This window comes from Engystomops pustulosus, chromosome 2, assembly GCF_040894005.1.
Source record: "Engystomops pustulosus chromosome 2, aEngPut4.maternal, whole genome shotgun sequence".
Classification (NCBI taxonomy): domain Eukaryota; kingdom Metazoa; phylum Chordata; class Amphibia; order Anura; family Leptodactylidae; genus Engystomops; species Engystomops pustulosus.
This window is the reverse complement of record NC_092412.1, coordinates 21,299,308-21,555,650: the sequence shown is the minus strand read 5'-3', so window position 1 is coordinate 21,555,650 and position 256,343 is coordinate 21,299,308. Positions and strand designations below refer to the sequence as shown.

Below are 256,343 nucleotides of genomic sequence, written 5' to 3'. Positions count from 1 at the left end.
AGCTGTCTGCAGCACAGACAAGTTTTTTGAAATGCATCGAAAACAAAGCTTAGAGAAGGTAGAAAGGCAGATTTGCACTGCAGGTCTGACGGGCTTCTGGAGCCGGTCTTTAGTGAAAATGAGCCCCTGGTGACAGGTTCCCTTAAGCACCCTCTGTGTAGTGTTAAGGGTTTGTATTATACCAAGCAAGTAGCTTGGTAAGAGATGAGACATTAAGGGGGTCATTTACTAAGGGGCCGAATAGCGTTTTACCGGCGGGTTACGCAAATTTCTCAGTTTTCCCTGTATCGCCCCGGTTTTTGGCGCACGCGATCGGATTGTGGAGCATCGGCGCTGGCATGCACGCGACGGAAATCGGGGGCGTGGCCGAATGAAAACCCGAGAGATTGGGAAAAACCGCCGCTTTAAAAAAAAAAAAAAAAAAGTGTCGCGGGAAACGCGCTTACCTTCACCAAGTATAGGATCGTGCACTCCGGCAGGCCTCAGCGGACTTCAGCGCAGCAGCGACACCTGGTGGACGTCGGAGGAACTGCCTTAGTGAATCGCCGGAAGACCCGAATCCCCTGCAGAGAAGGCGCCGCTGGATCGCGAATGGACCGGGTAAGTAAATCTGCCCCTAAGTGTCCCTTTAAGACTGAATGTCAATGCTTTTTTTGAAGGTTGATTGTAATGTTCAGGTAATTCGGCATAGGGGCGGGGTTTGTGTTAGCTGAACTCAAGTGTTCACGGATTAGGGGCTTCTGATTGTTACCCCCCCCCCCCCCCCGTATGTCAGAGGGGCTTCTGATTGTTATCCCCTGTATGTCAGAATGTCAAAGGGGCCTCTGATTGTTAACCCCCTTATGTCAGAGGGGTTTTTGACCGCTACCCAGCCCCCCATCCCCCCCCTCACCCCCGTATGTACAGTATGTGACCACCCTGAGCGCAAAACATTGCGGCATCAAACAGAGCAAGGAACAAAAATGAAGGCAGGGGCCGCCCTTGCCCAGATACATCTGCCAAATACGGGGTACAAGAGATGAGAAGATTTGCACGTTTAAGCCCCCCGCTAATACAACAGTAAATCGCTAGGAGAAAAACAAAAATGAAGCCCGTCATCCTGGAGAATATAATCCCAATTATCTAATATTATCATTAGATTAATTTAGAAATGACATTAGATTTACAGCTCAGTCTAGACATCAGCAGGGGGTCTACAGGGGGAATGGTGGGGGGGCTGCCTGATTTACTGCTGATTCACAGCGCCACCTAGTGTCCTGAATGGAGAATTACAACCCCCAGTGGAACCTCAGATTACAAGTAACTTGGTCTGAAAGGGTTTAGGAAGACAAGTTTGTATTTTACCAAAAATATTGTAACTTGGTTTCCTAGCAAAATTTCCTAATACCAGCATCATGTGACCCCGCGCCCCCCCACCCCAGCCCCTGCTATACTGCACCTCCCCCTCTCACAACATTGTATAACACAATATTTTAGAAGAAATAAAGGGACAAGATGTTGGAGTAAATATTTTTGCAGTGTGAAACGAAACGTCTGCATCTCAGTGAATTGCTATGGAAAAACATGCTTTGTTATATGAGCGATTTGGATTACAAGTGTCATCCTAGATTGAATTATAATAATAATCTTTATTTATACATCAAATTCCATAGCACCTTCCAGATTCCTGGGGAACATATACACATATAATATTACATTACAGAGCAATAATAGTCATATGGAACAATAGGGCCCTAATCACAAGAGCTTACAGTCTATGAGGATGAGGGGGTGACACAAGAGCTTACAGTCTATGAGGATGAGGAGGAGACACAAGAGCTTACAGTCTATGAGGATGCAGGGGGTGACACAAGAGCTTACAGTCTATTAGGATGAGGGGTGACACAAGAGCTTACAGTCTATGAGGATGAGGGGGTGACACAAGAGCTTACAGTCTATGAGGATGAGGGGGTGACACAAGAGCTTACAGTCTATGAGGATGAGGGGGTGACACAAGAGCTTACAGTCTATGAGGATGAGGGGGTGACACAAGAGCTTACTGTCTATGAGGATGAGGGGGTGACACAAGAGCTTACAGTCTATGAGGATGAGGGGGTGACACAAGAGCTTACAGTCTATGAGGATGAGGGGGTGACACAAGAGCTTACAGTCTATGAGGATGAGGAGGTGACACAAGAGCTTACAGTCTATGAGGATGAGGGGGTGACACAAGAGCTTACAGTCTATGAGGATGAGGGGTGACACAAGAGCTTACAGTCTATGAGGATGAGGGGGTGACACAAGAGCTTACAGTCTATGAGGAGGAGGGGGTGACACAAGAGCTTACAGTCTATGAGGAGGAGGGGGTGACACAAGAGCTTACAGTCTATGATGATGAGGGGGTGACACAAGAGCTTACAGTCTATGAGGATGAGGGGTGACACAAGAGCTTACAGTCTATGAGGATGAGGGGGTGACACAAGAGCTTACAGTCTATGAGGATGAGGGGGTGACACAAGAGCTTACAGTCTATGAGGATGAGGGGGTGACACAAGAGCTTACAGTCTATGAGGATGAGGGGGTGACACAAGAGCTTACAGTCTATGAGGATGAGGGGGTGACACAAGAGCTAACAGTCTATGAGGATGAGGGGGTGACACAAGAGCTTACAGTCTATGAGGATGAGGGGGTGACACAAGAGCTTACAGTCTATGAGGATGAGGGGGTGACACAAGAGCTTACAGTCTATGAGGATGAGGGGGTGACACAAGAGCTTACAGTCTATGAGGATGAGGGGGTGACACAAGAGCTTACAGTCTATGAGGATGAGGGGGTGACACAAGAGCTTACAGTCTATGAGGATGAGGGGGTGACACAAGAGCTAACAGTCTATGAGGATGAGGGGGTGACACAAGAGCTTACAGTCTATGAGGATGAGGGGGTGACACAAGAGCTTACAGTCTATGAGGATGAGGAGGTGACACAAGAGCTTACAGTCTATGAGGATGAGGAGGTGACACAAGAGCTTACAGTCTATGAGGATGAGGTGGTGACACAAGAGCTTACAGTCTATGAGGAGGAGGGGGTGACACAAGAGCTTACGGTCTATGAGGATGAGGGGGTGACACAAGAGCTTACGGTCTATGAGGATGAGGGGGTGACACAAGAGCTTACGGTCTATGAGGAGGAGGGGGTGACACAAGAGCTTACGGTCTATGAGGATGAGGGGGTGACACAAGAGCTTACGGTCTATGAGGATGAGGGGGTGACACAAGAGCTTACAGTCTATGAGGATGAGAGGGTGACACAAGAGCTTACAGTCTATGAGGATGAGGGGGTGACACAAGAGCTAACAGTCTATGAGGATGAGGGGGTGACACAAGAGCTTACAGTCTATGAGGATGAGGGGGTGACACAAGAGCTTACAGTCTATGAGGATGAGGGGGTGACACGAGCTTACAGTCTATGAGGATGAGGGGGTGACACAAGAGCTTACAGTCTATGAGGATGAGGAGGTGACACAAGAGCTTACAGTCTATGAGGATGAGGAGGTGACACAAGAGCTTACAGTCTATGAGGATGAGGGGGTGACACAAGAGCTTACAGTCTATGAGGATGAGGGGGTGACACAAGAGCTTACAGTCTATGAGGATGAGGGGGTGACACAAGAGCTTACGGTCTATGAGGAGGAGGGGGTGACACAAGAGCTTACGGTCTATGAGGATGAGGGGGTGACACAAGAGCTTATGGTCTATGAGGATGAGGGGGTGACACAAGAGCTTACAGTCTATGAGGATGAGAGGGTGACACAAGAGCTTACAGTCTATGAGGATGAGGGGGTGACACAAGAGCTTACAGTCTATGAGGATGAGGAGGTGACACAAGAGCTTACTGTCTATGAGGATGAGGGGGTGACACAAGAGCTTACAGTCTATGAGGATGAGGTGGTGACACAAGAGCTTACAGTCTATGAGGATGAGGGGGTGACACAAGAGCTTACAGTCTATGAGGATGACGGGGTGACACAAGAGCTTACAGTCTATGAAGATGAGGGGGTGACACAAGAGCTTACAGTCTATGAGGAGGAGGGGGTGACACAAGAGCTTACAGTCTATGAGGATGAGGGGTGACACAAGAGCTTACAGTCTATGAGGATGAGGGGGTGACACAAGAGCTTACAGTCTATGAGGATGAGGGGGTGACACAAGAGCTTACAGTCTATGAGGATGAGGGGGTGACACAAGAGCTTACAGTCTATGAGGATGAGGGGGTGACACAAGAGCTTACAGTCTATGAGGATGAGGAGGTGACACAAGAGCTTACTGTCTATGAGGATGAGGGGGTGACACAAGAGCTTACAGTCTATGAGGATGAGGGGTGACACAAGAGCTTACAGTCTATGAGGATGAGGGTGACACAAGAGCTTACAGTCTATGAGGATGAGGGGTGACACAAGAGCTTACAGTCTGAGGATGAGGAGGTGACACAAGAGCTTACAGTCTGAGGATGAGGAGGTGACACAAGAGCTTACAATCTATGAGGATGAGGGGGTGACATAAGAGCTTACAGTCTATGAGGAGGTGACACGAGCTTACAGTCTATGAGGATGAGGGGGTGACACAAGAGCTTACAGTCTATGAGGATGAGGGGTGACACAAGAGCTTACAGTCTATGAGGAGGTGACACGAGCTTACAGTCTATGAGGATGAGGGGGTGACACAAGAGCTTACAGTCTATGAGGATGAGGGGTGACACAAGAGCTTACAGTCTATGAGGATGAGGGGGTGACACAAGAGCTTACAGTCTATGAGGATGAGGGGTGACACAAGAGCTTACAGTCTATGAGGATGAGGAGGTGACACAAGAGCTTACAGTCTATGAGGATGAGGGGGTGACACAAGAGCTTACAGTCTATGAGGATGAGGGGTGACACAAGAGCTTACAGTCTATGAGGATGAGGGGGTGACATAAGAGCTTACAGTCTATGAGGATGAGGGGTGACACAAGAGCTTACAGTCTATGAGGATGAGGGGGGACACAAGAGCTTACAGTCTATGAGGATGAGGGGGTGACACAAGAGCTTACAGTCTATGAGGATGAGGGGGTGACACAAGAGCTTACAGTCCATGAGGATGAGGGGGTGACACAAGAGCTTACAGTCCATGAGGATGAGGGGGTGACACAAGAGCTTACAGACTATGAGGATGAGGGGGTGACATAAGAGCTTACAGTCTATGAGGATGAGGGGGTGACATAAGAGCTTACAGTCTATGAGGATGAGGGGTGACACAAGAGCTTACAGTCTATGAGGATGAGGAGGTGACACAAGAGCTTACAGTCTATGAGGATCAGGGGATGACACAAGAGCTTACAGTCTATGAGGATGAGGGGGTGACACAAGAGCTTACAGTCTATGAGGATGAGGGGGTGACACAAGAGCTTACAGTCTATGAGGATGAGGGGTGACACAAGAGTTTACAGTCTATGAGGATGAGGGGGTGACACAAGAGCTTACAGTCTATGAGGATGAGGGGGTGACACAAGAACTTACAGTCTATGAGTAAATGCTCTTAATCCAAGCTTCCACTGTATGCACTTCTCGGGGCTGGGGGGGGGGGGGGGGGGGTGGAAGCAGAGGTACTAATGTCTCTGCACAACAGGGTTACATGATTAAAATGACAAATTGTGCAGCCCTGTGATATGACATGTTACTACTTATAATCCCTCTCCAGACCTGACCCTGTATATAGTGCCCATCCAAGTAGGAGACAAACAAAGTGGTTCTCCCAGGTCTACACACAGGATAACATGATGATCACCAGGGGTGTAGAGGATGCGCCCACAACCACGCCCAAGAGGCTTAGGGGGGGGGGTCTTTTCTATATGAGAAGACGAGCACTCTAAATAATATATTATTATAATAGTAATATTAATAGTACAGGTGGTCCCCGAGACACGTACATAATAGGTTCATTAGGTTTGTTCTTAAGTTGAATTTGTATGAAGTGAAACAGGTGTATTTAGTAAGTGTAACTCCACTCTAATTATTTTATGGGACCTGTGACAATTACATTTAAAAAATATTTGGGGTTGACACAGGAACATTGATCATTGAAGCGATGGACTAAAGTAAATTAAAAGCATCCAAAGAGCTTCACCAGAGGTCACAGAGAGTAAAAAAGTCCATTTGTAATTAGGGGTCGTCTATTGATTTTTTTAAAAAGGAGGCCCTGCTTCTCCTATATCAAAAGGAAATAATTTACAGCATAATGTATTGAGAGTTAGAGTATTTTTGTTGGGAGCAGTATATATGATATATGTGGGGGCACAGTGTGGTCAGTTGTGGTGTGAGGGGTATATATGATATATGTGGGGGTACAGTGTGGTCAGTTGTGGTGTGAGGGGTATATATGATATATGTGGGGGTACAGTGTGGTCAGTTGTGGTGTGAGGGGTATATATGATATATGTGGGGGTACAGTGTGGTCAGTTGTGGTGTGAGGGGTATATATGATATATGTGGGGGCACAGTGTGGTCAGTTGTGGTGTGAGGGGTATATATGATATATGTGGGGGCACAGTGTGGTCAGTTGTGGTGTGAGGAATATATATGATATATGTGGGGTCACAGTGTGGTCAGTTGTGGTGTGAGTTGTATATATGATATATGTGGGGGCACAGTGTGCTCAGTTGTGGTGTGAGGGGTATATATGATAAATGTGGGGGCACAGTGTGGTCAGTTGTGGTGTGAGGGGTATATATGATATATGTGGGGGCACAGTGTGGTCAGTTGTGGTGTGAGGTGTATATATGATATCTGTGGGGTTACAGTGTGGTCAGTGTGGTGTGAAGGGTATATATGATATATGTGGGGGCACGGTGTGGTCAGTTGTGGTGTGAGGGGTATATATGATATATGTGGGGGCACAGTGTGGTCAGTTGTAGTGTGAGGGGTATATATGATATATGTGGGGGCACAGTGTGGTCAGTTGTGGTGTGAGGGGTATATATGATGTATGTGGGGGCACAGTGTGCTCAGTTGTGGTGTGAGGAGTATATATGATTTATGTGGGGGCACAGTGTGGTCAGTTGTAGTGTGAGGGGTATATATGATATATGTGGGGGCACAGTGTGGTCAGTTGTGGTGTGAGGGGTATATATGATGTATGTGGGGGCACAGTGTGGTCAGTTGTGGTGTGAGGAGTATATATGATGTATGTGGGGGCACAGTGTGCTCAGTTGTGGTGTGAGGAGTATATATGATTTATGTGGGGGCACAGTGTGGTCAGTTGTGGTGTGAGGGGTGTATATGATATATGTGGGGGGTACAGTGTGGTCAGTTGTGGTGTGAGGGGTATATATGATATATGTGGGGGTACAGTGCGGTCAGTTGTGATGTTAGGGGTATATATGATATATGTGGGGGCACAGTGCGGTCAGTTGTGGTGTGAGGGGTATATATGTGGGGGCACAGTGTGGTCAGTTGTGGTGTGAGGAGTATATATGATATATGTGGGGGGTACAGTGTGATCAGTTGTGGTGTGAGGGGTATATATGATATATGTGGGGGCACAGTGTGGTCAGTTGTGGTGTGAGGGGTATATATGATATATGTGGGGGCACAGTGTGGCCAGTTGTGGTGTGAGGGGTATATATGATATATGTGGGGGCACAGTGTGGTCAGTTGTGGTGTGAGGGGTATATATGATATATGTGGGGGCACAGTGTGGTCAGTTGTGGTGTGAGGGGTATATATGATATATGTGGGTGCACAGTGTGGTCAGTTGTGGTGTGAGGGGTATATATGATATATGTGGGGGCACAGTGTGGTCAGTTGTGGTGTGAGGGGTATATATGATATATGTGGGGGCACAGTGTGGTCAGTTGTGGTGTGAGGGTTATATATGATGTATGTGGGGGGTACAGTGTGATCAGTTGTGGTGTGAGGGGTATATATGATATATGTGGGGGCACAGTGTGGTTAGTTGTGATGTGAGGGGTATATATGATATATGTGAGGAGCACAGTGTGGTCAGTTGTGGTGTGAGGGGTTTATATGATATATGTGTGGGGGCACAGTGTGGTCAGTTGATGTATGATGTATATATGATGTATGTGGGGGCACAGTGTGGTCAGTTGTGGTGTGAGGGGTATATATGATATATGTGGGGGCACAGTGTGGTCAGTTGTGGTTGTGAGGGGTATATATGATATATGTGGGGGTACAGTGTGGTCAGTTGTGGTGTGAGGGGTATATATGATATATGTGGGGGGTACAGTGTGGTCAGTTGTGGTCTGAGGGGTATATATGATATATGTGGGGGCACAGTGTGGTCAGTTGTGGTATGAGGGGTATATATGATATATGTGGGGGCACAGTGTGGTTAGTTGTGATGTGGGGGGTATATATGATATATGTGAGGAGCACAGTGTGGTCAGTTGTGGTGTGAGGGGTATATATGATATATGTGGGGGCACAGTGTGGTCAGTTGTGGTGTGAGGGGTATATATGATATATGTGGGAAGTACAGTGTGGTCAGTTGTGGTGTGAGGGGTATATATGATATATGTGGGGGGTACAGTGTGGTCAGTTGTGGTCTGAGGGGTATATATGATATATGTGGGGGCACAGTGTGGTCAGTTGTGGTATGAGGGGTATATATGATATATGTGGGGGCACAGTGTGGTTAGTTGTGGTGTGAGGGGTATATATGATATATGTGGGGGGCACAGTGTGATCAGTTGTGGTGTGAGGGGTATATATGATATATGTGGGGGCACAGTGTGGTTATTTGTGGTGTGAGGGGTATATATTATATATGTTGGGGCACAGTGTGATCAGTTGTGGTGTGAGGGGTATATATGATATATGTGGGGGCACAGTGTGGTCAGTTGTGGTGTGAGGGGTATATATGATATATGTGGGGGCACAGTGTGGTCAGTTGTGGTGTGAGGGGTATATATGATACATGTGGGGGTACGGTGTGATCAGTTGTGGTGTGTGGACTATATATGATATATGTGGGGGCACAGTGTGGTTAGTTGTGGTGTGAGGGGTATATATGATATATGTGGGGGTACAGTGTGGTCATTTGTGGTGTGAGGGGTATATATGTGGGGGCACAGTGTGGTCAGTTGTGGTGTGAGGAGTATATATGATATATGTGGGGGGTACAGTGTGATCAGTTGTGGTGTGAGGGGTATATATGATATATGTGGGGGCACAGTGTGGTCAGTTGTGGTGTGAGGGGTATATATGATATATGTGGGGGCACAGTGTGGTCAGTTGTGGTGTGAGGGGTATATATGATACATGTGGGGGTACGGTGTGATCAGTTGTGGTGTGAGGGGTATATATGATATATGTGGGTGCACAGTGTGGTCAGTTGTGGTGTGAGGGGTATATATGATATATGTGGGGGCACAGTGTGGTCAGTTGTGGTGTGAGGGGTATATATGATATATGTGGGGGCACAGTGTGGTCAGTTGTGGTGTGAGGGTTATATATGATGTATGTGGGGGGTACAGTGTGATCAGTTGTGGTGTGAGGGGTATATATGATATATGTGGGGGCACAGTGTGGTTAGTTGTGATGTGAGGGGTATATATGATATATGTGAGGAGCACAGTGTGGTCAGTTGTGGTGTGAGGGGTTTATATGATATATGTGTGGGGGCACAGTGTGGTCAGTTGATGTATGATGTATATATGATGTATGTGGGGGCACAGTGTGGTCAGTTGTGGTGTGAGGGGTATATATGATATATGTGGGGGCACAGTGTGGTCAGTTGTGGTTGTGAGGGGTATATATGATATATGTGGGGGTACAGTGTGGTCAGTTGTGGTGTGAGGGGTATATATGATATATGTGGGGGGTACAGTGTGGTCAGTTGTGGTCTGAGGGGTATATATGATATATGTGGGGGCACAGTGTGGTCAGTTGTGGTATGAGGGGTATATATGATATATGTGGGGGCACAGTGTGGTTAGTTGTGATGTGGGGGGTATATATGATATATGTGAGGAGCACAGTGTGGTCAGTTGTGGTGTGAGGGGTATATATGATATATGTGGGGGCACAGTGTGGTCAGTTGTGGTGTGAGGGGTATATATGATATATGTGGGAAGTACAGTGTGGTCAGTTGTGGTGTGAGGGGTATATATGATATATGTGGGGGGTACAGTGTGGTCAGTTGTGGTCTGAGGGGTATATATGATATATGTGGGGGCACAGTGTGGTCAGTTGTGGTATGAGGGGTATATATGATATATGTGGGGGCACAGTGTGGTTAGTTGTGGTGTGAGGGGTATATATGATATATGTGGGGGGCACAGTGTGATCAGTTGTGGTGTGAGGGGTATATATGATATATGTGGGGGCACAGTGTGGTTATTTGTGGTGTGAGGGGTATATATTATATATGTTGGGGCACAGTGTGATCAGTTGTGGTGTGAGGGGTATATATGATATATGTGGGGGCACAGTGTGGTCAGTTGTGGTGTGAGGGGTATATATGATATATGTGGGGGCACAGTGTGGTCAGTTGTGGTGTGAGGGGTATATATGATACATGTGGGGGTACGGTGTGATCAGTTGTGGTGTGTGGACTATATATGATATATGTGGGGGCACAGTGTGGTTAGTTGTGGTGTGAGGGGTATATATGATATATGTGGGGGTACAGTGTGGTCATTTGTGGTGTGAGGGGTATATATGATATATGTGGGGGTACAGTGTGGTCAGTTGTGTTGTGAGGGGTATATATGATATATGTGAGGGTACAGTGTGGTCAGTTGTGGTGTGAGGGGTATATATGATATATGTGGGGGTACAGTGTGGTCAGTTGTGGTGTGAGGGGTATATATGATATATGTGGGGGTACAGTGTGATCAGTTGTGGTGTGAGGGGTATGTATGATATATGTGGGGGCACAGTGTGGTCAGTTGTGGTGTGAGGGGTATATATGGTATATGTAGGGGGTACAGTGTGGTCAGTTGTGGTGTGAGGGGTATATATGATATATGTGGGGGGTACAGTGTGGTCAGTTGTGGTGTGAGGGGTATATATGATATATGTGGGGGTACAGTGTGGTCAGTTGTGGTGTGAGGGGTATATATGATATATGTGGGGGGTACAGTGTGGTCAGTTGTGGTGTGAGGGGTATATATGATATATGTGGGGGTACAGTGCGGTCAGTTGTGATGTTAGGGGTATATATGATATATGTGGGGGCACAGTGCGGTCAGTTGTGGTGTGAGGGGTATATATGTGGGGGCACAGTGTGGTCAGTTGTGGTGTGAGGAGTATATATGATATATGTGGGGGTACAGTGTGGTCAGTTGTGGTGTGAGGGGTATATATGATATATGTGGGGGTACAGTGTGGTCAGTTGTGGTGTGAGGGGTATATATGATATATGTGGGGGTACAGTGTGGTCAGTTGTGGTGTGAGGGGTATATATGATATATGTGGGGTACAGTGTGGTCAGTTGTGGTGTGAGGGGTGTATATGATATATGTGGGGGTACAGTGTGGTCAGTTGTGGTGTGAGGGGTATATATGATATATGTGGGGGCACAGTGTGGTTATTTGTGGTGTGAGGGGTATATATGATATATGTTGGGGCACAGTGTGATCAGTTGTGGTGTGAGGGGTATATATGATATATGTGGGGGTACAGTGTGGTCAGTTGTGGTGTGAGGGGTATATATGATATATGTGGGGGTACAGTGTGATCAGTTGTGGTGTGAGGGGTATGTATGATATATGTGGGGGCACAGTGTGGTCAGTTGTGGTGTGAGGGGTATATATGGTATATGTAGGGGGTACAGTGTGGTCAGTTGTGGTGTGAGGGGTATATATGATATATGTGGGGGCACAGTGTGGTTATTTGTGGTGTGAGGGGTATATATGATATATGTTGGGGCACAGTGTGATCAGTTGTGGTGTGAGGGGTATATATGATATATGTGGGGGTACAGTGTGGTCAGTTGTGGTGTGAGGGGTATATATGATATATGTGGGGGTACAGTGTGATCAGTTGTGGTGTGAGGGGTATGTATGATATATGTGGGGGCACAGTGTGGTCAGTTGTGGTGTGAGGGGTATATATGGTATATGTAGGGGGTACAGTGTGGTCAGTTGTGGTGTGAGGGGTATATATGATATATGTGGGGGTACAGTGTGGTCAGTTGTGGTGTGAGGGGTATATATGATATATGTGGGGTACAGTGTGGTCAGTTGTGGTGTGAGGGGTGTATATGATATATGTGGGGGTACAGTGTGGTCAGTTGTGGTGTGAGGGGTATATATGATATATGTGGGGGCACAGTGTGGTCAGTGTGGTGTGGGGAGTATATATGATATATTTGGGGGTATAGTGTGGTCAGTGTGGTGTGAGGGGTATATATGATATATGTGGGGGTACAGTGGGGTCAGTTGTGGTGTGAGGGGTATATATGATACATGTGGGGTACAGTGTGGCTAGTTGTGGTGTGAAGGGTATATATGATATATGTGGGGTACAGTGTGGTTAGTTGTGATGGGTATATATGATATATGTGGGGGCACAGTGTGGTCAGTTGATGTATGATGTATATATGATGTATGTGGGGGCACAGTGTGGTCAGTTGTGGTGTGAGGGGTATATATGATATATGTGGGGGCACAGTGTGGTCAGTTGTGGTGTGAGGGGTATATATGATATATGTGGGGGCACAGTGTGGTCAGTTGTGGTGTGAGGGGTATATATGATGTATGTGGGGGCACAGTGTGCTCAGTTGTGGTGTGAGGGGTATATATGATGTATGTGGGGGCACAGTGTGCTCAGTTGTGGTGTGAGGAGTATATATGATATATGTGGGGGCACAGTGTGGTCAGTTGTGGTGTGAGGGTTATATATGATGTATGTGGGGGGTACAGTGTTATCAGTTGTGGTGTGAGGGGTATATATGATATATGTGGGGGTACAGTGTGGTCAGTTGATGTATGATGTATATATGATGTATGTGGGGGCACAGTGTGGTCAGTTGTGGTGTGAGGGGTATATATGATATATGTGGGGGGTACAGTGTGGTCAGTTGTGGTGTGAGGGGTATATATGATATATGTGGGGGCACAGTGTGGTCAGTTGTGGTATGAGGGGTATACATGATATATGTGGGGGCACAGTGTGGTTAGTTGTGGTCTGAGGGGTATATATGATATATGTGGGGGGCACAGTTGGATCAGTTGTGGTGTGAGGGGTATATATGATATATGTGGGGGCACAGTGTGGTTATTTGTGGTGTGAGGGGTATATATGATATATGTTGGGGCACAGTGTGATCAGTTGTGGTGTGAGGGGTATATATGATATATGTGGGGGTACAGTGTGGTCAGTTGTGGTGTGAGGGGTATATATGATATATGTGGGGGTACAGTGTGATCAGTTGTGGTGTGAGGGGTATGTATGATATATGTGGGGGCACAGTGTGGTCAGTTGTGGTGTGAGGGGTATATATGGTATATGTAGGGGGTACAGTGTGGTCAGTTGTGGTGTGAGGGGTATATATGATATATGTGGGGGGTACAGTGTGGTCAGTTGTGGTGTGAGGGTTATATATGATATATGTGGGTGGTACAGTGTGGTCAGTTGTGGTGTGAGGGGTATATATGATATATGTGGGGGTACAGTGTGGTCAGTTGTGTGAGGGGTATATATGATATATGTGGGGGGTACAGTGTGGTCAGCTGTGGTGTGAGGGGTATATATGATATATGTGGGGGTACAGTGCGGTCAGTTGTGATGTTAGGGGTATATATGATATATGTGGGGGCACAGTGTGGTCAGTTGTGGTGTGAGGGGTATATATGTGGGGGCACAGTGTGGTCAGTTGTGGTGTGAGGAGTATATATGATATATGTGGGGGTACAGTGTAGTCAGTTGTGGTGTGAGGGGTATATATGATATATGTGGGGGTACAGTGTGGTCAGTTGTGGTGTGAGGGGTATATATGATATATGTGGGGGTACAGTGTGGTCAGTTGTGGTGTGAGGGGTATATATGATATATGTGGGGGTACAGTGTGGTCAGTTGTGGTGTGAGGGGTATATATGATATATGTGGGGGGTACAGTGTGGTCAGTTGTGGTGTGAGGGGTATATATGATATATGTGGGGGGTACAGTGTGGTCAGTTGTGGTGTGAGGGGTATATATGATATATGTGGGGGTACAGTGTGGTCAGTTGTGTGAGGGGTATATATGATATATGTGGGGGGTACAGTGTGGTCAGCTGTGGTGTGAGGGGTATATATGATATATGTGGGGGTACAGTGCGGTCAGTTGTGATGTTAGGGGTATATATGATATATGTGGGGGCACAGTGTGGTCAGTTGTGGTGTGAGGGGTATATATGTGGGGGCACAGTGTGGTCAGTTGTGGTGTGAGGAGTATATATGATATATGTGGGGGTACAGTGTAGTCAGTTGTGGTGTGAGGGGTATATATGATATATGTGGGGGTACAGTGTAGTCAGTTGTGGTGTGAGGGGTGTATATGATACATGTGGGGGTACGGTGTGATCAGTTGTGGTGTGAGGGAAATATGATATATGTGGGGGTACAGTGTGGTCAGTTGTGGTGTGAGGGGTATATATGATATATGTGGGGAGCACAGTGTGGTCAGTTGTGGTGTGAGGGGTATATATGATATATGTGGGGCACAGTGTGATCTGTTGTGGTGTGAGGGGTATATATGATATATGTGGGGTACAGTGTGGTCAGTTGTGGTGTGAGTTGTATATATGATATATGTGGGGGTACAGTTTGGTCAGTTGTGGTGTGAGGGGTATATATAACATATGTGGGGGCACAGTGTGGTCAGTTGTGGTGTGAGGGGTGTATATGATATATGTAGGGCACAGTGTGGTCAGTTGTGGTGTGAGGGGTATATATGATATATGTGAGGGTACAGTGTGGTCAGTTGTGGTGTGAGGGGTATATATGATATATGTGGGGTACAGTGTGGCTAGTTGTGGTGTGAAGGGTATATATGATATATGTGGGGTACAGTGTGGTTAGTTGTGATGGGTATATATGATATATGTGGGGTACAGTGTGGTCAGTTGTGGTGTGAGGGAAATATATGATATATGTGGGAGTACAGTGTGGTCAGTTGTGGTGTGAGGGGTATATATGATATATGTGGGGGTACAGTGTGGTCAGTTGTGGTGTGAGGGGTATATATGATATATGTGGGGGCACAGTGTGGTCAGTTGTGGTGTGAGGGGTATATATGATATATGTGGGGGCACAGTGTGGTCAGTTGTGGTGTGAGGGGTATATATGATATATGTGGGGGTACAGTGCGGTCAGTTGTGGTGTGAGGGGTATATATGATATATGTGGGGGCACAGTGCGGTCAGTTGTGGTGTGAGGGGTATATATGATATATGTGGGGGTATAGTGTGGTCAGTTGTGGTGTGAGGGGTATATATGATATATATGGGAGGTACAGTGTGGTCAGTTGTGGTGTGAGGGGTATATATGATATATGTGGGGGTACAGTGCGGTCAGTTGTGGTGTGAGAGGTATATATGATATATGTGGGTGTACAGTGCGGTCAGTTGTGGTGTGAGGGGTATATATGATATATGTGGGGGCACAGTGTGGTTAGTTGTGGTGTGAGGGGTATATATGATATATGTGGGGGTATAGTGTGGTCAGTTGTGGTGTGAGAGGTATATATGATATATGTGGGTGTACAGTGCGGTCAGTTGTGGTGTGAGGGGTATATATGATATATGTGGGGGCACAGTGTGGTTAGTTGTGGTGTGAGGGGTATATATGATATATGTGGGTGTACAGTGCGGTCAGTTGTGGTGTGAGGGGTATATATGATATATGTGGGTGCACAGTGTGGTCAGTTGTGGTGTGAGGGGTATATATGATATATGTGGGGGCACAGTGTGGTTAGTTGTGGTGTGAGGGGTATATATGATATATGTGGGGGTACAGTGCGGTCAGTTGTGGTGTGAGGGGTATATATGATATATGTGGGGGCACAGTGTGGTTAGTTGTGGTGTGAGGGGTATATATGATATATGTGGGGGTATAGTGTGGACAGTTGTGGTGTGAGGGTATATATGATATATGTGGGGGTATAGTGTGGTCAGTTGTGGTGTGAGGGGTATATATGATATATGTGGGGGCACAGTGTGGTCAGTTGTGGTGTGAGGGGTATATATGATATATGTGGGGGTATAGTGTGGTCAGTTGTGGTGTGAGGGGTATATATGATATATGTGGGGGGTATATATAATATATGTGGGGGCACAGTGTGGTCAGTTGTGGTGTGAGGGGTATATATGATATATGTGGGGGGTATATATGATATATGTGGGGGCACAGTGTGGTCAGTTGTGGTGTGGTCCGCTACCTCTTTATCACCGTCACTCAGGATTTCTCCACCTCAGTTAATGATGCAGTCATACAATCCCCCCCGTATACAGTTTTCGGGCCTCCTGCTTCAGTGATCACAAAAAAACGACAGATAATAGAACAGTCTTGTCTGTGTTCACTGCGGGAGATTGTATTACATCACCTGTAACAGCCCCTTTCCCTACACATGCACTGATACAAACCTGCCAGAGCGGAGAAAGGTTACCTTACAGAAGATGTATAAGGTCTGTACAGGTTTGGGGCCTCTAGATATAATATTTTAGGGAGTGTTCAGAGATCCTAAAGAGAAGGTTGGATTTTTTTTCTTCTGTTTTTGCAACTTCTGGCCACTAGGGGGAGATGTCTGTCAACAAACAACCAGAGGACCAGAGGCACCACAACTTTTTCAGGGATACTTGAGGATAGAAATCATGAAGAGCGTCTATGGGGCCCCTGGCTGCCGTCACTGCTGACCTTCTGAGGAGAGAAATGAGTAACAAGGTAAATTGTCATCATTGATATAAACCCCAATCCCTAATTTTAACTGCTCAACTCCTTATGCCGTGTCTGGGAATATTTGTATTTGCATTGAACAACAATTTCATTGTAACTATATGTTCGTAGGCAACATCTTTTGGGATGACAAACCAGGGACATAGGTAACAATGTAAGAAATTTCAGATCCCAAACCCCCCTCCTAGACTGCATAATGCCCCCTTCCCTTAGCCCCCGCTTATAATGTTCCCTGTTCTGCAAGCTCCTCATTTATTTAATTTTCTTCCCCAGTGACTCCATATTCAGTGTCACCCATAGATTGCCCCCGTATTTAGGGTCACCTATAGACTGCCCTCGTATTCAGTGTCACCTGTAGACTGTCCCCGTATTCAGTGTCATCGGTAGACTGCCCCCCATATTCAGTGTCACCCGTAGACCGCCCCCGTATCCAGTGTCACCCATAGACTACACCCGTCGTCAGTGTCACCAATAGACTGCCCCTGTATTCAGTGTCACCCATAGACTTCACTCGTATTAGTGTGACCAATAGACTGCCCCCATATCCAGTGTCACCCATAGACTACACCCATATTCAGCGTCACCAATAAATAGACTGCCCCCGTATCCAGTGTCACCAATAGACTGCCCCCGTATCCAGTGTCACCAATAGACTGCCCCCGTATCCAGTGTAACCCATAGACTGCCCCCGTATCCAGTGTCACCCATAGACTGCCCCCGTATCCAGTGTCACCCATAGACTACACCCGTCGTCAGTGTCACCAATAGACTGCCTCTGTATTCAGTGTCACCCATAGACTTCACTCGTATTAGTGTCACCCATAGACTTCACTCGTATTAGTGTCACCAATAGACTGCCCCCGTATTCAGTGTCACCCATAGACTGCCCCCGTATTCAGTGTCACACATAGACTACACCTGTATCCAGTGTCACCAATAGACTGCCACCGTATCCAGTGTCACCCATAGATTGCCCCCGTATTCAGTGTCACCCATAGACTGCCCCCTTATTTAGTGTCACCCATAGACTGCCCCAGTATCCAGTGTAACCCATTCAGTGTCACCCGTAGACCGCCCCCGTATTCAGTGTCACCCGTAGACCGCCCCAGTATTCAGTGTCACCCGTAGAGCGCCCCCGTATTCAGTGTCACCCGTAGAGCGCCCCCGTATTCAGTGTCACCCGTAGAGCGCCCGTGTATTCAGTGTCACCCGTAGACCGCCCCAGTATTCAGTGTCACCCGTAGACCGCCCCAGTATTCAGTGTCACCCGTAGACCGCCCCAGTATTCAGTGTCACCCGTAGACCGCCCCAGTATTCAGTGTCACCCGTAGACCGCCCACGTATTCAGTGTCACTCGTATACCGCCCCCGTTCCCCCCCCCTATTCGGTGTCACCCATAGAATGGCCCATACTTACTCTCAGAGTATCTTGAAATAATATACCCTTCTATGTGCATGTATGCTGCCCCCGCAGTCTGAGAGGGGTACAGTGCTTGTCCAGTATAACGAATCCTGGCTGTCACATGAGAATACTGTGAAAGACGTGACACAATTAATGTCAGACAAGAAAGAACATTTTGATCATGTGACTGGTTTGTTACTGATTTACATAAATAATCATCATTGTTTACATAGAGGTGATGTTAAAGATTAACACTAATGATGATGACAGTGACTCTCCCAGGATCAGAGGTCACACCATGGAGAGGAACCTGGGGACAAATATCTCATCTCTTCCCTGATATCACTGGTTTTATCACTGATAATGGTGACATCATCACGTGGCCCTTACTGACAGCTGCTCATCCTGGGCTATAATATCACATAGGTCCCATCTCCGGTCACCAGTGTCTATGTAATGTATCATTGTTACCTCTTATGAACTGTTCTTACTGATTTTACATAGATTAGATCAGGCTTCATGCAGATACAATATAACATTTCTGAATTCCGCTCTAGATATCAAGTGGCAATGTAAGTGCATTACCCAATATGAGTTCCTCCACACTAATATACACTCCTCCCAGGGGAGGAAGGAGCTGCTCGAAGCACTGCAGGATGTGATAACAGAACTCACTATTCTGCTGGTGGAGGAGTCACTGTGCACATACATGATATGACCAGACAAGGGCTGACACCAGAAAAATGCCTGACCAACCCCCTAACTAATAACATGACACCGACGACTCCTCGTTGGAAGGTGATTGGTCACATCTTTATTGGAAAATCTTTGGTTACAATGGGGCTCATTTACTTACCTGGTCCATCCGCGATCCCGCAGCGCGTTGTCCGACGTGGATTCGCGTCCTGCCAGGATTCACTATATCCAGCAGGTGTCGCTGCTGCGCCGAGGTCCACCGGAGTTCACCAACTTCGTCCCGGTGCTTGTAAGTGCGTGTCAAGTGACACAATTATTTTTTTGACATACTGCGGTTTTCCCGAATCCATCGGCCACACCCCCCGATTTCCGTCTCGCATGCAAGCCGGCGCCGATGTGCCAAAATCCAATCGCGTGCACCAAAATCCCAGGGCAATTCGGCGCAGATCGGAAATCGTCGGGGAACCCGACGAAAGTGCGTGATTCGGACCCTTAGTAAATGAGCCCCAATGTGTAAAACACAAAACTTTATTAACATATAAAATAAAGAAAGCATAATGTAGGTTGAGTCCTTGACAACAGACCTGGTCGCTTCGTACCAATACTAATAGAAATTCAGTCCGGTCTTAAAACCATTACTAATGTTTAGACAATATGGCGTCTCCTCCGTACACGGCTATATGTCTGGTCTGGGATCTGTAAACTTGTCCATGCAGTAGCCCATTTTTAGCAGTGATAAACTGCTAGCTTTATCAGAGCCCCAGCATACACTGCCGTCCAGAACAATAGGAACGTCGAACCGCGCTCACAGAGGTTCGGCGTATTCATGAGGGGGCGGTCCAAGGCGCTGCTTCTTCCCCACCCCTCCTACTCCATATTCCAGTGGTGACAGGCGGGCTTATGCTGCAATTACCACCTCCTAGTCCCGCCCCCTCATGAATACGCCGGACTGCTTTGAGCGCGGTACGACGTTCCTATTGTACTGTGCGGCTGTGTCTGCTGGCTTTATCGGAGGGTTCCTAAAAAGCTAGAAGTTTATCACTGCTAAAACCTTTAGTAAGCTCGCCTTTTTTATGGGTGACAGGTGCTCTTTAAACATCCCAATGAGCACAGTGCAAGCGTCGTATTGTAATGGAAGGAGCATCAGACCCGGCCGTCCCTCGAAACTTTCATCTCAAACAAGGAGAAGACTGATCAGAGATGCAGCCAAGACGCCCCTGATCCCTCTGGATGAGCTGCAGGGATCTAGGGCTGAGGGGGGAGAGTCTGTCCATAGGACAACAATCAGTCACTGCACAAATATGCCCTTTATGGAAGAGCAGGAAGAAGAAGCCATTTCTCACAGATATCCAGAAAAAGTCTTGTTTAAAGTTTGCCACAAGCCACCGGGGACACACCAAACATGTGGAAGAAGGTGCTCTGCTCAGATGAAACCAAAATCCAACCACAAAACAGTACAGCTCATCCCCCTGAACACATCACCCCCACTGTCACACATGGTGGCGGCACCATTCCCACTGTCACATGGTGGTGGCACCATTCCCACTGTCACATGGTGGCGGCACCATCCCCACTGTCACGCATGGTGGCGGCACCATCGCCGCTGTCACACATGGTGGCGGCACCATCCCCACTGTCACGCATGGTGGTGGCACCATCCCCACTGTCACACATGGTGGCGGCACCATCCCCACTGTCACACATGGTGGTGGCACCATCCCCACTGTCACACATGGTGGGGGCACCATCCCCGCTGTCACTTGTGGTGGCACCATCCCCGCTGTCACACATGGTGGTGGCACCAACCCCACTGTCACACATGGTGGGGGCACCATCCCCGCTGTCACACGTGGTGGCACCATCCCCGCTGTCACACGTGGTGGCACCATCCCCGCTGTCACACATGGGGGGGCACCATCCCCACTGTCACACATGGTGGGGACACCATCCCCACTGTCACACATGGTGGTGGCACCATCCCCACTGTCACGCATGGTGGCGGCACCATCCCCACTGTCACACATGGTGGGGGCACCATCCCCACTGTCACACATGGTGGGGGCACCATCCCCACTGTCACACATGGTGGGGACACCATCCCCACTGTCACACATGGTGGGGACACCATCCCCACTGTCACACATGGTGGGGACACCATCCCCACTGTCACACATGGTGGGGACACCATCCCCACTGTCACACATGGTGGGGACACCATCCCCACTGTCACACATGGTGATGGCACCATCCCCGCTGTCACACGTGGTGATGGCACCATCCCCGCTGTCACACGTGGTGATGGCACCATCCCCGCTGTCACACGTGGTGGCACCATCCCCACTATCACACGTGGTGGCACCATCCCCATTGTCACACGTGGTGGTGGCAGCATCCCCGCTGTCACCCGTGGTGGCGGCACCATCCCCACTGTCACACATGGTGGCGGCACCATCCACACTGTCACGCATGGTGGTGGCACCATCCCAGCTGTCACACATGGTGACACCATCCCCGCTGTCACACATGGTGTTGGCACCATCCCCACTGTCACACATGGTGGGGGCACCATCCCTGCTGTCACACGTGGTGGTGGCACCATCCCCGCTGTCACACGTGGTGGCACCATCCCCACTATCACACGTGGTGGCGGCACCATCCACACTGTCACGCATGGTGGTGGCACCATCCCAGCTGTCACACATGGTGACACCATCCCCGCTGTCACACATGGTGTTGGCACCATCCCCACTGTCACACATGGTGGGGACACCATCCCCACTGTCACACATGGTGGTGGCACCATCCCCGCTGTCACACGTGGTGGCACCATCCCCACTATCACACGTGGTGGCACCATCCCCATTGTCACACGTGGTGGTGGCAGCATCCCCGCTGTCACCCGTGGTGGCGGCACCATCCCCACTGTCACACATGGTGGCGGCACCATCCACACTGTCACGCATGGTGGTGGCACCATCCCAGCTGTCACACATGGTGACACCATCCCCACTGTCACACATGGTGTTGGCACCATCCCCACTGTCACACATGGTGGGGGCACCATCCCTGCTGTCACACGTGGTGGCACCATCCCCCACTGTCACACATGGTGGTGGCACCATCCCCACTGTTACACGTGGTGGCACCATCATGGTTTGGGCTTTTCTTCAGCAGGGACAGGCAAGATGTTAAAATTGAAGGGAGATGGATGGAGCCAAATCCAGGACCATTCTGGGAGAAAACCTGTTGGACTCTGCAAAAGACCTGAGACTGGGACAGAGATTTATCTTCCAACAAGACAATGATCCGAAACATAAAGCAGAATCTACAATGGGAGGTTCACAAATAATGTATCCAGGTGTTAGAACGGCCAAGTCACAGTTCAGACCCGAATCCAATGGAGAATCTGTGGAAAGAGCTGAAAACTGCTGCTCACAAACGCTTCATCCAACCTCCCTGAGCTCCGGATGTTCTCCAAGGAAGAACGGGAAGAATCTCAGTCTCTCCATGTGCAAAATATGACAGAGACCTGATACCCCAAGCGACCCCATTGCTCGCCCCACTTTTTAGTTTATTATTTTTTACAAAAGTTTAAAATAGCCAATAAATTTTGTTCCACTTCACAATTGTGTCCCAACTGTTGTTATTTCTTCACTAAAAAATAACAATTTTATATCTTTATGTTTGAATCCTGAAAAGTGGCAAAAGGTCCAAAAGTTTAATGGGGCCAAATACTTTCTCATGGCGCTGTAGGCCTGTCTGCTCTGCTGGGTCACACAAATTTCTCCAACTACTCGACTAAACTTTCATCCAACAACGAACCCAAACCTAGGTTCGGAGCCTCCCTTCTAGATATTTCTGTGCTACCAGCCAATGAATAGGCCTGCTTGCTACCGGGTGAGTACATATAGTAAAAACTAAAAATACATATAAAAATATGGTAATGAACAGACAGTAAAATATAAATACTATTAGAGACCACTAGGTGAAGCTGTTTTTACACTTCTCAGACAGGGGTTTTTCGACATAAAGTTACTTGTGGAGATTCATCAGAAGTTCTGAAAGTAGAATTCTTCTAGTTGGCAACCAATCAGAGCTCAGCTTTCATTTTCCCATTGATAAGATTGGATAAGCTCAGTCACTTCTGATAAATCTTCCTCAAGTTACAGCAGAGGGTTTACCGTATATACTCGAGTATAAGCCGAGTTTTTCAGCACAAAAAATGTGCTGAAAAACACAAACTCGGCTTATACTCGAGTCAAACATAAAATGTACACACAAAAAAAAGAAAAGAAATCAAAACTCACCTTTCCGGGGGCCCGTTCGGGTCTTCTGTGCCATCTGTTGGTAAGCGGCAGGTCCGTGCGATGTCACAGGCACTGACATCAGCCGCCGCCGCTGCTGCAATAGTATTGTGTGTGCCGGCAGCCGGCACACACTGTGATGCCAGCGGCTGCGGCTGATGTTAGCGCTGTGCGGACCTGCCGCTGACTTGCCGCTGAAAAAAAAATCAAAACTCACCTTTCCGGCGGCCCCCTCGGGTCTTCTGTGTGATCCGGCAGTCAGCGGCAGGTTCGTCTGATGTCACAGACACTGACATCAGCCGCCGCCGCTGCAATAGTATTGTGTGTGCCGGCAGCCGGCACACACTGTGATGTCAGTGGCTACGGCTGACGTCAGCGCTGTGCGCGGCACGGACCTGCCGCTGACTGATGGACAGCAAAGAAGACCCGAGGGGGCCGCCGGAAAGGTGAGTTTTGATTATTTTTTTTTTACATCAATGGGGCTGGGGTCCGGCTCCATAACGGGGCACAGGGGCTGGCAGGCTATATAGCGGGGCACAGGGGCTGGCAGGATATAAACCGAGGCACAGGGGCTGGCAGGCTGTATTTCTCCCGGGGCACAGGGGCTGGCAGGCTGTATTTCCCGGGGCACAGAGGCTGGCAGGCTGTATTTCCCGGGCACAGGGGCTGGCAGGCTATATTTCCCGGGGCAAAGGGGCTGGCAGGCTGTATACTGGGGCACAGGGGCTGGCAGGCTATATACTGGAACACAGGGGCTGGCAGGCTATATACTGGGGCTGGCAGGCTATATACTGGGGCACAGGGGCTGGCAGGCTGTATACTGGTGCACAGGGGCTGGCAGGGTATATACTGGGGGGCAGGGACTGGCTGGCTGGCTATATACTGGGGGGCTGCTGGCTATATACTTCTGGGGGCTTGCTGGCTATATATTTGGGGGAAGGGGCTGTGACCAATGCATTTCCCACCCTCGGCTTATACTCGAGTCAATAGGTTTTACCAGGTTTTGTGGTAAAATTAGGGGTCTCGGCTTATACTCGGGTCGGCTTATACTCGAGTATATACGGTACCTAGTTTTTGTAGGGAACATCCTGTAAAGGGTCTAGTTCTATTTGTGGCGCTTGATTTGGGGTCTGTATATAGATAATTATGGCTTGGGGTTGGTTTGAGATGATAAAGGGGACAGTCTGGGGTGTGTATATAGTTTGGCATGGCTGGGGTGTGTATATATGTATATAGTGAGGACTGGTTGGAGTTTATAAAGTTCACTGAGATCCTAGTTAGTCTCTGTCCTGTGACCTTTATATGGACTTATTATTAGGATGAAATGAAACTTGGCCTCCGGCGTGTGACGTGAGGGCGTGGGCGCCGATTAAGTAAGGAGATGTCACATTACTGGGATAGATTTATTAATGCTGTCTAATAGTGAGACTAGACAGTCACCATCTGAGCCAGGTTTATCCCATGAGACTTGATGTAATTTATGTCTTAATGTCTATTACTTTGTGCATGAAAATTCACCAAAATTTTAAATCACAACTTAGGCCACAGCCACTTATCACTAACCCACACCCCTTCCCCCTAGACAAACTCATTGATATATTTGCTCCTAGATCTGTTACTATTTACCGTTATGTGGCATTTTGCTTAGTAAATCGGAGCCATAGTGTTACATTTTAAGCCACACCCCTTTTCTACTAAGCCCAACCCTCTTTTTGCCAAAGCCCATCCCAAGAGGAGCAGAAAGTGTCTAAAACAATGGAGTAATTCCTACCCCATATTAAGGCCCCTCCCTTTATTTTATGTCTCTGTTACATCCATTCATTATTCAGACAACTCCTTGATTAATATGAAAATAGTGTAATACTATATCTCACCTATGGTGGCGCTGCACTTTTCACTGTATTCTGCAGATTACAGCTGGTTCAGCTGCGTAAGACAACACATGATAGATCTGTCAATGATGGGGGAACTTCAAATTAAAGGGACTGTCCAAAGTGGAGGGCCCCTTTAATTGCAGAGAGACTGCACTATGTATGTAGCTCCACTCATCGGATTGATGGTTACAGCTGTGTCGCCATTATTGGTATCCGGTGTCCTGATACTACATATACAATCAGAGCTCATGTTTCTGTAATTTCCGAATATATTTTTCTTCTAACAATATTGATGGAAAAAAACCCATAAAATCCTGACCAATTTAAGCTCCTCTTAAAGGGGAGGTGCAAAATCAGACTTGGTGGCTTTCATCAAGAAACTGTGCCCTTAGTATACCTAACAGACGTGGAGAGATGTGTAATCATTACTTTGTGTATATTGTTAGTAGCAGCTGCACTGTGAAATATGGATTTATATTCCAGAATTGTAGCTACTCAAAGTGCTCTGGGGGTGTATTACACTGCTGTTCTCTGTGCTCTCTGCAGACAGTGTTAGGAATTGTCCTTGGAGAGATGTGTAATGATACCATTGTGTAGGTTATTGTTGACAGAAGGTTGTGATACATGGATTTATATACCAGGATTATAGCTTCTCCAAATAAATTTGGGCGTGTCCTCACACTGCTTTGCTCCTGGCTCTCTAGCCAATGTTATGTATTGTCTTAGGAGACATTTGTAATCAGAACTATATATACGGTAGTGTGAGGAGCAGCAGGACTGTGATATATTGATATGTATTTCAGGATTGTAGCTGCTACAAGTGCACTGGGGGGTGTCCTCACACTGCTGTGCTCTTTTCTAAATTGAGTTTCTCAGTCCCCAGTGCTCTGAGTAAAATATGTAGCGGGCTCCCTGTTAATAACTACAAAGACTAAATATGCTGCTGTGGCGCAGTTAAATGCATATGGCTAACACCACAGCAGTGCTATGCTATATACATCCCCTTCCCCCTGTGTACCTACAGAAGCTACAATCCTGGAATATAAATCCATATATCACAGTACCGCTGCTACTTACAACATACACAAAGATATTGATTACATATCTCTCCAGGGACACTACCTAACTTGGGCTGCAGAGAGTACAGAGCACAGCAGTGTGAGGACACAACCCCAGAACAAGTCTGGAATATAAATCCATATATCACAGGCCTCCTGCTACTTTCAACATACACAAAGATATTGATTACATATCTCTCCAGGGACACTACCTAACTTGGGCTGCAGAGAGTACAGAAATCCTGAAATATAAATCTATATATCACAGTCCTGCTTCTACCAACAACATGCACTAAGATACGATTTCATATCTCCCCAGGGACACTGTCTGTAGAGAGCAAGGAGCACAGCAGTGTAAGGACACGCCCCCAGGTCAATTGGAGAAATATGAATCCATATATATCACAGTCCTGCTGCTACTAACAATATACACAAAGCTATGATTATGCATAGATCCAGGGATAATACCTAACACTGTCTGCAATATGAATGGTCACTCCTGCTGACAAGTTCCCTTTAATAGACCCATGCACGGTTTCTAGAAGTCAGCAGCTATGTTTATCTAATCCTCGACCTCCCCTTTAAATAGATGGCACATGTACAAATCCCAATGCAAGGAAATGTAGTAATGCCCCAATGTATAATGTATAATCATGTATAATCCAGCGTATTGTGCCATCGTATGCAGGTGTAATATCTGAGCAGTCAGTCTATTGCCCTCTGCTCTGCTACAGCGTCAGATCGTATCCAAGTCTTGAGGATGCAGATGCAACTCACAGCACATAATAGGGCATAGGTTGGCACCCAGCATCTCCTATACCAGCGATGGCGAACCTATGGCACTGGTGCCGGAGGTGGCACTCGGAGCCCTTTCTGTGGGCACACAGGCCATCACCAGAGAGGACTCCAGGTATCTTCGTGCAGTCCCAGACAGCCCAGGACTTGCTGTGCATAGAGCTATTGTAAAGTGACAGCGCTACCCGGGACTACTGGAGGAGTGGGAAGGTGTTGTGATTGAGCAGGGAGTATAAATCACAAGTAAAATTTCTGTGTTGGCACTTTGAGATAAATAAGTGGGTCTTGGTTGTAGTTTGGGCACTCGGTCTCTAAAAGGTTCGCCATCACTGTCCTATACTATTGCTGTGACCAATGTGTGGGGTCTGCCGGGTCCCTATGTTGTTGTGTGAGACCCGTCAAGGCCAAATCAGCCCCCGTCTACATAAAACAGAACCCCTCCTGCAAAAGGCAAAGCCCAATACGGCTACACAAACAAAAATGTTTCCAAAAAGTTGTGACCACAGGAATGCAAAGAGGAAAACATCTAAAAAAAAGGAGGGGTTATAAATGGAAATATATATATATAGTATAATTGTCATCACTAGAAGAATTGGCACTGATTGTTACGGAGTAGGTGAAAAGATGTTCTGCAGCAGCAATGGCAGCGATCACTCTTTCCTCACCATGATATAAATACTGATTTATAAATAGGATGGTCAAGACACTCAAAGCCTGTGGATTGTGCGTCCTGTGCCAGGCTAGGGGGGCACCATGCCCAGTATATGAGGGGTTCTCTGCCTTAGCAGCAGCTCTGGCACCTCCCTCCAGGGGACGGACAAGCAGCCGGTGTTGTTGTATATTACACTCCAGTATTACAGTACAGGCAGCAGTCACTCGCAGGGCTCCAGCAGACAAAGGTCAGTACACCGGGAGGGTAGCCCTGGGGCAGAGGTCAGGAGCGTGCATGCTATTGTCTCCATCTGGAAGGGGGGAGGACGGGGGGTTTACTATAGAGGGGGACCATGCTACATGAATGCATATCCCACCATTGTCTAGAAGACGCTTTTGTTAATGCCGCATCTTGTATCCTCCTGTATAGCTTTCACGGTTAACCCCTTCTTTGCCCATTCATTGTCAACCCCCTATACTTTACAGAGAGCAATCAATGGGGTCAGGAATGGAGTGAGAAGCAGAGCGCCCCCATACAGCTCCATCAGAGACTGCATTGTATATGGGAAATGTGGGGCTCACACCTTAGGGTTCTAGGTGTTCAAGAACCGCCTGAAATAGATTTTTTGGGAGGAAATACAAGTGACGGGAGGTCATACAAAATCAGCGATTAGTCGTCTACTTGGGATATATGGAGCTGCAGTATATACATGTGTGTGTATATATATATATATATATATATATATATATATATATATATATATATATTCCTCATTCACTAGTTTTCCTTAAGGGATTGTTTGTTTTAGGGGAACCTCTATGAAAAAGGGGTCAAAAGAAATTAAAGTGCTAAATAGATATATAACATTTAAACATTGACACCCCCAATGTATGTAATACATAATGCTGCAGAGAAATCGGACATCTTGTAATTAATCTACATCCCCAATATCTGATCAGTAAATGTGTGATACCTAACTTCACCTGCGGAGGTGCTGCAGGGAAATAAGACACTTACTATAGGTTTCCTGCAGAGATTCCAGCTATAGGTTGGGGTCCTAAGAGCGGGACGCCATGTTATAAGCTTATGTTTGGGGCAAAGGTAATAAAAATTTTCCTTCTGTTAAAAGAATCTCAGACAAATCCCTAAAAGACGTCCCTGGTGTCCTTCGTTATTTTCTCCTTTGCCTCAGCTGCCCTCACGACACTTTGGCTCCTCTGTAAAGTTCCTAGAATACCGGCCACAAATTTCCAGTCCTAGACACAATTGGATCCCATAGGGCAGAACACAGATGTAACAGAGAGTCATCAATGTCCTCCAGACTGCTGGCCACTCAGTTACCCCATAATTCAAGCCACAGATGCCCCCATATGGCATAACATAGTTTCACCCGGGCATGTAGTCCTATCATAGATGCCCCCTTTACTGCTCATTTCACATTTGTCCTGAGACGCCTGCCATGGATGCCCTCCGGACCTGATACACCTGCCATGGATGCCCTCCGGACCTGATACACCAGCCATGGATGCCCTCCGGACCTGATACACCTGCCATGGATGCCCTCCGGACCTGATACACCTGCCATGGGATGCCCTCCGGACCTGATACACCAGCCATGGATGCCCTCCGGACCTGATACACCTGCCATGGATGCCCTCCGGACCCGATACACCTGCCATGGATGCCCTCCGGACCCGATACACCTGCCATTGATGCCCTCCGGACCCGATACACCTGCCATGGATGCCCTCCGGACCCGATACACCTGCCATTGATGCCCTCCGGACCTGATACACCTGCCATGGATGCCCTCCGGACCTGATACACCTGTCATGGATGCCCTCCGGACCCGATATACCTGCCATGGATGCCCTCCGGACCTGATACACCTGCCGTGGATGCCCTCCGGACCCGATACACCTGCCATGGATGCCCTCTGGACCTGATACACCAGCCATGGATGCCCTCCGGACCTGATACACCTGCCATGGATGCCCTCTGGACCCGATACACCTGCCATGGATGCCCTCCGGACCCGATACACCTGCCATGGATGCCCTCCGGACCTGATACACCTGCCATGGATGCCCTCTGGACCCGATACACCTGCAATGGATGCCCTCCGGACCTGACACACCTGCAATGGATGCCCTCCGGACCTGATACACCTGCCATTGATGCCCTCCGGACCCGATACACCTGCCATGGATGGCCTCTGGAAGGCAGGACACTCTGGATCTCAAAAGTGCCAGCTCTCCAAATAGTGGTAACCACAGTTGTCCCCCAAAGGGATGGACAAAGAAGTCCTCAGAATCCCTTGAGTTCACCCATATACCGTAGTTCCAAAGAAGTCCCCCTTAGTGTCCACAAGGAGTGTTTCTCACAGATGTCAGTATATTACTGGGCAGTGCTTCTCCTAACAATGTCCTCCATAGTGACAGTAATGGACCCCCCTGCAGTGCTTACCATAGATGCCCCCCACAGTGTCCAAAGTAGAAGCTAAAGCTGTCCCTCAGACTCTTGGCCACTAAGTCAAACAGAACCTTATAATGCCATTTGCCCCCCCCCCCCCAGTTTTGTAAACATATTCCCCCCTACATCATCTCCCAAAACTGCCCCCATAAGAGCCCCTTCTCTGTTACCTCCTGTGCCTGGCGTCCGCCCACCAGAGTCAGTATGCGATGTCTTTCCCTACATTGTAAACAGTAGGTATCAGGCCGGGACCTGTCATTCTTGGCCGTACACCTGCATTTTTTTCAATTAAGATGTTTAATTTGGATGAACAGAAGGAATTCGGTGGCAAAGATGAAATCCCCCCATATCAGTCATCATGCGGGGTTAACAGAGCCATCTGTGTGTAACCTGCATACATACAGTGTTTTGCATGTACTCCAGGTATTTTGCATGTTATTTCTTAGATTACAGTCGTGGTTGATCCTAAACTTGTGCTGCCTCGTACATCGTTCATGAGGCGAGCAATAGAACAGCGCCCCCTGTGCCCCATCCAATAGTAATGTATTTGGTTATTTTTTAGTAAGTGATTACATTGGGTGTGAATAGACACTAAGTGGCAGGTCCTGCTTTGTAGCAGATAACTGTCCCCCATCTTGCTGCAGTTGGTGCTGCCTGAGGCAAGAGGCTCAATTCGACTAATGAACGATGTACCCCAGGTTACAGTTTAGATGTATCCTTGTCATTGGTGTAATGTTTTGTTTCCCCTGTGGAGGCGCTGCAGGAAAACTGAACCGATGCATGTGCTTTAAGAGCAGGTGGGAGGGTTCAGATCTGAACCAAGCTACATGAAACATCAATAGCCCTAAGACAAGGACTGGCTGGAAGTTTTTGCATTCTGTACAGGTGAGGCCATGGTTACATCTTCTGCCCTCAGCATTAAGTTTTACCTTGTTTAATCAATATCCGTTTAGTAACAGGAGTTTTCATTGGATAAATATTCACCGCCATCTTTTGTCTTGGACCCCATGATCTTCCCCTAAGGTTTAGCTGTTGTTGTATACCATAAAGTACTAACATAATACCGCCATATGTGTGTCACACAGATAATAGACAATATACAGCGGCCTGGTAGACGATACAACTCTGAATGGTTGAGGGAAGATGGGATGTTCCTCTGCTCCAATATAAACTTAATAATAGTCAGTCACAATAGTCCTGGTGATCCGATAAGAGGCTACAGTGCTGCCATACCAGTGCCAGTAGTAATGCACCTAGTGCCAAGGTGCCAATAGTGCCAGACACACTTCCTCCTAGGGTGTTATCCATTACACCCACAGTCTGATGTGCCCTCACTGGCGTATTATCTTCTGATAGTGGATCATCTTCCTGTATAAAGTAAAAGATGCCTCACTTGGAACAAAAAGCCAGGTGCCGGGAAGATGGGCGGTTTCCATTTCACTTGTGTTGAGCACACAGAGCATTGTATAGACTGGATACAAGTCTCACACACTACACATAGCTAGTTTAGCTTGCAATTGTTACAATGTATGAGTCTGGAGTCCAGGCTGTGCAGCTCACAGAGCACTGTCTAGACTGGATACAATTGTCTCCACTTCTCAGCTGAGAACAGGACTAGCTATTTGCAGGGTTTGCAGTATGTGGATATAAAAATTATATTCTCTCTAGACAATGCTCTGTGAGCTGAACACATCCGCATCAGCTGCACAGATCTCTCTGTTGGTTTATTACAATATATCAGTGTGTAGTCCAACCACAGAGCATTGTCTAGACTGTATACTATTATATCCATAGGCAGTAACCCTGTACATGGCTAGTCCTGCTCTTAGCTGAGAAGTGAAGTCACCTGTATGCACTTTATGCAATCTAGACAATGCTTTGTGAGCTAAATATCCTGGGCTCCTGACTGATACATTGGGGCAGATTTACTTACCCGGTCCATTCGCGATCCAGCGGCGCTTTCTCTGCGCTGGATTCGGGTCCGGCCGGGATTTATTAAGGTAGTTCCTCCGCCGTCCACCAGGTGGCGCTGCTGCGCTGAAAAGCATCGGAACGTGCTGGAGTTCACCGGCTCGGGCTGAGTGAAGGTAAGTGCAAGCTCCGCGACAGATTTTTTGTTTTAATTGCGGCGGTTTTTCCGAATCCGTCGGGTTTTCGCTCGGCCACGCCCCCGATTTCCGTCGCGTGCATGCGAGCGCCGATGCGCCACAATCCGATCGCGTGCGCCAAAATCCCGGGGCAATTCAGGGGTAATCAGCGCAAATCGGAAATATTGGGGTAGCACGTTGGGAAAACACGAATCGAGCCCTTAGTAAATGACCCCCATTGAATAAAACAAACAGAGAGCTCTGGGCAGCTGCTGCTGATGGGTTTAGCTCACAGAGCATTGTCTAGACTGCATAGTCCTGACAATAGTCTAGAGAATACTCTGCGACCTAATCGAGAGCTCCATCGGTGTCTCTGCTGGTTTGTTAGGATGTATCAGTGTGTAGTCCAGACAGTTTAGCTCACAGAGCATTGTCTAGATTGGATACAATTGCCTCAGGGTCGCAGGAGAGACCTAATTCACTGGAAAATAGTGAGGAAATGAAACATGAAGTTTATGAGAAAGTTGCAAAACTTCTCACAGCGAAGAGATCACCACTTATTTACATGAAACCAGAAAGTGGCGGTTGAAGACGTGAAGCGTCAGAACTGGCTGTGATTTTCTGTTGTTCTAAATTCCTTGTTGTAGAAGCCACGAGAAATGGAACCGCTAGATTCCTTACAACTCACCAAAAGATCCCATTGCTCATTTAGGTTCTGTCTGTGTATATCCTATACCGGATGAAAAAGACTATTCCCTCTCAGATCTTTTGATTAAATCACATGCTTAAAGGGGAACTTCCATCACCTCCACCAAATCCAAGTTTTCCCACTGTGTAATAGGTGAAGCTTGACCGATTCTGGCACAGTTGGAATTTCTTCCCGAGCCCACACCATTCCTGAGGAATCAGGGCTGATAATTTTAGTGCCTGATATACTTATTAGACTCACTATTGCCAGATGGGAGGTCCTGGTCTAGCACCTCCTACTTGACAGTAGATCCTCAGGAATGGTGGGAGAAATTCCAACTGTGCAGGAATCAGTGGAGTGAAACCTAGGCAAATATTTGTTGGTGACGGTGATGAGACCTCTTTAAAGGGGTTATACAGGGTATATAAAAACTCAGCCGTGTATTCACTTGGCCGGGTTCTCATTTACCATTTCATTTCCCCATCATGTTTGCCGCTCTTCTTAAAAGACATCTACAACCAGGATGAAGGATTGTAAACCAAGCACACTGACATACTGGTGTGCGCCCCCTCTAGCAGGATCCACTCTTTTTAAAGCTTCCTATTCTCTTGTTTTTAAGATAAAAAAAGCTTTAGAAATTATGCAAATGAGCCTGAGGGGCTCCAGGCTCTATTAACACCTATTGAATTTAGAGCCCTTCAGGCTTGTTTGCATCATTTTAAAAGCATATTTTTGTAAACACCAGGGCATAAGAAGCGAAAAGGAGACCAGATCCTATCAGAGGGGGCGCACACTGGTATGTCAGTGTGCTTGGTTTACAATCCTTTAACCTGCTGGTAGATGTCCTTTAAAGCGAACCAGTCATCTGGATGTCATTTTTAGCAGGTGTCATATTCCAATAGCCCATGCTATACTGATTTTTAAATGCCTTTGTCAGCATTCTGAATAATTTCAGTAGTTTAGAAAACTTTATTTCACATTACCTGGGCTCCCTGGCAGCAGCATGTGGTGAGTGCATGGTGAGGGGTAGCTGCAGCTATGTATGTGCCTGTGTCTCGAGGCTGCAGCTGCCCCTCCTCTGGGACTCACCACATGCTTCTGGTAGGGAGCCAGGTAATGTGAATTAAATTTATACAATGTACTGAAATGATTCAGAATGCTGACAAAGGCATTTTTAAAATCAGCATAACATAGGCTATTGGAAACCGCCACCAGTTAAAAATCACATTCACTTTAAACTATTCATTGAGCCTGAGGGACCAGGAAGCAGAGTCTTTATGCTGCCTTACAATGGATGTCCAAATCAGGGTCACATGGTCTCCTGTTCCTGAGAGGCGGAGCACAATTGCATCAAGTTACCAAGGCTGCGTGTTTGCCTCCATGTAACCTGCTGTATACATGCAGTAAGATATAGATAGTAATTTGGGTTTGGGTCACATCTGATGACTTTATTTCTTCTGTTCTTCTGGGTTATGGAGCAGAACAGCAATAAAAGCCATAAAATCACAGCCTCATCCACATCCATTCTTACACCCGTACTTACCTTTACTCACTATTCTTTGGAAGAGAAACTATAGCTGCCACATATACAGGAGCTTTAAAAAAAGAAAGACAGTAGACGTTGTTTCCTTTATGTTTATAGTCTTGGTTTTATAAGACGTGTAAGACGTGTGTTCACTTCCTTCTTCTATCCTCTGTGGTCGGGGGGGTCTGTATGTCAGGAAAATGTTGAATACTGCATTATACAGCACAGATACCTCTGCTATATTGTTCTGCTAACATTATGTACTAGGCTTGGGTCTCGTACTATATCTACATATGTGTTCATCTTAGTTTTGGCATTGTATTTATATTGTTATTGGAGTTCTGGTGTTGTATCTATTTAGTAAGCCAGGTTCTGGTACTGTGTCTCCGTATGAAGCACAGTTGCGGTATTGTATCCATATAAAGAACATTGTAATGGCACTTATGAAGTCCACGACTTATGGACACTCGACTTACATACGACCCCTAGTTACAAACGGACCTTTAAATAAAATTCTAGCTGGAGCTCCAATTATAAAATATACAATTCCGACTTGCATACAAATTCAACTTAAGAACAAACATACAAAACCTATTTTGTACGTAACCTGTGAACTGCCTGTATTCAACATTGTCTTATTGTATCAATGTACTACATTTGGTTCTGGTTCTGTGTCTATGCTATAAGTTTTGTTCTGCTGTTGTAGCTATATGGTGAGCTTAGTTTTATGGAACTGTAACTATGTAGTCAGCTTTGTTATAGGACTGTATCTATGTAGACATATTGGTTCTTGGACTATATGTATGAAGTCAGCTTGGTTCTGGGTCTGTATCTATGTAGTCAGCTTGGTTCTGGGACTGTATCTATGTAGTCAGCTTGGTTCTGGGTCTGTATCTATGTAGTCAGCTTGGTTCTGGGTCTGTATCTATGTAGTCAGCTTGGTTCTGGGACTGTATCTATGTAGTCAGCTTGGTTCTGGGACTATATGTATGTAGTCAGCTTGGTTCTGGATCTGTATCTATGTAGTCAGCTTGGTTCTGGGACTATATGTATGTAGTCAGCTTGGTTCTGGATCTGTATCTATGTAGTCAGCTTGGTTCTGGGACTATATGTATGTAGTCAGCTTGGTTCTGGGACTGTATCTATGTAGTCAGCTTGGTTCTGGGACTATATGTATGTAGTCAGCTTGGTTCTGGGTCTGTATCTATGTAGTCAGCTTGGTTCTGGGTCTGTATCTATGTAGTCAGCTTGGTTCTGGGACTGTATCTATGTAGTCAGCTTGGTTCTGGGACTATATCTATGTAGTCAGCTTGGTTCTCGGACTGTAGCTATGTAGTCAGCTAGGTTCAGCTTGTAGCTATGTTTTTATATTGGTACTGTATATATAATAGTTACCTTGCTTTTATTAACTCTTTAATGAGAAATGTAGCTTTATAACAGTATAAATGCAGGGTATGTGCTACTGGCCACTGGGGGTCTTCTGCATGTCACGTGTAAGAGAAGCTACACAGGACAGGATGCCCCCAGACCAGCATGATCTGTTTATCTGTATTTGTCAAATGAAGCTTAGCTTTCTAATAATTGTCTTAATCTGTGCATTAATGAGCGCGTCCTCTAGGTCTCCTGACACTGCTGGGTTTCCAGAGGACTTCCCTAAGGTCTTGTGTGTCCAGGAAACTGCCCCCACCTCCCAAACCTCACGTATCATAGCAAACCTATTCATAGATAACTTCTGTGGTCACTACGTGGCCCGAGGGATCGAGCCCTCCTTAAAAATGGCCCCCTGGGTGATAAGCTGGCAAGGGAACACCCGAATTATACCAAAACTCATGGGCCCAGGGGTGTAATTATGGGGTGTAAATAAGAAAACACCAGGTGAATAAATAGAATCAGGTTATAAGGACAAGGGTGTATACTGTGCCCAACATCCAGCTGCGAGGGAAACTCGGGGGTTGTATTATGTGCTGCTCTCAGCCAATCACCATTGTGGGTGTGTCCTTAGTGATACTGATTGGTTAAGTGCTTCGGATGGGCAGGGCTATTTTGCCTCTTCAGCTGGATCATAGACCCCAATGTAAGGATAGTATCAGCGTTTACCATGTTTTACCACTTACCTAAATGCATGTTCGTTGTACCTATACCTCATCATCCCTATAATATTATTTCATATTCATTAACTTATTATAAGTTGAGGATATTCAGAAGAACTGGGAACTCACTGGTATATATGGTGTGCAATGTTCACAAGCCAAGGTAATTGTATCACAGAGGAATCATATTTTCTTAAAGGGATAGCGTACAATTTGGGATGAAATGTAGGGGGTGCGGTGTTATAGCCGCAGCCTTGGAAGTGAGTCATAAGGTGACATTAGGGTTCCTGTGTCTGATAGGATGAGGAATGTGAGACATGTAAGGTCACAAAGGGCAAATCTGTTGTACCTCCTGAAGGGGGCACCAGAGTCTTGGTAGATCACTGTATGGCAGTGTTATTTCAGCGCTGTGTTGCGATATTACCGGTGACATGTATAATCATTTTACACAATGGGGTGGGGGCATTGGGTTCTGTATGGTACTTTTAGCAATATATACTATGATTATCGTTACATAAAGTGGTGTGGCCTGAACAATATGTGAGAGTCCAGGTGCCTCTAGTTATGCCTCTGGAAGAATCACTGGTCAGACTTGTTCCACCTGCGCTGTGTGTATACACCAGACCTTATGTCAGGCAGATCCTGTGACATACAGAGAAAGCTGTGGAATTTATAATAAGAAAAAACACGTTTAGCAACATCTACCATATATATATATACAGTTATATTCTTGTACATAGGGGGCAGTAGTATAGTAGTTATATTCTTGTACATAGGTGGCAGTATTATAGTAGTTATATTCTTGTACATAGGGGGCAGTATTATAGTAGTGATATTCTTGTACATAGGGGGCAGTATTATAGTAGTTATATTCTTGTACATAGGGGGCAGTATTATAGTAGTTATATTCTTATACATAGGGGGCAGTATTATAGTAGTTATATTCTTGTACATAGGGGGCAGTATTATAGTAGTTATATTCTTGTACATAGGCAGCAGTATTATAGTAGTTATATTCTTGTACATAGGGAGCAGTATTATAGTAGTTATATTCTTGTACATAGGGGGCAGTATTATAGTAGTTATATTCTTGTACATAGGGGGCAGTATTATAGTAGTTATATTCTTGTACATAGGGAGCAGTATTATAGTAGTTATATTCTTGTACATAGAGGGCAGTATTATAGTAGTTATATTCTTGTATATAGGGGGTAGTATTATAGTAGTTATATTCTTGTACATAGGGGGTAGTATTATAGTAGTTATATTCTTGTACATAGGGGGTAGTATTATAGTAGTTATATTCTTGTACATATGGGGCAGTATTATAGTAGTTATATTCCTGTACATAGAGGACAGTATTATAGTAGTTATATTCCTGTACATAGGGGGCAGTATTATAGTAGTTATATTCTTGTACATATGGGGCAGTATTATAGTAGTTATATTCTTGTACATAGGGGGCAGTATTATAGTAGTTATATTCTTGTACATAGGGGGCAGTATTATAGTAGTTATATTCCTGTACATAGGGGGCAGTATTATAGTAGTTATATTCTTGTACATAGGGGGCAGTATTATAGTAGTTATATTCTTGTACATAGGCAGCAGTATTATAGTAGTTATATTCTTGTACATAGGGAGCAGTATTATAGTAGTTATATTCTTGTACATAGGGGGCAGTATTATAGTAGTTATATTCTTGTACATAGGGGGCAGTATTATAGTAGTTATATTCTTGTACATAGGGAGCAGTATTATAGTAGTTATATTCTTGTACATAGAGGGCAGTATTATAGTAGTTATATTCTTGTATATAGGGGGTAGTATTATAGTAGTTATATTCTTGTACATAGGGGGTAGTATTATAGTAGTTATATTCTTGTACATATGGGGCAGTATTATAGTAGTTATATTCTTGTACATATGGGGCAGTATTATAGTAGTTATATTCCTGTACATAGGGGGCAGTATTATAGTAGTTATATTCTTGTACATAGGGGGCAGTATTATAGTAGTTATATTCCTGTACATAGAGGACAGTATTATGGTAGTTATATTCCTGTACATAGGGGCAGTATTATAGTAGTTATATTCTTGTACATATGGGGCAGTATTATAGTAGTTATATTCTTGTACATAGGGGGCAGTATTATAGTAGTTATATTCTTGTACATAGGGGGCAGTATTATAGTAGTTATATTCTTGTACATAGGGGGCAGTATTACAGTAGTTATATTCTTGTACATAGGAGCAGTATTATAGTAGTTATATTCTTGTACATAGGGGGCAGTATAATAGCAGTTATATTCATGTACATAGGAGGCAGTATTATAGTAGTTATATTCTTGTACATAGGGGTAGTATTATAGTAGTTATATTCTTGTACATAGGAGCAGTATTATAGTAGTTATATTCTTGCACATAGGGGGCAGTATTATAGTAGTTATATTCTTGTACATAGGGGTAGTATTATAGTAGTTATATTCTTGTACATAGGGGGCAGTATTATAGTAGTCATATTCTTGTACATAGGGGGCAGTATTACAGTAGTTATATTCTTGTACATAGGGGGCAGTATTATAGTAGTTATATTCTTGTACATAGGGGGCAGTATTATAGTAGTTATATTCTTGTACATAGGGGTAGTATTATAGTAGTTATATTCTTGTACATAGGGGGCAGTATTATAGTAGTTATATTCCTGTACATAGGGGTCATTATTATAATAGTTATATTCTTGTACATAGGGGTAGTATTATAGTAGTTATATTCTTGTACATAGGGGGCAGTATTATAGTAGTTATATTCCTGTACATAGGGGTCATTATTATAATAGTTATATTCTTGTACATAGGGGTAGTATTATAGTAGTTATATTCTTGTACATAGGGGTAGTATTATAGTAGTTATATTCTTGTACATAGGGGGCAGTATTACAGTAGTTATATTCTTGTACATAGGGGGCAGTATTATAGTAGTTATATTCTTGTACATAGGGGGCAGTATTATAGTAGTTATATTCTTGTACATAGGGGGCAGTATTGTAGTAGTTATATTCTTGTACATAAGGGGCAGTATTATAGTAGTTATATTCTTGTACATAGGGGGCAGTATTATAGTAGTTATATTCTTGTACATAGGGGGCAGTATTATAGTAGTTATATTCTTGTACATAGGGGTAGTATTATAGTAGTTATATTCTTGTACATAGGGGGCAGTATTATAGTAGTTATATTCCTGTACATAGGGGTCATTATTATAATAGTTATATTCTTGTACATAGGGGTAGTATTATAGTAGTTATATTCTTGTACATAGGGGGCAGTATTATAGTAGTTATATTCTTGTACATAGGGGGCATTATTATAGTAGTTATATTCTTGTACATAGGGGGCAGTATTATAGTAGTTATAGTCTTGTACATAGGAGGCAGTATTATAGTAGTTATATTCCTGTACATAGGGGGCAGTATTATAGTAGTTATATTCTTGTACATAGGGGACAGTATTATAGTAGTTATATTCTCGTACATAGGGGGCAGTATTATAGTAGTTATATTCTTGTACATAGGGGGCAGTATTATAGTAGTTATATTCTTGTACATAGGGGACAGTATTATAGTAGTTATATTCTCGTACATAGGGGGCAATATTATAGTAGTTATATTCTTGTACATAGGCAGCAGTATTATAGTAGTTATATTCTTGTACATAGGGGCAGTATTATAGTAGTTATATTCTTGTACATAGGGGCAGTATTATAGTAGCTATATGCTTGTACATAGGGGGCAGTATTATAGTAGTTATATTCTTGTACGTAGGGGGTAGTATTATGGTAGTTATATTCTTGTACGTAGGGGGTAGTATTATGGTAGATATATTCTTTCTATACAGTAGTATTCTTCTTACCTTGCTCTACATACTCCATGCTGCGGTCAGCCTGGACACGAGTGGTATTTTAATATAACAATAGTATTGGGGATTAAAGATTTAATATAAAGTGTCTAAATCCTGTCTGCAAATCTGTGCAGGTTTTCTGGACAGACCAGGTGGGTTTCCAAATCCAGCGCAAGAGACAAAAATGTAAAAAGTCCAATTTTCCTTACAGCAGATTTTTCTAACTGGAGATAATATTGTGGTGTTGCTTAACGGGATGACGTTCAGAAAGTTCACTTCGCTGAACATCTTTAAGCCACATTTCTCCAGGACTGTGATCCTCCATATGTGTGACTGAGCTTCTCCTTTGTACACAATTTTGGGAGGCATTAAAAGGGTTGTACACAGATTGTGGACATTATTGCGGCTCAGTTCCATTGAATTGACCTGCAGACGTAGCCCACCGTAGGTGCGGTGCTGTTTTTCGAGGAAAGCGTCCATGTTTTCTTAATCGTGGAAAAACCCGCCACCCCCCTATGTCTGGTAGAAACACCACTAATTCAAGCCAGGCCTGCATATAATAATATTCCTCTGATGTTGAATTACATGACGTTTTTTGACCTCCATTCACATCCAAAGTTGCATTCACAATTAGCCATTTTGAGAGAGAAGTTTTGGTTTTCAGTAATGGCTGCCAGATTCCTAACTGCAGCTTTGGATGTGAATAGAGCATATAGGTACTTGGGAACTAGAGAGTAGAGAAGGCAAAGTCTTGGAGTTACTTGTTGCGCTTCCATCTTTAATGTAATCAGTTTTATTGACTGGGGAAGCATTATGTGGCGGACATCTTGCCTCAGGCACTTCCTGTGATTGCTTGATGACCCACTTTTATATAATTATCATTGATTACTGAGTGGATAAAGCAATAGAAAAGACAATTTACTGCTCCTATGTGGATAGGAAACTGCTAAGGAGGAACCCTGATAAAGAGATAGTTTAGCGGGAAGAGACTGGTGGCCATTTTGTTTTGTTTTGGTCAGCCTAACTTGCTGGTATCAAGGTCGACCAAGTTTTTTGGATGAGAAATTAAGACCCCCTTCCCCAGTATACGAGAGACGAGAGCGTCTGCGACTAATTACAGATGCCATTACCTCATCAACATCATCAAGGAAAGAATGTAGAACACATTCCAACGTCAGGCACCCGGCGGCCGCACGATCCGGCCGAACCAAACCGGATCACACTGACATTTATTTTGACTAAAGAAGCTTAAAAATGATTCTTGGAAAGTTGGATTACAGCTAATATGGCCGCCAATATGTTGTTGTCAAACTCCTGACTGATAATTATGACTAGTTGTGATACATTACATAACAATTCTACTCAGAAAACCAGGTATAACAAGGTAGAGTTTGCTTTTAGGAATCTGGGAAAACCGACTACAGGCAGCCCCCGGGTTACATACAAGATAGGGTCTGTAGGTTTGTTCTTAAGTTGAATTTGTATGTAAGTCGGAACTGTATACTTTATCATTGTAACCCCCAGCCAAATTTTTTTTGGTCTCTGTGACAATTGGATTTTAAAAATGTTGGGTTGTCATTAGAACCAGGATTAACAATAAATCTTCATTACAGACACCTGTGATAACTGTTGTAGATGTTTATTATAGCCTAAGGATAAAGTACAGTAAATTGCCAACATCCAGAGGTCCGTTTGTAACTAGGGGTCGTATGTAAGTCAGGTGTTCTTAAGTAGGGGACCGCCTGTATTTACTATAAAAGTTTTTTACTTCTTTTAGAAAGTTTTAGAAGTCCAGGATAAACTTAGACACCATTATATTATGCCTAGTGCAAGGCTTGCAGGGGCGGAGCATGACACTTAAAGGGTCTGTCCAGGAATCACAATTGATGGTCTATCCTTATGACTCCCAGTTACTTTTCTGGGAATTTCCCTGTGGATGGGTACTAGCACAAATATGTAACAATGTTTAAATCTTGGTCCTAGTTTTTTTGTGTGATTTTAAGTAGACTGTAAGTATAGACTGGTTTTGGGCTCCTATGGGAGGCTTTTTTTTTAAGTACAGGTATGGGGACTTGTTAATTCTTGTGAAATGCTGTGTTCCATGCAACATGTCATTAGGCTTGATTGGAAGGGAGGCAGGGGGTATGGGAACTCTCCAAAATGAGTAATGAAAACTTGCTAAGCAGGGGATGGTTGATCCCTACATGTGTGTGGGGAATAGATGACGAGAGAAGAGCTAAGCAGTGGTGTGATGGTGCAAGGTGTTTACCCTAATTTCCTTTTCGAAGACATACAAAATTATCTTTAAGTGCTGTCACCACTAGAGGGCGCTTAGTAACATAAGTATAGCTAAGTCTTTTCCCTGATCTCCAGACATTTGATTATTTGTATCTATATGTTGCAGGCATGAGGGTGATGTGACTTGTCACAAATGGGGAGCTCCTACACCACTCTCAGGAGGCTGAGGCTGGGGAAGTTGAAAATTGTGCGCCGGCGCCTCCTGCAGCATTACGAGCACCAGCCATTCATCTCCCTCCTGGCCGGTCTGTACAGCTGCAGATGGAAACGCTACCAGCGCCAGAAGACCGAGCCGGGAGAATGCTGCTGCAGATGGGTAAGACATAGCCAGGACCCCAGCAGTCCTTATATATCATAATCAGTATTGATTGAGGACCGAGGAGTGGTAAGTACTTGTAAGCTGTACTGTACTGCTTCTGCACCCGGCACAGCTCTGCTACAGGTCCTGATGCCACCACATACAACCAGCACGGGACACAGAGCACAGCGGCACATAGAGAAGAGAAAAAGCTGCAGTGTTGAGCTTCTAGTAGTACTGGGGGAATCCAGTAATATCATTATCTACTCTGGGGGTCTCTCAATTATTATTACCATTGTCTGCTCTGGGATTTTCAGTATTTGCCTGCTCTGGGTTCTCCACTATAATTAATATTTTCTCTGGGGTCTCCAGTACTATTATTGTCTGTTCTGAATGTTATATTTGCTGGGATGGTATTTATTGTACTGTACTGTGAGATTTATTATACCTGGGGTGATATTTTGTGCTGTACTGTGAGATTTATTATTCCTGGGGTGGTATTTTGTGCTGTACTGTGAGATTTATTATTCCTGGGGTGGTATTTTGTGCTGTACTGTGAGATTTATTATACCTGGGGTGATATTTTGTGCTGTACTGTGAGATTTATTATTCCTGGGGTGGTATTTTGTGCTGTACTGTGAGATTTATTATACCTGGGGTGATATTTTGTGCTGTACTGTGAGATTTATTATTCCTGGGGTGGTATTTTGTGCTGTACTGTGAGATTTATTATACCTGGGGTGATATTTTGTGCTGTACTGTGAGATTTATTATACCTGGGGTGATATTTTGTGCTGTACTGTGAGATTTATTATTCCTGGGGTGGTATTTTGTGCTGTACTGTGAGATTTATTATTCCTGGGGTGGTATTTTGTGCTGTACTGTGAGATTTATTATTCCTGGGGTGGTATTTTGTGCTGTACTGTGAGATTTAGCATTCCTGGGGTGGTATTTTGTGCTGTACTGTGAGATTTATTATACCTGGGGTGGTATTTTGTGCTGTACTGTGAGATTTATTATTCCTGGGGTGGTATTTTGTGCTGTACTGTGAGATTTATTATTCCTGGGGTGGTATTTTGTGCTGTACTGTGAGATTTATTATTCCTGGGGTGGTATTTTGTGCTGTACTGTGAGATTTATTATACCTGGGGTGATATTTTGTGCTGTACTGTGAGATTTATTATTCCTGGGGTGGTATTTTGTGCTGTACTGTGAGATTTAGCATTCCTGGGGTGGTTTTTTGTGCTGTTCTGTGATTGTTGGTGCATCTAGGGTGCTGGTTACTGATGCAGCCCCTTAAATGATAACGTGGCCCTTGGACCAATGAATATTGTTCACCCCTGACCTAAATTAGAAAAGGCATAGAGCAGAAATTTAAAGGAAATTTCATAATTTTTCTAATTTATTATATATTTGTGGAGGATTATCACCAAAATGTTCACAAACTCCGACTCCATGACGAGTCTGTAAATAATAATGTAATAATGTGCTTATTTATAATGATATAGTATTATGTACCATATAATATATCTATATATATACATATATATATAGAAAATGCAAAGTCCAAAGCAGCACAAGCCAATGGTTGATAGTTGGTGCAGCAGCCGATGATCCCTTGGCATGGGTCCTCGATATAAGTAGTGAAGAGGCAGCACTCAATAAGTTGTGGAAAAGTGGTGAACTTTTATTCCATCACACAGCACTGTGTGTATATATATATATATATATATATATATATATATATTATAGTATTAACCAAAAAGTATCAGTGTCAGACAGTGTTCACCTAACAGAACCATACTGCACCAATATTTTACCAACAAATAGAGCACTAAGTAATAAGACCACTAGTACCCCATATACCAGTCCTATACAACACTAGCACTAATACTCCCACTATGTGCCCCCAGAAAATACCCCATACAACAGCTCTGTGTATAAGAACCTGCAGTTATGATCTGTATTTACATGTTGCAGAGGGAGTCGGTGTTCTTCATCCTCCTGGTCGTGGCTTTCTGTCTCTCTTTAGTCTTCCTATATTTCTGGGGGGAGGCCAAGAATGACTACAACGACTTTGACTGGTAAGTGGCTCCGGTAGGTGCTGGATGTGCTACAGATGGTACATGATGAAAGTGCAATCTGATATCCAACCCATTGGGCAAAGCAGTATGAACTATTCGGGATCCTGGTGTGTGATTGGTCAGTTATATCCTATAGGATGTTATAATACACAGGATACCACCTGTTCCTCTCTTGCGCCCCCTGCAGGTACTCGTATAAAGGCCTCGGATACTGGTTCCTGTGGTCATTACTGATCCTGGTGGTGGTGGCCGTGCTCTTCTCCTATGTAGCGCTATTACTGGTAAGTCTCATGTTGTGGGTTGTTGGATTAGTGACATTTCCAGGACCGAGAAGTTGTTATTCCAAACAGTTATAAAGTTTGACAGCGAGACAATGTAGTGTCCCAGAGTTCACCTTTGATAAGTTAAGTTAAAGAGTTAAAGCTTAGTTATGAAATGGTTTTTATGCATTAGCGCGGTTTTCTCTTAGTTTGCAATAATTTAACCCTTTTCTAATGGGATTATGTAGTTTTGAAATAGAATTTTGGGATGGCAATTTAAGCCTCAAGTTCTGCTAGATTGATAGGTAGAACCTGCACCAGCAGCAGAATAGTGAGTGCAGCTCTGGAGTATAATACGGGATGTAACTCAGGATCAGTACAGGATAAGTAATGTCATGTATGTACACAGTCACTGCACCAGCAGCAGAATAGTGAGCGCAGCTCTGGAGTATAATACAGGATGTAACTCAGGATCAGTACAGGATAAGTAATGTCATGTATGTACACAGTGACTGCACCAGCAGCAGAATAGTGAGTGCAGTTCTGGAGTATAATACAGGATGTAACTCGGGATCAGTACAGGATAAGTAATTTCATGTATGTACACAGTGACTGCACCAGCAGCAGAATAGTGAGTGCAGCTCTGGAGTATAATACAGGATGTAACTCAGGATCAGTACAGGATAAGTAATGTCATGTATGTACACAGTGACTGCACCAGCAGCAGAATAGTGAGTGGAGCTCTGGGGTATAATACAGGATGTAACTCAGGATCAGTACAGGATAAGTAATGTCATGTATGTACACAGTGACTGCACCACCAGCAGAATAGTGAGTGCAGCTCTGGAGTATAATACAGGATGTAACTCAGGATCAGTACAGGATAAGTAATGTCATGTATGTACACAGTGACTGCACCAGCAGCAGAATAGTGAGTATGGGATGTAACTCAGGACCAGTACAGGATAACATGTTATGTAGAGGAATGGATTACACATCTGTCCCTGTGTTCTCCATGATGTTGGGGTCCTGTGGTCATAAAGGATTTTTTCTCTGTGTAAAATAGAGACTTTACTTGGTTACATAAAATCTATTTTTGAGCCGTGGACACTTTTAGCTCTCCATAAAATGTTGTAAACAGGCCTAAATTACCCCTGTGGTATGTGGTGGAGGGGGAAGGGTGGGTATTTTTGATATTACAGTAAGTGACATAGTCGATCATGTAGAAAAACTAGTAATAAGGAAGTCCTGCAGTTCTCCTATGCGCTGACTTTTTGTTAAGATTGTGATTTTTAATTATAGGAACATTCTATTGTAGTTTATATATAGAAGATGAAAACCTTTACAGACTTAACAGTTCCCACAGCTGAGGGTTTGCTACAGTTGATTCTAGTCCATGCAATCCTTGGTAACCAAAATATAGAAGCCTGGACACCATAAAGACAGCGCTAGAGAAATGCAAATAGGAGGCCCAATAATCGTGTACCTTCCCTACATGCAGTGAATTGCAACTATCTGCCACATACAGATCATACAGCCACCACTAGGAGGAGATCACTACATACAGATTATACACCACCACTAGGAGGAGATCACTACATACAGATTATACACCACCACTAGGGGGAGCTCACTAAATACAGATTATACACCACCACTAGGAGGAGATCACTACATACAGATTATACACCACCACTAGGGTGAGATCACTACATACAGATTATACACCACCACTAGGAGGAGATCACTACATACAGATTATACACCACCACTAGGAGGAGATCACTACATACAGATTATACACCACCACTAGGAGGAGATCACTACATACAGATTATACACCACCACTAGGGGGAGCTCACTAAATACAGATTATACACCACCACTAGGGGGAGATCACTACATACAGATTATACAGCCACCACTAGGGGGAGCTCACTACATACAGATTATACAGTCACCACTAGGGGGAGCTCACTACATACAGATTATACACCACCACTAGGGGTAGCTCACTACACATAGATTATACACCACCACTAGGGGGAGCTCACTACATACAGATTATACACCACCACTAGGGGGAGATCACTACATACAGATTATACACCACCACTAGGGGGAGCTCACTACATACAGATTATACACCACCACTAGGGGGAGCTCACTACATACAGATTATACAGCTACCACTAGGAGGAGATCACTACATACAGATTATATAGCCACCACTAGGGGGAGCTCACTACATACAGATTATACACCACCACTAGGGGGAGCTCACTACATACAGATTATACAGCTACCACTAGGAGGAGATCACTACATACAGATTATACAGCCACCACTATGGGGATCTTACTACATACAGATTATACACCACCACTAGGGGGAGCTCACTACATACATATTATACACCACCACTAGAGGGAGCTCACAAACATATATGTAATATAGCCACCACTAGGGGGAGCTCACTACATACAGATTATACAGTCACCACTAGAGGGAGCTCACAAACATATATGTAATATAGCCACCACTAGAGGGAGCTCACTACATACACATTATACAGTCACCACTAGAGGGAGATCACTACACACAGATTATACACCACCACTAGGGGTAGCTCACTACATACAGATTATACACCACCACTAGGAGGAGCTCACTACATACAGATTATACCGTCACCACTAGAGGGAGCTCCTCATATACAGATTATACACCACCACTAGGGGGAGCTCACTACATACAGATTATACAGCCACCACTAGAGGGAGCTCACTACATACAGATTATACACCACCACTAGGGGGAGCTCACTAAATACAGATTATACACCACCACTAGGAGGAGCTCACTACATACAGATTATACACCACCACTAGGGGGAGATCACTACATACAGATTATACAGCCACCACTAGGGGGAGCTCACTACATACAAATTATACACCACCACTAGGAGGAGCTCATTACATACAGATTATACAGCCACCACTAGGGGGAGCTCACTACATACAGATTATACATCACCACTAGAGGGAGCTCCTCGCATACAGATTATACACCACCACTAGGGGGAGCTCACTACATACAGATTATACAGCAACCACTAGGAGGAGCTCACTACATACAGATTATATAACACCACTAGGGGGAGCTCAATACATACAGATTATACACCACCACTAGGGGTAGCTCACTACACACAGATTATACACCACCACTAGAGGGAGCTCACTACATACAGATTATACACCACCACTAGGGGGAGCTCACTACATACAGATTATACAGCTACCACTAGGAGGAGATCACTACATACAGATTATACAGCCACCACTATGGGGAGCTTACTACATACAGATTATACACCACCACTAGGGGGAGCTCACTACATACATATTATACACCACCACTAGAGGGAGCTCACAAACATATATGTAATATAGCCACCACTAGGGGGAGCTCACTACATACAGATTATACAGTCACCACTAGAGGGAGCTCACAAACATATATGTAATATAGCCACCACTAGAGGGAGCTCACTACATACACATTATACAGTCACCACTAGAGGGAGATCACTACATACAGATTATACACCACCACTAGGGGTAGCTCACTACATACAGATTATACACCACCACTAGGAGGAGCTCACTACATACAGATTATACCGTCACCACTAGAGGGAGCTCCTCATATACAGATTGTACACCTCCACTAGGGGGAGCTCACTACATACAGATTATACAGCCACCACTAGAGGGAGCTCACTACATACAGATTATACACCACCACTAGGGGGAGCTCACTAAATACAGATTATACACCACCACTAGGAGGAGCTCACTACATACAGATTATACACCACCACTAGGGGGAGATCACTACATACAGATTATACAGCCACCACTAGGGGGAGCTCACTACATACAAATTATACAGTCACCACTAGGGGGAGCTCACTACATACAGATTATACACCACCACTAGGAGGAGCTCATTACATACAGATTATACAGCCACCACTAGGGGGAGCTCACTACATACAGATTATACATCACCACTAGAGGGAGCTCCTCGCATACAGATTATACACCACCACTAGGGGGAGCTCACTACATACAGATTATACAGCAACCACTAGGAGGAGCTCACTACATACAGATTATATAACACCACTAGGGGGAGCTCACTACATACAGATTATACACCACCACTAGGGGTAGCTCACTACACACAGATTATACACCACCACTAGAGGGAGCTCACTACATACAGATTATACACCACCACTAGGGGGAGCTCACTACATACAGATTATACAACACCACTAGGGGGAGCTCACTACATACAGATTATACAGCTACCACTAGGAGGAGATCACTACATACAGATTATACAGCCACCACTATGGGGATCTTACTACATACAGATTATACACCACCACTAGGGGGAGCTCACTACATACATATTATACACCACCACTAGAGGGAGCTCACAAACATATATGTAATATAGCCACCACTAGGGGGAGCTCACTACATACAGATTATACAGTCACCACTAGAGGGAGCTCACAAACATATATGTAATATAGCCACCACTAGAGGGAGCTCACTACATACACATTATACAGTCACCACTAGAGGGAGATCACTACACACAGATTATACACCACCACTAGGGGTAGCTCACTACATACAGATTATACACCACCACTAGGAGGAGCTCACTACATACAGATTATACCGTCACCACTAGAGGGAGCTCCTCATATACAGATTATACACCACCACTAGGGGGAGCTCACTACATACAGATTATACAGCCACCACTAGAGGGAGCTCACTACATACAGATTATACACCACCACTAGGGGGAGCTCACTAAATACAGATTATACACCACCACTAGGAGGAGCTCACTACATACAGATTATACACCACCACTAGGGGGAGATCACTACATACAGATTATACAGCCACCACTAGGGGGAGCTCACTACATACAAATTATACACCACCACTAGGAGGAGCTCATTACATACAGATTATACAGCCACCACTAGGGGGAGCTCACTACATACAGATTATACATCACCACTAGAGGGAGCTCCTCGCATACAGATTATACACCACCACTAGGGGGAGCTCACTACATACAGATTATACAGCAACCACTAGGAGGAGCTCACTACATACAGATTATATAACACCACTAGGGGGAGCTCAATACATACAGATTATACACCACCACTAGGGGTAGCTCACTACACACAGATTATACACCACCACTAGAGGGAGCTCACTACATACAGATTATACACCACCACTAGGGGGAGCTCACTACATACAGATTATACAGCTACCACTAGGAGGAGATCACTACATACAGATTATACAGCCACCACTATGGGGAGCTTACTACATACAGATTATACACCACCACTAGGGGGAGCTCACTACATACATATTATACACCACCACTAGAGGGAGCTCACAAACATATATGTAATATAGCCACCACTAGGGGGAGCTCACTACATACAGATTATACAGTCACCACTAGAGGGAGCTCACAAACATATATGTAATATAGCCACCACTAGAGGGAGCTCACTACATACACATTATACAGTCACCACTAGAGGGAGATCACTACATACAGATTATACACCACCACTAGGGGTAGCTCACTACATACAGATTATACACCACCACTAGGAGGAGCTCACTACATACAGATTATACCGTCACCACTAGAGGGAGCTCCTCATATACAGATTATACACCTCCACTAGGGGGAGCTCACTACATACAGATTATACAGCCACCACTAGAGGGAGCTCACTACATACAGATTATACACCACCACTAGGGGGAGCTCACTAAATACAGATTATACACCACCACTAGGAGGAGCTCACTACATACAGATTATACACCACCACTAGGGGGAGATCACTACATACAGATTATACAGCCACCACTAGGGGGAGCTCACTACATACAAATTATACAGTCACCACTAGGGGGAGCTCACTACATACAGATTATACACCACCACTAGGAGGAGCTCATTACATACAGATTATACAGCCACCACTAGGGGGAGCTCACTACATACAGATTATACATCACCACTAGAGGGAGCTCCTCGCATACAGATTATACACCACCACTAGGGGGAGCTCACTACATACAGATTATACAGCAACCACTAGGAGGAGCTCACTACATACAGATTATATAACACCACTAGGGGGAGCTCACTACATACAGATTATACACCACCACTAGGGGTAGCTCACTACACACAGATTATACACCACCACTAGAGGGAGCTCACTACATACAGATTATACACCACCACTAGGGGCAGCTCACTACATACAGATTATACAACACCACTAGGGGGAGCTCACTACATACAGATTATACACCACCACTAGGGGGAGCTCACTACATACAGATTATACAGCCACCACTAGAGGGAGATCACTACATACAGATTATACACCACCACTAGGGGTAGCTCACTACATACAGATTATACACCACCACTAGGAGGAGCTCACTACATACAGATTATACCGTCACCACTAGAGGGAGCTCCTCATATACAGATTATACACCTCCACTAGGGGGAGCTCACTACATACAGATTATACAGCCACCACTAGAGGGAGCTCACTACATACAGATTATACACCACCACTAGGGGGAGCTCACTAAATACAGATTATACACCACCACTAGGAGGAGCTCACTACATACAGATTATACACCACCACTAGGGGGAGCTCACTACATACAGATTATACAGCCACCACTAGGGGGAGCTCACTACATACAAATTATACAGTCACCACTAGGGGGAGCTCACTACATACAGATTATACACCACCACTAGGAGGAGCTCATTACATACAGATTATACAGCCACCACTAGGGGGAGCTCACTACATACAGATTATACATCACCACTAGAGGGAGCTCCTCGCATACAGATTATACACCACCACTAGGGGGAGCTCACTACATACAGATTATACAGCAACCACTAGGAGGAGCTCACTACATACAGATTATATAACACCACTAGGGGGAGCTCACTACATACAGATTATACACCACCACTAGGGGTAGCTCACTACACACAGATTATACACCACCACTAGAGGGAGCTCACTACATACAGATTATACACCACCACTAGGGGGAGCTCACTACATACAGATTATACAACACCACTAGGGGGAGCTCACTACATACAGATTATACACCACCACTAGGGGGAGCTCACTACATACAGATTATACAGCCACCACTAGGGGGAGCTCACTACATACAGATTATACACCACCACTAGGGGGAGATCACTACATACAGATTATACACCACCACTAGGGGGAGCTTTCTACATACAGATTATACACCACCACTAGGGGGAGCTCACTACATACAGATTATACACCACCACTAGGGGGAGATCACTGCATACAGGTTATACACCACCACTAGGGGGAGCTCACTACATACAGTATATACACCACCACTAGGGGGAGCTTTCTACATACAGATTATACAGCCACCACTAGGGGGAGCTTTCTACATACAGAATATACAGTCACCACAAGGGGGAGCTCACTACAAAGAGATTATACAGCCACCCCTAAAATATATAATGAAACAGTGAGCAACTAATTTTGGCCAAAATAAGAAAATGGAATGTATCAATCTGAAATCCAATCTCCCTGTGCCATAGAGGATTACAATTTTAAAAAATATTCAGCTGTATAAACTAACTTTTCTTTATAATATGAGTGTCCAATCAGAATAATTTGTCCAGTTTCTGTGCAGTCATCTAATTTTTAGAATATGTTACCAATTGCCATATCTGTTTCAATAACTTTACAATATACAAATGTTATGGGCATCCAGAGTCCACAATGGTACTATGTTAATGGATACTTCTTTCTTCCAGATTTTGGCAGTATGTCTGCTTTCAGAAGGTCAGCAGCTGTACCTGCACTGGTGCCACAAGGTAATCTACTGCTGCCATATAGTGAATATCCTGAGCTCCCTGTATATACAGTATCTTGAAATCTCCTGAGCTCCTCCTAGTGGTGGTGTATATACAGTATATAGTAATCTCCTGAGCTCCTCCTAGTGGTGGCTGTATATACAGTATATAGTGATCTCCTGAGCTCCTTCTAGTAGTCGCTGTATATATAGTAATCTCCTGAGCTCCTCCTAGTGGTGGATGTATATACAGTATGTAGTAATCTCCTGAGCTCCCCCTAGTGGTGGCTGTATATACAGTATATAGTAATCTCCTGAGCTCCTCCTAGTGGTGGCTGTATATACAGTATGTAGTAATCTCCTGAGCTCCTCCTAGTGGTAGCTGTATATACAGTATGTAGTAATCTCCTGAGCTCCTCCTAGTGGTGGCTGTATATACAGTATGTAGTAATCTCCTGAGCTCCCCCTAGTGGTGGCTGTATATACAGTATGTAGTAATCTCCTGAGCTCCTCCTACTGGTAGCTGTATATACAGTATGTAGTAATCTCCTGAGCTCCTCCTAGTGGTGGCTGTATATACAGTATGTAGTAATCTCCTGAGCTCCCCCTAGTGGTGGCTGTATATACAGTATGTAGTAATCTCCTGAGCTTCCCTAGTGGTGGCTGTATATACAGTATGTAGTAATCTCCTGAGCTCCCCCTAGTGGTGGCTGCATATACAGTATATAGTAATGTCCTGAGTTCCCTCTAGTGATGGCTGTATATATGGTATGTAGTAATCTCCTGAGCTCCTCCCAGTGGTGGCTATATATACTGTCTGTAGTAATCTCCTGAGCACCTCCTGGAAGTGGCTGAATATACAGTATGTAGTTATCTCCTGAGCTCCTCCTAGTGGTGGCTGTATATACAATGTGTAGTAATCTCCTGAGCTCCTCCTAGTGGTGGCTGTATATACAGCATGTAGTAATCTCCTGAGCTCCCCTAGTGGTGGCTGTATATACAGTATGTAGTAATCTCCTGAGCTCCTCCTAGTGGTGGCTGTATATACAGTATGTAGTGCTCTCCTGAGCTCCTCTTAGTGGTGGCTGTATATACAGTATGTAGTAATCTCCTGAGCTCCCCTAGTGGTGGCTGTATATACAGTATGTAGTAATCTCCTGAGCTCCTCCTGGAAGTGGCTGTAAGAAAAAAAGGCAGGCGAGCAGCACTCCGTTGAATCAGTGTTTTTTTTATATCATAAGTGGATACAGCGATGTTTCAGCTGACTCTTTGCAGCCATTCTCAAGCATGCTTATTCAATGGAGTGCTGCTCACCTGCCTTTTTCTTTTGGAGTTCCAGGATTTTGGAGTCGGACCCCATCGAGCCTGCACCCACTTTGGATCTTAATCCGTTATCTCACTGTGTCGCCCTTTCCTGTTTGCTATTCACCATGGAAGTGGCTGTATATACACTATGTAGTAATCTCCCAAGCTGCTCCTAGTGGTGGCTGTATATACACTATGTAGTAATGTCCTGAGCTCTTCCTAGTGGTGGCTGTATATACAGTATGTAGTAATCTCCTGAGCTCCTCCTAGTGGTGGTGTATATACAGCATGTAGTAATCTCCTGAGCTCCTCCTAGTGGTGGCTGTATATACACTATGTAGTAATGTCCTGAGCTCTTCCTAGTGGTGGCTGTATATACAGCATGTAGTAATCTCCTGAGCTCCTCCTAGTGATGGCTGTATATATACTATGTAGTAATGTCCTGAGCTCCCCCTAGTGGTGGCTGTATGTACAGTATGTAGTAATCTCCTGAGCTCCACCTCTTTTTATGACTGTAGGCATATTAAATTTTACTAGTTACTGATGGATTGCTATTTGGAAGTGTATTTAGAAAATGTTCAATCTCTGATACATAGCAATCCCATTCCTTTAATTTTTCTCTGATGTCTTCATGACATTTTTTTGTAGGGTGTTATGCTTTGTGTCATGATTTTTTTTATCGCTGCCCTTGGTGTCCTGTCTAAATTATGGGGTGAAGAATGGGCAGCTGTTCGCCTCTCATTTCAAGTAAGTTTTTAGCTTTGTAGTATAATACAGGATTACAGGAAAAGTAATGTTATATATGTACACTGCATGTATGACTACACCAGCAGCAGAATAGTGAGTGCAGCTCTTGGGTATAATACAGGATGTAACTCAGGATCAGTACAGGATAAGTAATGTCATGTATGTACACAGTGACTGCACCAGCAGCAGAATAGTGAGCGCAGCTCTGGAGTATAATACAGGATGTAACTCAGGATCAGTACAGGATATGTAATGCCATGTATGTACACAGTGACTGCACCAGCAGCAGAATAGTGAGTGCAGCTCTGGGGTATAATACAGGATGTAACTCAGGATCAGCACAGGATAAGTAATGTCATGTATGTACACAGTGACTGCACCAGCAGCAGAATAGTGAGTGCAGCTCTGGTGTATAATACAGGATGTAACTCAGGATCAGTACAGGATAAGTAATGTCATGCATGTACACAGTGACTGCACCAGCAGCAGAATAGTGAGTGTAGCTCTGTAGTATAATTCAGGATGTAACTCAGGATCAGTACAGGATAAGTAATGTCATGTATGTACACAGTGACTGCACCAGCAGCAGAATAGTGAGTGTAGCTCTGTAGTATAATTCAGGATGTAACTCAGGATCAGTACAGGATAAGTAATGTCATGTATGTACACAGTGACTGCTCCAGCAGCAGAATAGTGAGTGCAGCTCTGGGGTATAATACAGGATGTAACTCAGGATCAGTACAGGATAAGTAATGTCATGTATGTACACAGTGACTGCACCAGCAGCAGAGTAGTGAGTGCAGCTCTGGAGTATAATACAGGATAAGTAATGTCATGTACGTACACAGTGACTGCAAAAGCAGCAGAATAGTGAGTGCAGCTCTGTAGTATAATTCAGGATGTAACTCAGGATCAGTACAGGATACGTAATGTCATGTATGTACACAGTGACTGCACCAGCAGCAGAATAGTGAGTGCAGCTCTGGAGTATAATACAGGATGTAACTCAGGATCAGTACAGGATAAGTAATGTCATGTATGTACACAGTGAATGCACCAGCAGCAGAATAGTGAGTGCAGCTCTGGGGTATAATACAGGATGTAACTCAGGATCAGTACAGGATACGTAATGTCATGTATGTACACAGTGACTGTACCAGCAGCAGAATAGTGAGTGCAGCTCTGGGGTATAATACAGGATGTAACTCAGGATCAGTACAGGATACGTAATGTCATGTATGTACACAGTGACTGCACCAGCAGCAGAATAGTGAGTGCAGCTCTGGAGTATAATACATGATGTAACTCAGGATCAGTACAGGATAAGTAATGTCATGTATGTACACAGTGACTGCTCCAGCAGCAGAATAGTGAGTGCAGCTCTGGGGTATAATACAGGATGTAACTCAGGATCAGTACAGGATAAGTAATGTCATGTATGTACACAGTGACTGCACCAGCAGCAGAGTAGTGAGTGCAGCTCTGGAGTATAATACAGGATGTAACTCAGGATCAGTACAGGATAAGTAATGTCATGTATGTACACAGTGACTGAACCAGCAGCAGAATAGTGAGTGCAGCTCTGGAGTATAATACAGGATAAGTAATGTCATGTACGTACACAGTGACTGCAAAAGCAGCAGAATAGTGAGTGCAGCTCTGTAGTATAATTCAGGATGTAACTCAGGATCAGTACAGGATACGTAATGTCATGTATGTACACAGCAGCAGAATAGTGAGTGCAGCTCTGGAGTATAATACAGGATGTGACTCAGGATCAGTACAGGATAAGTAATGTCATGTATGTACACAGTGAATGCACCAGCAGCAGAATAGTGAGTGCAGCTCTGGAGTATAATACAGGATGTGACTCAGGATCAGTACAGGATAAGTAATGTCATGTATGTACACAGTGACTGTACCAGCAGCAGAATAGTGAGTGCAGCTCTGGGGTATAATACAGGATAAGTAATGTCATGTACGTACACAGTGACTGCAAAAGCAGCAGAATAGTGAGTGCAGCTCTGTAGTATAATTCAGGATGTAACTCAGGATCAGTACAGGATAAGTAATGTCATGTATGTACACAGTGACTGCACCAGCAGCAGAATAGTGAGTGCAGCTCTGGAGTATAATACAGGATGTAACTCAGGATCAGTACAGGATACGTAATGTCATGTATGTACACAGTGACTGCACCAGCAGCAGAATAGTGAGTGCAGCTCTGGAGTATAATACAGGATGTAACTCAGGATCAGTACAGGATAAGTAATGTCATGTATGTACACAGTGAATGCACCAGCAGCAGAATAGTGAGTGCAGCTCTGGAGTATAATACAGGATAAGTAATGTCATGTACGTACACAGTGACTGCAAAAGCAGCAGAATAGTGAGTGCAGCTCTTTAGTATAATTCAGGATGTAACTCAGGATCAGTACAGGATAAGTAATGTCATGTATGTACACAGTGACTGCACCAGCAGCAGAATAGTGAGTGCAGCTCTGGAGTATAATACAGGATGTAACTCAGGATCAGTACAGGATAAGTAATGTCATGTATGTACACAGTGACTGCACCAGCAGCAGAATAGTGAGTGCAGCTCTGGTGTATAATACAGGATGTAACTCAGGATCAGTACAGGATAAGTAATGTCATGTATGTACACAGTGACTGTACCAGCAGCAGATTAGTGAGTACAGCTCTGGAGTATAATACAGGATGTAACTCAGGATCAGTACAGGATAAGTAATGTCATGTATGTACACAGTGACTGCACCAGCAGCAGAATAGTGAGTGCAGCTCTGGATTATAATACAGGATGTAACTCAGGATCAGTACAGGATAAGTAATGTCATGTATGTACACAGTGACTGTACCAGCAGCAGATTAGTGAGTACAGCTCTGGAGTATAATACAGGATGTAATTCACAATAACAAATCATTTTTTATCTTAATGACATTCACTAAGGCCCCTTCCTTATGAAGACTTCTAATTGGACAAACCCTTGAAAGAACAAAATACATCAAATTTAAATATTCTCGCTGTAATACTTGTGTTATAGTGATGGATTGTATCGTCTTTCCTGTACAGGTGACGGCTCCGTACCTCCATATTGGCGCTCTGGCAGCAATGACCCTCTTGTCTTGGCCTGTAGCTCTATATTTTGTCAGGATGAATAGAAAACGTGAGTTTTTATTAATTTTATGTGTGGTTCCAACATCAAGACTTTTGGGGTGTGACACGACCCTTTCACACTTTTCCGGGACGTGACTGACACATAAAGGTGTCTTCTAGGACACTTTCAGGGCTCTTTTTTTTTTTGGGGGGGGGGGGGTGGGGGTGGGGGACGGACTCCCTGACATTCCGAAATAGTTAAACAGTATGTGCTAAAACTAAAATGGTTGCTATTGGCAGGTAAAGGCCTCTTCCTTAGCAACCAATCAGACTGCAGCTTTGGGTTTCCAAATGAGTTTCTGAAAATGAGAGCAGTAACCTGATTGGTTGCAATGGGAAACTTCTCTAACATAATGTTGAATCTTGGTTCTTTTATGAAAAAAATCACCATGTTTATGGTCGTAGCGGAAAAACAAGTAAAATTCTCCCAGATTTAATATTATGTTAAAATATTCCACATTCTGTTCCTATGAGAGCTCCAAAACGCTGACAAATTGAATATTGATTAAAAAAAAAAACCTGTTATGTTTGGGTTTTTTTCTTTTGCATTGGTAAAATCTTCCGTCATCTATAAAATTTAACCCTTGGAGATACCTTGGGAGTCCAAACACAGGACAAATTTTAGTATTTACTGACATTTTTGAATTTTAATAATTTGGTGTATTCTAAGAAATCTCTTATAAGTTGACATTTTAAAACATTTATACAAGTAAGGTCCACATATTATTGTGCCTTAAAATCAATACAGACTCTTCTGAACGTGCCCTTATATTGGTTCTCTATCTTAAAGGGGCATTCCCAATCAGGTATTTATAAAGGACATGCTGTAATTACCTGATTTGGGACAACCCCTTTAAATACATTGATGAACTAGCCATAGGATAGGCCATGAATATCTATTTAGTGGGGTCCATTTCACCTTCAGCTGCATTGGGGTCTACTTAAAGGTTTGCACTAGTTTAAGGGGATCTGGAGTCTATTGTTGTTTAAATTTGGGGGGTCACTATTTATTTAGGGGATCTGGTATGGGTTTTCTATGGCTTTAGGGGTATTTAGGTGTATTTTGAGGCTTGAGTCTGTGTTGTTAGTGTTATGTATTTGTTAAGGGGATACAGTACCACTGCTTGGCCTTGTGTGGCAGGCAGTAAAATAATAAAACAGATACTGCCTGCAGTCATGTTCCTATGCTGCCCCAGGCTCCCCTCTCCTCCCGGCTCTTTTATCGGATGCAGGGACGCAGGTAGCATCATATGATCAAACGCGGCTTTTGTCCTCCATTGCGCACAGAGCAAGCAGAGGAAGGATCTGCGCTGCGCCACTCTGCCTATCAATTGTATATGAATCAATTAAAGACACAGATGCAACTGATTTTATTTGGTGGCCGATTTACACAGCCATGGGCTCCCAAATCATCATATAAATCATCAAATAATCGCCCATTCAGCCATCACTTCAGGGCTCTGTATTCTGCACCCTAAGGTGAGATTCTCAACTCACCTATGGAATATGCGACCCAGTAAATACACAGATACAATTGATTCACCCACATTATAATCAGCCATTCTGCGTCTACTGTCAGGGCTCTACATTCCGCCATCTGAGGCGAAATTCTCATCTCGCCTCATGACAGATGCAGCCCTGACACCTTCCCAACAAATACAGACCAATACCATTACCAAATTAATACAGAGCACATAGCAGACTGACGAAACACACACAGGCCTCCGACCAGAGTCTCTAACAAATATACACCCAGCAAGTGCCGGGGCCGTGGGCTGCTGGGGGGCCCACATAAGGCTCTACATCCACGTGGGTGAGGTGGGTTTTATCTAATGAATCCAAAGGGGGTGAGGGGGCTGTTTGGGATGATAAACTAGGGAATATTTTAGGGAACAGGGGACTGTTTTTTAGTTTCTGAATTTGTAATGTTGACATGTGAGTTCACTGCAAAGAGGCCCACTGAGGCTCTGTCGCCCAGGGGCCTACTGAAACTTGGAGCTGACCCTGCCCAGACCAAGCCACCTAAACAAATACAAACCCACCTAAACAAATATGGACCCCATGACAGAACCCCGTAACTTAATACAGACCACATAGCAGACTGTCTAAACATATACAGATAGACTCCAGCACCAAAGCCTCGACCAAACACAGACCCCAAGCCACACCCCCTGAATTAATACCAATACCCAAATTAGACTTAACAAATACAAAGTCCCCCGTACAAGAGCCTCTGATATATCTATCCAATTCCTGAGTTGGAATATCCATCATGGCCGATCCTTCACCATCTTGCCCAGTTTTGGCCCAAACTACTGTCATTACGACAAGGTGGTCATTTTTTAGGGGGGCGGGGTAATTAAAATTTTTAAAAATGCTTACTTCATTTTCAGTCTCTCAGGTGCTGATCCTCGGTCCATACATCGCTGTGCTGCTGGTCCTGTATTTCTTACCACTGGGGATGTATTCCCCTTGTATTCGGGAGAAGGGGACGCTTGGGGCTAAACCTCTCCTAATAGGGCACAGGGGATCACCTACAGTAAGTGTCCTCCTGTGGGGTCATTATTTTGTAAACAATTGCTATTTATATCAGTCAAGTCAGAGCATAAGGAAAATCTACAGGGAACCTGTCAGCTTCTTGCTGACAGGCATGACACCGCTAGCTAAGCTGTGGTAATGCACTGTCCATATCTTGCTGGGTTGCATCTGTGGGAATATACTGTATTTTGTGAAATTATCTAGAAGCTCCATGGGGAATGTTGAAAAAATTTGACATTTTGTAGTGATTTTTAATAATCTTTTTAAAAATAAATCTACCATCTAAATCCACCGTGATAAACTTACTTACTCATAGCTACAGCCACTGTGACTGTGGTAAGCTTCTTATATTTGTTATCCACGGCCTCCTTCTTTTTAAAAACAACTAATAAAATTATGCTGATGAGCCAGAAGGGTTCTACCAGAGCCCCTCCGTGTTGTGCCTTCAGAAGCTGTTACACTGTGCAAAAGCACCTCCCCTTCCACTGTGTCATAAATATACAGCAGGGGGAAGTGCTGAGTGCTGCTGTCATAAGAATAGAGAAAGAGGCAGGGGGAAGTGATGAAGGAGCATAGGGAGGAGAAGACAGTGTAACAGCCTGAGAAGCCAAAGCACGTAGGGGCTCTCGTAGAGCCCTTCTGGCTCACTAGCATTTTATAAGTTGATTTTAGATGGAAGGAGGCTATGGATAACAAATAGTAGATTACAACAGTCACAGTGCCTGGATCTATGAGTAAGTGTCCCTGGTTTATGGTGGATTTTGGTGGTAGATTTCCTTTAACAAAGTATGTGGTTTCCTATTTAAGGGGGATTAAAGTCACTTGGTTTTGTCTGCCCCATTCTGTGAGGGATTCTTTGGGGTGTTATTATTAAAATGTATTAATTTTCGTATTCGTCTTATTATCATCTTGCAGCTCGCACCAGAAAATACCAAAATGTCATTTGAGAAAACGATTGAACTTGAAGCTGATGGTCTGGAGACTGACGTCACTATAAGGTAACATCTACTCCATTTTACTTCCATGTTTAAAGAAACTCTGTCTCCAGATTTTAGAATTTAGATTTAGAATTCCTGCTTCTATGTAAAATTGTTTCCCAATAAAAAAAAACCTGCAGCTCACATTTCCAACTATTTCCCTAGCTGCCTGTATCTCTGGTTCTGTAGATCACAATAACTACATCTCATCTTTAAAATGATGTCAGCACCATGTTTCTATGTGCTATAGAACCAAAGATGGGGACATCTGAACTGACAGAAAGAAGTCTCTAAACTTGACTCATCTCTTCTTTCCTCTTTTGTCAGAGCAGTTTCTAGGTCATTTAGCCAACAGGGTGATTCTCAAAATTTCCCTCGGCTGCTGCAGAATCTCATAATGTACATCTACTCCTGCTGCAGAACCTTGTAATGTAAAGCTTAGCTCACAATACACACCTCAGCTGCTGGAGAACATCACAATACACACCTCAGCTGTTGGAGACCCTCACAATACACACCTCAGCTGCTGGAGACCCTCACAATACACACCTCAGCTGCTGGAGAACATCACAATACACACCTCAGCTGCTGGAGAACATCACAATACACACCTCAGCTGCTGGAGACCCTCACAATACACACCTCAGCTGCTGGAGAACCTCATAATAAACACCTCAGCTGCTGGAGAACCTCACAATACACACCTCAGCTGCTGGAGAACCTCACAATACACACCTCAGCTGCTGCATAACATCACAATACACACCTCAGCTGCTGCATAACATCACAATACACACCTCAGCTGCTGGAGAACCTCACAATACACACCTCAGCTGCTGGAGAACATCACAATACACACCTCAGCTGCTGGAGAACATCACAATACACACCTCAGCTACTGGAGAACATCACAATACACACCTCAGCTGCTGGAGAACATCACAATACACACCCCAGCTGCTGGAGAACATCACAATACACACCTCAGCTGCTGGAGACCCTCATAATACACACCTCAGCTGCTGGAGAACATCACAATACACACCTCAGCTGCTGGAGACCCTCACAATAAACACCTCAGCTACTGGAGAACATCACAATACACACCTCAGCTGCTGGAGAACATCACAATACACACCTCAGCTACTGGAGAACATCACAATACACACCTCAGCTGCTGGAGAACATCACAATACACACCCCAGCTGCTGGAGAACATCACAATACACACCTCAGCTGCTGGAGACCCTCATAATACACACCTCAGCTGCTGGAGAACATCACAATACACACCTCAGCTGCTGGAGAACCTCACAATACACACCTCAGCTGCTGGAGAACATTATAATACACACCTCAGCTGCTGCAGGACTTCATAATACACCCCTCAGCTGCTGGAGAACATCACAATACACACCTCAGCTGCCGGAGACCCTCACAATACACACCTCAGCTGCTGGAGAACATCACAATACACACCTCAGCTGCCGGAGACCCTCACAATACACACCTCAGCTGCTGGAGAACATCACAATACACACCTCAGCTGCCACAGAACATCACAATACACAGCTCAGCTGCCACAGAACATCACAATACACACCTCAGCTGCTGGAGAACATCACAATACACACCTCAGCTGCCACAGAACATCACAATACACACCTCAGCTGCCACAGAACATCACAATACACACCTCAGCTGCCACAGAACATCACAATACACTCATCAGCTGCTGTGGGGCTCACAATACACACCTGAGCTGCTGGAGACCCTCACAATACACACCTGAGCTGCTGGAGACCCTCATAATACACACCTGAGCTGCTGGAGAACCTCATAATAAACACCTCAGCTGCTGGAGAACCTCATAATACACACCTCAGCTGCTGCATAACATCACAATACACACCTCAGCTGCTGCATAACATCGCAATACACACCTCAGCTGCTACAGAACATCACAATACACTCATCAGCTGCTTTGGGGCTCACAATACACACCTGAGCTGCTGGAGACCCTCACAATACACACCTGAGCTGCTGGAGACCCTCATAATACACACCTGAGCTGCTGGAGAACCTCATAATAAACACCTCAGCTGCTGGAGAACCTCATAATACACACCTCAGCTGCTGGATAACCTCACAATTCACACCTCAGCTGCTGCATAACATCACAATACACACCTCAGCTGCTGCATTACATCACAATACACACCTCAGCTGCTGCATAACATCACAATACCCACCTCAGCTGCTGGAGAACCTCACAATACACACCTCAGCTGCTGGAGACCCTCATAATACACACCTCGGCTGCCACAGAACATCACAATACACACCTCAGCTGCTGGAGAACATCACAATACACACCTCAGCTGCTGGAGACCCTCATAATACACACCTCGGCTGCCACAGAACATCACAATACACACCTCACCTGCTGGAGAACCTCACAATACACACCTCAGCTGCTGGAGAACCTCACAATACACATCTCAGCTGCCGGAGACCCTCACAATACACACCTCAGCTGCCGGAGACCCTCACAATACACACCTCAGCTGCTGGAGACCCTCATAATACACACCTCAGCTGCTGGAGACCCTCATAATACACACTTCAGCTGCTGGAGAACATCACAATACACACCTCAGCTGCTGGAGAACATCACAATACACACCTCAGCTGCTAGAGAACCTCACAATACACACCTCAGCTGCTGGAGAACCTCACAATACACACCTCAGCTGCTGGAGAACATCACAATACACACCACAGCTGCTGGAGAACATCACAATACACACCACAGCTGCTGGAGAACATCACAATACACACCTCAGCTGCCGGAGAACATCACAATACACACCTCATCTGCCAGAGAACATCACAATACACACCTCAGCTGCTGCAGAACCTCACAATACACACCTCAGCTGCTGGAGAACCTCACAATACACACCTCAGCTGCTGCATAACATCACAATACACACCTCATCTGCTGTATAACATCACAATACACACCCCAGCTGCTGGAGAACATCACAATACACACCCCAGCTGCTGGAGAACCTCACAATACACACCCCAGCTGCTGGAGAACCTCATAATACACACCTCAGCTGTAGCAGAACCTTATAATACACACCTCAGCTGCTGCAGAACATCACAATACACACCTCAGCTGCTGGAGACCCTCACAATACACACCTCGGCTCCTGGAGACCCTCACAATACACACCACAAGCTGATGGTCTGGAGACTGACGTCACTATAAGGTAACATCTACTCCATTTTACTTCCATGTTTAAAGAACCTCTGTCTCCAGATTTTAGAATAGAATTTAGATTTAGAATTCCTGCTTCTATGTAAAATTGTTGTAAAATGTAAAAATCTCCTCCAAAGTCATGTGACAATGAGAAGGAGAACCTCACAATACATACCTCAGCTGCTGGAGAACCTCACAATACACACCTCAGCTGCTGCATAACATCACAATACACACCTCAGCTGCTGCATAACATCACAATACACACCTCAGCTGCTGGAGAACCTCACAATACACACCTCAGCTGCTGGAAAACCTCACAATACACACCTCAGCTGCTGGAGAACCTCACAAAACACACCTCAGCTGCTGGAGACCCTCACAATACACACTTAAGCTGCTGGAGACCCTCACAATACACACCTCAGCTGCTGGAGAACATCACAATACACACCACAGCTGCTGGAGAACATCACAATACACACCTCAGCTGCTGGAGACCCTCACAATACACACCTCAGCTGCTGGCGAACCTCATAATAAACACCTCAGCTGCTGGAGAACCTCATAATACACACCTCAGCTGCTGCATAACATCACAATACACACCTCAGCTGCTGGAAAACCTCACAATACACACCTCAGCTGCTGCATAACATCACAATACACACCTCAGCTGCTGGAGACCCTCACAATACACACCTCAGCTACTGGAGAACATCACAATACACACCTCAGCTGCTAGAGAACATCACAATACACACCTCAGCTACTGGAGAACATCACAATACACACCTCAGCTGCTGGAGAACATCACAATACACACCCCAGCTGCTGGAGACCCTCACAATACACACCTCAGCTGCTGGAGAACATCACAATTCACCCCTCAGCTGCTGCAGGACTTCATAATACACCCCTCAGCTGCTGGAGAACATCACAATACACACCTCAGCTGCTGGAGACCCTCACAATACACACCTCAGCTGCTGGAGAACATCACAATACACACCTCAGCTGCCACAAACATCACAATACACACCTCAGCTGCCACAAACATCACAATACACACCTCAGCTGCCACAGAACATCACAATACACACCTCAGCTGTCACAGATCATCACAATACACACCTCAGCTGCTGGAGAACATCACAATACACACCTCAGCTGCCACAGAACATCACAATACACTCATCAGCTGCTGTGGGGCTCACAATACACACATGAGCTGCTGGAGACCCTCAAAATACACACCTCAGCTGCTGGAGAACCTCATAATACACACCTCAGCTGCTGGAGAACCTCACAATACACACCTCAGCTGCTGGAGAACATCACAATACACGCCCCAGCTGCTGGAGAACATCACAATACACACCTCAGCTGCTGGAGAACCTCACAATACACACCTCAGCTGCTGTATAACATCACAATACACACCCCAGCTGCTGGAGAACATCACAATACACACCCCAGCTGCTGGAGAACATCATAATACACACCCCAGCTGCTGGAGAACATCACAATACACACCTCAGCTGCTGGAGACCCTCACAATACACACCCCAGCTGCTGGAGACCCTCACAATACACACCTCAGCTGCCGGAGACCCTCACAATACACACCTCAGCTGCTGGAGACCCTCATAATACACACCTCAGCTGCTGCAGAACATCACAATACACACCTCAGCTGCTGGAGACCCTCATAATACACACCTCAGCTGCTGGAGAACCTCACAATACACACCCCAGCTGCCACAGAACATCACAATACACACCTCAGCTGCTGGAGACCCTCATAATACACACCTCAGCTGCTGGAGACCCTCATAATACACTCCTCAGCTGCTGGAGACCCTCACAATACACACCTCAGCTGCCACAGAACATCACAATACACTCATCAGCTGCTGTGGGGCTCACAATACACACATGAGCTGCTGGAGACCCTCAAAATACACACCTCAGCTGCTGGAGAACCTCATAATACACACCTCAGCTGCTGGAGAACCTCACAATACACACCTCAGCTGCTGGAGAACATCACAATACACGCCCCAGCTGCTGGAGAACATCACAATACACACCTCAGCTGCTGGAGAACCTCACAATACACACCTCAGCTGCTGTATAACATCACAATACACACCCCAGCTGCTGGAGAACATCACAATACACACCCCAGCTGCTGGAGAACATCATAATACACACCCCAGCTGCTGGAGAACATCACAATACACACCTCAGCTGCTGGAGACCCTCACAATACACACCCCAGCTGCTGGAGACCCTCACAATACACACCTCAGCTGCCGGAGACCCTCACAATACACACCTCAGCTGCTGGAGACCCTCATAATACACACCTCAGCTGCTGCAGAACATCACAATACACACCTCAGCTGCTGGAGACCCTCATAATACACACCTCAGCTGCTGGAGAACCTCACAATACACACCCCAGCTGCCACAGAACATCACAATACACACCTCAGCTGCTGGAGACCCTCATAATACACTCCTCAGCTGCTGGAGACCCTCACAATACACACCTCAGCTGCTGCAGAACATCACAATACACACCTCTTGCTGGCTTTGTTATGCTGCTTCAGCCCGTCACACTCTCCCGACTGAACAGTAACATCACATCCAGTCATCATGTGGCCAGATTGTAGCTCAGTTCTATCCAAGTAAAATGCTACTGGACCTAGCTGCCCATGTGATACTGTGCTGAGGCATCATGGGATTGGTGACAAATGTGAGTGAATGAGTGTCTTCCGCACACTTCATTTCTATTATCTACATAGAGATCAGATACAGGATGGAGGGATAGAAAATATTATACTGGAAAGCTTCTTTTATGTTCCCAAAGAATGAAGTGATTTGATATGACGAGAAGATAATGGCGGTTTTATAATCAGCCGAGAGATTATTACATTAGATGTTTCAGGGGTAATAGTTTTGGACAATGGCGGCTCTAGTTGTCAGATCTGTGGCATCGATTGTTCCCGGTGTAGGATTTATCTGTAAATGAACTGATGGGACGATGTCCAGAGATTAATAGAGGAGACCGTCCCCCCTGCTCCGTAATATCCGTGCAAACAGGGGCAACAACAACCTGAGAGCAATCGCTTCAATATGATCTCCAGGTTATCTATCATTTACTGATCTAGATCTGGAGGAGGAATCTAAGAAGAAATAGGAGGAAGATCCTATTGAGAGCCGAATTATCCAACCAGCCATAGAAATCTACTCACAGCATCACAGTAATCCAAAGGAGGACAAACCAGACAGGATGAGGCAGTATTATAGTATATTACTGTACATAGGGGGCAGTATTATAGTAGTTATATTCTTGTAGATAGGGGGCAGTATTATAGCAGTTATATTCCTGTACATAGGGGGCAGTATTATAGTAGTTATATTCTTGTACATAGGGGGCAGTATTATAGTAGTTATATTCTTGTACATAGGGCGCAGTATTATAGTAGTTATATTCTTGTACATAGGGGGCAGTATTATAGTAGTTATATTCTTGTACATAGGGGGCAGTATTATAGTAGTTATATTCTTGTACATAGGGGGCAGTATTATAGTAGTTATATTCTTGTACATAGGGGGCAGTATTATAGTAGTTATATTCTTGTACATAGGGGGCAGTATTATAGTAGTTATATTCTTGTACATAGGGGGCAGTGTTATAGTAGTTATATTCTTGTACATAGGGGCAGTATTATAGTAGTTATATTATTGTACATAGGGGGCAGTATTATAGTAGTTATATTCTTGTACATAGGAGGCAGTATTATAGTAGTTATATTCTTGTACATAGGGGGCAGTATTATAGTAGTTATATTCTTGTACATAGGGCGCAGTATTATAGTAGTTATATTCTTGTACATAGGGGGCAGTATTATAGTAGTTATATTCTTGTACATAGGGCGCAGTATTATAGTAGTTATATTCTTGTACATAGGGGGCAGTATTATAGTAGTTATATTCTTGTACATAGGGGGCAGTATTATACCCTGTTTCCCCTAAAATAAGGCCTCCCCTGAAAATAAGACCTAGTGGCAGCCATTGCTACATCTCCCCCCAAGCCGTATATTAGTATTAGTAGATCTTTTAGATGCTGCAATAGGTTGTGACATGGGTGAAGAATTGCGGAATAAAATCACTGACTGTTGCAGGACCAATAAGATACAAGCAACTACTGGACATGAAGTGGTCATTTAAGGAAAGTGCTATTGCTAAATATGAGAGGTTAGGGCCAAATATTCCAATAATTCAGTGTTTGAAGAGCTATGAGGATGTTTTAGAAGATGATTTTATGTTCACCAATAAATGTAAATTCTTCTTCATGGACAAATAAGACATCCACTGAAAATAAGACCTAGTGCCTCTTAAGGAGCAAAAATTAATATAAGACACTGTCTTATTTTTGGGGAAACAGGGAAGTAGTTATATTCTTGTACATAGGGGGCAGTATTATAGTAGTTATAGTCTTGTACATAGGGGGCAGTATTATAGTAGTTATATTCTTGTACATAGGGGGAAGTATTATAGTAGTTATATTCTTGTACATAGGGGGCAGTATTATAGTAGTTATATTCTTGTACATAGGGGGCAGTATTATAGTAGTTATATTCTTGTACATAGGGGGCAGTATTATAGTAGTTATATTCTTGTACATAGGGGGCAGTATTATAGTAGTTATAGTCTTGTACATAGGGGGCAGTATTATAGTAGTTATATTCTTGTACATAGGGGGAAGTATTATAGTAGTTATATTCTTGTACATAGGGGGCAGTATTATAGTAGTTATATTCTTGTACATAGGGGGCAGTATTATAGTAGTTATATTCTTGTACATAGGGGGCAGTATTATAGTAGTTATATTCTTGTACATAGGGGGCAGTATTATAGTAGTTATATCCTTGTACATAGGGGGCAGCATTATAGTAGTTATATCCTTGTACATAGGGGGCAGTATTATAGTAGTTATATTCTTGTACATAGGGGGCAGTATTATAGTAGTTATATTCTTGTACATAGGGGCAGTATTCTAGTAGATATATTCTTGTACATAGGGGGCAGTATAATAGTAGTTATATTCTTGTACATAGGGGGCAGTATTATAGTAGTTATATTCTTGTACATAGGGGGCAGTATTATAGTAGTTATATTCTTGTACATAGGGGGCAGTATTATAGTAGTTATATTCTTGTACATAGGGGGCAGTATTATAGTAGTTATATTCTTGTACATAGGGGGCAGTATTATAGTAGTTATATTCTTGTACATAGGGGGCAGTATTATAGTAGTTAGGGGGCAGTATTATAGTAGATATATTCTTGTACATAGGGGGCAGTATTATAGTAGTTATATTCTTGTACATAGGGGGCAGTATTATAGTAGTTAGGGGGCAGTATTATAGTAGATATATTCTTGTACATAGGGGGCAGTATTATAGTAGTTATATTCTTGTACATAGGGGGCAGTATTATAGTAGTTATATTCTTGTACATAGGGGGGCAGTATTATAGTAGTTATATCCTTGTACATAGGGGCAGTATTATAGTAGTTATACTCTTGTATATAGGGGGCAGTATTATAGTAGTTATATTCCTGTACATAGGGGGCAGTATTATAGTAGTTATATTCTTGTACATGGGGGCAGTATTATAGCAGTTATATTCTTGTACATAGAGGGCAGTATTATAGTAGTTATATTCTTGTACATAGGGGGCAGTATTATAGTAGTTATATTCTTGTACATAGGGGAAAGTATTATAGTAGTTATTATCTTGTACATATGGGGCATTATTATAGTAGTTATATTCTTGTACATAGGAGGCAGTATTATAGTAGTTATATTCTTGTACATAGGGAGCAGTATTATTGTAGTTATATTCTTGTACATAGGGAGCAGTATTATAGTAGTTATATTCTTGCACATAGGGGGCAGTATTATAGTAGTTATATTCTTGTACATAGGGGGCAGTATTATAGTAGTTATATTCTTGTACATAGGGGGCAGTATTATAGTAGTTATATTCTTGTACATAGGGGGCAGTTTTATAGTAGTTATATTCTTGTACATAGGGGGCAGTATTATAGTAGTTATATTCTTGTACATAGGGGGCAGTATTATAGTAGTTATATTCTTGTACATAGGGGGCAGTATTATAGTAGTTATATTCTTGTACATAGGGCGCAGTATTATAGTAGTTATATTCTTGTACATAGGCGGCAGTATTATAGTAGTTATATTCCTGTACAAATGGGGGAGTATTATAGTAGTTATATTCTTGTACATAGGGGGCAGTATAATAGTAGTTATATTGCTGTACATAGGGGGCAGTATTATAGTAGTTATATTCTTGTACATAGGGGGCAGTATTATAGTAGTTATATTCTTGTACATAGGGGGCAGTATTATAGTAGTTATATTCTTGTACATAGGGGGCAGTATTATAGTAGTTATATTCTTGTACATAGGGGGCAGTATTATAGTAGTTATATTATTGTACATAGGGGCAGTATTATAGTAGTTATATTCCTGTACATAGAGGGCAGTATTATAGTAGTTATTTTCTTGTACATAGGGGGCAGTATTATAGTAGTTATATTCTTGTACATAGGGGGCAGTATTATAATAGTTATATTCTTGTACATAGGGGCAGTATTATAGTAGTTATATTCTTGTACATAGGGCGCAGTATTATAGTAGTTATATTCTTGTACATAGGGGCAGTATTATAGTAGTTATATTCTTGTACATAAGGGGCAGTATTATAGTAGTTATATTCTTGTACATAGGGGGCAGTATTATAATAGTTATATTCTTGTACATAGGGGCAGTATTATAGTAGTTATATTCTTGTACATAGGGCGCAGTATTATAGTAGTTATATTCTTGTACATAGGGGCAGTATTATAGTAGTTATATTCTTGTACATAAGGGGCAGTATTATAGTAGTTATATTCTTGTACATAGGGGGCAGTATTATAGTAGTTATAGTCTTGTACATAGGGGGCAGTATTATAGTAGTTATATTCTTGTACATAGGGGGCAGTATAATAGTAGTTATATTGCTGTACATAGGGGGCAGTATTATAGTAGTTATATTCTTGTACATAGGGGGCAGTATTATAGTAGTTATATTCTTGTACATAGGGGGCAGTATTATAGTTGTTATATTCTTGTACATAGGGGGCAGTATTATAGTAGTTATATTCTTGTACATAGGGGCAGTATTATAGTAGTTATATTCCTGTACATAGAGGGCAGTATTATAGTAGTTATATTCTTGTACATAGGGGGCAGTATTATAGTAGTTATATTCTTGTACATAGGGGGCAGTATTATAGTAGTTATATTCTTGTACATAGGGGGCAGTATTATAGTAGTTATATTCCTGTACATAGGGGGCAGTATTATAGTAGTTATATTCTTGTACATAGGGAGCAGTATTATAGTAGTTATATTCTTGTACATAGGGGCAGTATTATAGTAGTTATATTCTTGTACACAGGGGGCAGTATTATAGTTGTTATGTTATTATCTATAAGGGGCAGTATTATGTAGGGACAAGATAGTATAAAGTCTAAAATGTTTGGATTGGTCTTTATGTCAGTAATTTGTTTTTTATTAGCATGTTCTTGTATACTCTTACATTTCATTACATATTATTATATATGAATTGCTGGTACTTGTAGTCCCCCAGTTCATGTTTGCATGTAGTTATCTGATAGTTGCTCTTCCTTCTCTTCCAGGACTCCTGTCATTGTGACTGTATTAATGGATGGTTGTGTGTTGTGTTTGTGGCATTGGTCCTGTCCTTGATGTGTACGGTCAGTGACTGATCCTATATGTTTCCCTTCCAGTTACGATGGAGTTCCCTTCCTCATGCACGACACCACATTAAAGAGAACGACCAATGTGAATGAAATATTTCCTCAGTTTTCCAATATGAACGCTGCCTTGTTACCTTGGGATATGCTGGAGAATCTTAACGCCGGGAAGTGGTTCATACAGGTAATGACGATGGTCCATATATAAAGTGCCAGGGTTATTTAAAGGGATGTGCTGTAGAATATGATTTAAAGGGACCTGTCACCACATTTGTACATATACAGCTAGGGGCAAGTTGCAATATAGAGCCCTATTAACTAACTAGTCTTTTAGCTAACAATCGTTTTCCACACATCCCCATGAAATCAACTTTATTATCTTTCCTGGAATACATGTAGATCTAGCAGGAGTTAGAGGGGGCACGGCCTCTTCCGTCCAAATTCAGCATCTCCTCCCCATGCCTCCTCAGCAGTTAGCAAATAATGTGACATCTTCTAAGGTCCTTTTGCCTCCAAATATTTGCAAACTGTGGCCCATGTACGTATCTGATGACATAAAATCACAGCAGCCACCATGGAGGATGGGGAGGAGTAGAAGTCCATGGAGGCTGCTGTGATTTCATGTGATCAGATACATACATATTGGGGGTCATTTCCTAAGGGCCCGATTCGCGTTTTCCAGACGTGTTACCCGAATATTTCCGATTTGCGCCGATTTCCCCTGAATTGCCCTGGGATTTTGGCGCACTCGATCGGATTGTGGCGCATCGGCGCTGGTATGCACGCGGCGGAAATCAGGGGGCGTGACCGAACGGAAACCCGACGGATTCGTAAAAACCGCCACATTTAAAAAAAAAAAAAAAGTGTCGCGGGACTCGCGCTTACCTTCAGTCGGCCCGGCTTGGTGAAGTTCAGTGCATTCTGGGGAACTTCAGCGCAGCAGCGACACCTGGTGGACGTCGGAGGAACTACCTTAGTGAATCCCAGCCGGACCCATTTGGGGCAGATTTACTTACCCGGCCCATTCGCGATCCAGCGGCGCGTTCTCTGAACAGGATTGGGGTCCGGACGGGTTTTATGAAATCATCTGAACGCGCCGGAATACACCGAGCTGGACCAGGTGAAGGTAAGCGCTTCCCAAGCGACACATTTTCCGTTTTTAAATGCAGCGTTTTTCCGAATACGTCGGGTTTTCGTTCGGCCACGCCCCCCGATTTCCATCGCGTGCATGCCAGCGCCGATGCGCCAAAATCCGATCGCGTGCGCCAAAATCCCGGGCCAATTCAGGTACCATCGGCGCAAATCGGAAATATTCGGGTAACACGTCGGGAAAACGCGAATCGAATTATGTTTAAGGGGTTGTCTAAACAGTTCTCATAGTAAAGAAGATGAAGGACAGGAACAAAGCTGTTCTTATACTGGTGGAATCTATAGGTGGTTCTATGGGTGGTCCTAGACAGGACATAATGAGAATTAGAGGGCAGATGACTTAAAAATATCAGGATACAATGTTTCCAATTAGTTTTTTGTTGTATTGTTTATAATCATTATTGCAATTATTAAGTTTTATCTAACATTACACCTTCCTGTTGTGTAGAAACCACCGTTTTCCAATATGGGATCCTTATCCAGTGCAGACCAGCAGACGGCCACGAATCAGTCCATCTACAAACTGGTGGATTTCCTCCGACTCGCTGACCGCACCAATAAGACGGTGATCTTTGACCTGTATCGCCCTCCGCCCGATCATCCCCACCAATACACTTGGATTAACCAGACACTGGATGCCATCAATGAAGCCGCTATCGATCCCAAACTGGTATATATAGCGCTCTGTGTGTGGGGTATGAATATAACATCTTAAAGGGATAGTGAAAGCTATATTCTGATACAGAAACTGTGCATAGCTTAGTTAAAGGGGTTGTCCTGGAGTGGTTAAATGACTAGACTATAGCACTTACATTGTGCTGCAATCAGGTCCCCCAAGGCCCAAGACGATATGGACATGAGCTCTACCGATACTCGTGTTTATTGTGATTGGAAACACAATCCTCCACTAGGTGGCGACACCTCTTATATGGAACAGATTGACACCACAAAGGTCGACCCGAGGTCCAGATATCCAAGGCGTACCACAGGCTATGTCCCTTCTTTATGTCACAAAACTGTCACTAGGTCAATGGCTCCTATACATCTATACTGCAATCACAGAGGAACATGGGTAAGCCCCAAGACCCAATAAAAAGTACAATGGAGCAGCGGGGGGGATAGTAATGGGACTGTGCCCCCGAAACGTAACATAGATGAATGTATAGTTGATTTCTACACATTTAACTTGTCTCGTGTCTGGGTTTTTATTTTCCAGGTCCTTTGGCTGTCGAATGACCTGAGAGATGAGGTCTATTCCCTATATCCTGGTTTTCAGCAGACACAGGGCTACAAGGATAGTATCCAGCACCTCGTCCACAATCACATCGTGAAACTGAACCTGCCGTACAGTGCGATGAACCAGCAAGACATCAGGTGACCGGCACTACTGCGACATTTAAAGGGAATGTCCATTCATTCTAGATAATAAGGCTCAGGATGTCTGATAGCTCAGTGTCAATATGCTGCCCGACAGCCTGGTCACAAAGTGTCATTAAGAAGTTCATAGACTGCATAGTAACTACATATAGAAATACAAAATCAGATTGTTATATATCTCCCCCCTCCACTGCCCAAGACTGGGGCAGACCACATAATCTGAGACCTGTATACCGTGACAATTCCTGGAGTTACTACTCTAATTTCTTTAGGACTGTTAGAGGGTTAAGGAGTAAGGATTATTCAATGATAGCTATTTATACGCCGGAGCGCGTGGTGACAGTGACACAATGATAATGCTGTTTATCCAGATCCTGACACCCAGGTCCACAGCCCACTGTGCTGTGTAATGGCCTCCTGACAGCAATAGTCGCCCACATGCACCTGGTCCAGAGATGTTCAATTACAGAGAAAAGCAACACGAAATACACTATTATTGTAAGATGTGTACATCCCCCTATGTACAAGAATATAACTACTATAATACTGCCCCCTATGTACAAGAATATAACTACTATAATACTGCTCCTGTGTACAGGAATATAACTACTATAATACTGTCCCTATGTACAAGAATATAACTACTATAATACTGTCCCCTATGTACAAGAATATAACTACTATAATACTGCCGCCTATGTACAAGAATATAACTACTATAATACTGCTCCATATGTACAAGAATATATCTACTATAATACTGCCCCCTATGTACAAGAATATAACTACTATAATACTGCCCCCTATGTACAAGAATATAACTACTATAATACTGCCCCTATGTACAAGAATATAACTACTATAATACTGCCCCCTATGTACAAGAATATAACTACTATAATACTGTCCCCTATGTACAAGAATATAACTACTATAATACTGCCCCCTATGTACAAGAATATAACTACTATAATACTGCCCCCTATGTACAAGAATATAACTACTATAATACTGCCCCCTGTGTACAAGAATATAACTACTATAATACTGCTCCCTATGTACAAGAATATAACTACTATAATACTGCCCCCTATGTACAAGAATATAACTACTATAATACTGCCCCCTATGTACAGGAATATAACTACTATAATACTGCTTCCTATGTACAAGAATATAACTCCTATAATACTGCCCCCTATGTACAAGAATATAATTACTATAATACTGCCCCCTATGTACAGGAATATAACTACTATAATACTGCCCCCTATGTACAAGAATATAACTACTATAATACTGCCCCCTATGTACAGGAATATAACTACTATAATACTGCCCACTATGTAACAGATTATAACTAATATAATACTGCCCCCTATGTACAGAAATATAATTACTATAATACTGCCCCCTATGTACAAGACTATAACTACTATAATACTGCCCCCTATGTACAAGAATATAACTACTATAATACTGCCCCCTATGTACAAGAATATAACTACTATAATACTGCCCCCTATGTACAGGAATATAACTACTATAATACTGCTTCCTATGTACAAGAATATAACTCCTATAATACTGCCCCCTATGTACAAGAATATAACTACTATAATACTGCCCCCTATGTACAGGAATATAACTACTAGAATACTGCCCCCTATGTACAAGAATATCACTACTATAATACTGCCCCCTATGTACAAGAATAACAAAAATTTACTTACCCCGAAATTTTCTTTTCCTGGAGTCCAGGGGCAGCACACACAAATGGGTTTTAGTCCTCTAGAACCAATCAGATAGAGACAGGTTACCAAGCAGTACACATGTATTCAATTAACTAGTTAAGGAGCCCTATAAGAGGGAGGAGGAACTAGGAGACAGTGTATTATTATAAAGCAATATAAATAAGGGAGGGAAGCATGTGCTGCCCCTGGACTCCAGGAAAAGAAAATTTCGGGGTAAGTAAATTTTTGTTTTCCTGATCGTCTCAGGGGCAGCACACACAAATGGGATTTGTAAAGCAGTACCGAAAAATTCTATGGGTGGGCCACATGTTTGTAACTTAAGCACTGCACTGCCACAGAGTGCCTTCTGCTTAAGAGATAGTCTAGCCTAATAATATTTGACAAAGGTTAAAGATGACGACCATGTTGTGGCCTTGTCCACTTTGTCCATGACATAACTCTGTTGAAGAGGTAGCTGTAGGCTGTATAGAAGGAATCCTTATCACTGAGAAGGATCTTGATAGCATGTATACTGTAGTGTTCTTCTATGGTGGCCTTAGACCACCTGGTTATAGTGACAACTTGCCCTTTGCCCAGTTATTGGGAGCACTGGAATAGGAGGCACCAAAAAAATAACGGAAGATCATTTTTTAAGGGAAGACATCAAGAACTGCTATTCTTAAATCTTGAGTGTGGAGACTTCATTAATCCTAACAAGAGGTTTGTAGATAAAAGGAAGCATAATTTTTTTTTTTTTTTTTTGGAAAAAAATCTGGCATTGATACCCAGATGAGGAAGTCATCTCAATTTTTGAAGTATGGATCTTAGATTAATGGATCCTGTAGTTCAATAACCCGCCTGGCTGCGGTGATGGCGGTCTGAAGAATACTTTAAAGGTGAGGGACCTTTATGTAACAGTTCTGATAGGACCCTATATAGGGCTGAGAAGACAACCGATAGCGCCTTACAGGAAGGACAGCAGAACTTAAGGTTTTGAAGAATTATTATTATTAATTTGAAGAAGATATGCAGTAGATGCCATTGTTGAGAATTTGATTGAGATTTAGTCGAGATTTTAAGATATCTGGATCAAAGTTGATGAAGATTTGAGCCTCTTTCATACTCCGTTAGTCTTTCAACCTGGTAGGTCTATGGGCAGTCTGTAGGGTAATTATGACCTCCGGATATGATCGCAGTTGTGACATGATCACTGCGTCAGCCTCCAGGCAATTAGCTGCCGAGTGTGTGGATGAGTATGGTGTACGCTCTTTTTGGAGAGCAGGTCCCCTGTTGCTGGCAACTTACAGTACCTCCCTTTTGACAGCGACCGTGGCAGGCCCTGTGGAGCCAACGAGGCGGGAAGACATAGTCTTTGTCCTTACCTCATCTGAAACTGTTCAGAACATTTGGACCAAGGGAGTAGGAAAGCAACATGTACACCAGAGCCTGGTTCCACTTAAAAAGGAAGTCCGTCAATTGCCAATGTATGGCTGAAATGACTTACATTTTTGGTAGTTTTGAATTTCCGCATGACGCTATGGCATCTGGATAGGGAAAAATCTCATTTGACCATTACACCATTATAACTGATGAGTTGAGACTCCATTCTTTCGGGTGGCATGGCTCACAGCCCAGAATATCCGCAGTGGTGTTCTATAATCTTTCAATGTGACCTGCAGACGTACTGTGCAGAAGATCTTCTGTCTGTGCCATCATCCTTACATTAGCGGGCTAAGTGATAGCTTTTCAAGCTTACCGCTTGCTCAGAGAATATGGTCAGTCCGTTGTCTAACTGGACTGGGTGATGACAGTGGAGAAGGTACTGAAAGTGGAGAAAAGGGCTCTACTGCCCTAAAGTTCTTTTAGGATTTTGAGATTCATCATCTTGTTTGCTCCACTTCTTCTTAGTCCATAGATGACTAACATGGGCACCCCAACCCTCAGAGGAGGCATCTGATGCAAGTCCCTATCGGAGATAGGAGACCAGAGTATTTTGGATGATTGAGTTTGAGATTCCTACCGTCTTTTCTGGTGTTTGAAGAGCCCTTTATAGGCTTGAGAGGAATGTCGTGTCCCTTGTTCCACTTTGTCTGAAGATCAATCTCTGGATGGCCCCCACTTATTCTGGGGTTACATTCATCAATTGAGGTGTTTATTTAAGAAGCTCAAACCTCGGTGACTGACGGGACACAAAGCAAGATTTCTTTGCATTAAACACGAATCTCAGAATCTGACACAATTGGAGAAACTTCTAAAACATGGGATTGGAGTAGAGGTTCTGAGGAAGCTCTCATCAGCCGGCTGTCTGGATACTCCACCATTGTGATACCCTGATCCTCAGGGCTGCCATGAAAAACCACTGCCAATAAAGAAAAAAACTGGAGATGCAATCTTTTGGATCTGGTTTGAATCACTACACAACTATCCCCTGTGAGTAGACAGGGAACATTGAGGCTACAGTGTGACTAGATAGTCCCCTTTAATTAGAAGAGCCCCTGCAGACTGGATCGCTTTAATCCTGAATTTGACCCCTCTTTATTTATTTATTTTTTTGAATGTTGAGAGAAAAAAAATGAGGGTCATTACAAAAAATATGACGTCAGCTGGTAGAGTTCTCTGGACACTGAGGTGCAGCCTCCTGTGATGACTGATGTCCCCAGTTGTCTGATGGTAGTTCTTGACTACTGAGAGTAATACTTCTGAGGTCTTCCTCCCCACCTCGTGTATGTGGAGCTCGGCGTCACATGACAGTAGGACTGGTAATAGGTCATCTTCTCCTGGAAGAGAAAGCGTCTTCTTGCTTAGCCAGAGACTTCTGCTGCCTCCTAAAGACTCCGCTATGGACTGTGGAGCTTCACTCCCTGACCTTCACTTCAGCTTTCCAGGATCATGGACATGGATTCTGGCTGGAACAGGCTTCAGAAGTTGTTCTTAAAAACACCATTTCCATCCTATTACCTGACTCATAAGGCTCTTCTAGCCGTACTGGCGAGGGTAAATGACTTACAGGAGAGCCTCGCCGTATCCAGGTGAGTATCAAAGATCATCTGTAGCACTTGATGAGATGCAATCTTTTCAGTATTCATCTAATACACCAGAACAATTCGCTCAGCCCGAGCCACTTGGGGCAGAGGGCAGGGAGACTTTACACAGCAGCAGAGGAAGTAGATGACTTCTTCAGTACAGAGACTGCTTTATGGACTAGGGAACGCCGATTCTTCAGCGGGAACATCGCTTTGTGAGGTGCCTTAGTAACCGGAGGATCCTTAATTATAAGAGATTTGACTTTTCAATGTACATCTTTGAATGTAGGCTCAGGTTATATTTAAAATCCACTCCTCTAGGATGGGGTGTCCCTACTAGGATGGTTTAACGTCCTCATAAAGACTGAACTTTATCCTTGTGTAACATAATATTCATCATTATCAGATTCCCCAGAACAAGACCCCTCTTCAGAGCTCTATGGTGACTTCAGAGGCCGCTGCCCCTTGCACCATGATATAGATCCACTATAAATGTCCTCTGTTAGATGTGGGAATCAGGAGAAATAAGCTGTTAGTTTGCATTATCAGGAGGTGCAGAGACTATGCTTAGCTTAGAGAAGGTTTCTTGCTGAGCTCCTGTGAGGCGACATCTGCTATAAAACAGAACAAAACAAGGGTTAATCACCCGTTCTGACCAGGCATTTCTAGCACTAATGCTAGCAGAGAGTGCACATAATATCGCCATTACGTATCCACACAGGAAACTGTGTGACCGGAGGTGCATGATAACAGCACCCTGCTATACATCCGACCCAGGAGCGGAGGTACTGTGAGACAGGGGGTGCATGATAACAGCACCCTGCTATACATCCGACCCAGGAGCGGAGGTACTGTGAGACAGAAGTGCCTATATATAGCATTTATACATCTAATAACAGCAGATGCACTAATCCATAGTGTATAATAACATCCAACATAGGGGCTGCGGCACTATGTGCATATATCATATATCTTACACATCTAATAGCAGCTGATGCACTATGACACAGGGAGTGCACAATAATAACACCATGCTATACATGTAATATGGGGGATGAGACCCTATGTAACAGAAGTGCATTACATCATAGATTTTTATGCATCATATAAATCCAATACAGGAGCTGAGGCCTTATCAAAGGAAGCTGGGATTCCCAGCCAGTCTCCCATTCCGGCACCTGCCAGGCCTGGAGCTGCTTAGCAGCAGTGATCTGACGAGAGAAAGCACATATAGGTTAGAATGGCTGTGGAGAGTAACATAACATAACATCCTGTACATGTAATATAGTAGCTAGGGGTAACCAGCGAGTGTATAACATAGCATCCTATATGTATAATATAGTAGCTAGGGGTAACCAGCGAGTGCATAACATAGCATCCTATATGTATAATATAGCAGCTAGAGGCAACCAGCAAATGTATCATAACACAACATAGCATCCTATATGTATAATATAGCAGCTAGCATAGCATTCTATATGAGTAATATAGTAGCCTGAGGCATGATGTAACAGCGAGTTGTACATATAACCTTATACATTTGATACACGCGCTGCAGCACTATAAAGCAGTGAGTGCCTATAACATTGCATTAGGACACAGCCCTCCTGTATATATCCTGCAGAGGTATACAAACCCATATAGGAGCTGCAGCACTGTGTAGCAGGGAGTGCAGGGCCTGGACAGCAGTAATCAGCGCAGTGTGAATACACACCAGGGAGCATGAGCATAACAGGAGCCATTTCTTACCTCAGTAAGCAGAGGGCCGCGTTGCTGGCAGAGAGCAATCTGCATATTGTGGCGCCGGAACTTCAAACTCCAGACGCCGATTGCGTCACCTCCGGTCCTCAGCCAAAACTCCCTGGCGCCAGAAAGGGAACACCACATCCGGTGCTGTAATCATGGCATCACACAGGCCCGGCCTGCCCTCACCTGAAGTGTCACATCCGGACTCCTCGGGCTGAGGCACTTCCGGTCCGGCTCCCGCCATGGAGGTAGGCAGGGTTGCAGTAGTGTGACGTAGGCGGCCTTCATCTCCTCTGGAGGCCATTACAGCCTCGCGGGTATCAAAACCCTGGGAGGGCAGGCGTGTACCGAGGCTCAACACTGCCCATGTTTAGGCTGCTGAAACAGTGGCCGTCTCAGTACACCATCGCGTCTGAGCAACATGGGACACCCCACTGTGTGCAGCGCGGACACAAGAACAGCAGCAGCAGCAGCATAGGTCCTGTCTGTATCTCTGACCTAGAGAAAGAAAAAATACACTGTCTCCTAGTTCCTCCTCCCTCTTATAGGGCTCCTTAACTAGTTAATTGAATACATGTGTACTGCTTGGTAACCTGTCTCTATCTGATTGGTTCTAGAGGACTAAAACCCATTTGTGTGTGCTGCCCCTGAGACGATCAGGAAATAACTACTATAATACTGCGCCCTATGTACAAGAATATAACTACTATAATACTGCTCCCTATGTACAAGAATATAACTACTATAATACTGCCCCCTATGTACAAGAATATAACTACTATAATACTGCCCCTGTGTTCCAGAATATAACTACTATAATACTGCCCCCTATGTACAAGAATATAACTACTATTATACTGCCTACTATGTACAAGAATATAACTACTATAATACTGCCTCCTATGTACAAGAATATAACTACTATAATACTATCCCCTATGTACAAGAATATAACTACTATAATACTGCCCCCTATGTACAAGAATATAACTACTATAATACTGCCTCCTATGTACAAGAATATAACTACTATAATACTGCCCCCTATGTACAAGAATATAACTACTATAATACTGCCCCCTATGTACAAGAATATAACTACTGTAATACTGCCTCCTATGTACAAGAATATAACTACTATAATACTGCCTCCTATGTACAAGAATATAACTACTATAATACTGCCTCCTATGTACAAGAATATAACTACTATAATACTGCCCCCTATGTACAAGAATATAACTACTATAATACTGCCCCCTATGTACAAGAATATAACTACTATAATACTGCCCCCATGTACAAGAATATAACTACTATAATACTGCCCCCATGTACAAGAATATAACTACTATAATACTTCCCCCTATGTACAAGAATATAACTACTATAATACTGCCCCCTATGTACAAGAATATAACTACTCTAATACTGCCCCCTATGTACAAGAATATAACTACTCTAATACTGCCCCCTATGTACAAGAATATAACTACTATAATACTGCCCCCTATGTACAAGAATATAACTACTATAATACTGCCCCCTATGTACAAGAATATAACTACTATAATACTGCCCCCATGTACAAGAATATAACTACTCTAATACTGCCCCCTATGTACAAGAATATAACTACTATAATACTGCCCCCTATGTCCAAGACTATAACTAGTATACTGTCCCTATGTACAAGAATATAACTACTATAATACTGCCCCCTATGTACAAGAATATAACTACTATAATACTGCCCCCATGTACAAGAATATAACTACTATAATACTGCCCCTATGTACAAGAATATAATTACTATAATACTGCCCCCTATGTACAAGAATATAACTACTATAATAATGCCCCCTATGTACAAGAATATAACTACTGTAATACTGCCTCCTATGTACAAGAATATAACTACTGTAATACTGCCCCCTATGTACAAGAATATAACTACTGTAATACTGCCCCCTATGTACAAGAATATAACTACTATAATACTGCCCCCATGTACAAGAATATAACTACTATAATACTGCCCCCATGTACAAGAATATAACTACTATAATACTGCCCCCTATGTACAAGAATATAACTACTATAATACTGCCTCCTATGTACAAGAATATAACTACTATATTACTGCCTCCTATGTACAAGAATATAACTACTATAATACTGCCCCCTATGTACAAGAATATATCTACTATAATACTGCCCCCTATGTACAAGAATATAACAACTATAATACTGCCCCCTTTGTACAGGAATATAACTACTATAATACTGCCCCCTATGTACAAGAATATAACTACTATAATACTGCCCCCTATGTACAAGAATATAACTACTATAATACTGCCCCTGTGTACCAGAATATATCTACTACAATACTGCCCCCTATGTACAAGAATATAACTACTATAATACTGCCCCCTATGTACAAGAATATAACTACTATAATACTGCCCCCTATGTACAAGAATATAACTACTATAATACTGCCCCCTATGTACAAGAATATAAATACTATAATACTGCCCCCTATGTACAAGAATATAACTACTATAATACTGCCCCTGTGTACCAGAATATAACTACTATAATACTGCCCCCTATGTACAAGAATATAACTACTATAATACTGCCTACTATGTACAAGAATATAACTACTATAATACTGCCTCCTATGTACAAGAATATAACTACTATAATACTGTCCCCTATGTACAAGAATATAACTACTATAATACTGCCCCCTATGTACAAGAATAGAACTACTATAATACTGCCCCCTATGTACAAGAATAGAACTACTATAATACTGCCCCCTATGTACAAGAATATAACTACTATAATACTGCCCCCTATGTACAGGAATATCACTACTATAATACTGCCCCCTATGTACAAGAATATAACTACTATAATACTGCCCCCTATGTACAAGAATATAACTACTATAATACTGCCCCCTATGTACAAGAATATAACTACTATAATACTGCCCCCATGTACAAGAATATAACTACTATAATACTGCCCCTATGTACAAGAATATAACTACTATAATTCTACCCTCTGTGTACAAGAATATAACTACTATAATTTTGCCCCTATGTACCAGAATATAACTACTATAATACTGCCTCCTATGTACAAGAATATAACTACTGTAATACTGCCCCCTATGTACAAGAATATAACTACTATAATACTTCCCCCTATGTACAAGAATATAACTACTCTAATACTTCCCCCTATGTACAAGAATATAACTACTATAATACTGCCCCCTATGTACAAGAATATAACTACTATAATACTGCCCCCATGTACAAGAATATAACTACTATAATACTGCCCCCATGTACAAGAATATAACTACTCTAATATTGCCCCCTATGTACAAGAATATAACTACTATAATACTGCCCCCTATGTACATGAATATAACTACTATAATACTGCCCCCTATGTACAAGAATATAACTACTATAATACTGCCCCCTATGGAGTAACTATAGTATAACAGGAGGATGATGTTATGTGTAGTTCATGTATTATGTTACTCTTGTATCTCTATAGGACATACGCTGCGGCTAATATCACCACTAACCTGTACGTGGTCAGTGAGCCGTGGCTCTTCTCCTTGGCCTGGTGCTCGGGGGCGCACTCGGTCACCACAAATTCTGTACATTCACTGAAGAGGATGAAGGAGCCCATGTTCCTCATGGTAATATATTTTCACATTTCATAACTTTAGATTGCAGAGCACTACAACCTCCATCATGTTCCGACCACTGGACATAAAGATAATCTGTATGCCCCTTACATATATGACTACAACCCCCAGCATGACCGGGCTGCAGGACCCTATACAGTCCTATACATCAGGATTATACCTCTGTTATTATGTTGTAGTGTATTGAGGGTCCCGTGATCCCCCCTCCCCCCCTTTGTTGTGTTTCAGACCCCGGCCGAATACAATCTGATGTGGATCCTCACAGATGGAGCTTCTGCCTTTCTGATTCTTCTCATCTTTGTGCTGCACTGGTGAGTGTGACCTGCCTGATGACTAATGTGTATACATACAAGCCCCGCCTCATTGCTGGGGGTCTTGAGCAGTGAAGGGGTTAATGTTACCATGAATATGGTCTGTCTAGGTTATTTTAACGCGGCATGTCCTAGATAAGCTGGCTTACACAGTTACCCGTCTGGATGCCGCTCCCAAACTGGCCACCAGGGACGCCACCCGAGGCGAGAATCTCAACTCGCCTCCTAGGTGGTGGGTCTGTGGCATCTAAAGGGTTAATGCCAATGTCCCTGGTGTTTTGCGGTTTCAAAGGGAAAGTAGAAAGACAATGTTAGTGTCCGCCTTCCTAGTAGGATAGAATATTGTAATAGCAGTTTCCCTGGTGGTCTACAGTATTGTAAAGGTTAATACTTGTTCCCTGAGGGTCTGGGGTAATAGGGATGGTGTAATTATTCAATCACTTGGATGTCTGTATTTTGGTTTTTTAGGTGGAGAGAAAGGGGCTTTTCATGTTGTCCTGAAAGTAATGAGGTTTCTGATAGTGGATTATACAACACATTCAAAACAGGTAAGTGATCATCAGCAGGTGTGACCACACAGACTGCAGCCAGCGTCAGGTATTGTTTCTGGAGAGATGTGTAATCAGACTTATGTGTAGGTTGTTATTCCACAGTCCTGCTGCTACTATGGATTTATATTCCAGGATTGTAACTTTTCCAAGTATCTGTACAGTGCTGTGCTCTGCAATCTCTGAACTGCTCCACAGCAGTGTGAGGACACGCTCCCAAAGCTACAAACCTGGAATATAAATCCATATTCCACAGTCCTGCTGCTACTAACAACATACACTGAAGTCTGATTACACATCTCTCCAGAGACAGTATCTAAAACTGGCTGCAGAGAGCACAGAGCACAGCAGTGAGAAGACACCCCCAGTACAATCCTGGAATATAATTCATATGTTACAGCCCTGCTGCTACTAAAAATATACACAGTGGTATGATTACACATCTCTCCAGGGACAAAACATAGCACTGGCTGCAGAGAGCTGGGAACACAGTAGTGTGAGGACATACTCACATAACAATTCTATTATACTGTATAATTTCATATTTCACAGCCCTGCTGCTACTAATAACATACACAGTGTTTTAATTACACATCTCTCCAGGGACAATACATAACATTGGCTGCAGTGTATATTCTGTATGTAGTCGGTATGATATGCAGATAGTACAAGCTGCGGTGTTTTCTCTCCATCTAGTGGAGACAAGGCCGGAACAAGGAACTTTGGTACCCGAGGCAGACTAGCAAAATTGCCCCCTCCCTGTAATAGGATAGCAACACCACAGCAAAATCACTTTTCCCAAGCAGGAAAATGAAATGGAGCACTCCCCAATTAAAAATCACAAGAAAAAAAAATATAAAAACCAAATGCTAAGGATATACACCTACAATTAGCCTCCAGTATATAGGTAGCCCGGCACATGCCTCCAATATATAGGTATCCTGGCACATGCCTCCATTATATAGGTAGCCCGCCACATGCCTCCAGTATACAGGTAGCCCAGCACATGCCCTTAGTATACAGGTAGCCCAGCACATGCCCTTAGTATACAGGTAGCCCAGCACATACCCTTAGTATACAGGTAGCCCGGCACATGCCTCCAGCATACAGGTAGCCTGGCACATGCCTCCAGTATATAGGTAGCCTGGCACATGCCCCTAGTATATAGGTAGCCCGGCACATGCCTCCAGTATACAGGTAGCCCAGCACATGCCCCTAGTATACAGGTAGCCCGGCACATGCCTCCAGTATACAGGTAGCCCAGCACATGCCCCTAGTATACAGGTAGCCCGGCACATGCCCCTAGTATACAGGTAGCCCGGCACATGCCCCTAGTATACAGGTAGCCCGGCATATGCCCCTAGTATACAGGTAGCCCAGCATATGCCCCTAGTATACAGGTAGCCCGGCACATGCCTCCAGTATACAGGTAGTCTGGCACATGCCCCTAGTATACAGGTAGCCCAGCATATGCCCCTAGTATACAGGTAGCCCAGCACATGCCCCTAGTATACAGATAGCCCGGCATATGCCCCTAGTATACAGGTAGCCCAGCATATGCCCCTAGTATACAGGTAGCCCAGCACATGCCCCTAGTATACAGATAGCCCGGCATATGCCCCTAGTATACAGGTAGCCCGGCATATGCCCCTAGTATACAGGTAGCCCAGCACATGCCCCTAGTATACAGGTAGCCCGGCACATGCCCCTAGTATACAGGTAGCCCGGCACATGCCCCTAGTATACAGGTAGCCCGGCACATGCCTCCAGTATACAGGTAGCCCGGCACATGCCTCCAGTATACAGGTAGTCTGGCACATGCCCCTAGTATACAGGTAGTCTGGCACATGCCCCTAGTATACAGATAGCCCGGCACATGCCCCTAGTATACAGGTAGCCCGGCACATGCCCCTAGTATACAGGTAGCCAGGCACATGCCCCTAGTATACAGGTAGCCAGGCACATGCCTCCAGTATACAGGTAGCCAGGCACATGCCTCCAGTATACAGGTAGCCCAGCACATGCCCCTAGTATACAGGTAGCCTTGCACATGCCTCCAGTATACAGGTAGCCAGGCACATGCCTCCAGTATACAGGTAGCCCAGCACATGCCCCTAGTATACAGGTAGCCCAGCACATGCCCCTAGTATACAGGTAGCCAGGCACATGCCTCCAGTATACAGGTAGTCTGGCACATGCCCCTAGTATACAGGTAGTCTGTCACATGCCCTAGTATACAGATAGCCCGGCACATGCCCCTAGTATACAGGTAGCCCGGCACATGCCCCTAGTATACAGGTAGCCCAGCACATGCCCCTAGTATACAGGTAGCCCAGCACATGCCCCTAGTATACAGGTAGCCCAGCACATGCCCCTAGTATACAGGTAGCCCAGCACATGCCCCTAGTATACAGGTAGCCCAGCACATGCCCTGAGCTTAAAATAAAAGAAGATGTATACTGACCTGCAGCCTCCTCCTCGCTCCCGCACTTCTTCTCCTCCAGGTGCCCCTGTTATGATGTCACTGCTGCCGGTGCTCTCTCTATGACGCAGGCAGGCATTACAACACTACAGCATGGATGGCGCGGCCTGGGTCACATGGAAGGTGCAGCGCTAACCAGTGCCTGCACCCAGTGATCAGTGCGTCTTACAGACATAGCGCTGATGACTATTGAGGGCTGGGGTGGCCTCCTCCAGGGTGGGAGCCGAGGGTGGTGCCCCAGGTGACCTGGGGATCGCTTACCCTCGCCCCAGCACCCTGGGGATTGCCTACCCTCACCCCGGCACCCTGGGGATTGCCTACCCTCACCCCGGCACCCTGGGGATCGCCTACCCTCGCCCCGGCACCCTGGGGATCGCCTACCCTCGCCCCGGCACCCTGGGGATCGCTTACCCTTGCCCCGGCACCCTAGGGATCACTTACCCTCGCCCCGGAACCCTGGGGATCGCTTACCCTCGCCCCGGCACCCTGGGGATCGCTTACCCTCGCCTCAGCACCCTGGGGATCGCCTACCCTCACCCTGGCACCCTGGGGATCGCCTAGCCCCGCCCCAGCACCTTGGAGATCGCTTACCCTCGCCCCAGCACCCTGGGGATCGCTTACCCTCGCCCCGGCACCCTCGGGATCGCTTACCCTCGCCCCGGCACCCTGGGGATCGCTTACTCTCGCCCCAGCACCCTGGGGATCGCCTACCCTCACCCCGGCACCCTGGGGATCGCCTAGCCTCGCCCCAGCACCCTGGGGATCGCCTACCCTCGCCCCGGCACCCTGGGGATCGCCTAGCCTCGCCCCGGCACCCTGGGGATCGCTTACCCTCGCCCCGGCACCCTAGGGATCGCTTACCCTCGCCCCGGAACCCTGGGGATCGCTTACCCTCGCCCCGGCACCCTGGGGATCGCTTACCCTCGCCTCAGCACCCTGGGGATCGCCTACCCTCACCCTGGCACCCTGGGGATCGCCTAGCCTCGCCCCAGCACCTTGGAGATCGCTTACCCTCGCCCCAGCACCTTGGAGATCGCTTACCCTCGCCCCGGCACCCTCGGGATCGCTTACCCTCGCCCCGGCACCCTGGGGATCGCTTACCCTCGCCCCAGCACCCTGGGGATCGCCTACCCTCACCCCGGCACCCTGGGGATCGCCTAGCCTCGCCCCAGCACCCTGGGGATCGCTTACCCTCGCCCCGGCACCCTGGGGATCGCCTAGCCTCGCCCCAGCACCTTGGAGATCGCTTACCCTCGCCCCAGCACCTTGGAGATCGCTTACCCTCGCCCCGGCACCCTCGGGATCGCTTACCCTCGCCCCGGCACCCTGGGGATCGCTTACCCTCGCCCCAGCACCCTGGGGATCGCCTACCCTCACCCCGGCACCCTGGGGATCGCTTACCCTCGCCCCAGCACCCTGGGGATCGCCTTCCCTCGCCCCAGCACCCTGGGGATCGCCTAGCCTCGCCCCAGCACCCTGGGGATCGCCTACCCTCACCCCGGCACCCTGGGGATCGCCTAGCCTCGCCCCAGCACCCTGGGGATCGCCTAGCCTCGCCCCAGCACCCTGGGGATCGCCTACCCTCACCCCGGCACCCTGGGGATCGCCTAGCCTCGCCCCAGCACCCTGGGGATCGCCTACCCTCGCCCCGGCACCCTGGGGAGACCTTGCTTCTTGCTGTTCTTTGATCACTAATGGAGCAGTGATTGCTTTTATTTCTGCAGAGATGGACATGTCTGTATCTGAGGACGGCTACGGCAAGAGTGTCCCGACCACCCCCAGCGCCAGACCCGAAATCATGGGCTCCGGAGAGATTGCCTGAGAGCGTGCCCAGCACTGATTATGTCTGTATCATGCCCAGGTTTATAGAAAGTCTGTGCCCGCTGAGCACTGACCAGCCTGGCCATGGACTAGAGCCATCATGGATCAAAAGCAAATTCTAGGACAATTGTGACAATTCTGCTGCCCGCGCTGGAGAATGGACTGGAGAAGGATGGAAGGCATGGGTATAGTGCTGCGCCCCTGCAATACCCATGGTGGTGCCCGCTATGCCCATTTTATAATAGTCCATAGTGGGTAACATTAATGTTGCGCTGGTTTGGATTCAGTGTGGTGCCCGCAGTGCCAGCATTACATTAGCCCTGGCAGGTTGTAACTCATTCTGGTGCCCGCATTAGATTAGGCCTAGCAGGTTGTAACTCAGTGTGGTGCCCGCAGTGCCAGCATCACATTAGTCCTGGCAGGTTGTAACTCATTCTGGTGCCCGCATTACATTAGGCCTAGCAGGTTGTAACTCATTGTGGTGCCCGCAGTGCAAGCATCATATTAGTCTGAGCAGATTGTGGTCAATCTCATAGTAGATGCCCATCTTCACCACCAGGGTATAGGCCACATGTCACTTCTGGTGCCCGCCTCCATCACTAGAGATTGATCTTACTACTGATTGCCACTACTCAGTGCTGCCCCTGCAGGCAAGGAGGTGCTATACAAGTACAGCCGACCATCTGCTCCCACCGTGGCCTTCAGTAAGAATCGCTCTCAGTTTGTACAACCTTCACCCAAAAATACAGAAGATGATCTTCCCAAATCTGGATGGACCTCATGGACGGGGTAGCTAAATGATCCGCCGCGGCCGGTCTATATATGGCCGACTTCATGGAGCCATAACCGGTTATCCTCCGGTGTGTGGGGGCCCCTGGGGGCCAACATGAATAGCACAATATGTACAAACTTATCGTATCAAATCCTGAGGCTGCTCTACTGAGACATTGAGGTCTTTTAGGAACTTAGTTGTCCAGCAAACCTCACCCACATCCCTGCACAGGGGTGTATATCATACATGCCGACCCACCCGAAACATCTGCTTCTCGGGAGACACCCAGCGCCTCGAAAGTGGGCAAATTCCTATTGTGACATGGGTACTGTATGAGTCATGACTAAATTGTCACATAACGACCCCGTAAATGGGGCGTGGCTTAGGACAATGGGGTGTGGTCAGTCACATTTATCTATATAAATCTATCGTAGATAAAAGCCCTATGGCCGCCCTCTGGCAGTGCTGCAGCCTCAGGCTTTGGGCCTATAAGTTGAATCCGTCGTAATTTTTGGCTAGAAATAACATATTTATGTATAATTTTTATGACACGCGTCGATAGGGACACGTTTTTTCGATTTAGGGAGTGGCCTAATCAATCACAAGGGATTGTGGGTATCTATATGTATGTGATGGAGAGATACAGAGAGATACGTGACCCCAGCACAGGACGAGGGCTCCCGGTTTTATATCTAGTGTTTTCTATGTGGTCGTTGTGGCGTTTGTATCTTTACAATAAGGGCCGTTAAAGGGACGGGCACATAGATTATCTGTGTAAATATTTAACATTCTGTCATTTTTATCTATTTTAGAAAACGATTATGTTTGATGTTTACCGACAGGTTTGAGCAGAAGTCGCTGCTCAGAGCAATAATGTTCTGTCTGCTGCTTTCACAAGAAATAAAAGGATTTTTGTAAAAAAATAAATAAAAAGTTCTACTGAGTCTTATTGCGATTTATAGTCACAGTGGAGTAAATGTACTCAGGATCTATCTGGGGATCCTTCTCTCTTCTTCTATCTGGGGATCCTTCTCTCCTCATCTATCTGGGGATCCTTCTCTCCTCATCTATCTGGGGATCCTTCTCTCTTCTTCTATCTGGGGATCCTTCTCTCCTCATCTATCTGGGGATCCTTCTCTCCTCATCTATCTGGGGATCCTTCTCTCCTCATCTATCTGGGGATCCTTCTCTCCTCATCTATCTGGGGATCCTTCTCTCTTCTTCTATCTGGGGATCCTTCTCTCTTCTTCTATCTGGGGATCCTTCTCTCCTCATCCATCTGGGGATCCTTCTCTCCTCATCTATCTGGGGATCCTTCTCTCCTCATCTATCTGGGGATCCTTCTCTCCTCATCTATCTGGGGATCCTTCTCTCCTCATCTAGCTGGGGATCCTTCTCTCTTCTTCTATCTGGGGATCCTTCTCTCTTCTTCTATCTGGGGATCCTTCTCTCTTCTTCTATCTGGGGATCCTTCTCTCTTCTTCTATCTGGGGATCCTTCTCTCTTCTTCTATCTGGGGATCCTTCTCTCTTCTTCTATCTGGGGATCCTTCTCTCCTCATCCATCTGGGGATCCTTCTCTCCTCATCTATCTGGGGATCCTTCTCTCCTCATCTATCTGGGGATCCTTCTCTCCTCATCTATCTGGGGATCCTTCTCTCCTCATCTATCTGGGGATCCTTCTCTCTTCTTCTATCTGGGGATCCTTCTCTCTTCTTCTATCTGGGGATCCTTCTCTCTTCTTCTATCTGGGGATCCTTCTCTCTTCTTCTATCTGGGGATCCTTCTCTCCTCATCTATCTGGGGATCCTTCTCTCTTCTATCTGGGGATCCTTCTCTCTTCTTCTATCTGGGGATCCTTCTCTCCTCTTCCATCTGCTGATCCTTCTTCCTGCAAATCGATCTCTCCTCATCTATCTGGGGATCCTTCTCTCCTCATCTATCTGGGGATCCTTCTCTCCTCATCTATCTGGGGATCCTTCTCTCCTCATCTATCTGGGGATCCTTCTCTCCTCATCTATCTGGGGACCCTTCTCTCCTCATCTATCTGGGGATCCTTCTCTCTTCTTCTAGCTGGGGATCCTTCTCTCTTCTTCTATCTGGGGATCCTTCTCTCCTCATCTAGCTGGGGATCCTTCTCTCCTCATCTATCTGGGGATCCTTCTCTCCTCATCTATCTGGGGATCCTTCTCTCCTCATCTATCTGGGGATCCTTCTCTCCTCATCTATCTGGGGATCCTTCTCTCCTCATCTAGCTGGGGATCCTTCTCTCCTCATCTATCTGGGGATCCTTCTCTCCTCATCTAGCTGGGGATCCTTCTCTCCTCATCTATCTGGGGATCCTTCTCTCCTCATCTATCTGGGGATCCTTCTCTCCTCATCTATCTGGGGATCCTTCTCTCTTCTTCTATCTGGGGATCCTTCTCTCTTCTTCTATCTGGGGATCCTTCTCTCCTCATCTATCTGGGGATCCTTCTCTCTTCTTCTATCTGGGGATCCTTCTCTCTTCTTCTATCTGGGGATCCTTCTCTCCTCATCTAGCTGGGGATCCTTCTCTCTTCTTCTATCTGGGGATCCTTCTCTATTCTTCTATCTGGGGATCCTTCTCTCTTCTTCTATCTGGGGATCCTTCTCTCTTCTTCTATCTGGGGATCCTTCTCTCTTCTTCTATCTGGGGATCCTTCTCTCATCTATCTGGGGATCCTTCTCTCTTCTTCTAGCTGGGGATCCTTCTCTCTTCTTCTAGCTGGGGATCCTTCTCTCCTCATCTAGCTGGGGATCCTTCTCTCCTCATCTAGCTGGGGATCCTTCTCTCCTCATCTATCTGGGGATCCTTCTCTCCTCATCTATCTGGGGATCCTTCTCTCCTCATCTAGCTGGGGATCCTTCTCTCCTCATCTAGCTGGGGATCCTTCTCTCCTCATCTATCTGGGGATCCTTCTCTCCTCATCTATCTGGGGATCCTTCTCTCTTCTTCTATCTGGGGATCCTTCTCTCCTCTTCCATCTGCTGATCCTTCTTCCTGCAAATCGATCTCTCCTCATCTATCTGGGGATCCTTCTCTCCTCATCTATCTGGGGATCCCTCTCTCCTCATCTATCTGGGGATCCTTCTCTCCTCATCTATCTGGGGATCCTTCTCTCCTCATCTATCTGGGGATCCTTCTCTCCTCATCTATCTGGGGATCCTTCTCTCCTCATCTATCTGGGGATCTTTCTCTCCTCATCTATCTGGGGATCCTTCTCTCCTCATCTAGCTGGGGATCCTTCTCTCCTCATCTAGCTGGGGATCCTTCTCTCCTCTTCCATCTGCTGATCCTTCTTCCTGCAAATCGATCTCTCCTCATCTATCTGGGGATCCTTCTCTCCTCATCTATCTGGGGATCCTTCTCTCCTCATCTATCTGGGGATCCTTCTCTCCTCATCTATCTGGGGATCCTTCTCTCCTCATCTATCTGGGGATCCTTCTCTCCTCATCTATCTGGGGATCTTTCTCTCCTCATCTATCTGGGGATCCTTCTCTCCTCATCTAGCTGGGGATCCTTCTCTCCTCATCTATCTGGGGATCCTTCTCTCCTCATCTATCTGGGGATCCTTCTCTCCTCATCTATCTGGGGATCCTTCTCTCCTCATCTATCTGGGGATCCTTCTCTCTTCTTCTATCTGGGGATCCTTCTCTCCTCTTCCATCTGCTGATCCTTCTTCCTGCAAATCGATCTCTCCTCATCTATCTGGGGATCCTTCTCTCCCCATCTATCTGGGGATCCTTCTCTCCTCGTCTATCTGGGGATCCTTCTCTCCTCATCTATCTGGGGATCCTTCTCTCCTCATCTATCTGGGGATCCTTCTCTCCTCATCTATCTGGGGATCCTTCTCTCCTCATCTATCTGGGGATCCTTCTTCCTCATCTATCTGCGGATCCTTATCTTCTCTTCTATCTGCTGATCCTTCTTCCTGCGAATCAATCTCTCCTCATCTATCTATCTGCGGATCCTTCTCTCCTCATCTATCTATCTGCGGATCCTTCTTCCTCATCTATCTTCGGATACATCTCTCCTCTTCTATCTGCGGATCCTTCTTCCTGCGGATCTTTCTTCCTCGTCTATCTGCGGATCCTTCTTCCTGCGGATCTTTCTTCCTCTTCTATCTGCGGATCCTTCTTCCTCATCTATCTGGGGATACTTCTCTCCTCTTCTATCTGCGGATCCTTCTTCCTGCGGATCTTTCTTCCTCGTCTATCTGGGGATCCTTCTATCCGGAGCCTTTATGTTGATGTGACTGCAGGAACTTTCAGTCATGTGATGTGTTCTGGACAGGTCCAAAAACTGCAATAATTTTCCTCTTTTGGCCGCCTCCAAGCTAAGTGGCCTCGGAGAGGTGTGAAGGGGGGGTGCGGCCATGATTGCCCCCCCTAGTGGGTAAAATAAATATTATATATGTGACTAAAGTACATGATATTGACATGAAAGTAAAAATAATAATCGTAATAACAGATGTCGGTAATAACCTGTCCAATCCATACTGTCCAAAAAAATCACCAAATGTCCATAAATTATGGGGCAAATTTAACATACGCCCGGCGGGCAGCTGCGATGCTCTGCACTTCTATGCCAGGTCTGAATTGGTGTAGAACTCACAAGTCGTGATAAATCGCCCCCTTATGTGTAATAAGTCATGACAACTGCTGAGATCTGTCAGTAATAAGTCCGCACGGCTTGTGATTCTGATGTTCTCCACATGTATGTTGTGTTCTCTGAGAAAATAATCAATATCAAGGAATATATCAAGAACCCTGATTCTTAAAGGGGTTGGCCATCTTCACCCTTAGTACCCATTATGGGTGATAAACTAACTTACTGGTCCTCTTCTCCTGGTCTGGGGTCCTTTCTTATTCGGCAGTAGCCTAACTGAGTAGGTGGGATAAAGCGGTCGCCATCTTGTACAGTGCGTATAGTGAGCAGAGCTATGAACACTTCAGGCATGTAGAAGAGCTTGCACGGAGGACGGGAAGAAGATGACATTTTCCTCCAGTGAGTGATCCAGGAAGGACGTCTAGGAAGGAAGAGAAGCCAGAAGATGGAGCAGTGACTGCAGGACCGGGACAATGAGGGAGAGAGTGACATCTAGTGGTCCTGCGAGTGCAGTGTACCTTAGCTATCGGCCTGGCACATTAGTGAGGAGTCTCTATACTTATAGCAACCGCTGTATACAGGGAGTAAATAATACCGAACAATCATCTCACCCGTATCCTCATCGTCACTGGAAGCATTTTCCACTCTGTGTGTACTGCGCCTAAAATTGCTGTTTGTCGCTGCGTCTCAACTCGTTTCTATACTGTGACTGAGTAATACCGCCATACAGTGACTGAGTAATACCTCCATACAGTGACTGAGTAATACCTCCATACAGTGACTGAGTAATACCTCCATACAGTGACTGAGTAATACCTCCATACAGTGACTGAGTAATACCGCCATACAGTGGCTGAGTAATACCTCCATACAGTGACTGAGTAATACCGCCATACAGTGACTGAGTCATACCGCCATACAGTGACTGAGTAATACCGCCATACAGTGACTGAGTAATACCTCCATACAGTGACTGAGTAATACCGCCATAGTGACTGAGTAATACCGCCATACAGTGACTGAGTAATACCGCCATACAGTGACTGAGTAATACCGCCATACAGTGACTGAGTAATACCTCCATACAGTGACTGAGTAATACCTCCATACAGTGACTGAGTAATACCGCCATACAGTGGCTGAGTCATACCGCCATACAGTGACTGAGTCATACCGCCATACAGTGACTGAGTCATACCGCCATACAGTGACTGAGTAATACCGCCATACAGTGACTGAGTAATACCGCCATACAGTGACTGAGTAATACCTCCATACAGTGACTGAGTAATACCGCCATACTGTGACTGAGTAATACCGCCATACAGTGGCTGAGTAATACCGCCATACAGTGGCTGAGTAATACCGCCATACAGTGGCTGAGTAATACCTCCATACAGTGACTGTGTAATACCGCCATACAGTGACTGAGTAATACCGCCATACAGTGACTGAGTAATACCGCCATACAGTGACTGAGTAATACCGCCATACAGTGGCTGAGTAATACCGCCATACAGTGACTGTGTAATACCGCCATACTGTGAATGAGTAATACCGCCATAGTGACTGAGTAATACCTCCATACAGTGACTGAGTAATACCGCCATACAGTGACTGAGTAATACCTCCATACAGTGACTGAGTAATACCGCCATACTGTGATTGAGTAATACCTCCATACAGTGACTGAGTAATACCGCCATACTGTGACTGAGTAATACCGCCATACTGTGACTGAGTAATACCGCCATACAGTGGCTGAGTAATACCGCCATACAGTGACTGTGTAATACCGCCATACTGTGAATGAGTAATACCGCCATAGTGACTGAGTAATACCTCCATACAGTGACTGAGTAATACCGCCATACAGTGACTGAGTAATACCTCCATACAGTGACTGAGTAATACCGCCATACTGTGATTGAGTAATACCTCCATACAGTGACTGAGTAATACCGCCATACTGTGACTGAGTAATACCGCCATACTGTGACTGAGTAATACCGCCATACAGTGACTGAGTTATACCGCCATACAGTGACTGAGTAATACTGCCATACAGTGACAGACCATTGAACGGAAACTTCAGAATTTTCCTCGATTTTTTTATCGATTTTTTTTCAACATTTCAGAACAAATTGTGACGTCATCAATTTAAGTTAAATAAATAAAGACGTAAAATTTCCTCTTAAATACCGGGAGCGTCCAATCAGACTCTGGGATGGGGAATATATTATAATCTGTGTCATAGATTCTCTGTATAAAGTCCACTCTGTGTTCTCCTGGAGGAGGCCTCGTCTCTCATGGTGTTCAGGTCCTAAATACTGACACCTCACATGTGATACACAGCCGGGGGGGGGTCTCTGCCACCATGGAAGGACAGCGCCCCCCCAGCGATTGTGGCCGTAGACCAGACTGCGCCCTCACAGGTAGTCGTCCTCGCTGGATGATGGGATTGAACCTTCAGTCTCTGAATCGGATGAGATTTGGGATCCAGCTCTTCTCATGTTCCAGACTTGGGGGGAGAACGTCGTACCCCAGCTACACGGATACCCCACAGACCTCAGGCAGCGGATTACATCCAGCACAAGGTGCCAGCGCTCCTTGCCAGTTCACTTGCTGCCCTTTGCCCCTCGCTGTTTGCTCATTGAGGTCAACATCTGGCTGATGTAGGAGGTCAACAGGTCGTCCATCTTGTAGCCCTGATGGGAAGGAGATCATTAGTATTTATGGCTTATGTATCAATAATTGACAACTGGGTGGAACCAACGCTGAGTGTCTATCTAAATTCTCAAGTTTTCCAGGATTTACTGGGGTGTCTCCTCACACTGCTGTGCTCTTAGCTCTCTGCAATGAGCTGCTTCACACCCCTTACCCTCTATTCTCTCCTGCTGATGTAGTCAACCAGTAGACCAGGGAAAGCTGTGCATCATGACACATCTCTACAGGGACAGTAACTGACACTGGCTGCAGAGAGAATAGAGCACAGAAGTGTGAGGACAGCCCCTGGGTGCACTTAATTCTGGAATATAAAACCCATATATCACAGTCCTGCTTCTACTAACAATACACAAAGGTATGATAACACATCTCTCCAGGGATAATACATAACACTTTCTGCAGGCAGCACAGATCACAGCTGTGTTAGGACACCCCCCCCCCCCACCCAGTACTACAATCCTGGAATATAAACGTATACTTCACAGTCCTGCAGATACTAACACCATACACAAAGTTATGGTTATACATCTTTCCAGAGACAATACATAAACTGGCTGGAGAGAGCACAGAGCACAGCAGTGTGAGGACACCTCCCCAGAGCACTTGCAGAAGCTCTAAAGTCATATATGAATTCATCATATATGACAGTCCTGCAGCTACCAACAACATACACAAAGGGCCTAAGAGCACAGCAGTGTTAGGACAGGCTCAAGTACAATCCTAGAATATAAAGCCATATATCACAGTCCTGCAGCTACTAACAACACAAACAATGGTCTGATTACACATCTCTCCAGTGATAAAACATAACACTGGCTGCAGAGAGCACAGATCACAGCAGTGTCCTCAGCGCTACAAGCCTGGAATATGAATCCATGTATCACAGTTCTGCTGCTACTAACATCATACACAAAGGCCTGATTACACGTCTCTCTCTAGAGACAATACATACCACTGGCTGCAGAGAGCACAGATCCCAGCAGTGTGAGGACACAAACCCTGTTACTACAATCCTGGAATATAAATCTACATATCACAGTCCTGCTGCTACTAACACACAAAACATCTGTCTATGGACAATGCCTAATGTTGACTGACGAAAACACAGAGCACAGCAGTGTGAGGACACCCCCCCTCACTTACCAGCGAGGTCTCGCACAGCAGTTTGCTGCCCCTCACCAGATTCCCGATAGTTATATGGAAGTACGTGTTCCCGCTGCTCCAGTTGGAGATCTTTGTGAAGGGATGCGTGGCCAGAATGTCCTGGAAGAGACCTGACAGATTAGGGGTGTACTACCCCAGAGGCTCAGGGCGCCCCAGGCCCACGCTCCATACCTTAGACTTCGGATCTATCAAGCTGACGCCATGTTTGTTGATTGCTATCAGGAGGATTTCGGGGAAGTGCGGCTCTGTGGTTTGCTGAAAAAAGGAAGACAAAGTAACCATCAAACTATACAATGTTTATGGTTACAGTCAGTCAAGCACACAACTTGGTGGTCACTAATAAGCAGGCACCACGCTTGGTGGTCACTAATAAGCAGGCACCACGCTTGGTGGTCACTAATAAGCAGGCACCACGCTTGGTGGTCACTAATAAGCAGGCACCACACTTGGTGGTCACTAATAAGCAGGCACCACGCTTGGTGGTCACTAATAAGCAGGCACCACGCTTGGTGGTCACTAATAAGCAGGCACCACGCTTGGTGGTCACTAATATGCAGGCACCACGCTTGGTGGTCACTAATAAGCAGGCACCACGCTTGGTGGTCACTAATAAGCAGGCACCACGCTTGGTGGTCACTAATAAGCAGGCACCACGCTTGGTGGTTACAAATTCAATTCGAGACTGTTCTGTCTATGGTCTGCCTCTTGTTTGTGGTGTGAGGGAGGGTTGTGGCCACTATTTCAGAAGAATATTCAGTCTGACATTGTACTCACCAAACCCAATATGAACTCTCCCCCAGCCTGAGCCACATAAGACGACTCACCCCCTTGTCCATCAATAAAGCTTCTCTTACCTTAACCTCAAAGAAAGCGGAACCGAACGTTGGCCACTTAAAGATAATCTTTAGAAAGGCAACCTTGGCTTCCTCCCGCGTCTTGCCCGCGTGTTTGTTAAAGTAGGCGATAATGGACTGTAAGGTGGAGAAAAGAGTTACAAATGTCATCACTAGGGGGAGCTCAGTGTGTACAGTATTTTTCGGACTATAAAGCGAACAAAAAATCCTTTGAAGGTGTGCCTTATAGTCCAGTGCGCCTTATATATGAACCTACTTACAGACAACAGCTGCCTTGAACTGTGCACAGGTCTGCCACCTGCTGGTCATTCATCCTTATAATCAGGTGCGCCTTATAATCCGGTGCGCCTTATATATGAACCTAGACGTTTTAGCAGGCATTTATTGATGGTGAGCCTTATAGTCCGAAAAATACGGTACATAGTAAAAAGCTAAATACTCAATGTATATGTATAAATCACATATGAAGCGAGCTCACCCCGTCAGCTCTCATTACCACATTTATTAGCATTTTGCTGGGGCTCTTAGTGGTAGGAGGGGATCATTCTATAATTCTATAATAAGATCTTGTTAGGGGAGGAGGAGGGAGGAGGAGGGAGCAGGAGATAGCGGGAGGAGGAGGTAACAAGAAGGAAGGGGGAGGGGAAGGAAGGAGCGGGGGAGGGAGGGGTTGGAGGAGGAGGGAGAATAAAGGATAGGGAAGGGGAGGAGGGAGGAAGCAGGATGGAAGGGGAGGGAGGGGAAGGAGGGGGCTTGAGGCAGGGGGCAAGAGGGACAACAGGAGGAAGGGAGAGGAGGGAGGAGAGAGTGGTAAGAGGAGAGAGCAGGAAGGGGAGGAGAAGGAAGAAGGGAAGGACAGAGGAGGAGGGAGGGGGATGGAGGAGGAGGAGAAGGGAGGAAGGAAGGACGGAGGAGGAGGGAGGGGGATGGAGGAGGAGGAGAAGGGAGGAAGGAAGGACGGAGGAGGAGGGAGGGGGATGAGGAGGAGGAGAAGGGAGGAGGGAAGGATGGAGGAGGAGGGAGGGGGATGGAGAAGGAGGAGAAGGGAGGAATGAAGGACGGAGGAGGAGAGAGGGGGATGGAGGAGGAGGAGAAGGGAGGAAGGAAGGACGGAGGAGGAGGGAGGGGGATGGAGGAGGAGGAGAAGGGAGGAAGGAAGGACGGAGGAGGAGGGAGGGGGATGGAGGAGGAGGAGAAGGGAGGAGGGAAGGATGGAGGAGGAGGGAAGGATGGAGGAGGAGGGAGGGGGATGGAGAAGGAGGAGAAGGGAGGAGGGAAGGATGGAGGAGGAGGGAGGGGGATGGAGGAGGAGGAGAACTCTCTCTCTACATCTGGAGTCTCCTACTCACCCTCTTCCAGTCATCTGGATTTAATTGCCGGATTAAGTCTTGAGGAACCAGCTCCTTCAGCATTTTGGGAATGTTTGGGAAGTAGGATTTGTCATCTTCATACTTGACCCTGTAGATGAGGGCGGCCAGCTGCAGGACGTCCTCCCGGGTGCACTTGTGGTAGCCGCGCAGGTACTTTGGAAGCTCCTGGAACAAAGGAAGTTATGGGGAACATGGAAAATGTCTTTATATTGAGAATGAGCGTATTACTACGTCATTACTGATTGTACAGAGGGAGGATTAATCGCTCTGCCCAATCCCAGAGACAACTGTGCAGCCACAGAAAACGAAGGCTGAACCATCCACATTATGTGGATTGGGGGGGGATTTGAGAGCGGGAGCAGCCTGTGTGGTGGGGGGAGAAATCTGGAGGAGGAGGATACAAGAGAGGGAACTACAGGAAGCAGCAGGTAAAAAAATATTGTTGTATAACATCCTATAATTTGCTGTGTCATAGATTTAGATCACGGAATTTACTAGTAACAATATTCAGGAACACTGGTAACAATCCACACCTGATAGTAGTGGAAGATGGAGTCAGCCATAGAGTCCTTCCCAGGAACTGTATTAGTCCACAATTTCTTCATAAAGAACACTTGATATGTGAGGGAAGGCACTATACCTGCAACACACAGCAATGTACTCACATATCTACTGTACATAGGGGCAGTATTATAGTAGTTATATTCTTGTACATAGGGGGCAGTATTATAGTAGTTATATTCTTGTACATAGGGGGCAGTATTATAGTAGTTATATTCTTGTACATAGGGGGCAGTATTATAGTAGTTATATTCTTGTATATAGGAGGCAGTATTATAGTAGTTATATTCTTGTACATAGGGGGCAGTATTATAGTAGTTATATTCTTGTACATAGGGGGCAGTATTATAGTAGTTATATTCTTGTACATAGGGGGCAGTATTATAGTAGTTATATTCTTGTACATAGGGGGCAGTATTATAGTAGTTATATTCTTGTACATAGGGGGCAGTATTATAGTAGTTATATTCTTGTACATAGGGGGCAGTATTATAGTAGTTATATTTCTGTACATAGGGGGCAGTATTATAGTAGTTATATTCTTGTACATAGGGGGCAGTATTATAGTAGTTATATTCTTGTACATAGGGGGCAGTATTATAGTAGTTATATTCTTGTACATAGGGGGCAGTATTATAGTAGTTATATTCTTGTACATAGGGGGCAGTATTATAGTAGTTATATTCTTGTACATAGGGGGCAGTATTATAGTAGTTATATTCTTGTACATAGGAGCAGTATTATAGTAGTTATATTCCTGTACATAGGGGCAGTATTATAGTAGTTATATTCTTGTACATAGGGGGCAGTATTATAGTAGTTATATTCTTGTACATAGGAGGCAGTATTATAGTAGTTATATTCTTGTACATAGGGGGCAGTATTATAGTAGTTATATTCTTGTACATAGGGGACAGTATTATAGTAGTTATATTCTTGTACATAGGGGGCAGTATTATAGTAGTTATATTCTTGTACATAGGGGGCAGTATAATAGTAGTTATATTCTTGTACATAGGGGGCAGTATTATAGTAGTTATATTCTTGTACATAGGGGGCAGTATTATAGTAATTATATTCTTGTACATAGGGGGCAGTATTATAGTAGTTATATTCTTGTACATAGGGGGTAGTATTATAGTAGTTATATTCTTGTACATAGGGGCAGTATTATAGTAGTTATATTCTTGTACATAGGGGGCAGTATTATAGTAGTTATATTCTTGTACATAGGGGGCAGTATTATAGTAGTTATATTCTTGTACATAGGGGCAGTATTATAGTAGTTATATTCTTGTACATAGGGGCAGTATTATAGTAGTCATATTCTTGTACATAGGGGGCAGTATTATAGTAGTTATATTCTTGTACATAGGGGGCAGTATTATAGTAGTTATATTCTTGTACATAGGGGGCAGTATTATAGTAGTTATATTCTTGTACATAGGGGGCAGTATTATAGTAGTTATATTCTTGTACATAGGGGGCAGTATTATAGTAGTTATATTCCTGTACATAGGGGGCAGTATTATAGTAGTTATATTCTTGTACATAGGGGGCAGTATTATAGTAGTTATATTCTTGTACATAGGGGCAGTATAATAGTAGTTATATTCTTGTACATAGGGGGCAGTATTATAGTAGTTATATTCTTGTACATAGGGGGCAGTATTATAGTAGTTATATTCTTGTACATAGGGGGCAGTATTATAGTAGTTATATTCCTGTACATAGGGGGCAGTATTATAGTAGTTATATTCTTGTACATAGGGGGCAGTATTATAGTAGTTATATTCTTGTACATAGGGGGCAGTATTATAGTAGTTATATTCTTGTACATAGGGGGCAGTATTATAGTAGTTATATTCTTGTACATAGGGGGCAGTATTATAGTAGTTATAGTCTTGTACATAGGGGGCAGTATTATAGTAGTTATATTCTTGTACATAGGGGGCAGTATTATAGTAGTTATAGTCTTGTACATAGGGGACAGTATTATAGTAGTTATATTCCTGTACATAGGGGGCAGTATTATAGTAGTTATATTCCTGTACATAGGGGGCAGTATTATAGTAGTTATATTCCTGTACATAGGGGGCAGTATTATAGTAGTTATATTCCTGTACATAGGGGGCAGTATTATAGTAGTTATATTCTTGTACATAGGGGGCAGTATTATAGTAGTTATATTCTTGTACATATGGGGCAGTATTATAGTAGTTATATTCTTGTACATAGGGGGCAGTATTATAGTAGTTATATTCTTGTACATAGGGGGCAGTATTATAGTAGTTATATTCTTGTACATAGGGGGCAGTATTATAGTAGTTATATTCCTGTACATAGGGGCCGTATTATAGTAGTTATATTCTTGTACATTGGGGGCAGTATTATAGTAGTTATATTCTTGTACATAGGGGCAGTATTATAGTAGTTATATTCTTGCACATAGGGGGCAGTATTATAGTAGCTATATTCCTGTACATAGGGTGCAGTATTATAGTAGTTATATTCTTGTACATAGGGGGCAGTATTATAGTAGTTATATTCTTGTACATAGGGGGCAGTATTATAGTAGTTATATTCCTGTACATAGGGGCCGTATTATAGTAGTTATATTCTTGTACATAGGGGGCAGTATTATAGTAGTTATATTCCTGTACATAGGGGCCGTATTATAGTAGTTATATTCTTGTACATAGGGGGCAGTATTATAGTAGTTATATTCCTGTACATAGGGGGCAGTATTATAGTAGTTATATTCTTGTACATTGGGGGCAGTATTATAGTAGTTATATTCTTGTACATAGGGGGCAGTATTATAGTAGTTATATTCTTGTACATAGGGGGCAGTATTATAGTAGTTATATTCTTGTACATAGGGGGCAGTATTATAGTAGTTATATTCTTGTACATAGGGGGGCAGTATTATAGTAGTTATAGTCTTGTACATAGGGATCAGTATTATAGTAGTTATATTCTTGTACATGGGGGTAGTATTATAGTAGTTATATTCTTGTACATAGGGGGCAGTATTATAGTAGTTATATTCCTGTACATTGGGGGCAGTATTATAGTAGTTATATTCTTGTACATAGGGGCAGTATTATAGTAGTTATATTCTTGTACATAGGGGGCAGTATTATAGTAGTTATATTCTTGTACATAGGGGGCAGTATTATAGTAGTTATATTCTTGTACATAGGGGCAGTATTATAGTAGTTATATTCTTGTACATAGGGGGCAGTATTATAGTAGTTATATTCTTGTACATAGGGGGCAGTATTATAGTAGTTATATTCTTGTACATAGGGGCAGTATTATAGTAGTTATATTCTTGTACATAGGGGGCAGTATTATAGTAGTTATATTCTTGTACATAGGGGGCAGTATTATAGTAGTTATATTCTTGTACATAGGGGGCAGTATTATAGTAGTTATATTCTTGTACATAGGAGGCAGTATTATAGTAGTTATATTCTTGTACATAGGGGGCAGTATTATAGTAGTTATATTCTTGTACATAGGGGCAGTATTATAGTAGTTATATTCTTGTACATAGGGGGCAGTATTATAGTAGTTATATTCTTGTACATAGGGGGCAGTATTATAGTAGTTATATTCTTGTACATAGGGGGCAGTATTTTAGTAGTTATATTCTTGTACATAGGGGCAGTATTATAGTAGTTATATTCTTGTACATAGGGGGCAGTATTATAGTAGTTATATTCTTGTACATAGGGGGCAGTATTATAGCAGTTATATTCTTGTACATAGGGGCAGTATTATAGTAGTTATATTCTTGTACATAGGGGGCAGTATTATAGTAGTTATATTCCTGTACATAGGGGGCAGTATTATAGTAGTTATATTCTTGTACATAGGGGGCAGTATTATAGTAGTTATATTCTTGTACATAGGGGGCAGTATTATAGTAGTTATATTCTTGTACATAGTGGGCAGTATTATAGTAGTTATATTCTTGTACATAGGGGGCAGTATTATAGTATATCCCTGTACATAGGGGGCAGTATTACAATAGTTATAATTTGGTCACATCTTACCATCCTTGGATGGTCTGGCTTTCTTTATCCAGTCTGTCAGATGCCGAACAAAATCAAAGAAGAAATCTCCTTCTGGGACACTTATTACCTGTTAAATAAACAAAACAAGAAATAAAATATATCATATGAAAAATATATATATTCTTGCATTTTGTTAAATTTAATATGAGGCTAAACTGAAAATTTGGGCCCACGATAAAAAAAACAATAAGATAAAGATAAAAAGATAATCATGAGTGGTTATACCTGGTAGTACCAGGTTTGGACAGTGATGGCGACCCTATGGCAGGTGCCACTCGGAGCCCACTCTGGGGGCACTCCGCTTGTCACCCCCAGCATAGAGTTTGCCGGGCAGGACAAAGCATCCTCCTGCAGTCAGCACAATTTTAGTGGAACACATCCTTGGCTGCCTGGGATTACAGGAGGAGCAGGTGGTAAGGACAGGGCTGGATTATCATTGGAGCTCCATCTACAGGCCCAGCAATGTCCATGGGCCCTGGAGAGAAGCTACAATGATAATCTGAATTTCTCTTCCTTCCTTCTCTCTACTGTATTGGTGTCTTCAGGATGCCCGTATGACTGAAAACTGTGACAGATAAGGGAGTATTAATTTACTGCTTAAAGGGGTTGTCTGTAGGTCAAAAAACATGGCTGCTCTCTATTAAAAACAGCGCCACACCTAACCATGGCTTGTACTGGTATTGCAACTCAGCTGTAGAGAGTTAAATTAATTGAGTTGCATTACCACGTACCACCATTGGTGAGGTGTGGCGCTGGAAATAAGTAGTGCTGGAGCATAACTACTATAAATAAGTGGATTTTGGTTGAAGTTTGGGCACTAGGTCTCCAAAAAGTTAGCCATCATTGAGTTAAGACCTCAATTTCCTGAGATTCTCAGTCATGGACAATCCCACATGACCTGATTTCATGTATCCCCTTGCTTTTCTCTCAGTCCTTACCTTATCAGAGATCTTCACAAACAGACTGAAGCCTTCTGGGGATTTCAGGAGCAGCCGGTTCGCAATATCTTGGCAGAAATCCTTGGCTTTGGTGCTTGACTCCACTTCAAACGCCTGTAAGAGAAGGAGCGGTGTGAACGTCCAATGTGACACCTTGGGATAATGTTCTGTCTTACATGAGGACAAAGATGGGAAAGAAAACCTCGGCTCTATAGTGACGCTTTGTAGTCCAGGGAGGAGACGGGAAATGGGTCTGGGTCTGACCTAGTAGGATGTAGGGGACGTGTTTCACTCCTATATTTTCTCGTGTTATGTGTGATGACTGTCTACATTGATCATCTTATGTACCCAAGATCTCAAAGTAATATGTAAATCACTGCCCCGGCTTCAGACTCCTCACCCGTTAACAAATTCCGACTCCTGACAAGAAACTAGAGCTCTGGATAATTTCTGACCCCAGAACCTTCACTTCAAATCATGAATTAAAACCATAAATTAGATGCCAAAAGATGTCCCCTAAATTACACCAGATCCGAGACTAGACCTCTAAATCAATTCAGGCTAAAGACCAAACCATTAAATTAATGCAGACCCCAAACCAGACATCTATAGTAACCCAGACCCCAAACCAGACATCTATAATAATCCAGACCCCAAACCAGACATCTATAATAATCCAGACCCCAAACCAGACATCTATAATAACCCAGACCCCAAACCAGACATCTATAATACACCAGACCCCAAACCAGACATCTATAATAACCCAGACCCCAAACCAGACATCTATAATAACCCAGACCCCAAACCAGACATCTATAATAACCCAGACCCCAAACCAGACATCTATAATAACCCAGACCCCAAACCAGACATCTATAATAATCCAGACCCCAAACCAGACATCTATAATAATCCAGACCCCAAACCAGACATCTATACTAAAACCCAGACCCCAAACCAGACATCTATACTAAAACCAGACCCCAAACCAGACATCTATACTAAAACCCAGACCCCAAACCAGACATCTATACTAAAACCCAGACCCCAAACCAGACATCTATAATAACCAAGACCCCAAACCAGACATATATAATACACCAGCCCCCAAACCAGACATCTATAATACACCAGACCCCAAACCAGACATCTATTATAACCCAGACCCCAAACTAGACATCTATAATAACCCAGACCCCAAACCAGACATCTATAATAACCCAGACCCCAAACCAGACATCTCTAATAACCCAGACCCCAAACCAGACATCTATAATAACCCAGACCCCAAACCAGACATCTCTAATAACCCAGACCCCAAACCAGACATCTATAATAACCCAGACCCCAAACCAGACATCTATAATAATCCAGACCCCAAACCAGACATCTATAATAACCCAGACCCCAAACCAGACATCTATAATAACCCAGACCCCAAACCAGACATCTATAATAATCCAGACCCCAAACCAGACATCTATAATAATCCAGACCCCAAACCAGACATCTATAATAATCCAGACCCCAAACCAGACATCTATAATAATCCAGACCCCAAACCAGACATCTATAATAATCCAGACCCCAAACCAGACATCTATAATAATCCAGACCCCAAACCAGACATCTATAATAATCCAGACCCCAAACCAGACATCTATAATAACCCTGACCCCAAACCAGACATCTATAATAACCCAGACCCCAAACCAGACATCTATAATAACCCAGACCCCAAACCAGACATCTATAGTAACCCAGACCCCAAACCAGACATCTATAGTAACCCAGACCCCAAACCAGACATCTATAGTAACCCAGACCCCAAACCAGACATCTATAATAATCCAGACCCCAAACCAGACGTCTATACTAAAACCCAGACCCCAAACCAGACATCTATACTAAAACCCAGACCCCAAACCAGACATCTATAATAACCCAGACCCCAAACCAGACATCTATACTAACCCAGACCCCAAACCAGACATCTATACTAAAACCCAGACCCCAAACCAGACATCTATACTAAAACCCAGACCCCAAACCAGACATCTATACTAAAACCCAGACCCAAAACCAGACATCTATACTAAAACCCAGACCCCAAACCAGACATCTACACTAAAACCCAGACCCCAAACCAGACATTTATAATAACCAAGACCCCAAACCAGACATCTATACTAACCCAGACCCCAAACCAGACATCTATAGTAACCCAGACCCCAAACCAGACATCTATAATAATCCAGACATCTATAATAACCCAGACCCCAAACCAGACATCTATAATAATCCAGACCCCAAACCAGACATCTATAATAATCCAGACCCCAAACCAGACATCTATAATAATCCAGACCCCAAACCAGACATCTATAATAATCCAGACCCCAAACCAGACATCTATAATAACCCAGACCCCAAACCAGACGTCTATAATAATCCAGACCCCAAACCAGACGTCTATAATAATCCAGACCCCAAACCAGACATCTGTACTAAAACCCAGACCCCAAACCAGACATCTATACTAAAACCCAGACCCCAAACCAGACATCTATACTAAAACCCAGACCCCAAACCAGACATCTATACTAAAACCCAGACCCCAAACCAGACATCTATACTAAAACCCAGACCCCAAACCAGACATTTATAATAACCAAGACCCCAAACCAGACGTCTATAATAATCCAGACCCCAAACCAGACGTCTATAATAATCCAGACCCCAAACCAGACATCTATACTAAAACCCAGACCCCAAACCAGACATTTATAATAACCAAGACCCCAAACCAGACATCTATACTAACCCAGACCCCAAACTAGACATCTATAATAATCCAGACCCTAAACCAGACATCTATACTAAAACCCAGACCCCAAACCAGACATCTATACTAAAACCAGACCCCAAACCAGACATCTATACTAAAACCCAGACCCCAAACCAGACATCTATACTAAAACCAGACCCCAAACCAGACATCTATACTAAAACCCAGACCCCAAACCAGACATCTATACTAAAACCCAGACCCCAAACCAGACATCTATACTAAAACCCAGACCCCAAACCAGACATCTATAATAACCAAGACCCCAAACCAGACATATATAATACACCAGACCCCAAACCAGACATCTATAATACACCAGACCCCAAACTAGACATCTATTATAACCCAGACCCCAAACTAGACATCTATAATAACCCAGACCCCAAACCAGACATCTATAATAACCCAGACCCCAAACCAGACATCTCTAATAACCCAGACCCCAAACCAGACATCTATAATAACCCAGACCCCAAACCAGACATCTATAATAATCCAGACCCCAAACCAGACATCTATAATAACCCAGACCCCAAACCAGACACCTATAATAACCCAGACATCTATAATAAACCCAGACCCAAAACCAAACATCTATAATAACCCAGACCCCAAACCAAACATCTACAATAACCCAGACCCCAAACCAGACATTTATAATAACCCAGACCCCAAACTAGACATCTCTAATAACCCAGACCCCAAACTAGACATCTATAATAACCCAGACCCCAAACCAGACATCTATAATAATTCAGACCTTCCCCCAGACAAGACTCCAGGCAGACCCCAAACCAGGCCCATAAACTAGAACTCAAAATCAACTCAGACCCCTAAACCAGAAACATTATTTAAGCTAAATCTCAGACCAAACATAAATAATGTTGACAGCCCAAATTTTTGCACTCTCATTGTCCAGATAAAAAGAAATTGGCTGTAAATTAAGATTTTGATTCATGACAGTCCATAAAGTTGGAGCATCTCTTTACATTTACAGGAGGATCCAAAAGTTTTTTCCACCTCCATAAATTAACTTACACTCCAATCTAAAACTAAATGAAACCAGACTCTAAAACCAAATCCCTAAAAGCCCCAAATGAATCCAAGCACCAGACCAGACCCCATAATCAGACCCTGCAATGATCAGGCCTCGGTCTGTTTCTCACCTCATCCGTGTCATCGGGGAAGTACACTTTGTGGAATATTTGGGTGGTTTTGTGTTGAATGGCCTCCACTTCCACCAAATGTGGTGGATACTTCCTGGATCCGTTCCTAAAAGTGGGAGACACAGGTCAGAGGTCAAGAAGAAGATGTCCTCATGTAATACTTATCACAACTGAGGCTTCGCTACAATTACATCCAGTATAAACAATTATTAACAAAACTGAACTCCAAACTGACCCGTGTTCCCTGCACTGATACATTGTAAAGGAAGAATTTTTGTTTATCATTATCTGGACTGGATACAAGTAAAATTCCCGGCTGTGAGAAACCTGGTATTTAGTTTCTGAAGGTAAATGAGTTTCATTCACTGACAAGAGGCAAAGTTCTTGAAAATGTTAACAAAATATGAAAATTAACAAGTCAGGGAACTTTTAAGTGATTGAATTTTGATATAAAACAGACCCCCCCCCCCATAACTACCATATATACTCGAGTATAAGCCTAGTTTTTCAGCACAAAAAAATGTGCTGAACCCCCAAACTCGGCTTATACTCGAGTAAAAAAAATATAGGCTTTACCAGGTTTTTGTGGTAAAATTAGGAGCCTCGGCTTATACTTGGGTCGGCTTATACTCGAGTATATACGGTATATAAAATGAACTTAAACTTTGCAAATACTTTGTTTAACCCCTGATCCTGAAATATATCATAATTTATACTCCAGTCACACCCAGAGCTGCATTAAAGGGGTTTTCCCATGAAGACAAGTTATACCCTATCCATGGGATAGGGCCTAACTTGCTGATTAGAGGGGGTCTCAGCGCTAAGACCCCCGCATATCGTGAAAACAAGGGGTCCTAACGTGGATAGGGCCTAACTTGTCTTCGTAGGAAAACCTGTTTAAGAACTTATAGGAAATCTACCACCAGGATGAAGGATTGTAAACCAAGCACAGTGACATTCTGATGTGTGCCCCCTCTAGCAGGATTCGCTCTTATTTTAGCTTCTTTTGTCCTGGTTTTTACAAAAAAAGCTTTAAAAAATTATACAAACTAGTCTGAGGGGCTTCAGGCTCTATAGACGTCAATGGAGCCTGGAGCCCTTCAGGCTCATTTGAATACATTTTAAGGCCTTTTTTTCAATAAAAAAAGGGCAGGAGAAGCTAAAATGAGAGCAGGCAATGGCAGAGGGGGCACACACCAGCATGTAAGTGTGCTTGGTTTATCATCCTTCATCCTGGTGGCAGTTTTCTATTAAAGGAAATCTACCATCAAACTCCATCATGATAAACCAGGGACACTTACTCACTGATCCAGGCACCGGGACTGTGGTAATCTTCTCATATTTGTTATCCATTGGCTCCTTCCTTCTAAGATCAACTTTTAAAATTATGCTTATTAGCCAGAAGGGTACAAAAGGGGGGTGGGTTGTTACCAGGGCCCCTCTGTGTTGTAGCTTCAAAAGCTGTACTTCACACAGAACATGTGTGGAGGAACAGCTCTACTCTCTATGAGTAAGTGGTTGATCATGATGGATTTGGATCAGACACTGGATCAGAACATTGTGCACTTACCTGAGAGCTCTCTGCAGTCGGTGCATACAGTCTGCCGCCAGGACGTGCTGCTTCCGGGACTGGATGAACCTCTGTACATGAGGTAGTAGGATATTGCTGGGTGGAAAGAGGCCGGTGGCCAGCCATAGCAGCTCCCAGCCCTTCTCTTCACTATACCTGTGACAACAAGTTCAGTATTAAAGGGGTTGTCCAGCTTGTAAAACCCATTGTCATATGGGGCTCATCTATTGCCCAGACTGGAGGACCCAGTTTAAACCAGCAGCACATTGATTCCTATAGGCACCATGCAATTCCTTATTTCTCCTGTAGGAGTGCTGCCGAGATGCTAAACACTTGTTATTAGGTCCTTCTTTAGATTGTGAGTGATCATTACTGGTTCTGATAGCAGATAAACCCCTATGATAAGATTAGTTTAAGGTCTACCCTGAAGGCAAGGACATTCCTGGTGAAGAGGGACACTTACTTGATGTGGTTGTCCGTCAGCTGCTTGAGAACCTGACAGTAGATCTCGTCCTTCAAGGGTTCGGCTTTTAAGGCACCTTCAAAGATTTGATCTGTCAGCTCGTTGACGGAGCGCATGCGCTTGGACGGGTAGTCGCCCATATACTTCAGCATTGGTGCACAGGACACGTCAAGGAATATCAGTGCAGTATAATAGTATATAGCGATAACACAGGGAGGTCATGGGGTCATGTCATTGATTTTGTACTGTGGATGACCCCTGAACTCCTCCCAGAGGAACCCTAACACCTGAATGGACTTCCACCCAAATACTCTCAAGGAAACGTACATAGTTAGACAAAACTGCAGTCTTAGGTATCATCCCCGGATAGATTAGTAATTATACTACTGTGTTGATAGTAGCAGCAGGACTGTGAAATATGAGTTTTTGTTCTTGGATTCGAGTTTCTCCATGTCCACCCACTGCCATGCTAGGTGCAGCCCTTGTTAGGTATTGGCCATGGAACTATATGTGATTATATTTCAGTATGTTGTTAGTAGCAGCAGGACTGTGAAATAAGGATTTATATTCCAGGATTTGTAGCTTTTCCCAGTGTACCACAGATCCTTTGCCTTAAGTGATAGATCTTATATTAAACCAGAATCCTGACACAGATTTTACTCGCAGCAGAGAGGAGGGACTTTGAAGCAGCTCAATGAAGAGAGAACAGAGCACAGCAGTGTGAGAACATGTCCCCAGTATACTTTGAAAGGCTACAATCCTGTGATATAAATCTATATTTCACTGTTCTTCTTCTACTAACAACATACATAAAAGCTGGATTACACTTCTCTCCAGGGACACTAACTAAAACTTTTTTTTTTAGAAAACACAGAGCACAGCAGTGTAAGGACACACCCCTTATATACTCGAGAAAGTTACAATCCTGGAATCTAATTTTATATTTTACAGTCCTGCTGCTACTAACAACATATGCAAAAATCTGTTTACACATCTCTCCAGGGACAATACATAACACTGGCTGCAAAGAGCACAGAGCACAGAGTACTGCAGTGTGAGGGCACTCCCCTCAGTGCACTTAGAAAAGCTACATGGAATATAAATCCATTTTCACAGTCCTGGTCCTACTAAACACACACATAAAGGTCTGATCATACACCTCTCCAGGGATAATAGCTAACGCTGGCTGCAGAGACCACAGAGTACAGCAGGGCATACCCCTAGTGCAATAGAAGAATCTACATTCCTGGAATTTTATTCTATATCTCACAGTCCTGCAGCTACTAACAATATATGCAAAAGTATCTTTACACATCTCCCCAGGGACAATACCTAACAAAGAGCTGCAGGCTGCAAAGAGCATAGAGCACAACAGTGTGAGGACATGTCCCCGGTTCACTAGGGGAAGCTACAATCCTGGAATATTAACAGCCCTGCTGCTACTAACACAACCCCAAGTGCACTTGAAGCTGCAATTCTGGAATACAAATCCACATTTCACAGTTCTGTTTCTACTAACAACACACACAAAAGTATGATTACACATCTCTCCTGCCTGCAGAAAGCACAGATCAAACCAGTGTGAGGAAACACCCTCAGTGCACTTGGAGAAGCACAGAGTACAGCAGTGTGAGAAGCTACAATCCTGGAATAAACTTTTCAAAGTACTGCTGCTATTAAAAACACACATCTGATTATACATCCCTCCAGGGACATTACCTAACACTGGCTGCAGAGAGCACAGAGTACAGCAGTGTGATGAAACACCCTAAGTGCAGGAGGAGAATCTACAATCCTGAAATATTAATCTATATCTCACAGTCCTGCAGCTACTAACAGCATACACAAAGGTCTGATTACACATCTCTCCCGGGGCAATGCTGCCTGCAGTCTCTATGGTTGCACCAGCTTACAATCAATGTAATCCATTACAGCGTGAGTGTATGGAAGGATATCGATGAAGGCCATGCAGGCTTCCTGGGACAGCTCGTCGCTCATTAACACCTTCCTCAGGAGGGCCTGTTTGATGGGCTCCCGGGTGTAGCACCACAGCCGGTCCTTCCCTCGGTTCTTGGTGATCATGACGCGGCTCAGGGTGTGCTTAGGTGGTGGTCTGAGGAGCAAGAACATAATCTCATGAATGTGTAATTATCTATTGGTTAGGACTCTCCATGATTGCTGGGCTATGTAGTCAGTGATAGATTGCTCCTGTCTGGCAGCAGAAGAACATGGAGGAGGTGATTGGGTCATGATGTGCCGGACACTGTTATGGGGGTGATAGGGTTGGCACTGAGATGTGGGCAATGCATGACATTGGGGAGGGAGCTGGGGAAATGCCCCACGTGTATCACCACCACAAAGTAGCTTCCTCAGGGGGAACCACAAATGTGCTGACAACAAACTCAGCACTGCTACATCTGTACACAGACATAATGTACTGAGGTTCCTGACCTGAAGTAATCGTAGGAGAATTCCTCCAGCGTGTACGGCTTCGTCTTCTCCTCTTGCTCCATTGTAGTCATCTGGACTGTCCGCACTACGTCCTGGCGCTGATCCGGGGTCATCGTCACCAGGGTCTGGACAAAGTGGAAAATAGTATTAATGACCAGGTACCATCTATTTATACTGCTCTGTGTGTATAGTTTTAGGTCGCAGTCACTAGAATGCTCATATGGCTGACAATTATCTCGTCCTAGTCCTCTCCCCCCACCAACCCCCCCCCCCCCAAAGGGGGAAGGGGGAGAAGCCACTTTTTGGCAGTGGCTGAACTACCTAAGAGTAAAAGGATTAGGCTAAAATCTTCAAACATTAAATGCTCAAATGATTTCGAGATGCCTCTGCAGAAGTGACCCAGTCTATACAGCAAAGCTGTAAGCATGAGGCTCTGCCTTTCTCACACCCTCTAGTGGCCAGTGTGAGAACGCGGATAAATTGTTGTATTGGAGGCCCAGTTGGATGGTAGCCTATGGTAAGAACCTACCACAATCTCCGAGGACGGTTTGGTGACGGTCGGCATGACGTACACAATCTCGGTTGGAAAGTCTCCTTTCTGCTTTGTCCTCTCGTTATAGCCGTGGGCCCAGCCAGAATTCATGATAGACTCCCCCGTGTCCTGGTCCAGGATAATCAGATCCCCCTTCAAAAAACTAAGGAATCCTGAATCTTCTCCGGCTACAAAAGTGAAAAAAACAATAAATGGAAACTAAAAAGAATGGAGCCGAAAATTGCTTAAAGACCCCATCTCCTCCACGAACCACCCCATCTCCTCCACGAACCACCCCATCTCCTCCTCCATGAACCACCCCATCGCCTCCTCCATGAACCACCCCATCGCCTCCTCCATGAACCACCCCATCGCCTCCTCCATGAACCACCCCATCGCCTCCTCCATGAACCACCCCATCGCCTCCTCCATGAACCACCCCATCGCCTCCTCCATGAACCACCCCATCGCCTCCTCCATGAACCACCCCATCTCCTCCAGGAACCACCCCATCTCCTCCATGAACCACCCCATCACCTCCTCCATGAACCACCCCATCGCCTCCTCCATGAACCACCCCATCGCCTCCTCCATGAACCACCCCATCGCCTCCTCCATGAACCACCCCATCTCTTCTATGAACCACCCCATCTGTTCCATGAACCACCCCATCTCCTCCTCCATGAACCACCCCATCTCTTCCATGAACCACCCCATCTCCTCCTTCATGAACCACCCCATCTCCTCCTCCATGAACCACCCCATCGCTTCCTCCATGAACCACCCCATCTCCTCCTTCATGAACCATCCCATCTCCTCCTCCATGAACCACCACATCTCCTCCATGAACCACCCCATCTCCTCCATGAACCACCCCATCTCCTCCATGAACCACCACATCTCTTCCATGAACCACCCCATCTGCTCCATGAACCACCCCTCCTCCTCCATGAACCACCCCATCTCCTCCTCCATGAACCACCCCATCTGCTCCACGAACCACCCCTCCTCCTCCATGAACCACCCCATCTCCTCCTCCATGAACCACCCCATCTCCTCCATGAACCACCCCATCTCCTCCACCAACCACCCCATATGCTCCACGAACCACCCCATATGCTCCACGAACCACCCTCCTCCTCCATGAACCACCCCATCGCCTCCTCCATGAACCACCCCATCTCCTCCTCCATGAACCACCCCATCTCCTCCTCCATGAACCACCCCATCTCCTCCTCCATGAACCACCCCATCTCCTCCTCCATGAACCACCCCATCTCCTCCTCCATGAACCACCCCATCTGCTCCACGAACCACCCCATATGCTCCACGAACCACCCCATATGCTCCACGAACCACCCCATATGCTCCACGAACCATCCCTCCTCCTCCATGAACCACCCCATCGCCTCCTCCATGAACCACCCCATCTCCTCCTCCATGAACCACCCCATCTCCTCCATGAACCACCCCATCTGCTCCACGAACCACCCCATATGCTCCATGAACCACCCCTCCTCCTCCATGAACCACCCCATCTCCTCCATGAACCACCCCATATGCTCCACGAACCACCACATATGCTCCACGAACCACCACATATGCTCCACGAACCACCACATCTTCTCCTCCATGAACCACCACATCTCTTCCATGAACCACCCCATTTCCTCCTCCATGAACCACCCCATCTCCTCCATGAACCACCCCATCTCCTCCATGAACCACCCCATCTGCTCCACGAACAACCCCATATGCTCCACGAACCACCCCATCTCCCCCATGAACCATTTTAGTCCTGGGGGTCTGGAGGTTTCCCCATGTCTGCTTAGGCTATGAACAACTTAAAGTAGATTTCATAGATACAGATATTGATAACCAACTGATAATGTGCCCCTTCCCCCCACTTATAATGATTTCTGTACCCCCTCTTAGAAACCTAAACCATTGTAGCATCTTATGTATGGAGAGAAACCCTAGGATCCAGTCTTACCAGGGTTTGGATTGTCCTGTAGAGCCACCACAAACTTAGATCTTTTCCTCAGTCCTTCCAGGAAGGTCACCACAAGTTCTCGGATATCTTCTGCATTGTTGGAAGTGAAGGTGTACTCATCTCCTTTAATGGTGGCCAAGGTGAAGCTCTGTCCTTGCAGCTTACCACCTCTTTAAGAAATCGCAACAACACAGGGGAAACAGAGAACATGTTAGGACTTTATCCAAAGGAATAGAGAAAGCCTGTGAGTCCTGCTTCTCCCACCCACTCATGGAGAAAGCCTGTGAGTCCTGCTTCCTCTACCCACTCATAGAGAAAGCCTGTGAGTCCTGCTCCACCCACTCATAGAGAAAGCCTGTAAATCCTGCTTCTCCCACCCACTCATAGATAAAGCCTGTGAGTCCTGCTCCCTCTACCCACTCATAGAGAAAGCCTGTGAGTCCTGCTACATCCACCCACTCATAGAGAAAGCCTGTGAGTCCTGCTTCCCTCATTCACTCATAGAGAAAGCCCTTGAGTCCAGTCCCCCCCCCCACTCATAGAGAAAGCCTGTGAGTCCTGCTCGCTCCACCCACTCATAGCGAAAGTCTGTGAGTCCTGCTCGCTCCACCCACTCATAGAGAAAGCCTGTGAGTCCTGCTCGCTCCACCCACTCATAGAGAAAGCCTGTGAGTCCTGCTTCCCTCATTCACTCATAGAGAAAGCCTGTGAGTCCAGTCCCCCCCCCCACTCATAGAGAAAGCCTGTGAGTCCATGCAGGGGTTGAACAGCGTTGCGTTGGTAATGATTGTGTCTACGGAAAATTACCCACAGATAGAAACAGTCATTTTTATCACCGATTTTCCTTTTTCTCTCTGCACTCACCTGCTGCTGGACACGGCTGTGATCTCTGGGAAGGACAGCTCCAGGAGAACCTGCTCCTGCTCATCTACAAAGTAGACGCCCGTCCAGTTCACTGCCACAATCACATCGTTTTTAGGAAGGCTGGGTCCTAAAAATCATATAAGACATGCAGCAAATAGGTAAATACATACAATAATACATAATCTGTACCAGATCCCATACTGCATGCACAATGTATAGCACTAATATCCTCCTGCACCCCCCTTAGTTAGGTCCCTGCAAAAGGACACATTGGGGCTCATTTACTAAGGGTCGCGGATTGCACTTTCACCAGACTTTGGACCTTTTTCGGGATTTGCACGGCTTTGACAGGTATTTAACAGGTCTGTGCTGGGACTGTGTCGCACACAATCGTTTTCTGACGCAGCTGCACTGCTTTCAGGCGACACAAATTAGGGGCGTACCGTCGGACGATCCAACTGATTCGGACTGAGCGCGGGATTTAACTTTTAAATTGTGTCACAAGCCAAGCACTTACATGCACCAGGAAGAAGAAGGTGAACTCTGTCAGACCTGAGCGGGGAAGCGACACATGCAGGATATGGGGCGCACCATCTCAGTGAATAGCGGCACAGTGCATTATCGTTGGACAATGCACTTTCGGGGAACTCACTGGACCAAGTGAGTAAATGGGTCCCAATGTAGCAAATGATCAGTTCAGGAGAGATTTTACCAATGTGTTCAGTTTATAGAGGATTATCCAGACTAGATACAATTGTACCAAATCCTCAGCTGTGAGAAGTATTAGGCTTATAAATGTAACTAGTCTCTGGTTATACAATTTTTTTTTTTATTTAAGTAAACTGAAAATAAACAGATACGCTGAAATTCTGCGTCTCCACACTGCTTTGCTCTTAATTATCTGCACTGACCTGCTCCAAAGTCTCTGCCCATCTGCTAAGTTACTTCTTTTACTTAGAGAGGAGTAGATTTAAAGCAGCTCAATGCACAGGGCAAAGAGCACAGCAGGGTGAGGACCCCCCCCAACCAGGGCAATAGGAGAAGTTACAATCCAGGAACATAAATCCACGGTCCTGTTGCTACTAACAACATACACAATGGTATGATTACACATCTCTCTGTGCGGACAATGCATAACACAGGCTGCAGAGAGCTCGGAGCACAGCAGTGTGAGGACACATCCCCAGTGCGCAAGTGGAAGCTACAATCCTGGAAAATAAATGCACAGTCCTGCTGTTACTAACAAAATATACAATTGTATGATTCCACATCTCTTCAAGAACAATAGATAACACTAGCTGAAGAGAGCACAGCAGTGTGAGTACACCCCCAAGTGCAACATACACAAAAATATAATTGCAGATCTCTCTATGACCCATTCCTAACACTGGCTGCATTCAACATGGTCACACCTGCGGACAGATAACCTTTTACATAACAGTAGAAGATGGTTGCCACCACTAGGGGGAACTGAAGAGCAAAATGCATACAGTGCTATTATTATAGTCAAGTTTGCACAGTACACATTCGGCTCCTGAGCTCCCCCTAGTGGTCGAATAGAAGACTGAAGTGTAAGCCTAGGTCCTAGGACATCAGGTTTTCTGGTAACCCATTTACTTTACCTGAGAATTTAAAGGCCTCATAGAATCTAGAAAACAGCAAAGGCCACTTAAACCGTGCAAAGTCCACCACGTTCTCTTTAACCTTCTGTGCATCTGATCTTCTCTGGGCGTATATACCCTGCAGGGGCAAAACACATACATGCATTCATGGACTTTGAGCTTTATAAATGGGGTCAGTCTTCTTAATGGTGGGGAATAGTTTGAGAAGAATTTGCAAAAATTGGAGTTATCCTTTAATTAATAGGGGCTAATTAGTGACCAATATAGACACACACATTTACATACCAGCAGGGGGCGTCTTACCTTCTTGTGTGCAGCAATGATGTATTGGGCCCATTTCTCCACATTTTTGGATGGTGTGATCTCGCGGTCGGGGATGTAAGAGGTGATCAGGTTTAATAATCTTTCCATTATCATCTCTGAACCGTAATCGACATAGTACTGCTGAGACGCCAGCTCGGCTAGGTCTTCCTCCTGGGAGCAGGACAAGGATCCATCAGGACGGGTTTAAAATGGGAAGTCTCATGTGAGCAATACTTCAATTTAAAGGGATAATCCACTAAAGAAACTGCATAAACATTGGTCCTTAGCATTATAATCACTTTTAAAAAGATTTTTTTGTGCAAAACTGTGGACATGTTGAAATGTGATTATATGCATTGCCACAGAAAAGCACCCTATACATCACTTATGGGGATTCCTGGCCACTATAGTTAACTATATATATATATTCATATACATCTAGACAGATAAGATGTGGTTCTACTCAATGCCATTATTGTCAAGCTGAAAGTAATGGTTGTGAAACTGTGCACATGCTGAAATGTGATATTATGCACTGCCACAGTAGAGCGCTCATGATATCACTTATGGGTATTCTTCACGACTTAAGTTATCATACAGCTATATCAACGAGCCAACGAATATAACTATATATATCTTCATACAAATCAAGACAGATAAGATGTGGATCCACACAATGCTCTTATGGTAAGGCTGAAAGTAATGGTTGTGGAACTGTGGACATGCTGAAATGTGATATTATGCACTGCTACAGTAAAGTACTTTTGATATCACTTATGGGTATTCCTGGCCACTATAGTTGTCACACAGCTTTATCACCGAACCAATAACTATATATGTATTTAACCATAAGATGTAGATCCACACAATACTCTTATTGTAAGGCTGAAAATTATGGTTGTGGAACTGTGGACAAGCTGAAATGTGATATTATGCACTGCCACAGTAAAGCACTTTTGATATCACTTATGGGTTTTCCTGGCCACTATAGTTATCACACAGCTATATCACCGAACCAATAACTATATATGTATATAACCATAAGATGTGGATCCACACAATGCTCTTATGGTACAGCTGAAGGTAATGGACAGGCAGTGTTATCATAGGAACATTCTTCATGTTTAATAAATAAAAATGAACTATGAATATAGCTAGACGTACAGCGACTGACCCCACAAGTGGTGTAGGGGGATGGGGCTCACCTTGTCACACCGATACTCCCCAAACTTGACCCCCCGGACAATTTGTTGATAAATGAGATTGGTGGCCACGTTGTCTTCTGCAGGATTGTGCCAGGGGGTGAAGATTTCCTTCCTAAAAAAGAGTCTCCAGGGAGCGTTCCTCTCCTGCGCTCCCTGCTCCTTGGCGTATTGTTCACATTGCGAAACGGCGTCCATCACATGGTCATTACCGCTGCCTAATGAGGACACCTAATGGACAGAGGAGGTAACGCATGTGGGGTTACCATAGCAGGAGGTTCTATGCAGCTTACGGGATGTGGGGAAAAAATAAACAAAGGCGATATTATAAGGTATTGTTATGTACTTGGCAGTACTTTTTGGTCCTTGTATGGCACTCATTTCTGGCAATATGGTATTGTTATATAGCCATGTACAGGGAGATTATACTATATATATAGTACTATTATTCTTGGACTATTTGGCTGTATTATCCTACCATTGAGCCCTGAGATATAGCACCGTTTAGCAGTATTATTTTAGGTTTGCATTATTTGGCGGTATTATTTAGTCACCGTATGGCACTATTATTTGACGCCTATTATAGGAAATGTGTAAAAGTATCTGAGCACTTATGTACAAATTCAATTTTATTACTAAACAGTATAGCACTGTTATCCTTGCGCTGTATGGCGGTATTATTTTATTATTGTATAATATTATTTGGCAATGTATGTTGTTTTTCTAGTCATAGTGTAAACGTTTGTGAGCACTGTATTTAAGCATTACATATATGAATTGTATGCTATTACTGTACTGTATTGTTGTACTACATATAGCAGCATTATTATTATTATATATTATAATATAAACCTATATTTAGTGTCACTTTTTATAGAAACAGACACCTTACTTCAGGCTGGAGTACAGATGATAAGTAACACAGCATCTATTACCTTATCAAACAGAGCTATGTATAAGGAGAAGCCGAATCTGTCCTTCAGGTTGACCTTGTCGGCCAGCGAGTTGCACAGTTCCATGGCTGTGGTGGCCGAATCTGTGAGAAGGGTCTTAGTTGTCCCGTCCATGAACGTCACGGGAAGCATAATCGGCTTCTTGGATTTGGTGGCCTGTGGAGAACAATGGCAATCATCATAGGTAAATGGAAACTATCCGGCGTGGTGCTGTGTAACCCCCCTAAAAACCAACCCAATAATCTCCTGTGAGCGAACCTGAAGCTCCAGCCAACTTGGGGGCTGCGTCCTGGTGCCATTGCCGAACGTCCTTCTCAGCCGCTCTTCACAGTACGGAGCGTAACCTGGGGGGCCCCCACTTATAAAGTTTCTCAGATACTGAAATAAAGACATAAAAGGATACAATATAACCATTACCTATAGAGGTACAGTCCAGTTCTATGGCATATGGGCTACAGACGCACCCCTGGAGATGCTATAGGAACCCGAGCAGAGAACCCGAGGAGTCCTGCATTGTACTATAGGAATAAGCATGACCAATTTTATGGGGGAATTATAAAAAAAAATTTCTGAAGGATCAGTTACTCCCTCAGGGTCAGTTGCTCTGGAGGAACTGGGATCATGGATCTGATGGGACCCTGTGTCATGCAGTCTCAGTACCAGCTTTTGGACTGTACTTTTAGTCGGGTGGTTAAGCGTAGTAGCCTAATATTGGTTCTGGGCACCCACACCCTAATAAGAAGAGCCATCCAAAGTGCCAATATACACAGGGTGCGGCCATTAAAGTTCCTATTTACTTATAAACTGGCCAAAAAATTATAATGTTATAATGTGTTAATATATGCTGTGTCCTATTGAATGTACTGAGAGATTGGGGCTGCATGAGAAACCCTTCTTACTTGTTAATACTTTGGAAGCTTCTAGAATTTGGAAGAGCATTAGTTATAAATAAAGTAGCTTACCTGAAAAATTGTCTAGGTTATTGAATTAGGAAATTGTAAAATGCCATTAAGAAGCCAGCATGGTGGCTTTGTGGTTAGCATTACAGCCTTGCAGCGCTGGGGACCTAGGTTCAAGTCCCAGGGTCAACATATGCAAAGGACTCCTTTATTTATATAGCGCACACAGATTATGCGGCGCTGCACAGAGTTTGCCAGATCAGTCCCTGTCCCCAATGGGGCCCACAATCTAATCAACCTACCAGTATGTTTTGGAGTGTGGGAGGAAACTGGAGAACCCAGAGGAAACCCACACAAACTCTTTCCGCAGGTTCTGTAGATTGGTGGAGATCCTAATGACCCAGACCTGAGTTCTGGAGGACCTGTTCATTCCTGATCCTATCCCTCTGCCTACCATTGTGGCAGCTGTGGTTCCATTTGGGTCATCAGACTAATACTTAGAGTTCCTCTGCGTTGGCGCTGCTGGGAATTTGAAGACTCAAGTTTGAGTAGAGGTGAATGCTATGGTCACTTTGTGATCAGGCTACACTGTAGGGGAAAAGTCCAAGAGTCTCCCACTGACCTTAACAAACTTTTCAGAAGGGGCGAAGCATCCCACACACAGGGACATCAGGATCCAGCCTCGGGCATGGCTGCTCTTGGACGGGTTCTGGGTGAGCTGTTTGGAGATTTGGCAGTAGATTTCATCCCTGCAGGAAAAGATTAAGGTCTAAGGGTGAGTTTATTTTTAAGAATCTACTATCATCAGAATAAGGCACATTAAGGCCCGTTCCACACTTGCGAGTGCGATGAATGTGTAATTAGACTTTTGTGCACATTTTTAGTAGCAGCAGGACTGTGAATTAAGTATTTATATTCCAGGAGTACTAGGGGGAGGGTCCTCACACCGCTGTGCTCTGTGAAGGCAATGTTAGGTATTTTCCCTGGTGACATGCAGGGCCGGATTATAGGCGGGGCTCCCGGGGCTCGAGCCCCGGGGCCCCCACCATCTTGCCCCCCCAGGGGGCCTCCACCAGATCGCGTCCCCCGGTCCGACTCCTCAGCCGCCGCCTCCCTTAGTCGTCCGCCCTCGGCACACGTCACCACCTCCACACATATCCCCTTGCATGGCCTGCCCGCCCACCTGTCCGCCCCCCGGCACAAGTTACCGCCTCCCCACCCTTCAGCTGCATGGCCGAGCCATCCGCCCCCTGCCCGCCCATCCCGCAGCCTTACCCTGCATCCCCCGCCACCACCCCCCCTCCTGCCCGAACAGGCAGCCATCCTCCGCAACTCCCACTCCTCCCCGCCGGAACATTCAGCCGTCCTCCGCTCCCCGCGCAAAAGCCGGAACATTCAGCCGTCCTCCGCTCCCCGCGCCCCCCCCCCCTGCCGGAACATTCAGCCGTCCTCCGCTCCCCGCGCAAAAGCCGGAACATTCAGCTGTCCTCCGCTCCCCGCGCCCCCCCCCCCTGCCGGAACATTCAGCCGTCCTCCGCTCAACGCCCCCCCCCCTCGCCGGAGCATTCAGCCGTCCTCCGTCCCATCCCCCCCCCCCCGCCGGAACATTCAGTCTCCCATCCCCGCGCGCCGCCCCCCGGGACCAAGCAGTCATCCTCCGCATCCCCCACTCCTCCCCGCCGGAACATTCAGCTGTCCTCCGCTCCCCGCGCCCCCCCCCCCCCGCCGGAACATTCAGCTGTCCTCCGCTCCCCGCGCCCCCCCCCCCCCCCCGCCGGAACATTCAGCTGTCCTCCGCTCCCCGCGCAAAAGCCGGAACATTCAGCCGTCCTCCGCTCCCCGCGCCCCCCCCCCCCCCGCCGGAACATTCAGCCGTCCTCCGCTCCCCGCGCAAAAGCCGGAACATTCAGCCGTCCTCCGCTCCCCGCGCCCCCCCCCCCCCCCCCGCCGGAACATTCAGCCGTCCTCCGCTCCCCGCGCAAAAGCCGGAACATTCAGCCGTCCTCCGCTCCCCGCGCCCCCCCCCTGCCGGAACATTCAGCCGTCCTCCGCTCCCCGCGCAAAAGCCGGAACATTCAGCTGTCCTCCGCTCCCCGCGCCCCCCCCCCCCCCTGCCGGAACATTCAGCCGTCCTCCGCTCAACGCCCCCCCCCCCCTCGCCGGAGCATTCAGCCGTCCTCCGTCCCATCCCCCCCCCCCCCCCCCCCGCCGGAACATTCAGTCTCCCATCCCCGCGCGCCGCCCCCCGGGACCAAGCAGTCATCCTCCGCATCCCCCACTCCTCCCCGCCGGAACATTCAGCTGTCCTCCGCTCCCCGCGCCCCCCCCCCCCGCCGGAACATTCAGCTGTCCTCCGCTCCCCGCGCCCCCCCCCCCCGCCGGAACATTCAGCTGTCCTCCGCTCCCGGCGCCCCCCCCCCCCTGCCGGAACATTCAGCCGTCCTCCGCTCAACGCCCCCCGCCGGAGCATTCAGCCGTCCTCCGTCCCCCCCTCCGCCGGAACATTCAGCCGTCCTCCGCTCAATACCTCCCATCCCCGCGCCCCCCCCCCCCCGGGACCATACCAACCCCCCGTGGAACATGCAGTTGACAACTGTCCGCCCCGGAGCAAGAAGCCGTCCTCCGTTCCCCCCGAACACCCTCCTGACGGGACAGCCGAACACCCTAAAAGGGTAAGTATACATTACATATTTATTTAAATGTGTGTATATATGATGTATATTGTGTGTATATATGTATATACTGTGTATATATGTATATACTGTGTATATGTGTATATATGTATATACTGTGTATATGTGTATATATGTATATACTGTGTATATGTGTATATATGTATATACTGTGTATATGTGTATATATGTATATACTGTGTATATAACGTGTATATATGTATATACTGTGTATATAACGTTTAAAAATGCATCTACTGTGTATATAAAGTGTATATATGTATATACTGTGTATATATGCATCTACTGTCTATATATTTATATACTGTGTATATATGATTCTACTGTGTATATAAAGTGTATATTTGTATATACTGTGTATATATGCATCTACTGTCTATATGTGTATATACTGTGTATAGATGAATATACTGTATTTATACACGCATATATTTGTATAAGCATATATATGTGCACATTTAAATATATGCTTATATATATGTATATATGATGTATGTTTATATGCTGTGTATATGGTATGTATGTATATGTTCTATATACTGAACGTGTGTGTGTATTTCCCGTATGTGTGTGAAAATGCTGTATATACTGAATGTGTCTGTATTTGCTGTATGTGTATATATATATATAATGTGTATGCCGTATGTGTGATGTATATATACTGTATGTGTGTATATACTTTATGAGTTTGTGTATACTCTGTGTATTAGTGTATAAATGTATATGGGTACATAAATGTGTGTGTATACTTGTATATATATGGGTGCAAGCATACGAGTGTAGAAATTTATGTGTGTATATAAAGGTGTGAATATATCAGTGTATAAATGTGTGTAATTGTATAAACTGCGGGACTGCATGTCTGTGTTACTGGGGGTGAGGCGGCTGTATGTAGCTGTGTTACTGGGGGTGAGGAGGCTGTGTGTAGCTGTGTTACTGGGGGTGAGGCGGCTGTATGTAGCTGTGTTACTGGGGGCGAGGCGGCTGTATGTAGCTGTGTTACTGGCGGTGAGGCGGCTGTATGTAGCTGTGTTACTGGGGGCGATGCGGCTGTATGTAGCTGTGTTACTGGGGGCGATGCGGCTGTATGTAGCTGTGTTACTGGGGGAGAGGCGGCTGTATGTAGCGGTGTTACTGGGGGCGTGGCGGCTGTATGTAGCGGTGTTACTGGGGGCGAGGCGGCTGTATGTAGCTGTGTTACTAGGGATGAGACTGCTGTATGTAGCTGTGTTACTGGGGGCGAGGCGGCTGTATGTAGCTGTGTTACTGGAGGTGAGGCGGCTGTATGTAGCTGTGTTACTGGGGGTGAGGCGGCTGTATGTAGCTGTGTTATTGGGGGCGAGGCGGCTGTATGTAGCTGTGTTACTGGGGGCGAGACAGCTGTATGTAGCTGTGTTACTGGAGATGATGCGGCTGTATGTAGCTGTGTTACTGGGGATGAGGCGGCTGTATGTAGCTGTGTTACTGGGGATGAGGCGGCTGTATGTAGCTGTGTTACTGGGGATGAGGCGGCTGTATGTAGCTGTGTTACTGGGGGTGAGGCGGCTGTATGTAGCTGTGTTACTGGGGGCGAGGCGGCTGTATGTAGCTGTGTTGCTGGAGGTGAGGCGGCTGTATGTAGCTGTGTTACTGGGGGTGAGGCGGCTGTATGTAGCTGTGTTACTGGGGATGAGGCGGCTGTATGTAGCTGTGTTACTGGGGATAAGGCGGCTGTATGTAGCTGTGTTACTAGGGATGAGGCGGCTGTATGTAGCTGTGTTACTGGGGGCGAGGCGGCTGTATGTAGCTGTGTTACTGGGGATGAGGCGGCTGTATGTAGCTGTGTTACTGGGGATGAGGCGGCTGTACGTAGCTGTGTTACTGGGGGCGAGGCGGCTGTATGTAGCTGTGTTACTGGGGATGAGGCGGCTGTACGTAGCTGTGTTACTGGGGATGAGGCGGCTGTATGTAGCGGTGTTACTGGGGCGAGGCGGCTGTATGTAGCTGTGTTACGGGGGACGAGGCGGCTGTATGTAGCTGTGTTACTGGGGATGAGGCGGCTGTATGTAGCTGTGTTACTGGGGGCGAGGCGGCTGTATGTAGCTGTGTTACTGGGGATGAGGCGGCTGTATGCAGCTGTGTTACTGGGGATGAGGTGGCTGTGTGTAGCTGTGTTACTGGGGATGAGGTGGCTGTGTGTAGCTGTGTTACTGGGAATGAGGCGGCTGTATGTAGCTGTGTTACTGGGAGCAAGGCGGCTGTATGTAACTGTGTTACTGGGGATGAGGCGGCTGTATGCAGCTGTGTTACTGGGGATGAGGTGGCTGTGTGTAGCTGTGTTACTGGGGATGAGGTGGCTGTGTGTAGCTGTGTTACTGGGAATGAGGCGGCTGTATGTAGCTGTGTTACTGGGAGCAAGGCGGCTGTATGTAGCTGTGTTACTGGGGATGAGGCGGCTGTATGCAGCTGTGTTACTGGGGATGAGGTGGCTGTGTGTAGCTGTGTTACTGGGGATGAGGTGGCTGTGTGTAGCTGTGTTACTGGGAATGAGGCGGCTGTATGTAGCTGTGTTACTGGGAGCAAGGCGGCTGTATGTAGCTGTGTTACTGGGGATGAGGCGGCTGTATGCAGCTGTGTTACTGGGGATGAGGTGGCTGTGTGTAGCTGTGTTACTGGGGATGAGGTGGCTGTGTGTAGCTGTGTTACTGGGAATGAGGCGGCTGTATGTAGCTGTGTTACTGGGAGCAAGGCGGCTGTATGTAGCTGTGTTACTGGGGATGAGGCGGCTGTATGTAGCTGTGTTACTGGGGATGAGGCGGCTGTATGCAGCTGTGTTACTGGGGATGAGGTGGCTGTGTGTAGCTGTGTTACTGGGGATGAGGTGGCTGTGTGTAGCTGTGTTACTGGGAATGAGGCGGCTGTATGTAGCTGTGTTACTGGGAGCAAGGCGGCTGTATGTAGCTGTGTTACTGGGGATGAGGCGGCTGTATGTAGCTGTGTTACTGGGGATGAGGCGGCTGTATGTAGCGGTGTTACTGGGGCGAGGCGGCTGTATGTAGCTGTGTTACTGGGGATGAGGCGGCTGTATGTAGTTGTGTTACTGGGGATGAGGCGGCTGTATGTAGCTGTGTTACTGGGGATGAGGTGGCTGTGTGTAGCTGTGTTACTGGGGATGAGGCGGCTGTATGTAGCTGTGTTACTGGGAGCGAGGCGGCTGTATGTAGCTGTGTTACTGGGGGTGAGGCGGCTGTATGTAGCTGTGTTACTGGGGATGAGGCGGCTGTATGTAGCTGTGTTACTGGGGATGAGGCGGCTGTATGTAGCTGTGTTACTGGGGATGAGGCGGCTGTGTGTAGCTGTGTTACTGGGGATGAGGCGGCTGTATGTAGCTGTGTTACTGGGGATGAGGCGGCTGTATGTAGCTGTGTTACTTGGGGTGAGGCGGCTGTATGTAGCGGAGTTACTGGGGACGAGGCGGCTGTATGTAGCTGTGTTACTAGGGGTGAGGCGGCTGTATGTAGCTGTGTTACTGGGGAAGAGGCGGCTGTATGTAGCGGTGTTACTGCGGGGATAGTGGATAGTGAGCAGGAGGACGTGTATGTACGCTGCACTCAGTGGGGGCCTCCACCAGATTTTGCGCCCAGGGGCCCCCACCAACCTTAATCCGGCCCTGGTGACATGTGTAATCATAGCACTGTGTATGTTGTTAGTAGCAACAGGACTGTGATCTATGGATTTATATCCCAGGATTGTACTGGGGTGTGTCCGCACACTGCTGTGTTCTGTGCTCTCTGCAGCCAGTGTTTAGTATTTTACACGGGGAGATGTGTAATCATACCTTTGTGTATGTTTACTTAGCAGCAACAGGACTGCAAAGAATAGTTCTATATTTCAGTATTGTAGCTTCTCCAAGTGACCTGAGTGGGGAATCTTCACACTGCTGTGCTCGGCAGACAATGTTAGGTATTTTTTTTTTATTTTAGCAGCAGGACTGTAAAATAAATCTATATTTCAAGAGCTTCTACAAATACCTTGCTCTCTGCAGACAGTGTGAGGTATTTTCCCTGGGGAGATGTGTAATTATACTTTTGTGTGTGTTGTTAGTAGCAGCAGGACTGTGAAACGTGGCCTGGGGGTGTGCCCTCTCACTGCTGTGTTCTAAGCTCTCTATTAGAAGCTTCTTATCAACCTTTTTCCCTCATCTCTAAATGAATGCTTTAGAGGCTTCTGGTGAAGTACTACAGCAGTCACACAAAACAGAGAGGAGGGGCTGCAGAGCCATTACAAGCACAGAGCACAGCAGTGTGAGGACACACCCTAAGTACAAGATAAGATATTTTTTCTGAAACATAAATGGATGTTTGGGCATTAACTATATAATGACTGAATTTGAATTGTGTCCTATTGTGTTCTACAAGTGGGAAAGACAATGAAGCAGAGACAAGCGTCTGTAAGCTGCAGGTAAAGGCTCCCATGTCCATCATTTATTAATGTGGCTCTATTGACAGCGATACTATTATCACCCAGATGGTAGGTGCACACAACAGGTGCTACAGGCACAAACACTCATTCAATATTAATTGTTAGGGATACTGATTCCTTTATGAGGAGGTCCCATGAACCCCTCACCTCTATTCATGGGGTTCATGAGGTTTCAAGGGAAGTTATAGGGTCATAAGACAACTTTACAAATTCTTCATTTTTTAGTCACAGCAGGAGCTGCCTTCAGAGTTCTGCTGCCTCTAAAACTAAGGAGACAATGGGGCAGATTTACTTACCCGGTCCATTCGCGATCCAGCGGCGCGTTCTCTGCGGAGGATTCGGGTCTGGCCGGGATTCACTAAGGTAGTTCCTCCGAAGTCCACCAGGTGTCACTGCTGCGCTGAAGAGCATCGGAATGCAGTGAAGTTCACCACCCTATCGTGGGTGCAGGTAAGCGCGTGTCAAGCGACACTTTTTTTTTTTTTAAATGCGGCGGTTTTTCCGAATCCGTCGGGTTTTCGTACGGCCACGGCCCCCGATTTCCGTCGCGTGCATGCCAGTGCCGATGCGCCACAATCCGATCGCGTTTGCCAAAATCCCAGGGCAATTCAGGGAGAATCAGCGCAAATCGGAAATTTTCGGATAACCCGTCAGAAAAACGTGATTAATAAATGACCCCAATATTTTAGATTTAGAGTTACAAAAAAACTTGCATCCCATCAATGCTTCATCTCTGCTGCGGTGCATTATGTAGTGTGTGTGTGTCATGTGATAGATCCCCTTCCACAATGCAGTGCATTATGGGATCTCAGCAAAGCAAGTGACACCGCATAGTGGCAACCAAAGAGATTTTTTGCTGCAGCTTTTGATGTGATTGGAGTAGAAGTAATAATGTAACAATCCGTTCTAGAGTCTGACCTTAGTGCTGGCCTCAGGATCCCATTCCCGATAATAAAATGCAGCTTCTCCAGGTTAGAGGTCGGCCGATCTTCCAGCATGCTGTTACCCTGCAGCGTGGACTCTCCATCATGGAGTCTTTTAGTGACCTGTTTGATAATAATCATGGAGAATAGAGGAGGGACTGTCACTTTCTCTAGCACTCTGCACCAGGGGCAGCTGTCTCTCTCTATAGCATAGCTCCCAACCATCCCGGATTGGCCGGGACAGTCCCGTTTTTTTTTTTTACCTCTGCCCCGTGTGACGGGCAGCTGCTAGATTCTCCCAGTTATTCCCTCCAGGTCCCGCACAGTCTGGGGTTGTCCCGGCTCTGTGTCCCGCATAGTAAATACCTTCAGAGCCAGAACTCATAGAACTCAAATGGCTTTTATAGACATCAGGCAAGAAATCCTTTTGAGAGATGTGTCGGGTTAGCGGAGAGCAGGGACCACGTCATCAGGTTCAGATCACCATCTGTCCATGTATGGTGTCTTCCCCAGACAAGGTTCAATTAAATACATTTTTGCCCAGCCCGGGATTCAAACCCCAGACCCTCCACAGTCCAGAGCCTCTATTCACCAAGCTATGAGCTCAGTGATTATCTAGCTGAGGATTTTTGGTAACTAAGAGCTGTTACCTGTTACTGTTACACTGTGACACAGACTTAATGCCCTGGTATATAGAGATGGATCTTCTCAGAGATTATTATTGTAATTATGGAAACAATTATTAATATTATAAATTGTATTATTTTTATTATTATTATGGAGATGATTATTAATAATAGTAAAAATAATAATCATCTCGTTAATAATAATATAAATAATAATAATAATAAAAATAATATTCAATAATTACAATAATAATCTCCGAGAAGATCCCTCTCTATATATCAGGGCATTAAGTCTGTGTCACAGTGTAACAGTAACAGGTAACAGCTCTTAGTTACCTAAAATCCTCAGCTAGATAGAGGCTCTGCATCATTATGGCATATGGACCATACTGGTTCTGAGATCAAATCCCAACTTAGCTAAAAAAATTTTTAATATTATTATTAAGAAGATGATTTTTATTATTATAATATGGTAAAAATTTGGGGCAAGGCCAGGGAGTGATTGGGGGTGTGGCTTAGGGGGATCGCTACGTGTGCCGCCATTTTTTCCCTCTTTCCCTTCCAGAAATGTTGGGAGGTATGCTATAGCACTCTGCACCAGTGGCACCTGTCTCTCTCTAGCACTCTGCACCAGGGGCATCAGTCTCTCTCTAGCACTCTGCACCAGGGGCACCAGTCTCTCTATAGCACTCTGCACCAGGGGCACCAGTCTCTCTATAGCACTCTGCACCAGGGGCACCAGTCTCTCTATAGCACTCTGCACCAGGGGCACCAGTCTCTCTATAGCACTCTGCACCAGGGGCACCAGTCTCTCTCTCTCTCTCTCTAGCACTCTGCACCAGGGGCACCTGTCTCTAAACTCTAGCACTCTGCACCAGGGGCACCTATCTCTCTGCTAAGCTCTCTGCACCATGGGAACCTGTCTCTCCAGAGCACTCTGCACCAGGGGCAGCTGTCTCTCTCTCTAGCACTCTGCACCAGGGGCACCTGTCTCTCTCTCTAGCACTCTGCACTAGGGGCACCTGTCTCTCTCTATACCTCTGCACCACGGGCACCTGTCTCTCTCTCTAGCACTCTGCACCAGGGGCACCTGTCTCTCTCTCTAGCACTCTGCACCATGGCCACTAGTCTCTCTCTCTCTAGCACTCTGCACCAGGGACACCTGTCTCTCTCTAGCACTCCTCACCAGGAGTATCTGTCCCTCTCTAGCACTCTGCACCAGGGGCACCTGTGTCTCTCTCTATAGCACTCTGCACCTGGGGCACCTGTCTCTCTATATAGCACTCTGCACCGGGGGCACTGGTCTATATATAGCACTTTACCACAGGGGCACCTGTCTATATATAGCACTACACACCAGGGGCACCTGTCTCTCTATGGCACTATACACCAGGGGCACCTGTCTCTCTATGGCACTATACACCAGGGGCACCTGTCTCTCTATGGCACTATACACCAGGGGCACCTGTCTCTCTATCTAGTTCTCTGCACCAGGGGCACCTGGTTTTCCAAACCAAGATAAACTTTTTTTGGTGACAAATGACATAAAGAATAGGACTCCCCCTCCTTATGTGAATAAGTTATATGGGCCACCATCCTCCTGTAACCTCTTAGCTTGTCCCACACGGCTTGGGGGTGGTAAGACTCTACATATAACTTCCATGGGTACTGCACCTCCTCTGTTAACTTGGACTTCTTTTTCAAGGTCAGGGACACCAGCTTGTGGCGCACGCTGTTCTTCTTCAGGCCATCGATGTGTCCGCTCTATAATGAGGAGACATGAGAATTTATATCAGTGTATTCAGGTGTGGGGGTCCGGGTGGTCCAGCACCTGTCATAAGGTCATACCTCTCCCTCTCCCTGCAGCGCCTGGAGCTCCCTCTTATACGTCTTTTTCCCCAGGGTCTCGTAGATCTTTGTCATAACTGGGATCTTCTCGCTCCCGTCACTCATGGCTGTGTGATACTTTGGCTCCGGAAGGTCGCCCATAAATCGGAGAATAGTGATCCAGACAGCGAGCGCAGCCTAAAACATCAACACACAAAAATGATTTTTTATTTTTTTGACAAATGTGCAATAAAAAATAGATAAAGTCACGTGAATAAGTTCTGCAGTCTGATGGCGGTGGTGATTGCCTAAAATATGCAACGTTTATTTATAACAAGTGCAACAAGATTACAAAATGAAATATGTGATTCCTATCATTTCAATTCGAGGATTGCAGCATCCCAAAGAGCATGTGGATGAGACCTCACACTGCTGTGCTCTGTGCTCTTTGCTCTTAACAGCCAGCAGGACTGTGATATATGGATTTATATTCCAAGATTGCATCTTCTCAAAGTGCACTTGTGTATGTGTCCTAACACTGCTGTGCTCTTTGTGGACAGTATTAGGGATGGTCCCTTGAGAGATGTGTAGCTATACCTGTGTAGCCATAGCTTTGTGTATGTCGTTAGTAGCAGCAGGACTGTGATATATATGGATTTATATTCCAGTATTGTGCAGTGGGGACATATCCTCACACAGCTGTGCTCTGTGCTCTTTGTACTGAGATGCTTCACAGTCCTTCCCTTCCTATTAGAATTAATTATGTAAAATTCAACTAAAAGTTCACTGCAGCTTTAATGAAAAATGGAAGGAGGTGATGAGAAGTGCAATGCAAAGTGAAAAGAGCACAGCAGTGTGAGGACACATCCCCAGTGCATTTGGAGAAGCTTCAATCCTGGAATATTAATCCATATTTCACCGTCCTGCTGCTACTAAGAAAGTACACAAAGATTTTATTATATATCTCACTAGGGACAATACCTGACACTGACTGCAGAGAGTACAGAGCACAGCAGTGTGAGGGCACACCCCCAGTACAATCCTGGAATATAAATCCACATTTCACAGTCCTGCTGCTACTAATAACAACATACACAAAGTTATAATTACAAATCTCCAGGGACAATACCTGACACTGACAGCAGTCTACATGGTCAAAACTCTTGACAGATCCCTTTAAGCCTCTGGTTGTACCTAAAGTAATGGAAATGTGAGTGACTGCCACTTACCAGTTGGTCTCCTTCATCTTCATGGTAGAGAAGCGGCTGCTTTAAGGGTCTCCGGATGTAGGTGTTAGTTGTGGTCCCCTGGAAGTAAGTGGCTGCAAACTTTGCAAACTTGTACTCGGAGAGGTCTTCTTCTTCCTCTTCTGGGAGAGGCAGAGCCTGATCTAAATCCTCCTCCACCATTTCTCCTTGGACTCGTTCCAGATCCTGGGAGATGGAGACACTTGAGGATTAGTCCCCGCACTGTACTTCCTTCAACAGATTGGATGTTCTTAAAGGGAAACATTATCAGAGCAACAAAATATTTGCCACTCTGTACCTCAAAACCAGCTGGTGCCTGTCCCTCCTGCCCCGGCAATGATGTTGTGGTGCCAAGGAAGCCAAACATCTTGTCCACCATGTCAGAGTCATTGACTGGCTCATTCCTGGCCTTCTCCATCTTCTCCAGCAGTTCCTTCTTCCTCCGAGCTTCCTCCTTCTCCCTCACCTCCCGCTCGGCATCTTCTCGGGCAAGCTGGGCCAAGCGCTCCTAGTGATAGAGAGAGACAGAGCTATATCAGAATATACTATGATTTATGGTAGTCGTTATGTATTACCACGTATATTCCTGTACATAGGGGGCAGTATTATAGTAGTTATATACTTGTACATAGGGGGCAGTATTATAGTAGTTATATTCTTGTACATAGGGGGCAGTATTATAGTAGTTATATTCTTGTACATAGGGGGCAGTATTATAGTAGTTATATTCTTGTACATAGGGGGCAGTATTATAGTAGTTATATTCTTGTACATAGGGGGCAGTATTATAGTAGATATATTCTTGTACATAGGGGGCAGTATTATAGTAGTTATATTCTTGTACATAGGAGGCAGTATTATAGTAGTTATATTCTTGTACATAGGGGGCAGTATTATAGTAGTTATATTCTTGTACATAGGGGGCAGTATTATAGTAGTTATATTCTTGTACATAGGGGGCAGTATTATAGTAGTTATATTCTTGTACATAGGGGGCAGTATTATAGTAGTTATATTCTTGTACATAGGGGGCAGTATTATAGTAGTTCTATTCCTGTACATAGGGGGCAGTATTATAGTAGTTATATTCTTGTACATAGGGGGCAGTATTATAGTAGTTATATTCCTGTACATAGGGGGTAGTATTATAGTAGTTATATTCTTGTACATAGGGGGCAGTATTATAGTAGTTATATTCTTGTACATAGGGGGCAGTATTATAGTAGTTATATTCTTGTACATAGGGGGCAGTATTATAGTAGTTATATTCTTGTATATAGGGGGCAGTATTATAGTAGTTATATTCTTGTACATAGGGGCAGTATTATAGTAGTTATATTCTTGTACATAGGGGGCAGTATTATAGTTGTTATATTCTTGTACATAGGGGCAGTATTATAGTAGTTATATTCTTGTATATAGGGGGCAGTATTATAGTAGTTATATTCTTGTACATAGGGGCAGTATTATAGTAGTTATATTCCTGTACATAGGGGGCAGTATTATAGTAGTTATATTCCTGTACATAGGGGGCAGTATTATAGTTGTTATATTCTTGTACATAGGGGCAGTATTATAGTAGTTATATTCCTGTACATAGGGGGCAGTATTATAGTAGTTATATTCTTGTACATGGGGGGCAGTATTATAGTAGTTATATTCTTGTACATAGGGGGCAGTATTATAGTAGTTATATTCTTGTACATAGGGGGCAGTATTATAGTAGTTATATTCTTGTACATAGGGAGCAGTATTATAGTAGTTATATTCTTGTACATAGGGGGCAGTGTTATAGTAGTTATATTCTTGTACATAGGGGGCAGTATTATAGTAGTTATATTCTTGTACATAGGGGGCAGTATTATAGTAGTTATATTCTTGTACATAGGGGACAGTATTATAGTAGTTATATTCTTGCACATAGGGGGCAGTATTATAGTAGTTATATTCTTGTACATAGGAGGCAGTATTATAGTAGTTATATTCTTGTACATAGGGGGCAGTATTATAGTAGTTATATTCTTGTACATAGGGGGCAGTATTATAGTAGTTATATTCTTGTACATAGGGGGCAGTATTATAGTAGTTATATTCTTGTACATAGGGGGCAGTATTATAGTAGTTCTATTCTTGTACATAGGCGGCAGTATTATAGTAGTTCTATTCTTGTACATAGGCGGCAGTATTATAGTAGTTGTATTCCTGTACATAGGAGGCAGTATTGTAGTAGTTATATTCTTGTACATAGGGGGCAGTATTATAGTAGTTATATTCTTGTACATAGGGGGCAGTATTATAGTAGTTATATTCTTGTACATAGGGGGCAGTATTATAGTAGTTCTATTCTTGTACATAGGGGGCAGTATTATAGTAGTTATATTTCTGTACATAGGGGGCGGTATTATAGTAGTTATATTCCTGTACATAGGGGGCGGTATTATAGTAGTTATATTCCTGTACATAGGGAGCAGCATTATAGTAGTTATATTCTTGTACATAGAGGGCAGTATTATAGTAGTTATATTCCTATACATAGGGGGCAGTGTTATAGTAGATATATTCTTGTACATAGGGGGCAGTATTATAGTAGTTATATTTTTGTACATAGGGGGCAGTATTATAGTAGTTATATTCTTGTACATAGGGGACAGTATTATAGTAGTTATATTCTTGCACATAGGGGGCAGTATTATAGTAGTTATATTCTTGTACATAGGGGGCAGTATTATAGTAGTTATATTCCTGTACATAGGTGGCAGTATTATAGTAGTTATATTCTTGTACATGGGGGGCAGTATTATAGTAGTTATATTCTTGTACATAGGGGAAGTATTATAGTAGTTATATTCTTGTACATAGGGGGCAGTATTATAGTAGTTATATTCTTGTACATAGGGGGCAGTATTATAGTAGTTATATTCTTGTACATAAGGGGCAGTATTATAGTAGTTATATTCTTGTACATAGGGATCCGTATTATAGTAGTTATATTCTTGTACATAGGGGGCAGTATTATAGTAGTTATATTCTTGTACATAGGAGGCAGTATTATAGTAGTTATATTCTTGTACATAGGGATCCGTATTATAGTAGTTATATTCTTGTACATAGGGGGCAGTATTATAGTAGTTATATTCTTGTACATAGGGATCCGCATTATAGTAGTTATATTCTTGTACATAGGAGGCAGTATTATAGTAGTTATATTCTTGTACATAGGGGGCAGTATTATAGTAGTTATATTCTTGTACATAAGGGGCAGTATTATAGTAGTTATATTCTTGTACATAGGGATCCGTATTATAGTAGTTATATTCTTGTACATAGGGGGCAGTATTATAGTAGTTATATTCTTGTACATAGGGGGCAGTATTATAGTAGTTATATTCTTGTACATAGGGGGCAGTATTATAGTAGTTATATTCTTGTACATAGGGGGCAGTATTATAGTAGTTATATTCTTGTACATAGGGGGCAGTATTATAGTAGTTATATTCTTGTACATAGGGGGCAGTATTATAGTAGTTATATCCTGTACATAGGGGGCAGTATTATAGTAGTTATATTCTTGTACATAGGGGGGCAGTATTATAGTAGTTATATTCTTGTACATAGGGGGGCAGTGTATAGTAGTTATATTCTTGTACATAGGGGACAGTATTCTAGTAATTATATTCTTGTACATAGGGGGCAGTATTATAGTAGTTATATTCTTGTACATAGGGGGGCAGTGTATAGTAGTTATATTCTTGTACATAGGGGACAGTATTCTAGTAATTATATTCTTGTACATAGGGGGCAGTATTATAGTAGTTATATTCTTGTACATAGGGGGCAGTATTATAGTAGTTATATTCTTGTACATAGGGGGCAGTATTATAGTAGTTATATCCTGTACATAGGGGGCAGTATTATAGTAGTTATATTCTTGTACATAGGGGGGCAGTATTATAGTAGTTATATTCTTGTACATAGGGGGGCAGTGTATAGTAGTTATATTCTTGTACATAGGGGACAGTATTCTAATAATTATATTTTTGTACATAGGGGGCAGTATTATAGTAGTTATATTCTTGTACATAGGGGGGCAGTGTATAGTAGTTATATTCTTGTACATAGGGGACAGTATTCTAGTAATTATATTCTTGTACATAGGGGGCAGTATTATAGTAGTTATATTCTTGTACATAGGGAGCAGTATTATAGTAGTTATATTCTTGTACATAGGAGCAGTATTATAGTAGTTATATTCTTGTACATAGGGGGCAGTATTATAGTAGTTATTCTTGTACATAGGGAGCAGTATTATAGTAGTTATATTCTTGTACATAGGGGGCAGTGTTATAGTAGTTATATTCTTGTACATAGGGGGCAGTATTATAGTAGTTATATTCTTGTACATAGGGGGCAGTATAATAGTAGTTATATTCTTGTACATAGGGGACAGTATTATAGTAGTTATATTCTTGCACATAGGGGGCAGTATTATAGTAGTTATATTCTTGTACATAGGAGGCAGTATTATAGTAGTTATATTCTTGTACATAGGGGGCAGTATTATAGTAGTTATATTCTTGTACATAGGGGGCAGTATTATAGTAGTTATATTCTTGTACATAGGGGGCAGTATTATAGTAGTTATATTCTTGTACATAGGGGGCAGTATTATAGTAGTTCTATTCTTGTACATAGGGGCAGTATTATAGTAGTTCTATTCTTGTACATAGGCGGCAGTATTATAGTAGTTGTATTCCTGTACATAGGAGGCAGTATTGTAGTAGTTATATTCTTGTACATAGGGGGCAGTATTATAGTAGTTATATTCTTGTACATAGGGGGCAGTATTATAGTAGTTATATTCTTGTACATAGGGGGCAGTATTATAGTAGTTCTATTCTTGTACATAGGGGGCAGTATTATAGTAGTTATATTTCTGTACATAGGGGGCGGTATTATAGTAGTTATATTCCTGTACATAAAGGGCGGTATTATAGTAGTTATATTCTTGTACATAGGGGGCAGCATTATAGTAGTTATATTCTTGTACATAGAGGGCAGTATTATAGTAGTTATATTCCTATACATAGGGGGCAGTGTTATAGTAGATATATTCTTGTACATAGGGGGCAGTATTATAGTAGTTATATTTTTGTACATAGGGGGCAGTATTATAGTAGTTATATTCTTGTACATAGGGGACAGTATTATAGTAGTTATATTCTTGCACATAGGGGCAGTATTATAGTAGTTATATTCTTGTACATAGGGGGCAGTATTATAGTAGTTATATTCCTGTACATAGGTGGCAGTATTATAGTAGTTATATTCTTTTACGTGGGGGGCAGTATTATAGTAGTTATATTCTTGTACATAGGGGAAGTATTATAGTAGTTATATTCTTGTACATAGGGGGCAGTATTATAGTAGTTATATTCTTGTACATAGGGGGCAGTATTATAGTAGTTATATTCTTGTACATAGGGGGCAGTATTATAGTAGTTATATTCTTGTACATAAGGGGCAGTATTATAGTAGTTATATTCTTGTACATAGGGATCCGTATTATAGTAGTTATATTCTTGTACATAGGGGGCAGTATTATAGTAGTTATATTCTTGTACATAGGAGGCAGTATTATAGTAGTTATATTCTTGTACATAGGGATCCGTATTATAGTAGTTATATTCTTGTACATAGGATGCAGTATTATAGTAGTTATATTCTTGTACATAGGGGGCAGTATTATAGTAGTTATTCTTGTACATAGGGAGCAGTATTATAGTAGTTATATTCTTGTACATAGGGGGCAGTGTTATAGTAGTTATATTCTTGTACATAGGGGGCAGTATTATAGTAGTTATATTCTTGTACATAGGGGGCAGTATTATAGTAGTTATATTCTTGTACATAGGGGACAGTATTATAGTAGTTATATTCTTGCACATAGGGGGCAGTATTATAGTAGTTATATTCTTGTACATAGGAGGCAGTATTATAGTAGTTATATTCTTGTACATAGGGGGCAGTATTATAGTAGTTATATTCTTGTACATAGGGGGCAGTATTATAGTAGTTATATTCTTGTACATAGGGGGCAGTATTATAGTAGTTATATTCTTGTACATAGGGGGCAGTATTATAGTAGTTCTATTCTTGTACATAGGCGGCAGTATTATAGTAGTTCTATTCTTGTACATAGGCGGCAGTATTATAGTAGTTGTATTCCTGTACATAGGAGGCAGTATTGTAGTAGTTATATTCTTGTACATAGGGGGCAGTATTATAGTAGTTATATTCTTGTACATAGGGGGCAGTATTATAGTAGTTATATTCTTGTACATAGGGGGCAGTATTATAGTAGTTCTATTCTTGTACATAGGGGGCAGTATTATAGTAGTTATATTTCTGTACATAGGGGGCGGTATTATAGTAGTTATATTCCTGTACATAGGGGGCGGTATTATAGTAGTTATATTCCTGTACATAGGGAGCAGCATTATAGTAGTTATATTCTTGTACATAGAGGGCAGTATTATAGTAGTTATATTCCTATACATAGGGGGCAGTGTTATAGTAGATATATTCTTGTACATAGGGGGCAGTATTATAGTAGTTATATTTTTGTACATAGGGGGCAGTATTATAGTAGTTATATTCTTGTACATAGGGGACAGTATTATAGTAGTTATATTCTTGCACATAGGGGGCAGTATTATAGTAGTTATATTCTTGTACATAGGGGGCAGTATTATAGTAGTTATATTCCTGTACATAGGTGGCAGTATTATAGTAGATATATTCTTGTACATAGGGGGCAGTATTATAGTAGTTATATTTTTGTACATAGGGGGCAGTATTATAGTAGTTATATTCTTGTACATAGGGGACAGTATTATAGTAGTTATATTCTTGCACATAGGGGCAGTATTATAGTAGTTATATTCTTGTACATAGGGGGCAGTATTATAGTAGTTATATTCCTGTACATAGGTGGCAGTATTATAGTAGTTATATTCTTTTACGTGGGGGGCAGTATTATAGTAGTTATATTCTTGTACATAGGGGAAGTATTATAGTAGTTATATTCTTGTACATAGGGGGCAGTATTATAGTAGTTATATTCTTGTACATAGGGGGCAGTATTATAGTAGTTATATTCTTGTACATAGGGGGCAGTATTATAGTAGTTATATTCTTGTACATAAGGGGCAGTATTATAGTAGTTATATTCTTGTACATAGGGATCCGTATTATAGTAGTTATATTCTTGTACATAGGGGGCAGTATTATAGTAGTTATATTCTTGTACATAGGAGGCAGTATTATAGTAGTTATATTCTTGTACATAGGGATCCGTATTATAGTAGTTATATTCTTGTACATAGGGGGCAGTATTATAGTAGTTATATTCTTGTACATAGGGATCCGCATTATAGTAGTTATATTCTTGTACATAGGAGGCAGTATTATAGTAGTTATATTCTTGTACATAGGGGGCAGTATTATAGTAGTTATATTCTTGTACATAAGGGGCAGTATTATAGTAGTTATATTCTTGTACATAGGGATCCGTATTATAGTAGTTATATTCTTGTACATAGGGGGCAGTATTATAGTAGTTATATTCTTGTACATAGGGGGCAGTATTATAGTAGTTATATTCTTGTACATAGGGGGCAGTATTATAGTAGTTATATTCTTGTACATAGGGGGCAGTATTATAGTAGTTATATTCTTGTACATAGGGGGCAGTATTATAGTAGTTATATTCTTGTACATAGGGGGCAGTATTATAGTAGTTATATTCTTGTACATAGGGGGCAGTATTATAGTAGTTATATCCTGTACATAGGGGGCAGTATTATAGTAGTTATATTCTTGTACATAGGGGGGCAGTGTATAGTAGTTATATTCTTGTACATAGGGGACAGTATTCTAGTAATTATATTCTTGTACATAGGGGGCAGTATTATAGTAGTTACATTCTTGTACATAGGGAGCAGTATTATAGTAGTTATATTCTTGTACATAGGAGCAGTATTATAGTAGTTATATTCTTGTACATAGGGGGCAGTATTATAGTAGTTATATTCTTGTACATAGGGAGCAGTATTATAGTAGTTATATTTTTGTACATTGGGGGCAGTATTATAGTAGTTATATTCTTGTGCATAGGGGGCAGTATTATAGCAGTTATATTCTTGTACATAGGGGGCAGTTTTATAGTAGTTATATTCTTGTACATAAGGGGCATTATTATAGTAGTTATATTCTTGTACATAGGGGGCAGTATTATAGTAGTTATATTCTTGTACATAGGGGGCAGTATTATAGTAGTTATATTCTAGTACATAGGGGGCAGTATTATAGTAGTTATATCCTGTACATAGGGGGCAGTATTATAGTAGTTATATTCTTGTGCATAGGGGGGCAGTGTATAGTAGTTATATTCTTGTACATAGGGGACAGTATTCTAGTAATTATATTCTTGTACATAGGGGGCAGTATTATAGTAGTTACATTCTTGTACATAGGGAGCAGTATTATAGTAGTTATATTCTTGTACATAGGAGCAGTATTATAGTAGTTATATTCTTGTACATAGGGGGCAGTATTATAGTAGTTATATTCTTGTACATAGGGAGCAGTATTATAGTAGTTATATTCTTGTACATTGGGGGCAGTATTATAGTAGTTATATTCTTGTACATAGGGGGCAGTATTATAGCAGTTATATTCTTGTACATAGGGGGCAGTATTATAGTAGTTATATTCTTGTACATAGAGGGCAGTATTATAGTAGATTGAATCCTTATGACTCCTTACCTGGTGCTTCTTTTCTGCTTCTTGTTTAGCTTTTTTCGCGCTCATCTCCTTTTTCAGACGTTCTTCTTCAGCAAGGCGCATTTTCTCTGCTTCCAGGCGTCTGTGATACTAATAAAGAGATATCGACCAAACTTAAGAAAGTTTCTTTTTCTTTTTCAGTAAGAAATGTTTCTTTTATTCACCTAACATAATAGAAGGTATGAAGATGGCTGATCTAAATAATCAGAATAACCCGTGTAAGTCATCCTCATAGTTCACAACTATTGTGATTTGGTTGTCATATGGCCACATCTTTATATACATAATCTTATGTGTAGTCGCCCTTATGCGTTACCCTGCTGCAGTACTGGCGTCCTCATACCTCTCCTTTAAGGCGTTTGTACAGTCTTCGGGCGATCATTCCCCTGGAATAGGCCTGAATGGTATATACTGCCCATAGTCGGTGGCGGAATGCCCTTCGGACCAGGTAACCTCGGCATCGCGCCTGGAAATGGCTGATGCGTTGGCGGACAATGTGGTACTGCTGGTGCAGTCTCCTGGAGCGGTAGAGGGCCTGCAGCCTCAGGAAACCGATCTTCATCTGGTGGAGAGAAAGAGATTATAATTATCAATGCAAATTATGTCACTCGAAATTAATCATTTTATAAAGAAAAGTACCGGTATATGTTTATTTTTCAATTAATTTTTTTTTTCTGCTTGCTGTCAGTGAATAAAAGTCTTTGCAACTGAAATCTATATCTCCATGGTAAGAGAAAGCATATAAAAGCTGTGTAGTCCAATTCAGTGTTGAATTTGTCCCATTCTTTGTGTACAATAAGTCCCTATCCATGGGATAGCTGATTGGTGGGGGTCTCAGGAATGGGTACCCCACATATCATGAGACTGGAGGTCAATTGTTACCCTGATGGAGATAGATGAGCGCCATGTGTGGCTATTTCCATCAGTTTCATAGAGCTGAAGTGTGCATGTGCGACCAGTCGCTTCATTCTTATGGTTCTTGTGATCCTTGGGGGTTCCATCACTGAGACCCCCATTAATCAGCAAGCTAACCCCTATCATGTGCATAGGGGCTTACTTGATGTGACTGGACAACCCCTTTAATGTACATTTTGTAGGTTACACAGAGAAGACATACAGGAGCTGTATACACAAAGGGGCAGATTTACTTACCCGGTCCATTCGCGATCCAACGGCGCGTTCTCTGCGGTGGATTCGGGTCTTCCGGGATTCACTAAGGCAGTTCCTCCGACATCCACCAGGTGTCGCTCCTGCGCTGAAGTTCCCCGAGGCCCGCCGGAGTTCACAATCCTATACTTTGTGAAGGTAAGTGCAAGTCCCCAACACTTTTTTTTTTTTAAATGCAGCGATTTTTCCGAATCCATCGGGTTTTCGTTCGGCCACGCCCCTGATTTCCGTCGCATGCATGCCGGCACCGATGCGCCACAATCCGATCCCGGGGAAATTCAGGGAAAATCGGCGCAAAACAGAAAAAATTTGCGTAACCCGCCAGTAAAACGCGATTCGGGTCCTTAGTAAATGACCCCCAAAAAAGTGTTAGGACATTGGTTTTATTTGAGAAGTGTGTGTCGGCCCCTCCTGCGTTATGTACTTGGTAACTTACCACAGTGTAGTTTCTTCTGCAGTTGTATCCCCTCCAATATCTCTGGATCAGAAGAACCGATTTTCTAACCTTTACGAAATTAGACCTGGGAATATAAACAAGGGTGTCACAAAGAGGAACAAGGCTGTAAATCAGCTCATAGGAAGAACTTGGTAATGACATTGGAAGTTGTTAGCTCTACTAAGTGTAACTAAGGAGGTGTCTGCATCAATGATCCGAGCACTGCAGCATTCATGTTTTATTGATTTATCTTTTGATTATTCCTGTGCTCATTATTCATGGTGTATAATCCAGCAGGTCTTCTATGGGCCCTCAAGGTTTCATTTGGCCTTTTGGGCCCATAGAAGAAGGAGGTGCAGTTATATTAGTGTATTATTACACTACAGACATCCTGGCCCCTCCTGACCCTGTACCATGTATCAGCCGTAAAAAGTGGTAATATTACAGTGCAGCTATCCTGGCCCCTTATTACCCTGAGGACAGCGTCAGAACGGTCCAGGATGCCCTCAGTGTAATAATATTACATGTTATTGAGGATACATGGTACAGGGTCAGGAGGGGCCGGGATGTCTGCAGGGTAATAATATCACATGTTATTGAGGATACATAGTACAGGGTCAGGAGGGCCAGGATATCTGCAGTGTGATAATATCACATTATAGCTGGTACATGGTACAGGGTCAGGAGGGGCTGGGATGTCCTTAGTGTGATAATATGTGATATTTTTACACTGCAGACATCCTGGTCCCTCCTGACCCTGTACAATGTATCATCCATAACATGTGATCCTTTTACACTGCAGACATCCTGGCCCCTCCTGACCCCTTACCATGTATCAGCCATAACATGTGATATTATTACACTGGAGACATCCCAGCCAATTGTGACCCTGTACCCTGTATCATCCATAGCATGTGATATTATTACACTGAGGATATCCCAACCCCTCCTGACCCTGTACCATGTATCCTCAATAACATGTGATATTATTACACTGCAGACATCCCGGCGTCTCCTGACCCTGTACAATGTATCATCCATAGCATGTGATCTTTTTACACTGCAGACATCCCAGCCCCTCCTGACCCTGTACCATGTATCAGCCATAACATGTGATATTATTACACATATCCCAGCCCCTCCTGACCCTGTACCATGTATCATTCATAACATGTGATATTATTACACTTAGGACATCCTGGCCCCTCCTGACCCTGTACCATGTATCCTCAATAGCATGTAATATTATTACACTTAGGACATCCTGGCCCCTCCTGACCCTGTACCATGTATCAGATATAACATGTGATATTATTACACTGCAGAAGCTCACCTGTCTTTGAAGCCCCTCACCACCTTCTGGATGAGGATGACCTTGTCGGTGATTGCTTTATCTCTTTCAATTTCCAGTAACATATCATGGTGGTCCTGTAATGGCAAACAAATATGATATCAAACTTCCTCAATACTGTGTGATGTGTAAATAATATTTCCCATAATGCAACTTCTACATCAATGATTCCCTAATATACCGCCATGATTATAAATGAATCCCGCCTCCCTGACTCAGACGGGGATGATAGCTCAAGAATCATGTCTATAACACTCATTTTTTACTCACTTTTCTCAAAAATATTGACACCTCTATACATAAAGCTTCTCTATGACCAATGGAAAATACTGACTCCCCTATCCATAGCCTTTGTGTATGGCCAATAAAACACAATGGGGGTCATTTACTAAGGGCCCGAATCGCGGTTTTCCGCCGGGTTACGCAAATTTTTCCATTTTGCTCCGATTTTCCCTGTATTGCTCAGAGATTTGCACACGATGGAAATCAGGGGCGTGGCCGTACGAAAACTCGGAAAAACCGCCGTATTTAAAAAAAAAAAAGTGTCGCTGGACACGCGCTTACCTGCACCCGGCCCGGCTCTAAGGAACTACCTTAGTGAATTGCCGGAAGACCCGAATCCTCCGCAGAGAACACGCCGCTGGATTGCGAAGTAAATCTGCCCCATTTTGTATGGCCACGCCCCCCGATTTCCACCACGTGCATGCTGGCGCCGATGTGCCACAATCCGATCGCATGCGCCCAAATCCCTTGGCAATACAGTGCAAAACTGAAAAATTTGCGTAACCCGCCAGATAAAAGGCGATTCGGGCCCTTAGTAAATGACCCCCAATTTGTATATAAAAGTTTCCCATCCAGAGGAACCCTCTTTAGAGACACGTGAAGAGCTCTCGGCGTGACCCTGGATCTGCACATGTTAGTGTTATGGATTGTCCATCCAGCTGTTCTCTCCATTTCCTGCTGGGAAAACCTTCATTTCCTACCAGCGTTTCCTCCGGGATTGTCAGAATCCCGATAAAAGACATTAGAGGGAACTGTGAACGGGATAGGATGTCATAAAAAGTTCTCAATGGATTGTGAAAAGGCCGAACATATGGGAAACGGGAAAGTGACAAGGACTTTCTAAGAAATCCTGAAGACCTCCCTCACTGCAAAGTTTTCATTCCTTCTAACATTTAGGAATAGAGGACCCCCAGCAATATGATTGAAAGAGATGTCCCTTCATGGTGGAAGGCGCACCTAAAAAAGCCCTACAAGATATCAAGTATCATCCTTGATGCTAAAGCTTGTCCCACTGTCCTTCATCTAGAAGCTCCTCAAGATGCCTCCACAAATTCTCAGAAGTGGGCGCCTTCCAGATTGACCACCATAGAAGTTTGTGGGCTAGACCAAGCTTCACAAAGAACTAACAAGTTGGATTCTAATCATAGTTCTTGGTTACTATTTGCACCTGAAAAGTTACTGGTCTTCAAAAAATTCAGCTACAGGCGGTCCCCTACTTAAGGACACCCGACTTACAGACGACCCATAGTTACAGACGGACCCCTCTGCCCACTGTGACCTGGTGAAGCTCTCTGGGTGCTTTATTATAATCCCAGACTGTAATAATCAGCTGTAAGGTGTCTGTAATGAAGATTTATTGATAATCCTTGGTCCCATTACAGCAAAAAATTTTGAAACTCCAATTCTCACTGGAGCAAAAAAAAAAAAATTATCTGGAACTACAATTATACAATATACAGTTTCGACTTACATACAAATTCAACTTAAGTACAAACCTACGGACCCTATCTTGTACGTAACCTGGGGACTGCCTGTATTGCAACTGGCTCAGCTGGCCAGACCCAACTTTACCCAATTCCATGTCAAGATGATGACACTTAAAAAACAAGGGTTCTCTCTTTCTGTTATCATAAAAACTCCATGGTATCGATCAGTGATGGCGAACCTATGGCACGGGTGCCAGAGGCGGCACTCAGAGCCCTTTCTGTGGGCACCCGGGCCATTGCCCCAGCACACCAGATAGAACTCAAAGAATCTTCCTGAAGTTCTAAGCAACTTAAAAGATGCTGCTTTCGGTCATATTTTCATACTTACTTCACTACTTGGGACTGTAGGAAGAGGGAGAATGAATAGACAGGGCCGAAATTATCTTTGGAGGACCTCCTGCCGGCCCCACATTTCTCTGTGGGACACATGATGCAAATTTTCCATCTTTCTACTGTGTTTCTGTTCTCAGGAGGCCAATATGATTGAATGTTGTTGAAAAACAGGGAGCAATAAGTTACTTTAATTTTGCTTTCATTTTTGGTTGGCACCTCGCGATAAATAAGGGGGGGGTTTTGGGTTGCTTTTTGGGCACTCGGCTGCTAAAAGGTTCGCCATCACTGGTATAGATGGTCACGGATATGGTCTGCCATATAAACCTAGTGCCAGGCTTCATTCTCCATATGGCACCAGAATTGGCTCTGCATGGCACGACACGATGTACCCTGTGAAGCTGATGCCGAATATAAAACTCTCTACCAGTTGGTACCAGACTGGACTCTCAGGTCTTGCTTGTAACGTAAATCTCTTTGTTACTTTTGCATATTAACACACATCTTTCTGAGGTTTTTCCAGCGGTTACAGGGTAATTTTCTTGCCGGGGCATGGTTCAAAAAAGTGCCCCCACCTTCCCCTGAAAGTCAACAATTATAACATAAACAGTCAACAGTCCCCCCCTGTTAAATACATGAATTCCCATGAATTCTTTAGATAGTATTGGACATAGATACAGTGCCAGAACAAAGCTTAGTACTTAAATAAAGCACAAGAACCAAGCTCAATACACAAATACAGCACTAGAACCGAGCTCTGTACAGAAATACAGCATCAGAAGAGAACTACATAAAGAAATAAAGCACCAGAAGTCAGATCTGTACAGATATACAGCACAAGAACAAGGCTTTGCACATAACTACAGAACCAGAGATGAGCTCTGTACAGAAATAAACCACCAGAACTGAACTTCATACAAACATACAGCTAGAGATGAGCGAACATGCTCGTCCGAGCTTGATGCTCGGTCGAGCATTAGGGTACTCGAAACTGCTCGTTACTCGGACGAATACTTCGCCCGCTCGAGAAAATGGCAGCTCCCGCCGTTTTGCTTTTTGGCGGCCAGAAACAGAGCCAATCACAAGCCAGGAGACTCTGCACTCCACCCAGCATGACGTGGTACCCTTACACGTCGATAGCAGTGGTTGGCTGGCCAGATCAGGTGACCCTGGGATAGACTAGCCGCTGGCCGCGCTGCTCGGATCATTCTGTCTCTGGATGCCGCTAGGGAGAGAGCTGCTGCTGGTCAGGGAAAGCGTTAGGGTGTTCTATTAGCTTACTGTTAGGCAGGAGTGATTCTCCAAGAACCCAACAGCCCTTCTTAGGGCTACAATAACGTTCTACTTTTTTTATTTTAATTTGCATCTATTACCATTTTGTGAGGAATTAGCAGGGGGACTTGCTACCGCTGTGTTCTGCGCTTAGTGGCGCACATATCCATAGCAAAGACCGAAGTGGGAAAATTCAGTAGGGGTTGGATTTCTATTAGGCACTAACTCAGTGTCATCTCATCTGGCATAGTAGTGTGCTTCCTTTGATACTTGGCTAGAAAATAGCCATAGGAGAATACAAACAGCTTCTTGAAGCCTACAGTAGCGTTCTATATATTTGATTTCTGGTTGATCTGCTGGTGGCTGTAGTTTCTGCAGTGCATGTACTTGCCAATTCTGAGCAATTTGTAGTGAGACTTGCGACCGCTGTGTTCTGCGCTTAGTGGCGCACATATCCATAGCAAAGGCCGAAGTGGGAAAATTCAGTAGGGGTTGGATTTCTATTAGGCAATAACTCAGTGTCATCTCATCTGGCATAGTAGTGTGCTTCCTTTGATACTTGGCTAGAAAATAGCCATAGGAGAATACAAACAGCTTCTTGAAGCCTACAGTAGCGTTCTATATATTTGATTTCTGGTTGATCTGCTGGTGGCTGTAGTTTCTGCAGTGCATGTACTTGCCAATTCTGAGCAATTTGTAGTGAGACTTGCGACCGCTGTGTTCTGCGCTTAGTGGCGCACATATCCATAGCAAAGGCCGAAGTGGCAAAATTCAGTAGGGGTTGGATTTCTATTAGGCAATAACTCAGTGTCATCTCATCTGGCATAGTAGTGTGCTTCCTTTGATACTTGGCTAGAAAATAGCCATAGGAGAATACAAACAGCTTCTTGAAGCCTACAGTAGCGTTCTATATATTTGATTTCTGGTTGATCTGCTGGTGGCTGTAGTTTCTGCAGTGCATGTACTTGCCAATTCTGAGCAATTTGTAGTGAGACTTGCGACCGCTGTGTTCTGCGCTTAGTGGCGCACATATCCATAGCAAAGGCCGAAGTGGGAAAATTCAGTAGGGGTTGGATTTCTATTAGGCAATAACTCAGTGTCATCTCATCTGGCATAGTAGTGTGCTTCCTTTGATACTTGGCTAGAAAATAGCCATAGGAGAATACAAACAGCTTCTTGAAGCCTACAGTAGCGTTCTATATATTTGATTTCTGGTTGATCTGCTGGTGGCTGTAGTTTCTGCAGTGCATGTACTTGCCAATTCTGAGCAATTTGTAGTGAGACTTGCGACCGCTGTGTTCTGCGCTTAGTGGCGCACATATCCATAGCAAAGGCCGAAGTGGCAAAATTCAGTAGGGGTTGGATTTCTATTAGGCAATAACTCAGTGTCATCTCATCTGGCATAGTAGTGTGCTTCCTTTGATACTTGGCTAGAAAATAGCCATAGGAGAATACAAACAGCTTCTTGAAGCCTACAGTAGCGTTCTATATATTTGATTTCTGGTTGATCTGCTGGTGGCTGTAGTTTCTGCAGTGCATGTACTTGCCAATTCTGAGCAATTTGTAGTGAGACTTGCGACCGCTGTGTTCTGCGCTTAGTGGCGCACATATCCATAGCAAAGGCCGAAGTGGCAAAATTCAGTAGGGGTTGGATTTCTATTAGGCACTAACTCAGTGTCATCTCATCTGGCATAGTAGTGTGCTTCCTTTGATACTTGGCTAGAAAATAGCCATAGCAATAGGATAGGATTGTTTGGTTTTAAAAACTCAAAAAAAAACAAAAAACACAAAAAAAAAAAAAAACACAAAAAAACACAAAAAAAAACAAAAAGAAGTAAAAAAAAAAAAAAAGTTATAACTCTCATTTTAAAAATGTTTAACCCCAGGGCTAGGGGTAGAGGACGAGGGCGGGGACGTGGGCGTCCAACTACTGCAGGGGTCAGAGGCCGTGGTCCTGGGCGGGGTGAGACACCACCTGCTGATGAGGGAGCAGGGGAACGCCGCAGAGCTACACTCCCTAGGTTCATGTCTGAAGTTACTGGGACTCGTGGTAGAGCACTGTTGAGGCCAGAACAGTGCGAACAGGTGATGTCGTGGATTGCTGACAATGCTTCGAGCAATTTGTCCACCACCAGTCAGTCTTCCACGCAGTCCACCCATGTCACCGAAATCCCCACTCCTCCAGCTCCTGCACCTCAGCCTCCTCCCCCCCAGTCTGCCCCCTCCCAGGAAAATTTGCCATTTGAACCGGCATACTCTGAGGAACTGTTTTCTGGACCCTTCCCACAGTCACAAACCACTTGTCCGGTTGCTGCTGAGCAATTTTCCGATGCCCAGGTTTTCCACCAGTCACAGTCTGTGGGTGATGATGACCTTCTTGACGTAGTGGAAGTGTGTAAAGAGGTGTCCGACGATGAGGAGACACGGTTGTCAGACAGTGGGGAAGTTGTTGTCAGGGCAGGAAGTCCGAGGGGGGAGCAGACTGAGGGATCGGAGGATGATGAGGTGACAGACCCAAGCTGGGTTGAGAGGCCGGGTGAACACAGTGCTTCTGAGACGGAGGAGAGTCCTCGACCTGAACAGGTTGGAAGAGGCAGTGGTGGGGCCAGACGGAGAGGCAGGGCCAGAGCTGGTGCATCAGCGCCACTGTCAACTAGTGAAGCTCCCGTGGTGAGGGCTCTTGCGGCGAGGGCTAGATCTTCAGAAGTGTGGAGGTTCTTTAAGGAAACACCGGATGACCGACGGACTGTGGTGTGCAACATTTGCCAAACCAGGCTCAGCAGGGGTTCCACCACTACTAGCTTAACTACCACCAGTATGCGCAGGCATATGAATGCTAAGCACCCCACTCAGTGGCAACAAGCCCGTTCACCTCCGGCCGTGCACACCACTGCTCCTTCCCCTGTGTCAGCTGCTAGTCAGCCCCCTGCCCAGGACCCTGGCACAAAAACCCCATCGTCGCCTCCACGATCCTCCACAGCATCCACCAGCGTTCAGCTCTCCATACCCCAGACGCTGGAGCGGAAACGCAAATATAGTGCAACCCACCCGCACGCCCAAGCCCTTAATGTGCACATCTCCAGATTGCTTAGCCTGGAGATGCTGCCCTATAGGCTAGTAGAGACCGAGGCCTTTCGCAACCTCATGGCGGCGGCCGCCCCTCGGTATTCGGTCCCCAGCCGCCACTACTTTTCCCGATGTGCCGTCCCAGCCCTGCACCAGCACGTGTCAGACAACATCATCCGTGCCCTGACCAACGCCGTTTCTGACAAGGTCCACCTGACCACGGACACATGGACGAGTGCTGCCGGGCAGGGCCACTATATATCGCTGACGGCACATTGGGTTAACTTGGTGGAGGCTGGGACCGAGTCTGACCCTGGGGCTGCTCATATACTGCCGACGCCGAGGATTGCGGGGCCTACCTCGGTCCAGGTGTTTCAGGCCTACTATGCCTCCTCCTCCTCCCACCCCTCCTCCACCTCCTCCTCCGAACTACCATCCGTGGGCACGGCGCCATCAGTCGGTAGCTCTAGGCACAGCAGCAGTGCCGTCGCTAAGCGACAGCAGGCGGTGCTCAAACTGCTGAGCCTAGGCGACAAAAGGCACACCGCCCAAGAGCTATTACAGGGCATCACGGCGCAGACTGATCTGTGGCTGGCACCGCTGAACCTGAAGCCAGGCATGGTTGTGTGTGACAACGGCCGTAACCTGGTGGCGGCTCTGCAACTCGGCAGACTGACACATGTGCCATGCCTGGCCCATGTGTTAAATCTGATAGTGCAGCGTTTCCTCAAGACATACCCCAATCTGTCTGATTTGCTCACGAAGGTGCGCCGCATCTGTGCGCATTTCAGGAAGTCCAGCCCAGATGCTGCCACTCTCAGGGCAGCGCAGCGCCGCCTCCAACTGCCCGCTCACCGACTGTTGTGCGACGTGCCCACGAGGTGGAATTCAACACTGACCATGTTATCCAGAGTTTACCAGCAGCGCAGAGCGATTGTAGACTGCCAGATGTCAACTTCCACCAGAACTGGTAGTCAGGTCAGTCAGCTTCCTCAAGTCTACAATGAGGAGTGGACGTGGATGTCTGATATCTGTCAGGTGCTGAGTAACTTTGAGGAGTCAACACAGATGGTCAGTGGCGATGCCGCCATCATCAGCCTCACCATCCCGCTGCTTGGCCTGTTGAAAAACTCTCTGGTCAGCATGAAGTCGGAAGCTTTGCGCTCGTCACAAGAGACGGGGGAAGAATATTCCCTTGTTGATAGCCAAAGCACCCTGAGGTCTGTTTCTCAGCGCATATCGGAGGAGGTGGAGGTGGAGGAGGATGAGGAGGAAGAGGAGGAGAATGTTGGCGAGACACAAGAGGGGACCATTGTTGAGTCCTTCACTGTTCAGCGTGTATGGGCAGAAGAAGAGGAGTTGGAGGAGTTGGAGGAGGAGGAAATGGACAGTCAGGCCAGTGAGGGGAGTGAATTCTTACGCGTTGGTACTCTGGCGCATATGGCAGATTTCATGCTAGGCTGCCTATCCCGTGACCCTCGCGTTCAAAGAATTTATTCCAGCACCGATTACTGGGTGTTCACTCTCCTGGACCCACGGTACAAGCAAAATCTTTCCACTCTCATCCCTGCAGAGGAAAGGAGTGTGAGAATGCATGAATACCAGCAGGCCCTGGTGCACAAGCTGAAACAGTATTTCCCTTCTGACAGCGCTAGCGGCAGAGTGCGTAGTTCTGCGGGACAAGTAGCGAGGGAGAGTAGGCGAGCAGGCAGCTTGTCCAGCACTGGCAAGGGTACGCTTTACAAGGCTTTTGCCAGCTTTATGTCACCCCAGCAAGACACTGTCACCTGTCCCCAGTCTCGGCAGAGTAGGGCTGATCTTTACAGAAAGATGGTGAGGGAGTACGTAGCTGACCATACCATCGTCCTAAATGATCACACAGCTCCCTACAACTACTGGGTTTCAAAGCTGGACATGTGGCACGAACTGGCGCTGTACGCCTTGGAGGTTCTTGCCTGCCCTGCCGCTAGCGTCTTGTCCGAGCGGGTTTTCAGTGCAGCTGGTGGCATCATCACCGATAAGCGTACACGCCTGTCGACTGACAGCGCTGACAGGCTGACGCTTATTAAAATGAATAAAGGCTGGATTTCTCAGAATTTCCAATCTCCACCAGGTGAAGGAAGCTCAACCTGAATAATTGATCCACTCCTCCTCCTCCTCCTCATTTTCCTCCTTCTCCTCCTCTTTGTACAGTAAAGCAGAGGAAAATGGCTATTTTTTGACAGGGCCCACTGGCTCTTGCTATAGTACTTCATGCATTTAATTTTTCTGGAGGGCCACCTACCCGGTCCTCTGTTTGAAACAATTTTTGTGAGTGCCACATACAGGCACTCAATCTATTCCATTTTTCTGGAGGGCCACCTACCCGGTCCTCTGTTTTAAAAAATTTTTGGGACTGCCACATACAGGCACTCAATCTATTCCATTTTACTGGAGGGCCACCTACCTGCTCCTCTGGTTTGAAACATTTTTGGGACTGCCACATACAGGCACTCAATCTATTCCATTTTACTGCAGGGCCACCTACCTGCTCCTCTGGTTTGAAGAATTTTTGGGACTGCCACATACAGGCACTCAATCTATTCCATTTTACTGGAGGGCCACCTACCTGCTCCTCTGGTTTGAAGAATTTTTGGGACTGCCACATACAGGCACTCAATCTATTCCATTTTACTGGAGGGCCACCTACCTGCTCCTCTGGTTTGAAACATTTTTGGGACTGCCACATACAGGCACTCAATCTATTCCATTTTACTGGAGGGCCACCTACCTGCTCCTCTGGTTTGAAACATTTTTGGGACTGCCACATACAGGCACTCAATCTATTCCATTTTACTGGAGGGCCACCTACCTGCTCCTCTGGTTTGAAAAATGTTTGGGACTGCCACATACAGGCACTATCCAAATTAAATTGTCTCCATAGCAGCCTCCACACGTTGTCTCCATTGCTACCTCCAAAAGTCGTCCATATAGCTGCCTCCATACATCGTCCCTTTATCAAACGAGGTGTGTCAGGCAGAAATTTGGGTTGTTTTCATGGATTCCACATCAAAGTTGTTAACTTTGTCGCCACCCTGCTGTCTTATCCACAAAATATACTGGCAAACTTTTACCATTTAGGGATATTATTTCAGCGCTTCTTGCGCATCTGTTTACATTCCCCTCACCCGGCATATCCTAAACTTATAAGAACGCTACTACACTTGATCTTATACAAAAGGTTCTTAGAAGTGCTGTTTGGGGAGTAGCCTAGAGACAGGGGCTTGGATTGGCGAAAGCTCGCCTGGCAGCGGAACGCCAGCTCCATGCGCATCATGCGCTTCTTGCGCATCTGTTTACATTCCCCTAACCCGCCATATCCCAAACTTATAAGAACGCTACTACACTTAACTTGGTGCAGGCTGGGACCGAGTCTGACCCTGGGGCTGGTCATATACTGCCGACGCAGAGAATTGCGGGGCCTACCTCGGTCCAGGTCTCAAAGGCCTACTATACCTCCTCCCACCCCTCCTCCACCTCCTCCTCCTCCGAATTACCATCCGTGGGCATGGCGCCATCAGTCGGTAGCTCTAGGCACAGCAGCAGTGCCGTCGCTAAGCGACAGCAGGCGGTGCTCAAACTGCTGAGCCTAGGCGATAAAAGGCACACCGCCCAAGAGCTATTACAGGGCATTCCACATCAAAGTTGTTAACTTTGTCGCCACCCTGCTGTGTTATCCACAAAATATACTGGCAAACTTTTACCATTTAGGGATATTATTTCAGCGCTTCTTGCGCATCTGTTTACATTCCCCTCACCCGGCATATCCTAAACTTATAAGAACGCTACTACACTTGATCTTATACAAAAGGTTCTTAGAAGTGCTGTTTGGGGAGTAGCCTAGAAACAGGGGCTTGGATTGGCGAAAGCTCGCCTGGCTGCAGAGCGCCAGCTCCATCACAAGATCCAACTAACATAGTTGCAGCACCTTTAATCTACTACTAGTTCACTGCCTCCATAATAATAATAATCTTTATTTATATAGCGTCATCATATTCTGCAGCGCTTTACAAATCATAGGAAACAAATACAAATGTAATGTAACAGAGCACAACATTTGTATGGAACAACAGGAGTGAGGTCCCTGCTCGCCAGAGCTTACGGTTTATGAAGATGATGGGGTAACACGAGGTAAAAGAATATTTAATGGTCAAGCCATTCTTCTTAGGGAATAGAAAAAAATATAATAAATGGAATTGCTGTCGCTTGAAACACTCAGCCGTCATCTTATATACCAGGTCCAGGGTGAATGGGACTGCAGAGAAGTCTGGTGCCTGTTGGTTGCTGGATAACAGATGGGAGGACGACACAGGACGGGTTAGTAGAAGAGTTAAAACTTCATGCAGTTAATGAGTGTTATAGGCTTGCCTAAAGAAATGGGTTTTAAGAGCACGTTTGAAACTTTGGAGGTTAGGTATTAGTCTGATAGTCCGGGGCAGAGCATTCCATAGAATTGGTGCAGCTCTAGAGAAGTCTTGGAGACGCGAGTGGGAGGTCCGCACTAGGGTAGAGGTTAATCTAAGATCACTGGCGGATCTAAGAGCACGGGTTGGGCGATAGACTGAGATAAGAGAGGAGAGGTAGGGGGGTGCAGCATTATACAGAGCTTTATGGATGAGGGTTATTATTATTTTAAACTATTCGAAAGGAGACTGGCAGCAAGTGCAGCGACTGGCATGAACTGTAAGCATACATGGTCCCCTTATCAAACGAGCTGTGTCAGGCAGAATTTGGGGTTGTTTTCATGGCTTCCATGTTAACTTTGTCGCCACCCTGCTGTGTAATCCACAAAATATACTGGCAAACTTTTATCATGTACCGATATTATTTGAGCACTTCTTGCTCACCTCCTTTGGTTCCTCTCTGACACCCATTGGTTTGAAGCCTGAGTCCATTTAGGGTATGTCGCCATGACACTCTCTAGCCTGCTGCCGCTGCCTCTGCATGCCGTCCCCTATAGTGTCAGGGTCAATTATTGGATGTTTTAGATGCTATCTAGCTTCATTCTGTCACTCTGTCATGGCCATGCTGTTGCCCATAATTTTGGCATAATGGTGCGTTTAAGCAGCCTCAGAGGCATCCATGCATGCTGCCCCTGCTGTTTCCTGTCCATTTCCGTGGTGTTTCCATCCTTTTCTGAGGTTCCCAGGTGTTTGGCCAAGCTTCCCTGTGCAGAGCCTTGGTCCCCTTGAAAAATGCTCGAGTCTCCCATTGACTTCAATGGGGTTCGTTATTCGAGACGAGCACTCGAGCATCGGGAAAAGTTCGTCTCGAATAACGAGTACCCGAGCATTTTAGTGTTCGCTCATCTCTACATACAGCACAACACAGCTCCAGAACAGAACTACATACAGAAACCCAGCTTCAGTACTAAGCTCTGCACAGAAATACAGCACCAGTAGAAGGCTTTGCACCGAAATACAGCAACAGAACATACAGTTATACAGCACCAGAACTAAACTCTTTACAAAAATACAGCATCACGTACATACAAAAATAATGTCTCAGTACTAAGCTCCATTCAAAAGTGCAGCCCCACCACATACAGAAATAAAGCAACAATACTAAGCTCTATTCAGAAAAACAGCGCTAGAACAGAGTTCTGTACAGGAATACAGTACCAGGACAGAGCTCTGTACAGAAATACAGCATCAGTAATAAGCTCGGTACAGAAATACAGTACCAGAACAAGACTTTGCACAGTCATACAGCACTAGAACTGAGCTTTGTACAGAAATATGGAAACAGAAGGGAGCTCCATACAGGAATACAGTACAAGTATAGAACTCTGTACAGAAATACAGCACCAGAACTGAGCTCTGCACAGAAATACAACACAAGAAATGAACTCTATGCAAAAATACAGCACCAAGACAAGGCTTTGCACAGATATACAGCACCAGAACAGAACTCTGTACATTAATGCTGCACCAGATAAGAGCTCCATACAGAAATATGCAATATCCCTGCCAATGCGCATGGCAGAGGAGTAGTTGCGAATAAGCCCCTTGTACCATTCAGTACACCAAGAGGTAATATTGCAGCGGTAGATACTGCCTGGATAGGCAAGGGTTAACCTGTTTTACTGATGTCATCCAATGATGTTCCACCTTTGTAACTGGAGTGTGATTGGAGAGTGAGACCACATGACCAGGAGCTGATGAGAAGTGACAGTTAGGGAGTGCTAACAGTCAGTTAGAGGAGTTAGTGCTGAGCATCACCTCAGAGCACAAGCTCTTGCTACAGGCCTCCTAGGCCTCAGCTTATCAACTCCACACTGAGTGACCAGAGACAGCGTGGGCCTCACACCTCTAGTGAGCTCACACAGAACAACCAGGACAAAGCTGCAGCTTTCAGCATTGGACACAGCTACATCCCAGCCTGCATCTACAACCAGGCTGGTGACCAAACTCCTGAGGTTCCCTCTCCAAGATCACTCCAGTAATCCGACCATTTGTACAGAATCGTTTGGCACGTTGCCTGCTGTTGGTTCGAATAAAGAACTGTAAGTTATTTTTGAACCACGTTGCCTCTGTCTGGTCCCTGCTACGACTGTATGACCATCAAGGGCTCCCCATCCACCATCCAGGGACACACACTGCAGACACTAGTGGCTGCCCCAGGGAGAACCAGTACCTCAGCCTCTCCCTCCATATTTCTTGCACACACCACCTGCTGGAGACCTGCCAGGCTGTAGGACAGCCCTCCGGTCCCCATACCAAGCACCGTGACACAAGCGTGCCTAGGCCGCAACCGCCAGCCACTCCGGTATTCTGGGCCCTGGCTGCCTCCAGGCCCAAGAAAAGGCTAGGCCCCGGTGGGGGATGTTGCAAATACAGCGTAAGTACTAAGCTCTGTACAGAAATACAGCACCAGAACAGAGCATTGTACAAAAAAATAGCACCAAAACCGAGCTCCATACAGAGATACATCACCAGAACCGAGCTCCATACAGAAATACATAACCAGAACCGAGCTCCATACATAAATAAATCACTAGAACCGAGCTCCATACAGAAATACATCACCGGAATAAAGCTCCATACAGAAATACAGCACAAGAATAGAGCTCTATACAGAAATACAGCACTAAAACAGAGCTCCATACAGTAATACATCACCAGAACAGACCTCTATACAGAAATTCAGCACCAGAATAAAGCTCTGCACAGAAATACAGCACCAGAACTGAGCTCTGTACAGAAATAAAGCACCAGAACACACCTCTATACAGAAATTCAGCACCAGAACAGAGCTCTGCACAGAAATACAGCACCAGAACTGAGCTCTGTACAGAAATAAAGCACCAGAACACACCTCTATACAGAAATTCAGCACCAGAATAGAGCTCTGTACAGAAATACAGCACCAGAATATAGCTCTATACAGAAATACAGCGCCAGAATATAGCTCTATACAGAAATACAGCGCCAGAATATAGCTCTATACAGAAATACAGCACCAGAACTGAGCTCTGTACAGAAATAAAGCACCAGAACAGACCTCTATACAGAAATTCAGCACCAGAATACAGCTCTGCACTGAAATACAGCACCAGAATATAGCTCTGTACATAAATACAGCACCAGAATATAGCTCTGCACAGAAATACAGCACCAGAATATAGCTCTGTACATAAATACAGCACCAGAATAGAGCTCTGTACAGAAATACAGCACCAGAACTGAGCTCTGTACAGAAATACATCAACAGAATAGACCCCTGTACAGAAATACAGCACCAGTACAAGGCATTGCACAGAAATACAGCACCATCTCAAATCTTCACACAAAAATGCAGCACAAGAACTGAACTCTATACAGCAATGTACCAAAAGAACAGAACTTTGTACAGAAATACAGCACCAAAACAAAGCTTCATACATAAATACAGCGCCAGGACTGAACTCTGTACAGAAATACACTAGAGACTGCACAGAAATTCAGCACCAGAATAGAGCTCTGTACAGAAATACAGCACCAGAATATAGCTCTGTACAGAAATACAGCACCAGAATATAGCTCTGTACAGAAATACAGCACCAGAATATAGCTCTGTACATAAATACAGCACCAGAATAGAGCTCTGTACAGAAATACAGCACCAGAACTGAGCTCTGTACAGAAATACATCAACAGAATAGACCCCTGTACAGAAATACAGCACCAGTACAAGGCATTGCACAGAAATACAGCACCATATCAAATCTTCACACAAAAATGCAGCACAAGAACTGAACTCTATACAGCAATGTACCAAAAGAACAGAACTTTGTACAGAAATACAGCACCAAAACAAAGCTTCATACATAAATACAGTGCCAGGACTGAACTCTGTACAGAAATACACCAGAAAGAAACTGCACAGAAATTCAGCACCAGAACTAGGGTCAATACATAAACATTAACAGCTTCCCAAATTATTTTACCAATTTACAGAGCTCCTAAATTTACATACTTACAGTACCCCCATTAATTTATGCGCATGTATACAGTGTTCCCTATAATAAATGAATTCCAACAGTACATACACACAAATTTACAAGGTGGTCGTACCCTCCGCCCTGTGTCCAATAAAATCTTTATAATATCCAGACACAGTGAATACCTTTAAGAAAATCTTGGTCTTTCCTATCTGCCAGTCCCCGTCCCGGCCCAGCACACATTCTGCAATGCGCTGACACGTCCCTCGCAGATCCCCCTGGGAAAAAATAGAGCGATAAAATAATACATTAATTTTTTTTCAATCATTAAAATCTCTTATAATAATTTTTATTTTTGCACCTTTTTTTCGCATTTTGAGTGAAAGTGGGAAGTACATGGGCAAAGCTCTGGACGATCAAATGCAGCTGCTCAAATCGATCCCGCCTCTTACATCACAGGGTGTGGGATCATGGAAATTTGGCTTGGCAAATAAGGCGGATGAATGGGCGGGTGACTGGTGTCACTGTTTTCCTATTGCCACTTACAAAGTGTGCTATCGGAGATATTGCGTAAATCATGCATTTGTGTATGTTGTTAGTAGCAGCAGAACTGTGAAATATGGATTTATATTCCAGAATTGTAGCTTCTGCAGGTTATGCTGGAGTCCTGCCCTCTCACTGCTGCGCTCTTAGATCTCTGAAGATAGTAATGTCCCTGGAGAGATAATCATGCATTTGTGTATGTTGTTAGCAGCAGCGGGACTGTGAAATATTGATTTATATTCCAGAATTGTAGCTTCTGCAGGTTATGCTGGAGTCCTGCCCTCTCACTGCTGCGCTCTTAGCTCTCTGAAGACTGTAATGCCCCTGGTGAGATAATCATGCATTTGTGTATGTTGTTAGTAGCAGCGGCACTGTGAAATATGGATTTATATTCCAGAATTGTAGCTTCTCCAGTCACCAGGTTATGCTGGAGTCCTTCTCTCTCATTGCTGCGCTCTTAGTTCTCTGAAGACAGTAATGCCCCTGGAGAGATAATCATGCATTTGTGTATGTTGTTAGTAGCAGCAGAACTGTGATATATGGATTCATATTCCAGTATTGTGGCTTCTCTATTTGACCTGGGCAAAGTCCTCACACTGCTGTGCTCTTAGGTATCTTCACTGAACAGCCTCACAGCTCCTACTCTCTGCTATAACGGGACACCTGTAGTATCCGGCCAGAAGCCTACTACAGCATTTACTCAGAGCAAAGGACTGCTAAGAGAACATTAGTATGAGGAGACATCCACCAGCTCACAGTCCTGTTGCTACTAACAACATACGCGAAGATCTGATTACACACCTCTAGTTCTACAATCCTGGAATATAAATCCATTTATCACAGTCCTGCTGCTACTAACAACACATACACAAAGGTCTGATTACACACCTCTCCAGGCATAACATCTAACACTGGCTGCACAGAGCAAAGCAGTGTGAGGACACACACCACAGAAGTTACAATCCCTAGAATATAAATCATTACACTTCTCTCCAGGGACAATACATACATGTCTGCAGCCTGCATGGTCACTCCTGCTGACAGGTTCCTTTAACCTATTTCACCTATGAGCATCCTTACTGTAAATGTTCCATAAGTAATTTCCATGTAAAATCACGGATCTGCATAGCGTCAGGCAGCTACTGCTAAAGCAATTTAATTCTGTCATGCACTAATACAGGGCTAAATGCTCTCTATATATGATACCTGTTTGTAGGCGGGCTTCACCCCCGGCATGAGCACACGATATCGGTCCACAAACTCCACAAATGTGTAGCGGATGGGGTACCCAGCTCTGCGGATCCGGATGGTCTCCATCATTCCCGAATACCTCAGCTGACGGATGCACAGCTCTCTGTCAAACAGCTGCCGGCCCGGAGAACAATGACAGTGTCAGTACAAGAAGCAGGGATGCTACTGCTGCTGGGAAAGCTGGGTGGATAGCAATATGGCCGCCATCTACTAAATGTCTTGTCACCCAGCTTTCCCCAACTCCTGAATATCTACTCATTCATAGGAATATCACCACATTACAAGACCGATTCTGGGAAAGCTGGGTTATCGTTACCACTTGCCACCCAGCTTTTCCTGATACAGATATGAAAGGTTAGAAGTGATAAGTAGTGTGGATGAGTCAGGGATTCTCATTAACTGTGTGAATGTGTTATTTATGGGGTGATTATTCCGTCACGGAGGAGATCGCCCCACCTATTACTACCCTGCCAGTAACTCCGCAGACAGTAAACAGCGATTTCCGCAGGAGAACCTCAACTACGTCCTACAGTCATCAGAATGAGCAGAGCCGACTGACGTACTGGAGCAGCAGGACACTGTCTTATCGGACACAGTGCAGTCACGACACAAAACTGGCGCAGACACTTCAATAGTTCTACACCTGTCCTGTACCCCAAGAGTGAGCCTTTCACTGTCCTGCCCCCCAAGTGTCAGCATGTCCTGTCCCCCCCAAGTGTCAGCGTGTCCCTGTCCTGTACCCCAAGAGTGAGTCTTTCACTGTCCTGCCCCCCAAGTGTCAGCATGTCCTGTCCCCCCCAAGTGTCAGCGTGTCCCTGTCCTGTCCCCCAAGTGTCAGCGTGTCCCTGTCCTGTCCCCCAAGTGTCAGCGTGTCACTTTCCTGTCCCCCAAGTGTCAGCATGTCCCTGTCCTGTCCCCCGAGTGTCAGCATGTCCCTATCCTGTCCCCCGAGTGTCAGCGTGTCCCTGTCCTGTCCCCCAAGTGTCAGCGTGTCCCTGTCCTGTCCCCCCAAGTGTCAGCGTGTCCCTATCCTGCCCCCCCAAGTGTCAGCCTGTCCCTGTCCTATCCCCCGAGTGTCAGCATGTCCCTGTCCTGTCCCCCAAGTGTCAGTGTGTCCCTGTCCTGTCCCCCAAGTGTCAGCGTGTCCCTGTCCTGTACCCCAAGTGTCAGCATGTCCCTGTCCTGTACCCCAAGTGTCAGCATGTCCCTGTCCTGTACCCCAAGTGTCAGCGTGTCCCTGTCCTGTACCCCCCAAGTGTCAGCGTGTCCCTGTCCCCCAAGTGTCAGCGTGTCCCTGTCCCCCCAAGTCTCAGCGTGTCCCTGTCCTATCCCCCAAGTCTCAGCGTGTCCCTGTCCTATCCCCCAAGTCTCAGCGTGTCCCTGTCCTATCCCCAAGTATCAGCGTGTCCCTGTCCTGTCCCACAAGTGTCAGCGTGTCCCTGTCCTGTCCCACAGTGTGAATATATGAAAGCGTAAGAGGGCTGACCCTATAACCCTTCCTCCTTCCATACATCGCTGGTATATACTGTAATGTAACATAATAGTGACAGCAGGTAGAATACACGTGAGTTACCACTGCCCACCTGATGCCCGCCGGGTACCTACCATAGGCTTCTTGTACTCATTGGGCTTGATGCAGCGGACGAAGAAGGGCTGGCAGACGCTCAGCGTTCTCATGAGCAGCTCCAGCGAGCGCTTGAACTGACTGCTCAGGGTGGGCGAGCGCTTCCTGGTCTCTGCCCCCTAGCACAAAAAAAAGAAAAGAAAAATACTTTGGAATCAGAAACAAAAATATCAGTGTCAGGAAATGAAAGGATGATAAGGACCTCTTCCTCTCCAGTGTCACCAGGAGGAAAGCAGAGGGGACGGGAGTAACCCCTGCACTGCCAGGAACACTGCTGGAGGGGGCAGAGGGGCAAATATACAGGACGGGAGTAACCCCTGCACTGCCAGGAACACAGCTGGAGGGGGCAGAGAGGCAAATATACAGGACGGGAGTAACCCCTGCACTGCCAGGAACACTGCTGGAGGGGGCAGAGGGGCAAATATACAGGACGGGAGTAACCCCTGCACTGCCAGGAACACATGGAACACTGCTGGAGGGGGCAATGGGGTAAATATACAGGACAGGAGTAACCCCTGCACTGCCAGGAACACTGCTGGAGGGGGCAGAGGGGCAAATATACAGGACGGGAGTAACCCCTGCACTGCCAGGAACACTGCTGGAGGGGGCAGAGGGGCAAATATACAGGACGGGAGTAACCCCTGCACTGCCAGGAACACATGGAACACTGCTGGAGGGGGCAATGGGGTAAATATACAGGACAGGAGTAACCCCTGCACTGCCAGGAACACTGCTGGAGGGGGCAGAGGGGCAAATATACAGGACGGGAGTAACCCCTGCACTGCCCAGTCCACAGGATACACTGCTGGAGGGGGCAGAGGGGCAAATATACAGGACGGGAGTAACCCCTGCACTGCCAGGTCCACAGGGAACACTGCTGGAGGGGGCAGAGGGGCAATAATACATGACGGGAGTAACCCCTGCACTGCCAGGACCACAGGGAACACTGATGGAGGGGGCAGAGAGGCAAATATACAGGACATGAGTAACCCCTGCACTGCCAGGAACACAGGGAACACTGCTGGAGGGGGCAGAGGGGCAAATATACAGGACGGGAGTAACCCCTGCACTGCCAAGTCCACAGAAAACACTGCTGGAGGGGGCAGAGGGGCAAATATACAGGACGGGAGTAACCCCTGCACTGCCAAGTCCACAGGATACACTGCTGGAGGGGGCAGAGGGGCAAATATACAGGACAGGAGTAACCCCTGCACTACCAGGACAACAGGGAACACTGCTGGAGGGGGCAGAGGGGCAATAATACAGGACGGGAGTAACCCCTGCACTGCCAGGACCACAGGGAACACTGCTGGAGGGGGCAGAGGGGCAAATATACAGGACAGGAGTAACCCCTGCACTGCCAGGACCACAGGGAACACTGCTAGAAGGGGCAAAGGGGTAAATATACAGGACAGGAGTAACCCGTGCACTGCCAGGACCATAGGGAACACTGCTGGAGGGGTCAAAAGGGCAAATATACAGGACAGGAGTAACCCTTGCATGGCCAGGACCATAGGGAACACTGCTGGAGGGGGCAGATGGGCAAATATACAGGACAGGAGTAACTCCTGCACTGCCAGGACCACAGAGAACACTGCTGGAGGGGACAGAGGGGCAAATATACAGGGTACAAATAACCCCCTGCACTGCCAGGAGTATGAGGAACACTGCTGGAGGGGGCAAAGGGGCAAATATACAGGGCAGGAGTAAATCCTGCACTGCCAGGACCACAGGGAACACTGCTGGAGGGGGCAGAGAGGTAACTATACAGGGCAGGAGTAAATCCTGCACTGCCAGGACCACAGGGAACACTGCTGGAGGGGGCATAGAGGCAAATATACACGACGAGAATAACCCCCTACACTGCCAGGAGTAAAGGGGACACTGCTTGGGGGGAGCTGCTAAGCTTCAACACGGCTACAACACATCTCAACACCTAAACAACACAGTCTAAATCCATAAACACACACACTACTTCAAGTACACACAACATGCAGAGATATAGGCATCATATGTAATAGCCAAAAATTGTAAGCAGAATATTAAAAGATGACACGTCAGCGACATAAAGAGCTCTCCTTGGGTAATAGTTTGTTACAATGTATCTATGAAGGTAAAATGTAACACTCCGAGGTCCAAAGAGATGATAAGTCTGTATAGAGGGCAATATTAAAAACACTGCAGTACCACAATGTCCCAAATGGAGAAAAACACCACTGCAGATGAAGAAGGGGGCGTTAGGATTATGTGTGGGTCTAGTGTAATTGCGAACTGCCTGCTCCATGGGTTATAACCCGACAAAATGCAGAGAGTGGAAATTATGGATACTGAAAATAGATGCCATTGCATGGTATGGCCACTACCGAATGTATGGAGCTGTCTGCCTGCAGGTCCAATCACTGTGCAGAAGCTGAACAGTGAAGGCTACGCATGTGGACCTGATATTTTAGATCTGTTAAAAGGTAGGTCATCAATAGATATTTTATTGCTCCCGCCTTTAGGTTATATGCAGTAGCTATGAGGTAGTTGTATCAGGCAAAACATCTATTAAAAAAAGCTACTGAAACATTGCAATAAATGCAGTCAGACGCTCACAGTGGGTAAAACAGAAGCTGCAGCTGCATCTCCCCCCTCTCCCCTTCTCACAGTTTAGCACAAGTTGTTTTTTTTTTTTTTGGAGACTTGGAGATTTGGGAATATTTACAGAGAGGCTGCAGGTGGGAGAAGGGAAACTATAAGGTGCCAGGAGGTGAAAAACATACCTGATTTCCATGATAGGATATATTACATAACATAGAAATGTGCTGGAGGGCCTGGTAAGGGTGCCACATGCCACAATAACAGGCTAGCTATTATAACAGACTAGCTTGGTATGACATGTACATATGGTGGCAGTGTATAACAGAGGTTATGGGGGTCATTTACTAAGGGCCCGATTCGCGTTTTCCCGACGTGCTACCCGAATATTTCCGATTTGCGCCGATTGTACCTGAATTGCCCCGGGATTTTGGCGCACGCGATCAGATTTTGGCGCATCGGCACTGGCATGCACGCGACGGAAATCGGGGGGCGTGGCCGAACGAAAACCCGACGGATTCGGAAAAACCGCCGCATTTAAGACAAAAAATGTGTTGCGAAAATTACACTTACCTTCACCAGGTATAGGCCGGTGAATTTCAGGGCATTCCAGCGCGCCTCCGGGGAACTTCAGCACAGCAGCGCCACCTGGTGGACGGCGGAGGAACTACCTTAGTGAATCCCGGCCGGACCCGAATACACCGCAGAGAACGCGCCGCTGGATCGCAAACGAACCGGGTAAGTAAATCTGCCCCTATGAGTCTTATGAACCTATGAGTCTATATGTCCCACTGTCCTTAAAGGGAACCTGTCACCAGGGACCTCATTTTCACTAAAGACAGATTGTAAAAGCCCATTACACCTGCAGTACAAAAATGTCTTTCTGCCTTTTCTAAGCATTTGCATTACAATATAATTGTGTGTTATAACTTGCCTTGCTCCCTGACAAAATCCTGGGGTAGTCACAGGGGCTGGACTTTGGTTTGGATGCATTTCAAAAAACAACATGTGACCTGTTTGAGCCTTAAGCTGTCTCCATCTTTGTGCTCCTGTACAGCTTGTTCCTCCCCCACTGATGTCAGACTGACCAGGCCGTGACCTCTGAGAAGGAGCAGGAGGTGGAGCTGTACAGGAGCACAAAGGTGGGGGCCAAGCTCTGAGGAGGGAGTAACACAGACAACAGACATGTTTTTTTGAAATGTATCCAAACCAAAGCCCAGCCCCTTTGACTACCCCAGGATTTTGTCAGGGTGGAAGGTAAGTTTTAACACACAATTATATTGTAATGCAAATGCTTAGAAAAGGCAGAGAGGCAGATGTGCACTGCAGGTGTAATATCTTCTGCAACCTGTCTTTAGTGAAAATGAGGTCCCTGGTGACAGGTTCCCTTTAAAGGCTATTGGGGGGAGGTATCATACACTGGTACATGGATCCCCCCAAACCCTGCATGCAACAGATCCATCATGACGCTCCAGATAGATCCAGCGGGCAGTATGTGGTCAAGCCTATAATATATCTGGTGGCCGGCTGTGCTATGGGACCTGCTGTAGAATTGTGCTATAGCCATGCACATGCACCCATTCAGGTTTGAATGTTTGCCGGATATACGCAGTGCAAAAATTCGGAGAAGGAACGTCCTGTCCTGGTCCACTCAGCCACTTGCGGCCCCCTTTGCACCCCTCCACACCCACTTAGCATTAAGTTGCTGTAGGGGGTTAAATAGTCATAGTTCCTGGCAGTGTGCCAGGAATTATGACTTTTCCAGGGCTTGTCCGACAGAAAACTGTCCCTGATAAATCAGCCAATATTACACGTGCTACAGATTTATTATAGTTTCCCTTTAAAACAAAAAGTTGAGTCCTAAAAGGCACTTAACAATAGAGTTCTTATTGTATCACAGCGATGATATAAAGCCGAATACCGGAAAAGGGAAACAGGAAAAAACAACAGCACTGAGGACAGTCGGGTCCTATAGACACTTTCACTCTGTCAGTAATGAATGGGACATAGGGAAATGGTCCACATTCCATCAGAATGCTGATTCATCCTTATCTCCCATATCTTATCCATCACACTACATTGTCTATTTCTATATATACATTACAATTTCACTTATTAAAGTGAGGATGAGAGTCACATGCAAGGGGCCTGGTATAAGCTTCTCTGTACATTGCATCATGTTATAATGTGTGATGTAATGTATTGTCGTTGCATCGTATATTACCGTTATACTGTATAATGTATTATGTTAAAATATAGTATAGTATTATTTTACTTTTATACGATGTATATTACTTGTCTTGTAAAGTACAGTGTTACATTGTATCATGTATTATGTTGTAATCAATTAAATTGACAGCATCTAAACTATATTTTAGTGTTGTTTGCTATTGTTTTAGCTTATAGGAAGTTATGTTTTAAATTAATAACACAAGTCTAGGGCTTCCCATCTGATAAACTAAAGTGGAGGTCACTTTCCATATTCATACATGACTCCTCTATGGGAAGAGTTGCCATCTGATTTTGCTGTGGCACACCTAGCCATGCATCTCATACAGTAGTTGCCCCTTTATTTTAATTGGTGGCTTGTTATATTGTGCTCCCTTCTGGGTGTAGACTTGACATTTTGGTGCCCCAAAGCTCATCTGTGTCTTGTGGTTCCCCTAATGATAGACTTAGCTCCATACATTGTGTTATTTTATATTATGTTGTATTATATTTTGTACCTTGTTATGTTACACTATGTTGTACATCATATGAGTGTATTCTATTATCTTGTATTACCCTGTATGACACTAATGTTCTGTTTACAGCTGAGGTTTTTATTATATTTGCTCCCGGATTGTTTCAGCGTCTTGGGTTCAATAATAATCATACAAAGGAACGAAGGCTTCACAAAGCGACTGGGGATGGGTAGAAGAGCAGAGACCTTTCTTTACCTTTGCAGGAGGGGTAGATGATTGGCCAAAAGCACTGCTGGTATAGCCACAGAGAAACTACAGGATAGGGGCAAAGCGGAGAGGATAGAGAAACAGATAGAAGACGATTAGTGGCTGTGATGATATAATTGTCACCCAGAGGTAGACATGTGGAGGCTGAGGACACCGACATCTAATCACCGGATTATTCTTACATAATGTCACATAGCAAGATGGGCCCCGTGTATAGAGCCCAAACATCAGCATGTCACTGTCCTGTACCCCAAACATGAGGGTGTCACTATCCTGTACCCCAAACATGAGGGTGTCACTGTCCTGTACCCCAAACACCAGCAAGTCATTGTCCTGTACCCCAAACATCAGGGTGTCACTATTCTGTATCCAAATTGTCAGCGTGTCACTGTTCTGTATCCTAATTGTCAGCGTGTCCCTGTCCCCCGAGTGTCAGCATGTCCCTGTCCCCCGAGTGTCAGCGTGTCCAAGTCCCCCAAGTGTCAGCGTGTCCAAGTCCCCCGAGTGCCAGCGTGTCCCTGCCCTGTCCCCCCAAGTGTCCGCATGTCCCTGTCCCCCATGTGCCAGCGTGTCCCTGTCCTGTCCCCCAGGAGTCCGTGTCTCACTGTCCTATCCCCCCAAGTGTCAGCGTGTCCCTGTCCCCCCAAGTGTCCGCATGTCCCTGTCCCCCAAGTGTCCGCATGTCCCTGTCCCCCAAGTGTCAGCATGTCCCTGTCCTGTCCTCCCAAGTGTCAGCGTGTCCCTGTCCCGTCCCCAAAGTGTCAGCGTGTCCCTGTCCTGTCCCCCAACTGTCAGCGTGTCCCTGTCCTGGCCCCCAACTGTCAGCGTGTCCCTGTCCCCCAAGTGTCAGCGTGTCCCTGTCCCCCAAGTGTCAGCGTGTCCCTGTCCCCCCAAGTGTCAGCGTGTCCCTGTCCCCCAAGTGTCAGCGTGTCCTGTCCTGTCTCCCAAGTGTCAGCGTGTCCCTGTCCTGTCCCCCCAAGTGTCACCGTGTCCCTGTCCTGTCCCCCAAGTGCCAGCGTGTCCCTGTCCTGTCCCTTCCAAGTGTCAGCGTGTCCCTGTCCTGTCCCCCCAAGTGTCACCGTGTCCCTGTCCTGTCCCCCCAAGTGTCAGCGTGTCCCTGTCCTGTCCCCCAAGTGCCAGCGTGTCCCTGTCCTGTCCCCCAAGTGTCAGCGTGTCCCTGTCCTGTACCCCAAGTGTCAGCGTGTCCCTGTCCCCCAAGTGTCAGCGTGTCCCTGTCCTGTACCCCAAGTGTCAGCATGTCCCTGTCCCCCCCAAGTGTCAGCGTGTCCCTGCCCTGTCCCCAAGTGTCAGCATGTCCCTGTCCTGTCCCCTCCAAGTGTCAGCGTGTCCCTGTCCTGTATCCCAAGTGTCAGCGTGTCCCTGTCCTGTCCCCCCAAGTGTCAGCATGTCCCCGTCCCCCCCAAGTGTCAGCGTGTCCCTGCCCTGTCCCCCCAAGTGTCAGCGTGTCCCTGTCCTGTCCCCCAAGTGTCAGCGTGTCCCTGTCCTGCCCGCCAAGTGTCAGCGTGTCCCTGTCCTGTTCCCCCAGTGTCAGCGTGTCCCCCTCCTGTCCCCCAAGTGATAGCGTGTCCCTGTCCTGTCCCCCCCAAGTGTCAGCGTGTCCCTATCCTGTCCCCCAAGTGTCAGCATGTCCCTGTCCCCCCCAAGAGTCAGCGTGTCCCTGCCCTGTCCCCCCAAGTGTCAGCGTGTCCCTGTCCTGTCCCCCAAGTGTCAGCGTGTCCCTGTCCTGCCCGCCAAGTGTCAGCGTGTCCCTGTCCTGTTCCCCCAGTGTCAGCGTGTCCCCCTCCTGTCCCCCAAGTGATAGCGTGTCCCTGTCCTGTCCCCCCCAAGTGTCAGCGTGTCCCTGTCCTGTCCCCCAAGTGTCAGCGTGTCCCTATCCTGCCCGCCAAGTGTCAGCGTGTCCCTGTCCTGTTCCCCCAGTGTCAGCGTGTCCCCCTCCTGTCCCCCAAGTGATAGCGTGTCCCTGTCCTGTCACCCTCAAGTGTCAGCGTGTCCCTGTCCTGTCCCCCCAAGTGTCAGCATGTCCACGTCCCCCCCAAGTGTCAGCGTGTCCCTGCCCTGTCCCCCCAAGTGTCAGCGTGTCCCTGTCCTGTCCCCCAAGTGATAGCGTGTCCCTGTCCTGTCCCCCCCAAGTGTCAGCGTGTCCCTATCCTGTCCCCCAAGTGTCAGCATGTCCCTGTCCCCCCCAAGTGTCAGCGTGTCCCTGCCCTGTCCCCAAGTGTGAGCCTGTCCCTGTCCTGTCCCCTCCAATTGTCAGCGTGTCCCTGTCCTTTCCCTCCAAGTGTCAGCGTGTCCCTGTCCTGTCCCCCCAAGTGTCAGCGTGTCCCTGTCCTGTCCCCCAAGTGCCAGCGTGTCCCTGTCCTGTACCCCAAGTGTCAGTGTCCCTGTCCTGTCCCCCAAGTGTCAGCATGTCCCTGTCCCCCCCAAGTGTCAGCGTGTCCCTGTCCTGTACCCCAAGTGTCAGCATGTCCCTGTCCCCCCCAAGTGTCAGCGTGTCCCTGCCCTGTCCCCAAGTGTCAGCATGTCCCTGTCCTGTCCCCTCCAAGTGTCAGCATGTCCCTGTCCTGTATCCCAAGTGTCAGCATGTCCCTGTACCCCAAGTGTTAGTGTGTCCCTGCCCTGTCCCCAAGTGTCAGCATGTCCCTGCCCTGTCCCCCCAAGTGTCAGCGTGTCCCTGTCCTGTCCCCCAAGTGTCAGCGTGTCCCTGTCCTGTCCCCCAAGTGTCAGCGTGTCCTGTCCCCCAAGTGTCAGCGTGTCCCTGTCCTGTCCCCCCAGTGTCAGCGTGTCCCCGTCCTGTCCCCCAAGTGATAGCGTGTCCCTGTCTTGTCCCCCCCAAGTGTCAGTGTGTCCCTGTCCTGTCCCCAAGTGTCAGCGTGTCCCTATCCTGTCCCCCAAGTGTCAGCATGTCCCTGTCCCCCCCAAGTGTCAGCGTGTCCCTGTCCTGTCCCCTCCAAGTGTCAGCGTGTCCTTGTCCTGTCCCCCCAAGTGTCAGCGTGTCCCTGTCCCCCCAAGTGTCAGCGTGTCCCTGTCCTGTACCCCAAGTGTCAGTGTCCCTGTCCTGTCCCCCCAAGTGTCAGCGTGTCCCTGTCCCCCAAGTGTCAGCTTGTCCCTGTCCCCCCAAGTGTCAGCATGTCCCCGTCCCCCCCAAGTGTCAGCGTGTCCCTGCCCTGTCCCCCCAAGTGTCAGCGTGTCCCTGTCCTGTCCCCCCAAGTGTCACCGTGTCCCTGTCCTGTTCCCTCCAAGTGTCAGCGTGTCCCTGTCCTGTATCCCAAGTGTCAGCGTGTCCCTATCCTGTCCCCCAAGTGTCAGCATGTCCCCGCCCCCCCCCAAGTGTCAGCGTGTCCCTGCCCTGTCCCCCCAAGTGTCAGCGTGTCCCTGTCCTGTCCCCCCAAGTGTCAGCGTGTCCCTGCCCTGTCCCCAATTGTCAGCATGTCCCTGTCCTGTCCCCCCAAGTGTCAGCGTGTCCCTGTCCGGTACCCCAAGTGCCAGCGTGTCCCTGTCCTGTCCCCTCAAGTGTCAGCGTGTCCCTGTCCTGTCCCCCAAGTGTCAGCGTGTCCCTGTCCTGTACCCCAAGTGTCAATGTCCCTGTCCTGTCCCCCCAAGTGTCAGCGTGTCCCTGTCCTGTCCCCCAAGTGTCAGCGTGTCCCTGTCCTCTCCCCCAAGTGTCAGCATGTCCCTGTCCTGTCCCCCAAGTGTCAGCGTGTCCCTGTCCTGTACCCCCAAGTGTCAGAAAGTCCCTGTCCTGTCCCCCAAGTGTCAGCGTGTCCCTGTCCTGTCCCCCAAGTGTCAGCGTGTCCCTGTCCTGTCCCCCAAGTGTCAGCATGTCTCTGTCCTGTACCCCCAAGTGTCAGCAAGTCCCTGTCCTGTCCCCCAAGTGTCAGCCTGTCCCTGTCCTGTTCCCCAAGTGTCAGTGTGTCCCTGTCCTGTTCCCCAAGTGTCACCCTGTCCCTGTCCTGTCCCCCAAGTGTCAGCATGTCCCTGTCCTGTCCCCCAAGTTTTTTTTAACCTTCTATATATACAAGTACATGATTATATTGTAGTAGAGCACATCTAATAAGGTACATGGTGCTGATTGTAGTATCGTAGGACGTTATTACACTTACATTAGACAACCCAGTAGACACTTACCATGGCCACATCAGCCTGAAATATCTGTTTGATGAATTTATTTTTGGATGAGTGCACCAGCTGGATAATGTCTCCATGAAGAGTGTCCCGGTTCTTCTCCAGGAAACCTACAATAGAGAGAACAATCAATATGACTGGTGGAAGATGGACAAAAGAATTGCTGTACTACATGGGATTGTGAGATGTATTGTACGGTATGTTTTATTATGTTATGTTGTTAAACTGCATTGTGTTATTGTGAATAATGTTTTATTGTAGAATAGATTTTGTTGTATTATAGTATATTGTATTCTGTGGCTTCTATTATATTATGTATGTATATTATGTATGTATTATATTATGTTGTTAACCCCTTAACGCCTCCAATATGCCTAACCTAACCTAAAGGTTTTAGGCTACATTTTATATATACCGTAATATACCCTATATACCGTAATACTGCCCAACAGAAGAAAGTTTCCTTTCTCTCTATGTTGCATTCTCAAAAATGGCACAAGTAGCTTGGTCGCAAAAGGGTTATACTTCATGGTGTTATTTTCTACCGTATTGTTTCATGTTGCATAATAGTATAATGTGTTCTGTTATATTGTATTATGTTATATTGTATTGCTTTATTTTGTATTGTTTTACAATTCTGTTAAAAAATCTTTCCTACCTTTTGTTTCGTAGTACACAATGCCGGCAAAGTGATTGATACCAAATTGCGTCTCATAGCTGTTTTTTGGGGGGATGTAAAAGGTGTTGAGCTTGTGTTGGCTGTTGAGTTTGTTCAGCATTGTGGTGTCTGTACCCTGAAAACAAACAACATCTATCTGTTAACATAAAATTCATAAGGAAACCTAACAAATTCTACACGGACACTGCTGACCTGTCAGAAGTCAGGGGATACCCCTTATAACCTGCCACGGATAACCCACGGACATATAGATAGATATGATGAATAGATAGATGTAGATAAATAGATAGATATGATAAATAGATAGATAGATATGAGATAGATAGATATGAGATAGATAGATATGAGATAGCTGGATAGATATGAGATAGATAGATATGAGATAGATAGATAGATAGATAGATAGATAGATATGAGATAGATAGATAGATAGATAGATAGATAGATAGATAGATATGAGATAGATAGATAGATAGATAGATAGATAGATAGGAGATAGATAGATAGATAGATAGATAGATAGATATGAGATAGATAGATAGATAGATAGATAGATAGATAGAAAGATGATAGATAGATAGATAGATAGATATGAGATAGATAGATAGATAGATAGATAGATAGATATGAGATAGATAGATAGATAGATAGATATGAGATAGATAGATAGATAGATATGAGATAGATAGATAGATAGATAGATAGATAGATAGATAGATAGATATGAGATAGATAGATAGATAGATAGATAGATATATAGATACTAGATAGATAGATAGATATGAGATAGATAGATAGATATGAGATAGATAGATAGATAGATAGATAGATAGATATTCAAGGAAGGCAGCAGCACTCCAGTAGGTGAATTAAATCAGGGTGATCTTTATTTCAGATGCAACGTTTCGGTGTATCCACCTTTTTCAAGCATGCTTGAAAAAGGTGGATACACCGAAACGTTGCATCTGAAATAAAGATCACCCTGATTTAATTCACCTACTGGAGTGCTGCTGCCTTCCTTGAATATATTACCAGATCCTTGCCACGGATATACAGATCCTGCACCCAGACAAACAGGTTGTGCTGCCTTGGACTTCTCCTTTTCTAGATAGATAGATAGATAGATAGATAGATAGATAGATAGATATGAGATAGATAGATAGGAGATAGATAGATAGATAGATAGATATGAGATAGATAGATAGATAGATAGATAGATAGATAGATAGATATGAGATAGATAGATAGGAGATAGATAGATAGATAGATAGATATGAGATAGATAGATAGATAGATAGATATGAGATAGATAGATAGATATGAGATAGATAGATAGATAGATAGATATGAGATAGATAGATAGATAGATAGATAGATAGATAGAAAGATATGAGATAGATAGATAGATAGATAGATAGATAGATAGATATGAGATAGATAGATAGATAGATAGATAGTAGAGATGAGCGAGCACTAAAATGCTCGGGTGCTCGTTATTCGAGACGAACTTTTCCAGATGCTCGAGTGCTCGTCTCGAATAACGAGCCCCATTGAAGTCAATGGGAGACCTGAGCATTTTTCAAAGGGACCATGGTTCAGGAATAAAATGTGTTATTTAATTGAAAAAGAATGTCTTCTGATAAGTGATCAGATGTATGCAAACATCTGCAATCTATTCTTCACTGTTCCGTGCGTATATTATCTCCCGACAAGTTATCAGATGTGAAGAACAGTGAAGAATAGAATAAAAACAGTGAACACAGGATCATTTAAGTGAAAAACACAGTGAAGAATAGATTACAGATGTTCAGCACATCTGCTTACGTGTCGGGGTGATACGCTGTCCCGGGATCGCTCCTCTTCTTCCACTGAAGTCTCCCCGTGCTGCCCGATGTCTCCCCCGTGCTACCCGATGTCTCCCCCGTGCTGCCCGATGTCTCCCCCGTGCTGCCCGATGTCTCCCCGTGCTGCCCGATGTCTCCCCCGTGCTGCCCGATGTCTCCCCCGTGCTGCCCGATGTCTCCCCCGTGCTGCCCGATGTCTCCCCCGTGCTGCCCGATGTCTCCCCGTGCTGCCCGATGTCTCCCCCGTGCTGCCCGATGTCTCCCCCGTGCTGCCCGATGTCTCCCCCGTGCTGCCCGATGTCTCCCCCGTGCTGCCCGATGTCTCCCCCGTGCTGCCCGATGTCTCCCCGTGCTGCCCGATGTCTCCCCCGTGCTGCCCGATGTCTCCCCCGTGCTGCCCGATGTCTCCCCCGTGCTGCCCGATGTCTCCCCCGTGCTGCCCGATGTCTCCCCCGTGCTGCCCGATGTCTCCCCCGTGCTGCCCGATGTCTCCCCCGTGCTGCCCGATGTCTCCCCGTGCTGCCCGATGTCTCCCCCGTGCTGCCCGATGTCTCCCCCGTGCTGCCCGATGTCTCCCCCGTGCTGCCCGATGTCTCCCCGTGCTGCCCGATGTCTCCCCGTGCTGCCCGATGTCTCCCCCGTGCTGCCCGATGTCTCCCCCGTGCTGCCCGATGTCTCCCCCGTGCTGCCCGATGTCTCCCCCGTGCTGCCCGATGTCTCCCCGTGCTGCCCGATGTCTCCCCCGTGCTGCCCGATGTCTCCCCCGTGCTGCCCGATGTCTCCCCCGTGCTGCCCGATGTCTCCCTCGTGCTGCCCGATGTCTCCCCGTGCTGCTTGATGTCTCCCCCGTGCTGCCCGATGTCTCCCCCGTGCTGCCCGATGTCTCCCCCGTGCTGCCCGATGTCTACCCCGTGCTGCCCGATGTCTCCCCCGTGCTGCCCGATGTCTCCCCCGTGCTGCCCGATGTCTCCCCCGTGCTGCCCGATGTCTCCCCCGTGCTGCCCGATGTCTCCCCGTGCTGCCCGATGTCTCCCCGTGCTGCCCGATGTCTCCCCCGTGCTGCCCGATGTCTCCCCCGTGCTGCCCGATGTCTCCCCCGTGCTGCCCGATGTCTCCCCGTGCTGCCCGATGTCTCCCCGTGCTGCCCGATGTCTCCCCCGTGCTGCCCGATGTCTCCCCCGTGCTGCCCGATGTCTCCCCCGTGCTGCCCGATGTCTCCCTCGTGCTGCCCGATGTCTCCCCGTGCTGCTTGATGTCTCCCTGCTGCACGATGTCTCCCCCGTGCTGCCCGATGTCTCCCCGCTGCCCGATGTCTCCCCGCTGCCCGATGTCTCCCCCGTGCTGCCCGATGTCTCCCCCGTGCTGCCCGATGTCTCCCCCGTGCTGCCCGATGTCTCCCCGTGCTGCCCGATGTCTCCCCCGTGCTGCCCGATGTCTCCCCCGTGCTGCCCGATGTCTCCCCGCTGCCCGATGTCTCCCTCGTGCTGCCCGATGTCTCCCCGTGCTGCTTGATGTCTCCCTGCTGCACGATGTCTCCCCCGTGCTGCCCGATGTCTCCCCGCTGCCCGATGTCTCCCCCGTGCTGCCCGATGTCTCCCCCGTGCTGCCCGATGTCTCCCTGCTGCTTGATGTCTCCCCGTGCTGCCCGATGTCTCCCCCGTGCTGCCCGATGTCTCCCTGCTGCTTGATGTCTCCCTGCTGCCGTTCCGCGCGTATCTTCCGACAAGTAAGCAGATGTGCCGAACATCTGTAATCTATTCTTCACTGTGTTCTTCACTGTCTTTTTCACTTAAATGATCCTGTGTTCACTGTTTTTATTCTATTCTTCATTTTTCTTCACTGTGTTTTTTTAATTAAATGCTCGATCTCGAGCAGGGGAAATACTCGTCCGAGCAACGAGCCGTTTCGAGTACCTTAATACTCGAACGAGCATCAAGCTCGGACGAGTATACTCGCTCATCTCTAATAGATAGATATGAGATAGATAGATAGATAGATAGATATGAGATAGATAGATAGATAGATATGAGATAGATAGATAGATAGATAGATAGATAGATAGATAGATAGGAGATAGATAGATATGAGATAGGTAGATACTAGATAGATAGATAGATAGATAGATAGATAGATAGATAGATAGATAGATAGATAGGAGATAGATAGATATGAGATAGGTAGATACTAGATAGATAGATAGATAGATAGATAGATAGATAGATAGGAGATAGATAGGGGATGTCTCCCCCGTGCTGCCCGATGTCTCCCTGCTGCCGTTCCGCGCGTATCTTCCGACAAGTAAGCAGATGTGCCGAACATCTGTAATCTATTCTTCACTGTGTTCTTCACTGTCTTTTTCACTTAAATGATCCTGTGTTCACTGTTTTTATTCTATTCTTCATTTTTCTTCACTGTGTTTTTTTAATTAAATGCTCGATCTCGAGCAGGGGAAATACTCGTCCGAGCAACGAGCCGTTTCGAGTACCTTAATACTCGACGAGCATCAAGCTCGGACGAGTATACTCGCTCATCTCTAATAGATAGATATGAGATAGATAGATAGATAGATAGATAGATAGATATGAGATAGATAGATAGATAGATAGATATGAGATAGATAGATAGATAGATAGATAGATAGATAGGTAGATAGATAGATAGATAGGAGATAGATAGATATGAGATAGGTAGATACTAGATAGATAGATAGATAGATAGATAGATAGATAGATAGATAGATAGGAGATAGATAGATATGAGATAGGTAGATACTAGATAGATAGATAGATAGATAGATAGATAGATAGGAGATAGATAGATATGAGATATATAGATAGATAGATAGATAGATAGATAGATACATATGAGATAGATAGATAGATATGAGATAGATAGATAGATAGATAGATAGATAGATAGATAGATAGATATGGGGTAGATAGATAGATAGATAGATAGATAGATACTTGTAGAAAGATCCAGCGGCACTATCTAGTTGACTATGGCGGGTGCAGGCGTCCTGGGATCGGGCCTCAGATCCTCTGGTAGTAAAATTCCAAAAAATGAGCAGCACTCCAGATGTGTGAAGAAACGTGATTCTTTTTTTATTCCATAATGAGTAATAACAGCAACGTTTCGGCTCAAGAGGGCTTGAAAAAGGCTCTCTTGAGCCAAAACGTTGCTGTTATTACTCATTATGGAATAAAAAAAGAATCACGTTTCTTCACACATCTGGAGTGCTGCTCATTTTTTGGAATTTTAGATAGATAGATAGATAGAGAGATACTAGATAGATAGATAGAATGTAAATGGGTTTGCAACCTTTGGAAATTTGCTTTCTTCATCAATGAGTGAGATGATGTTCATGGGTTTGATAGCGATCATGTCCAGGGCGTCCTGGTTGTCGGTGAACTCTATGTGCTGCCAGTTGATGTTCTCCAGGTTGTATTCCTCCTGCTCCAGCTTAAAGACGTGACGCACAAAGAACTGCTGCAAGTTTTCATTGGCAAAATTGATGCAAAGCTGCTCAAAACTGAAAAAATAATATTGGTATACACCGGTGATAAAGATACATAAAGATATACAGATAGAAATATAGATTATGTAACCGAGCCAGCCTGATGATGGTTGATACTCTGTACCCTGTACAGTAATTTCTAGACATAGTTGGATGTGAATAGTGATTGATAGATAGGAGATAGATACATAGATAGACAGATGGTGACATAAGTAGATAGAAATTAGATAGTGACATAAGTAGATAGAAATGAGATAGATAGAAAACAAATTGAAAACATATATAGACAGATATGATAAAGAGAGATAAAGAGATAGACAGAAGATACATTGATTGATTACCTGTTTACAGTGAAGTTCTCAAACCCAAATATATCCAGCAGACCTATGGATCTCCTGACTGTTTTTGGTTCGTTGGAGAGTGGTCTGTAAATAGCGGCATTGATTTTTTCCACAATCCATACGAACAGACGTCCATATATTCCCTGTTGGAAAGGAAAAAAAATCTTATCAGTATAAATTAAGTAGGAAATTGCACCATATTAATGAAGGGCACACAGAAGGCTCACCCATTCTTTAGGCCTAGCTTATCCATTGTGTGTCATCCATTTTTGGTAGTAAGCCATTGTCCTACAACCACTATGGGGGTCAAAATCTACCACAATGGACTGTGACTACATGAAGTGTCTTAGTACCATACCCCCGGGGTGAGCGCTATGTAACCTAATTTCCTCTCTTATGCGATATATCAATAAAGAACCCTGCTGCAGCCTTAATGATCTGAACTTCAGATTGTCGATTATGTTGGCTCAAGGACAGCCCAGAATGCTACAGCCAGGTCTGCCTAGCCATGTCAGCTGCCCTCTCTCTGCCTGCAATCCCCATATCCATATGCACCAGCCACCATGATGTGCGCTCTCACGTATAACGAGTCCACAACCAGAGAAAGCCCCAGCCTCACAGCAGGGTTTCCCAATATCACTGATGCCACAAGGGACCTAGGACACTGCCACTGATGTCTGGTCCGAAGACACAGTGATGTTATCCAAGAACCTGTAGGACCTGGAGCTTGAGTATCTTCCAGACTTCACACATCTCCTCCCTTCATCTACACTATGTTCAGAAACTTTATTTATAGACATTCTGTACTCTGGCTAATGGTAGAGGGCCCTTACCAGGAGTTCCACCTCCATTAATTATGAGAACCAAATCATAGTATTTCTCGATGAGATTTCTGAACCAGACAAGTACCTTAACAAAGGCGTCCCTGACATCCAAAGCTTGCTCCATGCTCAAAGGTGTAGATACTGTCTCTCCTCTGGTTATAATGGTACGGCTGGTGAGACAATTCATCAGGTCCTGGGGTTCTACCTGTGAAAAGTACAGTAGAAAAAACATACAAATTAGTCCCAAATTCATAGCTGGTTATAATATATTATACTTATATGACTATGAGTGCAAGAATATAACTACTATAATACTGTCCCCCTATGTACAAGAATATAACTACTATAATACTGCCCCTATGTACAGGAATACAACTACTATAATACTGCACCCTATGTACAAGAAAATAACTACTATAATACTGCCCCCTATGTACAAGGATATAACTAATATAATACTGCCCCCTGTGTACAAGAATATAACTACTATAATACTGCCCCCTATGTACAAGAATATAACTACTATAATACTGCCCCCTATGTACAAGAATAACTACTATAATACCGCCCCCTATGTACAAGTATATAACTACTATAATACTGTCCCCTATGTACAGGAATATAACTACTATAATACTGCCCCCTATGTACAAGAATATAACTACTATAATACTGCCCCCTAGGTACAAGAATATAACTACTATAATACTGCCCCCTATGTACAAGAATATAACTACTATAATACTGCCTCCTATGTACAAGAATATAACTACTATAATACTGCCTCCTATGTACAAGAATATAACTACTATAATACTGCCCCCTATGTACAAGAATATAACTACTATAATACTGTCCCCCTATGTACAAGAATATAACTACTATAATACTGCCTCTATGTACAGGAATACAACTACTATAATACTGCCCTCTATGTACAAGAATATAACTACTATAATACTGCCTCCTATGTACAAGAATATAACTACAATACTGCCCCCTATGTACAGGAATATAACTACTATAATACTGCTCCCTATGTACAAGAATATAACTACTATAATACTGTCCCCCTATGTACAAGAATATAACTACTATAATACTGTCCCCCTATGTACAGGAATACAACTACTATAATACTGCCCCCTATGTACAAGAATATAACTACTATAATACTGCCCCCTATGTACAAGGATATAACTACTATAATACTGCCCCCTATGTACAAGAATATAACTACTATAATACTGCCCCCTATGTACAAGAATATAACTACTATAATACTGCCCCTATGTACAGGAATATAACTACTATAATACTGCTACTATGTACAAGAATATAACTACTATAATACTACCCCTATGTACAAGAATATAACTACTATAATACTACCCCCTATGTACAAGAATATAACTACTATAATACTGCCCCCTATGTACAAGAATATAACTACTATAATACTGTCCCCTATGTACAGGAATATAACTACTATAATACTGCCCCCTATGTACAAGAATATAACTACTATAATACTGCCCCCTATGTACAAGAATATAACTACTATAATACTGCCCCCTATGTACAAGAATATAACTACTATAATACTGCCCCCTATGTACAAGAATATAACTACTATAATACTGCCCCCTATGTACAAGAATATAACTACTATAATACTGTCCCCCTATGTACAAGAATATAACTACTATAATACTGCCCCTATGTACAGGAATACAACTACTATAATACTGCCCTCTATGTACAAGAATATAACTACTATAATACTGCCTCCTATGTACAAGAATATAACTACAATACTGCCCCTTATGTACAGGAATATAACTACTATAATACTGCTCCCTATGTACAAGAATATAACTACTATAATACTGCCCCCTATGTACAAGAATATAACTACTATAATACTGCCCCCTATGTACAAGAATATAACTACTATAATACTGCCCCCAATGTACAAGAATATAACTACTATAATACTGCCCCCTATGTACAAGAATATAACTACTATAATACTGCACCCTCTGTACAAGAATATAACTACTATAATACTGCCCCTATGTACAAGAATATAACTACTGTAATACTGCCCCCTATGTACAAGAATATAACTACTATAATACTGCCCCCTATGTACAGGAATATAACTACTATAATACTGTCCCCTATGTACAAGAATATAACTACTATAATACTGCCCCCTATGTACAAGAATATAACTACTATAATACTGCCCCCAATGTACAAGAATATAACTACTATAATACTGCCCCTATGTACAGGAATATAACTACTATAATACTGCCCCCTATGTATAAGAATATAACTACTATAATACTGCCCCTATGTACAGGAATATAACTACTATAATACTGCCCCCAATGTACAAGAATACAACTACTATAATACTGCCCCTATGTACAGGAATATAACTACTATACTACTGCCCTCTAGAAATAAGAATTATTTACCTCCAGGAGATTGGCCGCTGTGGTTAATGAGGTGGAATAAATCACTTCACAGGCGTCCAGGTTATCATACATACGAGCTGTGGACATAACATTTGGTGTTATTGTGTAGAAGTGTATATTTCACTGAAGTAAGTTATATTTTTCTCTTAACCTTTGCTTCGGTGTCACCCCTTTGGCAATGAAGGAGGGGATATTTGGAAGGAAGCTGTCTCCTCCCCCTTCTGGAACTATAATCTCTCCTCCTGACCTTATCAGCTTTACAACCACCTAGAGCACAGGTTCTGCTCCTTTCCTGACAAGCAGGGCAAAAACTTTTACTATTGGCTGCCTTACAGTGTACACAGGATCAGTATGCAGAGATCTGGCTGTGGGAGGAGTGACTGAGCACGTGTGTCCTATAAGAAGGTGGACACAGCCCCTGCTATATACACTGTGAACACCAGATGGTGTCATACTACATAAGTAAATGTCATACAGCAGTTCTATACTATATCCCAATGGTAATTGGGCAATAACCTCCACATGGCTCTAAATATTTGATCATTACCTTCATAACGCAGGTTTCCCAGGTGCAATATGGCAGCCAGAAGTCTGGAGATCTCCCAGTTCTCTGTGTCAGTAAACATCAGAACTTTCATGGCAGAACGAATGTTGGCATATTCCTTAGTGTCATCTCTGCCGTCACACGTGGTGCAATTGCCCTGCAAGCAATTGAAATATTATACCATAGACTGCAACAATATAATATTCTGTATATTGTATCAACTCTGTATTATAAGAACTACAAGGAAGAGACATTGTAGAACAAACCATAGCTCCACCACCTACAGCCTCGAGCAATATGAGTGCAGCTAGGAACACAGTAACCTCATGGATGGAAACACCTGCTCACCATACAGAGGTAGTTGTAGTCCGCGGCCTTGCCCAGGCCCAGTTTCTTCTTTTGATCTGCTGGCATCCCTTTCAACATGCAGTAAAATACATGATAGTTCCGCTCATCCGGAGCCTGACAAGACAAAAACAACACAAAATTGGCTAATACTGGAGTTCATGGAGTAAGTTTTATTACCCTGATGCTGGCTTACATCCTGTATTATACTCCAGAGCTGCACTCACTATTCTGCTGATGCAGTCACTGTGTACATACAGGACATTACTTATCTTGTACTGATCCTGAGTTACATCCTGTATTATACTCCGGAGCTGCACTCACTATTCTGCTGCTGGTGCAGTCACTGTGTACATACATGACATTACTTATCCTGTACTGATCCTTAGTTACATCCTGTAAATCTTTTATTTTATATAAAAGTAAAAAACATAACACAAACCAAACATAATATACAATATATACAAAATATATACAATATCTTACCTGCTGGTCCAGCCCCATTCATACCTAGCAAAAATAATAACTTACAATACACCAAAATGAATAAACACCAAATACCACAACCCCCACCCAACCGATTATTACATCCTAAACCAAACCAATAACAAAACACAAGCCACACCCACAAATAAACATAAATGACCATAAATATACATAAACCCACCCCGCACCCTCTAATAACAAACCACCCCACACCCATTTATTATTATTTTTTTTTTTTTTTTTTTTTTTAAATATATATAATAACAAACACAGAATACACATAACACTACACTAAACTAAATCCCTCACCCGCACCCTCCCCTTCCCCCCAGACACTGGTCTAACGTCCAAAGTTTGCGTTAAGTAGTCCAGACCAGTGCCCAGGTCAGTTCATAAGTCCCACCACCATCACCCCCCTCCCAACCTAACGCTATGCCCCAAACCCCACTATATACAATATATACAATATATATACAGTAATTACAACATAACATAAAGAAAACAGAATACAAATAAAGTCTAAACAACATCAATCCAAACCACATAAAGCCCAGGTTCGGCCCCTGCAAGCCCAACATCACTACAACCTCAGAAGACAAAACAAAAATCTACTGTGCAGCATCAGCCCAACACCAGGAGAGGAGATGACAGACTAAGGGACACTAAAGGAGAACCCCCTCCAAAGGAGAGAGGCCCTCCCCGTGCCCAGCCTCTCATACTCCAGAGAGCGCACCTTCACCAGGTCACCCAGAATGTTCCTAACCACCTCATCCACCGGGAGGATTTTACGCTGCGTCGAAACTAAGCACCGTGCGTTCCACGTGTGGTACCTGACCACTAGACTAACTAGGAATAACGTGCATCGGTCCCGGCCACCCAGGCCTCTGAGTGCTCCATAGGCCCACTCCGCATAGGAGAGACCGGCCAACCCGGGCCAATGGATGGAAGCGCCCGCCCGGTTGTACACCTCTGTGTTAAAGGGGCACTGAAGCAGGAAGTGGTCCATGCTCTCCAGCAGGCCACCGCACTCCTCCCGGGGACAACCCCTTTCCTCAGAGCTCCTACACTTCAGATTGTCCCTCACACACAGCTTTCCATGGAAGCAGCGCCAAGTCAAGTCCCAAAACTTCAAGGGGATCCTGATGGAATTCAATAAACTCAAACCCACCCCCAGATCCCGACTTGGGCAATCCCTGAGGGCCAGGGGCTTCTGGAAATGGGTCAACAGAACCCTTTTGTCAAGGATTTTCCTCGACATGGTCCTGATCTCCCACATTCCCAGACCCCACCGGCGAATCACCTTCAGAACCGGGGTAGCGTAAGCCGGAAGATGCCCATGCGGTGTGCGAAGATCCTTCACTTGCCCTCCTGTCTCCCATTCCTGGAAGAAAGGCCGAAACCATCCCCTGCAGGAGTATACCCACGGAGGAGCCCTCTCTTTCCAGAGGTTTGCTACATTGATCTTAAGAAAGGTATTCACTAGGAACACCACAGGGTTGACCATACACAACCCTCCTTGTCTCCTCGTGCGGTAAGTAACCTCCCTCTTGATAAGGTTCAGCCTATTCCCCCATAACAGCTGGAAGAACAGACTGTACACCCGAGTCCAGAGGGGTTCTGGCAACATGCACACACTGCCCAGATAAATCAGTAACGGGAGCAGGTAAGTTTTGATCAGATTAACCCTTTCTCTGAGGGTCAAAGACCAACCCTTCCACTGGTCCACCTTCTGAGCGGCGATCTTAAGCCTGCCGTCCCAGTTTTGCATGGGGTAATCCCCCTGGCCGAATTCGATGCCGAGAACTTTGGCAGAGTCCTGGGGCCCTGGAAGAGTGTCCGGGAGATCAAAGCCTGGATCCCCCTCTCCCAGCCAGAGACTCTCACACTTATCCCGGTTGATCTTGGACCCAGAAACCTCTGAGTAGCGGTCAACCTCTGACATCACCCATTGCGCCTCCCCTCCCGAGGACACGAAAACGGTGACATCATCGGCATACGCTACCACCCTTAGAGTGGCTTCCGGTGCTGCCCGATCCATCCCGACTCCCACCAACGGCCCACGATCAACCCTCCTAAGGAATGGGTCAATCGCGAACACGTACAGTAGTGGGCTCAGAGGACAACCCTGGCGAACACCAGACCCAACCTCAAAAGAGCGGCCAATCCAACCGTTCACAAGCGGGAAACTCTCTGCCCCTGCGTACAAAACTTTCAGCCAATTGACAAACTCCCCAGGCAGGCCATACCTCAGAAGGACAGACCAGAGGTACTCGTGGTTAACCCGATCAAACGCTTTTGCCTGATCCAAGGACAGCAAGTACCCCTTCCAGTTACCAGCCCGGCCCTGCTCCACTGCCTCCCGGACACAAAGCACAGCACTAAATGTACTGCGGCCTGGAACAGAGCAGTGCTGGGTCCCCGAAAGGAGCCGGGGCGCAAACTGCACCAGCCGATTAAACAGCACCTTTGCCAAAACCTTTCTGTCCGTATTGAGAAGCGCTATGGGACGCCAGTTCTCAATACGAGATCGGTCCTTACCTTTTGACAGGATGATCAGGGCAGACCTCCTCATTGACTTCGGCAGAGCGCCCGAGGAAAGACACTCATTGAATACCTCAGTCAAGAGGGGAACCAAGGCGTCCTTAAAGGTCTTATAAAACTCAGATGTTAAGCCATCCGGACCTGGCGATTTCTTGAGGGCGAGCCCTTCAATCCCCCGGCTGACTTCCTCTTCACTGATCATCTCTGTCAAAACATCAAGAGAGGGGTCTACTCCTGGCTCAGGGACAGTTTCAGCCAGGAAATCCGACATCACATCCCGATCTAGATCCTTCCTGCCCAAGAGGTGCGAGTAGAAGGATCTGACGATCTCCAGAATCCCTGATCTGGACCTTTTCAGGGATCCCGTACTGTCAACCAGTCCTGTGACAACTTTACCATTCACTGACATCTTGCAGTTTCTGTAAGGGTCGGGCGAGCGGTATTTCCCGTAATCCCTCTCAAAAACCAAAGATGCGTGTCTATCGTACTGACACCTCTTCAGCAAGGATTTCACTCTGGAGATGTCCTCACGACTACCTCCAGTCGAGACGAGATGCTCGAGTTTCCTCCTCAGGCCCTGATACAGGCGGTACCTGTCCAGGCTCCTGAGGCTCGAGAGCTGGCGGAAGAATCTCGCCACCCTTTTCTTGAGCATCTCCCACCACTCTGACTTACTGCTACAAAGGCCCAGCAATGGTACCTGGCTCTGAAGAAAGTCCTCAAAGGATTGTCTGATCTCCGCTTCCTCCAGGAGAGACGAATTGAGCTTCCAGTAGCCTCTTCCCATCCGGGGGGTCTCTGTAACATTCAGAGAAAACAAAATTAAACAGTGGTCGGAGAACTCCACCTCAACAACGGACACTGCTGAAGAAATGGCTTCCTCCTTTAAATAAAACCTGTCTATTCTAGACCTGCAGCTACCCCTATAATAGGTGAACCCCGCGTGGCCTGGGGTGTGCCGGATGTGGACATCCACCAGGCGAGCCTCACTAGCTATGCTATTAAGAGCGACGCTATCATAAGTCAGCTTGTCTCTGGAACCTCCCCTATCCTGGGACCTCGTGACAGCATTGAAGTCCCCTCCAAAGACCACCTGCCGACTTGTAAAAAGGTAGGGCTTGATCCTCATAAAGAGACACTTCCTGTCCCACTTGGACTGGGGACCATAGATATTAATTAGGCGAAGTTCTTGTCCCTTCATGAGGACATCCAGGATCAGGCACCTCCCCATTTCTAACTCAATAACTCGTCTGCATTCTACCGGTGCGGTAAAAAGGACCGCCACTCCGCTATACGGCTCGGCCGCAAGAGACCAATAGGAAGGCCCGTGTCTCCATTCCCTCTTAGCTTTAAACACGGCCGCCAAATCTGGCAGCCTGGTCTCCTGCAAAAATAAAATGTCGGCTTCAACACGGCCAAGAAAATCAAAGGCCGCAAATCTAGCCGCATCAGACTTAATGCTGGCGACATTAATGGACGCCAGCGTCAACGGAGTGGGTGCCGCCATCATGAGTGATTGAGTTAGACGGCTTTCTTTTTACCCATCTTACCACCACCCTCGGGAAATGAACACCCCCTTTTTAGACATATTGTGGTGTCCATCTCCCGCACCTCTGATGCTTCAGGGGCAGATCCAGGACCTGCCCCCTCATCCTCGTCTCCAGACTCTGGGCCAGTCTCCCCTCCTGAGGACCCTGACTCCCCAGGGAGAGACTCGGCACCCCCTGCAGGCTCCGCCACCTCTGGCCCTTCACCCTCAGCCCCTCCATCGGCAGGAGAGGCTCCATCCAGGGCCAGGAATCGATTTGAAAGTTCGACCAGCGGGGGGTCGGTTGCACCTTCCTTGGGTACCTTAGTCAGGGTGGGAGAAGATCTTACACCTCCCTTCTTTTTACCCTTTTTCTTCTTTTTGGCGCCACGCTTACGCTTTTCCTCTAGCCACGCCCTATTATCCTCGTCCATACTCTCATAATGGGAGGAGTCTGAGGACGTGGCACCTTCCTCTCTCTCGATCCTCCTGACCTCCTCATCCAGTACATCATCCCCTGGGGCCTCAGCGACAGGTGTGGTCTCCAGGATAGCGCCAGAGGTTGTCCCAGCAGCCCGAGACTCCCCCCGCTCTCTCTCCTGTTGACGCTTCTCTAGACGCCTTAGCTGGGCAGGCGTCTTTTTCCTGTCTTTCTTCCCTGGCCCCTCCACTCCTCCGCCTCTGCTAGTCCCCTCCCCAGCAGATTCAGCCTCATGGCTTTCATCCGCTGAGGCTGAGCCCGCATTAGCGAAGGAAAGAGGACAACGACTGTACGGGTGACCGAGATCACCACACAGGTTACACCTAATCTGCCCTGTACAGGATGCAGCGAGATGGCCGACACCCCCACACAACGCACACTTCTGCACGGTGCAGTTTGCGCTGAAATGTGTGGGGTCACCGCACCTGTGACACAGCTTAGGCTGCCCCCGGTAGAAGATCAGGATCCGATCCCTCCCCAGGAAGGCTGATGAAGGGATGTGGGCGACTGAGTTACCTGAACGCCTCAACTTTACCATGAAGGTCCAGGCCCCTGACCAGATACCAAACTCGTCTCGATTTTTCTCGGGTACTCCCAGTACCTCTCCATAACGATTCATCCAGGTCATGATGTCAAAGCAAGATAGTGATTCGTTACGGGTAAGAACAGTCACTTTCTTGAGTTCGCTCTGGCGGGACACTGCTTGCACAGCAAAGTCCCGCCACTCGGGCTCGTTGTATCTCAGCTCATAGTTGGACCAGAAGAGCTCAAGCCCCTCCGGCCGAACAAAGCTGACATCAAACTCAGATGTACCATAGGGATGGATCAAGGCAAAGATGTCAGCCGCCTTGAAGTCCATCTTCAGCAGCAGCTCAACTACCCGTGCCCGAGGGGGACACACATCACTGCCACGCCACCGAAGACGGACCACATTCCTACGGTTAGCACCCGGCCCGGTTGTCGGGAGCGACCATGGTGTCTCCCTGCCTCTTTGCTCTCGGAAGGCAGACAGGCCGTGCCTCTCTATCCAAAACGACAAATCAACCTCCTGCCCCGCTACATTGATCGTCCTTTCTCCCTTCTGTAAGGCCTGCAGGAGGCGCCGTTGCAAAAAGCCGTCCCCAGAGCCCAGAGACGAGGATGATGGACCCCTACTTCCCCCAGCAGCGACACTGGCATAGCTCTTAACGGGGGCCGCCACTGGGGGAGCAACCGGACCAACCCCTGCACCCACCACATTAACACTACCCACCTGCATGTTACACTCAGCCGCGCCACTCACACCCCCAGTCACTCCATCACCCACCCCCAAAGCTGGAAAAGATTCTCCACCACTCACACCCCCAGTCACTCCATCACTCACCCCCATAACTGGTAACGGTTCTCCACCACTCACACCATTCACATTATCCACCACAACATTACTGACTCCACTCACACTGGCTGGACCAGCACCAACATCAGGGGACATGACCACCTCCGCATCTTCAGGCACAAGGGACGGGGATCCCCCCGCAGAGCATCGCCCAGAGGGGACCACAACTCTTGTCACACCTGTGCCCTCCGCATCATCGGTAGCAGATGTTATTTTACTTCTCCTAGGGCTTGGTAACATTCGCCGCTGTTCTTTAGCCGGTGTGAGGCGCCGCTGATCTCCAATTTCCGTAGAATTCACATTATCCCCAACACCAACACAGAATAACACTTTTTGTCTGGGAGGTCCGGAGCCCTCAGCCTCAGCGACCCCTCCACACTGCCGCCGCCCCATAACCAAGTGATCAGCGGCAACAGCATGAAGAGGCGCCGAGGCACCGGAAGCTGCCACCAGTGCCGGGCTATCCCCCCCTCCCAGCGGGGGACGCACCGCAGCACTGGATTTTGATGTTATCGCCACTGCCGAGCCGCCCTGACTGTCCGGCCTTGCGGCCGATGCCTCTCTTGCATCCCCACTGTTACCACAAACAGAGACGGAGCCCATCGCCACATCAGATGTCACACCTGTAATCTCCCTGCACCTTTGCACCGGGTCCACTGCAGAACTCGGGGGGGTTTGGGTAGCAGGGCTTGCACAGTGAGCTGACCCTGCGCTTTGCCCGGGGGGGTGTACAGGGAGGGGGGTAAAGATGAAACGTACCTCTTCTTGCTGCTTTGGCCTGGTCTTCTTACTCTTCCTCCGGCTGCTCCCCCCAGCGGCTTCCTCTGGGAGTTCGTCACCAAAAGAAAAGTTCTCCATGCGCACTGGGGACTCAAGCAGCCGGATCTCCGCCATGAGCGCCCCTCCCTGGCTGCCGGTGTCACTGTCCTCCCCCGAGCGAGGTGTTACTGCTGGCTGTCCTGCAGGGGGCCCACTGCACGAGGCCTGCTGATCTTCCTGCAGGCCGCCAGGTGGGAACTGCTGCTCGTTATCATCATCATCATCCTCCTCCTCCACCTGGCTTGCAGGCTGCAACCCCTTCAGCCTTTGCTCTCTGGTATCAGCCATTTCTGAAAATCTCTCATCATTTAAAAGTTTTTCTTTAAATGGACCGCTGTTATTACAAATAAAGTTCTTTCTCTTCATCAGCTTATCAATGTCAGCTTTAAGTTTGTTAATTTCACAATAAATTTCTGTTTTCCGTTTTTTTTGGGCTGTGTTCGCCCTGGCGCGGGCACATCGCAGCTCCTCCCGGAGCCTCCTGATGGTCTTTGTCGCCTCTTCGTACTCACAGAGGTGGCTCTGGACCCGGGAGGCATAGGTGGACAAAGACTCCCGGGGCCCCTGCACCGCCCAGCCTCCCCCCGCATGGTCAGCCTTACCTCCGTGAGCACTCCGCTTCATGGCTCCAGCCCCGGAAGGACCGCTCTCACCCGCACCCACATCCAGGTTCTTAGGGTGTTGCTTCACATTAGACTCAGGGGGGGTGGGAGTCACACTGCTGCGACTCCTGGTGGACCGTCTCACCCCTGAGTCCTCCATAGCGCTGGCCGGTTGCTGTCCTCTCCTGCCTCCCGCCGGCCTAGACCGGGAAGCAGGAGCCTGGGAGTCGGCTCCCTCGCTCATCCCCAGGAACCCAACTCCCTCCCTGGGAGAGGAGAGAGCAGGCCCTGGGTAGGTAGATGGATCCTCCAGGAGCTCAGGAGCACAAGCACAGAGCAGCTTCACACACAGCCACACCCTCCTCCTGTATTATACTCCAGAGCTGCACTCACTATTCTGCTGATGCAGTCACTGTGTACATACATGACATTACTTATCCTGTACTGATCCTGAGTTACATCCTGTATTATACCCAGAGCTGCACTCACTATTCTGCTGCTGGTGCAATCACTGTGTACATACATGACATTACTTATCCTGTACTGATCCTGAGTACATCCTGTATTATACTCCAGAGCTGCACTCACTATTCTGCTGATGCAGTCACTGTGTACATACAGGACATTACTTATCCTGTACTGATCCTGAGTTACATCCTGTATTATACTCCGGAACTGCACTCACTATTCTGCTGCTGGTGCAGTCACTGTGTACATACATGCCATTACTTATCCTGTACTGATCCTGAGTTACATCCTGCATTATACTCGAGAGCTACACTCACTATCTGGCTGTTGGACTGATTTGAGATTGAAATCCTGATGGAGCTAAAGCCCTTTACCTGTCGGCAGACACGTGACTTTTCCAGGAGATACTGCTCGATCTTGGCCCCTTCAATGGCTCCTTTCTTATTGAAGTGAATATCAATGTATTTCCCAAAGCGGCTGGAATTGTCATTCCGAATTGTCTTGGCATTACCAAATGCTGAAAGGGCAATAACAGCAACAATATCAGTCCTGCTGCTACTAACAACATAAACCAAGGTATAATTACACATTTCTCCAAGGACAATAACTAATACCGACAGTTGAAATCTCAGTGCACAGCAGAGTGAGCACTTAAAGGTATGATTATAGAGAGCAAATTAAAGGAGATCAACCATCAAAATCACCTGCTCATACATGCAGGCACCATGACAATGGTAATCTTCTTATATTCATTATCCAAAATCAGCTATTAAAATGATGCTAATTAGTCTGAAGTGCTCCTGCGGTTTTTACTAGAGCCCCTCTGTTCTGCAGTTTTGCAGGCTGCTACACCAGCAAGGAGTTTGCTGGAACTTCATCTACTGCAGTGAGATTACATCAGGTAAAGGGAGGGAGGAAGTGCTAAAAGATCAGAGGGGAAGGGGCAGAAAGAACAGCCTATGAGACTGCAGCATGGAGTGGCCTTGGTAACAGAACCCTTGTGGCTTATTAGCATAATTTTAAAAGTTGAATTTAAAAGAAAGGAGGCTATAGAAAACAAATATAAGACGATTAAGACAGTCACAGTGACTGGATCTACAGGTAAGTGGCCCTTTAATGGGGTTGTCTGGGTTGAGGTATTTCCCACTGACCCTCTAGGATGGGATTGGCTTCCAGGACTTGTTGCTCTATCCATGAGTGTTGACCACTGATAGCGGCAAGGAACTGCAGGATCAGCTTGGTGCTCTCAGTTTTACCAGCGCCGGATTCACCACTGTATCAAATACAGATGAGACAATTACAATATATAACAATAAAAAAAAACACAACTCTTACAAAATTATAAATCATATAACATAATATTTCAGGATAATTGCAGTTGCAGCTTTGCCTGCAGCGCTTTGGGGAGCTGTTGAGCTATTGCATTACATTCAGTAGGAACCGTATGCAATGAGCTCCCCCTAGTTGTGTTTACAGGCACAAAAAAATTCACATTGTGTACAATGTCAATGTAGAGTATTCAGATACACACAACTCTGACCCCAAACAGACATTCACAAACTTTATTGCTTATCAACCACAAAAGCCCCAAATTACCCCATGTAGAATGATCCCACAGTGGGGTCATGAGGTGTTTTTCTCACCTAATGATACAACACTGGTCCTTACTGTTTCGCTGCATGTTAAAGTAACAGTTGTCAGCTATGGCAAAGATGTGAGGAGGCATTTCTCCAATCTTTTTGTTGGTATACTGGCGTATCTGGTCTGGGGTGTAGATGGGGAGCAGCTGGTAGGGGTTCACTGCCACTAAAATGGATCCAGTGTATGTCTGCAGGAGGCAAATGAGGTAAATAAGTCAAATATGTCATTTATTACAACAAAAGATGGAGGATCAGACCACATATTGTTTGTTTGTAGTCTGTAACCATGAAAACACATGCATTTACATAGGTACTGTATACACACTGACTGTAAATGCCTAATGTATAGGTGAAGGGCCACTTTAGCTTTTTGGTTTTGTGAGGCATCAAATTTATTACTGTGACCCCTAACCTTTTTGCCAAAATTGTATAGAAGACTTTTGGCTATAAAATGATGGATGTCTTTTGGTTCCATAGTAATAAGGCAAAATGAGCAAGATAGGCCTTTAGAGGCCTGGACATATTTATGTAGAGGGTCCGGGGTCTGACTTTTATACAAGGGGTCTGACTATAATTATAGATTGACAACTAGCTCAGACTAAGTAAGGATGGAGGCTTAAATAGTGTTTGTAGGCCTCTTGTAATCCATTGCAACCAATTGGAGCTCATTTATCATTTCTTTAACTGCTCTGGTGAAATGAAAACAACGCTGTGATTGGTTGCTATAAGATACAAGGCCTTATAATAATAATTTTAATAATCTTTATTTATATATTATATATATTTATTCCTTAGCGCTTTACAAATCATGGGGGATATATTGGATATGCATATAGGTGAGGTAACTGGGAGGAGATACATGAGGAGAAATGGTGACTTCATGAACTCCTGTGGTAATTTCTGAGGTAAAATTCTTCTCATATAAAATTAGAAGCTGATTGTACATGAGTACATGATGGGGCAGATTTATCAATCTATCTAAAAGTCAGAATATTCTTAGTTGCCCATGGCAACCAATTACAGCTCAGCTTTCATTTTACTAGTGCTCATGAATATTTAAAGGGGAGCTGTGATTGGTTGCCAATCAAAGAATATTTAGACTTTTAGACAACTGCCCCGATGTGTGAGGTGAAATGTGCTTCACATTGTGAAGTAATCCCAGTATAATACTCCCTGAAGCTGCAGACATGTTTCCTCCAGTTCTTCTGGTAAAAGAAAGAGAGAGACAAGACAAGAAGTGACATCTACTACTGAGTCCTAGTCTTCTGTATGTGTTATAGGTCCCTCCTTGCCAAAAACATTTCCCCCCTTTTCTTATAGCCCCAGGGGTGTCTATAATAAAGTTGACTGAATATGGCCACACCATTTTGTGACTGAGGCTACGGTCACACGTGGCGTTTTGAACCCATTTTTGGCCCGTTTTTAAACAGTCTGTTAAAAAACGCATGCATTTTTTGAAAACGCATCAGTTTTTGACAGGTTTGACCAATTATCTGAATTAAAACTGGTCAAAAACGCATGCGTTTTTTGACGGACTGCTTAAAAACTGACAAAAACGGGTTAAAAACGCTAGTGTGACTGCAGTCTAAAACTGATGTTTACCTATAAAACCATCCAGCCATGAAAAATGACATTAGCCTACCACTATAGATGACAAAAATTTATGTGGCGATTTGTAGATATGGTACAAATCTGACAATTTTCCAGCGCCTAATTAAATTGGGATTTTTTCTGCTTTGCTTTAAATGAACTGGCAGGATGATGAGTAGAATTAATCCAGATTCTCCGGTGTCACTTGCAGGGGCAGGGGGAACATTTAGGGCACATTCACACGGATGTGTGCCTGCCCGGCCATCAGCGTCATGGAGAGGAAGAGGGATGAGCACTGCTTACCCCTTCCCTCTCCATAGAGCAGCGCAGGGCAGCCGCCGTAACAAGGCAAAATATAGAACATATCCTATATTTCTCCGTGTATGGTCACCATGCAGTGAGACTACGTCTGCTCACCACACAGTGACCGGGCGCCATAGACGTCAATGGGGACTGATATGCGGACCGATATACGTTTGTGTGAATGAGGCCAAAGAGTTGGTGAACTTTGGATACATTCCCCACAAGGGTTTTGTGCAGATTATCACAAAAAAGTGAGTTGTATGGTTTACTCTGGAGTTCCAGGCCCCAAAAGCTCAGACCATAGCACATTTACAATGTACCCAAATGTTGTTTACGTCCAGTGTATGGAAACCAGTCCATGGTCATGTCCACGGCTTGTTATAACATACAGCGCTGATTACTCTCTGTGATATTAACTGTGCTGTGCATCTGTGTGACATCACATGACCAGGGATATAACAAGCCATGTACCTGTGTGACATCACATAACCAGGGATATAACGAGCCGTGCACTTGTGTGACATCACATGACCAGGGATATAATGAGCCATACACTTGTGTGACATCACATGACCAGGGATATAACGAGCCGTGCACCTGTGTGACCCCACATGACCAGGGATATAATGAGTCATGCACCTGTGTGACATCACATGACCAGGGATATATAATGAGCCATGCACCTGTGTGACCCCAAATGATCAGGGATATAATGAGTCATGCACCTGTGTGACATCACATGACCAGGAATATAACGAGCCGTGCACCTGTGTGACATCATATGATCATGGATATAATGAGCCGTGCACCTGTGTGACATGACGTGACCAGGGATATAACGAGCCGTGCACCTGTGTGACCCCAAATGATCAGTCATATAACGAGCCGTGCACCTGTGTGACATAACATGACCAGGGATATAACGAGCCGTGCACCTGTGTGACCCCCAAATGATCAGGGATATAATGAGTCGTGCACCTGTGTGACATAACATGACCAGGGATATAATGAGCCATACACCTGTGTGACATCACATGATCAGGGATATAACGAGCTGTGCACCTGTGTGACATCACATGATCAGGGATATAACGAGCTGTGCACCTGTGTGACATCACATGACCATGGACTGGTTTCCATCCACTGGAAGTAAACAATGAAGCTTCCTGTTGAATGCCAGCAAGCAGGGATGTAGAAAACAGTGAAGAATTGTTACAGAAAGTATATTGGGAAATTAGATAGCTTTTCATCATACAAACAATTTAAATTATTTGTTGAAAGTGAAAACCCCCTTTAACACCTGATCACTGTGGTGGTTTCTGGTAGAGAGAGTCTGTCTTGACCCATCAAAGCCCTAAGAGAATGATTGACAATGTAAAAGGTCTTTTTCATGCATAACTGGGGCTGCATTTTAAAATGCCTGTTTTGAGCTAAAAAAATATAGATTTGTTTACTATTGTCTCAGCTTTTAAACCTTAAATTTTGTTTAAAAGTAAATATTCTGATTAAAAAGGATAAAATAAGAATCGGCATCTCTCTACGAAAAAAAAAAATGTTGCAAGGATCTGGAAATAGTGTTTGGTCCTGAAGTGGCAAATTATTCTGACCCCGAACCAATTATTAGTCCATTTGACAGATTTCTGTTACTTTCTAATAATGTTGCGTCTGATGATCATGTGATCCTCCTATTTCCTGCCCCGCCCTCTTAGTTAGAGCATGCCCTTCACCCATTTGTAGCATGTGGGTGCTCTCAGTGGGGTTGATATAGGTGTTATGTCCACTTTGCCCCAGTTATATATGGCTATACCCACAATCCTTTGCATGCTTAAACATGAGTTGTTCCACATACGCATACATGTGATATTTCATATGATATAACATGCATATGAGGTGAATGTATGGATCAATTTGCAGGTGACCAGAGACCATGCCATGACCGGTGAGATGCCTCCATGACGCTTATGATAGGGATGGATCCGATCGTAATGGACCTGCATGAGAATCTCGGTATTGATAACTTTTGACCCATAAGAGATATTGCAAACCTGCTTTACTAAGCCCATCTGTCCTGTGTTTCTTCCTCTATACCTTGTACCAGTATGAACGCAATAGCTGTTGGTTCAGTTCACATAAAGATTTGTCCAACCTTAAATTTCCTAAAATTTTTGGAAGATCTCCACTTTCCGATTGGTAATAACGCTTCCGACAGGCTGCAATGCACACAGCAACCATTGGGGGGCCCTCTATAGACACAAAGGGAGTAAGATGTCTCCTGAAAGAACCTATGTAACTTGGACCCTAAGGCTGGCGCCACACGTAGCGCTTTGTCTGCGCTTGCAAACGCAAACGCAAACAAAGTCGCGCCCACCGGGGCGGGCCTCGGCCCAATCGCATCGGCGTTTCTATGGAAACGCCTGCGATCGGGAACGAGCCGCCGGTGTTTCGCGTTAAATCGACATCAGGGTGATGTCACACATGGCGTTTTGAAACCGTTTTTAAGCAGTCTGTTTGAAAACGCATATGTTTTGACAGGTTTTCCCAATTATCTTAATTAAAACTAGTCAAAAACGGATGCATTTTCAAAAAACGGATGCGTTTTTTAAGGCATGCGTTTTTTAACGGACTGCTGAAAAACGGACCAAAACGGTTTCACATGGCCATGTGTGCCATCACCCTAAGGGCGCGTTCACACGTCGCGTTTTGTCCTGTGTTTTCATTGTGTTTGAAACGCATTACAACGGCTGAGGAGAGGTGATTTGCCTAATTACATTACTGTTTACATTTGTTAACGCATTGTTAACGCATGTGTTAACATCGCATTTACAATGCGTTTTGTAAATGGAAACGTTAACAGTAACGTAATTAGGCGAATCACCTCATTTCAGCTGTTGTAGATGCGTTTCAACGCAATTAAAATGCAGGTCAAAACGCAACGTGTGAATGTGCCCTAAGGGCCGTTCCACACTTGCGAGTGTGATGCGATGAACTCACTCGCAACGCATGCTGCCCGGATCGCACGGCCCAAACGCTGCACACCGGGAGTGAACTGACATGCTGAGTTCAGTCGCGGGTTTGTAGCGTTCGGGCCGTGCGATCCGGGCAGCATGCGTTGCGAGTGAGTTCATCGCATCACACTCGCAAGTGTGGAATGGGCCTCAGGTTGTGTTCACACGGTGCGTTTCCATTTAGAATGCAATTTTAAAATGCAATACAACAGCTGAGGAGAGGTAATTTGCCTAAATACATTGCTGTTAACATTTGCATTTATAAAACTCAAACGTTAACGCAAAAAAATACACTTTTAACTCACCTTCCGGCGCACCCACGCTCTTCTCCCTGGGATTCCTGAGAAGTAGCGCGGGCAGAGGCAGATCTGTGCGCTCTGCCCGCGCATACACCATGACATCATGTCACGTCATACTGTGTGCACTAGCAGAGTACACGGACCTGGTTCTACTCGCGCCTGCTTCTGAGGAATTCCGGGGAGAAGAAGAATCGCAAGGCAGCGCAGGAGGGTGAGTGTAGAGTGTGTGTTTTTCATGTGTTGGCCGGGGGGCAGAGTGCAGCTTGGGCCCCATCTAGAGGCTGGGCCCAGCCTGCAGCCTGCTAATTCCTGGTACGATGGCCGCCCTGGGTGCAGTCCCCATGAGACAGACCCCTATAGAAGCCCCCTCCTTGGTGTCTGTGGTTGTAATTAGTTCATGATTATGAGGTTATTATTAGGATATTAGGTTACTTTGTATGATTGATAATTTCCCATCTTTAAATCTTCACATGCTCAGGATATGCCTAATAAAAAGGAAAGATAAGGAAGGACACATCTGTATGTGACAGGCAGCATGAGAGGGTGAGATGGAGCCATGATGGGTGGAGGCTACATGACGTATACTCACCCGCCCTCCACAGTTAGTCTTAGGGAAGAAGATGGAATTATACAATTATCATTCATATTATCTACACAGATCAAATACATAGAATCAGGATTGTGTACTGTAGTGTCTGTACTGTTCTGGCTCAAAGCTTAGAAACTGTCAAAGTGCTGTTGACGCATCTGTTATTCTTATCATTCTTCCCAATTTAGAATTTTGAGGCTTTGGTAGACATTTACATGAACTTGATTAATTCTGGCACTAGTAGAGGGGTTCCCTAAATAGAAACCTTAATGTTGAAATTACCATAGCCTGGGATGTGACAGAAAAGGTGGCAGAAGATGGGGGAGTTACCAAGGGGGGCATAAGCCGAGGGGCAAAGATTATAGGGCATAGAAAGGGGGCAAAATAGCATGGGAGGCATAGGAAATATAATAAGTTGGGGGGAAGGTACATAAAAGGGGAACATACGTTATGGGCTACAGAAAGGGGGCAATCTAATAGGGTGGGGGCACAGAAAGGGGAGATGCCAGGGGAGAGTATTATATAAGGGGCTAGTGGAGGGCATTATACTAAGAGGGGGCCACTACATATGGAGGTATAACTGTGCATTGTGGTGGTCTATTCATTAACCACAATGCACAATGAAAGGGGAAAACCTCACTCATTGGATGAAGTGGATCACGAAAACCCCCTGGTACTTCCACTCCACAACAGTGCCTAAAGCTGGGAGTACTGGAGCAGCAAGGGGAGCGGGAGCCTGTGGATTTATCCTCCTGTTCTGTCTATTATGACACAACCCAATCATTTACCAAATAGTGGAACATAATAATTAACAGATCTGTGGAGAGCAGCTTGTTGATTGTTTCCCTTTTTGAGCAAATCAGAAACATAAGGAAAAACAGTAGAAAAGACAACAAGTAGCGACCCTGTGACTCACAGAGGAAAGTAGGTTAAAAAAAAGCAGAATTTCTGATAATAAACTGACCAATACACAACAAAAATCTCATTTATGACCTCTTAAAGGGGAACTCCTATAATGAATTGCTCAATAATCAGCAATTACAAGTGTAAAATGAATAATGACTCCCATCTCCGTGGTGTCTGTATCACAAGTATTTAAGATGTCAGCATAAGTAATACAAGGCCACACACCAGTCTCCCAGGGGACGCACGGCTCCTATTCTTGGCATAAATTATTAAGGGCAGTGACAGGGTTAATTCTGCTAAAACAAAGGCAGCCACAACGCGCATTAAATCTTAATCAGCCATAATTATCTGTCACATATCTCATCCGTGCACCCAGGTGACATGTCAGATACTTTGTATCATGTCTCTTCCTCCGGTCCCATCTTCAGCATAGAATACTGCAGCCAATCTACAATAGTAGATTGTTTCAATTAAAAACCAGCAGAGGGCAGAAGTGAGTTTTATGTGTAAGAGGTAGAAAAAAAACAGGATGTAACAGGTAAATGTGTCTGTATGTACAGTATGTAGTAATCTCCCAAGCTCCCCCTAGTGGTGGCTGTATATACAGTATTTAGTAATCTCCCAAGCTGCTCCTAGTGGTGGCTGTATATACAGTATGTAGTAATCTCCTGATCTCCTCCTAGTGGTGGTGTATATACAGTATATAGTAATCTCCTGAGCTCCTCCTAGTGGTGGCTGTATATACAGCATGTAGTAATCTCCTGAGCTCCTCCTAGTGGTGACTGTATATACAGTATATAGTAATCTCCAGAGCTCCCCCTAGTGGTGGCTGTATATACAGTATGTAGTAATCTCCTGAGCTCCCCCTAGTGGTGTCTGTATATACAGTATGTAGTAATCTCCAGAGCTCCTCCTAGTGGTGGCTGTATATACAGTATGTAGTAATCTCCTGAGATCCTCCTAGTGGTGGCTGTATATACAGTGTGTAGTAATCTCCAGAGCTCCTCCTAGTGGTGGCTGTATATACAGTATGTAGTAATCTCCTGAGCTCCTCCTAGTGGTGGCTGTATATACAGTATGTAGTAATCTCCTGAGCTCCCCCTAGTGGTGGCTGTATATACAGTATGTAGTAATCTCCTGAGCTCCTCCTAGTGGTGACTGTATATACAGTATGTAGTAATCTCCTGAGCTCCTCCTAGTGGTGGCTGTATATACAGCACATAGTAATCTCCTGAGCTCTCCCTAGTGGTGGCTGTATATACAGTATGTAGTAATCTCCTGAGCTCCCCCTAGTGGTGGCTGTATATACAGTATATAGTAATCTCCTGAGCTCCTCCTAGTGGGGGTTGTATATACAGTATGTAGTAATCTCATGAGCTCCTTCTAGTGGTGGCTGTATATACAGTATGTAGTAATCTCCTGAGCTCCTCCTATTGGTGGCTGCATATACAGTATGTAGTAATCTCCTGAGCTCCTCCTAGTGGTGGTGTATATACAGTATGTAGCAATCTCCTGAGCTCCTCCTTGTGGTGGCTGTATATACAGTATGTAGTAATCTCCTGAGCTCCCCCTAGTGGTGGCTGTATATACAGTATATAGTAATCTCCTGAGCTCCTCCTAGTGGTGGCTACATATACAGTATGTAGTAATCTCCTGAGCTCCTCCTAGTGGTGTATATACAGTATGTAGTAATCTCCTGAGCTCCTCCCAGTGGTGGTGTATATACAGTATGTAGTAATCTCCTGAGCTCCTCCTAGTGGTGGGTGTATATACAGTTTATAGTAGTCTTCTGAGCTCCTCCTAGTGGTGGCTGTATATACAGTATGTAGTAATCTCCTGAGCTCCTCCTAGTGCTGGCTGTATATACAGTATGTAGTAATCTCCTGAGCTCCCTTTAGTGGTGGCTGTATATACAGTATGTAGTAATGTCCTGAGCTCCCCCTAGTGGTGGCTATGTATACAGTATGTAGTAATCTCCTGAGCTCCTCCTAGTGGTGTATATACAGTATGTAGTAATCTCCTGAGCTCCTCCTAGTGGTGGTGTATATACAGTATGTAGTAATCTCCTGAGCTCCCCCTAGTGGTGGCTACATATACAGTATGTAGTAATCTCCTGAGCTCCTCCTAGTGGTGTATATACAGTATGTAGTAATCTCCTGAGCTCCTCCCAGTGGTGGTGTATATACAGTATGTAGTAATCTCCTGAGCTCCTCCTAGTGGTGGGTGTATATACAGTTTATAGTAGTCTTCTGAGCTCCTCCTAGTGGTGGCTGTATATACAGTATGTAGCAATCTCCTGAGCTCCTCCTAGTGCTGGCTGTATATACAGTATGTAGTAATCTCCTGAGCTCGCTTTAGTGGTGGCTGTATATACAGTATGTAGTAATGTCCTGAGCTCCCCCTAGTGGTGGCTATGTATACAGTATGTAGTAATCTCCTGAGCTCCTCCTAGTGGTGGTGTATATACAGTATGTAGTAATCTCCAGAGCTCACCCTAGTGGTGGCGTTATATACAGTATGTAGTAATCTCCTGAGCTTCTCCTAGTGGTGGCTGTATATACAGTATGTAGTAATCTCCAGAGCTCCTAGTGGTGGCTGTATATACAGTATGTAGTAATCTTCTGAGCTCCTCCTTGTGGTGGTGTATATAAAGTATGTAGTAATCTCCTGAGCTCCTCCTAGTGGTGAGTGTATATACAGTATGTAGTAATCTCCTGAGCTCCTCCTAGTGGTGGCTTTATATACAGAGTGTAGTAATCTCCTGAGCTCCTCCTAGTGGTGGGTGTATATACAGTATGTAGTAATCTTATAATTTCCTCTTAGTGGTGGCTGCATGTACAGTATGAGCTCCTCCCAGTGGTGAGTGTTTATACAGTATGTAAGAATCTCCTGAGCTCCTCCTAGTGGTGGCTGTATATACAGTATATAGTAATCTCCTGAGCTCCTCCTAGTGGTGGCTTTATATACAGTATATAGAATCTCCTGAGCTCCTCCTAGTGGTGGCTGTATATACAGTATGTAGTAATCTCCTGAGCTCCTCCTAGTGGTGGCTTTATATACAGTATATAGAATCTCCTGAGCTCCTCCTAGTGGTGGCTATAAATGTGTCTGTATATACAGTGTGTAGTGATCTCCTGAGCTCCTCCTAGTGGTGGCTGTACATACAGTATATAGTAATCTCCTGAGCTCCTCCTAGTGGTGGCTTTATATACAGTATATAGAATCTCCTGAGCTCCTCCTAGTGGTGGCTATATATACAGTATGTAGTAATCCCCTGAGCTCCCCCAAGTAGTGGCTGTATATACAGTATGTAGTAATCTCCTGAGCTCCTCCTAGTGGTGGCTGTATGTACAGTATGTAGTAATCTCCTGAGCTCCTCCTAGTGGTGGTTGTATATACAGTACATATCAATCTCCTGAGCTCCTCCTAGTGGTGGTTGTATATACAGTATGTGGTAATCTCCTGAGCTTCTCCTAGTGGTGGCTGTATATACAGTATGTAGTAATCTCCTGAGCTCCTCCCAGTGGTGGCTGTATATACCGTATGTAGTAATCTCCTGAGCTCCTCCTAGTGGTGGTTGTATATACAGTACATATCAATCTCCTGAGCTCCTACTAGTGGTGGTGTATATCGAGTATGTAGTAAGTCCTGGCTATTCGGTCATAATTAATTTTTCTCTATGCCTCTGCTGAGGATTTGGAACTCTTTGCTAACATAACTGAACTGAAAATAACATAATTCCATATAAGATTTACTAGAACAGGTGTGGAGAGCAGCAATGACTAATATCTTGTCAACTTTTTTATTTTCCTCCTTAGAACTGTGCATCAGGAATAAATCAGCAGACTCACATATATGAGGTGCTCCCGGTATCTGATCAGTAGGTTGCGCAGTATCCCGGCCTCGTTGAGATCTCCCAGGCGGATCATGTCCTCCACTCCATGGATTGAGGTTGGATGCATTGGTTTAATATTAGTTGCATTTTGGGGAGATATCCAGTGTTCCTGTAATTGAAAGACATCAGTAAAGGGTTAATGATTACTAAATCACTTAAAGGGGTTTTAACAACTCATTTAATGAGCCATTCACAGTTTTGCTGTAACAAGCAGTTTGTACTTGGACATCCATGGCTTAATTTTGGCGACAAGCATATATCACAGTATCAAAAAACTGCTGGGCCCAAATCCTTAATCTGTACCAGATTATACTGTATAATCTGTAGTACTGGTCTCTTTGTATGTGAAGGAGGCACCTGACCCCCTAAGGCTCCTAATATAATTGCCAACAAAATAATCTATTGCAGTGATGGCGAACCTTTTAGAGACAGAGTGCTGTAGTACAGGTTTTAATCCTATTGGCATCCTGAGGACACCAATACAATAGAAAGATGATGGAAAAATCTGGATTGTAGCTTCCCTCCAGGTTATATGCAACACAGATTGAAAAGTGCTAGTCTATAATATTAGGCGTGTAATGTATTTTTCCTAGTGGTCTAGACAAGTGGAAAGATTCATGCCCCCACAGTAACCAGTAGTCATAGTACCCCACAGTAGCCACGGTAACCCAACAGTAGCCAAAAGTCAGAGTGCCGCACAGTAGCCTATTTAAACTGCCCCTTTAGTAGCTCATAGCTATAGTGCTCCAACAGAAGCCAAATCACAGTGACCCCACAGTAGCTCATAGTCATAGTATACCAACAGTAGCTTATAGTCATAGTATACCAACAGTAGCCAATTCACACTGCCCCCACAGTAGTTCGTAGTCATAGTCTACCAACAGTAGTCAAGTCACAGTGACCCCAGAGTAGCTCATAGTCATAGTCTACCGACAGTAGCCAAGTCAAACTGCCCCCACAGTAGTTCATAGTCATAGTCTACCAACAGTAGGCAAGTCACAGTGCCCCCACAGTAGCTCATAGTCATAGTCTACCAACAGTAGGCAAGTCACAGTGCCCCCACAGTAGCTCATAGTCATAGTCTACCAACAGTAGCCAAGTCACAGTGCCCCCACAGTAGCTCATAGTATACCAACAATAGTCAATTCAAACTGCCCCCACAGTAGTTCATAGTCATAGTCTACCAACAGTAGCCAATTCAAACTGCCCCCACAGTAGTTCATAGTCATAGTCTACCAACAGTAGGTAAGTCACAGTGTCCCCACAGTAGCTCATAGTCATTGTCTACCAACAGTAGCCAAGTCACAGTGCCCCCACAGTAGCTCATAGTCATAATTTACCAACAGTAGCCAAGTCACAGTGCCCCCACAATAGCCTATAGTCACAGTGTCCTCCAGGGTAGCCAATAGTCCCAGTTCCCCAACAATAGCCAACTCACAGTGCCCCCACAGTAGCTCATAGTCATAGTGAGTGCCCCACAGTAGCTAATAGTCACAGACACACATTCTGCACATTACACATGTTATACATCTACTTATCCCCTGTGTCATGAATGCATTCTTTGACACAATAAAGGCATATAGACTGGAACACAATACAGTCTATAAGAGGCTCCATTGATATGTATTGATAGGAATATGGAAAGGAACACAGACAGAGAACACTGCACATCACATTCTCTTTCTGTGCTGCTTTATCCCATGCTATTAACCACCCATCTGCTCACTGACCCAACCTCTGCAGGGGTGGAAGGAGGAGAGCGGAAATCCACACAGTTCAATAGTAATAGCACCCCCCACAGTAGCCAATAGTCACAGTACCCCTACAGTAGCCAATTCACAGTGCCCCCAGTGGCTCATAGTCAAAGTAAAGATAAAGGGAGAGCAGAAATCCACACAGTTCAATAGTAATAGTACTCCCACAGTAGGCAATAGTCACAGTACCCCTACAGTAGCCAATTCACAGTGCCCCCACAGTAGCTCATAGTCATAGTAAATGCCCCACAGTAGCTAATAGTCACAGACACACATTCTGCACATTACACATGTTACACATCTACTTATCCCCTGTGTCATGAATGCATTCTTTGACACAATAAAGGCATATAGACTGGAACACAATACAGTCTATAAGAGGCTCCGTTGATATGTATTGATAGGAATATGGAAAGGAACACAGACAGAGAACACTGCACATAACTTTCTCTTTCTGTCCTTCTTTATCCCATGCTATTCTCCACCCATCTACTCACTGACCCAACCTCTGCAGGGGTGGAAGGAGGAGAGCGGAAATCCACACAGTTCAATAGTAATAGCACCCCCCACAGTAGCCAATAGTCACAGTACCCCTACAGTAGCCAATTCACAGTGCCCCCCACAGTGGCTCATAATCAAAGTGAGGTAAAGGGAGAGCAGAAATCCACACAGTTCAATAGTAATAGCACCCCCACAGTAGCCAATAGTCACAGTACCCCTACAGTAGCCAATTCACAGTGCCCCCACAGTGGCTCATAATCAAAGTGAGGTAAAGGGAGTGCAGAAATCCACACAGTACTTGCAGTATTCCTAGTGGTAGACAGCAATGAGAGTAACTGGGCTGCATATAATATAAGTAATGCTAAGGATTATTACCATACATCCTCCTGCTTCTGACTGGATCTTAAAATGAAGGTGAGTGAGCAGTGAATGAATGTGCTGCTGGAGCTGTGATGTGCTCCTTGGTGTCCCTACCCAGTTCTTAGGCTACTGGAGAGGTTAATGCCCTTTAAGCAAGTGCACTAGGATGATGGCTTGGTGGTTTAGGGTATTGTATGCCCATGTCTAAAGATGACCCTGGCCATAGTGTCCCTTCACTTCCCAGGCAGCACAAGGAGAGCTACAGAAGACCCAGCAAACATGTCTTCATATCTCAGCTTCCTGGCATCAATGATTTAAAGGGGACAAGAGGTCACCATAGACTTTTTGAAGTTACATCTTAGAACCATAGGTCACATTTGGTGGGTGACACCAACAGAACTAGGTATCTGGAGATGCACTACATCAGATCTGCTGGTGGCGGCAAAGGGTAGAGGATGGTTCATCCTACAAGGCTCCATAAATATGGACACTTACATTTCCTTCATCATCCAGAACCTGGATCTGACCAGAGTCACACAGCTTAACCACGGCTCCAACTGGAACATCAAACTCTCGACCCGTCTTGAGGTCCAGCCAGACATAGTCGCCCTGAAAGAAGCAGAACAAATAATTAGACTTTTTTCATCTGTGGTCCTAGATATATGAGAGACGCAGTACATGCTTGTGATGGTGTTTGCCCGGAGTATATTGTCCACTATGATCCAATAGATTTTGGGGGGCAGAACATTGCATACAAACAAGTTGAAACTCATTTTCATCAGATAAAATTTCTGATGGGTCATTTTAGGATATGGAGAACATGCAGTAAGGATTGGTTGTCAAGGAAAGGACTGGGGACTTCTACACGGGGAGAATGTGGATCACCAAATCACTGGATCACCTAGAACAGGATAACAAATCTAGAATCCTAAGGTCTATACACTAAACCTTAAGATCACTAGGAACAGAACCCTAATCAGATTTTTATCACTGGGTCACCATGGAAGGGTCTATACACCAAGAAATCGCTAATCATTGATCACTGGGGCATTACTCTAAATCACTGTATCTTTGGGAACCAGAGATCCCTAGGGAAAATGCTCTAACTAAGTGGATTATTGGGGACAGTATGATAGATCACTAGGATCACTCCAGCACTGCACCTGAGAGGAGACGAAGTAATGGGGGTCATTTACTAAGGGCCCGATTTGCGTTTTCCCGACGTGTTACCCGAATATTTCAGATTTGCGCCGATTTCCCCTGAATTTCCCCCGGGATTTTGACGCATGCGATTGGATTGTGTCGTATCGGCGCCGGCATGCACACGACGGAAATTGGGGGGCGTGGCCGAACGAAAACCCGACTGATTCGGAAAAACCGCCGCATTAAAAAAAAAATGTGGCGCGAAAATTGCACTTACCTTCACTCAGCCCGGCTCGGTGTATTCCAGTACGTTCCAGGGAACTTCAGCGCAGCAGCGCCACCTGGTGGGCATCGGAGGAACTACCTTAATAAATCCCGCCTGGGCCTGAATCCAGCGCAGATTACGCGCCGCTGGATCGCGAATAGACCGGGTAAGTAAATCTGCCCCAGTGGGGCTCATTTACAAAGGGTTGCGTGCTGCACTTTCGTCGGACTTTGCACTTTTTTGGGATTTTGTGCGGCTTTAACAGGTATTCTACAGGTGTTTGCGCTGGAATTTTGCCACACAGCTGCGCTGGCTTTCATGCGACACATATTGTGGGGCGGACCGTCGGACAATCCGACTGATTCGGACTGAGTGCGGGATTTCACTTACAAATTGTGTCACAAGACAATGCACTTACATGCACCACGAAGAAGAAGGTGAACTCCGACGGACCTAGCAGTTCTGTGCTGTGTACACATAAACATTATGGGGCAGATTTACTTACCCGGTCCATTCGCGATCCAGCGGCGCATTCTCTGCGGAGGATTCAGGTCTTCTGGCAATACACTAAGGTAGTTCCCCCGATGTCCACTAGGTGTCGCTGCTGCGCTGAAGTTCGTCGGAGTGCACTGAAGTTCACCGTCCTACGCTGGGTGCAGGTAAGTGCGTGTCCAGCGACACTTTTTTTTTTTTAACGGGTTTTCTTACGGCCACGCCCCCTGATTTCCGTCGCATGCATGCTGTCACCATGCGCCACAATCCGATCGCGAGCGCCAAAATCCCCAGGCAATTCAGGGAAAATCAGCGCAAATTGAAAATATTCGGCTGACCCGTTGGAAAAACGCGATTCGGGCCCTTAGTAAATGACCCCCACTGTGTTTGATATACTGCACGGAGAACCCACTTACTAAAACAATTACCTGATATATTACTACCGGATGTGGCGGAGGGGGAAGCAGAGAGTTTAGGTTCATTGCTGGCTATACGATTGAATTGCATTTTGAAAACATCAAGTGCATCCGGAATAACTCCTCCCGAAACGCTTGTGTTCATAGCGCACGTGTTTTGCCTTATTAAACAATACTTCTTGCTACTTATCAGAGATCACATGTCCGGATGCACTTAATATGCATTTTGAACCACAATTCAGTCATATAGGGGTTCATTTACTAAGGGCCCGCGGACTGCATATTCGTTGGGTTTCCGAACAATTTCCGTTTCGCGGCGCATGTAACAGGGGTTTTTGGCACACATGATCGGATCTTGGCGCAATAGCACCGACTTTCATGCGGCGCAAATCGGGGGCCGTGGCCGTTGGACAACCCGGCGGATTTGGACTACGCGCAGGATTTAAAATTCAAATTGTGTCACAAGACACGCACTTACATACACCGGGAAGAAGAAGGTGAACTCTGGCGGACCAGCAGGGAAGCGACACATACAGGAAATCGGGCGCACAAGCTACGTGTATAGCGCTGGACTTCATCTTCGTCGGACCGTCCGGTTCGGGGATCGCGACGAGACTGGGTAAGTAAATTTGCCCCATAGTGTGAACGCGGCCTTATTCAGAGCTTACATTATGGGCCACATTTACTTACCCGTCCTGTCGCGATCCCCGAAAGTGCATTGTCCGACCGGAATGCACTCTGCCGCGATTCACGAAGCTCATGCCCCCGATATCCTGCATGTGTCGCTACCCCGCTCTGGTCCGCCGGAGTTCACCTCCTTCTTCCTAGTGCATGTTAGTGTTTGATCTTGCGACACAATTTTAAAATTAAATCCCGCGCTCTGTCTATATCCGTCGGATCATCCGACAGCATGCCCCCTGATTTCTGTCGCATGAACACCAGCGCAGCCGTGCCAAAATCCGATCGCGTGCGACACAATTCCCCAGTTAAATACCTGTCCCAGCAGCGCAAATCCCGAAAAAGACGGAAAATCTGACGAAAGTGCGGCCGCAGACCCTTAGTGTCTGCATTCTGTTTTAAAATGTTTCGCAAACACAACAGGAAAAATGCACCTCAAAATTAATTTCCGTTTTTGCCATTATTAATGATAATACATTCTTCACGAAGCGTTTCCAAGGTGTTTCAAAACACAATGCAAGTGCATTGTTTGAGCGTGTCCTAAAAATGTACATTTCATATCCCCATGTAGCAGTAGGTGGGCCCCCAGAATCCATTCCACTGATGGGCCCCCAGCACAGAGTACATTGCACTGCAGACTCACCTGCACCATGCTACCTGATCCCCGGGCACAATGCCAGTCACCAGGGAGTGTGTTTGTGATGTTGCTTGGTAAAGGCGGAAGAAGTTTTGTTTTTAACTAAGAAGTTTTCTTCTGAGAACATCACCCACAAGATTTACACAGTGCACCTACAATATATACTGACACTTACAATAAAATAAAACATAAGTGCTAACTAATAAAGCATCTATCTGTCTGTAACTCCCATCATGCCCTGACATCCACATGCTGGGAATTGTAGTTCTTTGACCTAGACCACCACAGATTTGCACATTCCACTTGAAACCCTGGTTATGACTTTTGCGTTAACTTTGCCAAAATCGGTGTTACAATTATTTTTTTTAGTTTTTAAGTAGCATCTGTTCTCTGTTATCAGCCACTAGGTAATACTAGTGCCATACAGTGCTATTGCAACACAGTGCTTTCTCTAAACATACAGTAATAGTGTCTTAATCCACCCCATACAGTGCATATCTCCCAACCATCCCGGATCTAGCGGGACAGTACTGGCTTTCAGACTCTGTCCCGCTGTCTTACCCGGCAGCAGGTATGTGCTGGGACACAGCTAATTACAGTGATCCAGTAGCTCCCTGCACTATCCCTGTGCCTCCTCTCCTACTGCTAAATGTAAGAGAGCTGCGAGGCGTGATGTGATGGTGTCATCCCTGCCTGCTGCCTTCACTATTACATACAGAAGAAGAGAGGAGCTGCTGCAGGGGAGTATCTGTGTTTTGTTATTTTGTTTTGGGGGCAAAATATGAAGGGGAGCCGCTGGTGGTGATGTAAAATATGAAGAAGTGCTGCTGGGGGTATAAAATAAGAGGGGGAGCTGCTGGGGGGGAATAAGAGGGGGAGCTGCTGGGGGGGGGGAATAAGAGGGGGAGCTGCTGGGGGGAATAAGAGAAGGAGATGCTGGGGGGTCACAATAAGAGGAGGAGATGCTAGGAGAATACGAGGAGGAGCTGCTGGGGGGGCACAATAAGAGGAGGAGCTGCTGGGGGCACAATAAGAAGAGGAGCTGCTGGGGGGGTCACTATAAGAGGAGGAGCTGCTGGGGGGGAATAAAAGAAGGGTACCTGCTGGGGGGGGGTCACAATAAGAGGAGCAGCTGATGGGGGGAATAAGAGGGGGAGCTGCTGGGGGGAATAAGAGGAGGAGCTGCTGGGGGGTCACAATAAGAGGAGCAGCTGCTTGTGGTCACAATAAGATGGGGAACTGTTGCTGGGCACAATGAGAGTGGGTATTGCTAGTGGAGAACAAAAAGAGGACAAACTGCTAAGGGGCACAATAAGAGGAGGAACTGCTTAGGGGTGAAAAGAGGGGGAGCAGCTGGGGGGGGGGACAATAAGAGGGGAAACTGCCGGGGAGTACAATAAGAAGAGAAAGTGCTGGGGGGGGGGGGGGGGGGGGGGGAGGTGGTTGCACAATAAGAAGGGGGGGCTGCTGGGAGAGCACAATAAAAGGGGGCTTTAATATAAGTGGGAGCTGGGGGCACAATATCAGAGGGGCTACAATATGACAGAGAGCTGGGGGACACAATGTGAGGGGGAGATGGATTGAACAGAGGAGGAAATTATACTGTGTGTGGGTGGAGTTAGGGGAGTGGCAAAAGGCGTGGCTTAGGGTGAAAAAATTGTTCCATCTTTTGTTATTGATATAATTATATATATAATATATATATATATATATATATATATATATATATATATATATATATAGTTCAAATAGTATATTTTTTATTATTATCATATTATATATACTTATATGTTTGGACACACCTTCTCATTCAAAGAGTTTTCTGTATTTCCATGACTATAAAAAATGTAAATTCACACTGAAGGCATCAAAAATATGAATCATCATGTGGAATTATATACAGGCGGTCCCTGGGTTACATACAAGATAGGTTCTTTAGGTTTGTTCTTAAAGGGGTTTTCTCATCTGGGCATTCACATTTAATTGAATTCATTTGCCAAATGTAAACATTTCTTCAATTGGATGTTATTAAAAAAATGTTCCTGTGTTAAGATAATTTCTCATAAATGTAGTGATGTTGTCCCTTAGAAACCAGATAGCTTCCTCAGATACGACCACCTCATACTCTGGCAGTGGTGGCCAGACATGTGGTATTCACTACTTACTGCCTGACCAATCATTACCACAGGATTTGTGCAACATCCAGTAACTCCTGGACATTTCATTTAGAAAACCCTTTTGTTTCTTTGGGCTTTCTTTGGCATTCTCTTGATGACATACAAGAGGTAGTCACCAGAAATGGTCTTCCAACAGCCTTGAAGGAGTCCCAGAGATGCTCAGCACTTGTTGGTCCTTTTGCCTTCACTCTGCGGTCCAGCTTACCCCAAACTATAGGGTTCGGGTTTGGTGACTGTGGAGGCCAGGTCATCTGGCGTAGCACCCCTGGCGTAACCCTTACACAGCCTGGAGGTGTTTGTGGTCATTATCCTGTTGAAAAATAAATAATGGTCCAACTAAACGCAAACCGGATGGAATAGCAGCCACCGCAAGATGCTTTGGTGACCATGCTGGTTCAGTATAATCTCCAACAGCATCACCAGCAAAGCCCACCACACACCATCACACCTCCTCCTCCATGCTTCAAGGTGGGAACCAGTCATGTAGAGTCCGTTCATTCAACTCAGTGGTTGGAACCAAAGATCTCAAATTTGGACTCTTACTTAGCATCGTTTTTCTAGCCATTATACAAATTCTACCAGTCTATTCAGTAGGACTATCACCTGACTTCTGCTCAACACAACTGATGCTCCCAACCCCATTTATAAGGCAAGAAATCTCACTTATTACACCTGACAGGGCACACCTGTGATGTGAAAACCTTTTCAGGTGACTACCTCTTGGAGCTCATCAAGAGAAGCCCAGAGTGTGCAAAGCAGTAATCAAAGCAAAATGAACCTGGAATATAATACATATTTTCAGAAGTGTCACACTTTTTTGTTAAGTATATAATTCCACATGTGATAATTCATAGTTTTGATGCCTTCAGTGTGAATCTACAATGTTTACAGTCATGAAAATACAGAAAACTCTTTGAATGAGAAGGTGTGTCCAACCTTTTTGTCTGTACATATATACATGTGCTAACAGTGCTAAAAACATATTTATACCATATATATATATATATATATATATATATATATATATATATATATTATATACAAGCGATCCCCTACTTAAGAACACCCAACTTACATACGACCCCTCGTTACAAACGCACCTCTGGATGTTGGTAAGTCACTGTACTTTAGCCCTAATATACAATAAACAGCAATACCAGTTATCACAGGTGTCAGTAATTAATATTTATTGTTAATCCTGGTTCTTATGACAACCCAACATTTTTAAAAACTAATAGCCGTAGAGACTGAAAATTTTTTGACTGGGCTAACAATGATAAAATATACAATTCACATTCAAATTCAAATTCAACTTAAGAACAAACCTGCAGAACCTATCTTGTACGTAACCCGGGGACTGCCTGTAGATCAAGTGGATTTATGTGGATCATGTGACATAGGGATGACTTATACTTGTGTATACAAGGTCAGAAATAGGCACAGTTTATGGATAACGGCCAGAAATTGCGCCTTTTTTTCCCCACTTACGCTACATCTACACCGTGTTGGCATGGAGGGGCGTGACCCAAAAAATGCAATTCGCTCCGGCACTAGATGTCTTCTATGTCTAGTCTTTATTCGTATAATCGAAACATTTCATGATAAAATCAGATTCATGGCATCACCATATCCACCAGCAGGAGCAAAGCCTACGCGTTTCGAGTGTTGTGGACGCTCCTAATCATGGCCGTGGCAGGTGCCATATAACAGGAAGACAATATACAGTATGACATGCAAGCTCTACATAACAGTGCTATACAACAATGACTATATACTACTGCAATATAGTGCCAAAATAACAGCGCTATCTAGTGCTCAGATGATAACACTATACGTAGGCCTTATATACCTTAAAAACAGACATCTCTCATAACGTCATCATGGGGTCCTTGTTTAGAAGTTCTCAAAATGAAGCGTTTCCGGAGAATTGCCCCCATTGCCTTTGCTATAATCTGCCCCTTTGGACAATTAATTCACTCCAGATATTTACAATTTCTACTCTCATGTCTCTGGTAGTCCCACACATGGTCCCACACATGGCCCCCCAATGTTGCGGTAACCATAGACCCCTCTCACCGGTAGTAGGGTGCTGGGTTTCAGCGCCTGGTTAATGTTTCGCAGCAGAGCCCATTTGCCTTGGTCCTTCTCCAGGACGTCCTCTATTCCTCTACGTTGGTACATCCTGACTTTCGCAGTCAATCAGTCAGTACAAACAATGCAAACGTACAAGCGACAATCCCGCCACCATGCTCACCGCCGCGGTCCGATAATCCGTGATAATTATAGGGGAGTCTCCATTTTATCTGATGACATCACCAAAATTTCAAGAACATCCCTTTAAGAGTCAAAACAATGGATCAATCCCTCAAATAGGTCAGAAAGGGAATGTTGAAGCCTTCAATATACTTCAAGAACTTGTTGATCTGAGGCAGCTTCCTTGGCCGGGTCCTGGTGACCTCTGAGACTGATCTCTTCCCTCTGAGGAGCCTCGGAGAGTCCGTCCTGGTACTTATTAATCTGCAGATGGTCGGGCTGGTAGGTAACACATGGCTTTTGATTAACTTAATACCTTAACAACCAACAGTAAAGGCAAAGCACTAAGGGAACCCAAAACCAAGACCCACCTGCAGCTCCTCAGCGTCTACACAGATAACCTACATCCATAGCAACCGCTTCCTAAATAATTCATGGACTCGTCACCTTCCTCAAGCCGTGGCTGCTCCTCCGAGTATTCACCCTCACTCCAGGCCTCCCCCAATCAATTACTACAAAACCAAAACCAATAGATGGATTCATGGAAGACACCGGCGCGTGACCACCAGGCAGAGATTACACAGCATGGGATTAGATTATTAATCTGTGAGGAGACACCGGGATACATGTTATATATGATTACTATAGGACACTGTTTTATCAGAAGGATCAGAGGAAAAGCCCATGGAAGATAAACATTGTAGTATACTAATAAAGAAAAAGATTTTGTCAACACAATTAAAAACATAGAAAATAAACACATTTTAACAATATTTTATCTATCCATCTGTTATCTATCATCATATCTATCAATATTCTATCTATTTAATATCTATCTATCTATCTCATATCTATCTCATATCTATCTATCTATCTATCTATCTGTCTGTCTATCTCATATCTATCTATCTATCTATCTATCTATCTATCTATCTATCTATCTATCTATCTATCTATCTGTCTGTCTATCTATCTCATATCTATCTGTCTGTCTATCTCATATCTATCTATCTATCTATCTATCTATCTATCTATCTATCTGTCTGTCTATCTATCTCATATCTATCTGTCTGTCTATCTATCTCATATCTATCTATCTATCTATCTCATATCTATCTATCTATATCATATCTATCTATCTATCTATCTCCTATCTATCTATCTATCTATCTATCTCCTATCTATCTATCTATCTATCTATCTCATATCTATCTATCTATCTATCTCATATCTATCTATCTCATATCCATCTATCTATCTATCTATCTATCTATCTATCTCATATCTATCTATCTATCTATCTATCTATCTATCTATCTATCTATCTATCATATCTATCTCATATCTATCTATCTATCTATCTAAATAGTGGAGAAAGGCTGCCTTTCTCCACTATTTATTTACAAAGGACCCCAGGCCCGGTCTTATTTTGCCTGCACCCACCATCACCGATTGCAACGTGTGCTGCTTGCATTTTCTTCAAGTATCTATCTATCTATCTATCTATCTATCTATCTGTCTATCTATCTCATATCTATCTATCTATCTATCTATCTATCTGTCTGTCTATCTATCTCATATCTATCTGTCTGTCTATCTATCTCATATCTATCTATCTATCTATCTCATATCTATCTATCTCATATCTATCTATCTATCTATCTATCTATCTATCTGTCTGTCTATCTATCTCATATCTATCTGTCTGTCTATCTCATATCTATCTATCTATCTATCTCATATCTATCTATCTATCTATATCATATCTATCTATCTATCTATCTATCTATCTCATATCCATCTATCTATCTATCTATCTCATATCTATCTATCTATCTATCTATCATATCTATCTCATATCTATCTATCTATCTATCTATCTATCTATCTATCTATCTATCTATCTATCTAAATAGTGGAGAAAGGCTGCCTTTCTCCACTATTTATTTACAAAGGACCCCAGGCCCGGTCTTATTTTGCCTGCACCCACCATCACCGATTGCAACGTGTGCTGCTTGCATTTTCTTCAAGTATCTATCTATCTATCTATCTATCTATCTATCTGTCTATCTATCTCATATCTATCTATCTATCTATCTATCTATCTGTCTGTCTATCTATCTCATATCTATCTGTCTGTCTATCTATCTCATATCTATCTATCTATCTATCTCATATCTATCTATCTCATATCTATCTATCTATCTATCTATCTATCTATCTGTCTGTCTATCTATCTCATATCTATCTGTCTGTCTATCTCATATCTATCTATCTATCTATCTCATATCTATCTATCTATCTATATCATATCTATCTATCTATCTATCTATCTCATATCCATCTATCTATCTATCTATCTCATATCTATCTATCTATCTATCTATCATATCTATCTCATATCTATCTATCTATCTATCTATCTATCTATCTATCTAAATAGTGGAGAAAGGCTGCCTTTCTCCACTATTTATTTACAAAGGACCCCAGGCCCGGTCTTATTTTGCCTGCACCCACCATCACCGATTGCAACGTGTGCTGCTTGCATTTTCTTCAAGTATCTATCTATCTATCTATCTATCTATCTGTCTATCTATCTCATATCTATCTATCTACCTCATACCTATCTATTACGTGTCTATCTATCTATCTATCTATTATCATATCTATCTATCTCATATCTATCTACCTCATATCTATCTCATATCTATCTACCTCATATCTATCTATCTATCTATCTCATATCTATCTATCTCATATCTATCTACCTCATATCTATCTATCTATCCATCTATCTCATATCTATCTCATATCTATCTACCTCATATCTATCTATCTATCTATCTCATATCTATCTATCTCATATCTATCTACCTCATATCTATCTATCTATCTATCTATCTATCTATCTATCTCATATCTATCTATCTCATATCTACCTCATATCTATCTACCTCATATCTATCTATCTATCTATCTATCTATCTATCTATCTATCTCAAACACTGTGGGAGTTTTTTTTAAAACCATTGTTCTGCTTACAATAACTTTGAATGTTTTCAATGAGCTTTGGTTCTGCGACGTGTATCCAATCTCTTGTGATGTTGGTATTTTCCATCTAGTTTCTGTTTATCTAAAGGTTCTGTTTATGTAGAATAAAAATGCTTATCAGATAGAAAGAGAGATGATTGACTGATAGATAGGAGATAGAAAATAGATACTAGATATAGATAGTTAATGGATAGGAGAAAGGAAGATAGATATGAGATAGATATTAGATAGATAAATATAAATGAGATAGATAGATGGATAGAAAGTAGATATGAGATAGATAGATATGAGAGATAGATAGATAGATAGATATGAAATAGATAGGTATGAGATAGATATGACATAGATATGAGATAGATAGATAGATAGATAGATAGATAGATAGATAGATATGAGATAGATAGATAGATATGAGATAGATAGATAGATAGATATGAGATAGATAGATAGATAGATAGATAGATAGATATATAGATAGGAGATAGATATGAGATAGATATGAGATAGATAGATAGATAGATAGGAGATAGATATGAGATAGATAGATAGATATGAGATAGATATGAGATATGAGATAGATAGAGAACAGATAGATAGATCCACACCACACATGTCTTATTGATGTCTGTGCCGCTCCCCCTCCTCATTTGTCTCTTATTCTGATGCTAATTGTGGACTATGAGGAATTGATGGCTCCTCATTCATTACTATGTGGAGGTGTCACCAGCTGTGAGGACAGGACTGTGCCGCCATATCCCCAGGGGAACCGGCTCTGACAACACTGTCAATAATGTATGAATGAGAGCGGGTGATCCATGTGTCACTATAATGTATGCAGATGAATACAGGGACCACACACAACAACCCTACAAGGTATTACACCCTTAGGAATATATCAATACAGTATAAATATTACGAATCACTTCACTGAAGCATCGCCAAATTTTTGAGTAAGATTCGACCAGGGTCCAATGTTGCCAAACTGAACTCATGTCTTGGAAATTAGTTCACAGGGATTTTTATTTTAAAAACAAAAAAGGTATTTTCACGTCTTGATTGAATTAAAATTTTCACTAAAACAAAGTCTAAAGGTCGTGGTGCAAACAGACAATAGCAGGAACCAAAAAATGTCCACTGAAATGAACTGATAGTTTCCTGGATCTGCTAGTTTTCTGTTCTTATCATGTGTATATATATATGAGAGAGAGAGAGTCGTATTATAGGGTCTGCCGGTTGGCAGCTGTATACAGATGTATTACAGGGGGGTTGGCGTGTGTATACACATGTATTACAGGGGGGTTGGCGTGTGTATACACATGTATTACAGGGGGGTTGGCATATGTATGCAAAGGTATTACTAGGGGGGGTTGGCATATGTATACAGATGTAATACTAGGGGGGTTGGCGTGTGTATACAGATGTATTACTAGGGGGGTTGGCGTTTGTATACAGATGTATTACTAGGGGGGTTGGCGTTTGTATACAGATGTATTACTAGGGGGGTTGGCGTCTGTATACAGATGTATTACTAGGGGGGTTGGTGTGTGTATACAGAAGTATTACAGGGGGGTTGGCGTTTGTATACAGATGTAATACTAGGGGGGTTGGCGTGTGTATACAGATGTATTACTAGTTAGGTAGGCATTTGTATACAGATGTATTACCAGAGGGGTTGGCGTGTGTATACATATGTATTACAGGGGATTGTCGTCTGTATACAGATGTATTACTATGGGGGTTGGTGTGTGTATACAGAAGTATTACAGGGGGTTGGCGTGTGTATACAGATGTTTTACTAGGGGGGTTGGCGTATGTATACAGATGTATTACAGGGGGTTGGCGTCTGTATACAGATGTATTACTAGGGGGGGTTGGCGTCTGTATACAGATGTATTACTAGGGGGGGTTGGCGTCTGTATACAGATGTATTACTAGGGGGGTTGGCGTCTGTATACAGATGTATTACTAGGGGGGTTGGCGTGTGTATACAGATGTATTACTAGGGGGGTTGGCGTCTGTATACAGATGTATTACTAGGGGGGGTTGGCGTCTGTATACAGATGTATTACAGGGGGTTGGCGTCTGTATACTGATGTATTACTAGGGGGGTTGGCGTCTGTATACAGATGTATTACTAGGGGGGTTGGCGTCTGTATACAGATGTATTACTAGGGGGATTGGCGTCTGTATACAGATGTATTAGTGGTTAGTGAGCAGGAAGATGTGTATGTATACATTCAGTGGGGCCTCTACCAGATTTTGCCCCCACCAACCGTAATCTGGCCCTACTGATACTAAACACCTTGAATTGATACAACCCTATGGCGTATGTATACAGATGTAATACAGGGGGGTTGGCGTTTGTATAGAGATTAATTACTACGGGGGTTGGCGTCTTTATACAGATGAATAACTAAAGGGGTTTGCGTGTGTATACAGATGTATTACTGGGGGGGTGGCGTGTATATACAGATGTATTACTAGGGGGTTGGCGTCTGTATACAGATGTATTACAGGGGGTTGGCGGCTGTATACAAATGTATTTCTAGGGGGGTTGGCATATGTATGCAAATGTATTACTAGGGGTTGTTGGCGTATGTATACAGATGTATTACAGGGGGGTTGGCGTTTGTATACAGATGTATTACTAGGGGGGTTGGCGTGTGTATACAGATGTATTACTAGTTTGGTTGGCTTTTGTATACAGATATATTACCAGGGGGGTTAGCGTGTGTATACATTTGTATTACAGGGGGTTGGCGTGTGTATACAAATGTATTACTAGGGGGGTTGGCGTCTGTATACAGATGTATTACTAGGGGGGTTGGCGTCTGTATACTGATGTATTACTAGGGGGGTTGGCGTCTGTATACAGATGTATTACAGGGGGTTGGCGTCTGTATACAGATGTATTACTAGGGGGGTTGGCGTCTTATACAGATGTATTACTAGGGGGGTTGGTGTCTGTATACAGATGTATTACTAGGGGGGTTGGCGTCTGTATACAGATGTATTACGAGGGGGGTTGGCGTCTGTATACAGATGTATTACTAGGGGGGTTGGCGTCTTATACAGATGTATTACTAGGGGGGTTGGTGTCTGTATACAGATGCATTACTAGGGGGGTTGGCATCTGTATACAGATGTATTACGAGGGGGGTTGGTGTCTGTATACAGATGTATTACTAGAGGGGTTGGCGTCTGTGTACAGATGTATTACTAGGGGGGTTGGTGTCTGTATACAGATGTATTACTAGGGGGGTTGGCGTTTGTGTACAGATGTATTACTAGGGGGGTTGGTGTCTGTATACAGATGTATTACTAGGGGGGTTGGCGTCTGTATACAGATGTATTACTAGGGGGGTTGGCGTCTGTATATAGATGTATTAGTGGTTAGTGAGCAGGAAGATGTGTATGTTACATTCAGTGGGGCCTCTTCCAGATTTTGCCCCCACCAATCTTAATCTGACCCTACTGATACTAAACACCTTGAATTTTATACAACCCTAAATTACACTACAACTGGAGATAAACGAATCGGATTTGGACAAAGTTAAATCCGATCCGAACTCTATGAAAATTGTATTTGTCATAATGTATTACATTATTAGTGGGAGGGGGAATCAATAAATTGTAAAGGGGGCATTATATGTGAGGGGTATTACTATTGGGTAATACAAAAATTGTGGGGGGATACGGAAACTTCAATAAGTGGTGGGAAAGGCGCTACAGAAGATACAACAAATGTTGTGGGGCTACAAAAATTCAATAATTGAGGTGGATGGCTACACAAAGTACATCAGCTGTGGTGGGGGGCTACAGAAACTTCAACAACTACTAAGGGGGGCAGCTAAAGTAAATTCAATAACTGATATCTAGAAGGGCTGATAACTGTAGTTCTACCAAAAAGTCAATATTAATGTCACCGTCCCTTTAAGCCTCTGTTTTTGGAAAACTGATCGACCTCAGACCACGGATCACCTCCTGGTACAGAAATAAAGAAGACAAGTATCTTGTAATTTCTCCCCTGACGACTTAAATGCTGAAATCATTTGATGAAGTGACTTGTGGGAGCTCGGAAGTGGGGTCATAAATGTCACCACACGACTAAAACTGCTCACCAGGACCGCATCCCTTTAATTGTCTCAATAAATTGTGATTGTAGAGACCATAAAAGTGACATTGCTTCCCAAAATAGTGACCCTAATGGATGACACTGCTGGTTTATATGTCAATCTATATGCTAATGTGATCTATCAGAGGACGCAAAATAAACCGGGGCATCTGATCCATGGACCAGTCTAGTGATTATAGGGTTAAACACCTTACAAATCACTTTTCATAAAGGGGTCCCCCTTAAATAAACTGATTTTAGGTTGTCCTGCTTATGGGAGCAAAATAATCAAATGTAATTTGCTATAGGATTCACTTTGAATGAGTTCAGTTTGCCTGCAGCACCACCAGAGGATAAATGAAGTATTACATGCGTGGGGTCCTCCACACAGAAAATTCCATAATGGGGTATAAGCTTCTTGGCCATTTTGGAAACATTTTGTATTGTAACTTCAGCTAAATTAGACAGTAACAAACTTTGAACTTTGCTTAAAAAAGCAGTAAAAGAAACTACAATAAATAGTAGAATAAATCTCCACTAAAGGACGAGTCTATGGAGTATGGACGGGGGAGCAGTGAGTCACAGCAGCTAGGTCTCCACCCATCAGCACAGAAAGGACTGCAAAAGTAGAGATACAGACTACAGAGAATAGATCTGATGAGAAAATTATGACAAGACTACTAGGCAGGCGGAGCCCCACCCCCAGTGCACTTAAAAGCTCATTTGCATAAAGATGATTGCCACACAATGCCTAAAGTAAAGTAATGCCTAAAAAGTATATGCAGTGTCCTGCACAGTACTGTTTTTACTCGTGAGGTGATTCGGGAGCTGTTAACTCCTTTCTGTTAACTCCTCTGATTGGATCAGTACTGGACCAGAATTGGATCCAGCTGCTATGTTATAATAATAATAATTTTTTATTTATATAGCGCACACAGATTACGCAGCGCTGCACAAGGCATGTCAAATTGGTCCTTGTCCCCATGCGGCTCACCACCTAAACAACCTAACAGTATGTTTTGGAGTGTGGGAGGAAACTAGAGGACCCGGAAGAAACCCATGCAAACATGGAGAGAACATACAAACTCTCTGCAGATGTTGACCTGGGCTGCTCCACACTAAACCAATAAAATTCTGTAGAATTTATTTATTTTGGTTGCTCAGAGTCAAGTGCTATCCTTAACTCCGCCTCTTACAAAAGGTCCCACCCACGAGGTACCTGTTTTTTTTCAAAATAAATCAAATTTCTTTTCAAAGAAAATGAAAATTACTATCATCGTTTGATGTCACATTTACAATGCTGTTGCCCTATTATGTGGTGGAGGGTTCCTTGGATGCCCGGGTGCCTTGGTGCACCTCAACATCTCCCAAATTTACACCCATTTTGATCTGGCAGCTACTGACACACTAAAAGAACATTTTTGTAACCCCCATCACAGGCGTCTGTAATGAAGCTTTAGTGTAAATCCTGGTTCTTATGACAACCCAACATTTTTAAAATCCAATTGTCACAGAGACCAAAAAAAGTTCTGGCTCGGATTACAATGATAAAATATACAGTTCCGACTTACATACAAATTCAACTTAAGAACAAACCTACAGAACCTATCTTGTATGTAACCCGGGGACTGCCTGTACACACATCTTCTATTTGCTCAGGTGATAACAATGGACACATTACCTGTCTGGGTGCAGGACACGGGTGATCACCCCACCCAACGTTCCAGGAGTGGCCCTCATCCGCAGACCTAGGTGACTGTACGGCCATAGCGCAGATGTCTCTACCCAGCAATGTCCTCCAGTCTGAGTCACATCATACAGGATCCTAACTACCTCCAATCATCCACTTCCAGGACACTGGAGGGGGCACCACATACCAGACCATTGACAAAACCGCAACCCACAGCCTCATTAGCCCCCGTCATAGAGCAACTAGGCACAGCCCATTGTGCACCAGAATGGAGGTGCCAACACCAATCTGTCTATGAATAGTGGAGATGTGTTGGCTGCGTCCTTATCCAGTGCCGATTCTTCTGTTTAAAGTCAGCGAGTGGAAAGTTCTGTGCAAATGCAGGAGGAATGTTTACTCCTTACTGCATGAAGAGATCTGTAACTATTTATCCACCCAAACACTAAAGTACAGATTTCATAATAATAAGTGCAGTGTACACAGTCACTGTGCACATAGGGGCAGTATTATAGTAGTTATATTCCTGTACATAGGGGGCAGTATTATAGTAGTTATATTCCTGTACATAGGGGGCAGTATTATAGTAGTTATATTCTTGTACATAGGGGGCAGTATTATAGTAGTTATATTCTTGCACATAGGGGGCAGTATTATAGTAGTTATATTCTTGTACATAGGGGGCAGTATTATAGTAGTTATATTCTTGTACATAGGGGGCAGTATTATAGTAGTTATATTCTTGTACATAGGGGGCAGTATTATAGTAGTTATATTCTTGTACATAGGGGCAGTATTATAGTAGTTATATTCTTGTACATAGGGGCAGTATTATAGTAGTTATATTCTTGTACATAGGGGGCAGTATTATAGTAGTTATATTCTTGTACATAGGGGCAGTATTATAGTAGTTATATTCTTGTACATAGGGGGCAGTATTATAGTAGTTATATTCTTGTACATAGGGGACAGGATTATAGTAGTTATATTCTTGTACATAGGGGGCAGTATTATAGTAGTTATATTCTTGTACATAGGGGGCAGTATTATAGTAGTTATTCTTGTACATAGGGGGCAGTATTATAGTAGTTATATTCTTGTACATAGGGGGCAGTATTATAGTAGTTATATTCTTGTACATAGGGTGCAGTATTATAGTAGTTATATTCCTGTACATAGGGGTAGTATTATAGTAGTTATATTCTTGTACATAGGGGGCAGTATTATAGTAGTTACATTCTTGTACATGGGGGCAGTATTATAGTAGTTATATTCCTGTACATAGGAGCAGTATTATAGTAGTTATATTCTTGTACATAGGGGGCAGTATTATAGTAGTTACATTCTTGTACATGGGGGCAGTATTATAGTAGTTATATTCTTGTACATAGGGGGCAGTATTATAGTAGTTAAATTCTTGTACATGGGGGCAGTATTATAGTAGTTATATTCCTGTACATAGGGGGCAGTATTATAGTAGTTATATTCTTGTACATAGGGGGCAGTATTATAGTAGTTATATTCCTGTACATAGGGGGCAGTATTATAGTAGTTATATTCTTGTACATAGGGGGCAGTATTATAGTAGTTATATTCTTGTACATAGGGGGCAGTATTATAGTAGTTATATTCTTGTACATAGGGGGCAGTATTATAGTAGTTATATTCTTGTACATATGGGGCAGTATTATAGTAGTTATATTCTTGTACATAGGGGCAGTATTATAGTAGTTCCCCAGGTTACAGCAGCATGCTCCATATTACTTTATACAGGGAAGAGTATAGCTTCTACCTGCTGTATATTTGTTCTATATTTGGTAGAACACAGTCACGACTCTTCTCACTTTATGGCTTTGCATATAAAACTATGATAAATTCCGTACCTGCCGCAGAATAACCATCTCGCCAAGTTCTTCAGAGACATCAAGTGGCAGTAGTCTGGGGAGGAATAAAGATAAATCAGAGTTATTCCCGGCTGTGGGGTCACACTACAACCATCAACATGGGTCACATGAGCTGCTCCTAGAACACTAATGAAATTACCCCAACCACCAATGATAAGCTGGTAATAGACGGAGACTTAAATTCCAATTGATGAATTAGAGCGGTCACATGACCTCTGCCTGTCCCTGGAGAAACATCCGGCTGTTTTTATTGTTTCTTTGACACAATAGAAAAGCAACAGCTATAGCCAAAAACAATCCAGTGTAACCATTCAGAGGGTCACAATGCAAAGCAACCCACACAAACACACCCCGGCTTAAAGGGGCGTTACCACCGACATTCATATTTCTTTCAATGACACAGAATAAATTATTATTATTATTTTTTATATATGAATGAAAATATACGAATAATAAAGCCTCAATGTTCTACACTACAAATATGATAGTAAGTTCCTCTGTGGTGTATTTTTTATACGGCCTAGTAGGGTCACTCCTAAGGGCGGCACTTGGAAAATCCTGGAAATAACAGGATGGATTTTGATCTTTTTCCTGGGGAACATGCTCAGCACTGTCGTATCAGGCAGCTTCTTAGTCCCCCCCCCCCCCCGCCCCCCCAATATCTGGCCACCCCATTCATGTTGGTTGTCTCCAAAGAACAATACAGCTCAATGCTGCCCCCTGCTGGTCCAGTTTCATCTCTTCTGCAAGGCAGCATGATAAGTGCCACACAGGATTCAGATCCAGGAGCTGTGAACTCATTCATACATGGACACAACTACTAGGGTAGCAGGAGTATGAAGCAGCCATAGGGCTCCTTTACACTTCTACATCGGGAGGAGTAGAAGAAGTGATGTCAGCAAAACATGAAATGAAAATGAACCTTTCTTACATTATTCCTGTACTGTGACATCACTGTGTGTATTATCCCTGTACTGTGACATCACTGTGTATTATCCCTGTACTGTGTGTATTATCCCTGTACTGTGACATCACTGTGTGTATTATCCCTGTACTGTGACATCACTGTGTGTATTATCCCTGTACTGTGACATCACTGTGTATTATCCCTGTACTGTGACATCACTGTGTGTATTATCCCTGTACTGTGACATCACTGTGTATTATCCCTGTACTGTGACATCACTGTGTATTATCCCTGTACTGTGACATCACTGTGTGTATTATCCCTGTACTGTGACATCACTGTGTGTATTATCCCTGTACTGTGACATCACTGTGTATTATCCCTGTACTGTGTGTATTATCCCTGTACTGTGACATCACTGTGTGTATTATCCCTGTACTGTGACATCACTATGTGTATTATCCCTGTACTGTGACATCACTGTGTGTATTATCTCTGTACTGTGACATCACTGTGTATATTATCCCTGTACTGTGACATCACTGTGTATTATCCCTGTACTGTGACATCACTGTGTGTATATTCCTGTACTGTGACATCACTGTGTGTATTATCCCTGTACTGTGACATCACTGTGTGTATCATCTCTGTACTGTGACATCACTGTGTGTATTATCCCTGTACTGTGACATCACTGTGTGTATTATCCCTGTACTGTGACATCACTGTGTGTATTATCCCTGTACTGTGACATCGCAGTGTGTATTATCTCTGTACTGTGACATCACTGTGTGTATTATCCCTGTACTGTGACATCACTGTGTGTATTATCTCTGTACTGTGACATCACTGTGTGTACTAGCTTTGTACTGTGACATCACTGTGAGTACTATCCCTGTACTGTGACATCACTGTGTGTATTATCTCTGTGCTGTGACATCACTGTGTGTATTATCTCTGTACTGTGACATCACTGTGTGTATTATCCCTGTGCTGTGACATCACTATGTGTATTATCCCTGTACTGTGACATCACTGTGTGTATTATCCCTGTACTGTAACATCACTGTGTGTATTATCCCTGCACTGTGACATCACTGTGTGTAGTATCTCTGTACTGTGACATCACTGTGTGTATTATCCCTGTACTGTGACATCACTGTGTGTATTATCCCTGTACTGTGACATCACTGTGTGTATTATCCCTTTACTGTGACATCACTGTGTGTATTATGCCTGTACTGTGACATCACTGTGTGTATTATCCCTGTACTGTGACATCACTGTGTGTATTTTCCCTGTACTGTGACATCACAGTGTGTATTTTCGCTGTACTGTGACATCACTGTGTTCAACCTGCAACATGCACCAATAATAGAGTCTAATAGATATCACACACTAGGAACTTCATGATATTAGTGATGGAACTATATAAGTTTTAGTGACTATACTGTACTGTACTATATATAGGGGGTACATGTTGCCCACCCCTGAGACCCTAAAGCCCCTTCCACACTGGCGTTTTTCACGCGCGAGTTCTGCGCGTGCATTTGATGCTCAGAACTTGCATTGCACTCTGTCCCATTGTATTCAATGGGTCTTTCTTCATTAGCGTTGGTTTTAACGCGCGTGCTTGCGTTCGTTTTCACGCGCGTCAAAATCGCAGCATGCTCTATTTTTGCGTGTCACGCGCGTTTTTCACGCCCCATTCAAGTCTATGGAGATGCATCAAGAACGCATTGCACTCGCAATCATTGCAAGTGCAATGCGAGTGCAATGCGTTTTAAACGTAAGGGTTGCTAGGTGATCAGAATAACAGTATTTCCCCTGCTCGCGATCGAGCATTTAATTAAAAAAACACAATGAAGAACAGTGAAGAATAGAATAAAATCATTGTACACAGTGAACACAGTGAACACAGGATCATTTAAGAGAAAAACACAGTGCAGAACACAGTGCAGAATAGATTACAGATGTTCGGCACATCTGCTTACTTGTCGGGAGATGCGCACGGAACGGTGCGAACAAAATAGCATGTGAAGAACAATATATATGTGTGAAGAACACATTGCAGATGTATTTAAACATCTGCAATGTGTTCTTCACACATATATATATTGTTCTTTACATGCTATTTTGTTCGCACCGTTCCACATGTATCTTCCGACAAGTGTTCTTCACTGTGTTTTTCTCTTAAATGATCCTGTGTTCACTGTGTTCACTGTGTACAATGATTTTATTCTATTCTTCACTGTTCTTCACATCTGCTAAATTGTCGGGAGATAATATACGCGCGGAACAGTGAAGAATAGATCGCAGATGTTTGCAAATTATCAGAAGACATTATTTTTCAATTAAATAACACATTTTAATCCCAAACCATGGTCCCTTTGAAAAATGCTCGAGTCTCCCATTGAATCGCGCGTGAAAAATGCGCCGAAAACGCAAAAAAACGCTAACAACACGCGCGTGAAAAACGCAAAAACGCTAATTACTCCAAGGAAAAATGGTACAAAAACGCAGCCAAAAACGTCAGTTTTTCACGCATTGCACCCTGACGTGAAACGCAACGCTAGTGTGGAAGAGGCCTTACTGATCCCTATTACAAAGGGTTACAGTCTAAGGATATAGATGACTCCTGACTCCTCCAGGTGGTCATTGCTGGTAGTGCAACTGTTTACCTTACACTCATCCATACAATGACCAACCCCGCTCTGAAAATGAACACCACCGCACACGCGTCACATGACAATGGCGGACGTCATAGTCACCGCATTTCATAGATTTTGACTTCATTATTAATGATATTCATAACAGCCCAGAGATCACATCTCCCTCCTCTGTATGGGTAGGGGCGGGGATTGGTTTTTAGGGGTCGGATACAGTTGCACTATACTTTCCTCTCTGCTATAAGAACGTGACACCTCATAAAGATTTTATGGCCGTGCTTGGTCGCTGCACATGAATAGCCCCTGCCACTCCGGAGCGCTGCAAACGCAGAACTCGTGGTCATGTCAGGTGGAATTGGGGAAAATAAGTTTACGAATAACCCTATTGATAGAAATGTAATGTTAACTTTTTAATTAATTAATAATTAATTAATTATTCATTCCTTTATTTACATAGTGCACACAGATTACGCAGCGCTGCACAGAGCTTCCAAATCAGTCCCTGTCCCCAATGGGGCTCACAATCTAATCACCTACCAGTATGTTTTTGGAGTGTGGGAGGCAACCGGAGGACCCGGAGGAAACCCACACAAACACAGAGAGAACATACAAACTCTTTGCAGATGTTGGACCCAGCTCCCCAGCGCTGCAAGGCTGTAATGCTAAACACTAAGCCAACGTGTTGATCTTTTGGGGTGGTTTAGTTTATGCCAATGTTTTCAAATTCTGTTTTAGGGAATTCTGGGGTGACAAAAGGGACCCTGATGTGGTGGTTTAGGGGTGACTTGATCAGCTAGAATAAGAGGGCGGCTAGTTAAGGAAAATTCACATTAAGCCACTTGAGACCAAAGATTATTGGTTTTATTGGGATATGTGTAATACTGTATTTCACCATCGGAGGTGCTGCAGGGAAATGAAGCATCTGCTGCCAGTCTCCCCATCGATCGGAACTGATTGCTGGGGGTCTCCTGTAATTTTATTATCCTTAGGAATACAGTAAACCTGTGCATATTGGCAACTATATGGGTCTCTATATGGTGCCATATGGTCTCCTCTGGGATAGACTCGTATGGGGAGATTGTCTGAGAGCAGAACTGTTCTAGTTCATGTCAACCAATCACAGCTCAGCTTTCATCTTCCCATCACAGCAGTTTATAAAGGCAGGCAAGTTAAAGGTGGCTACATGTAATTGGACAATATAAGTAAAGGGGGTCATTATTACGGGAGGCGATTTATGTAGCAGTAAAGTTTCCTGACAGTTATAGAGGCTGCTGATACCTGGGGTGCACAGTCTACCTTGTGTTATTTTAGTTTTACAATACATCTATTTTTAATCTCTGATTGTGAAGAACTGAAATAACTTCTACCCTGACATCACCCACGGCAAGTAAAGCAATGGAGGACCCAACCCACATGTTCCACAATGATGTCTGGCAGCTATCCTCATAAGTGAGTCCTGTTTATATGGACAGGAATAGATTTTTTTGTTGGAACATTTCAGACCTGCTTTATCTGAGGTGGTACTTGTGCAGCTGCAGGTTCAGATCTCAGGGGGATATTCCCTGCTTGTGGAGCTGCAGGTTCAGATCTCAGGGGGATATTCTCTGCTTGTGGAGCTGCAGGTTCAGATCTCAGGGGGGAATTCCCTGCTTGTGCAGCTGCAGGTTCAGATCTCAGGGGGATATTCCCTGCTTGTGGAGCTGCAGGTTCAGATCTCAGGGGGATATTCCCTGCTTGTGGAGCTGCAGGTTCAGATCTCAGGGGGATATTCTCTGCTTGTGGAGCTGCAGGTTCAGATCTCAGAGGGATATTCCCTGCTTGTGCAGCTGCAGGTTCAGATCTTAGGGGGATATTCCCTGCTTGTGCAGCTGCAGATTTAAGGGGGGTATCCCCTGCTTGTGCAGTTGCAGGTTCAGATCTTAGGGGGACATTCTCTGCTTGTGCAGCTGAAGGTTCAGATATGAGGGGGATATTCTCTGCTTGTGGAGCTGAAGGTTTAGATCTCAGGGAGATATAGCCTGCTGGTGGAGCTGCAGGTTCAGATCTCAGGGGGGAATTCCCTGCTTGTGCAGCTGCAAGGTCAGATCTTAGGTGGATATAGCCTGCTTGTGCAGCTGCAGATTCAGATCTTAGGGGGGTATTCTCTGCTTGTGGAGCTGCAAGTTCAGATCTCAGGGGGATATACCCTGCTTAAACAGTTGCAGTTTCAGATCTCAGGGGATTATTCCCTGCTTGTGGAGCTGCAGTTTCAGATCTTAGGGGATATTCTCTGCTTGTGGAGCTACAGTTTCAGATCTTAGGGGATATTCTCTGCTTGTGGAGCTACAGTTTCAGATCTTAGGGGGATATTCTCTGCTTGTGGAGCTACAGTTTCAGATCTTAGGGGGATATTCTCTGCTTGTGGAGCTACAGTTTCAGATCATGGGGACATATTCTCTGCTTGTGGAGCTACAGTTTCAGATCTTAGGGGGATATTCTCTGCTTGCGGAGCTACAGTTTCAGATCATGGGGACATATTCTCTGCTTGGTGAACTGCAGGTTCGGGCATTCTTTGCACGATTAGCTGGAAGTCCAGAACCTTGTGGGCATTCCCTGCTCATGGTGCTGCAGGTTAAGATCTCAATGTGTATTGAGACCTGAGCCACAGATTCAGGTTTCATTGATCATTCCCTGCTTGTGGTACTGCCCATTCAGGTCTCAATGACCTTCTAGTGGTGCTGCTGTTTCAGGTCTCAGTTGTTACTCTTGGATTGGGGAACTGTAGGTTTAGGTCTCACTGGACATTTCCTACTTGTAGTATTGCAGTGTCTTGCCCCAGTGGATGTTCCTTGCTAACAGTTTTTTTTAATTGTGAAGCTGTGTATTCAGATCTTTATGAGCAATTTCTAGTTCAGAAATGGCAAGTTTAGCGCTCGGCTGCCAGTTTCAGGTCTTCGTTTGTATTCTCTGCTTGTGAAATTGCATGTTTAGGTCTCAATCGGCATATTATGCTTGTAGAGCTGCAAGGTTTGGCCCAGTGGAAGATTTTCTACATTTGTAGCTTTAGGTTAAGATTTTAATGGTCATATTTTGCTTGTGAAGCTGAAAGTTCAGGTCTCAGGTCTGCTTGAAGAGCTGCAGATTCAGGTCTTAGTCAATATTTTGGAAGTGCAGGTTTCTGTCTCAATGGGCATGTCCTATTTGTAGAGCTGCAGGGTTTGATCCCAATGACTAGAGGAGGTTTAGGTTGGGAGCACAGTGGGCTTTCTTTCTTGTGGAGTAGCAGGTTCAGATTAGAGATGAGCGAACACTAAAATGCTCGGGTACTCGTTATTCGAGACGAACTTTTCCCGATGCTCGAGTGCTCGTCTCGAATAACGAACCCCATTGAAGTCAATGGGAGACTCGAGCATTTTTCAAGGGGACCAAGGCTCTGCACAGGGAAGCTTGGCCAAACACCTGGGAACCTCAGAAAAGGATGGAAACACCACGGAAATGGACAGGAAACAGCAGGGGCAGCATGCATGGATGCCTCTGAGGCTGCCTAATCGCACCATTATGCCAAAATTATGGGCAACAGCATGGCCATGACAGAGTGACAGAATGAAGCTAGATAGCATCTAAAACATCCAATAATTGACCCTGACACTATAGGGGACGGCATGCAGAGGCAGCGGCAGCAGGCTAGAGAGTGGCATGGCGACATACCCTAAATGGACTCAGGCTTCAAACCAATGGGTGGCAGAGAGGAACCAAAGGAGGTGAGCAAGAAGCGCTCAAATAATATCGCTACATGATAAAAGTTTGCCAGTATATTTTGTGGATTACACAGCAGGGTGGCGACAAAGTTAACATGGAAGCCATGAAAACAACCCCAAATTCTGCCTGACACAGCTCGTTTGATAAGGGGACCATGTATGCTTACAGTTCATGCCAGTCGCTGCACTTGCTGCCAGTCTCCTTTCGAATAGTTTAAAATAATAATAACCCTCATCCATAAAGCTCTGTATAATGCTGCACCCCCCTACCTCTCCTCTCTTATCTCAGTCTATCGCCCAACCCGTGCTCTTAGATCCGCCAGTGATCTTAGATTAACCTCTACCCTAGTGCGGACCTCCCACTCGCGTCTGCAAGACTTCTCTAGAGCTGCACCAATTCTATGGAATGCTCTGCCCCGGACTATCAGACTAATACCTAACCTCCAAAGTTTCAAACGTGCTCTTAAAACCCATTTCTTTAGGCAAGCCTATAACACTCATTAACTGCATGAAGTTTTAACTCTTCTACTAACCCGTCCTGTGTCGTCCTCCCATCTGTTATCCAGCAACCAACAGGCACCAGACTTCTCTGCAGTCCCATTCACCCTGGACCTGGTATATAAGATGACGGCTGAGTGTTTCAAGCGACAGCAATTCCATTTATTATATTTTTTTCTATTCCCTAAGAAGAATGGCTTGACCATTAAATATTCTTTTACCTCGTGTTACCCCATCATCTTCATAAACCGTAAGCTCTGGCGAGCAGGGACCTCACTCCTGTTGTTCCATACAAATGTTGTGCTCTGTTACATTACATTTGTATTTGTTTCCTATGATTTGTAAAGCGCTACAGAATATGATGACGCTATATAAATAAAGATTATTATTATTATTATTATGGAGGCAGTGAACTAGTAGTAGATTAAAGGTGCTGCAACTATGTTAGTTGGATCTTGTGATGGAGCTGGCGCTCTGCAGCCAGGCGAGCTTTCGCCAATCCAAGCCCCTGTTTCTAGGCTACTCCCCAAACAGCACTTCTAAGAACCTTTTGTATAAGATCAAGTGTAGTAGCGTTCTTATAAGTTTAGGATATGCCGGGTGAGGGGAATGTAAACAGATGCGCAAGAAGCGCTGAAATAATATCCCTAAATGGTAAAAGTTTGCCAGTATATTTTGTGGATAACACAGCAGGGTGGCGACAAAGTTAACAACTTTGATGTGGAATCCATGAAAACAACCCAAATTTCTGCCTGACACACCTCGTTTGATAAAGGGACGATGTATGGAGGCAGCTATATGGACGACTTTTGGAGGTAGCAATGGAGACAACGTGTGGAGGCTGCTATGGAGACAATTTAATTTGGATAGTGCCTGTATGTGGCAGTCCCAAACATTTTTCAAACCAGAGGAGCAGGTAGGTGGCCCTCCAGTAAAATGGAATAGATTGAGTGCCTGTATGTGGCAGTCCCAAAAATGTTTCAAACCAGAGGAGCAGGTAGGTGGCCCTCCAGTAAAATGGAATAGATTGAGTGCCTGTATGTGGCAGTCCCAAAAATTCTTCAAACCAGAGGAGCAGGTAGGTGGCCCTCCAGTAAAATGGAATAGATTGAGTGCCTGTATGTGGCAGTCCCAAAAATTGTTCAAACCAGAGGAGCAGGTAGGTGGCCCTCCAGTAAAATGGAATAGATTGAGTGCCTGTATGTGGCAGTCCCAAAAATGTTTCAAACCAGAGGAGCAGGTAGGTGGCCCTCCAGTAAAATGGAATAGATTGAGTGCCTGTATGTGGCAGTCCCAAAAATGTTTCAAACCAGAGGAGCAGGTAGGTGGCCCTCCAGTAAAATGGAATAGATTGAGTGCCTGTATGTGGCAGTCCCAAAAATTCTTCAAACCAGAGGAGCAGGTAGGTGGCCCTCCAGTAAAATGGAATAGATTGAGTGCCTGTATGTGGCAGTCCCAAAAATTCTTCAAACCAGAGGAGCAGGTAGGTGGCCCTCCAGTAAAATGGAATAGATTGAGTGCCTGTATGTGGCAGTCCCAAAAATGTTTCAAACCAGAGGAGCAGGTAGGTGGCCCTCCAGTAAAATGGAATAGATTGAGTGCCTGTATGTGGCAGTCCCAAAAATGTTTCAAACCAGAGGAGCAGGTAGGTGGCCCTCCAGTAAAATGGAATAGATTGAGTGCCTGTATGTGGCAGTCCCAAAAATTCTTCAAACCAGAGGAGCAGGTAGGTGGCCCTCCAGTAAAATGGAATAGATTGAGTGCCTGTATGTGGCAGTCCCAAAAATTCTTCAAACCAGAGGAGCAGGTAGGTGGCCCTCCAGTAAAATGGAATAGATTGAGTGCCTGTATGTGGCAGTCCCAAAAATGTTTCAAACCAGAGGAGCAGGTAGGTGGCCCTCCAGTAAAATGGAATAGATTGAGTGCCTGTATGTGGCAGTCCCAAAAATGTTTCAAACCAGAGGAGCAGGTAGGTGGCCCTCCAGTAAAATGGAATAGATTGAGTGCCTGTATGTGGCAGTCCCAAAAATTGTTCAAACCAGAGGAGCAGGTAGGTGGCCCTCCAGTAAAATGGAATAGATTGAGTGCCTGTATGTGGCAGTCCCAAAAATGTTTCAAACCAGAGGAGCAGGTAGGTGGCCCTCCAGTAAAATGGAATAGATTGAGTGCCTGTATGTGGCAGTCCCAAAAATTCTTCAAACCAGAGGAGCAGGTAGGTGGCCCTCCAGTAAAATGGAATAGATTGAGTGCCTGTATGTGGCAGTCCCAAAAATTCTTCAAACCAGAGGAGCAGGTAGGTGGCCCTCCAGTAAAATGGAATAGATTGAGTGCCTGTATGTGGCAGTCCCAAAAATGTTTCAAACCAGAGGAGCAGGTAGGTGGCCCTCCAGTAAAATGGAATAGATTGAGTGCCTGTATGTGGCAGTCCCAAAAATGTTTCAAACCAGAGGAGCAGGTAGGTGGCCCTCCAGTAAAATGGAATAGATTGAGTGCCTGTATGTGGCAGTCCCAAAAATTGTTCAAACCAGAGGAGCAGGTAGGTGGCCCTCCAGTAAAATGGAATAGATTGAGTGCCTGTATGTGGCAGTCCCAAAAATGTTTCAAACCAGAGGAGCAGGTAGGTGGCCCTCCAGTAAAATGGAATAGATTGAGTGCCTGTATGTGGCAGTCCCAAAAATGTTTCAAACCAGAGGAGCAGGTAGGTGGCCCTCCAGTAAAATGGAATAGATTGAGTGCCTGTATGTGGCAGTCCCAAAAATGTTTCAAACCAGAGGAGCAGGTAGGTGGCCCTCCAGTAAAATGGAATAGATTGAGTGCCTGTATGTGGCAGTCCCAAAAATTCTTCAAACCAGAGGAGCAGGTAGGTGGCCCTCCAGTAAAATGGAATAGATTGAGTGCCTGTATGTGGCAGTCCCAAAAATGTTTCAAACCAGAGGAGCAGGTAGGTGGCCCTCCAGTAAAATGGAATAGATTGAGTGCCTGTATGTGGCAGTCCCAAAAATTCTTCAAACCAGAGGAGCAGGTAGGTGGCCCTCCAGTAAAATGGAATAGATTGAGTGCCTGTATGTGGCAGTCCCAAAAATTCTTCAAACCAGAGGAGCAGGTAGGTGGCCCTCCAGTAAAATGGAATAGATTGAGTGCCTGTATGTGGCAGTCCCAAAAATGTTTCAAACCAGAGGAGCAGGTAGGTGGCCCTCCAGTAAAATGGAATAGATTGAGTGCCTGTATGTGGCAGTCCCAAAAATGTTTCAAACCAGAGGAGCAGGTAGGTGGCCCTCCAGTAAAATGGAATAGATTGAGTGCCTGTATGTGGCAGTCCCAAAAATTCTTCAAACCAGAGGAGCAGGTAGGTGGCCCTGCAGTAAAATGGAATAGATTGAGTGCCTGTATGTGGCAGTCCCAAAAATGTTTCAAACCAGAGGAGCAGGTAGGTGGCCCTCCAGTAAAATGGAATAGATTGAGTGCCTGTATGTGGCAGTCCCAAAAATTTTTTAAAACAGAGGACCGGGTAGGTGGCCCTCCAGAAAAATGGAATAGATTGAGTGCCTGTATGTGGCACTCACAAAAATTGTTTCAAACAGAGGACCGGGTAGGTGGCCCTCCAGAAAAATTAAATGCATGAAGTATAGCAAGAGCCAGTGGGCCCTGTCAAAAAATAGCCAGTTTCCTCTGCTTTACTGTACAAAGAGGAGGAGAAGGAGGAAAATGAGGAGGAGGAGGAGTGGATCAATTATTCAGGTTGAGCTTCCTTCACCTGGTGGAGATTGGAAATTCTGAGAAATCCAGCCTTTATTCATTTTAATAAGCGTCAGCCTGTCAGCGCTGTCAGTCGACAGGCGTGTACGCTTATCGGTGATGATGCCACCAGCTGCACTGAAAACCCGCTCGGACAAGACGCTAGCGGCAGGGCAGGCAAGAACCTCCAAGGCGTACAGCGCCAGTTCGTGCCACATGTCCAGCTTTGAAACCCAGTAGTTGTAGGGAGCTGTGTGATCATTTAGGACGATGGTATGGTCAGCTACGTACTCCCTCACCATCTTTCTGTAAAGATCAGCCCTACTCTGCCGAGACTGGGGACAGGTGACAGTGTCTTGCTGGGTTGACATAAAGCTGGCAAAAGCCTTGTAAAGCGTACCCTTGCCAGTGCTGGACAAGCTGCCTGCTCGCCTACTCTCCCTCGCTACTTGTCCCGCAGAACTACGCACTCTGCCGCTAGCGCTGTCAGAAGGGAAATACTGTTTCAGCTTGTGCACCAGGGCCTGCTGGTATTCATGCATTCTCACACTCCTTTCCTCTGCAGGGATGAGAGTGGAAAGATTTTGCTTGTACCGTGGGTCCAGGAGAGTGAACACCCAGTAATCGGTGCTGGAATAAATTCTTTGAACGCGAGGGTCACGGGATAGGCAGCCTAGCATGAAATCTGCCATATGCGCCAGAGTACCAACGCGTAAGAATTCACTCCCCTCACTGGCCTGACTGTCCATTTCCTCCTCCTCCAACTCCTCCAACTCCTCTTCTTCTGCCCATACACGCTGAACAGTGAAGGACTCAACAATGGTCCCCTCTTGTGTCTTGCCAACATTCTCCTCCTCTTCCTCCTCATCCTCCTCCACCTCCACCTCCTCCGATATGCGCTGAGAAACAGACCTCAGGGTGCTTTGGCTATCAACAAGGGAATATTCTTCCCCCGTCTCTTGTGACGAGCGCAAAGCTTCCGACTTCATGCTGACCAGAGAGTTTTTCAACAGGCCAAGCAGCGGGATGGTGAGGCTGATGATGGCGGCATCGCCACTGACCATCTGTGTTGACTCCTCAAAGTTACTCAGCACCTGACAGATATCAGACATCCACGTCCACTCCTCATTGTAGACTTGAGGAAGCTGACTGACCTGACTACCAGTTCTGGTGGAAGTTGACATCTGGCAGTCTACAATCGCTCTGCGCTGCTGGTAAACTCTGGATAACATGGTCAGTGTTGAATTCCACCTCGTGGGCACGTCGCACAACAGTCGGTGAGCGGGCAGTTGGAGGCGGCGCTGCGCTGCCCTGAGAGTGGCAGCATCTGGGCTGGACTTCCTGAAATGCGCACAGATGCGGCGCACCTTCGTGAGCAAATCAGACAGATTGGGGTATGTCTTGAGGAAACGCTGCACTATCAGATTTAACACATGGGCCAGGCATGGCACATGTGTCAGTCTGCCGAGTTGCAGAGCCGCCACCAGGTTACGGCCGTTGTCACACACAACCATTCCCGGCTTGAGGTTCAGCGGTGCCAGCCACAGATCAGTCTGCGCCGTGATGCCCTGTAATAGCTCTTGGGCGGTGTGCCTTTTGTCGCCTAGGCTCAGCAGTTTGAGCACCGCCTGCTGTCGCTTAGCGACGGCACTGCTGCTGTGCCTAGAGCTACCGACTGATGGCGCCGTGCCCACGGATGGTAGTTCGGAGGAGGAGGTGGAGGAGGGGTGGGAGGAGGAGGAGGCATAGTAGGCCTGAAACACCTGGACCGAGGTAGGCCCCGCAATCCTCGGCGTCGGCAGTATATGACCAGCCCCAGGGTCAGACTCGGTCCCAGCCTCCACCAAGTTAACCCAATGTGCCGTCAGCGATATATAGTGGCCCTGCCCGGCAGCACTCGTCCACGTGTCCGTGGTCAGGTGGACCTTGTCAGAAACGGCGTTGGTCAGGGCACGGATGATGTTGTCTGACACGTGCTGGTGCAGGGCTGGGACGGCACATCGGGAAAAGTAGTGGCGGCTGGGGACCGAATACCGAGGGGCGGCCGCCGCCATGAGGTTGCGAAAGGCCTCGGTCTCTACTAGCCTATAGGGCAGCATCTCCAGGCTAAGCAATCTGGAGATGTGCACATTAAGGGCTTGGGCGTGCGGGTGGGTTGCACTATATTTGCGTTTCCGCTCCAGCGTCTGGGGTATAGAGAGCTGAACGCTGGTGGATGCTGTGGAGGATCGTGGAGGCGACGATGGGGTTTTTGTGCCAGGGTCCTGGGCAGGGGGCTGACTAGCAGCTGACACAGGGGAAGGAGCAGTGGTGTGCACGGCCGGAGGTGAACGGGCTTGTTGCCACTGAGTGGGGTGCTTAGCATTCATATGCCTGCGCATACTGGTGGTAGTTAAGCTAGTAGTGGTGGAACCCCTGCTGAGCCTGGTTTGGCAAATGTTGCACACCACAGTCCGTCGGTCATCCGGTGTTTCCTTAAAGAACCTCCACACTTCTGAAGATCTAGCCCTCGCCGCAAGAGCCCTCACCACGGGAGCTTCACTAGTTGACAGTGGCGCTGATGCACCAGCTCTGGCCCTGCCTCTCCGTCTGGCCCCACCACTGCCTCTTCCAACCTGTTCAGGTCGAGGACTCTCCTCCGTCTCAGAAGCACTGTGTTCACCCGGCCTCTCAACCCAGCTTGGGTCTGTCACCTCATCATCCTCCGATCCCTCAGTCTGCTCCCCCCTCGGACTTCCTGCCCTGACAACAACTTCCCCACTGTCTGACAACCGTGTCTCCTCATCGTCGGACACCTCTTTACACACTTCCACTACGTCAAGAAGGTCATCATCACCCACAGACTGTGACTGGTGGAAAACCTGGGCATCGGAAAATTGCTCAGCAGCAACCGGACAAGTGGTTTGTGACTGTGGGAAGGGTCCAGAAAACAGTTCCTCAGAGTATGCCGGTTCAAATGGCAAATTTTCCTGGGAGGGGGCAGACTGGGGGGGAGGAGGCTGAGGTGCAGGAGCTGGAGGAGTGGGGATTTCGGTGACATGGGTGGACTGCGTGGAAGACTGACTGGTGGTGGACAAATTGCTCGAAGCATTGTCAGCAATCCACGACATCACCTGTTCGCACTGTTCTGGCCTCAACAGTGCTCTACCACGAGTCCCAGTAACTTCAGACATGAACCTAGGGAGTGTAGCTCTGCGGCGTTCCCCTGCTCCCTTATCAGCAGGTGGTGTCTCACCCCGCCCAGGACCACGGCCTCTGACCCCTGCAGTAGTTGGACGCCCACGTCCCCGCCCTCGTCCTCTACCCCTAGCCCTCGGGTTAAACATTTTTAAAATGAGAGTTATAACTTTTTTTTTTTTTTTACTTCTTTTTGTTTTTTTTTGTGTTTTTTTGTGTTTTTTTTTTTTTTTTGTGTTTTTTGTTTTTTTTTGAGTTTTTAAAACCAAACAATCCTATCCTATTGCTATGGCTATTTTCTAGCCAAGTATCAAAGGAAGCACACTACTATGCCAGATGAGATGACACTGAGTTATTGCCTAATAGAAATCCAACCCCTACTGAATTTTCCCACTTCGGCCTTTGCTATGGATATGTGTGCCACTAAGAGCTAAACACAACGGTAGCAAGTCCCCCTGCTAATTCCTCACAAAATGGTAATAGATGCAAATTAAAATAAAAAAAGTATAACGTTATTGTAGCCCTAAGAAGGGCTGTTGGGTTCTTTGAGAATCACTCCTGCCTAACAGTAAGCTAATAGAACACCCTAACGCTTTCCCTGACCAGCAGCAGCTCTCTCCCTAGCGGCATCCAGACACAGAATGATCCGAGCAGCGCGGCCAGCGGCTAGTCTATTCCAGGGTCACCTGATCTGGCCAGCCAACCACTGCTATCGACGTGTAAGGGTACCACGTCATGCTGGGTGGAGTGCAGAGTCTCCTGGCTTGTGATTGGCTCTGTTTCTGGCCGCCAAAAAGCAAAACGGCGGGAGCTGCCATTTTCTCGAGCGGGCAAAGTATTCGTCCGAGTAACGAGCAGTTTCGAGTACCCTAATGCTCGACCGAGCATCAAGCTCGGACGAGCATGTTCGCTCATCTCTAGTTCAGATCTTAATGGTCAGTTGCTGCTTGTGGAACTCTAAGTTTAGATCTCATCTGGTATTCCCTGTTTATGAAGTAGGGAAAACTGTAGGTTTTCCTTGCTTGTGGAGCTGCTAGTTCAGATCTAAGGGGTTGTTACCTCTTAATACTCCCTCACCTTTTTCATTTTCAGTACCTCCTGCCAATTGACATGACTGAAAAATTAAGTAGCTCCTCGGTCTCATTATAAAGGTATAAACTGTCTTTAAGAAATGTTACAGAAATGTTGTGCCCATACAGTGTTGTGTCAAAGGCTACTTAAAAACCAAGGAAGTTGTATTTGACCGCACAGTAGATATGTTTGTAGTCTGTTACCATGGAGACATATCTAGAGATCTGCATAGGAGATGTATACACAAAAAGGTAAATTTCCATATCCTTTATCTGCAGGTCGGGGGTGAACCTGAATTTTCTGCTGCCTTAGTTGAACTAGAGAACGGTTCCCCCTCAACCCAATGCAGTAGTAATAAATCGGGTTATATTTCTAGTTCATGGGTTCTCCATGCAGTGTCTCACACCCGTGCTGACATCTGACTTCAAAGTTCTGCTTTTTAGCAGATGACTTCTCCCCTGATGCTGCCCCCCATTTTGCTGCAGAGGGTGCTGCCTGAGACAAGAGGTTCAACTCACCTCATCCGAGTCCAGAAACATGGTCTTGTTTCCTGTATTGACTACTCTTCAGCTTTCCCATAGAAATACAAAAAACTCCATCATTCAGGAGGGGTATAAGGGATCTCTGGCCATGGGACTAGTGGGGTCACAACAGTGAGACACTCATAGACTACACGTGGTGGCAGCTGTCTAGGCTTGGTCTTAGGTTTCTTCTTCTGCAAGCTGCCCCCCAGTATTCGATTCTATGACTATCTTAAGGATTGTTTATAGGGGTCTCTCCGATTATTGGACTGTGGGTCCTACTCTTGGGTGGGATACAAGATGACAATCCCCTTAGACTTCTCGGAGAAGCTGTATGAATGCTGTGAATGATTTACGAGGTGGTGTCACGCTTTGTGGGTTCACCTGGGCGCCGTGTAATGGAGTACAGCAGTGAGAGGACAGTCAGGTTACAGCGCAGTTATTCAATGACCCTGGAGAGATGAAATTACCAGGGATTAAACGCCATTTAACCTATCGGCAGGGCGATCAGTGCGGTACGCAGCTCTCCTGCTGTCAGGGACCATGAGAACAGAGGGACCGTGCCTGGATGTGCCAAATTGGAACACCCCATTGTAGGTGGGGGTATAATGTTACGGTCCTGATTGATAAGGAATCTTCATACTTCTCACAGCTGAAGAATTGCTACAGTTGCATATTTTTCAAACATGTTCCATGAAGTTTAAAGATCTAAGGCGATGATGAGAACCAAATTTTGGAGTTTAGATAACTGGGTCAGATCATCTCCAAAGAGAAGTTTTAAGAGATGTCCATGGTCTGGAGCGGCATACCCTCAACTATTCAGGACTTTTGGCCGCTGTCCCGGGTGGTATGTCATGGATTGCAGATTGCGGCACATTTACTTACCGGGTCCCGTGGAGTTCACGAAAGTGCATTGTCCGACGATCATGCCGCGATTCACTAAGATCCTGCGCCCGATATCCTGTGTGTGTCGCTTCCCCGCTCAGGTCCGCCGGAGTTTACCTTCTTCTTCATAGTGTATGTAAGTGCTTGGCTTGCGACACAATTTGAATCTTAAATCCCACGCTCAGTCCGAATCAGTCGGATCGTCACGCCCCTCGATTTCTGTCGCATGAAAGCCAGCACGGCTGCGCCACAATTTGATGGCGTGCGACACCCACCCCAGCGCAAACCCCTGTTAAATACCGGGGAAAAAAACGGAACCGCCGAACAGTCCGACAGAAGTGCGATCTGCAAACCTTAGTTATAGGGATGCAGGGAGTTGTCGACTCCTTGCATCCTCATTGCAACCCTATGTGCTGCAGGGGCCAGCAGGTGTAATGTGAGGATGTCATAGCGCCTGCAGGAAGCAGGACTGACATCATGTGACATCATATAACCATTTTAAGTACCTTGTACCCACTTCATGGCAGTGGCCCCCTAATGGCAGGGGACTCTTCCCTATTTATGGAGGACTGAGCAACTTCCCTTGTGGGGCAGAATTGGCGAGGCTTTCAGATGCATTGCATTAGGATCAAAGTGAACCCATCCAAAGACAATTGATCAGTTTTAACTATTTCCACTTAGAGACTTCTAAGAAGTTTTCATCTTTGAGGGTCCAAAAGATGTGACCCCACATATGTGTCTGGTGCCTGAAGCCGATGTTCATTCAATATTTATTACTGTTCATAATATAGCACCAACATAGACCGCAGTGGTGTACACAGATTATCACCATTCATCTAGTCCCTGTCATCATTGTCGCCAAATACATTATCAGAAACATATGAGATCCAGCAGATACCAGTCCAGACACCCCTAATCATGAGACTGGGGACCCTCACTGACCTCTCAATGGACATGTGATAGAGATAACAGGGGTGGGCCCCTTTAAATACCCTTAGCAGGTCACAGAGTGTAGATTTGTATCATATATCACATCATTTCATGATAACAATAGTCATCTACTCAATATGTATAACTAATGGGATCACGGCTCGTCACCTCATAAGGAACTAGGCATGTTCATCCTGAGCTGTCTGGTTCATGAATGTTAGAAGTATAGAAATGACCGGGGGTTTTTTAAGGGGTTGTCCCAAAATAACAAGTGTGTGATCACTTATCATAAGAATGGGGGAGCTGCGTCTCTCGTTCACGGTATTCAGGTATATACACCTGTCCTATAGAATTTATAGGATAGTAATGTGCGTGACCATCGCTACAGTAAAATTGGGTAAAGGGGAATCTGTCTTAACTATTAGTGATGAAACCCATAGCGATCACAAGCTAGGAGATAAGGGATAACCAGTTATACATAGAACACCTCTATAAGTGTATGATTCAGGGTGTTAGGAAAGCTGGGTGAGGACCATTAGGGTGGTCACATGAGGGGCATTGGATACAGATAGCTGGGAATGAAAAAATTCCTTGTGCGGATTCTTAAGGAAACACAAAGCGGAGGCAGTAACTTGTGTCACTTGTGATGAGGCTAGTCCCAGTCTTAAGGGGATTAAGCAAATCCTTCCAGAATGCAATGGTAGAAGGAGAGAAGAATTGTCAGCCACTACTCACCATATAACGTCCATGGACCCTTGTGCAGAACTCCAGATGCCCAGGTGTATAGCGAGGGGGGTCCCAGACCTCTGCAGCCCCCTGGTCCTCTGCTGAAGGGGCTACCTGTGTGCTGGTGCCTGGTGTGAACCTGATCCTGCTGTAACAGGCTGCCCATTCATGTCCACTGATCCTTCTTAAAGGGAGGAGGAGATTTCAGGGCAGAGGTCTGGTCTCCCTGTGACATCAGAGCCCGGGGTGGGGTGCGGTAAGTGATAGTGCCCTGGCATTGTTGGGTGGCAGGCGGCATGAGATGTGACAATAGCTGTCATAGAGGAGAGGACAATAGACTCCGCTGCGAGAGATGGAAACAGAAGAATGGCCCAGGCTTGGAATGTTCTATTCATAGGATACAATGTAACAAGTAGAGATGTAGCAGAGCTGAGATTGTTAGGTGTCATCTGCTACAATTCGCTGTGCAATGTGTAAAACTAAAAAACTAATGTTATTTAATCTAAGTCACAATGTACTGCAACGTCACAGTCAGGTGCCATCATCCTGCAACAAGTGACAAGCGTGGCCCAGCTACATCACCGACCAGAGGGAAGTGGAGAGATTTATATGTGGAGAAGATGATGAGATCCACAGCGAGGAGACAAGAGCTACACAAGAGCCATGATAGACAAGGGAACGGAACATTGTCATAGGAAAACAACATTCAGAACTGGGGGTTTTGTTATATATGAGATAGATATATAGATAAATGGTGAAATAACTAGAGATAGATATGAGATTGATAAATAGATATGAGATAGATAAGTTAAGTTCCTGTCTCTTATAAATCACTTTACTTTAACATAGTTTAGGCGCAATTTTGGCGCAATGTTAGATTCAGGCAGTTACATGTGATCCTGCTACAAGCTCCTCTCTGCTTCTCCCACAGCCCAGAATGAAGATAACACTCACAGCAGCACCCAGGTGTGTGACACCCAGCACCCAGTGACCTCCTCAGCAGTGGCTTCTCCTGGAGGGGATCCCCCAGTGCTGGTCTCCTGCTGCACCCCTGTAATTCTGCACAGTATCCCCCTCAGATACACTGGTGATACTGTGCAGAATTACATGGGGGACACTTGTCTGTAATATCTGCAAAATCCTGCAAACTTCTCTTCTATCCTGCTCTGAGCTGAGGATTCTGCAGAATGTTTTGTAAATAGAAGGTGATGAACTGTAAATAGAATCTGCAGCTCCTGTCTGTATTATCTGTACTAGTGTCTGCAGTGTATGTAATGTCTGTACTAGTGTCTGCAGTGTATGTAATGTCTGTACTAGTGTCTGCAGTGTATGTAATGTCTGTATTATCTGTACTAGTGTCTGCAGTGTATGTAATGTCTGTATGATCTGTACTAGTGTCTGCAGTGTATGTAATGTCTGTATTATCTGTACTAGTGTCTGCAGTGTATCTCATGTCTGTATTATCTGTACTAGTGTCTGCAGTGTATGTAATGTCTGTATTATCTGTACTAGTGTCTGCAGTGTATGTAATGTCTGTATTATCTGTACTAGTGTCTGCAGTGTATGTAATGTCTGTACTAGTGTCTGCAGTGTATGTAATGTCTGTATTATCTGTACTAGTGTCTGCAGTGTATGTAATGTCTGTATTATCTGTACTAGTGTCTGCAGTGTATCTCATGTCTGTATTATCTGTACTAGTGTCTGCAGTGTATGCAATGACTGTACTAGTGTCTGTATTGTATGTAATGTCTGTATTATCTGTACTAGTGTCTGCAGTGTATGTCATGTCTGTATTATCTGTACTAGTGTCTGCAGTGTATCTCATGTCTGTATTATCTGTACTAGTGTCTGCAGTGTATCTAATGTCTGTATTATCTGTACTAGTGTCTGCAGAGCATCTAATGTCTGTATTATCTGTACTAGTGTCTGCAGTGTATCTCATGTCTGTATTATCTGTTCTAGTGTCTGCAGTGTATGTAATGTCCGTATGATCTGTTCTAGTGTCTGCAGTGTATGTAATATCTGTACTAGTGTCTGCTGAGCTCTGCTGCTGTACTATACAGAGGCTGCAGGTAGAGTCTGCAGTGTCTGTAATGTCTGTATTATCTGTACTAGTGTCTGAAGTGTATGTAATGTCTGCACCAGTGTCTGCAGGGTATGTAATGTCTGTACTAGTGTCTGCAGTGTCTGTATTATCTGTACTAGTGTCTGCAGTGTCTGTAATGTCTGTACTAGTGTCTGTATTATCTGTACTAGTGTCTGCAGTGTATGTAATGTCTGTACTAGTGTCTGTATTATCTGTATTAGTGTCTGCAGTGTATGTAATGTCTTTACTAGTGTCTGCTGGGCTCTGCTGCTGTACTATACAGAGGCTGCAGGTGGTGTCTGTATTATCTGTTCTAGTGTCTGGCTGAGCTCTGCTTCTGGGGATGAGCTGCTCTGCACAGGGGCTCAGTGTTACTTCTCAGTTAACGCCACCTTTGTGCTGGAGTGGTTTTTTTGCACCCATTTTTGCGCCTGAATGAAAAGTCGCAAGTGATGAATATCATTAGGCGCAACAAAACATCTGGATTGGTAAGATAGATGAGGGAAAGCTGCTTATTTGTGCTGCGCGGCTAGTTTGGCCTATAATCGCAAAAATGGAGCAAAAACGGTGCGCTTGTAGTTTTTAAAAGCACAACTTTGGGTTTCATATGTCCTACTGATAAACTTTTATTAACCCTTTCTGTGCAGTATATTTCAAATATAACGCAGACATGGCGTTATTTTTTCTAATAAGTATTTTCTGCTGATAATGTTTAAGTAAAATAACTTTTTTCTTTAGGTCAAATGCGCATACAGCGATAGCTAATTTTTTATTTTTTTTTCAAAGGACTTTAATTTCCATAATGAAATACTTTAATGGGGAATAAACTGTTTTTTTTCTGTCAATGTGGTTGTGTGAGGGTTTATTTTTTTGTGAAAAGACCTGCAGTTCCTATGTGTACACATTGGGGTTCATAAAGTTTTTTGATTGCTATTGAGGTTTTTACTTCATTTTAAAAAAATTTTTTATTGTTTTGTACAAAATAAATACTATTATAGTTTTATAGCCGGGGTTGGAACAGGTGTGGAAATACAAAATATATTGATTTTACTTTTTCTTTTAAAGAGGTGTTTTTTTGTGTAGAAAACAATTGTTTTCAATGTCATTTTGCAGAAGAGAAGACAAAATGGAAGCAACACAGACACTGCGGTGTCTAAGGGGTTAAACACCAGGCAATGTAACTTTTTCCGATCCAGGGTGTTAGTGCCAGGGCTTGGCAGTGATAACACTAGGTCCTGCAAACTTCTTCTGATGCAGTGCCGTAGAAAAGCATAGAAAAGCAAGGAAAAATTTCAGGGGCTCAAAAGTAATTGGACAAATTTAATAATTGTAAATGAAATTTTCATTTCTAATACTTGGGTGAAAACTAGAGATGAGCGAGAACTAAAATGCTCGAGTGCTCGTTATTCGAGAAACTTTTGCCGATGCTCGAGGGAAGTCAATGGGAGACTCGAGCATTTTTCAATGTGTCATTTTATTGAGAAATAATGTCTTCTGATAAGTTAGCAGATGTATGGAAACATTTGCAATGTGTTATTCACTGAAGAACACATTGCAGATGTTTCCATACATCTGCTAACTTATCAGAAGACACAAGTGCAGTACGGTGTTCTTCACAATAGTGTATGAAGAACAATATGTGTGAAGAACACATTGCAGATGTTTCCATACATCTGCTAACTTATCAGAAGACACACGTGCAGTACAGTGTTCTTCACAATAGTATATGAAGAACAATATGTGTGAAGAACACATTGCAGATGTCTCCATACATCTGCAATGTGTTCTTCACATACTATTGTGAAGAACACCATTCAGCATGCATGTCTTCGGATAAGTTAGCAGATGTACGGAAACATCTGCATTGTGTTCTTCACTTAAATGATCCTGTGTTCAGTGAAGAACACATTGCAGATGTTTCCAACATCTGCTAACTTATTAGAAGACAAATTGCATTGACTCGAGCAGTTCTCGAGCGGGCGAAATACTCGTCCGAGCAACGAGCCGTTTCGAGTACACTAATACTTGAACGAGCATCAAGCTTGGACGAGTATACTCGCTCATCTCTAGTGAAAACCCTTTATGGCAATGACTGCCTGAAGTCTTGAACTCATGGACATCACTGTTTCCTCCTTTGGTCTTTAACCCTTTTTCGTTTTTCCGTTTCTGTATTTTACTCCCCTCATTCCAAAAGCGATAACTTTTTTATTTTTGTGTTTACTGAGATGTGTGAGGGCTTGTTTTCTGCCAGACAAATTGTACTTTTCAGTGGCGCCATTTAATATTCCATACCATGTACTGGAAAAAAATTCCAAGTGCCGTAAAATTGATAAAAACACATTTGCGGCGTATTCTTGTGTCTTGTGGTATTCTTAAGGTATAATTTTTTTACGTCCTGACATATTAACTTATATCAATTTGGGACCTATATGACTATTTGTTCACTTTTTATTCAAATATTCATGGATGGAAAAATGACAAAAAAGTGGCGATTCAGACATTTGGGCGCAATTTTCCGTTACTGTGTTCATTGCCGGGAATAATTTTTTTAATATTTTGATAGAACGGGCATTCTAAGGAAAGGGGGTGATTTAATATTATATAGAATTATATTTTATATTTTTTACTATTATTTCAGACCCTCTAGGGTACTTTAACCCTGCAGGGTCTGATTGCTCATACTATATACTGCAATACTACTGTCTTCTAATATCCTGCCATCGTCTGGCTATTGATTATTATACATGGCAGGCTTACAAGTCTCTACAAGACTGTAGGCTGCCATGGCAACTGATCGCCACCCTCCAATGATGTCACGGGAAAGGCAATCGGCCATCCAAGATGGCGGCGCCATGGTCGGGTTTGACGGCGACCCTTAACAGGTTAACTGCCGCGATCGGTGCCAGTAACAGGTGGGTGTCAGTTGTATTATACAGCCGACACCCACTGTGCATGGAGAGAGCTCAGCCTGTGAGCTCTCGCCATACACCCAGGGCCACCATCATGGGGGTTTAGTGTAACTGTGTTCAGGGGCCCCAAGGAGTAGAAGGGACCCAAAATCACAGAAAACCCTCCTTCCTTCCCAAGTGCAGGGAACTCACTCTGCACACAGGACCGGATTATCATTCTGTGGGGGCTCACAAAATTTGCCAATCATGGGCCTCAAGCTTCCTAGTGGCAGTCCTGCATACATTATAGTACATCCTGGTGCGCAAAGGGGTTAATGCAGCAGGTTTTAGTTGCGGTCTGTGGCCTTTCTGTCTGAAGTTTATAAAGTGAAATGCAGCTCAATCGAGTTGAGATTGGGTGAATGTTCCACTTTTTGGCTTTAATAATCTCCAGGTTTCTTTGGCTTGATGTTTTGCGTTGATGAGGTCACTAACACTTCCCTTCTTCCACAAGATGTACAACACTGTAGATTTGACCCCTCCTAATAATGTAGCAATTTCTTGGATGTTTTTTTTTTCTAATTTCGCAGCTTAAATGAAATAAACCAGTTTAAAACCGTTAAAAAAAAACACCATATGCTCACCTAAAATTAGAGATCCCAGTACTCATCTCATCTAAACTTGACACGCTGGGATCACCTAAAAAAGAAAGTTAAAAAAAAGCAGCACAGAGCTCGGGGACAGGATGTCCGGCGCTCCGGGCTGCTAATTATGCACACCCCGCACCTCCCTCTATCATGCTGGGAGCATGGGAGAGCGAGTTGACATCATGCAAGTGGCGTGAAGTCTCCTCTCTTGCTCCCAGAGGGAGGTGCGGGGTCATGCATAATTAGCAGCCCGGAGCGCCGGACATCTTGTCCCCGAAACTTTCTTTTCTAGGTGATCCTGGTGTGAAGTGCCTGTATGGAGAGCTCCTTTGAGCGCATGTTTTCTTCACAGCAAAATCTTCCAAATGCAAGCACCACACCTCAAATCAGCTCCAGGACTTCTAACTGCTTAATTGAGAAATATATATATATAAGCCCTCATATGTAAATCGGAAAAATAAAAAAGACACAGCTTGTGGAAAGAGGGGAGTAAGAAATGGAAACACAGAAATGGAAAAGGGCCAGGTAAGGAAAGGGTTAACAGCTAGTTCTCCATTCTTGATCTGTGGGGGCCCTCAGCAATTGCATGGGTTGCATTATAGGTAAATCCACCCCTGTGTGTGGTACTTGCCCATGCTATACACAGTGTATGGTCCTGGTACTGGGGGTACGAGGTCCATGTGCAGCCCCCACCCCCCCATCTCCTGGGTCAGGGGTGGTCTCTGGCGGCAGGCACGGGAGCGGAGACCATGTTATCCCAGCTTTCCCAGGACCATGGTTGGTATGAAGAGAATCCAGAGAACAGCCATAAGACTGTAGCAGATTATAGAATAACTCCTAGAACTCATGATAAGAATTATCTACACACAACATGGGAGCCGAGGAGTGGGCTGCATGTGACCGGGGCAGTGTCATGTTGTGAGGAGGGGGGCGGAGAAAGATCTTTATAGTCTATGTGTATAAGAGTCTATATAGTGTATGTATAGTGTATAATAACAATAAGGAGAAGGGGGTAGAGACAGGAGCTACATAGCAGATTAAGAGTTGCAGAGTATTTCAGGAGAGATGTGTGGTCTTGTGTGGAGGGGAGGTAATGATGCATCCACTCTTGATGGATAACATAGTGGTGGAAGCATAATCACCAGCAGCACAGAGTATTTCAGGATCTGCTGAAGTTACGTGATGCAAGTTAGGAAAGGCCTGCATGTGACCAGGTCAGTGTTATGATGTCAGCAGAACAGAGTATTGCAGAAGACAAATAACTATGTGGTAGAGTAAGGTTGCAAGGACAGACATACATGTGAGGGAGGGGGAGGACACTGCCTTCAGTGCTAGACAGTGGGTGGAACAGAAGCACAGAGTATTTCAGGAGAGCAGTGAAGTAATGTTAATTATAATCCATATATAGACTCACTGACTGTTAAGGGCAGAATACAGGACAACCTGGGGAATGCGTAACCCCCTAATACCTCTGTCCAATAACATCTTAGAGGGGCACCACACCAAGGAGTATTTATAGAAAAATCTGATTACTAGAGCCCGAGATATAGAATGACATGTGACTTGTTCTCTGGTGCCATGTGTGACTGGCAGCTGCAATACCAGCACAAAACATGGTCAGGTGTGGAGCACATTTATGGAAGAAATCAGCCATTTTGTTCAATCCCTAGCCAAACCTTTTAAAGTAAACCTGGGGCAGCAGTCCATAAGGACCTGTGGGAGGTATAGTGTCCGAAATCAAACCGACAAAAGTGAATACAATTTTTTGAATTTACCCAGCAGGCTGCCATTACCCAATTTTTCTGGTTTTGGTCAGCCTCTTTGTATACAGCACAGCTCCACTTTGGGGCAAGATCAAAATTTTTTATTTAAAGAACACTTTTCCATGGGTGGCCTGAGTTTTTTTCAGGTTAATAGATGCTAAGGAAGCTTATTCTAAGCCTGAGGAATGGATGCCACACAGTTATGGGGCAATACTTATTCCCCATCTAGAAGTATGGGCTTCTTGATGTAATATTTAACTGTATGGCGTTACTTATGTCTGGTCACTACATGGCAGCTTTGTTTTATTCCAGAATTTGGATCCCTTTGTGAACTATGCAGTGTGGTTGAGAAATCGCGTCACAAAAAGCGGTTTCCGTGCTTAATTTTGAAGGGAGATAATCTGCTACCAGAGAGGTCAGCACTTGTGTAGGGTCAACTAAGCCGAGAGTGTATGTATATGGGGTATGAGGAGGAATAGCTCACAAGTCCATGATGACACAGGGAGACGTATCATCCTGATAACCACCCACAATACACATGACTCACCATATAGCGTCGCTACTTACCTCTGAGTCACACGGTAATAAGTGACTGATTTATAAATATAATCTGACAGAATAAATACAATAATAGGGAATCTGTCAGGCTGTCTACTCAATGAGGGTACAGCCCTCCATAAGAGGCCTCTACATACATGTGCAGTATACATCACAGACAATTAGGGCACAGATAGGGGCTTGTGGTGGTCTCTGTACACCACCCCCATGGAGTAAAACTATA

At 44.9% G+C, this 256,343-nt stretch overlaps 2 protein-coding genes across 10 annotated transcripts; one reads left to right on the top strand and one right to left on the bottom strand.

Annotated features, from left to right (window-relative positions):
* The first annotated feature begins 27,852 nt into the window (after window positions 1-27,852).
* On the top strand, window positions 27,853-92,938 carry GDPD4 (glycerophosphodiester phosphodiesterase domain containing 4). Of its 4 annotated transcripts, none has more exons than XR_011853005.1 (17): window positions 27,853-27,939; window positions 42,858-43,067; window positions 45,030-45,133; window positions 45,321-45,414; window positions 53,398-53,457; window positions 55,389-55,487; window positions 58,579-58,672; window positions 61,056-61,201; window positions 62,116-62,198; window positions 73,345-73,495; window positions 74,909-75,130; window positions 75,677-75,834; window positions 85,928-86,075; window positions 86,313-86,395; window positions 86,864-86,943; window positions 91,150-91,573; window positions 91,617-92,938. XR_011853005.1 is itself a non-coding variant. In XM_072133948.1 (17 exons), exons 3-17 carry the CDS (start codon window positions 42,885-42,887, stop codon window positions 91,245-91,247), a joined length of 1,803 nt encoding a protein of 600 aa, XP_071990049.1. In that variant the 5' UTR covers window positions 27,855-27,939; window positions 30,919-31,049; window positions 42,858-42,884; the 3' UTR covers window positions 91,248-92,938. The 4 variants fall into 4 exon arrangements, 3 of the variants coding, with proteins under 3 accessions (XP_071990048.1, XP_071990049.1, XP_071990051.1); XM_072133948.1 differs by adding an exon at window positions 30,919-31,049 and having other exon boundaries at window positions 27,855-27,939; window positions 91,150-92,938; XM_072133950.1 differs by adding an exon at window positions 30,962-31,049 and having other exon boundaries at window positions 27,886-27,939; window positions 91,150-92,938.
* Window positions 92,939-98,744: 5,806 nt separating this feature from the next.
* Window positions 98,745-248,480, bottom strand: MYO7A (myosin VIIA). 6 transcript variants are annotated; one of them, XM_072133944.1, is made up of 51 exons: window positions 248,188-248,480; window positions 229,302-229,356; window positions 211,001-211,114; window positions 207,847-207,999; window positions 203,090-203,107; window positions 197,307-197,491; window positions 196,815-196,936; window positions 196,038-196,180; window positions 187,367-187,480; window positions 187,022-187,175; window positions 186,475-186,551; window positions 184,071-184,190; window positions 183,162-183,304; window positions 182,625-182,835; window positions 177,439-177,574; window positions 176,784-176,890; window positions 172,626-172,682; window positions 167,091-167,228; window positions 165,441-165,599; window positions 163,877-163,969; window positions 148,776-148,870; window positions 147,443-147,527; window positions 146,183-146,401; window positions 145,822-145,929; window positions 137,294-137,503; window positions 136,978-137,181; window positions 135,770-135,946; window positions 135,596-135,685; window positions 133,291-133,418; window positions 125,841-125,967; window positions 124,578-124,697; window positions 124,302-124,475; window positions 123,370-123,597; window positions 122,165-122,335; window positions 121,862-121,979; window positions 120,240-120,366; window positions 119,376-119,545; window positions 117,380-117,570; window positions 116,851-116,975; window positions 116,355-116,512; window positions 114,400-114,553; window positions 113,937-114,092; window positions 112,367-112,472; window positions 108,347-108,460; window positions 107,388-107,475; window positions 103,296-103,402; window positions 102,742-102,927; window positions 101,393-101,509; window positions 100,710-100,793; window positions 100,518-100,637; window positions 98,745-99,355 (listed from the first exon to the last, which is right to left on the bottom strand). In XM_072133944.1, exons 2-51 carry the CDS (start codon window positions 229,317-229,319, stop codon window positions 99,266-99,268), a joined length of 6,609 nt encoding a protein of 2,202 aa, XP_071990045.1. In that variant the 5' UTR covers window positions 229,320-229,356; window positions 248,188-248,480; the 3' UTR covers window positions 98,745-99,265. The 6 variants fall into 6 exon arrangements, with proteins under 6 accessions (XP_071990045.1, XP_071990042.1, XP_071990044.1 ...); XM_072133941.1 differs by lacking the exons at window positions 229,302-229,356; window positions 248,188-248,480 and adding an exon at window positions 227,413-227,775; XM_072133943.1 differs by lacking the exons at window positions 172,626-172,682; window positions 229,302-229,356; window positions 248,188-248,480 and adding an exon at window positions 227,413-227,775.
* Between the last annotated feature and the right edge of the window lie 7,863 nt (window positions 248,481-256,343).

Excerpts from the sequence above, each read along its gene's own strand:
- GDPD4 (XM_072133947.1), top strand. The coding sequence starts at position 42,885 with ATGGGGAGCTCCTACACCACTCTCAGGAGGCTGAGGCTGGGGAAGTTG. Across the intron at positions 55,488-58,578 it reads CTGTTCGCCTCTCATTTCAA|GTGACGGCTCCGTACCTCCA; the intron begins GTAAGTTTTTAG and ends TTTCCTGTACAG. Across the intron at positions 86,076-86,312 it reads AGGAGCCCATGTTCCTCATG|ACCCCGGCCGAATACAATCT; the intron begins GTAATATATTTT and ends GTTGTGTTTCAG.
- MYO7A (XM_072133941.1), bottom strand. The coding sequence starts at position 227,499 with ATGGCCGTACAGTCACCTAGGTCTGCGGATGAGGGCCACTCCTGGAAC. Across the intron at positions 186,552-187,021 it reads GGGAAACCTGCGTTATGAAG|CTCGTATGTATGATAACCTG; the intron begins GTAATGATCAAA and ends TTATGTCCACAG. Across the intron at positions 167,229-172,625 it reads CATCTACCCCTCCTGCAAAG|GGGGCAGAGACCAGGAAGCG; the intron begins GTAAAGAAAGGT and ends TTTTTGTGCTAG.